Here is a 238,381-nt window from a genome sequence, read left to right as displayed (position 1 = left end):
CCGAAGGTCCTGTTTGTAGCTTCCTTCAATCTGGAAAGGATCGAGCTTAGTCGGTGATTTTTTAATGGCAACATCCCAAGCCACCAGGATAGGGGAAGAGATCCCACCCCGACCCCCAACCCCGACCCCCCTCCCCCCTCCCCCAGCCTCGCCCTGCAGCCCTTACACACGCCTGTGGGATCAGGCCGACTTGGGTGGGATTTTGCTGGGAGAGAAGATGACGTGCGTGGCGCCATGATCGGAAGTCTGGGTTTAATTCTTAGCTGCGAGGTGGAAATTTCGCGTGGGAGGGCGGTTTTAGAGGTGAAGTCTAGCCTTCCCTTGCACGGAGCAGCAGGGTTATTCTGAAAGCTGGTTTTGCTGGTCTTTCATTCTGGCTAAAGGCAATTCCAAAGATACATCCACGATACCTTCCTCTCTCGCTTGATTCTTCAAGTCCCCTTTTATCTCTATCTGAACTTGATGTAAATAAATCTCCACATTCCTTAAACTAGTTGCTGTTATCATACTAAATATCTTCTGTAATTAGGGGTTGTGTAATACCAGCCCAGGATTCTCAGACTCTTTGTAGTGGAAGTATTTTTATACGGTATACCCTTCAGGCAGAGGGAAATAGTTCTATAAAGTGAAATACCTTTTTTTAATATATATTTTATTGATTTTTTAAAAAGAGGAAGAGAGAGGGATAGAGAGCTAGAAACATCGATGAGAGAGAAACATTGACCAGCTGCCTCCTGCACCCCCCCCCCCTTCCCACTGGAGATGTGCTCACAACCAATGTACATGCCCTTGACAGGACTCGAACCTGGGACCATTCAGTCTGCAGACTGACGGACGTTCTATCCACTGACCCAAACCAGTTTCGGCTGAAATCCCTTTTTTAAAAAAGTTAGAAGGAGCATTTGTTTGGTTCATTAGTTTTATTAATACGTTTTGTTTTGCCCAAGAGGCCTAAAATAAGAAACTGGTATTGTCTTTACCATTTGACTTCTAAGAAATCAGATCTAGCACTCAAGAGAAATTTAAGTATGCTAAGGTATAGAAGGTTTATTAATGGATAGTTTACAGCTTTTGATTCTGAAATTGGGACCGAGTACATGATTATTCTGTTTTTATTTGCATAAAAATTGTTCTAAGAAACAACAAGTATCCTTGTAAATTGTAAATATGTGATAAATAATATAGAAAAGGAGAAAGGGTCCTAGAAAATTCACATAAAAAAAAGACATGCCGCTGACTTGGTTAGGAATACTTAGTAGACAACCAGATAGGCAACCTTCCGCTTCTGTTGCTCCATTGGGACATGGCTATTCACTCACTATGAGAAGGAACAGGAGAGAAGAACTAGAACTTGGCAAGCAATCTGCCCACTAAGACAAGACCCTTCACTCTAGTGAAAACTGGATTGGCAAGGCTTAGTATCTGCCCTAGTCAGGATAAGCTACGTTGTAACAAACATCTCAGCAGCTTATTGCAACAAAGGTTCACTTCTCACCCTTGTTCCATGTTTGACCATGTTTGATACAGGTCAACCGGTAGCCTATCACAGTGGGGTTCACTATGGAACAGACCCTAAAACTCTTCGATTTTCATGCAGGATGATCTCTCTGGAGCGGAGGGTCACACCATCAGGCAGAGGGAGAGATTAAAGTGCTACACAGTTGTCAATGACGCGTTAACCAATCCTGAAGAGAGCATTGAGGGATGGACTTTCAACATTGTCCTAAACTGAGGCAGGGGCCAGGTCTTTATTCCCTCACATCAACCAGTCGGAACAGGTCTGCACCTGGGGAAGGGAGACAACCTTGGGATAGAGAGCTTCCTTTAGCCAAGAACAAGCCCAGAGAGGCCCCCGCTGCCAGCCCCCAACATTCCCAGCAGTTGGGAGAGGTTGTACTTGAGTCCTAAAGGGTAAATCTGGATAGCTCAGCACAACATTTACTCCATGGACTCTGCTCCCTGTAGTTACTAAAGTCCCCCGACTGATGGAAGCTTCAAAGAGACACATGCTTTCAAGATTGCCACTGTAGGAAGCATGAGATTTAATTGCTGGTGCTGCAGTGTTTTGGCATGTCTGAGGAATGAAAAGGAGGCCAATGTATTAAAGCATAGGAGAGTAAATTAGAGAGGTGGGCAAGTGCCACATCATACAAGGCTGGTGAGGCCCTAATAAAGGTGTGGGTCATTTTTCTGTTTGCTCAGATCCATTCCCTCTTCTTTTTCTTTTTAATATTTTATTGATTTTTTACAGAGAGGAAGAGAGAGGGATAGATGGTTAGAAACATCAATGAGAGAGAAACATCGACCAGCTGCCTCCTGCACACCACCTACTGGGGATGTGCCCGCAACCAAAGTACATGCCCTTGACGGGAATCAAACCTGGGACCTTTCAGTCCAAAGGCCGATGCTCTATCCATTGAGCCAAACCGGTTTCGGCTCCTCTTCTTCTTTTTACAGGGACTGACTCTTACACACTAAATTCCCAACACCCCCTCGCTCACTGGCTTCTGGTTAGGTCCAGCCGATGGGAGGCACAAGCTTAAGTAAATCCAAGCTCCTTAAAATGGAACAGAGGTTCCCGCTCATTCAGTTTTCTTTCTCCAGCAGATATTGTTTGCTGTGCTCCAGGCCCTGTATGAGGTACTTTGGATAAAAGGAGCAAAACTATCCCAAGTCTCTGCCCGAACAGACCTCTGGGATACCAAAGAATTTCCAGCTTCTCAGACACACATGCGTTGGTGCCTTTGCACTTTCTGTTTTGTCTGCCAAGACTGCCCTTTCCCCCTCTGATTATCTCATTAATTCTTTTTGCCATGTGACACCCAGCTCAGATTGTACTGCCTCTGAGAAGATTCCCCTGACCCCAAACTCCAAACACAATGATTCCCTCTTTGCATTATTTTTATTTTCTTTTTTATAATTATAGTATTTTTATGATAAACATGCAAGAGCTTTGTAATCAGAGAAAAACATATGGTTCACTGTTTTTAAAAGAACAGATATGAATGATACCTGTATGGTGCCTGCATTTCAAATTACGGTAGATAGGTTTTTTGTTTTCTTCAATAGAGTTCTTTTATTAAATTTTAGGTAACTCCGCCTACCCCACATGAATTTCATAATCATCCTTTTGTACACTTGTACCTTTTATAAGAATTAGTTACTAACATATTTTCTAATAGTTAATCCAGAAGACATCTGTTAAGAGGGAAAGAAATATGAGGGTATTAATTGGGTTTGGGAGTTGTCCAAAGAAAAACAGATACTGAAAGGAAAGAGGGAGGAAGTATGGAGAAACCTGATCACTTCATAAATTTTGCTGGGCTAGCCATGTCTGTGGCTAAGGCAGAATAGATTATCCTCATTTTATTTAGAAAAGTGAAGCACATGCATATCAAAAAAAAAAAAAAAAAGCAAGTTTATATACCAAAAGATTGATTTAAAGTCCTCACGCCAGCCTGGGTCACTCAGCTGTTAGAGCATTGTCCCAATATGCCAAGGTTTCGGGTTCAAACCTTGGTCAGGGCGCATACAAGAATAAACCAATGAACTGGCTGCTGTCAACGTATGAACCAGGAGGTCATGGCTCAATTCCAGGTCAGGTTACATGTCTGGGTTGTGGGCGTGATCCCCAGTGTGGGGAATGTAGGAGACAGCCGATCAATGATTCCAATCATTTCTATTTCTATCTTTCTCCCTTCATCTCTGAAATCAACAAAAATAGTTTTAAAGTATAAATTATTTTATATTCAAACATATAGATTATATTATGTTACATATATAATTATTTTTAAAAATAAATAAAATTATTTCATGAAATAGTTGGAGCTAGTTGTACAATTCTGAGTCCTTAGTTATACATATAATTTTATAGGAAAGAAATCATTGGTTTTTACATTTTTCATCTTAATATTAATTTCCACTGTTCATAGTGAGAATGTAAAAACAAGATATTTTTCCACTTACATCCTAGTATGTGATGAAAATATACAATTTACCCTTTATAATCCCCCAAAAGGTCTGAATCACACCTTTACAACTTATCCAGAAATACTATGATTTATGAAAGTTGCTAATCAAAATCATTTACTGAATCCCCTCTAGGTGGTATGACTTTGTATATCAGGGGTCCTCAAACTTTTTAAAGTGGGGGCCAGATCACGGTCCCTCAGAGAGCTGGAGGGCTGGACTATATGAACTACTAATTCCTACTGTAACACCTCGGCTGCGCTCACTGCCCAAAAAACCTGGCGGGCCGGATCAGACTCCTCTGTGGGCCGCATGTGGCCCACGGGTCGTAGTTTGAAGACCCCTGGTATAAATGTTATGTCAATATTAATTAAAAGTTATGTATTTCAGACCTGGCCAACAAGACTCAGTTGTTGAACATCGACCTGTGAACCAGGAGGTCATGGTTCGATTTCTGGCCAAGGCACATGCCCAGGTTTTGTGCAAGAGGCTGCCAGCAATCAGTGATTCTCTCTTATTGATGTTTCTATATCTTTCTCCTTCTCCTTTCCTCTCTGAAATCAAATTCAGAAGAGGAAAGGAGAGGGGGAGAGAGAAAGAATTTTTATTGATTTCAGAGAGGAAGGGAAAGGGAGAGAGAGAAACATCGATGATGAGAGAGAATCATTGATCAAATGCCTCTTGTACAACCCGACTGGCGATAGAGCTCACAAACTGGGCATGTGCAGTTGACCAAAATCGAACCCAGCATCCTTCAGTCCACAGTCCAATGCTCTATCCACCAAGTCAAACCAGCTAAGGCAAAAAACAAAATTTTTAAAAAGTTATGTATTTCAGGAAATGAGCGGAGAATCCAAGATGGCAGCATAGGTAACACCTAACTGCAGCCTCACACAATAATTTCAATAAAATACAACTATCAATAAAATACAAAATGGACATTACCCAGAACTACAGGAAAGTCGACTGACTGGAAATTCTACAACGAGAAGGAAAGAGAAAACCAAAAGGAAAATCAGAGGAGCTGTAAAAGCCTAAGGTACAGAGACATGGTGTGCGCGGAGAGGACAGAGCCAGAGAGGAGAGGGAGGCTGAGTGCCTGGCTGGCGTTCCCTAGCAGAAAGGAGATAAAAGCTCCGGACTGTGCTGAACCCCAGATCCGACAGCACTGAACCCCAGTGCTAGGCCAGACCCTGGGGACCCAGGCGCATACAGAGGAAGCCTGGGCTGTGAGGCGGAATCCCAGGGAAGCGGCGAAAGGCAGAGCCCCAGGAGGCGCACACATTACTCGCAGAGGACGGACTGTTGACTCTGCTGCTAGATTGCCCTAGTGGGAAGGAGACAAAAGATCTGGACTGTGCTGAGCCCCAGTTCCGACTGCACTAAACCCCAGGTCTAGGCCAGACCCAGGGGACCCAGGCTCATACAGAGGGAGCCTGGGGTGTAAGGTGGAAACCCAGGGGAGTGGCGAAAGGAAGTCCCAGAGGCGCGCACATTGCACACAGAGAACGGGTGGTTGACTGTGCTGCTGGATTGCCCTAGCGGGAAGGAGACAAAAACTCCAGACTGCTCTGAACCCCACTTCCAACTGAACTGAACCCCAGTTCCGGGCTCATTGGGGGAGAGCCTAGACTGTTAGGTAGCAGGCGAAACTCGAGGACACCTTTCTCTCAGAGGTGCTTGCAATAAGTACTGAAGGACCCTGAGGAATACTGAGACTCAGAAGCCTCATAGGGAGTGGCTGACAGAAGCCAAAGCTGTAGGCTTCATTCTGAAACTCCGCCCCATCCAAGCTGAACACAGACACTTTTAAGGCTACCAACTCAGGGAAGCTGCAAAAATGCCGAGACAAGGAAACAGATCACAAACGAAAGAAATGGAGGACAAAAAGCAACTGGATATAGAGTTCAAAACCACGCTTATAAGGTTTTTCAAGAATTTCCTAGAAAAGGTTGATAAGATCTATGAGGATATGAAAAGGGATCAACTAGACAGGACCAGTTTGGCTCAGTGGATAGAGTGTCGGCCTGTGGACTGAAAGGTCCCAAGTTCGATTCCGGTCAAGGGCATGTACCTTGGTTGCAGGCACATCCCCAGTGGGGAATGTGCAAGAGGCAGCTGATGGATGTTTCTCTCTCATTGACGTTTCTAACTCTCTGTCCCTCTCAATTCCTCTCTGTGTAAAATCAATAGAATATATTTTAAAAAAAGAAAGAAAAAAAAAGAAAGAAAACGCATCAACTAGAAATAATAAGGGATCAACAAGAAATAAAGAATACATTGTCTGAAATAAAAAATATTATACAGAGTCCTAAAAACAGAATGGAAGTGGCCGAATGGATTGATGTTTCACTCTCACATCTATGCTTCTCTCTCTCTCCCTCTCCCTTCCTTTCTCTCTAAAAAAAGTAAAATAAAAATTGCTAATCTTCAGATTTCACTTCTCTTGTAGAAAGGAAGGGAGAGGGAGATGGGGAGAGAGAAACACCACACATACCCAGTGACCCCTCGGTGCACTGGACGACTCTCAACTAACTGAGCCACACCAGCCAGGGCTCTTACAGGACACAATACTTTTTAAGAACAGAAGCATACTTGAGAAACACAGTAGATCTTAAAGCAAACATTTCTGAGTCCTTCTATTAACCTTAGAAGCTGGGCAAAATCAAGATTATGAAATTGAATCACTTCTTTCCCATGGGCCTTTACCAGATAGCATCAGCATATTTATACACAATTTGGTTTGTTGAGAACAATGACTGAAATCTTAAGCTGCTTTAAGTTATACGGAGGGAATAGTCCTTAACTTGTAAACTTTAGGCCTTAAAGTATGTACTAGAATTTGTAATCTTTGCTTAAATTACCAGTGGTATTTCTATTTCCTTCAGAACTCTTGTACAAGCAAGTGGTGTATTAAGCAAGAGATAGAGCTGTGATAAGAGAATTTCTTATAATAACAGTGTACCTGTATTCTGGCTGAGATATCATCTATTTGGTGACAGGTTTGTTTTAAACTTTCCCAAAGACCTGCCAGCCAGTAATCCTATCATTCAATCCCAAGCAACAATTACAGCAACCAAGATACGAATCCACTATAGTGCCAAAGCTGGCCGCTGGTCTCCACATCACAGAGGATTTTGTACTAGGATTTGGGGGGGCGGGGGGGATTAATGCAGTCATAATGGGAAACAAATGACAAAAGAAGAGTAAGTGAAGTCATTAGGATTTACTTAGAAATCAACTGAAGTTGTCAAGCATTTTTGCAAATAACATCAAAGCAAGAATAGAAAGGTGCTTGCCTTCCCGAACAATCCCAGACGAATGGATTTATATAATTTACTTTAACAATTAGTAAAGTGACATTTACTTAACTTTTACAGAGCATTTTCACACCTGCTTTAAGCCTCCCTCCCGTGGGGTGGCTAGAACAGATGTTACTTTCCTTATCATCACTGTCACAAGAAATAACCTATACCGCCCTAGCCAGTTTGGCTCAATGAATGGAGCATCAGCCTGTGGAGTGAAGGGTCCCGGGTTCGATTCCGGTCAAGGGCATGCACCTTGGTTGTGGGCACATCCCCAGTAGGTGGTGTGCAGGAGGCAGCTGATCGATGTTTCTCTCTCATCAATGTTTCTAACTCTCTATCTCACTCCCTTTCTCTCTGTAAAAAAATCAATAAAATATACATATTTTTTAAAAAGAAAAAGAAAAAGAAATGACCTATACCGAGTCTTTTTGTCCCAGTCAAGAAGGGATTTTTGGCCCAACCACTTCAATTCAAAGAATGTTTTCACTGATCACATGGAAAAATTAGTTTCATGGAAATAATAGCTACAAAAGAAAGCTCACCATAGCAGTAGGTAAAATTGACAAAGCTAATGAGCATAAAAACCTGATGGCTGAAATGAATCTCATTGTAAAATGTACGTGAAAAAAGTTGATCCTGAGCATAATCATTGCAGTAAAATAAAAATGAGAATAGAAAAAAAAAAAGTTGGAAATAGTTTCACTGTTATTGCAAGGACATTTAATCAAGAAATAAATTGGTTAAAATTATTATTTAAATTGATATATTCATAAAAATAGGATTTACAATGGCAGGTTAAAATTATGCACCTGATTCAAATAAGGGAATAAAAAATAAGGAAGCGAGGAAAAAAATAAGGAGGAGTAAATGGCAGGATCAAATTGGCATTATTGACTTGATTGTTAGAATCCTTCCTGACTTCTTATCAATTTAACATCCTATATAATAACAAAAACGTAATATGTTAATTAGACCAGATGTCCTTCTGGATGACATTCCGGACGAAGCTGGAGCTCTGAGGGAAGCCCTGGTCTCGGGTGCCAGAGGGAAGCTGCTACCGGCAGCCAGCGAAAAGAAGGCCTACTCTTGCACGATTTTTGTGCATCATGCCTCTAGTAATTATATAATGTTAAAATAAATCTCATTATCAACCTGGCTAGTGTGGCTCAGTAGATAGACTGTCAGCCTGCAGACTGAAGGGTCCTGGGTTTGATTCCAGTCAAGGGCACGTGCTGAGTTGTGGGCACATGCCGCCTGTACCAGTAGGTGGTGTACAGGAGGCAGCCAATCAATGATTCTCATCATTGATGTTTCTATCTCCTCTCCCTTCCACTCTGAAATCAATAAAAAATATTTTAAAAATAAAAATAAATAGATAGATAAATTTCAAAATCTCATTATCACCTGGCTGGTGTGGCTCAGTTGGTTGAGTCTTGTCCTGTGCACCAAAGGGTTGCCAGTTCGATTCCCAGTTAGGGCACATACCCAGGTTTCAGATTCATGAGTATGGAGGCAACTGATCAATGTTTCTCTCTTGCATCGTTGTTTCTCTCTCTCTCTCTCTCTCAAATCAATAAAAAAAATATATTTTAAAAATAAATCTCATGCCGAAACCGGTTTGGCTCAGTGGATAGAACCTGAAAGGTCCCAGGTTCGATTCCGGTCAGGGGCATGTACCTTGGATGCAGGCACATCCCCAGTATGGGGTGTGCAAGAGGCAGCTGATCGATGATTCTCTCACATCGATGTTTCTAACTCTCTATCCCTCTCTCTTCCTCTCTAAAAAATCAATAAAATATATTTAAAAAAATAAAAATAAAATAAATCTCATTATCAAGCTCTCTCTTTACCTGTAAAACAAAAAATATAACTATAGGAACTACCTCATCGTGTTGTGGATTAAGTGAGATAATGCTTATAACAAGGTTAGCATAGTAGTACACAAGTAGGAGATGTTTTGACCCTACCTTTTCTAGGAATTTATTGTATTTTTTCAGTGTACCAGACCAGATTTTTAAAAATAGGTCTCCTGTGCATTAAACCACATTATTCCATCTATAAGTACTTTTTCATAATTGACGAAATACCCAGACAGCTCTGATGAAGCTTCAATGGAGCTTTACCTCTTACTATCTATATATGTTAAAATAAAAGTTTAAATAAATTAAGAAACATTCTCCCAAGCAACTACTGGAGTATAGAGTTAATTAAATATATTCCAAATTGTTTAGAAAATACGAAAAATAAAAATACCTGTGTGTGTGGGGTGGGGGGAGGTATTTGACACATGAATAGATGTCATTTTAGTTTGGCTTATCCACCCCAAAATTGCTTTATCTCTTTTCAAGAAAAAAAGATAGGCCAATGAAGTAATGGTATTCTTAGTTTCACTTACAATAACGAAATAGGGAATACTGGGAAATCATTCAGACCTTCAGGCTTCTCCTACTATGCAAATTGTCCCCTAGACTGGGAGTTTAACCAGGGTGCGGGGCCAGCCAGCCAACTGCAGGAAGGGAGGAGCCAGCCAGCAACAGCAGCAGAAAGCCAGGGCAAGGTAGGCCCTGGCCCACAGCCAACAGCCACTAGGGACCCTACCCATCCATGAAATTTGTGCACTGGGACTCTAGTATATATATAACTAATATATAGATACTTACATATATATATTGCATATATGCAAAAACACATATATGTATATGCCATCCAAAAAGTGTGTACCAAGTTAATTATACTTATATATGTAATTCTTATTTTAAAATATGGGGTTATTTTATACACACTATATTGCAGAGCTGAGATTAGAATGAGGCAAAAGAGGAGGGAGACTAGGGTTTAAAATTTAAGGAGGCATTCTCTCTCAGGGACCAAACCTGCACCCCTACCACCGTGAGTGCTTCCTTAAGTATTGTGTCCTTGGCCTTGCCTCCCTAGTCCCCATACCTCCTGCAACTTGCTTTTTATTTTTCCCATTAAGTTATCCTGAATATATTTTCATATAGAACTGTTTCTTTTCAGTGGCTACATAATCTTCCATTTATGACTTATTTATCTGAGCACCTTTTGAAGGACACGTGTTTCTAATTTCCAGTGAGCATCCTTGTTATGCATATCTGTGCCCATTTGTGCTAGAGTTTCTCTGTGCTGAACTTCAAAAAGAACAACTAGATCCAAGTCTAGTAAGCACTTTTTTTTTTAATTATTATTAACTAAAGGCATTTTGCCCTCAAAAACAGTTGTACTAATTTACACTGCCATCAAAAGTGCCGGTTTCCTGCTGAAACTGGTTTGGCTCAGTGGATAGAGCATCGGCCTGTTGACTGAAAGGTTCCAGGTTCAATTCCGGTCAAGGGCATGTGCCTTGGTTGCAGGCGCATCCCCAGTGGGGAGTCTGCAGGAGGCAGCTGATAGATGACTCTCTCTCATCGATGTTTCTAGCTCTCTATTCCTCTCTCTCTCTCTCTCCCTCTCTGTAAAAAAAAAAAAAAAAAAATCAATAAAATATATATTTTTTAAAAAGTACCTGTTTCCTAACATGCTGACCAATACTGGGTATTTATGAATTTGTAAAAGCTTTGGCAGTTGGATAGGTAAAAATAATAGCTTGCTGTGGTTTTAATTTGCAATTCTGTAAATGATGTTGTACATTTCTTCCTCTTCCCTAACCATTTTTTCCCACTTCTTTTGAAGATTGATTTCCCACAACATTGTTTTTTCCTGAAATTTTATGAGATCTTTGTATGTTAGATTTCAGAATATATATATATATATATATATATATATATATATATATACACACACACAATATATATATATGTGTGTGTGTGTGTGTGTGTGTGTGTGTGTGTGTATATATATATATATATATATATATATATATAATTTTTTTTTTTTGAGAGAGAGAGAGAGAGAAACATCAATGTGAAAGAGAAACATCAAGCAGTTGCCTCTTGCATGCCCCCTACCGGGCATCGAGCCCACAACCCAGGCATGTGCCTCTGACTGGGATCCTTCCGTCTACAGGCCAACACTATTCACTGAGCCAAACCAGCTAGGGCTTAGCTCTTATTTTTAGGTCTTTGGTCCATTTTGAGTTAATTTCTGTATACAGTGTGAGGTAGTGTGGTCCAACTTCATTCTTTTGCATGTGTTTTTCTATTTATCCCAGCACCATTAGTTGAAAAGACTATTCTCTTCCCATTGAACTGTTTTGGCATCATTGTAAAAAATCAACTGATCTTACATGTATGCGTTTATTTCTGAACTCTCCATTCCCTTCCATTGATCTTCATGTCTATGCTTGTGCCAGTACCACACAGTTTTGATTCACTGTTACTTTGCAGCAAGTTTTGGAATTAAGAAGCGTGAATCCTACCTTTGTTCTTATTTTTCAAGATTGTTTTGACTTTACTGAAACCCTTTCATTTCCATATAAAATTTAGTTATCAGCTTGCCAATTTTTGCATAAAAGCAGAAGCTAGGATTGCTATTATTAAAAAAAAAATAATTTTTTTTAAAGAATAGTTTATTGACTTTTCGAGAGAGGAAGGGAAGGACGGAAGAGGTAAACATCAGTGCAAGAGCACACATCAATCGGGCTGCCGCCTGCGTGCCCACTACTAGGGATTGTGCTCAAAACGCAGGCATGTGCCCTTGATGGGGAATTGAAAAGGCAACCTCCTGGTGCACTGGACAATGCCCAACCAACTGAGCCACACTGGCCAGAGCTCATTCAAATGTTATTATTAATATATTTACTTATGATATAGGACTTTTGCTTTGCGTATATTATTAACAAATCCTCTCAAATCAACTTTCCTGACTTCAACCCTGTGACCTAAAACCAGGCTGCAAAAAGATACAGAATTTTCTGTCTAATTAGGCATAAAAGATGTGAAACACTATAATACTTGGTTACTACCTACAGGGAATCATTAGTTTCACATATAAATGTAGCTTAGTGCTGTGCCCACATCCAGAAACCAGATTGTGAGTCAGATGTTGTAGCACAATGTATCATCACTACCTTGAAAACTTCCCTCCCATTTTATGTCATGGGCCAAATGACAGGCTTTAATTCATGCCTGTTTGTACTCTGCTCATTCCTGCTTATTCATGCCTGATAGTATGGTACAAAGTCAAACAGCAGGATATTTTAGTTAGTAAATAAATCTTATATTTTATTTTGTAAAATATCTCTTTAAAAATATTTTTTTAACAAAAAAAAATAAAAATATTTTTTTAATTGATTTCAAAGAGTAAGGGGGATGGAGAGATTGAAACATCAATAATGAGAATCATTGATCTGCTGCCTCCTGCACGCCCCCTACTGGTAATGGAGCTCACAACCTGGACATGTGCCCTTGACTGGAATAGAATCAGGGACCCTTCAGTCCTCACTTTGACATTCTATCCACTGAGCTAAACCACTAGCTAGCGCTGTAAAATATCTCTAAATGTAATACAACCATAAATTTATAACTGTTTGACTTAACACTAACTGCCTGGCCAAAATTATAATTCTGAGAATTACTCTCTATTATATCATCTAATACCAAGTGTAGACCAGGCAGCTAGGGTTCATTTTAGCATACTTGCATTAAACACTGTGTGAAACATTATGAAGGTAGTACTTTATAATGTTTTGCACAAGGAAACTCTTTTGAGGGGTTAGCTGGTGTTAGCTGACAATAACCTTTTGTGACAAGCATTTCCCTTTTTTTGCAAACTGCTCCAGCATGTATGTTTACTCGCACCAGTAGTGTAGTTTCCTATATTATCAGTAGTGGTGTACCTTTCTAACTAATCATTTAAAAATAAGAGTTAGCCGAAACAGGTTTGGCTCAGTGGATAGAGCACATGTGTCAAACACAAGGCCCGCGGGCCAAATCCAGCCCGCCAGGCCTTGCAATGTGGCCCGCACCGCGCTGTCATCACTGCACTCCGCTGTCAGTTTATGACATTGTCAGTTTATGACTGTCAGTAAACCATTCGGCCCGCGATTTAGGCTGGATTTTAGATTTTGGCCCCTTCTCTGATTGAGTTTGACACCCCTAGGATAGAGCGTCAGCCTGCAGACTGAAAGGTCCCAGGTTCGATTCCAGTCAAGGGCATGTACCTTGGTTGCAGTCACATCCCCTGTAGGAGGTGTGCAGGAGGCAGCTGATTGATGTTTCTCTCTCATTGATGTTTCTAACTATCTCTCTCCATTCCTCTCTGTAAAAAATCAATAAAATATATATTTTTAAAAATAAAATAAAAGTTAATCTTCCCAGGATGGTAACTCAGTGGTTAGAGCATTGGTCTGCACACCAAAGGGTCTCAGGTCTGATTCCTCGTCAAGGGCATGTACCTGGGTTGCAGGTTCAATCCCCAGCTGATTGATGATTCTCTCTCATCATGGGTGTTTCTATCTCTCTCTCTCTCCCTCTTCCTTCCTCTCTGAAATAAAATTTAAAAAAATATATATTTTATTGATTTTTTTTTTTTTTTTTTTTTTTTTTTTTTTTTTTTTTACAGAGAGGAAGGGAGAGAGATAGAGTTAGAAATATAAATCAGCTGCCTCCTGCACACCTCCTACTGGGGTTGTGCCCGCAACCAAGGTACATGCCCTTGACCTTAACCGAACCTGGGACCTTTCAGTCCGCAGGCTGAAGCTGTATCCACTGAGCCAAACCGGTTTCAGCGCATAGCTGCAAATATTAAGAACCATTGTCTTTCAAATAAATTGTTCAGATTTTAAAGCAATTAGAATTGTTTATAAATTCATATAATTGTAAAACTTTCTCTATTGTATCTCATTATAAATATATTATTATTTTACCTTATTTTAGTGTATTTTAATACACTACTAGTTATCTAGAGGTAGTAGTTTTATTATTATGTTTTAATTTTCTTCTTTAAATTTTCTATAACCTCCAGTCTTACTTTTATAATTGGAATTTAAAAAAAAAAATTAAGGGAAGAAAAAGGAATCTGACAAATACTGAGATTTTTTATTTAAAAGGCTATCTACCTCATAGAAAATTAATCAAATATCATCACATTTCTCCTCTTTAATACTGGGAGACAGTGAAGTAATATCCACAAAACTTGAAGGGAAATTACTGTGATCCAAGGATCCTATACCCAGCTAAGCTGTTTGTCACATGCCATTCAACAGAAAGTATTCTCACACATTCTTCATTTTTTCAAGGACCCAGAAAATATACTATCCATATACACTTTGTAGAACAATATTACTCAGAGAAGCACTCTAGCCAACCTCCTAATGATTTAACCTAAAGAACTCTTGAAAAGAAAATGCTATGGTAAATTAAAAATAAAACCAAGTGTAACTTAAATGAGTTATAATTTAAAACAATTTTTAAACAAAAATGTCCTACTTAATTACTGAAAGGTTTCTTGAGAAAAAGAAACTAAGACTCGTCACTCCCTGTTAAACATTTTTAAGAGAAGTTCTCTCTTGGCAAATAACACCTACTCACTTGAGAAATTCTCATCCCAAAGAAGAGGTGGGAAGAAATCAGCCCTGAGGTGTTTAGGCTGCACATTGTGATCAACTGACTTAGTGACTCAAGCCAAGTAATAAACAAAGCGTGAACCCATCTGTGCAGGACCCAACTTGATGGGGAATCAAGGGAATTCAAAAACAACCACCCAACCTTACATGGTGTGGGCCTTTGTTTTTCAGAACACTATAATTTTTTCATAATCTTTGCCTTGAATTTTCTGTTACTGGATATATCTCTTCCTGTGGATTCTTTGGACATGATTCTTCATGTCACGCTAAGGGTCAGGCTCATTCTAGAAGAGCAATGGAAACAATGCTAGACCTCGCTGAGAGCCTGTATTCTAGTCCAGCTCTACCCGAAAGGAAAGTGGTCCCGAGGCTAGTGATCAGAACATTCTTTCTGAGCCTTAGTGTCCTTACTGTTAGTCACTGCCTTAGTCAGGGTTGAAAAATGAATGGATTAAAAAATATTTGATTCCTAAACACGAAACAGGTTTGGCTCAGTGGATAGAGCGTCGGCCTGCGGACTAAAAGGTCCCAGGTTCGATTGCGGGCACATCCCCAGTAGGGGATATGCAGGAGGCAGCTGGTCGATGTTTCTCTCTCATTGATGTTCCTAGCTCTCTATCCCTCTCTCTTCCTCTCTGTAAAAAAATCAGTAAAATATTTTTAAAAAATGTTTTGAACATTTTCAGGTGCTCTTATAAAGGTAAAATACTATTTTTATTCTTTTACTTTGAAATCGTGCTTCGGGCCTCTAGCTAATAATAACAGGCCAGTGTTAGTTCCTTAATAGTGACAAATGTACCAGAATAATATAAAATGTTAACAGTTAAGAAGCTGGGTGAGAGGTTTATGGGCACTCTGTCTTATCTTTGTAACTTTTCTGTACTTAATTATTCAAAAATTAAAAGTTTTGTTTAAAAAAAGTTATTATAGAAAATGGGAGAAAAGGTAATTCTTTTCTCCCATTTTCTAAAAGGAAACCATATACTTTTACTTTTAAATAAATTATTCTCCCTTGAAAATGGTCTTACCAAGAGATAAAGAGGCGTGAGAGTAATCCTGAGATGCCCTGGGAAAGGATCCCTCAGTTCTGTAAATTGTGTTTTAGGGTAGAGCATATTAGCATTTAGCATTTGTGAGGAAATGTTCGAATGTCCACAGAAGCAACAGAAGGACTTGCCTGTCCTTGCCTGCGGCTTTATTCATCTGGCTCTGTTTTCTGGTCGGAGCTGCTGATTTGACATCTAAAGGAACATTTTCCCACTGATTCCCCATGCTAGCCGGGGGCCTCTGAGAACCAGCAGGGCGAGCCTCCAGCGGAGCCAGTCTGGGGAGGGCGGCCGGGGGTGATTATGCAGACAGGGTTGTCTGCATTTTCCCTTCCTCCGCTTGGCAGAGCAAGTACAAAGTTCTGAAGATGAAAGGCTCCCATTAATACCAAACCAGTGCAAGTCCAAGAGGTTTCTTGACGATGGTTGGGTCATCACCACCATTTCTTTTTCCTCCTTCCTTTTTTTTTTAAAAAAAAAAAACAAACGTGTTTAGGAATCAAAGTCAGGATATTGGCTTCCCTGGGCTATTTTCTAGTTTCTATCCTCTAGGCATGCGGCAAAGATTCAAATGCAGCTTTACTGGTTTCCAAGAATGAGGAGAAGCAAATGCCTTCACCCCTGGCAGCTCCTTTCCCAGCTTCCAAGGATGGGAGGGGAGTAGGAAGCAATAGATGCTGTCTTTTCCTCCCGGGTCACAGGTTGTCTTGTACTCCAGAGACATCAGCTCAGAGAGCGGCCCCCACTGCACTTCTGGGCCCCACACCCACTTTTACCCAGACCTCCTCATCCTCGCTGCTCCACTTCCTTCACTAATGCGCTCTGTGGCCGCCGTCTCCTTCCTCTTCGTTCATTTATTCACTCAAAGCTATTGAGCAAGTCCTTTTAGGCTGAATGGCAGGTGCAGGATGTAGGGTGAAGTGCTCCTGGGATTTGGGGTACCCGGGTTTGGGGTACCCGGATGTGAGAAATGGGAGAAAGATGGTTGAGGAAGGAGCTCCTTTGGGGGTGTGATTTGCATACTTCCCGGGCCCTGTGGGCTGAAGGTGAGAGCATGGTATTCAGACAGATAGAGGGAGCTGAAGTCCTAAGGCCCTGAGGCAGGAATGAGCTAAAGTACTCCCGTCTGGAAGGCTGAGGTCAAAGGATGGAATGAAAGGAGAAAGGCCAGAGATAAGCAGGGCCCCATCGCAGGGTTCTTGTCTGTCCTAATAAGGGGTTTTCAGTTTCTTATCTTAGGAAGCCATTCGAGTTGCAAGCACCGTAGTCATAGGATGGCTCACTTTCCTTTGGAGAGAGTAGCTTTTCCTACATGTACATTACTCCAATTCACCAGTTGTTTTTATTTTATCCGGATTGGTTTTCTCTCCCATCAACAACAAAACTCCCTCCTTTTCCCTCCCAGCTGCTCATAAGCAACCTAGGGAAGGTACTTTCCTTCAATCACACCTGAGAACAGAGCTCATTGGCCAGAATGGGTGGAGCTACGGCAAGCCTGAAGAAACGGGGGATACATAACCCCCTTAACAAAGGAGTAGAAGTTCTCTCTTGTTGCTTTTGGCTCTCGCATTCGCCTGCATGGCCCGCCCCACGTGTGAAGGACTGATGGGCTGCAGCTGGGAACACAAACGAAGCGAGCCTGATGCTGGATCAGCCTGCATCAGCATGGAACAGAAACTGAGACACTGACTTTAATTTAGCTCTTTTAAAGGCAAAATGGGACTTCCAAGGCGGGACGGAGGGAAGTGGGACTTTGGGAAACGTGGGGGTTTAATTCCATACAAATATAAACCACTCGTTCTCCCGTGCACATCTCAGAAAGTTCTTTTTCTTGGACTGTCCACTCCCAGAAGCAACAAATGGGGATGGGGACTCTCTGCTTAAAACAACAGGTTTATGGATGATTTAATTCTCTTTAGCATTCATATTTTTTTTCTCTATGACGAACATGTGTTATTTGTATACAGAGGCCCAATGCATGAAATTCATGCAGGGGCCTTGGCCCCGGCCCCCAGCTGCCACCATGGGCCCCTGCCCGCCTCTGCCTCAGCCCCTGCCCACTGCGGCTTTGTCCTGAAGGAAGGAGACATCTGGTTTAATTAGCATATTACGCTTTTATTATTATAAAGGAGGCATCTTGAAGCACACCTGTGTTGCCTGGGGCACCAATCCTAAATTGCTTCTCTTCCAACTTCCTAGTACCAGTGTGCTTCCTACCCATTCAATGTTTTTCTGGGTTCGGACCTCAGGACTACTTGTTCCCAGGGAGGGACTCTCTTTGTCCTCAGACCAGATTCTAAACAGACTTCTGGCTTTGCCACCGATTGCTTTATTCTAGTACAATGTGGGCTCTCCCTCTGGCCACAGTGCTGTTGGCCACCTCTGTAAGAGAGAAAATATGCTGGAATAGAGAAGGGTACTCTTTCCTTTGATGTAGTATTTCAATTAGTGGGATATTTTAGGACTAAAAACTATATTTTTATTTCAGAGAGGAAGGGAGAGAAAGAAAAACATCAGTGATGAGAGGGAATCAAACCCTGACCTCGTGGTTCATAGGATGACGCTCCACCACTAAGCCATGCCAGCCGAGCATTTTAGGAATTCTGAGAACTTGGAGAGAAAGATCACGAGTACGAAGTGAAGGTTTGGGATAACATAACAGACTTATGATGTGTATGAAAGGACCAGGCTTGTTTAACCATAAAATGAACTAGGTAACATACTATGCTCCATCTCCACTGAGGAAAAACGTAAAAAGGGGCTGCAGTTGCAGAAAAGGGGATTCTGGTTAGATCAGCAACTTTTACACTTTGGGCTATGGAAGCTTTCCTTTTTTTTTTTTTTTTAATTTGTTTTATTGATTTTTTTACAGAGAGAAAAGGAGAGGGACAGAGAGTTAGAAACATCGATGAGGGAGAAATATCAATCAGCTGCCTCCCGCACACCTCCTACTGGGGATGTGCCCACAACCAAGGCACGTGCCCTTGACCGGAATCGAACCTGGGACCCTTCAGTCCACAGGCCTACACTCTATCCACCGAGCCAAACCAGTTTCAGCACCCTTTCCTTTTAATAAAATAGAACCTGGGAACCCAATATGTGAAAGAGAAAAAGGAGGAATGGTGCCTATTGAAGTCTGAGTGGGGGTTGCCCATTCCACCAGCTCTTTCTTCCCTCAGAAGACTTGCCAACACAGTCTGAAAATCAGAGGTTTAGGTCAAATCAACAAACTATAGCCAGCTGACTTGTTTTGTATGGACCATGAGCTAAGAATGTTTTTTCCATTTTTAAATGGCTAGGGAAACAAGAATTATTCTATGTGCCACGTAACAACTACATGGCATTCAAATTCCAGTGTCCACAAATAAGGTGTTTTTTTGTTTTTTTTTTAAATTTTTATATATTTTTATTGATTTCAAAGAGAAAGGGAAACATCCATGTTAAGAGAATCATTGATTGGCTGCCTCCTGCACGCCCCCTACTGGAAGGGATCTAGCCCACAATCCAGGCATGTTCCCTTGGCTGGAATCTATCCACTGAGCAAAACCAGCTGGGGCCACAAATGAAGTTTTATTGGGACACATCCACACTCATTTGTCTATGGCGACAATGGCAGTTAAGTAGTTGCATTAGAGAGTTTATGTTCTATAAAATCTAGAATATTTGCTGTTCCTTTGCAAAAAAAAGTGTGCCAAACTGGTTTAGATGGAAAGCTTTATGATACTGTACTGTTTTTAATATGTGAAAAACCGTTTATATGATTTCTTCCTTTTGAAGACATTGAAGTTGGGGAGGCCGAGGTTTACGAGAGGTCCTGACTATATAGAGTAGAAGTGACTGGTCTCAAACCACCCAGGGTCCCTGCCAGTCTGTCCCTTCCAGCCTGAGGGGCTGTGGTTTCACCCTGGGCTCCAGCCAGTCGCCTGCAGATGGCTAAAGGGAAAAGAAGGCAATGACCTGGCAGTATGCCAACCTCCCCAACCCTCCCTTTCCCAGTTTGGAGCCTTGAATTCCTGGCAATTAAGAAAAGGATTTCCTTCATAAGAACACAATGAAGGAAAGCTCTGGCCAGTCACTAGATTTCACAGGGTGGGAAAACATCTGTGATTTGGAAAGAGGAAAGAAAACTCAATCTTAAGCACTGATAAGAGATGGTGCTGAGGAAGACTATGAGAAAGGAATAAAACACATTTAGAACAAGTGGAGAATGATGGCAAAATCTTAACATCTCTTAATGCTTTCTTTGAAATTACCTATCATTTTAAAAAAATACATTTTTATTGATTTACGAGAGGAAGGAAGAGGGAGAGAGAAACATCAATGAGAATCTCTGATCTACTGCCTACTGCAAGCCCCCCACTGGGGACTGAGCCTGCAACCCAGACATGTGTTCATGCCTTGAATCAAACCCGGAACCCTTCAGTCTGCAGGCTGACACTATCCACTGCACCAAACCAGCCACGGAGAAATTACCTATCATTTAGGATCAAATCATGTCATTTGCATTAATACTTAGATAACTCTTTTGGCTCCAATCTAGCATTTCACAAACATATTTATTGATATATTAAACCAGTGGAAGCTGGAATTATATTCTGTCACCAAAATGAGGATGAGACCTCAATACTACCAATCACCCTTTTAGTTCTCCCAGCTGGTCAAATAAGTCAAATGACATACAAGAGAAAATAAAATTTTAATTCATGCACACAGGGAATTCACGTAAGCATGAGCATTCCAATGAAGCAAAATGAGGTATGTATGCCATTTTGGACTAAGAAGACAGTAGGCAATGCACAGGGAGATGAGAAAGAGAAAACATTGGTAAACAATTTCTTGCAGGGCCACCCAGAAACAATGGGACACAAAGGGGGATCTAAGGAACATACTGTGCTAAAGTGAATGTTATTTCCCTTCCTGAAGCAGGTTTTTGTTTGAATCTCTCTAGGCAGATAAAGGGGAGGTAAACTCTCCTTGAATTTGTTAGGTTTTAATTGTTTTTATCTCAAAATAATGTACATGCGATGCCGAAACCTGTTTGGCTCAGTGGATAGAGCGTCAGCCTGCGGACTGAAAGGTCCCAGGTTTGATTCCGGTCAAGGGCATGTACCTTGGTTGCGGGCGCATCCCCAGTGAGGGGTGTGCAGGAGGCAGCTAATCGAAGATTCTCTCTCATCGATGTTTCTGACTCTCTGTCCCTCTCTCTTCCTCTCTGTAAAAAATCAATAAAATATATTTAAAAATTAAAAATAAAAATAATGTGCATGCGAGGGTGACACTTTCTGGGGATATTCACTCCAGACCTCCACAATACCTTCAAAACCATGGGGTAATTTCTTAGCCTGAAGTATAGTGATTAGTAACTGGGGGTTAAGGGAGGGCACGTGTAGGGAACTGATAAATCTCAAATAATTTTTCATTTACTTTTTCTCTTTAGTGGAAAAGGCGCCGTGATTAGAGAGGTGAACCATAAAGCTATAAAAAAAAGATATACCCCTCATGATCTCTGCAGGGGAAAAAACAAACAATAAAACAAATAGGCCCTAGCTGGTTTGAGTCAGTGGATAGAGCATTGGCCTGTGGACTAAAGGATCCTGGGTTTGATTCTAATCAAGGGCACATGCCTGGGTTGTGAGCTTGATCCCCAGTGGAGGCAGCAGGTCAATGATTCTCTATCACCATTGATGTTTCTCTCTCCCTCTCCCTTCCGGAAGCCAATACCAGCACGTCATAATTTCAAGTTCCATCGAAAGGTTGATGGAGCTGAAACCTGTTTGGCTCAGTGGATAGAGCGTCAGCCTGCGGACTGAAAGGTCCCAGGTTTGATTCCGGTCAAGGGCATGTACCTTGGTTGCGGGCACATCCCCAGTAGGGGTATGCAACAGGCAGCTGATCAATGATTCTCTCTCATCAATATTTCTAACTCTTTATCCCTCTCTCTTCCTCTTTGTAAAAATTCAATAAAATATATTTAAAAAAGAAAAAGAAAAGAAAGGTTGATGTAACTTGGGGACTCAACAAGGGCTGAGACACATATGTTATCACATGTTGGAAATGGCTAAAGGCATTTACCCAAACCTAAAAAGGATGCATTAAATGATTGCTTGCTGCTAGGCAGCTCAGGGCATCTTGATCTACGTTTTATTGCCTCCTCCTGGCCAAACACCTGAACAGCCGGAGGTATTTATTCCAATCTGACAATGGATTCTGTACCTAACTCTGGCCTTTGATGTGTATATCTCCACCCTGTCTTGGGACAAATTGTGTTAATAAAAAGCAAGGGGTCCTGAGACAAGAACTTAGTTCCTTTAGTTAAGACTTCTCTGACTCCCTATAATGCCTTTTAAAATTGTTAATTTATGCACAGCCCTTCTCCAGATTGCTAAACCCTTCTAGGTGCCAGATCAAGACAATCAGCGTTATCTTTACTCTCAACATGGGTGAGGATTTAAAAAAAATTTTTTTTCTCGGCCTAGCTGGTTTGGCTCAGTAGATGTTGGCCTATGAACTGAAGAGTCCTGAATTTGATTCTGGTCAAGGGCACGTACCTCGGTTGCAGGCTCCAGGATATGCAGGAGGAAACCAATCGATGTTTCTCTCACATCAATATTTCTCTCTTGTCTTTCCTTCTCTCTTACACTTTCTCTAAAAATCAATGGAAAACCACCCTCAGGTGAGGGTTAAAAAAAAAATGTTGAAAAACAGATTAATACATTTTTAAGTTTCTCTAAAATTATTTAAAGTTATATTAGCTGCTGAAATAAATAAAAATATTAGGTTGAATCATATTGCATTTTTACAGGAAAAAAATATCAGCAATTTCGTTTAAAGCTATAATATCCCAAAGGTAACAAAAATTTCTCTCTCTATAATGTCCAAAATGGATGTTCCTGATTAGTGGATAGCTGTCCTCCAAGCCAGTGGTGGTGTTTCTGAGCACCACTTTTTTTACCATATAGTTTCTGTATCTTAACACCTGGCTCCCAAGATTACTGTTAGTCTGATCAATACTGGGGGTCAGAATAGGGCACTGACAACTTCATTTTTATGGACCAGGATTGCAAGTGGTGAGTTACCACCACTCATTCCATTGACTCAAACTCAGTCACATCTAACTACAAGGAAGGTTGAGGAATATAGTCTAGTTATGTGTCCAGAGAGAAGAGAATTAAGTCTGGTAAATGGCTGGCTGGCCCTCGCAGGTTTGGCTCGTGGACAGAGCATTGGCCTGCAGACTAGAGGGTCCCAGGTTCAATTCTGGTCAAGGGCACATGCCAGGGTTGCAGGCTCAATCCCCAATAGGGGGCATGCAGGAGGGAATAAATGATTCTATCTCATCATTGATGTTTCTCTCTCTTCCTCTCTGAAAATATATTTTTAAAAATGGCTGGCTGGTGGCTACCATAGAAGGCTCCATAATGCTTCCCAGACTTCTCCCCTGCAATATTTAACTCTGGGGTCTCCCCATTTTTAAGTACAAAAGATTTTGAGTAATACTTTATACTTCTTTTATAAGAAATTCTTGCATAAATTATGAGTTCCCAAGAGCCAATGAGATAAACAATTATTTCCATCTTGCAGGTGAAGAAATTAAGATTTAGAGAAGGCACATGTTGACTTGTCCAAGCTCATAGCAGCAGCAAGGATATGAATTTATATAGTACTTTTTGGCTTATGCAAGACTTTCAGACATATTTTCTCTGACCACTAGAGTAGGGACCTCCCCATTCTGACAGTTTGTGGCCTCTCCATCATAGCTGCTGGCCCAGCAGATTATAGGATATAAATAGATGCATTTGTTGTCTGACCACCTCTTGCTGGAGTCAGACACATTTACCACTCTGCTTCTTGTCTCAGGTTAGTAAGGCAGGTCTTGAGTCCTAAGAATTCATGTGATGGCTTACTTAGACTTCTATGGTTCAGCCTGGCTTTCCAGGAGAACACCAAATTGCCAAAACTCAAAGGATGTTGGGAGATCAGTTTCAGGGTGGGGATATGGGACCCAACAGAATGTAGCCACTTACAACTCAATTACCAAGAGGCAGGTCTCTGCTGCTGCTGTTTTCTACTTTTTCAGAGTGCAGCATCTTTTCACAGGTGGTGCGAGAGTGATGATTTTTCTTCCATAAACTCTAATTGCACTTCACAACTCTCCTTTCAAAATATCTGTATTTCTGATCTGCTATTGAGATCTCTACTTCTGCTCCCCTGCATTCCCACTTCTTGAAGGACGCAGGGACTTAAATAGCAGCATGACCATCTTCCTCAGAAGGGTTTGAGGTTCACTTTGTGAACTACCTGAGGTTAGAAGCTGCTACACCTTCTTTGAGTTCTCGTGGTTACCTAGTAGGTACCTTGCCTCTAGTGGACATCCCAAATGCCTGATGACCAAGAATGTTGTACAAGTATCTTAGAATTTTCAGCGATAAAGAACTCAGAATTAAATCAAAATAAATGGCATGCTATTGCTTCAAAAAAAATAAGACTTTTAATTATGATCACTTTCAAGCAAACAGAAAATACAATGATCAACCATATACCCACTACCACGTATTTCAACAAGATTCCAATTTTCAGGCTAAGAAAATGTCCCAACACAGAATAGCTTGCACTTGTCAGAATCATAAGAGATACAGCGGAGGACAGAGGATGAGTCAAAGCTAAGTCTTAAAAGATGGGACTTATGGCCTTGAGAAGCAACAAGTGGACAGAGAACTGCAAAAAGTTCTGAGGGGGTTGGGGGCTCTGATGAAAACGGCTGAGCCAAGATCTTGGTAAGCATACTGAGGACCCAGAAGACAGTGGGAAAATACAGTAGTTAGTTTAAACCAGAAAATATAAAATTACAATTGTGAAGAGGTTATAGAATGCAATGAAGAATGAGTTAAGTTTTTAAGCAGGGATTATTTTATGTGGCTGTTACAAGAAAATTCTTCTAATTTGCTGATGAAATTAGGTATATAAAATTCACCTGAGCTTCCCATTTCAGGCTAGGCTCTTCAACAGGACCAGTGCTTCACTTTTAGCACAAAAAAAAACACACATCATTTCCCATTTGGCTAGTGCTTTAAACAGTCCAGACTTTGGCACTTATAGCTGAGAGCTCTGTTGATGGGGGAAAATTTGTAAAAAAAAAAGGGGGTATTAAAAAAAGAAAAAGCTGGTAGCTCTGATTCAACCGTTTTCCCCAGGCCTACAGAAAACTCAAGAGTGACTAGGACTTTAGTATTCTCAGTCTACTTTATGTCAGACAGAAAGCTTTGACTCTACTGCTCTTGGCAGTCCACAAGCAACTTTCATCTAAAAGTCAATAAAGTGTCTGGGGTACTACTGGATGAGGCAAAATGATGACATTCTCTGGGGAGAAAAACAAATCAGCTTTATGTTATAGAAAGTTGTCTATAGATGGCTAAATGTTCTTCATGCAGCATTTACTTCAATCAAAATACCTAAACTTGAAATGCATTTACATCCCTTAAAGTTTGTTATCATCTTAATTTCTATAAACGTTATGACAGGTAATGTTGACCATTATTTCTGATTTATATATAAGAAAATGGAGGTCAGGGTGTGTTTATTTGCCCCGTTACATTAAAAGCAGAACCGGAGCCAAGACCGGTTTGGCTCAATGGATAGAGCGTCGGCTTGGGGACTGAAGGGACCCGGGTTCGATTCCGGTCAAGGGCATATACCTTGGTTGCGGGCATATCCCCAGTAGGGGGTGTGCAAGAGGCAGCTGATCGATGACTCTCTCTCATTGATGTTTCTAACTCTCTATCTCTCTCCCTTCCTCTCTGTACAAAATCAATAAAATATTTAAAAAATAAATAAATAAATAAATAAATAAATAAAAGCAGAACCGGAGCCCAGGCCAGGTAGCTTGGTTGGCGAGCTATCCCATATAGCAAAAGGAGGCAGGTTCAATCCCTGGCCAGAATACAGTTGATAGTTCTTTCTCTCTCTCAAAATCAGTAAAATATATCCTCAAGTGAGGGGAAAAAAAGGCGAAAGTGAAACTCCAAGATATAATCATTCTAACTAGCCCAACCCCTTGAATGCTTTTACTGATTTGGGATTCAGCATGATGCCCATGGCATACACAGAAATGCAAGACGTAACAATCCTGAGAACTGTAACTGTCATGATAATATGTGGCTGTCAACCAGGTTGCTGTTCACATATTAACCACCATCTCTTATAAAGATTTCTCTTTGGTGTTCTATGTCCTATACTGCATACCTATGAACATTTTATTTTTGCTTAACTTGTTTTAAAAAATATATTTTATTGATTTTTTACAGAGAGGAAGAGAGAGGGATAGAGAGTCAGAAACATCGATGAGAGAGAATCCTCGATCAGCTGCCTCCTGCACACCACCCCACTGGGGATGTGCTCGCAACCAAGGTACATGCCCTTGACCAGAATCAAACCGGTTTCGGCCCTTTACTCATTCTTCTTCTTCTTTTTTTTTTTAATATATATTTTATTGATTTTTTACAGAGAGGAAGAGAGAGGGATAGAGTTAGAAACATCGATGAGAGAGAATCATCCATCAGCTGCCTCTTGCGCACCCCCTACTGGGGATGTGCCCGCAAACAAGGTACATACCCTTAACCGGAATCGAACCCGGGACCTTTCAGTTCGCAGGCCGACGCTCTATCCACTGAGCCAAACCGGTTTCGGCCCTTTACTCATTCTTAATAAAATGAGTATTAACCTTTATAAAAAAAAGTCCCTATAGATTACTTCAGAAACAATTCAGGGCCTACATTAAGAATTATTATGCCCTAGTTTGGTTTGGGTCAGTGGATAGAGCATAGACCTGTGGACTGTAGTATCCCACGTTCAATTCTAGTCAGTCAAGGGCATATGCCTAGGTTGTTGGGTCAATCCCAAGTGTGGGGCATGCAGAAGGCAGAAATTGGTGTTTCTATCTCACTCTTCCTCTCCCTTTCTCTCTAAAATCAATAAAAAAAAAATTTTTTTTAAAAAGAAAAAGAATTATTTTGTTGCATCTTTCAGAATTGCAAGTAAGTAAATAAAGTTAGGGGTGTGATCTCTTTCTTTCTGAAGAGATGCTCAAAAGCTGGGCTTTGTGTTCAGAATTTTGAAATTCTGAACACAAAGCCCAGCTTTATTTAAATAAATTCAGAGGCAGAAAGATAGCAGAAAAGGAAAAAAATGAAAGTCCAAAAGAGCGAGAGAAACATAGTGAGATTCTTAAATTGGTCCATCTAATGACTGCCTTACAAAAAGGCCACTTCAAGTGAATAATTCACAACTCTCTCTATTCAGATATGCTTATCAAAAACAGCAATCATCAAACACCAAATAAAATATAGAAAGGGCCAAAGGTTCTCTACCTAAAATAGAGATCACAGAACTGCCTCAAAATACCAAGAAAATATTTTTATTTGTATTACAAAGACTAAAAATAATGACATAATAAAGTTAACAGGGTTGATGTCAAGACACAAGTAGGTTTGAAAAGCTATAGATGAGTAATCACTTTGTTTTACTAAACCTCTGTTCATCTCGATCATCTTAAGGAGCATCTCTGGCATACTCTTGACTGAATCTTAAGGACATATCCAGGTGATACAATTGTTATTCCTTTCCATTAGTCCTCATTGCCTTTCTTCTTCTTCTTTTTCTTCTTTTTCTCTGGACTCTGAAAATAATCAAGAATGCTTTTGAAAGAGTTGTAAATGTATGGATAATAAATTTTTCCTCATACAAAGTAAAGAATAGATCTATTTCTCTTAAAAATAAATGTAAGGGAAAGATTAACATTTTGAAATATAAGAGCCATCTCTAAGAAAGCTATATGTAGTAATCATATTCTCTCCCTTACTCAAAGCAAATCCATTTGTAATGAGTCTAACTTTTATAGTATTGGTAATTAAAACAACAACAAAAAAAAACATACAAGAACCGCTGTGCTGGTGCATGGTTCTTCCTCAGAAAGCGGTTCTTCCTTTATGTGTTTCTTCTTATCCTTTTTCTTCTTCTTCTTTACAGATGTCTCCTGTTCTTCCACCACTAGTACTCCTTCTTCTTCTTCTTCTTGCTCTTCTACTTCAACTGAATAGGGTAAATGTAAAGATTTAACAATTAACAATATCAGACCCCAGTCTCCCAAACCTTTAAAATCTTAAGTCTCCTCCTGTCATTCTGGCCAATAATCCAGAGTTTATTAACACTTACCTAGTGCAATATCACTAACTTTACAAATGATATAAAGCACAGAGATAAGTAAATTACCCTTGATCATGCAGCTATGCATAAAAATTAAAATTAAGACAGATCACCTCAGCTGCAAATCCACTGTTTTGGGGGAAGATAGGGAATTACATCAGAAATGATTAAGAGTTTGTGCTATGGAGTTAAATCATGCATTAATTCAATCTAAGCAGGGGCCCTGAGTGAGTCATTTAACTTCTGTAAAATCAATTTCCTCATCTATAAAGTGTAGCAATGTACATCGCAATGGACTACTAGGATGTAATAAGATAATAAATGTAAAATACTAACACATTTGAAGGAAGATTCAGTAGTAGATAGCTATGATCAAGACGCAGTCTTTTTACACAGAATCAGTGCAAATGATAAAAATAAACCAGGAAGGACATGGCAGGTGTGACTTGGTTGGAGGACTAACTGTCCCATGCAACAAAAAGGTTACAAGTCTGGCCCTCACCGGTTTGGCTCAGTGGATAGAGCGTCAGCCTGCAGACTCAAGGGTTTGAGTCCAGTCAAGGACATGTACATTGGTTTGAGGCAAATACCCAGTGGGGAGTGTGCAGGAGGCAGCTGATCAATGTTTCTCTCTGATTGATGTTTCTAACTCTTTATTCCTCTCCCTTCCACTCAAAAAAAAATAAATAAATAAAACATGTATTTTTTTAAAAAAAGTTACCAGTCTGATCCCTGGTTGGGGTGTATGTGTGGGGGTCAGTGGATCAATGTCTCTCTCAAATCAATAAACATATCCTCAGGTGGGAATCAAATAAAGAAAGCAGGAAGAGGAACACGGAGGAAGGTGATGCATGTGGACATTTTACACAGAAGTTGGGCAGACACCTGAAAGAAGTAAGGAATGCATAATGCATGAATCCTGCTCTGGTTGGTGTTGCCCAGTGGTTAGAGTGTCAGCTTATGTATCCAAGAGTCTCGAGTTGATTTCTGGTCAAGGGTCCCAGATCGGATTGCAGATCGGATCCCCAGATCCAGTAGGGGTCTTCCGAGATGCAATCAATTGATATGTCTCTCTAACTTTCTCTCTCTGCCCCACCCTCTAAAAAAAAAAAAAAAAAAAAAAAAAAAAAAAAAAAGATCCTTGGGTGAGGATTAACAAAAACAAACAAGCAAACAAACAATCCCCTTCCCCCAATGAATCTTGAGGAAAATATTCCTGGTAGAACAAATGCTAAGGTTATTTTGAAGAAAGGGGTAGATAGCAGATTCAATGAATATCAAGAGTCAGTGTGGCTGCTGTGGTAGGTATGATAGACGGTTAGATTCTGGATATATTTTCAAAGTAGAATCAAGAAGATCTGCTGCAAGAATACAATGGGTTATAAGAGAACACAATTCAAGGATTAGCATCAGAGTAGAAGTGGCAAGGATCCATAAATGTTAAGTTTGAAAAGCTTATTGGTTATATAAGTGAAGATACACATCTGGAGTTTTGAGCTTTCAAAAGCTACTAATAAATTGAGAGATCTTATTATTCAATTAAAAACAAAAACAAAAAAAACACCCAGAAGCATAGGAATTAAATAATGTTTTCTTCATCGAGGGCAGGAGCCCACATTTGTTCATGGTATATACTTTTTATCATTGAACTATTTAGAAATTCTATTGCTTTAATGACTGTCTTACTAAGACTATATGGTAGGCACTAAATATAGGTCCAGCTAATAAAAAGGGATACTTGCTTCTCAACTTTGCAAGACAGTCTAGTATACTGGAGAGAATCTAATTTTTTTCTTTTTAATATTTTTATTGATTTCAGAGAAAAAGAGAAAGAGAAAGTAAAAGAAACACCAAGAGAGAATAACTGATCGGCTGCCTCCCACACGCCCCCCACTGGGGGTTGAGCCTGCAACCCAGGAATGTGCCCTGACTTAGAATTGAACCAGTAACCTCCTGGTTCATAGGCCAACACTCAACCACTGAGCCACACCAACCCGCAAACCCCCACTTTCCTTTTGATTTCAGAAAGGAGAGAGAGAAACATTAATGCGAGAATCATCGATCAGCTGCATTTTGCACACCCCTATTGAGGATCAAGCCCACAACCCAGGCATGTGCCCTGACCGGGAATCAAACCACGACTTCCTGGTTCATGGGTCTATGGCTCAACAACTGAACCACACCAGCCAGGCTGGAGAGCACCTGTTAGTATTTTTATTTATTTTTAAATAGCTTTCAATTTTTTATTAAAAATATTTATTAAAAATATTTATTTATTTTAGAGAGAAAGGAGAGGGAGGGAGAGAGAGGATAGAGGAGGGAGGCAGGGAGACACAGACACACACACATATCATTGGTTGATTCCTGTATGTGTACTGACAGGGGATTGAACCTGCAATCTTGGTGTATGTGGATGATGCTCTAATCAACTGAGTTACTTGGCCAGAAGTATTATTTTTATTTAAAAATATATTTTTAGCCCTAGCTGATTGGCTCAGTGGACAGAGCGCCGGCCACCAGACTAAAGGGTCCCAGGTTCAATTATGGCCAAGGGCACAAGCCCTTTGCGCCCCCCTGAGAAGGTGCAAGGAGGCAACCGATCAATGATTCTCTCATCATTGATGTTTCTACCCTTCTCTCCTTCTCCTTTCCTCTCTGAAATAAAAAAATACTTATTTTTATATATATTAATTTCAGGAAGAGAGAAAGAAACATCAATGAGAGAGAATCATTGACCGGCTGCCTCCTGCATGCCTTCTACTGGGGATCGAACCTGCAACTCTAGAATGTGCCCTGACCAGGAACTGAACTGTGACCTCATGGTTTATAGGTGAATGCTCAATCACTGAAACACACCAGCCTGGTTGGAGAACACCTTTTATTTTTTGTTAGTCCTCACCTGAGGGTATATTTTTCCACTGCTTTTGAGAGAGAATAAAAAGGTTGGAGGTGGAGTGGGGCAGAGAGAGAAACATTTATGTGAGAGAGACACAACAACTGGTTGCCTTCTGCACTGGTCCTGACCGGGAGCAAAACCACAACCCAATCCATTGGTGATCAGGCTAACGTTCTAACCACTGAGCAATGCCAGCCGGGGCCGGAGAGCACCTTTTAAATAGCATTACTATGATAGTAGGCTAATAGTATATTAGCACTCTAGTCGGTTCAATATAAGAGAAATAATGAAAAAACACCTCTATTAGCTCGAACCTATATTATCCATGTAACCAAAAGATCTAAATAACCCATTTAGAAACTGCATGTGTTTTTTTTTCCATTTTAAGCCGATTCTCAAAAAAGTTCATGTGGTAGAAACCACAGTTTTGGTTTGATATAATTAGTGTAATATATAATTCCACATGTTCATAGAAATTAACCTCTATAAAATCTGATAAATTTAACAATGTCCTAACTATTCTCAGAGAACATGATGTCTTATTAAAATTAAAATAACACTAATTTTCAATACTGATGATTTCACAATAAGGTTCAATGGCACAAATTTTACTAAGACTTATGAAGTCTGTACTTAAGGAATAAGAGTATAAATGACATTTAAAAAATTCAAACTAACCTTTAATTTTAACCTTAGCTTTTTTTGCCTTCTTTTCAATTATTTCATCCTCTTGATCTACCTGTTCTATCTTGCGTTTTTTAGAACAGGTTGGCAGTGTGGAGTCACCAGAAGGATCATAAGTCTTCACTTCACTGAAAAAGGTCAAGGAGTTTAAGAAAATCTCTACAAATATCTGTAACTAAAATAATCTTAGAGATGTTTAAAAGAAATGCTAGTATATAACACATAAGCATAAAATGCTGTTTGTTTAGTGGCTTTCGGGCAGTTTATGAAAACTAAGTTTCCAAAAAGGTGGAGTGTTTAAATATTTTGCAGGTAGGTTAATAACACTTCAAGAGAAGTGGTGAGCTAAATGAATTCTGAATCAAGTGACTACAGTGTAAGAAAAATATTTAGCCCTGGCTGGTGAGGCAGTTAGAGCATCATGGGTTTGACTTCCCTATTAAGGGAATTTATCTGGGTTGCAAGTTCGATCCCTGGCCCCAGTTGGGGTACATACAAGAAGCATTCTCTCTCATGTCCATGTCTCTCTCTCCCCCACTACAACCTCCCTTCCACTTTCTCTAAAAATCAATTAAACAACTAACAAACAAATTTCAATTAGCATGGGGGGGGAAATCTCTTTATAATTAAACGAAAATCAAACCAAACGATTTCAATCAATTTTAATATAGAAGGCTCATTTCAAGAACCCAAGAGGTAGAGAAACAAAAGGGGAATATCTATGCATAAGTTTTTAAAACCCAGCGACTTCTTTGGTTCTAACGTAGCAGAAAGAAAAGAAAAAAAAAGAAAAAAAATGGGAGTGCCAAAAATGTGACGTATTAGTGTTTTAAGCGCATGTGATCAAAGTTATAAGAATAGAATATTAAAAATTTATACAAAACAAACTAAAGCATTGTCTGTTTCTTAAGTTGACTTATTGCAGGCTAATGACTAATTTTTAGAGATTAAAAATTAACATAACTTAAAAACAAACATCCACATTTGTCAACTGAGAAATTTGGAAACTTTATGAACTATATAAAAGAAAACATTAATGCCCAGCCAATGTGGCTCAGTGGTTGAGTAGTGACCTATGAACCAAGAGGTCATGGGTTCTATTCCCAGTCAGGGCACATGCCTGGATTGCAGGCTTAATCCCCAGTAGGGGTTGTGCAGGATGTTTCTCTCATTGATGTTTCTCTCTAACCCTCTTCCTTCCTTTTTCTCAAAATTAAATAAAAACGTATTTTAAAAAAGAGAAAACATTAATGTCCATACTGAATACTATGTAAGGTTTCTTTCCAAAATAAAGGAAAACCATTTTTCTGAATGTATATATTTAAATATATATATATATATATATATATACACTTATAACTGTGATATACTATATACTGCTTTCCCCACACACATATTAAAATTTTTAAAGAACTAAAAGATTCCTAAAAGTAGAATTTATGGGTTAACGACTAGAAACATTTTTAAGGCTCTTGATGCATACTGTCTAACTGCTTCCCAGAAAAACTGTCCTGCATTCTACTTCCATCATCACAACCCTCCTCAGTATTAAGCATCACCTCAAATAATAACCAGAACACCTCTCCTAACACATATCTTTTATAAATCGTATGGTTCTCTCTGAATTACTTTATCATGTGTCTTAGCCATTTTTAAACTTTTGTCTTTTTAAAATATACATGTTAAATAACTCTGAATTTTCTTTTTGATAAATTGTTTACTATACAAGAACTATGAATGCCAAATATGTATTATCTATATTTAGAAATGAGTAGAATATTTTAAAAGGGCAAAACAAACATACAATAGGTACTTATTACAACAATATGAATGTGTGTATTTCATTAAAACAACAGGACTGAATATGAAAAACTATAAATGGCAAAAAAAGAAAGAAAAACGGGGGGTTGCATTGAGATGCTTAATTTTATAATAAATTTTTTTTAAAAAAACTGCTGTCAACAATTAACATTTAAATAAGTAGGAAATGTCCTTCCATCTCCCTCACATGTACTCACCTTTTATGCTCATATTTTTCTGCTTTTGCTAATGCCTTTCCTGTCCCGCTTATTTTTCGTATCTAAGAAAAGAAAAATTATTTTCTAAGATAAAATTTTATAGTATATACTCTAATGCATCAATTCTCATTAAATGTAAGGGAAATTATCAACAGTAGACACTAAAAGAATATGAGACACAAAACTAATTAAAGAGGTCAAGGGGGGAAACTGGACATATGCAATACTTTAACAAAAACAAAACTGTTGAGCAGGTGAACTAAGCTGATTAACTTTTAACAGGTAACACTTCTGCAATAGGCAGAGTATGTTTCTTACCCCTCTATCTTCAATGGCCCTCAACCTGGCCTCTAATTTGGCTCTGTTCTCAACTCCCATCGCAGAACTGGAATCTTCACCAAAAGCATCATACCGGATAGCCAAAACAGTTTTGGCTGCCAACATTCGAGAAATCTAAACAGAGAATTTGAAATTAGAAACATTCATGCTAGGATTTCCTGTAAACCAGGAATTACAAAAGCATTTGGAATCACACAAATCAAGCCACCTATCTTATATCTTTGATGCTATATAATGGTTAACTAGTTCTGTACCACCACCATCATTTTGGTGGATAAAGAGATTTTTAGTAGTTATGGCTAAAACCAGTTCAAGCTATCCTAATTCCCTCCTTTAGTTTCTACTCAATGATATTAATTCTACACAATGATGCCAACCAGAAAAAGTACAGCCCCCTTTTCAAGCTAATTAACATTTTATTAACAAATTCTTAATTTATTAACAAACTCCCAATTAAACTCTTAATTAACAAACTCTTAATTTCTCCTATCACTTTGCTTTGAATTTTATATTTGTTTCTTTAAAAAAATAAAATATGTGCCCTGTTTTTCCAAAATAAATAAAATAAATAAAATATGTGCCCTACAAAATAGACACATCATTGGGCAGAGCTATTCTTTCATTATAATTTGTAAAATTACAAAATCTATGTATGCTAAGTTGGTTTCCTGCCACAAGAACACTTAAAAAAAAAGTTTTATTGATTTTTTATAGAGAAGAGAGAGGGACAGAGAGTTAGAAACATCAATGAGAGAGAATCATCGATCAGCTGCCTCCTGCACACCCCCCATTGGGGATGTGCCCGCAACCAAGGTACATTCCCTTGACCGGAATCGAATCCGGGACCTCTCAGTCTGCAGGCTGACGCTCTATCCACTGAGCCAAACCGGTTTCGGAACAAGAACACTTTTGATGTACCCCTTACTAATGAGGGAATTCTATGAAACTACTGACACAGGAAATAAGATGGCTTTAACAGCATCAAAATTACTTTCTTTAAACTTTTTCTTTCAGTATACAGAATGATTTTTAAGCTGAAAGAATTCACCATTCTCTATTTAATGAGAATAGAAAGATTCATTGCATACTACAGAGTATGAGGAAAAATGATTGCTTGGAGAAAAAAAAGAGAAAAGTCTACCTCACGAAAACTCGAACTCACCTTTCCTTTGTGTTTGGGACTTGTCTGGCCTACGAGAGAAGCATGATAAATGAGACCATACTTAGGGGTATCCCGTCTAGACTTCAGAGCTCTGAATAGTGCCTTTTCTGCTCCAAGAATCTGAACTGTGGAAGCTGCATGTTTGGCCAAATTCAAAAGAGAACCTTCAAGAGAAAAGAAGTAGCTACAATCATTTTTTAATTATTTCAAAGTTCCATGCATTAAATACAGAACCTACAGTCTGGTTATTATAGCCAACAGAACAAAAATCTGATATAATACAAAAACTTTCTCTAAGTGTAGAATTTCCTAAAAATCCAGATGCCTCAACATTTGTGATTCATCCATTAGCATTACAAGCAAAAGTATGATGAATGTCTGTGATAAGCTGAAGATTGAGCTTGTTCAATTTAACATATTTGCCTGATAAATGGTTTTATTATTTTCCACTCTAATTAGCATACCACAAGGGCCTATATAATAAGCCTAATATGTTAAGTGTCCAGTCTATTCAACCAATGTGTAATATGCTAATGACATGCTAAGGCTCCTCTATTGCAAGCTATGATGTGCACTGACCACCAGGGGGTAGACAATCTGACCCGTAGGTGAGCTTGCTGCTAGGATCCAGCCAATCAGGACTAACGGAGACAGGCAGGACACACCCTGGACTTCTCAAGCAGCCCCTCCCTGGCTGGCCAACCTTCCAAGTCTCCCCCTAGGCCTGGCCTGCACCCTCTCGCAATCTGGGCTGAGGGACTGCCCTCCCCAGAGTGTGCAAATTTTGTGCACCGGGCCTCTAGTATAAATATCAACATATCTGCAGACAACCCTCAATCTAATCTCTATTTTTTGAGATTTTGAATATCAAATATACTTCAGATATGAAAAAAAATCAACAATCCCATAAAAGTGGAAACTTATTAGGACATCTTATAGAACCATGTGATAAACTCCAAACACTTTTGTTTACCCATAGTTAAGATATGGATGGAGATATGATTATAAGTACACAAATTGAGTAGGAAAAGTTGCTGCTTTGTTATATCTGCTACAAATTTAGATAAACCTATGAAATTTTGGATGCAGACAACAAATCATCTTAAATGATTCCATCCTTACAACTGGACACATTAAGATCTTTAGTGATGGATTATTACGTCTCCAGGAATATACAACTGGGGATATCTGATGACATATTTAACCAATGAAGTATCTATACTAGTTTAAACACTTGGTTGTAGGGGACACATTAAGATCTTTAGTGATGGATTATTACGTCTCCAATAATATAAAATAATGAACCAATACCTTACTGTATTTACAATACCACCATATATATGTAGAGTTTTATTATAAGTTCCTTATTTAAAATGTTTTTGTATGTCAAATATATTAAAATATAAAACAGCATATTCAATGGTGAAACACATTTAAAAAATATATATTGATATATATATCTTACTAATTTTTTACAAAGAGGGAGAGGAATAGAGTTAGAAACATTGATGAGAGAGAAACAGCAATCAGCTGCCTCCTGCACACCTCCTACTGAGGATATACCCATAACCAAGGTATACATGCCCGTGACAAGTATCGAACCTGGGACCTCTCAGTCCGTAGGCCAACGCTCTATCCACTGCGCCAAACTGGTCAGGGCGAAACACATTCTTGATTAAGGCTTATATAGTATGACATTTCCGTCAACAATAGACCACATGTATGACAGCAGTAGGCCAAGTAATGTAGGAAGCTACACCATCTAGGTCTGTGTACGTGCACTCTATAACATTCATACAATGTTGAAATGGCCCAACAATGACCAGTTTCTCAGACTGTATCCCTGTCATACAGTAGTGCATGATTGTATCATTACCTGCTGTGATTTCTCAAAACTCCTCAAGTTTTGAACCAATCAGTTTCAAATTTTGTTTCTTTTTTAAATCCTTACCTGAGAATATGCTTAGGAGGAGGAAGGGAAAGAACAAGAAACATCCATTGATGCCTTCTGAATGTGCTCCAACCAGGGATTGAACTTTATACCCAGGCATATAACCTGGGAGTTCATTATACAGGACTATCGATGTTCAACCCAACTGAGCCAATGGGGCCAGATAATTTTCCAATTAAAGTTGACCTTCAATGTTATTTTGTATTATTTTGGGGTATACAACAATTATATACTTTACACAAGTGGTTAGACAAAATGTTATTTACAGCCAAAACGGGTTTGGCTCAGCGGATAGAGCGTCAGCCTGGGGACTGAAAGGTCCCGGGTACGATTCTGGTCAAGGGCATGTACCTTGGTTGCGGGCACATCCCCAGTAGGGGTTGTGCAGGAGGCAGCTGATCGATGTTTCTCTCTCATCGATGTTTCTAGCTCTCTGTCCCTCTCCTTTCCTCTCTGTAAAAAAATCAATAAAATATATTAAAAAAAATGTTATTTACAAAATGTTCACTAGTATTTCAAGTACCAACCCGGCACCATACATAGCTATAACAGTATTATTGTCTATATTCTCTATGCTCTACTTTTACTTCCTTGGGACTATCTTGTAACTACCAACATGTACTTCTTAATTCCTTCATCTTTTTCACCAAGCCTCCAAACACTCCTGGTAACCATCAGTTGATTTTTTTTTTATTGTTATAAAATGTTAATTGATTGCAGCCTCTTGTATTCATCTGATTATTCTAATGAACAGCAAATTTCTAACAATGGACAAGTGTCTCAGAAGAGGTAGTGACTAAAGATGCCTTCATTATCCCAAAGGAAATCAGGCATACAAGTAAAAATCATCATCGAACACTGGTCCTTAGCCCTCACCCACATTTTACCTAACTCTATTATCTAAAATTTCTTTAATAACTGTAGTTTAAAGATTTAAAAAAGTCCTTGCTAGAAAAAAACTCAATATCCACATTACAAATTACATTAAAATCATCACCTGCATGAGCAATAAGCCGTGCTCCAACTAATTCTCCAACCATGACCGTGACATTGGGGGCAATGGCCATCATTCGATTTTGTAGGTATTCATAGAGCTGGGTTCTATATTCTGAGATTTCAATCACCTAGTATAAGGAACAAAATGAATAATTCATAAATGATTGAGAGTAGTTTAAATTTTACAAGTCTAAAACCTCAGAGTCCTATATCTATCACAGAACTAATCATTGCATACAAGTTTCCTATAGAAGGGCTGCTGTTAAGATTTTTATTGCATAATTAGGAGACCAGATGCAATTCGAAATAGTGTGGCACTGACCACTCTCAAGTCACCGGTCTGGCCCTGCCTCACTCCCTGCACCTGCAGCAGCCACAGCAACTGCTGTTCAGGCCCTTCCCCAGTGCAGTCGAGTGGAGGCCCCTGCAGTCTGCCCCCAATGCTGCATGCACAATCTCCTCCTGTCTGGTCAACCCATTAAGGCGTCTTGGTTAATCAGCATATTTGTGTTATAGATAGATAGATAGATGGATGGATGGATGTAAGCAACTTAATACCAGTAAACTAAAAATGCTAGCCAAGCTCTGGCTGGTTTGGTTCAGTAGATAGTGTGTTAGCCTGCAGACTGAAATGTCCCAGGATTTGATTATGGTCAAGGGCACAACCCTGCCTTTCGGGCTCCACCCCCCAGGAGAGGGCATGCAGGAGGCAGCCAATCAATGATTCTCTCTCATCACTGTTTCTCTTGGGGCGCAAGGAACCCATTCCAGGGCACTCTGCCCTTCACAAAGAAAAGAGAACCCTCCCCGGGGCTCCCGCCGGCTTCTCCGGGATCGGTTGCGTTATTGCACTGAACGCCTTGGGGCGCCCGTCTATGGCACAGCCCCTCATCACTGATGTTTCTATCTCTCCCCTCTCCCTTCCTCTCAGAAATTCAATAAAATATATATGTATGTAAATAAAGTATTAACCAATATTACTGTTATTTTTTAAAAACCTCCAAAGATTAGACATTTGTATCACTCTGATTCTTGTACAGCTATTTCCAAAGGAAAGAAAGGGGGAAAAATCACAACAGGCTATAGACATAGAAGTTAAAATAACTCAAGCTATCCTTCTCTGCCTTCTTAATGAATTTATAATCATTATCATAACAATGCAAACACACAAATAAATTAGTACTTTAAGTATATAAATCAAGATGGCATCAGATGAGGTAGTGACTGAACACCCTCATATTTATTTATCAGGTGAACAATAAGTTTAAAAATCATCACTGCCATCAGAAAATTATTATTGCAATGCTGGTACCACCAACACTAAGTTTCTCTATATGCAGTTTACCTGAGTGCAGAGATGCAGAATGTTGCAAATATCTTCTTCTGAAACCTCTGTTCCCATAGATATCTCTGCAGCTGCTTTCACTTCTGCTTCAACTTCCTCTGGCAGTAATTCAGAAAGTTGGGCTGAGGCATAATTCCTCCTGTCACCTATGGAATGTTTGCAGAGGATGAGGGAGAATCACTTTTGAATGAATTATAACAAAAGCCACCAAACAGTCAAAAAAGGAGGGGCAGAGATAAGCCAATGAAAAAGGTGCCTAAACAAAAAGCAAACAAATTTGGCCTAGTAATTGTCCTATGTAAAGGTTTAATTTTAGAGAGTAAAACCTCTCCCCATCCATCAGCTTCCTCAAGAAACAAATAAATAGCCGAAACTGGTTTGGCTCAGTGGGGAGCGTCAGCCTGCGGACTGAAGAGTCCCAGGATCGATTCCAGCCAAAGGCATGTACTGTGGTTGTGGGCACATCCCTGGTAGGGGGTGTGCAGGAGGCAGCTGATCGATGTTTCTCTCTCATCGATGTTTCTGGCTGTCTATCCCTCTCTCTTCCTCTCTGTAAAAAATCAATAAAATATATTTAAAAAAAACCAAAAACAAATAAATAAATAAATGGGGGGAAAAGAAAAACCCACCACTGACACAAAGCCCTTCAACAGAACTATTACTGTGACAGACAACTGGTAGTTAAGATTACATCGAAGAAGTGAGGGCCATAAATTCTTGGGACAATAACATGGCAATATAATGAGCCAAGTAACTCATTTATTAATATTCAGCATCTTCTACTAATACTACTCTATTACGGATATAAACTATAACACTAACAATACAAACAGCAATATAGTTTTTAATATTAATTATGGATATCCCATCTGTCGTTGCCCTTATTAATGAAAAATTCATTATGAGACATATTCACTAGAAGAAGCCATTTAAAGAAAAATTAGTGATCCACATTCTGTTGCACAGGCCTTCAAAATAAAAGTTGTCTGTTCTTAAAATCTAACATATTAATTGGCCACACACATAAAACATAATTTTAGTTGTAAAAAATTATGGGAAGCTTGTTAAGAAAAAAAAAAATTTTAACTCAGGTTTTTAAAGCATAAAGTTAACTCACCAACTTTCTGCAAACACTTGCAGTATGTCAAATTATCTGAAATTATTTTTCCTAATTCAGGGAAATGCCAGCCATACCATTCTCTACACCGCATAATGTAGTTGTTTAGTTCTTTATCCAAATCATCCAACAAAGCTGCAGATTAAAATAAAAAACAAAACAGGAATTTAAAAAGATTTTTTAAATTGGGGTAGATACACATAGAATTGATCACTTTAACCATTTTCAAATGTACATTTCAGTGGCATCAAGTACATTCACGATGTTGTGCAACCACTAGAGAACCCTCCCTTTCATCATCCCAAACTAACTCTCCACCCTCACCTTCCCCCAGGCCCTGGTCATCTGTTCTACTTTCTCTTTATGTGTTTGCCTATTCTAGGAACCTCACAAGTCTTTTTAGTGTGGCTTATTTCACTTAGCATTTTTTTTTAAATTCATCTGTTGTAGGTAGCATGTACTAGAACTTCATCCCTTTTAAAGGATGTGTATATACCATTATGTTTGTCCACTCATCTGTTAACAGGCATAAGATATATTCCTATCTTTTGATACTGTAAATGATGCTGTATGAACAGGGGTGTATAAGTATCTGTTTGCATACCTGCTTTAAATTCTTTTGGGTATACACCCAGAAATGCAATTGCTGTTTAAAGGACTTTTTAAAATTGAAAAATGCATAGTAGTATTTTTTAAAAAAAGTCACTTAATATGAAATGTCCGATTATAAAACCAAGTGATAAAAGCAAAACAACACAATACAGTCCTCATATAATTTTAGCACTTTTTATGGAAAACAAATGAACTGGTTTACACGACATTCACATTATTTCCAACTAGTCTAAATTATGGGTAGTTTTTCTTTTCCTATTCTGCATCTTCCAATTTCTTATAAAGAGTTTTAGTTATGCCCTGGCCAGTGGGACTCAGTTTGTTGAATATTGGTCCCAGCACCAAAAGGTCACTGGTTCAATTCCCAGTCAGAGAACATGTCCAGGTTGTGGCCTCAATCCCTGATCAGGGGTACATGTGAAAAGCAGCTGATTAACGCCCCCCCCCCCCCCCCAATCAATTAATATTTAAAAGAGAGTTCTAGTTACTTTCTTTCTCAAGAGAATTATAAAAGATACAGTTTTAACAGTAAGGGGGGAAAATTCAGAACAGAGTAGACCTCACATTATTATACTTACAAATTGCCTGAACAATCATTGTGTCCACTTTATCAGCACTAAATTTCAATCTATATCGGGACAAGCTGGGGAGAAGGAAGATAAATTACTAAGATAGCATCTATAAAAAGCATTTAATTAATACCTTAAAAACTTGTAAAACCCAAATCCCTCCCCTCAGAGCTAGTTTTAGTTTTACTTTTTCTACATGGGAAAATCAGTTGCAAGACCAGAAAATACACATTTAAAAAGAAAATAATACACCTGTCCTGCTATAACCCATAGTTCTGTAACATTCATTTATGAATGACAACTAGAATAATGCTGTATAGTACAGGTCATATTGATTCAGATTATAGCATATTAATGTCTTATATCAGCAGGTAACAAAAAAAAAATGCAGTACTGTTAACACCTGAAAACAGAAAGCTAAGGAGGAATAACCTATATAATAAAGTGTAGTATGCAAATTGTCTCCTTGACCTGGAGTTCGAATACGGGGCAGGGCCAACCAAAAGGGAGGGAAACCACTAGGGACCCTACCAGTGCATCTGTAAAATGAGGGCACTACTATTGCTGTAAGAATCATAAAATGTGCTTAGAACAGTACTATATAATTGTTTACTAAGTAAAAGCCAACTTTGTTTTCAATTAAATCTCACCTGTGGGCCAACCCAAGACACATAGCTGCCATTTCTCGTGGTTCTACCCCAGGTATTAATCCATCCATCTGTGAACGAATTCCTCTCATAAGTTCATTAACAACAGGACTATGGATGCAACTGAGATTTAGCTTTTCCTATAAAAAAAAATAATAATTATTTGTACTAAATAAAGAAATAAAGGCTATAAAAAGTTAAATACAGTTTAACCTAGTTCTGTGTTTTATTGGTGTGAGAAATCTTTTACTATCTTACTTGTCTTTTTTTAAAAATTATAAAAACTTTAAAAATTATAAAGGTAACATACACAGATTTTAATCAATAGTACTCTAGGACAAGTGAATAAAAAGCAAAATTTTGAACCTACAGAAAAGTCTACAGATAAATGTTAGCATCGGTTAGGTATTGCCAAATACACATAATACACATAATACACGTGTTAATCAACACCAGCATTTTGGGCCATTTCACCCTGAACTTGTCTGATCTCCAAATATCAATATATACATGTTAATATGTATGTGTACAAAAAAACACATTTTGTCATATTGAGTGTATTTGCTAACTCCATCATACAAATCTACAGTTCTTGTCCACCATATACAAATATACAAAATTGTATATATTGCATCATGTTTAAGAAACAAATATTTAGAATGTAATATTCTGTGTAAATTTTTTTACTGTATTTGATCTTAGCCAAAAGGCAGAGAAGTGATCAGTGTTAATTTAAATGGAGAAACTGAAAAGAAAAAATTAAAGATACCATAATCACACCATTAAGCAACTTGCATGACTGTTTATATACTTATGCTAAAAGTTAATGATAGGTTGCCTTCTGCACATCCCCTACTGAGGATTGAGCCTGCAACCCGGATATGTGTCCAGGACCCTTCTGTCCACACGCCAATGCTCTATCCACAGAAGCCAATCCAAAACCAGCAAGAGCTAGAAGTTAATGTTTTTAACAGAAATAAACTAAGAATGTAAAGACTGACACCATCACAGAAAACTTCATGACCTGGTAGTATTAGAAGTAATACTAACCTCTTAAATTTACACAAACCTCTTAAATTTATAATCCTAGCTTTAAAAATACTCAAATCTCGAAAACCCCGTCCCATCTGTAACTGGGAAATGCGACAACAAAATAGATCACAAACGAAAGAAATGGAGGACAAAAAGCGTCTGGATATAGAGTTCAAATCTACGCTTATAAGGTTTTTCAAGAATTTCCTAGAAAAGATGGATAAGGCCTATGAGGATATGAAAAGAGATCAACTAGAATTAATAAGGAGTCAACAAGAAATGATAAGGGATCAACAAGAAATAAAGAATACATTGTCTGAAATAAAAAATATTCTACAGAGTCCTAAAAACAGAAGGGAAGATCGCAAGAATCAAGTCAAAGATTTGGAACATAAAAAGCCAGAAGACACTCCTCCACAGAAGCTAGAAGGCAAGAGAATCCAGAAAATTGAAGATAATGTAAGAAACCTCTGGGACAACTTCAAGCGAACCAACATCAGAATTATGGGGGTTCCAGAAGATGAGAGAGAGCAAGATATCGAAAACATACTGAAAGAAATAGTGACAGAAAACTTCCCCCACCTGGTGAAAGAATTTGACTTACAAGTCCAGGAAGCGCACAGAACTCCAAACAAAAGGAATCCAAAGAGGACCACACCGAGACACATCATTATTAAAATTCCAAGAGCAAAAGATAAAGAGAGAATACTAAAAGAAGCAAGAGCAAAGAAGGTAGTAACTTATAAAGGAGCACCTATACGATTGTCAGCTGACTTCTCAACAGAAACCATGCAGGCCAGAAGGGAATGGCAAGAAATATTCAAGGTGATGAATAGCAAGAACCTACAGCCAAAAATAAGCTACCCAGCAAAGCTATCACTCAGAATCGAAGGCCAGATAAAGAGCTTCACTAATAAAAAAAAGCTAAAGGAGTTCATCACCACCAAACCAGAATTATATGAATTGCTGAAGGGGGTTCTTTCAGAAGAGAAAGTAAACAAAGATAAAAATTATGAACAACAAATACGTAATTATCAACAAGTGAATCTAAAAACCAAGGAAATTAAAAAAAATCTGATGAACAATATTAACTGTTGAATATAATAGAATCAGAGGTATGGAAGGGGAGTGAACTGACGATTCTTGGGGAAAAGGGGAGAGGGGGGCGTGGGAAGAGACTGAACATAAACTGTGCACCTATGGATGAGGACAATGGGGAGAGGGGAAAGGGCAGAGGGTGGGGTGGGAACCTGGTGGAGGAGAGCAATGGTGTTGGGGCGGGGGGGGGGGGGGGGGAAGGAACATTTGTAATAATATGAAAAATAAAAACTTATTAAAAAAAAAAAAAAAAAAAAACAAAAAACAAAGACTCCCAAAAAAAAAAAAAAAAAAAAAAAAAATAAAAAAAAAATAAAAATACTCAAATCTCTAACTTTCCTATCTACAAGATGTACAACATAAAATAATTCCGAAGATCAAACCATCACAACTGGCTCTCAAACAGTTCTGCCTTTCATTTTTGGGAGCCTACTTTTCTGGTCTTTCCTTCCACTCTCACTTATGTTTAACTCTACCGTGTTTCCCCGAAAATAAGACATCCTCCGAAAATAGGACCTAGCACAACTTTGGGAGAAAAAAATTAATATAAGACACTGTCTTATTTTCGGGGAAACAGGGTAGCAAGTCTATCCCCTACTAAAGTTTTCTAACAAACACATACACTAAAAAAGAAATGTCATGACTCCATTAACGTTGGGGGGGGGGGGGAGGGGGTAGAATGTGCCTATACCAAAATATGGCAGGATATACACAAATGGTTAATGGACAATCTCCAGGTGGCAAGATTAAAGCTATTTTTTAAAATATCTTTTTTTGGTGTATTTGAATTTCCTACAATTAACATACATGCTTAGCTCTGATAATCATATCGAAATCAATGATGCAGCCTAGGGAAAAAAGATAAAATCTGAGAACTTATGACGAACAACTGATTGAGAGGTATAGATTTGAGGTCACTATGCTGAATGGTGAGTTCTGAGTAGAAGCTCGAAAGAAGAGTCACTTTACCTTTATGACCCCTCCTAGTTTAGCATCAGCAACAGCCAGGGGTTCGTGGGCTTCTTTTACTATTTTCTTCAGAACTTTTTTTAGTTGCTTGTTGATTTTGCCCTCCATCAGAGCTGTGAATGCTTTTCAGGAAAAAAAACACAAAACAAGAGTTAATGCTCAATTTTTAACTGTAAGAGCTTAAGATCTTATTTAAATTTAAGAAACAAAAATATGTATTCCCTTTCAAAAGGGCTAAATTTAACATGGTTTCTACAATGAAATGATAAACATGTTTTACAAGTTACACATTTCATAACATCATCTGATCGTCACCCTCATTTCTATTCCAGAACCAGGAGTTAAACGGAAGGTTCTGCTGCTATGTAAGCACATCGAAGTGGGGCCTAACCTTTGCCAACTCCCAATCCACAGGTGTCATCGGGCTTATAAACCTCCACCGATGGAAACGTTAGTACAGAGGCAGCCTGTTCAATTTTGGGACAGCTTTCATTTCGGTTAAGCTTTAAATCTTACTACTTTCATTAACTCTCACCTTCCTTAGACCTACATTGAGATCTTCTGAACTCACATGAACTAATACCCTTTTCATATTTGTCTGGGTTTTAGTTGAATTTAAAGTATGCCTGGCAGAAGGAAGTTTGTCATAATTTCAAAGGCCAAGCATTTAGACATCCAGACACTTGCTCTTTCTTCCTGACAATATCTCCATTCATCTGAATTACACATCAGTTTCATTTGTTACCTGGAAATATGAAAGGTAAAGACGAAAACTTTTGGCTACCACACAGCTCTCTGCATTCTAAAAAGCTAAGATTCAACCTATTTTTGTTGGGATCTAACCTTTTACAATGCTGACTGCTTAGTAATTTTCCTTTTTAATAAGAGTTGTATTCTTTCCTTACATAATTAAAAACTGGTAGAGGTGGACTAGGAAGGGTCAACGGGGAAAAGAGAACATATACTTTAAAACGCTCTATTCTCTATTCTAACATTTACATTTACCCCCCCTTTATAAAAAAGTTCGTTAATTACTGTTCATATGTACTTTAAAAAGATGACACATAGAGATGGTGACAGGGAAAGGTGAAGCTGAGTCTTTCCTCTACTTATCTTCTCTACTGGCCACTGTTCAGCATCTCCTAATAGTTCTCATTTCATCCAAATGTAGGTTGGCCCAAACTTTACTGTGACTATTTCGAAGACTTAGATCTTAAAAATTTGACCAAGAGTAAAAATAAACCTTTTCGCCGAAACTTGTTTGGCTCAGTGGATAGTGTTGGCCTGCGGACTGAAAGGTCCCAGGTTTGATTCTGGTCAAGGGGATGTGCAGGAAGCAGCTGATCAATGTTTCTCTCATCAATGTTTCTAACTTTCTTTTTTTTTCTTCAAATATATATTATTGATATTTCACAGAGAGGAGGAAGGGAGAGAGATAGAGAGCTAGAAACGTCGATGGGAGAGAAACATCGACCAGCTGCCTCTTGCATACCCCCTACCGGGGATGTGCCAGCAACCAATGTACATGCCCTTGACCGGAATCGAACCTGGGACCTTTCAGTCCGCAGACCGACGCTCTACCACTGAGCCAAACCAGCTTCGGCTGTTTCTAACTTTCTATCCCTCTCCCTATCTTCCTGTAAAAAAAAGCAATAAAATACATATTAAAAAAAAAAAAAAAGTTACTGTATTTAAAAAAATAAATAAAATAAACCTTTTCATGCACAAGTCATATTTGAACCTCTGGGGTCAGTATAAATTGACAATACACCCCATCAAATGCTTTCTTACAATATGGAGCGTTAACACATAGTCTGACATCTGCAACCACTGCATTTTGGCTTTGTAACAGGCAGTGGGAAGTTTAATTCTCAGGAAGAACTCTTAGTAATAAGGCAATGTTAAAATTTCTGGTAAAAGATGGGAAAAGACAGTGTAGAGGTTTCTATGACCAGATTTTTGATAGAGCTTTTTACTTTCATTCATTTACCCCAAATTATTTATGTGCTAGAGATCTAGGGATTTGAAAGCAAACAAGTCTCTGCCTTCATGGAACTTGGATTAAGGTGTCAGAGGGTTCTCACTTAGTATAGAATTTTCACTATTTACCTTACAACATTTTAAGAAATACCAAAAACCTGGTAGGGAAATGTGCTTCCTCTGAAGCCTCAGTTTTATCATCTAAAAACAGTGATATTACCTACTTCACAGATTTGTTTCAAGATTTTGGAGCGATGAATACAAAATCTGACAAACTGTGACCAATATATTAGCTATAGTAAAAACTTGCTTCATGTTTGGGTAGAGGTTGGACCTATCCATTTAATAGTTTAATAAGGGTTGATCAGAAATGTACTAAAAAGATTAGAGGTTATATACAAAAAGTTAAAAAGAAGCCACTCAGGATCAGAGCTTGCAGCTTTTACAACTCTATGTGATAAATGCATCCTGATACATTTACCTATATTTCTACCCATATTAAATTTTAAAGCAATAATGTACAGAACCATATTTTTAAAAAGTCCCCAGATAAAAATTATCATAGTTGTGCGTTATGGCACTATAAGGCTTTCATTAACAATTTAGCAGCCCAAGATTAGGATGGCCCTGCCGAAACCGGTTTGGCTCAGTGGTAGAGCGTTGGTCTGCGGACTGAAAGGTCCCAGGCTCGATTCCAGTCAATGGCATGTACCTTGGTTGCGGGCACATCCCCAGTGGGGAGTGTGCAAGAGGCAGCTGGTCGATGTTTCTCTCTCATCAACGTTTCTAGCTCTCTCTCTCTCTCCCTTCCTCTCTGTAAAAAAAAATTATTAAAAAAAAAAGATTAGGATGGACCATTAATAATCTAGCATCTTTATTTAGTTGGATTCCTAAGTTTCACAAGAGAACTATATCCTTCTCCTGTGGCTGATGAACCAAATTTTTTGGGTCTGTCAAATTCATTAAGACACATCCTTCCTTATGGCTCTTCATTTTCAAATTATACTTCAAGTAGTTGACTGATTTGACATAGAATGTAAGCAACTGAAAAATTTATGATTAGGGTTTTATATCTGGTCTTGTGTCCCCTAATATTGAAAAAACAACAATGTATAAAATCAATTGCCTACTGATGCCAACTCAAGTTAATAAACCCTATTATCGTATGTCTGTTGTCCTATCAGAAGGATTAATTGAAGGATGCGACATCCATTCTTCTAAAGCAGTGTTTCCCAAAGTGTGCGTACCCCCAGGGGTACGGGAAGAGTTTGGTGGGGGTACACGTTGCACCGGAGTTTGGTGGGGATATGCACTGCACCGTGCTTAGCTGCACCTAATTCTACGTTCTCATGAGTACGAGGGGTACTCAGCGTTACAAAAATTATAGAAGGAGTACACATATGTCAAAAGTTTGGGAAACACTGTCTAAAGCATAAAAAATCACGCCTCCTTAGGTAACAGCTCTTATGCCTGAGTTTCATAATAAATATACACAAACCTAAAGGTATTAGTTTTCCTAAAACTTTTAATAATGTGCTTTTTCAAACTAAAAATTGTGTATCCTTGGAGAGCTGTTTTATTATTTCAACTGGGAATGTTGGCTTTTCTCAACTATACCGTTAGAGTAGAATGATCAGAGCTGTGTGCTCGACCACATTACCTTGGTCCCTTGTAGAACAGCTTTTACTGAATTGTGCTTTAGCATTATGCTGTTGGTTTCCACAGGGAGATCAATTTAACCACTTCTCAGCTCTCATCACATGGGGAGGGAAACCAGCCCTATGGTGAAAAAAGCTAACTCAATGTTGTCTCAGTGGTAGTGACGAATTTGTTAGATCACTTAAATTCAGTTCTGAAAAGAATGCATCATTGACAACATCGAATAAGGTTAACTCAGGCAACTGAAGCAAACAATTTTTTAATAAGGATAACAAATTGTCAAGATTAAAAACAAAAAAGTTAGCCTTTTACTTTACCTGCTAATGCTTCTGCTGTATCCTGAAATTTCTCAAAATGTTTTAGCTTAACTCTAGAAGAAAGAAAAAAAGTCATGCAGGCACACTGATTTCTGTAAAAGCCACATATTTAGGAAAGGTTGTTCGACTGTTTCCAAAGCATGCACCGATAACTTCCCTGCCAAAGGGTACCAGGGTGCAAGGTTAGATATTATTCACAAAATGACCAGTTCCGTCGAAACCGGTTTGGCTCAGTGGATAGAGTGTCTGGCCTGCAGACTGAAAGGTCCCAGGTTCGATTCCGGTCAAGGGCATGTACCTTGGTTGTGGGCACATCCCCAGTGGGGGGTGTGCAAGAGGCAGCTGATCGATGTTTCTAACTATCCGTCTCTCTTTCTCTGTAAAAAAAAATCAATAAAATATATATATTTTTAAAATGACCAGTTCCGCCGAAACCGGTTTGGCTCAGTGGTGGAGCGTCGGTCTGCGGACTGGGAGGTCCCAGGTTCGATTCCGGTCAGGGGCATGTACGTTGGTTGCAGGCACATCCCCAGTAGGGGGTGTGCAGGAGGCAGCTGGTCGATGTTTCTCTCTCATCGACGTTTCTAGCTCTCTATCTCTCTCCCTTCCTCTCAGTGAAAAATCAATAAAATGTATTAAAAAAAAAAAATGACCAGTTCCTCTAAATGTTAGCCTACTAATGTCTGGACTATTATAGAGGAGGTTGTAGGCTTTGAAGGAAACATAGAACAGGAAAGGGGTTGGCTACCACATCTAAACCACAGGAAAGATGCTGAAGCTTCAGCATAACCTCTGTTGCTTAAAACTAGAGACTCAGATGCCTAAGAAAAGGAGTCTGTCTTAGTCAGGAAGCTTATGACACAAATTTGTCATTCCAGTAAAAATACCATTAAACAGCTTATTGTCAAATCTGATTGCTGTCGACCTTATTTTAATTTTACTCCCTTCTTTCTCCCCCCAGTTATGTGCAGATTATCATTTCATATGGAAACAAAGACATTTAATCCATTGCTGTCTCAGTGGTAGTGACGAATAGTTGAGTGAGATCACTTAGATTCAGTTCCAACAAGAATACATCATTGACAACAATGAATTAAGTTAACCTAGCCAATTAAAGCATATATTCCTTTAAAAAGAGAAAATTAGCCCTAGCCAGTTTGGCTCAGTGGATAGAGCATTAGTCTGGAGACTGAAGGTCCTGGGTTCAATTCTAGTCAAGGGCATATATCCGGGTTGTGGGCTCAATCCCCAGTAAGGGGCGTGCAGGAAGCAGCCAATAAATGATTCTCATCATTGATGTTTCTCTCTCCTCCTTGCTCTTTCTCTCTGAAATCAACAAAAATATATTTTAGGGGGCGGGATGTTCAGTCTTCTATTGTGTCTCAAATATTATCTTAAGCAAGCTTTTCTTACCTGGTCAGAAATACCCAACAATACAATGATTTGAGGAAAAGTAGTAATTTCATCTATCCTGCCTCACTTCACCCCTATTTGCACCTTTCTGCAGTGGCATTTGCATAAATGCATATATAGATACACAAGAACATGGCAAAAATGGGATCATATTATACAAAATCTGAAGCATGGTTTTTTCAGTATATCGTAGACCACTCCCTAGATTTGTAAGAGATCTATAGATATACTAAAGTTTATTCAACAATTATAGTACCAATGAGCATTATTTAAAATTTGGGGTTTTGCCACTACAAATGCTGGAACTACACATTTGTTTCTCTAATTATTTAGTATGACATTTCTTTGGGTTCAATACTACCTTCAGCAAGCTTTAGTAGTTTTTTTCTATTCTTGTGAATTTTTATTAGCACTAGCAGATGAATTATGAAATGTCCCTTAGCATCCAACGACATAACCTAAACCCACATGTATCAAGATATTAGTCAGGCCCTTCCTAGGGCTCATTCACTAAATGGATAATTTCATAAGGTGATTCACAGATGGTGAGAGCCATCTTGACTGCCCTGAGGAAAAGCCAGCTCTCTCTTACCCCTCATTCCTTTAGCTGGCATCAACATTACACTCTCTTTTCCTTTCTCAGACTACCTTTCCAGGATTTCCTAGCTAGATATTCCTCCAGTGGAAGCTAGGAAGCAGAAGTCATAAAGAATGGATAAACTGCATAGTAGGTTAAAAAACATTTGAATGAAACTAACTTAGAGAAACTAAGTTAAATCCATGCTTTTTGACAAATATTACTTTTAACTAAAATTTATACTTAATTCACAATCAGTTCGTGCTTTGAAAGAACTTACAAAAAAGTAATTTGTGTTGCTGCCCAATCTAGCCTGAAACTATTATAATACAAATTAGTAGAGATAGCTTATGCACCAAATAAGGAAATCTATTAGGCTTATACCAATATCATTCCTGAAATACATTTTAAAACAAAAGTTATGAAAAATAACAATTCCGTGAACAGAGGGGAGGGGTATGTAAAAAGAACCCCTATAGATGTGAAATGCTACATTCTTATTTTGAAGGTGACTTACATTTTATTTGCTTTCTCTGGAGTTTCAAATTCTTTCCACAAACTATCAACCTCTTGAAGTTTCTTCTCATTCAAAACCTGTAATAAATATTTAAGTAATTTTAAAAAACAGAACAGTTTAGTCCCAAACAGTAGCTCAGTGGTTAGAGTGTCAGACCTCAGACTGAAGGGTCCTGAGTTAGATTCCAGTCATGGGCACATACCCAGATCCCCAGCCCCAGTAACAATCACTGTTTCTGTCTCCCTTCCACACACTCTAAAAATCAATGGGAAAAATATCCTTGGGTGAAGATTAATGATAAATAGATAAGGAGATAAGTAAATAAATAAATGCACAGCTTAGGCACCCATATACCCTACTTCTAGTACAACTGCACGTGTGAAATGAGGACGGTGTAAGTTATTTTCTTCCTCTGAAATAATGAACCAGTTTTCTAACCCAGCATAAAATTTTCAAATTAGTAACTCAAGTGGCACATTTATTTTTAAAAAATATATATTTTATTGATTTTCTACAGAGAAGAAGAGAGAGGGATAGAGAGTTAGAAACATCAATGAGAGAGAATCATTAATCAGCTGCCTCTTGCACACCCCTTTCTGGGGATGTGCTCGTAACCAAGGTACATGCCCTTGACCGGAATCGAACCTGGGACCCTTCAGTCCGCAGGCTGATGCTCTATCCACTGAGCCAAACCGGTTTCGGCTCAAGTGGCACATTTAATAACTGGATGGAATTCAGATCTAGTGGTGGTGGTGGTGATCGTGTGTGTGTGTGGGGGGGGGGTGTCTTTGCTGAAAACTTTCTCTTTTAAACATCGCAAGCTTCATACAACCAACCTGTAACTCTTTAGTGCCCTCCCCACTAAACACTGACCACCCTGTTCCTCTTCTCTGCCCCATCATCACGCACCCACTTACTGACACCAAAACCCCATTCATGCCACCAGCCAATCCCGTCAGTTCTAGCTTTAAAATTCTCTGATGACCATCTTCAAGTCAACCTCCATCAAAGCCTCTTTAGCTTGTCTAGTTTAATGCAAAACCAACCTTGCAGGCTGCAATCCAGTCATAGAGCACAGGGCATTTATTCCTCTCGTTAAAACTTTCCAGCCATTCTTCAAAAACACTCAGGTTAAAACCCGGACTCCTTCATTACCTTTAAAGCTCTAAGATGGCCTCTGCTCACCTCTCTCACCGGCCAAATCCTCTAACCCAGAACTCTGCACCCCGAAGAGCGAGGCCACGTGTTCGCCGAAACACGCGCCTCCCGGGTCCCAAGCCTTCCCCTTCCTTTCAGGGCAGGGGAGCCTAGGAGGCACCCCTGCTCCCCTGAGGAGTGCCATCCTCTCCGTAAGCCTTTCCTTCTCCCCGCCGGTCCCACACCCGCCATACCCCTCCAACCGCTCCATCTCCCCCTACCTTAAAGATGGCGTAGCCGACGGACGTTTCAAACAGCACCAGCATGGTGAGGCCGGGTCAGGGCGCGGCGCGGCGCGGCCCGGGTGAGCGCTGGTCCGAACGGAAAAAGGCCCGACGTGCGGCCCCCCGAGCCCGCAGGGCCGCGGCTGGCCCGGCACAGACGCGCACGGTTCCCTGCAGAGCGCAGACCACGCTGCCTAAAGGTTCCACACTGCACTGCGTGCAGGACGCGTGAACGCGCTTCTCCTTCCCCGAGGATGCTGGGAGGCGACGCGCTTCCGGCGGGCGGCGTGACGTCACTTCCGCAATGTTCCCGCCATGGGGGCGGGGCGGGAGGACCGCGGAATTGTCGCGGGATTTCGCAAGGCGACGAGTTTTTAAAGCCTGTAGGCTGCACACAGAAGTCAAAGTAAAACGTTGCTTATAGTTATTTTTAAGTCTCACATATGAAATATTCCACGTGTGTCTCGGCGTCTGCCTCAGGGGTAGTAATTGGAGAAGTGCAAGCCGCTGGGCTGTACTCCTGCCTTGAAGTCCTCAGGATGACAGTTCGGTAGTCACCGTGCCTGCGAGCTCTCCTGATGGTTCTTTCTGGCCAAAGTGATGGTTTGGCACAGACGTGTTTCAAATTTATGTGGGTCTCCCTCCCCCCCCCCTTTTTTTTTTTTTACTGCAATGACTCTGGTATGAATGCAGACGTTCTGTTTTTTTAATGAGTGTAATTGATAACCGGCTCGGTGAACCGAAGTGTTTTCCTGGTGTCGTGTCTAGAGATGAAGAATGAGCTACACGGACCAGAAGATTTAAACAAAAGTGTGGAGAGTTTATTACAAGCAGATTCAGACTCCCCCACGGTGTGGGAGCCCAAAGAATGGGATGCCAGCAAAGCAAGTCATCCTAGGAGGATATATGTGCTACTAGCCTGCTCCCTGTCCATCTGTGTCACCCCCTGATTGATGCTCTGTTTATCCCCAGCAAGGAACCTGAACTTTCTGTTTCTGTGTGTACGTACACCTTGTTTATTGCAGGCCCTCCCTTGGTTTCCATGCCTCCCGCTCTCTATCCAAAAACATTTTTTTTTTTTCAGCATGGTTGGTTTCTGTTATTAGGCTTGCTTAAGCTGCCCTGTCTGCCCCCTGTCTGTGTTCTACCTGCCTTTGTTTCCCACTGGATCCCTGCCCTATCTGTCTGCGTTTCAAGCTAACTCCCCTCATAATTTGCTTTTCTGATAACGTTCAGTCTCCTTGTCTGGTTTAAATACCCCAATTCTTACACAGGCTGGCTTCCAATAGCAGTAAAATTTCTTGCCTCGCTTCCCAGTCCCAATATCCAGATTGCCTACAAATATTAACGAACAACCTCCTGGAAGTTATGGAACACTAGGTAACTTGATTTTCACAAGCAGCTCTGCAACCGGGCATCAAGAGAAATGAAAATTCTGAACTAAGTAACAGAAAAAGGTGAGAGTGGGGGGAAATCAATGGGTAGGGGGGATCTATGGTATAGACCAGAGCATTATTGACTATAGCATAGGATCCAGTGTGGTCAGAAAAACAAGAAGCCAAAATGGCTTGATTGGGAGAGGGGGGGGGTAGGGTGGGGTGGGCAGATTAATTGGAAACACTGTGTCTCTTTATATTGTTAAATAACTTTATACTTTTTTGGGTCTAGTGTCCTCAATGGCAGTACATCTGCTAGAGAATGGAATCTGTATCTTTCACTTATTTGGATCCTGTAAGGAATAATGTGCTAGTCATGAAGTCAGACCTCATTAAGTGATTGGTAAATATTTAATGAATGAATATCTGCAAGAAGTAAAGTTCTTTTCCTTGTGCCTAACGCTTTACACAAAGAGGAAATGAGAAACTTACTTACTGTGGCATTTCCTAGAAGTTGTCTTTGCACAGTGCCCATATAATTAAATTAAGACAATAATTCAAATGGACAAAAAGGTGACCACAAGAAGGAAACTAAAGGCTGGAGGTCACAGTTTGATTCCGGTCAGGGCACATGCCTGGCTTGTGGGCTCTATTCCCAACTGTGGGGCGTGCAAGAGGCAGACAATAAATTATTCTCTCTCATCATTGATGTTCTATCTCTTTTTCCCTCTCTCTTCCACTCTGAAATCAATAAAAAAAAATTTTTTTTAAATAAACACTGGCCTGCTTCCACTAAGGGTAAACACACATATCACATCCTACAGAAAAGAAACACACAAACCATGGTGTACCCGAAGAAACAAAAACAAGATACAACAAAACTAGGGTCTAGTTCTAGGTCCCAAATTCAATGAAACCTTGAGCCTTTCTGTAAATTATTTACTCCCAAAGAGAAACAACTCTTCCGCTGACTTTTGCAGTGCGGATATCTGAAGACAGAAGAAAGCTTTGCCGATAAGATAATCATCTGAGCTCTGGCTGAGTAGCTCAGTTGGTTGGCGAGTCGTCCTGTGCAGTAAACGTTGTGGGTTCCATTCTGGGTCTGGCTGCATATGGTGGATAGGGGAGCAACTGATGGATGTTTCTGTGATGCACTTGTGTTTATCTCTCTCTCTCTCTCAAGTCAATTAAAAAAGTCCTTGGTGAGAATTTAAAAAAAGATAATGATGTGAGAAAAATGCAATTTTTTGTTAACTAATTGTTAACTTGGTAACGTATTTTTCTTTAAATGAATGTATGTTTATTTGCTCTGATTTTTTTTTTTTAATGAGCAAGCCTTTGAAAACTGGCCTCCTTCATAACTTTCTTTGCAAGTAAATTTTCTTTCCAAATGATTTACCTGTTGACCCCGAGTAAACTGCAGTGCCAGAGGAGTACTCTTCACCTAGACATAATCTTTCTGGCTCTCGAGTTGCCTCTCACGTGACAATAGAGCTTTACTGACTAAATGTCTTTCTCCGTTTCTCTTCGTTTCTGTTTCTAGTTAATGGCCAATTCTGGATGTTGTTCTGGTTTTGATTTGTACAACTATTGCTGGCAATAACATTAAATCTGGCATATTTGTTTGTTTATGATATGACTATTTGATGTGCCCTAGATGGCAGTCAAATAGGCACAGGGAATCTTGACCCCGTTGGCTAGCAGAAGTTAGAGTATGTGATTTTGTTAGTTTTTTGATTATTTGTTCACTTGTCTTTCTGTCTGTTTGTCCTACCACTCTTTGTTATTTGTCTTGTCTGTGGGACATTGTGAGTTACATAACGAAAAGTGTTTTATGTGTCTGTGAACAGAAAACAGCTCTTTGAGATCTGGAACTACTGTAAACAACTGGTGAATTCTGTACTCTGTTTCCTTTCAACCCTTGGAAGAAGTTGGAGAGCTATAGCTACTGGTTTTTGTTTGTGTGTAAATGAATACAACTTTTTTCCTCCCTGAAAATAAAAGGTAGCTAGCTTTTATAATGGTTCAGTGATTTCTGTATCTGTGGCCACACCCCCCCTCTCTGAAAACTACTGAAGATTAATTGGTCATAAAAAAATCTTTCATTTGTGCCCTAGCTGGTTTGGCTCAGTGGATATAGTGTCAGCCTACACAGACTTAAGGGTCCCAGGTTTGATTCTGGTCAAGGGCACATGCCTGGGTTGAGGGTTCAATCTCCAGTAAGGGGTGTGCTGGAGGCAGCCAATTAATGATTCTCTGTCATCATTGATGTTTCTATCTCTCTCTCCCTCTCCCTTCCTCTCTAAAATCAATAAAAAAAAATATTTTTTAAAAATCTGTCATTTGTATGTAATCAAAAAGATTACCATCAAGGGGGGGAAATATATACAATGAGGGTGGAAAATGATTTGAAAAAAAAAAATAAATTGAAGTTCTTGTTAATTATGGTAAACTAGAGGCCTGGTGCACAGGTGGGGTCTGGCCTGTGGCCAGGATGGATCTGGGATGGAGCAGGTCGGGGGAGGGGCCATGGGTGTACAATTTGCATATTAGCCTTTTATTATATAAGATACTTTGGCCTATCCCAAGTCTGGCCTTTGCCCTTGGTTTCTGAGAGGTAATCTATATCATATTTGATAGGAGTGTCTTTGTTTAGGGTGGGGATTGCTCATTCAGGAAAACCAACCATGTGATCAACCAAGCCATAAGTTCAACCAATCAATCAATCAATCAATTGGTATGCCTAGATTATTAAGCCCCAATAAAAATCTCTGAACCTGCCCTTGCTGGTTTGGCTTAATGGATATAGCGTCAGCTTCTGCAGACTGAGGGGTCCTAGGTTTGATTCCAGTCAGGGGCACATGTCCTGGTTGTGGGCGATCCTTCTCAATGGATCTCTCTCTTTTCCCTTTCTCTCTCTGAAATTCATATATATATATATATATTTTTTTTTTTTAAATTTCTGAACCTAGTTGGTGATAATCTATGAATATTGTCACACTTCAGTGCTGGGAGGGTAACAAATCCTCACTGATGGGAGAGGACAATGGAAGTTTTGTGTTTGGAACTCTGCCAGATTTTGCCCTGTGTGATTCTCCCATTAGCTGGTTTCGATCTGTATCCTTTCCCTGTGTAAAGTATGGCCCTACCAGCTTGTCTCAGTGGTGGAGTGTCAAACTATGAATGAGGAGGTTGTGGTTCGATTCCAAGTCAGGCACATGTCTAGGTTGTGGGCTCAATCCCAAGTGGAGGGCATGCAGAAGGCAGCAAAATTTTTTTCTTTATAACAGTCATTTTCATGTCTTCATGTCTTATCATAACTCATTAAAACAAATTCTTGTGGGCTTTCTTTGGGGCACACCCAGAGCTCTCTTCTCCCTTTCTCACGCATGTATCTGTGTTCTCTTTCTTCTAAACTCAAAGGGTCCCAGCAAGACTTGCAACCAGGGGAGCAGCAGGCAGTGGCATTTCATCCACTGAACCTGTCTCCAAGGCCCCCTTTTCTCTGACGTTTCAGTGAGATAATTAATAGGAGCCCAGCTTGGCTCACTTCTGTCACTATGACTTTTACTTCTCGGTCAGCCCATTCTGCCCTACGTGACTCACTTTCTTCCTATAACAATTCGGGAGGGCCAAAGCAGAGCACTGCCAGTCGCTTCTTCTATTCCTAAGCGCTTCCTTGGTTCCACTCTCCCCAACTTTCATAAATGTAATCTCAAAATAAAAGGAAGAAAACACCAACAAATCCTGAGTTCATTTTCAAACAAGCATTTGTTTTTGTTTTTGTTTTTTGTAAATCCTCACCTGAGGATATTTTCCCATTGATTTTTAGGGAAGTGGAAGGGAGAGAGAAGAAAAGACAGAGAAACATCAATGTAAGAGAAACACATTGATTGGTTGTCTCCTGCACGGGCCCCAATCAGGAGGAACCTGCAACCAAGGTATATGCCCTTGACTGGAATCGAACCCAGGATTCTTCAGTCTGCAGAACAACACTCTTTCTTTTAAGCCAAACCAGCTAGGGCAAGCATTTAAATATATATATTTCAGAGAGGAAGGGAGAGGGGGAGAGAGAAATAAAAACATCAATGATGAGAGAGAATCATTAATTAGTTGCCTCCTTCACACCCCCTACTGGGGATCAAGCCAGCAACCCGTGCAAGTGCCCTTGACCAGAATTGAACCTGGGACTCTTCAGTCCTAAGACGATGCTCTAGCCACTGAATCAAATCAGCTAGGGCAGAATGTTTTAAAAGAAAACCATCTGAAGAGTTAGAAGAATCCTATAGAATGTAAGCTCAATGAGAGTAGAGGCTCTATTTGTTTAGTTCATTTTGATGTTTCTGTCTCTCTCTCCCTCTCCCTTCCGAAGAGTGGAACTCTAAAAACAAACCTATGTGACATTTACATATAACAAGTGGGTGGTGGGCAGAATAAACCTAATATCAATGGCCAAAAAGATGGCAAGCCATGAAATGCAGTGGCAAAACATTTTGTGAAACTGTTGCTTAAGATTATTTGAGCAGCAGACCACATGTCTACTGAGCCCTGGGGGAAGGAAGTAGAAAATAGAAACTTAATAGAGGTTATTTTTAGAAGAGAGTGTCAAGATATTATAAGAAAGTGATGAGATCAGGAAAGAAACCCCTTAAGGGTTTGTAAGAAGCAACAAAAAGGAAAAGAGTCTAAAATTTGGGGCCTTTACAGCAGCAGTCGGTTTTGCTCAATGGATAGAGCATCAGTATTCAGAATGAAGTGTCCGGGTTAGATTCCAGTCAAGGGCTCTGGTTGGGGCCTGTGCAGGAGGCAACCAGTCAATGTGTTTCTCTTACATTGTTGTTTCTTTCTCTCTGTTTCTCCCCATCCCTTCCTCTCTTTCTAAAATCAATAAAAACATATTTTAAAAAAGGAAACTACCACTTGTCCAGTTGGGGTGCACCATCAAAGAAAATATCACAATTGCCGGGACCGGTTTGGCTCAATGGATATAGAGCGTCGGCTTGGGGACTGAAGGGCCCGGGGTTCGATTCCGGTCGAGGGCATGTACCTTGGTTGTGGGCACATCCCCAGTAGGGGGTGTGCAAGAGGCAGCTGATGGATGACTCTCTCTCATTGATGTTTCTAACTCTCTTATCTCTCTCCCTTCCTCTCTGTACAAAAATCAATAAAATATATTAAAAAAAAAAAAAAGAAAAGAAAAAGAAAATATCACAATTATCTGAAAAAGCTATTAAAATAGCCCTTCCTTCCTCCTCCAATTATATACCTACTTGAGGTTGTATGTTCTTTACATAAACAAATTATAACATGGCAACAATTGAATGAAGTAGATACACTACCTGGTGTCTTCTATCGAGCCAGGCATTTAAAAAATTAAAGACATTTGGTTTTTAATACAAAGTATCTACAAAACAATGGTATAAATGATACAGTACTTGCAATTTGCAATAATGTGGCTGTAATTTGCCCCTTACTCTTCAATAGGTATCAGATGTTTAAAGTTCATTTCCATTCACACACTTCTGCTGCTGAAGCCTAGTTCTTCTCAAAGACTCGAGTTGCTTTGCTCTTAGCCATCGTTCTTTTGACAGTGTTGTTTTGTAGATACTTTGTATTAAAAACCAAGGACTTTTCCTGAAACAAGCCTGGTAACACCTGAAGTTTATATAATATCCAGTGAGGGCTTTTACCTTACTGATTTTATGGAGCTTTTGGAGTTTGTTTTATAATTATATAAATTAGTGACAATGTAAAAATTGTATTTGATATTAAAAGTTTAATATTGATAAGATAATGTTGCTGCTTATACCATTTCCTTAGCTGAAGCTAAGTTATAGGCCAAACTCTGTTCATATGAAGATCGTTGCAGTTCCATTCAGGAATTGTTCACTTAAGATTTTTTTACATCTTTTCAATTAACAGCAGATCTGAATGTGTTTAGTGGTCAGATGTTTGGGAAATGATACTGCAGAATTTCACATGATTTCCCAAACATTTGGCCACAGAAACTTCCCCCCCCCCACTTAACAGTTGTTAATCTGCAAAAAAATAGTCTTTAATGTGGCAGTGGTTCCCATACTTTTAGAGTTCATGGACCAGTAGTATTTCCCAAAATTTTGGGATGGACAAAGATGCCGTTATCTGAAAGATCAAATCACTATATTATTACATTTTTTTTTTCACAAGAACAATTTTAGAACAAGATTGTCCTTTAAATGGAATAAATGTAGCTTTTTGAAAAAATAAATAAATAAAAAAAATTAAAGACATTTGCAAAAACAAAAAACACTGTTATTCTTCTCATTAGGTTTTTTATTTTTTGAATTTGAAAAATGTGGTCATTTTTTATACAAATATGGTCATTTATGCACTTCAAGGGCTTATTATTTTTTAACAAAGACATATTTAAATTTTTTTCTCAGTTTTAATTTCTAACATGTTAAATATTGATAGTAATAACATGTAAACAAAAGCTTTTTGGAATCTTCAGCAATTTTTAAAAAATATATATTTTTATTGATTTTTTACAGAGAGGAAGGGAGAGAGATAGAAAGTCAGAAACATCGATGAGAGAGAAACATCGATCAGCTGCCTCTTTCACACCCCCTACCGGGGATGTGCCCGCAACCAGAGTACATACCCTTGACTGGAATCGAACCCGGGTCCCTTGAGTCCGCAGGCCAACGCTCTATCCACTGAGCCAAACCGGCCTCGGCTTCAGCAATTTTTAAAGGTTTAAAGGAGTTCTGGGACCAAAACGTTTAAGAATTGCTGCTGTAGCTGATTTCTACTTACCTTTTGGATTTCAACTTAGATTTTATTTTTTTGGAAACATTTCATGGACATCTGGTTGGATGTAGGTGTCCTATGTGCTCCATTAATAATACCTTACTTATTAGCAGCTCCTCCCAGCTCCATTATATATATATACTCGAGGCCTGATGCACGAAATTTGGGCAAGAGTAGGCCTTCCTTCCCCTGGCTAACGGCACTGGCTTCCCTCTGGCACCCAGGACCCAGGCCTGGCACCAGTGGGTGTCATAGTGTGGTCCCGGAAGGTCATCAGGATAGTTGTTGTGCTATTTGGCCTTCTAGCCTAATTAGCATATTACACTTTTATTATTGTAAATATATATATATATATATATATATTGATATATGTATTTTACTGATTTCAGAGAGGAAGGGAGAGGGAGAGAGAGATAAAAACATCAATGATGAGAGAGAATCATTGATTGGCTGTCTCCTGCACCCTCCCCCCCACAATGGGTATTGAGCCTGCAACCTCAGTATGTCCCCTTGACTGGAATTGAACCTGGTAACTTCAATTGCAGACCAATGCTCTATCCACTGAGCCGGCTAGGCCTCCATTATATTTTATATGCAACAGTTTTATTGAGGTATAATTAATATTTCATACAGTTCAGTTATTTAAAATGTGTATTTTTTCTAGTTTTTTAGTATATTCACTGTGTTGTGCAACCATCAACACAATAGATTTTAGAGTATTTTCATCATTCCCAAAAGAAAACCTGTGCCTCTTAGTAGTCCTCTCTATTTCTTCCCTAATCCCCCAGCCCTAGTAGAAGGCTAGAGTAGTAGTTTAATAATTTATTTCCTGTCTCTGTAGATTTGCCTATTATGGACATGTCATATGAATGGAATGAAACTTTATGACTGGCTCCTTTCATGTTTGCTAGTTTTATCAACATTGTTTTGAGTACTTCATTCTTTTTAATGGCTTAACTAGAGACCCGGTGCATGAAAATTCATGCACTGGATGGAGGGGGTCCCTCAGTCCAGCCTGCCCCTTCTCACAGTCTGGGAGCTTTCAGGACGGGAGGCAACATGGCCATCAGGGGAAGGCGATGCCCCATCACACCGGCCCTGGTTACCTGAGCCTCGGGCGGCCCTGGTCAGCTGGGCAGCCACCATCCAAGGCTTGCCTGCACGTTGGGCTGGCCTGTGGAGGCTGAGGTGCTGAGCGGACTAGGGGACTTCAGAGGCAGGTGTGTGGAGTGGCTGGTGCCTACTACACTAGCGGTGCTGAGGGGACTGGGCACCACCATCTTTTGGCTGTGGGCACCTCCATCCTTGAGAGGGAGGCAGTCAATTAGCATATTCCCTCCTTATTAGATCGGATGATGTTCCATTGTAAGGATATACAACTTTTGTTTTTCCATTAGTCAGTTGATGGATGTTTGGTATTATGAACAGTGTTGCTGTGAATATTTGCATACATGTTTTTGTGTGGTCATATGTCATCAGTTCTCTTGGAGAAATATATATATATATATATGTATATATATATGTATGTATATGTATATATATACACATACATACACACACACATATATATGAGTAAAATTGCTGGATCACGCTAACTTTGTGCTTAACAGTTGGAGGAACTGCCAGAATGTTTTCCAAAGCATTTTATATTCCTTCTAAATAGTATATGATGATTTTAATTTCTCCATACCTTTTTCAACACTTCTAATGATCTTTTTCTTTTTAATTATAGATATCCTAGTAGTGTGAAGTGGTATCTGTAGTTTTAAGTTGCATTTCCTTGATTGCTAATGATATTGAGCATATAAATGTCATTTGAAGAAATGACTATTCAGATTACTTTGGTCAATTTTAATATTGGATTATCTTTTTATAATTGAATTGTAATGGTTCTTTATGTGTTGTGAATATTAGACCCTAATATATATATATATATATATATATATATATATATATATATATATTTGCAAATAATATTTTCTTCCTTTCCTTACGGTTGTTTATTCAATACAAAAGACAAAAGTTTTTAATTTTGATGAAATTCAATTTATCTTCATAAATTGAAATAAATTGTCACATCTAAAAGCCATCCCTAATCCAACAGTAAAACATATGCCTTTGTTTTCTCCTAAGAGTTTTATAGTTTTGGCTCTTATATTTAGGCCTTTGATTAATTTTTAAGTGAAATTTTTCATAAATTCCAAGTTGGTGATCCAAACTCATTATTTTGCATGTGGGTACCCAGTTGTCCAGCAACGTATGTTGAAAGATTTCTTTCACCATTGAATTGTCTTGGCACTCTTGTGAGTGCTTCTTGATTTATTTCCAAATCTCTATCCTATTTCATTTGTCTACATCTTTATCCTCTATGCTTATGCCAGTAGGGCCATTGCATTTTATTATTTATTTACTTATTTACTTTTTTAAAGAAGAAATCATAGAAGGACCATTCTTTAACTCAAAGCAACGAACTCCAGGGTGGGAATGAGCTCCTCCTCCCCACCAGTTTAGAACTTTTCGGCAGCATCGTTTTCACCAGTAACCACCCAGACTGTGTCCAATGAGATCCTTGTTTTGTTTTGCCTCCTCCCTAGCCCCCCATCAAGGTCACGTGTTCGCGGGGTGAGGGTGGGGGCTGGTTAAGCCAAAACGTTAGCGCTAGGGCAAGGAGCGCTGGTATCCAATCCCGTTTATTTCGGGAGGTTGCCCCGCGAGGCGGAGACAATGGAAGTCTCCGGGCTCAGCCTTCCGAAACGGGCCGGAGGGAGGGGGCGGGGCTGTCAGCAAACCCCAAACCCGGGGGCTGGGGCCCGGACTTTCCCCGGTGTCGGGGGGCCGGGGAGGGGGGCGTCGGGATCAGACTGTGGTTAACTCACTCGCACGGCCCCCGCCCGCAGCCCGAGCCCTCCCGCCGCGGCGCCCCCGCCCCGCCTGCGCCCGCCGCGCCTCCTCCCCGGCCCGCTCCCTCCGCGGAGCGGAAGTGACGCGCGGCCGAGCGGAAGTGCCTGCCGCCGCGGTGTTGTGCTGTGGGGAAGAGGGAAGGGTTTGTAAACCCCGGAGCGAGGTCCTGCCTACCCGAGGCCGCTGCGGTGCGGAGACCCCGGGCGAAGCGCCGTCACCATGTCTGACCAGGTACCGGGCCGGGAGCCGTCTGATGGCGGCGGCGGGGCCTCGCTGGGCCGGTCCGCTGGCCGCGGGGCAGGGGCTGGGGGACGGCGGCGCGGGGGAGGGGAGCGCGGCCGGGGGGAGGGGGCGGCCGGTGCGGGGACTCGGCGGGCCGGGGAGGGGAGTGCGCCGGGGCCCGGGGCGGCGGGGCCTCCCCGGGGCCTCGGGGGGCCGTGTGCCCGCCCCTGTGCCATCCCCCCCGTGTCCCGGCGCCTGTGTTCGCCGCCCTCTCCAGGCGTCCCCCCTCGCGGAGCCCAGCTCCCACCTCCCGGGGAGGGGGAGTCCTCGGGGATCCCGCCGGCCTCCCTCCCTCGTTAGACGGCTGATTGCTGGAGCAGGGCCCCGGGCCCCAGTTATATAACGGGAGAGTCTGCCCCGGGGGCTCGGGGGGCCCGGAAAGCGGGGGGACTCCACTTTCTGGTTCTGGTTCTGCCGACAGTCCCGGCGTGGGGGCATGGGGGCGTGGGGGCGGGGGCGGGGGCGGGGGAGGGAGCCGCGGCCGGAGGAGGGAGCCGCGGCCGGAGTCACTGGGAACCTGGAGGCTCCGCTTTCCGTCCGGCTTGTAGCGGGGGCCGGGCCGCCGCTGCTCTCTCCTCAGTCTCCTTCCATGTGGGGGTGCCGGGCTGTCGCCTCTTTTCTTGTGCCTTTCCATTTCTCACTCGGGATTGGCTCGTCAGCTCTCCGGTGGTGAGAGAGCACTCGGGGTAATCCAGAAACAAAAGTAGAACCAAACTACAGAAAGGCATTCCCTCTGGGCATGGACGGGGGAAGACTGATACTTTTTAGGGAGCGATAGGAAAGCTCCGTGCCGTCAGAGCCGTCGCAGGACCTTTGCAGAAAGCTGCCTATTATGGCAAAGGGCTCCATTTCGATGTTTAGTATCAAGGATTTTTTTTTTGTGTGTGTGTGTGTGTGGAGTTTGCACTCCCATCAGGAGAGCCCGATTGTCTGTGCTAAGTTTTTCTTAATCCTTTTCTAGTTAACCACGCTTTCGGCTAGCTTTTTTTAAGCAATAAGGTGTCTTTGTCTGGCCTTTTGTTTTGCTAAGACGACTTTGACTTTTGAAAGTCATTTTGGACCTTTCACTTGTTTAGTAATTATCTAGACAACTCTTTTTCTTTTTTTAAAAAAAATACATTTTATTGATTTTTTACAGAGAGAAAGGAAGAGAGGGATAGAGTTAGAAACATCGATGAGAGAGAAACACCAATCAGCTGCCTCCTGCACTCCTACTGGGGATGTGCCTGCAACCAAGGTACATGCCCTTGACCGGAATGGAACCTGGGACCTTTCAGTCGGCAGGCTGACCCTCTATCCACTGAGCCAAACTTGTTAGGGCTAGAAAACTGTTTTTCATTCAACTCCATAATGCACTTGAACTTTTAAATTTAGCACACTTTTTTCCATTAAGCTTTTAACTCAGTTCAGTTTTGAACGACTTGGGCACACCAAGGGAGGCTTTTGTGGGTTTGTACTGCTTTTGGAAATGTACGTTTACATTTTTAAAGCTTAGCTATAATCTAGATTAGTTTTGGGTGGATCTTATTACTAACAGTCTAGATTAATTCCCAAGTTGGTATGGGGATGGCATTATAAGTATCTCCCTAGATAGTTGTTTACTTGGTTGCTAGGGAGGAGAGAACAGGTGTAAATGTTTAGTTTCAACAGCCTTTTATTTTGATGCTCAGAAATGGCTAAGAAATATATTGGGATGTACTAGTCGGGTGAAAGAACAATGTACAGAAAGAACTATAAAGTAAATCGTAGAATTTATTGTTCTAGTTTTAATTCTGCTCTCTTAAGAAAGACTTGGAGGAGGAAATAAAGGACTTGGGACATTAACAGCTGGCTTTAGCCCAGAGGGTCTTTTCTTAAAAATATATTTTTATTGATTTCAGAGAGATGGAAACATCAATGATGAGAGAGAATCACTGAACGGCCGCCCCCTGCACGCCCTCCACTGGGGATGGAGCCCACAACCCGGGCATGTGCCCTGACTGGAATCGAACCTGGGACCCTTCAGTCCGCAGGCTGATGCTCTAACCCAGGGGTCCTCAAACTTTTTAAAGTGGGGGCCAGATCACGGTCCCTCAGAGAGCTGGAGGGCCGGACTATATGAACTACTAATTCCTACTGTAACACCTCGGCTGCGCTCACTGCCCAAAAAACCTGGCGGGCCGGATCAGACTCCTCTGCGGGCCGCATGTGGCCCGCGGGCCGTAGTTTGAAGACCCCTGCCTCTGAGTTAAACCAGCTAGGGCAGCCCAGAGGCTCTTGAGATTCTTTTCCAGGGTTCCTCAAGCCCAGAACTTTTCGTGGTAATACTAGGACATTATTTGTCCTTTTCACTCTGATTCTTTCATGAGTATTGAATGGAGTTTTCTAAAGACTGACCTAACTGATATCACAACAAAATTAAAATGTGGAAACAGATGTGAAAATCCACTCCTTTCTAGTAAGCCAGGCATTAAAGAGATTTGAAAAATGTTGAACAGTGCCTCTCTTCTCACTAGTTTTGTTTTGAAAACTATTTCTTAAAATTTATTTTAGAGAGAGAAGGGAAGGGGGAGGAGGAAGAGAGTGAGAGAAAGAGAGAGAGAGAGAGAGAGAGAGAGAGAGAGAGAGAGAGAGAGGGGGGCAGTCATTGATTTGTTGTTCCACTTAAACATTCATTGGTCTTGTATGTGCCCTGACCAGGCATGGAACTCAAAAGCTTGGTGTATTGGGATGATTCTCTAACCAACTGAGCTCCGTGGCCAGGGCCTTGAAAACTGTTTTAATAAAAAGTTTTGCTAATATATGATGGGCTTATTATTATTTTAAAATGAATTAATATTTAAAGCATCTGTAAGTTTCAATCCCAGAACTGTAAACCGTAATAGGTATAATTAAGCTGACAAAATTATGGGGCTCTAAATAATTTTTAGGAGCATAAATAATTTTTAAGAGCATAAAAATCCTGAGACCAAAAAGTTTGAGAACATTTTTCTAATCTGATAGACCAGTATCATTCTATATAATAAAGAGCTGATATGCAAATAGTCATCATGCCCATACTTTGGAACTGCTCAGACACTCAACCCTGGGGAGAGAGGATTGGGGACCAGCCAGGCTGCACCTGGGAGAGGTGGTCCCTGGCACCAGCGGCTGTGCGTGTGCCTGCGACCCAGGAGAGGGACAAACTTCCCGCCCTATGGTCCCAGGTGCCTGCTGCTTCAGCCCAGGCAAAGCTGCCTGCCCATGGTCTCCTGTAGCTGCAGCCGACTCAGGCAAGGCTGACCTGGGTCCTGGGTGCCTGCGGCCTGCCAGAGGAGGGAATCCTAGGTCCTGGATGCAGGGTGAGGCAGAGGCAGGGGCGATCAGGCAGGCAGGCAGGTGAGCGGTTAGGATCAGTGGTCCCGGATTGCTAGAGGCAGTTGGACATGCTCCAAGGGATCCTGGATTGGAGAGGGTGCAGGCCAGGCTGCGGGACCCCTCTTCCCCCTGTGCATGGATTTCGTGCACTGGGCCTCTAGTTGTTAATATAATAAGTGGGACCCAGAACAGTTCAGGTTGGGTGCTGTCCAGTTCTATGTTTAGGAAGGATGCTAAGGATTTAGGGAGGTAGGAAGCTGAACTTGCATCCTTAAGGGCTTAGGAGAGGAAGTAAGGATCCCAAGTTACTACTGGGCAATATCAGTAGCAGGAGACTGAACCGTTGTCCCTAAAAGACAATCTTTCTTTAAAGGAAGTTTTATTAGAACGATGTAGTTTTTCAGGCACCTCTCAGGAAGTTATTGTCTGGGGCTAAGATACCGAAATTGAATAATAATTTCAGGTTAAATTAGGTAGACATTAAATTCACACAGGACTTAAATTTCTGGGTTCTCCATTAATGAATGAAATATGAATGTTTTTGGAATTTGAGTGAAACAGTTGATTATAATTTTTAATAGTTCCGGCATTATCCAGTGGATAGTTGGATCATTATCAAATAATCCTCTAAAACAGGTTTTAAATCCAAGGTTCATGGACCCCAAAGGCTGAAAATCCAGGGAAATAGTATGGAATGTTTTGTGAGTATTCGTGTGTATGTGTGTATTTTAGTGAGAAAGAGCCCATACATGATCCCTCAAGAAGTTTAAGAACTAGCCTGTAACAAATAACAGATATTTGATTGGGTGCTCTCCTTTAGCCTAATCACCTTGCAGCAATACTAATAAGCACTTATATAGAATCAGAGCTTATTATCAAACCAGTAAGGGTAATCTGTACAAGTATTTTACTTCCCTGTATTCAAGTTTATAGTGTATCTTTTCTAGGCCAAAGCCATCAGTGGCAGCGTATACTACAGCTCTTCAGTTCAGGTTTGGTAATTTATAATAATTTGATGACTGATTTGCTTCAAATTCTAACCAAATCTGTTACAACAAGGCTCACTTTTCCCACCCCCACCTTAGATTGATTGGATTATTTCCTTTTTTTTTTTTTTTTTTAAATATATTTTATTGATTTTTTACAGAGAGGAAGAGAGAGGGATAGAGAGGTAGAAACATCGATGAGAGAGAATCATCGATCAGCTGCCTCTTGCACCCCCCCCACTGGGGATATGCCTGCAACCAAGGCACATGCCCCTGACCGGAATCGAACCCAGGACCTTTCAGTCTGCAGGCCGACGCTCCACCACTGAGCCAAACCGGTTTCGGCGGATTATTTCCTTTTATTGTTAGTCAGGGATTTGGAAGCATTATGTACTTCTGTTTACCTCTTGGTACCTAACAAACTACCTCAAAACTTAGTGGCTTAAAACAACAGCCTTGTATTTTACTCATAAATCTGCAATTTGGGCAGGACTCCGAGTTGGACTCATCACTGCTCTGTGGTGTGTGGTTCCTCTGGATTACAGTACTCAGGTGGTTGGGTGCTGGCATAACCGGGCTCTTCATGGATTCTCAAGGTCTGAGTGGTCTCAGCTTGTGTTTTTTTGTTTTTTTAAAAAAATATATTTTATTGATTTTTACAGAGAGGAAGGGAGAGGGATAGAAAGCCAGAAACATCAATGAGAGAGAAACATTGATCAGCCGTCTTCTGCACATCCCCCATTAGGGATGTGCCCGCCCGCAAGCAAAGTACATGCCCTTGACCGGAATTGAACCCCTGACCCTTAAGTCCTCAGGCTGACATTCTGTCTACTGAGCCAAACTGGTTTTGGAACAATTTTTTTTTCTTGTGATAACTTTTAAGATCTGCTTTCTTAGCAACTTATAAATATACATACAATTCAGTATTATTAATTGTAGTCATCAAGGGAAAGACATTTTGTTTCTCAATGGGAAGAATAACAAAAGAATTGGTAGTCATCTGTAATCCACCACATTAATTGTATTTTTAAAAATATATATTTTTATTTCTTTCAGAGAGGAAGGGAGTGGGAGAGAGAAACACCAATGATGGGAGAGAATCATTAATTGCTGCCTGCAACCCAGATATGTGCTGCAACCGGGAATTGAACTGTGACCTCCTGGTTCATAGGTCGACGTTAGACCTATGAACCACACTCTCCAGGCCCCTGCAGTGTTCTTTATATTTCCCTGTTGATGTTTATTGATTTTACTGTAAGTTTGAAATAGGAAATATGATGAACTGGGTAGGTATTAGAATTCATAATTACACTATTATTTATGAAATAGAGTAAGTGTGCTGAACTGTAGCTTTGACCTGAGAGAAATGGTAGTCTGACAGATACATGAAGTGTTGCTAGTATATATTGCAAGTATATAGGTTATAACAAAATATCACAAAGAAAATCAGACCTAAAAAATATTTCATTGTATTTTGAAAGCAGAATATGATTGTGATGGTTAGAGTACTCATAAAGGTAGGTTGAATAGTTTCAATTTCAAAGCTATAAAGCAGCCATAAGCTACCTATAGCAGTTAGCTTTTATATGTAGTGTTAACAACTATTTAGTTAAGTACCTTTCTCCATTAGATTGTTCACTTTTGAAGGCCAGGAATCAGCCTTTATTCATCATTTATTTCTAAAGTGTCCAGTACAGTGACTGCATACTTAGTAAAAATTCTTGAAGTGGTCAGATTCGTTCATTTAACAAGCCTATATTGAATGCCAGTGTGTTCAAGGCTCCATTCTAGACCCTAGAATTGGAAGGTTGCCTCAAAAACAAGAAGCAGCAGGTATGTTCCTCTTCCACTTTCAATTCCCAGGATGTTTGTTATTAAGGGTTGGTTGTCATGGAGTGGTTTTCATTTTCTAATGTTTTTGCTTTATGATCTTTAATTCTATTAACAATAGTTACCTGGTAACTTTATTTCTAAGATCAAATCATTTGCTTCTTCTAGAACATTGGGCTTATTATGGATAATTTTCTCTAAGACTGGTGTAGTACAGTATCTTATTTTGGAATTTACAGAAATTGTGATTCTTTTTTTGGGGGGGGTAATTAATTCTCTAATATTCTACTTCTTTAAAAAAGTCACGTGGGCCCTGGCCAGATAGCTCAATTGGTTGGAGTGTCATTCCCATACACCAAGGTTGTTGGTTTGATCCCTGGTTAGGGCACATACAAGAATCAACCATTGGAAGCATAAATAAGTGGAACAGAAATTGGCATTTCTCTCCCTCCCTCCTTTCTTTCCTCTCTTTATTCAAAAAAACAAAACACAAACCAGTGTCCTAACTATATACTGGTACACAGATTAGTTTTGCCTGTTTTAATACATTATAACATTATGTAAGGAGAATCATACAGTATGTACTTCTGTGTCTGGCTTCCTTTACTCAGGATTGTTTGGAGTTTTGTATGTTGTTAAATCTCGTTATATTGCATTCTATTGTGTGACTGACTGTTCTACGATTTACTTATTCTGCTTTGATGCACATTTGAGGTAGTTTTCTAGGACCTGTATATTTTTTTAAAGTTCCTCTTAATCCTCACGGGAGGACATTTTTATTGATTTTGTTGTTGTTGTTAGAGAAAGGGGAAGGGGCAGAGAAAGAGAGGGAGAGAGAAACATGGATGTGAGGAAAAATATTGATCTGTTGCCTCCCACATACACCTCCATTGGGGCTGGGGATTGAACCTGCTACCTAGGTATGTGCCTTTACTGGGAACCGAACCTTTCGGTGTACAAGACTAAGCTCCTCCCAACTGGGCCACTCCGGCCAGGGCTTCAGGACCTATTTTTAACATGAGCCAAATGACACCTACTATTTACAGCACCTCCCTTGTCAGTTCAAACTGCTTTTGAACTGAATAACAAAGTCTGATGTATTAGGTTAAACAAATATGCAGCATATTTTTCTCATGGAACGTAAAGTCTGGACATAAGTAGTTCAGGACTGGTAAGGCAGTTCCACCATGCCTTCATACTTCTTTCTTCTTTATCCTTAACAGATGTTCACTCTCATGCTTGTCTCCTTGCAGTCCCCAAAAAAGGTTATTTTATTTCTTTGTTCCAGGCAAGAGAAAGGGATAGAGACAGGGAAGGAACAAAAGGAAAAAATGTATCATCTTATATCTTACTATGGGCCCAGTGCATGAATTCATGCACCTTGAAAGGAACAGTGGGCAGTGAGGCTGTGGTGTGCACAGTGGTAGGTCAGCCCATCCTTAGCTGCTCCTTCCTTGGCTCCCTCGGCCCCTCCAGTCTGCCTCCAGCTGATCCCAAGTGCTGACAGCGCCGACCCCCTCCCCCCACACCTGCTGATGGCATTCGCCCCTCAGGAGCAGGGGGAGGTGGAGAAGCCCTTAGGGGTGATTGGAGCTGGCGCAGGCAGCAGGGGCGAATGACAGGCACGACTGTGGACCGTGGCACGTGGGAGCAAAGAGTTTTCAGTAACCACCAGAGGCTCACCCCAATGACAGCGACTGGTGCCCCCACCTTGGTCTGGCGCCCCTGCTCACCTGCTCCACTGTCCCACCACGGCCGATGTCCGCCATGTTCCATGTATGCCCCCTGGTGGTTGGCTCACATCACAGTGACCAGTTGCTCTGTCTGTTTGCATATTAGCCTTTTATTATATAGGATTGGCCAGCACTGCATCATGAGGCCGTAAGAGCAGCTGAGAAATATGTTTGTTTTTTTATTAAAATTCACCCGAGGATATTTTTCCATAGATTTTTTAGAAAGAGTGAAAGGGAGGGAGGGGGAGAGAGACAGAGAGAGAAACATCTATGTGAAGAGAAACATCTATGTGAGAGAAGCACATTGATTGGTTGCTTCCCACAGGTGACCTGACCAGAACCAGGGATTGAGCCTGTAATTGAAGTACGTTCTCTTGACTGGAATCAAACCTGCCACTTTTCAATTCGACATTGTCCACTAAACCAAACTGTCTAGGGTGAGAAGTATGTTTTTTAGCTGGCCAGAATTAGGCTTTCCTTTGTAAGGAAGGAGAAAATGGATATTGGATAGGTAGTTAACAAAGTCTGCCATATCTCTAAATCTGTTTGCTAGTACGTTTGGATACACTGAAACAAATTTGTTCCAGGTTTTGCATAGATCCATAGTCTAGGCTCCAACAGGAGGTTTTAGAAAACCAGTTCAGCTATAATTTTTAGTTCCTGAGAAGTTGGCTTTGCATATCTAGCATTTAACCACATTTTAGGATTGCATGTAAATTTCCAGAAGATCCAGTATCTTTTTAAAAATTTTTATTTTTTTATTTTTTAAAATATATTTTATTGATTTTTTTACAGAGAGGAAGGGAGAGAAATAGAGAGCTAGAAACATCGATGAGAGAGAAACATCGACCAGCTGCCTCCTGCACACCCCCAACCGGGGATGTGCCCGCAACCAATGTACATGCCCTTGACCGGAATCGAACCTGGGACCTTTCAGTCCGCAGACCGACGCTCTACCACTGAGCCAAACCGGTTTCGGCCAGAAGATCCAGTATCTTTACAGCTTTACTAAACATTGAGGCTATGGAGCTAAATCTGGTCAGTTTCATTCTAAATCTCTAGTACTGTCTCATCAAGTGTGAATATATGCAGCATAAAAATGAAAGTATACATGTATTTTGTGTTTTTTGAATTGTGGTATATCCACTGAAGTATGAGAGAAATTACTTTTTCTTTTAACATAACCAGGATACTATTATCACACCTTGAAAAATGAACATATCTGTCCTGGTTGGTGTGGCTCGGTTGGTTGAGCATCATCCCATTCAATGAAAGGTCGCTAGTTCAATTCCTGGACAGACCACGTACCCAGGTTGCAGGTTAGATCCTAGATTGTGGTTATACTGGAGGCAACTGATGGATATCTCTCTTTCTCTCTTTTTCTCTCTCTGCCTATCCTGCCCTTCCCTCCCTCCCTTCCTACCAACCTCTCCCTCCTTCTCTCCTCTCCCTCCTTCCCTTCTTCTCTAGATTCAATGAAAACATATTTTTCAAAAGACTTAAAAATAAAACCAGATCTGTTAATTCCATCAAATAAGAGTAAATGTATTCTATGTTTTTGGGTTTTCCCCAAAACCACCCGTTTCAGAAGAATGAACAATCCTTGTACAGTTGGAAGGGTCAAGTGACAGATTGAGGGTAGTTAAATTTGATGCCTTCTCTCTCCAGTTGATTGAATTGTCAACATACTGATAGCCAGAGTGCTTTTAAGCAGAGTTCTTGTTGACTTTGAAATTGCACAATAAAATCCTTCTCATGAATTTTGAACATTTGTAAATGAGGATTGCTGTTTCTTCCATCCTCTCCAGACTAGTTTTCTTTTCAGATCCTTAGTTGTCTTCTATTTCCAAGCTGTTCCATCTATGTATTTTTTGAAATTAAATATATTTTTTATTTATTTTAGAGAGGAAGGGAGAAGGAGAGATATAGAGATAGAAACATTAATGATGAGCGAGAATCAATAATTGGCTGCCTCCTGTACCACCCATATTGGGGATTGAGCCTGCAAGCTGGGTACGTACCTGGACTGGGAATCGAACCGTGACCTGATTCACAGGTTGATGTTCAACCACTGAGCCACACCAGTCAGGCTCCTCTATGTCTTGGAAAGAAGAGTTGATAGGTGTAGTGTCTGATAAATTCCTTCATCATTCCAGTTACCATGATTCATTCTGTGGATGGCACATATTTGAAAATGTGGAGGTTTCTAGTTCCTCTCTTTGATCTTGCATATACATTTACTTTTCTTTCCATTACCAGTTTCTTCTGCTCTGGGGCTGTGTATTTTTTACAGCCAAACCAATCAGAGTTCCCTGGGATTCTCTTTTCTCTGATGACCTAGTGCCCAGACACAGTGCTGAATGCTTTCACTGTTTTGTAACTAGTGTGTCATACAATTCTGTACTGGCTGCTTATTTACAGGGGAGAGAGGGAAAGGCATCATACAAAAGATACTGAGCTTACTGGAGACAGACCTAGCGTTTTTGTCCAAGATCACCTTTTTTTCCAGACTAGTCGTCAAAGGGAAAAAAACACATGAAAATTTGGAATACAGCATTAGGCAAGCATGGGGCTGTTAGGCAAGGGGCACAGGCACATTGTTACAGTGCTTACGCATTGGGAAGAGATCACCAAAGTGGAGTGATTAGGGAAATAGGCAGCATACTTTTGGAAATTTCAGATCCTAGCATTTTCATGTTCTTACAAAATTGAAGTGAATTATCTCTTACCCAGTGGTGAATATAAAAAAACTGAAGGGTTTTTGTTTGGACTGACTAGTGTGTACAGTAGAAGTATGAAACATTAGTAAGATAGGTACAGAAAATAGTGCTGCCAGCTTAATTCAACAACATTAAAGAATTGCCTAGTGTTTGCCTGACACTGTCCTATATAATAAAAGCCTAATATGCAAATTGACCAAATGGCCTGACTGGGCTGGGTTGCTAGACAGACCAGCACAGGAGGAACCAAATTCTAAGAAGTTAGAATTTAACCCTGTGTCTTAGAGGTAGTTGGAATCATGGGTCACCAGGGAGACAAAACAAACAAACAAACAAAAAAACCCACAAACAAAAAACAGACAGGGAATTGAAGACATGGAATCCATAGGAGCACCAGCATTTAAGGAAATGATCAAGAAGAGGAGAGAGATGGAAGCTAAAGGTGGAGGATTTTCAAGGAAGGAAGTCATCAAGGAAGATTGTTATGTTAGAGTGTTAAAGATGAGATTTGAAATTATCCATTGTATTTAGTAGTAAGGAGTTGAACTAGTAACATTGGTGAGAGCAATGTCAAGTGGAATGGTGAGGGATAAGCCAGATTACAGTGGTCTGAGAAAGAAAAGGGAGATAGCAAGTGCTGAATATTTAAAAAATTTAACATTTATCTTTACTGTTGAAAGTGTAACGGATGTCCCTCCTTTACCCCCATTGAGCCCCTCCATCCAGTTCCCATATTCTCTCCAGGCCTTCCCCATACTATGTCTGTCCATGAGCTCTACATATGCATATAGGTTCATTGGTTAATCTCTGCCGCCAGCCCCCAGCCCTTTCCTTTAAAATAAGTCAGTCTCTGGATCTTCATTGTCTCTGGATCTTTTTGTTCATCAGTTTATTTTATTCACTAGATTCTACATATAAGTGAGATAATGTGATACTTGTCTTTTTCTGACTGACTTATTTCACTTAGCATGATACTCTCCAGCCCCTTCATGCTATCTCAAAAGGTAAGAGAACCTTCTCTTTTACATCTGCATAGCATTCCATTGTGTAACTGTACCACAGTGTTTAATCCATTCATCTACTAATGGGCAATAGGGCTGTTTCCAGATCTTAGCTATTGCAAATACACTGCTATGAACATAGGGGTGCATATATTCTTTCAGATCGGTGTTTCTGGCTTCTTAGGATATATTCCTAGAAGTGGGCCAAATAGTTCCATTTTTAATTTTTTTTATGTTTTTATTGATTTCAGAGAGGAAGGGAGAGGGAAATAGAGAAACATCAATAATGAAAAAGAATCATTGATTAGTCCTAACTGGTTTGGCTCAGTGGATAGAGCATCAGCCTGCGGACTCAAGGGTCTCAGGTTCGATTCTGGTCAAGGGCATGTACCTTGGTTGCGGGCACATCCCCAGTAGGGAGTGTGCAGGAGGCAGTTGAATCGATGTTTCTCTCTCATCGATGTTTCTAACTCTCTCTCCCTCTCCCTTCCTCTCTGTAAAAAATCAATAAAATATACCGGTATTTAAAAAAAAAAAAAATCATTGATTAGCTGCCTCTTGCACACCTCCCACTGGGGATTGAGCCCGCAACCTGGGCATGTGCCCTTGACTGGAATCGAATCTGGGACCCCTCAGTCTGCAGGCTGACACTCTATCTACTCAGCCAAACCAGCCAGGGCTGTTTTTTTTAGGAAACCCCACACTCTTTTCCACAGTGGTTGTACGAGTCTACATTCCAGCAGCAGTGTACTAGGGTTCCTTTTTCTCCACATCCTCACCAGCACTTGTTTATTGATTTATTAATGGTAGCTATTGTTGTATTAGTTTGCATCTCTCTGATAACGAGTGATGTTGAACATTTTTTTCATCTCTGTTGGCCATCTGTATGTCCTCTTTGGAGAAGTGTCTATTCAGCTCCTCTGCCCACCTTTTAATTGGGTTGTTTGTCTTCTCTTGTTGAGTACTTTCGTATGAAGTTTGGTGAAAAATACGAGGACAACAAGTAGAGAAGCCGGTTGAGGAGGGAGTGTTTTCAGCTGAGAATAAATGGTATAAAAGATGAATAGGTTGCAAATAAGAGCATTAAAGAAAAATGTTAATCCCATTTGGAAGGTGGAGGCATGCTTTGGTTCCTCGAAGAGTTTTTTAAATACTGGACTTCCGATGATGAGGGTGCATTTCCCTGAGATGATTTCAAGAGAGGCTGGGGGAAGGTATATATATTCCTGGTGAAGGAAACAGACCTCAAAGGGCGGAAGGTGGAGAAAGGCCGAGGGGCGTTTTCGGGGAACAGTAAATAGTCCAATGTAACCGAATCCTTGGGTTTGCAAAGAAGGTGGTAAGAGAAAAGTGAGAGTCGAGCTTGGCAGGGAGGAACTCTGAGGTGCTGTGGGGTTTAATTCTGTGCCTCAAAGCACTGGTAGCTGCTGATACTTTTTGATCGGGGTAGTGACACAATGAGAGCAGCTGTGCTGTAGAAGGAGCTCTGAAGCCTGTGGCCGATGGCAGGGAAAGAACTCCTGTCCCGAGCAGCCTCTGTAGCTACCCTATCTAGGAAATACTGGAGCAAAATGCTCCCTATTGTGCTGACTTACTGCTGCTGGGCTGGGGGTGGATTCTTTGTGCTGACTTAAACAAAAGCTTCTTTGCTAACACTCCTCACAGGAGTGAAGAGAACTCGGGGCTTTGTTGCTCTTTACTGCATGGAATAATCTATCCTTGCCCTCTGTAGATACATAAAGGAAAAAGCAGCTGTTTTATATGAATACAAATTCATAAAAATGTGGTGGTGAGACTCTCTAGTTTTCAGGTGAAATACTGTCTCGCCAAAGGTTAATTTTGCCTGCTGCCATAATATGCAGTAGTCAGCAAATGTTGAAAGTTCTGCAGAATGCAAAGCAGGCAAGGAAGGATTCACACTAATAAAGTCAATTCTGTTACCTAAGCATTTCCCTAGACACTAACCTGTATCTTCATGTTAAAAGCTACTTCTAGTTTCATAGGTTCTGTTAGATTTTGAATGTTAAAGAAAACTTACTAGTTTTAAGTTATTACCAGCATGAGATACACGGGTGATGGCCTTGTGACTTTATTTGTAAAATACACTATCATTGGTCATATTCTTATCAAGTGTGGATTAGCAGTTTGAAATTGTTATGATAATGGAGTATATATTTATTTTATTTTTTAAAATATATTTTTATTGATTTTTTACAGAGAGGAAGAGAGAGGGACAGAGGGCCAGAAACATCGATGAGAGAGAGAATCATCGATCAGCTGCCTCCTGCACACCCCCCTACTAGGGTTGTGTCCGCAACCAAGGTACATGCCCTTGACCGGAATCGAACCTGGGACCCTTCAGTCCCCAGGCCGACGCTCTCTCCACTGAGCCAAACCGGTCTCAGCTGGAGTATATATTTAAATAAGCGGATAATTTGGTGGCCAAGTGAAAATTTCCATGCTACTGTGATATGATAAGAGACCGGTTTCTTGATTTCTAATAAACTGGTGTTTGGGCCAGTAATTGACTTAGGGTATTTTTACTTAATTGAATGGCCAAGAAAATACATGTTCTTTGTATTCTCAAGTGCATATTTTGTACCCTGAGCTAAAATAATAGGTACTCATAAGTGAGTAATGAAAATAGCATGTTGGAACTTTTATCTTTAAAAGTACTTTTCTTTCAGGAGGCAAAACCTTCAACTGAGGACTTGGGGGATAAGAAGGAAGGAGAATACATTAAACTCAAAGTCATTGGACAGGTGAGTTTTGTTATTTTTCTTTGATTACTTCTTGAATATGTGAATAATTTGTGAACACAGGAATAATTCTGACTGACAAGACAACAAGACTTTGGTTCATGTCATCTTTCTAAAAAACAATATATTTTATTGATTTCAGAGGGGGGTGGGAGAGAGAGGCAGGCATTAATGATGAGAGAGAATCATTGATTGGCTGCCTCTTGCATGCTCTCCCTCCTGGGGATCGAGCCTGCAACTGGGGCATATGCCCTGATAGGAATTGAACCATGATCTTAACGGTTCATAGGTTGACTCTCAATCACTGAGACATGTGGGCCAAGCTTCTTTAAAAAAAAAAAAAAAATTATTGATTTCAGAGATGAAGGGAGAGGGAACTGTGAACTCCTGTTTTGTAGATAAATGCTCAACCACTGAGCCATACAGGCCAGGAGGTAAAGATGTTTTATTTTACATTTCTCAGATTATCAGTGAGCTGTAATTTTTGGTCTACTATGTTTATATTCTGCTAGAGGCCCAGTGCAAGAAATTCGTGCATGGTGGGGGTGGGGTGGGCAGGGTCCCCTCAGCTCAGCCTGCACCCTCTCCAGTCTGGGACCCCTCGGGGGATGTCCGACTACTGGCATTCGGAAATTCCTCTCACAATCCTGGATTGCTGGCTTCAATCACCTGCCTGCCAGCCTGATTGCCCACTAACTGCTCCTGCCCCCCTGCCAGCCTGATCACCTCTAACTGCCTCTGCCTGCTGGCCTGATCATCTCTCACTCTCTTTCCCCACATACCCCCCTGCCAGCCTGATTACCCCCAACTATCCCCCCCCCCCCCCCCCCCCCCCCCCGCCGGGCTTGTCACCCCATGCAGCCTGCTGCTCAGTCATTTGGTTGCCCCTCACCCCCCTGCTGGCCTGGTCGCTTAGGCTTTTATATAGATAGATTGATTATATGTTCATATTCTTCTCATTTACTGAGATTTCTTATTTTGTAAAAGATTTTAGGATATAATTCACATAAAATCCATTTTAGAGTGTATAGTTCAGTGACTGCAGTTTTGGGGGAGGTCCTTTTTGTTTTGAGTTGCTTTGGGGAGGGGTTTGTATAATTCAGCTTTTATTTTACATATGTGGGATGGACATGCAGTTATGAAGGAATGTATTCTTTGATGCTTTTGCTTACACTGCTAACTTAAAAACACAAGACAGATTGTTTTGTTTGTTTTATTAAGTTTATTTTGAAATGGGTCTAGAGTCATGATTAGAATGTTTTAATAACACCTGTTATGAATACTAAAATAATACTTCTGTGGGAAAATACAAGTAACAAGGGTTGTTTCTATTTGTGTAATTAAATTAGTTGTTTCAAGTAAAGCAAATAATTTACACAAAGAAGCATAATTTTTCTCTTGTATCTCCTTAGGATAGCAGTGAGATTCACTTCAAAGTGAAAATGACAACACATCTCAAGAAACTCAAAGAATCATACTGTCAAAGACAGGTTTGTATGTTATTGTAGTAAATACAGTGCTTTATATGCAATTCATGTATCTTTATGGCTTACCAATGTATGTAATAAAGGCAAGTACATTTTGGTGATCACTATGAAATTTCCTTGTTTGTAACCACGAATGTTTAGCCATATGTTAAATTTACTAAAATTATCTTTTGTTTTGTCTTTGTTATCCTCACCTGAGGATATGTTTTCCATTGATTTTTAGAGAGAGTGGAAGGGAGGGAGAGGGATAGAAAGAAAAACATCGATGTGAGAGACACATCTATCAGTTGCCTCCCGCACACACGCTGGCTGGGGCTGGGGATTGAGTCTGCAGGGAAGTATGTGCCCTTGACCTAAGGCCCTTCCATCTTCGGGTTGCTCTAACCTGGCTAGGGCAATATTATATTTTTATTTAAAATATATATATATATTATTGATAAATTTTTTTTTTATAGAGAGGAAGAGAGAGGGATAGAGAGCTAGAAACATCGATGAGAGAGACATCGATCAGCTGCCTCCCACACACCTCCTGGGGAATGTGCCCACAACCAAGGTACATGCTCATGATTGGAATCGAACCTGGGACCTTTCAGTCCACAGGCTGATGCTCTATCCACTGAGCCAAACCAGTTAGGGCAATATTTTTAAGTACTAGTACTAGGACTACTGGTAACTGCTAATTGTATTCTGTGCTTTCAGTATTAAGGGATTTTTCTCTTTTAAATAATCATATAGAAGTCTATTTAATTTAGTAATACCAAATTCTCACAGATTCTGGTCTTTATGAGTTAGATCAATAACAAATTCCTTTAACCTTTTTAGATTCAAATTCGGGCTCCATCACTGTTTGACTATGAGATTAAGAACAAGTTATGTGCCTTGTTTTCCCCTTAGAAAAATGGGAATATTACAGTGCCTACCCCATGAAGATGAAATAAGATGACCTACATAAAGCTCTTACCATGATGCCTAAAAACGTTCAGTAAATATTACCCATTATCATTATTAACAAAATACATTAAAAAATAAATTTACTTGGAATTAATATATAGATGCACCTTAAAATGGGGTTGTGTCCCAATAAACTCATCATTAGCTGAAAATATCGTAAGTAAAAAATGCATTTAATACACCTAATCTATTGAAAGTCATAGCTTATTATAGCCTAACTTATACATGCTTAGAACACAATATCCAGAAATGCTGGCAACACAGTACACTTAACACACATGATCTCATTGCTAACTGGGAACTATAGCTTGTTGCTGCTGCCCACCATCGTGAGAGAGTACTATATATCACTAGCCTGGGAAAAGATCAAAATTCAAATTTTGAAGTACATTTGACCCTTGAACAACACAGGGATTATTTTGTATGTTATCTGTATTATTACTGTATTCTTTGTTTGTTTGTTTGTTTGTTTGTTTTTGTTAATCCTCACCCGAGGATATTTTTCTGTTGATTTTTAGGGAGAATGGAAGAGAGAGGGAAGGACAGAGAGAAACTTCCATGTGAGAGAAACACATCAATTGGTTGCCTCCTGCAGGAGCCCTGACCAGAGCCCAGGCCAGGGAGGAGCCTGCAACCAAGGTATATGCCCTTGACTGGAATTGAACCTGGGACTCCTTGGTCTGAAGGCTGATGCTCTATCTACTGAGCCAAACTCATAGGGAAATATATTTATAATACTGTACACATTTATTGAAAAAGATTCATGTGTAATTGGACTCGAGAAGCTCAAACCCATTTGTTCAAGGTTGAACAGCTTCTACTGCACCTATATCATCACTATTGGACCGTTGTAAAGTCAAATAATCGTAAGTTGGGACCATCTTTATAGAGGAGACACCAAGATATGGTTTAATAATTGAATTGTGTTACATGATATTATTAACTCAGGTATTGTAGGTTTTCTGGAGGGCTTCTTCTTATAGTTTAAGTTAATAACTTATGTAAAAATCACTTTTTTTTTTTTTTTTAATATATTTTATTTATTTTTTACAGAGAGGAAGTGAGAGACAGAGAGCTAGAAACGTCGATGAGAGAGAAACATCAACCAGCTGCCTCTTGCACACCCCCAGACCGACGCTCTACCACTGAGCCAAACCGGTTTCGGCTAAAAATCTCTTTTGCTAGAAGAAAAAGAGATCATTTAGGTGTTAGGATAAGTAAAACAGTAAACATTTCTATCTCTTCTATTTTTAATGTTAATTGTTAAACCCATAAAAGTCTTATTACTTGGGGCTCAACAAGTTCACCAGCCAATCAGGAGCTAGTATGCAAATTAACCCAAACAAAGATGGCAGGTTAATTTGCATATACAGGTGCTGAGTGGTTGGGGCTGGGGTGGGGGAAAGATGCAGGTGTTCTGTACCGCCCCAGCTGCTCCAGGCCTCTGGGCAATGTGGGAAGGCAGAAAGGCTCTGGGCCAGAGCGAAAAGGTGGCTCCTTCAGGAGTGAAGGCGGTGTCGGCAGCCAGGGGAAGGGTCAATGGCAGGGGGTGGGGGGTCAGTCAATCGAATTGCACCCACCTTGGCTGGCCTGGCACCAGTGCATGTCATAGTGTGGCCATCCTGAAGGTTGTCTAGACGGTCGTTCTGCTGTCTGGTGGTTTGGTCAATTACGCTTTTATTATTATAGATAATAGATAGAGGTTAGCTTACAGATTTCAGAGGAAACTGTAAAATAGTTGTCAAGAATGGAGGCTTAGAATAGATTTAGCCTTAAATTTTTGGCCAGCTGTTGTACCTTGTCTATACATTTGATTCCCTACCTGTATAATGAAGATAAGATGATGAACATGTATGATTATGTGTATAAAATACTTAGAACAGGGATGGTCTAGCAAATAAAAATAAAAAAAAATTGTAATTATGATAGGATTAACTGTATGGTTTTATGTTCTGTGTATTCTTTTGAAGCTTTTTTTTTTTTTTTTAATGTATTTTATTGATTTTTTACAGAGAGGAAGGGAGAGAGATAGAGAGCCAGAAACGTCAATGAGAGAGAAACACCGACCAGTTGCCTCCTGTACACCCTCTACTGGGGATGTGCCCGCACCAATGTACATGCCCTTGACCAGAATCGACCCTGGGACCTTTCAGTCTGCAGACCGACGCTCTATCCACTGAGCCAAACCGGTTTCGGCTCTTTTGAAGTTTTTATGTTTGCTTTTTGTGCATCAAAATTCTTATCTCCTCTGAGATTTGTATATTTTTATATATATATGGTTTCTTTTTTCCTTTTTAGGGAGTTCCAATGAATTCACTCAGGTTTCTCTTTGAAGGTCAGAGAATTGCTGATAATCACACTCCAAAAGAAGTGAGTAAGACGTCTTCTTTGAGTTAAAAAAAATTTTAAATTCTGTATTGAATGATTTGGTTCACTGGTATTAAACTCTCCACTTCTTTTTTGTTGTTGTTATTAAACTGCCCACTTCTTGAATATTCTCTGATTTAAGTGCTATATTATATCATTTGTCAGAGAGAAAAAGAATATTTTGAATTGAACTTCCCATATATTTCCTTCAAAAGTGCCAATAAAAAGAGAGATTGAAAGTAAAATAAGTAAAAGTACTGAGGCTGTCAGAATATACATATCTTTTTTAAAAATTTATTTAATTTTTTTACAGAGAGGAAGGGAGAGGGATAGAGAGTTAGAAACATCGATCAGCTGCCTCCTGCACACCTCCTACTGGGGATGTGCCCGCAACCAAGGTACATGCCCTTGACTAGAATCGAACCTGGGACCTTTCAGTCTATAGACTGACGCTCTACCCACTGAGCAAAACTGGTCTTGGCTATTATGTCTTTTTGAAGATGGACAGATGTTCCTCAAATTTGGCAGATTTCTGGTACACTTTCATGGTGATGGTGACCATTATGGTTTGATTTTGACTTTTAAAAAAAAAAGACTTTATTACTGCATTTTAGAGAGAGACAAAGTGGGAGAGAGAGAGAGAAACATCAGTGTGAGAGGAAAACATCGATTGGCGGCCTTTTGCAACAACCCCTACTAGGGATCCATTCTGCAGCCCAGGCATGTACCCTGACAGAATGGAACTAGCAACCATTTGGTGCACGTGGCTGGCCAGGGTTCAATTTTGACTTTTGACCATTTTAAGAACTTGATACAGAAGCTTAGAATATATATTAATGTATTTGGCTATGCCACCTTAATTTATGTTTTTAAGTGCTTCTGTGTCTCTGTTTTATCATATAACCTGGTTTGTTCTGTTTATATAGTCCTTTAATTTGGGTTTGTCTGACACTTCCTCATTATTAGATTCGGTTTTGTATTTTTGGTTCAGTGGCACAGAGTGAAGCTGTGTACTTGTGAGTACATCACACCAGGAAGTACATGATGACCATTTGTCTTGTGGGTAATACTAACTTTGGTAACTAAAGGTGGTAACTGCTAGATTTATTCATTATAAAGTTACCATTTTTCTTTTTAATTTGTAATTTGTAGGGGAATACTTTAAAATTTAATATTCTTCTTGGGTTATTGGCCAGTGAGGGCCCCTTCAGGTTGGTGTCTGTTTTTTTTTTAACGTCTCCATCTTTTTAAAAGTTTTAAAAAATATATATATTTTTATTGAATTCAGAGAGGAAGGGAAAGGGAGAGAGAGATAGAAATATCAATGATGAGAGAGAATTGTTGATCAGCTGCCTCCTGCACACCTCCTACAGGGGATTGAGCCCACAACACAAGTATGTGCTCTTTTTTTTTTTTTTTTTTAACAAGTATGTGCTCTTGCCCAGAATCGAACCCGGAACCTTTAAATCCACAGGCTTACGCTCTATCCACTAAGCCAAACCTGTCAGGGCTTTGTGAAAGTTGATTTGGAAGTGATTTTCAACTTGCAGAAAAGTTGCAAGAGTAGTACAAAAAAATTTTACATTCTCCCACCTAGATACACCTGTTTTAATATTGTTCCACCTTTGCTTATTACTTTTCTCCCCTCTTCATCCCTCCCCCCCCCATTCCCATGTATAAGGGTATATATCACTTGAACCACTTGGGAGTAGGTTGCATGTCTATGGCCATTTACTACTTAATATTTTATTTATTTGTTTATATTTTACTATTTAATATTTTAGTGTGTATTTCTTAAGATCAAGTACATTTTATGTAACCATAATACTGTTAATTAAATTCAGGACACTTAATATTATTAGAATACTTTAAGCTACAACCTAATTTTATCATTTGTCCCAATTATGTCTTTTATAATAAACTAGAGGCCTGGTGCATGAAAATTCATGCACTGGAGAGGGTTCCCTCAGCCCAGCCTGCCCCCTCTCACAGTCTGGGAGCCCCCATCGATCAGGGTAAGGTGACGCCCCATCACACCTCTGCTGCTGCCACTGCCGGCAGTGCAAGCCTCTGCGGACCCCGGTTACCTGAGCCTTGGGGGGCCCTGGGCGCTGGGCGGCTGCCATCTGAGGCTTGCTTGTGCCTCAGGCGGCCCTGGGCATCTGCAGGGCTGAGGGGACTGGGGGACTCTGGAGGCAGGCACATGGAGCAGTCGGGTTCGCCTGGAGGCAGGCCCAGCTTTGCCGTGTGCCTGCTGCCCCGGTGGGGCTGAGGGGACAGGGCGCCACCATCTTTGGTGTGACAGTCAATTAGCATATTCCCTCCTTGTTGGCTGTGGGCACTGCCATCTTTGCATTGGTGTGAGAGTCAATTAGCATATTCCCTCTTTATTAGATAGGATTTTCTCCTGTCACAGGATCCAGTTCCGTGTCAACATATTTTACTCAAGTGCCTTTTTAATCATCTTTAATTTGGAACATTTCCTCAGCTATTCTTTGTCTTCCATTACATATATAATTTTAAGGAATACAAATCAGTTGTTTTTCACAAAGTCCTGGATTCATGTTATGTATTTTTGGATGGGATATTACATAATTGATGATGTGTCTTTCTTTCTCAGGGTGTAGTATCTAGAGCACATAAAACCCTTGATGGGTGGTGTTAATTTTGTAAAAAAGAAAAAGTTTTTATTGATTTTAGAAAGAGGGGAAAGGAGAGTGATAGAAACATCGATGAGAGAAACTTCAGTCTGCTGCTTCCTGTACACCCCCTACTGGGGTTGAGTTACAACCTGGGCATGTGCCCTGACTAGGAATTGGACCGTGACCTCCTGGTTTGTAGGTTAATACTCAACTATTGAGCCACACTGGCCCAGCAAACTATTATTATTTTTTTAATCCTCACCAGAGGAGATGCTTAAAGAGTGGAAGGAAGGAGGGGGAGGGAGGGAGGGAGGGAGGGAGGGAGAGGAGAGAGAGAGAGAGAGAGAGAGAGAGAGAGAGAGAGAGAGAGAGAGAGAGAGAGAGAGAGAAGAGAGAGAGAGAGAGAGAGAGAGAGAGAGAGAGAGAGAGAGAGAGAGAGAGAGAGAGAGAGAGAAAGAAACAGAGAAACAGAAACATCAATGTGAGAGAGAAACATTGATTGAAACTGCATTCCTGGTATTTGTCCAGCAACTCTTTGGTGTATAGGATGATGCTCAACTAACTGAGCCACTCCTGTAGACTTACTTAAACTATTAAATACACATTCCAAATATATTTTATTGATTTTTTTACAGAGAGGAGGAAGGGAGAGGGATAGAGAGCTAGCAACATCAATGAGAGAGAAACATCAACCAGCTGCCTCCTGCTCAGCCCCCACTGGGTTTGTGCCCGCAACCAAGGTACTCGCCCTTGACTGGAATCGAACTCGGGACCTTCCAGTCCGCAGGCCGACGCTCTAACCACTTAGCAAAACCGGTTCCGGCCACATTCCACTATATTTTAAACTCCTCTAACGTCCTGTTTAGTAAATAAAAGTTTTATATGGTGAATAAGCTGGAAAGTGAAATTAAACAAAATAATAAATGACTTCACTGACACATCTCTGTGTCCTTAGATTAAAAGAACCAGGACTCATAGTCTTAGAACAGTGTAACCATGGATTGCCTTTATATCCTTTTCTTTAAAACTGTGGCCACATAATTGCAGCCAATATAAAAACAAACAAAACAGTGCTTTTATATTCTAAATATTTTCCTTTTTCTCTTACAGCTGGGAATGGAGGAAGAAGATGTGATTGAAGTTTATCAGAACAAACAGGGGGTCATTCAACAGTTTAGATATTCTTTTTAATTTCTTTTCTTTTCCCTCAATCCTTTTTTATTTTTAAAAATAGTTCTTTTGTAATGTGGTGTTAAAACGGAATTGAAAACTGATGCCCCCATCTCTTTAAAACATCTGGTAATTTGAATTCTAGTGCCCATTATTCATTATTGTTTGTTTTCATTTGTGCTGATTTTGGTGATCAAATGTCAGCCTCCTTCATATTGCCCTCTCCTTTGAAATATTACGTGTGTGCACTGGGAGGCCACCTTTTCCAGGACTGTGCATTTTCAGGCTTGTGATATAAATAGGGTCGACCAATGCAAGTGTTCATAATGACTTCTAATTGGCCCTGAAGTTCTAGCATGTGATTGCTTCACTCCTGGACTATGACTTTCAGTGGGAGGTGGAAGTTTTTCAGAGAACTCAACTGTGGAAAAATGACCTTTTCTCAGCTTGAAGCTACTTTAAAATCTGAAGGTCTGGACCAAAAGAAGAGGAATATCAGGTTGGAGTCAAGATGACCGATGAGGTGAGAGTAAAGACTAACTCCAAAGATGGCTTCACTGAAGAGAGAGCATTTTAAGAATAAAGAAAAATCTTGTCAGAAGATCCCAGAACAGTTTTAATTTTCATTAGGAGTTAATAGAGTTATTCATGCAGAAGTGTGTGCAACAGAACACTGCTCTTTTTGATTTTATTTGTACTTTTTGGCCTGGGATTTGGGTTTTTAAATGGACATTATCTGTACCAGCTTCGTTAAAATAAACAAAATGTTTGTAAAAATCTTACTAATTTTCCAATTTTATTTTTATTGTATAGAAAGAAAGAAAATGGCTGAAAACAAGATTTTCTTGCATAATACTGGAAATTATTGTTTGTATATGGAACAAATAAATTTTTTCTTCAGTACTGTACAGTGATGATTGTGACTTTGAAGCACTGAAAGTTACTGAAGTGCCTTCTGAATTAAGGATTTATTAAGACCACAATACCTTCTTAAATGCTCAGTGTTCTGTGTGTGTTTTTAAAACTTGATATTTCTGTATGGTGCTATATATGACACTTATCCAGTCATGTTGAATAAATGGGCACATCAAAAATTTCTTAATTGATTTATATTGATAATTTCAGTTTTTCCTCTAACAAATGTCCTCTGCTTAAGGTTTGCATATTTTGTTTATATTTTTCTTTCATTTCTTTATATCTTATATATTTCAAATTAAAATACCAAATTAGTTTCTATTAGGGGGCCTAACCTTTTAAGTTTTATTTTTATTGATTTTTTAGAGAGAAGGGAGACATTGATTTGCTGTCTCCTGCTCGCCCCCTACTGGGGATCAATCCTGCAACCCAGGCATGTGCCCTGACTAGGAATCAAACCATGACCTCTTTGTTCCTGGGTCGATGTTCAACCACTGAGCCACACCAGTTGGCTAACCTCTTAACTGTTTTAAGTTATCACAGAATTTAGTATATCTGTGAAAACACATAATTCAGTTTCATGTTATCTCAAGTAGAATGCCATCTGAACATTTGAGAAGAGCAAATAAAACCTATCTCTAATGCATTTTATAAATTGTTATAAATTCCCTGATCAGGTCACCTGTTGAAAAATAATTGGCTTGCCTTATAAACCTATATCTGGCCCTATCTGAAAAATTATTTGTATTATACATGTATAGTCTAGGTAAATTAGAGCTTTTAGATCGTCACCTGATATTTATTATATTACTATATGTTTATCAGTGATTAGAAATTAGGCCCATTTGTAGAAAATATTCATTGAGTTGAATGTTTGTATCAGGCCTGAGTAACAAACCAGATAGGCTATTTGAGCTATCCAGAATACATGAATATGCAGTTTGGTATCTTAATTTTGTTTTCATCTCTGAAGGATCTCAGGACTTAGGTAGTAGAGCTTAGCTACTGGGAAATAACTTTTGTTTGCAGTTAACTGGATTCTTCCAAATGCATTGCATTCTGCTATGGTTAAAATGTGCTTGTAGTGTTGATAAAAATAGGCCTTTCACAAAAATAATTTAATAGCAAATCAGATTTGGACAGGAGCTTGAAGTACATTTAGTGTAGCTACATAGTGCTTGACTGCAACATCCTAAATTTGTAAAAGAAGGGAGAGAATAAAAGTCAGTAATGGTAATTTCCATGACAGGGATGTTTTCCTTGAGTGTTCTTTCTTATGTTCTTGGTTGAATTATTTGAGATGCTCCTTTTTCATCTGATAAAGTATTTTTTTTTTAAATATATTTTTTATTGATTTTGTACAGAGAGGAAGGGAGAGAAATAGAGAGTTAGAAACATCGATGAGAGAGAGTCATCGATCAGCTGCCTCTTGCACACCCCCTACTGGGGATATGCTCACAACCAAGGTACATGCCCTTGACCGGAATCGAACCCGGGTCCCTTCAGTCCCCAAGCCTACGCTCTATCCATTGAGCCAAACCGGTCTCGGCTCATCTGATAAAGTATTAATAATGAGTGAACGAATGAATGAGTAAATGTGTAAGTAGGGTCAACAAAGTTGAGAAAAAGTGCATGACATTCGCTATGACTAATAGCCAATGTTTGGGTCATTTTATTGCTAATTAAATAAGCATCAAGTCTAATAAGTTCAATAACACAGCAATACAGAATCAAAATTATGCTTGACTTCTGGATTGTAGAAATGCAGTTCCTGTAGAAAGCAAATACCTTACAGGCAGTGGGAAATTTGAGGAAATCACCTGCAAAAACAAGTTTTTCAGCTGTGGACATGAAGTTTAGCATAGGGCAAAGGAAATTTGTGGGAAAGTTCAGGTTCAGATAATGCTTTGGTATCCTTTTGTAGATTTTTGCTGAGGCTCTCATCCCCTTTAATATAATCATTTCATAATTGATCCTAGAAACTGATAGTGTGATTTTAAAAAAATGGGACAATTACGTGTTTGATTTGTTCTAACTTGCATTTAAATAGCGACATGGCTTATTGGACAGTGCAATTCTAGAATCTATATTTTGAGGGTGTGAGATTATTCTCACAAAACAGCTCATATTGCTCAAATGAACATTTATCATTTGATCATCCTGTTTTAAATAGACATTAGCTTTTAGATTCTTAGGATGAACTGGATATGGTTTTGCTTTATAAAGACAATATAATAAAATTCTTACTATATGAATGAGCTCCTCTTAGCTAAATCATAATTTGCATTACAAAATTTCCATTTACTTGCAACTCTTTTCAGACACATTAATGAAAATGGACTAGCCTAAGATTATGTTAGTGCCTTACTAAATGAAATTTCCTGAAATTCAAACAAGTTATGAAATTTTGGCACCAAAGCTGCTGAATTGAATTGATGGTGATGCTAGAGAGGGTAAAGGATTTGGATGAGTGAAGAGTTTAACAGGTTGAGTAGTGTATTCGTGGCAGGGAGGATTGTTGGGAATGGAATGAAGTTAGGTGTGAGTTGTGGACAAGAGGAGATGGAACTAACTGGGCTCAATAAGGAACATCATTATAGAAGGAAATTTCTTTTATCACCTCCCAACTTACATTTTAGTTTTCTTCTAGCCTTAAGACCTGGGTATTTGTAGGAACTGGAAGTAAGAGTAGACCCACGGTCTGGAAATGTTGTGTGCCCACTGCAGGCCATTGGCTTCCATGTGGAGTTCTTGATAGAAACGAAGATGTTTCCGCAAAGCAGACTTCTGCCTAAGGAGACAACCCACCCAAAATCCCAATACTGATTAAACATCCTGGGGATGGTCCTTATAAGCTAGGAGGAGAATTTTGGGTTTTAGTCATCAATTAGACTTGGCACTACTGATCTTGCATTTTAGTGTGCATCCTGTATCATCCTCTGTTCGCTTAGTTACACGTGAGGTTTATAGTATGAGCTTCCTACTGTGAAAGTAAAAGGAAAGGCATAATTCTCAGTTCTTAAAGTTGTATTGCTGGAAGGAACTCCCAGGTACTTTAATTTCTCTGGCCAGAGAAATTAAAGTACCTGGGCCAGTATCACACAACGAAGAGGAAATACAGCCAATTGGCATTAAATTCTAACGCTGGAGTAAGGCTCGACTCACACATCCCTTTATTGCTTGGTTTTCTCTTTTCAGCTATTTGCACAAAACTGCTCAACTTCTCAGGTGACCTGTCAGTTTTCTTTATGTGCAAAATTGGAACTCCCAATAGCTTGCTTTTGGTCTCAATATTTATAAATCCAACCCTACCTCTATGACATGTGGAATACATAATTTTGAAATGGAATCAAGATTTCACTAAAGATCCATTTTGCGCTTCCCATAACAGATGAGGCAAGTCCAAGAGAGGAACAACTCAAGGTTAGGTGGGAAACCTTGAAATAGAATTCTGGCTGCCTTCTCTCTCTGGTTCCCTAAAGAGCATTAGCTTAGATGCAGCTTAGAGAGTAAAACCATGTTACCCAAGAGATCCTATTGTCAGAAGGATGCAGTGATGGTGACTATTGTATGGGAGGAAAGGGGGGGATGCCTCTGGCCTGATGACTGGTTCTGGGCCTTTTCTCCTCACCAGGCCCTTGTGAGATCCAGTTTGAGTCTCTCTCTACAACCTCCTCTGGAGGTAGCCTTTATGCCTTGTTCACTTCCTTCCAGCCACGCTGACTGTCTTTGATTCTTCTAACATGTCAGTCTCATTCCTTTTGTTGGCTCTTTGCCCTTTCTGTCTACCTGCTGAAATATTTCTTTCTCCTAGATGTTTATGTGGCTAAGTCCATGTCATTCAGATTTCACTTTATATATCTGAGAGGTCTTGCCCTGGCCAACCAATCTGAACTAAGCCCCCTGCAATCCCATCAGAGGTTTAATGTTTCTCTTTATAACATTTACTGCCAGCTAAATTACAAATAGATTTGCTTAGGGTATGTTGTCACCCCCCCTCCCCTAGCAGGTAAGCGGCATGGTAGAAGAGAGAGCTCTTCCTTACTCCTGAATTCCCAGTGTCCAGAATAGTGTTTCTGTTCTCAATACTTCTTGAGAAAGGCAGGTGGTTCAGACTTCGGGGGTTGGGAGTTGAAGGGGGTGGAAGGGGAGTGTCTTCGATCTGGTCCTGCCACTGCCCCTAACACCCTCTGGCCCTGATCAAGATCCTTCCTGTCCTATAAACCAGAGGACTGAGAGCTGCTCTAAACTCCCAGCTTTAATACTAGTTCTGTAAGCCATGAAGAAATTCTGCGGCATGGTAGCAAAAGACTGTATTTTATGTTTTTCAAACTGTGCTCAGGAGAGTGGGAAAACCTCACTTGCCCCAGGGCGGCACAAGCACCAGCACCCGGCAATAAACAATTCCCGGACGGTAACCATTGCCCACACGCCCAGTACCTGGCTCGTTCCTGGGCTTGTGTCATGGCTTTCTCCAGAGCCAGCCTGGCTGCTTCCTCTTCCTGTTGCCTCCTCTCCTCTGCTTCCAGCCGAGCCTTCTCTTCTGCCTCCTGTTTCTGCCGTTGGTACTCCAGCCGCTCTTCTTCAGCCATTTCCATCAGGCGTCTGTGTTCCTCGGCCAGCCTCATTTCCAGTTCCTGCTGCCTTTGCTTCTCTGCCTCTGCCGAATAGAAAAGGGGCTGGTCTCACCCGGGGCCTCTCTCGGAGAACACAGTTCTCAGGCCCGCCTCCAGCCTGGGATTCCCAGGGATTCCCGGGAGAAGTGTGGCCGCTTGCCAGATCCTCTGTGGGGCTGCCCTTGGGGTGAATGGACTGAGAGGATATTATCAAGCACCTACTATGTGCAGTACACTGTGCAAGGAACACAAAACATTGAGGGAGGATTTTCCAGAGCCGAGTGGTCTCCTGAGGTGGTATGCAGATGGGCTGAGGAAAGGGGATCAGGTCAGGGTCTGAAGAAACTTGGTGCTTACTCAGCTGGACAGTCCAGTCCAAAGAGTGCCAGATGCAGCAGTTTCTTTCTCTTCTCAAAAGTGAGGCTGTAGAGAGTGCCCACATCAGCACCAGCAGGGCGGCCCTGAAGCTATCCAGAGGTTTGAGTGTTTCCATCTGCTGGGAAGGAAGCTGGGAGCAGGGCTGTCTCTAATTCAGGCAGCCCCTGAGCAGAGGGCAATGGGAAGGGCCAGGTCTCTGTTCAGGGGATTCCTGAATTCAGAGCAGGAGCCAAGGATCGTTTCCACGAGTGAGTTTTTTTTTTTTTTTAATCTATCTCAACTCACTATAGTCACACATTTCAGATATCTTAAAAAAAAAAAAAAAAAAAAAAAGCTCATATATTTATAGTGCTTCACACACTAAGAGCCAGGATAGGAATAGCTCCTGGGAGTTCAAATGAACTCCCACAGTGGGAGGAAGATGCTTCTGCCCAGATGGACAGGAAAGGCAGAGAGCTCCAGGACCCCCTCACCAGCGCGCACGGCTTCCTCCTGCTGCTTCTTCCTCTGCAGCGCCTGCAGCCTCTGCTGCAACTCCTCCTGCAGCTGCTGCGCCCTCTCCTGGGCCGCCTGCCGCTGGAGCCACTGCTGCCTCTCCTCCTCCTCCTGCCGCTGCCGCTCTTTCTCTTGCTTCTGTTTCTTCAAGCTGAGAGAACACAAGATGGTCAGGGAAATGGCAGGGAAAACAGGCATCCTCGTGGGCTTTGCAGGCCATGGGGAACATCCCCCTCAGAGGAAGCAAAGGCAAGAACACCTGGCCCGTGCCTGGAACCAGAAGCCCAGCTGTTTGGGCACAGCTCCGAGCTCTGGGGCGAGGGCCTTACGTCCCCACAGCTTCCTTTCCCACGTCCATAACATGGATTTTAGAACTCCCAGCTCACAGGGATGCTCTGAAGCAAAAATCCCTCTACTGGAAAAACTAAAAGAAAAAAGAATAAAAAAATTTGTAGATAGTGTAAGAAGCCTCTGGGACAACTTCAAGCATATTAACCTCTGAATTATGGGGATGCCAGAAGAAGAGAGAGAACAAGATACTGAAAACCTATTTGAAGAAATAATGTCAGAAAAATTCCCCCACCTTGTGAAAGAAATAGACTTACAAGTCCAGGAAACACAGAGAACCCCAAACAAGAGGAATCCAAAGAGTACCACACCAAGACATCATAATTAAAATGCCAAGAGCAAAAGACAAAGAGAGAATATTAAAAGCAGCAAGTGAAAAACAGTTAATTACCTACAAGGGAGCACCCATACGATTGTCACCTGATTTCTCAACAGAAACTATGCAAGTCAGACGGGAGTGGCAAGAAATAGTCAAAGTGATGAATAACAAGAACCTACAACCAAGAGTACTCTACCCAGCCAAGCTGACATTCAGAATTGAAGGTCAGATAAAGAGCTTCACAGATAAGAAAAAGCTAAAGGAGTTCATCAACACCAAACCAGTACTATATGAAATGCTGAAAGGTATTCTCTAAGAAGAGGAAGAAGAAAAAGGTAAAGATAAAAATTATGAACAACAAATACATATCTATCAACAAGTGAATCTAAAAATCAAGTGAATTAAGAATCTGGCCAAAACCGGTTTGGCTCAGTGGTAGAGTGTCGGTCTGCAGACTGAAGGGTCCCAGACTGAAGGGTCCCCATTCCGGTCGTGGGCATGTACCTTGGTTGCAAGCACGTCCCTGGTGGGGAGTGTGTGGGAGGCAGCTGGTCAATGTTTCTCTCTCATCGACGTTTCTAGCTCTCTATCTCTCTCCCTTCCTCTGTAAAAAATCAATAAAATATATTATATATATAAAAAAGAATCTGATGTACAGAATAAACTGGTGAATATAATAGAACCAGGGGCATAGAAAGGGAGTGGACTGACAACTCTCAAGGGGAAAGAGGTGTGGGGGATACGGGAAGAGTCTGGACAAAAATCATACACCTATGGATGAGGACAATGTGGGGGAGGTAAGGGAAGAGGGTGGGGTGGGAACCAGGTGGAGGGGAGTTATGGGGGGGGGGGGGGGAAAGAACAACTAATAATCTGAACAATAAAGATTTATTAAATTAAAAAAAAAAAGATAGAATGAAACGAGTCAAGGCCCACGGACAGGTCTAGTGTAAAGCAGACAGTGTGGGCAGGGCTCACCAAACCTTTTCTTGACTAAATCGCAAGGCCCTGCCTGGAAGGCCCCAGGAACCCGCAGTAACCCCTAATGAGCGTATTTTCTCTGGTCCAGGTTTTTCCCAGTGTAGCTGAGGACAGAGCGAAAGGAGACGTGCTGCTTTACTTCGGGGCATGAGCTGCAGAACCAACTTCAACCCTAAACACGGCCTTTTCCTCTTTCCTAACGTGGCCATGGCCTCGGGCCGCGGCTGGACCCACCTGATCTCCTCCGTGCGGCGTTGCTGCTCCAGCTCCAGCTCCTCCTTCATCTTCTCGGCCCTCTCCAGCTGCTCCTGCCGGAGTCGCCTCTGCTCCTCCTGCTCCCTCCTCTTCCTCTCCACCTCCAGCCGTCTCATCTCGGCCTTTTCCGCTCGCTGCCTGTCCCAGAGAGCTCTCTCCTGCTCCCTCTTGGCCAGGAGATCCTAAGGAACCAGAGAGTTCTCCATATGAAGGACCACAGGGAGTTGGTTTCAGCTCGAGCCCCCGCTGCTCCAGATGAGATCGTCTCGGTTCTGAGATGGAATCAGTGTGTTGTGTCCACGCTCTGACCTCAGCCGTGTAAGCTGCTGCCGCCAGCATGGGCTCTGGGACCTAACTGACTCGGGTGCAAGTCTCTCTCTTACATGCTTCAAGATTTGGAGACCGCAGCTTCGTTTCTCCGACACCATCTTTCTCTGGGGGCTGGTACTGGGATTAACTGGATGGTGAAAGCGTCAATGTTTGACATGGAGTGTTTGTACGTCTATCGCGCTCACCCCAAGCTGCAGTACCGAATCACCCGAGGAGCTTTGAAAAACTACTTGAGACCAAGCCCCCACCCAGTTCAATGAAATGATCATAGTTAGGTGGGAGGCAGCTAGGGTTTTACAAAGCGTCTCTGATGATGCCAGGGGTAGGTACCCCAGGTTCTAAGTAAAGGCTATTTACCAGAAGCAGTCTTAGGTCAGACTCACATTTAATTCCAGACAAACCCACTTTTCCCACGAAAAGGTTCTCTTTCCTCCCTGCTGCCTCTTCGTCAGTCAGAGATATGCCCATGAGGGGAAACTTGAAAGGCAACGCTTCCATGTGTATCCAGCTTGGGGTGAAACTGCCTTGCTTGGTAGCCTTTGCAGAGGCAGCGTGGCACTACGGGTTGACAAAAAAAAATCTAAGAAATTCTGATAATCTAGCAGTCTCAGAGAAGCTCTGCACACCGTTTGAGCTTTCCATCTGCTGTGCAGAGCAGAATTCTGAAACCAAGACAGCTGGGAGGACTGAGACCTATAAAGCAAACATCTCTCTGAAATCCTTATACATAACTAGACATCCGATGCACAAAACTGTGTGCAAGAGCGGGCCCGCCTTCCCCTGGCTGCCAGCACCGCTTCCCTCGGCACCTGGGACCCGGGCTTCGATCCAGGACAGGCTTTGCTCCGGGTCTGCTTCCTACAGAGGGACATCCAGTCTAATTAGCATATTACCCTTTTATTAGTATAGATAATCTAAAATAGCGACAAGCGTTCTGATTTTGGAATCAAAAGACCGGGTTTAAGTTTTGGCTCTACCACTCAATGGTTGTATAAACCTGGCAACAGATGTTTAGCTCCTTCAAGCCTCAGTGTCCAGGTCTGTAAAGTGGAACTGATCATACCTAAAAGTGTGGCTGTAAAGATCAAATGAGATTCAGCGGGGTTGTACCATATGCATGTAATGAAGGCAAGTTTAACCGCAGTGGTTCAACTGGGTGTTTTTGTAGAGTCTAAGGATACTTTTTATTTTTTACAATATTTTTAAATGCAGTTCAGCACTTTCACCTCCGTGGAAGAAATAGCTGAGGAAAAATTGGCTGTTTTGGTTTTTGAGAATGTACCTGCAAGGTATTATTTTTGGTTAATTGCAGGGATTTTCAAGGGTAATTTTCCCTATTCTCACTTAGTTTTTCTCTTAAATACTTGACGTTGGAATCAAGGTCCCTGGAACAAAGTGGCTCTTCCTTGCAAAAGCACCCGGGGAGGCAGGTGTGTGGGAGCCGCCTGCGGGCCAGCCGGGGGCCACGGAAAAGCATGCTGGAAGGGAGGGATCGCTGCTGCCTTTGGAGGTAAGCAAGGCATGAGCTTCAGGCCAAGTCAAGGATATGTGCTTGGTTCTGATTGCCTGAACCAAGCACATATCCTTGTAACTGTGAGGCCTGTACTCTCACCAGATGGCTCCTGTGCCAACTTCCTGCTCTTTAAGCTGAGGGGGGGGGGGGCTGGGATACATGGCCTGGAAGTTGGGGAGCCTCAGTGTGCATCATTGCAGAGGTCCTTTGCTACCTTATGACTTTGACCAGGTCTGGCTTTTTCAAAAAGTCAGTAAGCGAGTAAAACCATTCTGCAGTAGAGCCGTTTCTGTAACGGAAGTAGAATGTGGGCAGTGAGAACAGAGGTCCCTGTGGCTGGAGCGAGAACATTGGGGCCTACCTTCGGAGGATCCCCGGGGCTTCTGTCCGCTTCGGATTCCGTGTTTCCCGTGACAGCCATAGTTGGGGTGGGCAGGGATCTTCTTCCATCTATTGAAACCTGGCTCTCCTGAGCGTCAGCTCCGAAAGAAAGCCACGGCTCCTCTGCATCAGGGCCCGAAGGAAGGGAACCGCCTTCTTCTGTTCCCCGAGAGCTGAAGACTTCAGACCCACTCAGCTCCGCTGCTGTTTCCGGGCTCCTTTCCTTCCGTGTCCTATTCCTCTTGACTCCTGATTGTTTTCCTTTGGGAATTAGCTCTGGTTTCTTCTTGGCCTTTGAGTCCTTTGACTTTCCTGGGTGAGAATAGTCAGGGACAGAGGTTTGGCTAAGTAAATGTGATCTCTATGCATCCTTTTCAATACTAAATACACACACACACACACACACACTAATATTTAATATGGAATACTTCATAAATTTGCATGTCATCCTTGTCCAGGGGCCATGCTAATCTCTGTTTTGTTCCAATTTTAGTATATGTGCTGCCAAAGCGAGCACAAAAGGTATATATATATATATATATATATATATATATATATATATACACACACACACACACATACCTTTTGTATATATAAAAGACCTCTGCAATGATGCACACTGAGGCTCCCCAACTTCCAGGCCATGTAACCCAGCCCCCCCCCCCCCCCCCCCCCCCCAGCTTAAAGAGCAGGAAGTTGGCACAGGAGCCATCTGGTGAGAGTACAGGCCTCACAGTTACAAGAAAAGGTGGATTCAGGCCATCAGAACCAAGCACATATATATATCCCAGCTCCTTCCTGCCACACCCCTTACTGAGGATGTGCCAGCAACCAAGGTACTTGACTGGAATTGAACCTGGGACCCTTCAGTCTGCAGGCTGATGCTCTATCCACTGAGCCAAACCGGTTAGGGCTATATATATTATTTTTTATCAAGATGTGGGTGTTGTATGATATCATATATGCAGAGCTCCTACTACAGTGGATATTCAGTAAAGAGGTGCTAACATTATTACCATTCTTTCTCTCAGCGATCACAAGTCTCTAGGCAAGGCCAGTTCCGTCTGTCCCTGTCTACCGGAATAGTGACATGACACCTGGGGTCTACTGGTAGGAGACTCAAAACAGAATTTGTTCCATAGGATCCACACAGACTCTCAGTGACAACGCCCAGCCCCCAGCACACTCGCTTACCAACAACAGCCTGCCTTCCTCTGTGGACCTTCCCTTCTCTCTCCCCGAGGGGCACCTTAGACTTGTCTGTCTTAGTTCTTTTCTTTCTCTTGACGTTGTCAGTCAACTCCATCTCCTCCTGAAGGTGAACATGGAAGGAAAGGGATTATGATTCAGGGGCCATGATACATGGAGGAAAGGGGGGTAAAAATCAAAGGAAGATTATGTTGAACAAGACGGAATGGCTTTGAATGGGAATGCGTGTGGGTTCCAGATGAAGCAGAAGAGCAGGTCTTGGAGAGTGTGGAGCCTAAGGTTCAGCCTTTGATTTTCAACTGCGAGGTATGATTTCACAGGAGAGAAGAGGAATAGAGTACATTTTATGACCTGCCCCCCCCCCCCCCCCGCCCTTTTTTTTTTGTCTATAGAGCAGGATCAAAGTGAAGCAGTTTTCACCTTTGATAGATGGCTGTTGCCAGGATCACTGGCTAAGTGGTTTAAATCAAAGCCAGCTTTACTCACGGCTGCATCATTTGCTCCCTTTCAGGAAGCCTCAAACTTCCCTGTAGGATGCAACAACATGGAGGCTCCTTCTAAGAGAGGATGGCAGAGCAGGGCTATAGCTACCCACTCAGTCCCTATGAAATTGTGACATAATAAGAAATATACATTTGGCCTTCTGTCCTCAGTCCCTGGCACAAAGCTCCTACCGGGCTCCTTTCAACAACACCTGAGATTATGTTAACGAGGAGACTTTTGGAAAGTCCCTAAGGAGAGGGAACTGGTTACCAAGGGAAGCAACCAGGTGATTAGAGGGTTGAACCTTTTAGCCCCACCCCCCCAACCGCAGAGCAGGGAGAAGGGCTGGCATTTGAGTTAATCGCCCTTGGCCAGTGATGTAATCAGCCATGCCTGTGGACTGAAGCCTCCATAAAAACCCAAACCGAAGGAGTTCAGAGAGCTGCTGGGTTGTGGACACTCCACATGCTGGGAGGGTGGCAGACCCCAAACTCCATGGGAAAGAAGCTCCCGCAGTTGGGACCCTGCTATGTATTTCTTCATCTGACTAGTCATTTGTGTCCTTTATCATAAACTTTGTAATAAATCAATAATAGCAAAAGGAAATGTTTCCCTGAGTTTTGTGAGCCATTCCAGCAAATCATCAGACCTTTGGGAGTGGGGGTGAGAAGCCCCTATTGAAAGCCTGAGGAGCATAGGCAACAACCTGAGACTTACGATTGACATCTGAAGTGGGGGCCGTCAGTGTCAGAATTGACGTCGACACCCAGTTGGTGTCCGAGGGAGTTGGAGAAATGGTTGTTGTTGGACATTTGGTGTCAGAGGTGGTGTAAGTGTAGGAAAACGGAAGTTTCTTTTTGGTACCTTTGTAGGAATTAGAAACAGGCACCCTGTCCTTCAGTGCTGAGGGACAGGACCTGGTGAGCAGGCCAAAGGCTGGATGTCAGCTCCGATTTTGCTCGCTTTGTCAGGTGCCTTTACGTAGTAAGCAATCTACACAGCTACAGGGGAGCCCTGCTGAGAGCATGAGCCAGGCGGGGCTTTGTGACCAAGCTCCTAGGTCTTTACACTCACACGACTGGTGCTAGATGGCGTTTGCTGCTTGGACAACCTTGGTCTAGTCTTCCCTTCTTTCTCTTTTGGAAGAAGAGGTGTGTCAACAGGATCCAGGCTCTCTGGGGACTCAGGCCCAGGTTCTTTGAGTCTTCTGTGTAGATGGAATGCGTCATAATCTCTGCCCCTTTGAAAAAAAGCAAACCAATGGGACCAAACTAAAGAGAAAATTCTGGCGGACAAGGAAGAGAGAATGTGAACCCTGAGCACCTGTTCTCTGTCATTTCACACACCTGGCCATTTCACACACCTGGTGGGCCCTTTTTCTGAATAAGGAAGATGAGAAAGTTTGGTCTTCCCTTTTGAGGTTGTCTCAGGCTCAGCTCTAAAACTTAGGTAGCAGGAAAAATAGTTTGCCTCTTTGGGATTGCATGCTTACACCTTCACTTGAATGACAGAGGATTATCTACCTGAAATTTCTTCCACCAAAGGCATAGCTGAAAAATAAGGTGACCTTTAAGAAAGATTGCATAAGAAGATGCAACTACTCACCCATTCCTTTCTGCCCTTGGAATTCTATTCTTGGTCAAATTCATCCACTAAAAGGTCAAGTGCTGTGTTCGTTTGAGCTCCAGTAGAATTGTTGTCACTGACAAGGTGCCTTGTGGACAACTGACTTGTTTTCTCTGGGTAAAAAGGTCATCAGAGACAGCCACATGGATTTCAGGAACAGCACAGCTACAGCTACTGTGTGCCAGGCCTGGTTCTGGGCACTTAATTTTTAGCTACATCGGTATTATATTTATTGTGCTGTGCTAGCACAGGGCCTTACTATAGAAACTTCAGAAATATTTGTCAAATGAGGTAAATGGAATTTTCCTATAAATATATGAGTCTTTAAGTCATTCAATGTCACTCTATAAAAACCCACAGAGGTATCCTTTAGAATTTAGGGCTGGGAAAACATTTATTTCCCCCGAGGAACAGGTATGCTGTAAATGAGAACCACAAACCTGACTGTGTTGCTTTTTTCCCTTCCACGTTCAGGAATCTCTGTATCAAGCCTGAAAGTCTGTTCTTTAATCACACTGTCTATAGTGACTTTTGTGGAGTGTTGGTGTTTTCTTTTTTCTTTTCCTCCTGATTAAACAATTCCTCTCTCTCTCTCTCTCTCTCTCTCTCTCTCTCTCTCTCTCTCTCTCTCTCTGGTTTGTTATTGGAAGTAGTTTAAATGCATTTTGGAAAAAGATGAGATATAAAAGTAAAAAGTAAAAATCCAGTGTTCTTCAGAGAGCTGCCTCTCCATTCAAGTGCCCTTTCCCTTTGTTGGTAGGGAACACAAAGCCTTATTTTTTTTTTTTAAAAAAATCTTTATTGTTCAGATTATTACAGTTATTCCTTGTTTTTCCCTCCATAGCTCCCCTTCACCTGGTTCCCCGCCCCCCCATACCCTTCCCCCACACTCTTGTCCTTAGGTGTAAGATTTTTGTTCAATCTTTTCCTGCACCCCCACACCCCTTCTCCCTGAGAATTGTCAGTCCACTCCATTTCTATGTCCCTGATTCTATTATATACACCAGTTTATTCTGTTCATTAGATTTTTTTCACTTGATTTTTAGATTCACTTGTTGATAGATATGTGTTTGTTGTCATTTTGTTGTTCATAATTTTTATTTTTACTTTTTTCTTCTTCCTCCTCTTCTTAAAGAATACCCTTCAGCATTTCATATAATACTGGTTTGGTGATGATGAACTCCTTTAGCTTTTTCTTATCTGTGAAGCTCTTTATCTGACCTTCAATTCTGAATGTCAGCTTGGGTGGGTAGAGTAATCTTGGTTGTAGTTTCTTGCTATTCATCACTTTGACTATTTCTTGCCACTCACGTCTGGTCTGCATAGTTTCTGTTGAGAAATCAGCTGACAGTCATATGGGTGCTCCCTTGTAGGTAATTAACTATTTTTCTCTTGCGGCTTTTAATATTTTCTCTTTGTCTTTTGCCCTTGGCAATTTTAATTATGATGTGTCTTGGTGGATTCCTCTTATTTGGGGTTCTGTGCACTTCCTGGACTTGTAAGTCTATTTCTTTTACCAGGTGGGGGAAGTTTTAGGTCATTATTTCTTTTTTTTTTTTTTAATATATATTTTATTGATTTTTTACAGAGAGGAAGGGAGCGAGATAGAGAGCTAGAAATGTCGATGAGAGAGACATATCGACCAGCTGCCTCCTGCACACTTCCCACCAGGAATGTGCCCGCAACCAATGTACATGCCCTTGACTGGAATCGAACCTGGGACCTTTCAGTCCGCAGACCGACGCTCTACCACTGAGCCAAACCAGTTTCGGCTAGGTCATTATTTCTTCAAATAGGTTTCCAGTATTTTGCGCTCTCTCTTCTTCTGGCACCTCCATAGTTCGGATGTTGGTATGCTTGAAGTTGTCCCAGAGACTCCTTACACTATCTTCATATTTTTGGATTTTTTTTTCTTTTTCGGTTGGGTGTTTTTTGCTTCTTTGTATTTAAAATCTTTGACTTGATTCTTGGGATCCTCTAGTCTGCTGTTAGATCTCTGTATATTATTCTTTATTTCAGTCAGTGTATGCTTAATTTCTGATTGGTCCTTTTTCATATCCTTGAGGGTCTTACTAATTTCTCAGAGGTTTCTAGAAGATTTTTGAATAACCTTATAACAGTGGTTTTAAACTCTATATCCAGTAGTTTGCTTTCCTCCATTTCTTTCATTTGTGACCCTGTTTCTTTTTCTCCACATTTTGGCTGCTTCCCTGTGTTGATAGAGTGGCCTTGTGTGCTAGATGTCCTATAGGGCCAGTGGCTCAGCCTCCCCAATTACCTGAGGTGGACACTCTTGGTGCACCTGTTTGTGGGCTATATGGACAGTCTTATTGTAGTTAAACCTTGATTGCTGTTGGTATCACTGGGAGGAATTGACCCCCGGCCAATTGGCTGTGAGGACCAGCTGTGTCTACAGTGAGAGAACTACTATGCTGGAGACACTCATATGAGGCAAGACTTGCTTCAGAAGGGCTTTGATGCTCACTGAGTCTTCCCCCTGAGTGTGTCTCTTATGGAGTGAAGAGTTGTAATCTGGATGGTCTCCCTCTGACCACAGGGTACACTGGCTCTTGGACCTCCGAGGAAGTGAAAGTCAGCCACTGCCTGAGGCCACCCAGCAGGAGTTACAGAGAGATCTGCAGATTCCTCCTCTTTGTTTGGGGTTTGGAAGTGCCCAGATGAGGCACAGCTGTGAAGCAATGCAGGCTGCTGCTTCTGGGCCTTAGGACTTTTGGAAGCTTTGGAGCTCTCTGACCCAGCTGTTAGGTTTTAGGTTTTGGAGCTCTCTGACCCAGTTTGTTAGGTTTTAGGTTGCAAAAAGACAGGCCATTCATACGCAAAAGCTGCTGCACACAGCTTGGGTGGGATTGTAAACTGGATGGGTTGGGGTCTTAGGGAATCACAGGGCAGAGCAAACAGCGATGGCTGCCAGTCAGCCCTGCCCCGGAGAGGTCCCAGGGTCTCTGTCCCACAGCCCTGTGCAGGAGCAATGACCGCTGTGAGCCCCTCCGAGAGAAAGTCTCCCTCATGTTCTGGCCCGATGCCAGACAGTCCAGTTTCTCCCCATATGAGTCTGGGTCCCCAGAGTCTCGCCCAGAACTGGAGTTCAGGGCAATTGGGAGCTTGTATCTTCCTCCAGATAGAAAAAAAAACAACAGCACACCCAGTTGCCAGCCCGTTTCAAGCGTGCCTCCACACCACTGCACCTTTGCGCCTCCTACCAGTCTCAATGTGCTTTTTTCTTTCCTTCTAGTTGTAGAACTTCCACTCAGCCAGCTTTCCCATGGTTCTGGATGGTATTTGTTTTGTCTTTCAGTTGTAGTTTTAATGTGGTTGTGAGAGGCAGCAAGTACAGGTGTTTACCTGTGCCGCCATCTTGGTTGTTCTCCCACAAAGCCTTTTTGACTGGGGAGGGAAGGCCTACCTCACCAGGCAGGGGAGGCAGGTTCTCAAGTCCCGGTGGCTCAGGAGAAGCCACAGTAGGTTCAAATTCCAGAAGGAGGTGGAGGCAGAGGAAGCACTTAATATATGCTAGCATTTAGTGTTAGTATTACCAGTGTTATTTACTTTACCCAGAGCTGAGTGAATGTTGAGAGGAGAAACCCGGGTGGATGGACAGACTCAGCTTTCTAGGCATATCTATAGATCTCAGTTAAAGGGACAAATGGAGAAAGCTGCTTCCACACTGTTAGAGTGAAATGTCACTCTTCACCACCCAAAGAGTATGGTTTAAATAGGAAACACATCACCGTACTGCCCTCCCAAGAATCTTTGTTTTTTTAGACAGCAGTTTAATTCTGGCTGTCAGAGTATGCTATCAGCTGGGGATCTTTAGAAGAAACAGAAATGAATTAAGAAAAAACCCAAGCCCAGCCAGTGTGGGTCAGTGGTTGAATGTCAACCTAGGAACCAGGAGGTCACAGTTCGATTCCAAGTTAGGGCACATGCTCAAGGTTGCAGGCTCCATCCCCAGTGTGGAGCATGCAGGAGGCAGCTGACCAATGATTTTCTCTCATCGTTGATGTTTCTCCCTCTCTCTCCCTCTTCCTTTCTCTTTGAAGTCAATAAAATATATTTTTAAAAACAAAATAAAAGCAGAGAGGTCCATGTCATTCCAACTTTGAACACTTACGCCTTTTGGACAGTGTCTGCCTGAGGCCTCTGGATGTTTTCAGCCCAGGAAGCACTGAGAGGGTCCAGGGTCACTTTCCTTGGCTCTGGGTCTATGAAAACAGAGAGCACCCTTCATCAGCAAAGGACAACGGTCAGTGATCCCAAACATGGAAAAATGTCTACCTTGTAAGTAGTCGACAGCATGCAAATTAGAACAGTGAGAGAAGTTATACCTAGGACATTAGCAAATACCACAGATGACATTAACATTAGTAAAACCCTTTGGGAAAATATGTATCAAGAACGAAAGAAACGGCCGAAACCAGTCTGGCTCAGTGGATGGAGGGGTCTGAAAGGTCCAGGTTCGATTCTGGTCAAGGGCTGTACCTTGGTTGCGGGTACTCCCCAGTAGGGTGCGTGCAAGAGGCAGCTGATCGATGACTCTCATCAATGTTTCTAACTCTCTGTCTCTCTCCCTCTTTGTAAAAAATCAATAAAATATATATTAAAAAAAAAGAAAAAAAGAAAAAGAACCAGAGAAATGGCTGATCTTTGATTAGGAACTTCACTCCTGGGTATTTATCATAAGGAAATAATTCAAAGGAAGAAATAGTCTTTTGTGCCAACTTATTTATTACAACTTTATTATTAATAGTAAAAAATTAAAAACAGCTTAACAATGGGAAATTAGGGAAGTAACTTATGATGCATTAATTTGACATTTAAAATTATGGTTGCAAAATAAATGAGCAGTATGGAAGTTATGATACAATGACAAAAAATATAAACTATAGTATGTTAGAATTCTGTAAAATATGTATGTAGATGAATAAAGTGTGGAGGAGAAAGTAGAAAAAAATAGATTGGAAGGTTTATGTGTACTTATATTTTTCTTAAAATCCTGTGAGGTGATAATATTGAAAAGAAAATTGATTAAAACCCCCACAAATGGTGTTGCAGGGGGGGAAGGCTCATGCAGGTCACACAACTGGTACTCTTTGCTGGGGATGCCAAAGACCATACTGTGTCTTTTATTTATTTATTATTAATTTAAAAATATATATTTTATTGATTTTTTACAGAGAGGAAGGGAGAGGGAGAGAGAGTTAGAAACATTGATGAGAGAGAAACATCAATCAGCTGCCTTCTGCACACCCCCTACTGGGGATGTGCCTGCAACCAAGGTACATGTCCTTGATCGGAATCGAACCTGGGACCCTTGAGTCCTCAGGCCGATGCTCTATCCACTGAGCCAAACTGGTTAGAGCTGTGTAACTCTTTTAAAATGAGAAGAATGCCTAAACTAAGACTTCATATTGGACTATCGGCTAGATTTTATTTTAGTTACTGTAAAAAAAATTTTAAATGACAAAAGATATATTGTATTGCAAAAACTTAGGAAAACACGAAAAAGCATAAAGAAGAACCCCCCCCTCCCAACACACATAATTATTAGAATGACTAAAATGAAAAAGACTGACTACACAGAGTTGACAAGGACATGGAGGAACTGGAATTCTCATACACTACTGGTTAGAATGTAAAATGGTACAATCACTTCAGAAAATAGTTTGACAGTTTCTTAAGAAATTAAATATATATATATATCATGTCATCTACCCATGATACTTCCAGGTATTTTATCCAACAGAAATGAAAGCCTATGTTCATACAAACACTTGTACACAAATGTACACAGTAATAGTTCATTTGTAATAACTGAAAACTTGAAACAGCCCCTATGTCCATCAACAGGGGAATGATGAACAAACTGGTGTGTACATACAATGAATGCAATATTCTTTCTTTAGCATGGCTGGCTCAGAAAAAGCTGTGTCATTGGGCATCCACTGGCCCCCACAGCTATTTGGAGCAGGGCATGACAGGACCAGCAGAGGGCGCGTTTGTATTGACCAAGAGCTAAGGTTCTACACTGGCGTCATCTCACCATTTTGATTAGAATTTGAAACCCTGTCCGTTTTGGGATGGGAACCACAGCAAGGTGATTTTTTTTCTCTCTCTAGTAAAATAACCTGATATTTAGGAAGTTCTGAAATAAACCAAGGCAGTATTTGGAATTATTTTTACAACTTTTCACTGTTTTTTAAAAAAATCTGTAAAATATTTTAAGAATGCAGAGTATAGAAAAAATATACTGCATCATGATTACCCATGAACTTAGCACCTGACTTTGTGAAATCTTAACATTTTGCCATATTTGATTCACATTTCCCCCAAATAAATAAATAAATAAATAAATAAATAGTCCAAGACTTCATGCTATCACATACGAGGTCACTTCCCTCACTCTCTCCCCCAGAGATAACCATTCTCTTAAACATGGTACTTACCAGCTGACAGGGTTCAAAACATGCTATTCCAAAATATGTCCCCTTGGTGTATTGAATATTTTAAGCTGAAGGACCCCGAGAAACAGCGGGTACAGAAGGGACTCTCATGTCCCTGTTCCCCCTGAAGCAGGTCAGGTGAGGGGCCTCCCTTTGGGAAAGGAGCGTCCTGATTCCTGGAGACAGCCCTCTCTCCCCCCACGGTTTTATGCATCCCCGACCTCCTGTCCCCCCGCCACCGCCGCCCCGATTCTCTGTACTCTTCTGTCTGTCTCTAAGCAATATCATTTAGCTTTAAAGTAAATTTTAATGTTTTTGCTGAGCAAACTCTTCCACTTTGCTTTTCTTCCACATCATATTGGCCTTTTTGACCCCTCCTTATGACTTTGGGATCAACTTACCATGTTCCACCAAAAACCCTGTTGGGGCATTTTAAAAATTGGAATTGCGTCCCGCCAATTTGAGTGGCTCGGCGGTTGAGCATTGACCTATGAACCATGAGGCTATGGTTCGGTTCCCGGTCAGGGCACATGCCCGGATTGCAGGCTCAGTCCCCAATGTAGGGTGTGCAGGAGGCAGCTGACAATGATTCTCTCTCATCATGGTTCTCCCTCTCCCTTCCTCTCCAAAATCAATAAAAAATATTTAAAAAATGGGAATTACATTGAATTTATAGATTAATTTAGGGAGAATTATCATCTTTATGATAGTGATCTTCCTATCAATATTTTATAGAAAATTGTATGTATCGCCAAAACCGGTTTGGCTCAGTGGATAGAGCGTCGGTCTGTGGACTGAAAGGTCCCAGGTTTGATTCCGGTCAAGGGCATGTACCTTGGTTGCGGGCACATCCCTAGTAGGGGGTGTGCAAGAGGCAGCTGATTGATGATTTTCTCTCATTGATGTTTCTAGTTCTCTATCCCTCTCTCTTCCTCTCTGTGAAAAAATCAATAAAATATATTCCAAACAAAAAAGAAAATTGTATGTATTTAGGTCTATTTTTATTTAATACAATTTTATAATTCATGAAACTGACATGCCCTTTTTTAGATTTAGTGCTAAATATAAATATTTAGCACTAAATCTAAAATAAAAATTTTAGATATATATAAAATTATATTTTAAAATTACATTTTCTCTGCCTTCCTACATAAACTATACCACTGGATAACTAAACAGTAGAAGAGGGAAGTTTCTTTTTGTAAGAGTTTCCCAAATAATAAGTGAAGAAAGAATGACAGAATTTCACCATCACTATTTTGCAACCTCTCATGGATGAAGAGACAAGCAAATATAAATATTCAAGTGTATATATATATTTTAAAAAAATATATTTTATTGATTTTTTTACAGAGAGGAAAGGAGAGGGATAGAAAGCTAGAAACATCAATGAGAGAGAAACATCGACCAGCCGCCTCCTGCACACCCCCCACTGGTGATTTGCCCACAATCAACATGCATGCCCTTGACCGGAATCAAACCTGGGACCTTTCAGTCTGCAGACTGATGCTCTATCCACTGAGCCAAACCGGTTTCAGCTAATTGTTTGTCTTTTAATAGCTTCTCTCTGTAGAGCCTCTCGGATTTTCCATGTAAGTGATACTATTGGGAATGATGACAGTGATACTTCCTTCTTTTCACCCCTTTCCCTGTTGTGCTGGTTCAGTGTTGAAATAGAAACAATGAGCAAGGGCTCCTTATCCTAGCCCCTTTCTAAAGAGAATACTTCTCAAGTTCTACCATTGAAGTGTGATGTTTACTGCGAGTTTTTGGTAATTAAAAATATATATATTTTAATTGATTTCAGAGAGGAAGGGAAAGAGATAAAAACATCAATGATGAGAATCATTGATCAGCTGCCTCCTGCACACCCCCTACTGGGAATCAAGCCTGCAACCTGAACATGTGCCCCGACCAGGAATCAACCTTGACCTCTTGGTTCATGCGTTGTCGTTCAACCACTGAGCTATACCAGCCAGGCGGTAGATACTCTGTCAAAATCAGGATCTTCTAGTCTTAGTAAGATAATAGGTCCGTTTATAAATTTATTTTACCTTTTGCATCTATTGAGGTGATCCTAAAGTTTTTCTCCTTTCACCTCTTTTTTTTTTAAAAAAAATATATTTTTCTTGATTTCAGATAGGAAGGAAGAGAGAGAGAGAAACATCAGTGATGAAAGAGAATCATTGATCGGAAGCCTCCTGCATGCCCCCTACTGGGGATTGAGCCTGCAATCTGGGCATGTGCCCTTGACCAGAACTGAACCTGGGGCCCTTCAGTCCGCAGGCAGACACTCTGTCCGCTGAGCCAAATCAGCTAAGGCCAGAAACATTCTTAAGGAGGCATCACTTCCTGCTCTGGAGGAGAACTTTCTAGAAGGAAAAATAAAGCAGGAACGGAGCGTGTAGGTCATCTGTGTTGCTGAGAAGTAGCAGGCTCTTTGAACCCAGTACCAGGGCTCAGATAGCAGAGCCTGGCCGTGTCCAGTCTGCGCAGGCCTCGCCGGAGCGGTCCAGGGATTGGGGAACCCCGACCAGCATCATGAGGTGACACTGGTGGTCTCACCTTCCAGGCTGCAGATTCGAGGGGCAGGGGCATGGCCTCCGAGCACACACTTCTGGTCTCCACAGCTTGGAGAGAAACCTTTGCAACACTGGCTATCTTCACTGCTTTGCACCGGTGGGGAGGTCAGTACCCTGTGTCTTCTGGAGCGGTTTACTCCTGGGGGCAGAAACTGCCCCTGAGCTAAGGCCGTGAAAACAAAACCACATTGAACTGAACACCCACAAGCACTGAGTAGAGACTTGGATTGCCTTGGTTTTAATAATTAGCTGCAATTTGCATAATTGTCTTGACCTCTAGACCTCAACTTCATTTATCTGTAATATAAAATGATTTCTAGAGATTTTAAATAATCTCCCAGATTCTTGCTGGCTTAAACAACTGCTGCCATAACTTTGTGACATTTCTGACTTTGTACCTGTTTCCTAATCAGAAACACACGGATGTAGTTACAGCTTTTTTAAAAAGCCAACGGCTTGAAGTCATAGGAACCTGGGTTCAGACCTCAGCTCCTCCGTTTAGGGGCTGTTGCCTTGGGCAGGTTGCCTAACCTCTCTGAGCCTCATTTTACTTATCTGTGAAACAGGGATAATGTTCTTTATCTCATAAGGTTACCGAGAGGCTAAAATCAGATAAACTAGTACATATCAGATAAACTAGTGCTAACCTTTTGCAGAATGCTGAGGCTGGTAAGGCTGCTTTCCCAGATTGGGCCTGCTATCCACACCTGGATTTAAGCAAAAAAGGACTTACACAGCCAAAACTGGTTTGGCTCAGTGGATAGAGCTTCAGCCTGTGGACTGAAGGGTCCCGGGTTCGATTCTGGTCAGGGGCATGACCTAGGTTGTAGGCACAACCCCGGTTGGGGTGGGGAGTGCAGGAGGCAGCTGGTTGATGTTTCTCTCTCATCAATGTTTCTGGCTTTCTATCCCTCTCCCTTCCTCTCTGTGAAAAATCAATATATATATATATATATATATATATATATATATATATATATATATATATATATATATATTTTTTTTTTTCTTTTTTTTTTCTTTTTTTTTTTTCTTTTAAAGGACTTAACACAGAGGACTCAATCAGTCCCCCAGAGCAATCCCCATCCCACTGAGACTGATTTGGAAAGCAAAGAAATCATCATGGTCCTGGCCGGTTTGGCTCAGTGGAGAGAGCATTGGCCTTCGGACTGAAGAGTCCCAGGTTTGATTCTGGTCAAGGGCACATGCCTGGGTTTTGGGCTCAGTCCCCAGTAGGGGGTGTACATGAGGCAGTTGATCAGTGAGTCTCTCTCATTGATGTAGAAACAATCTCTCTCTCCCCTCTCCTTCCTCTCTGAAATCAATAAAAATTATATATATTAAAAAAAAATAATCATGTACTAACTTAGAGCAAGTCCCTCCTGACAAAGTCCCTCCATGGCTGCTAAAATTGAAGTTTTAAAGAAATAGATTGATAGCTAATCTTCCGTGAGTCCTTACTCTGTTTCAGGCATTCTTATAAGCACGTGGCGTGTTCACTCCTTTATGTCACAACCACCCCGCGAGATAAGTACTGTCAGTGTCCCCATTTTACAGATGGTGGGGGGAAAGCCCAGATAAGTTCAGTAACTTACTCAAGCCCACAGAGTTGGTGAGTGGTGGAGCTGGGGTTTGAACCCAGGGAACCAGGCTCCATAATCCATGCTAGTGATCACCGTTAATGCTGCCTAAACAGTACCCTCTGACCCTTCCACACCCACTACTTTTAAAAGATTGGAAGTTCTTTTGAAACATTAGCATTTATCATTCCTGAGAGGCAAACGCCTTCCTTAGTGTCCTGCTGCGACACTTCAATGCCTGAGGACTGTGTGAGTGGCCTTGGCTTTATGGGGTCAGCCAGCCTGCCCCGCCGCGGTCAGGAGGCAGGCAATGCGTGTGACTGGCTTGGTTGTTGCTCAGATTTGGCCATGTTCTGCGCTGTTTGACCCCGGCTGCCCTTGGCGGGGACCTGGGAGCCTGTCAGTGTTCACATTCCGCACGTGGACTTAGGATGCGGAAGGCCTGAGGCCTGGAGCGCGTTTCCCCGTCTGCCGTCACTCAGCTGTGACAATGGAGGTGGCAGGATGCTTGTGTTAGCAGAAACCTCGCTTCAAAGCTCGACCAAACCCAGGGATGGGGCTACCATAATATCGTATCGTCTCACATCCAGAGCAGTGAAACCTTGTGAAACGAGCATGAAAATTATTTTTGTCTAGAATGGCAAGTGCCCTGACCAGTTTGGCTCAGTGGACGGAGCACCAGCCTGTGGACTGAGGGGTCCCAGGTTCGATTCCGGTTAGGGGCATGTGCCTTGGTTGCGGGCACAATCCCCGGTGGGATGTGTGTAGGAGGCAGCTGATGGATGTGTGTCTCTCATCGATATTCCTGGCTCTCTCTCCCTCTCCCTTCCTCTCTGTAAAAAAAATCAATAAAATATGTTTAAAAAAATAGAATGGCAAGTGAAAGTAATAGCAAAAGATGTAAACAGAAGGAGATCAGGTTTAGGGTGAAACCCCAGACCCATGTCGGCACATTCACCTCCAGGGGAGCTCCTCTGGTCTCTCCCCCCCACGGGGTCCACATGCCCCAGGGAGAGCCGTGGTGTCCTGTCAGATCGGCAGCCATTGTGGTCTCCCACTCCAGAGGAAGATCCACTAAAGTCACTGCATTGACTCCTCAGGCGACCTTGTGGTTCCAGCCTCAGCAGCGGGCACTGAGGCAGAGGTGGAGGTGGAGGTGGAGGTGGAGGTGGCCCTACTCTGCACTCAGCTGCCCGGAGCGCTGCTGCAGCCTAAACCGAGCAGCTGATGTGAATTAGGAAAGGCGCCCCAGGACGAGGGCATGTGGGCAAAGGAGCCCTTCTGAGAGGGCGCACCCAGGCCTGCGTGCATAGCTCAGTGGGCAGCGCAGGATTTCAGCTCGCACTTGCTCCCTCTGCTGGACGCCTTTATGCTGCAAACTACAAGCAGAACCCAGGCGGCCCGCCCAGCTTTTACTCCTTGAGTCTCTCACACGTGCTTTCGCTTCTGCAAGCAGCAGGAGAGAGAGCAGCTCTGCCCCCTGAGCCTAGGCCACGCGGCGCCCCCGCAGCACGCCCGGGTCCCCACAGGGAAGAGCGTAGTGTCTCGCTCAGGGCCTGGGGGTGTGAACTATGCCAAAAGCCCAGTTCCGGGCCCAATATTTCCTGGAATCATCATCACGATGAAATGGAGCATCGTTTTGGGAGGAGCCCACCTAAAGCAGCTCTGGGTCTCTCAAGGTGCTGTTCCCCATCTGATGATGGGATGTCATCCCTCCAGGCCGGAACCGCACCTCCCTCACCCGCATGTCCAGCCCCCGTGAAAGCAGGAAGCACAGAGGAGGAGGTGCCTGCGGAGCCTTTTTGTAATGTCCCCCTCCCCTCCCGCCCCCAAGTCTCCACTCTCTTCCATGCATCTGCAGCCACTGGCAGGAAAGAAATGGTTCAGTAAGCAAAAGCATGCTATTACCCATTGGTTGGCTTGTGATGCACTAAGAACCCTTCAGAGTCAGACTGAACACTTCGGTCTGCATTCTGACTCCAACCCATGACCTGGGACACATGTGTCAAACACAAGGCCCGCGGGCCAAATCCAGCCCGCCAGGCCTTGCAATGTGGCCCGCACGGCGCTGTCATCACTGCACTCCGCTGTCAGTTTATGACATTGTCAGTTTATGACTGTTCAGTAAACCATTCGGCCCGCGATTTAGGCTGGATTTTAGATTTTGGCCCCGTCTCTGATTGAGTTCGACACCCCTAACCTGGGAGGAGATGGAAGGGCCATTCCCCATCAGGTCTGTGAGCAGGGCCCACCTCCTCCGGCAGTCACTGTGGTAAGATCCTCTAGCCCAGCCCCGCCCTGTCTCTACCTTGGGTGTCCGGATGGTCTCCTCTGAGGGGTCCTCCTGCTTCTTCACGACAGTCCCGTTCGCCTTCACTTTCCTATTCGGTTAACACACAACAAGAGCACAGAAGACCAAGTAAGTGCCAATACTCCAGCAGTCCACGCCTTTTGGTAAAAAGAAAGCCAGTGTTCTTAGCTGTTTCTTCTCTTTGTGTGTCATCTTACTTTAACTCCAGTGCCCAGGAAGCCAGCCAGCAGTGTGAACGGCCCTGAAAAGCCACGGCGGTGAGCAAGTTAGGTTCGTTTTCCTCTTGTGGGAGGCTCATCCCCTTCACCTGGGCAGGGCTCGATGCCTGGCATTCACAGGTGTAAACGGGGTGGGGTGGGGGGAGTGTGAGGTGGGGGGGGGTGAGTGGATGGGGTGAAGGGTGGCAGGAAGAAGAATGTCATAGGCTAAGGCAGTGGTCGGCAAACTCATTTGTCCACAGAGCCAAATATCAACAGGACAACGAGTGGAATTTCTTTTGAGAGACACATTTTTTAAACTTAAACTTCTTCTAACGCCACTTCCTCAAAATAGGCTCGCCCAGACCGTGGTATTTTGTGGAAGAGCCACACTCAAAGGGCCAAAGAGCAGCATGTGGCTCGCGAGCCGCAGTTTGCCGACCACGGTCATAGGCTAAGGCCAGCTGGTGGAAGGCAGCGGAGAGCCTCCATGGACGGGAGGGAGTACCAGTGTGATGAGCACAGAGACTGAGAGACTGGGAAGGGTGGGGAGGAGTCACACCTCCCAGGCCCTGAGGGTAGGGTAAGGACTTTGCTTTTTATCTTGGGAACAAACGGAAGGCACTGAGGGCTTAAAGTCAGGGAGGGAGCAAAAGGGTGAGGTCTGCCTTTTGTGGAGTGCCCAGGATTAGCACGGGTTGGGTTCCTTATCACATCTAATTCCCTCTTCCTTCTTTCTCCGAGCCTCACACGCTGCTTGCAGTCCCACCGTCCAGACCTGCATGACCGGGGCTCTCAGGCCTGGCTGCATATTAGAACTCCTCACGGAGCTTCAAAAAAGACGATTCCCAGGACCTAACCTCAGACATTAAAACCAGGCCTCCTGCCGCTCAGGCTTTTTTAAGGCTTCTTGGCTGATTCTCATACGCAGCCAGGGTTGAGAATCACGGATCTTCTCGGAAGTGTTGGAAGGGCGGCTCTTTAGTGGCCGAAGAGATGTGGCAGGTAGAGCCAGTGACCCCAGGGCAGCTCCGAGTGTCTGAGGAACCAGCCCTTGGCCTCCATCCCCTGGATCTCTGATTAGTCCACAGCTCCACTTCAGCTGCAGGGAAGGAAGGAATCTGGTGTGGAGGGCCCTGGAAGTCTCTCCTGGAAGCCCCTTTAGGGACAATCGGTTTTTCAGTTTGTTATCAAAAGCCCACGCTGCGTTGGGAAGAGACAATTCAGTTTCTGCTAATTTGTTTGACATTCTCCCCTCACCGGAGGGCTTTTTATCCATCATGTTTCTCACTTGGTAACTTAGTGTTTGTAGCTATGAGATAGTCAAACATAGAAAAGCTGGATCAGCTGAAGCCGGTTTGGCTCAGTGGATAGAGCGTCGGTCCGTGGACTGAAAGGTCCCAGGTTCGATTCCGGTCAAGGGCATGTACATTGGTTGCGGGCACATCCCCGGTAGGGGGTGTGCAAAAGGCAGCTGGTCGATGTTTCTCTCTCATCGACGTTTCTAGCTCTTTATCTCTCTCCCTTCCTCTCTGTAAAAAATCAATAAAATATATTTTAAAAAAAAAAGAAAAAAGAAAAGCTGGATCAGTTAAGTAATTTTCTTTCTTCTGCACTTCTATTCATGGAGACAAAGCAGATTTGGCCTAATGCTGTAAAAAATTCATGCCTGGATACATGGAAAGGTTTAAAAAAAAATATATTGCAGGAACAACCTGACTCAGTCATACTACAATGCTAAGGTAGAAGACTAGAAAGAAGCTAAATTAAAAAAAATATTCTTGTTTATACTAGTAAATCCTTTTAATCTAACAGGAAATTGGGTTAAAAAGGAGAAATAAGCATCCCCCTTTGGAAGAATTTTGAAGCCAAGAGGATAAACCTTGAATCTTAACAATAGGCTACAAGCCTTCTGTGGCAAGAAATAGTCTCCTCGTTTCACAGATGGGAAGATGGAGGAGAGTCAGGGATTTGGAAATAATATGTTGGTGAGTCCCTGTTAGAAGAAGAAATTGTCTTGCCCTGGCTGGTGTGGCTCAGTTGGTGGAGTGTTGTCTCATGCACCAAAAGGTCGCCAGTTTGCTTCTTGGCCAGGAAATTCAAATCCCACCTCTGCTCTGCTGGCCAAGTCATTTGCTGCTCTTCGTCTGCTCACCCAGCTCAGGAACATCCACTCAGAGTGTGTTGTGTGCCAGGCACTGTGCTAGGCACCGGGGGTACCAAACTGAAAGACCGATCTGTAGGAAGCTCACTGCCTTAGGGATCTCAGCCGCTGCACTGCAGGGTACCACGTTGTGACAGATCATGGCAGATTTCTGCAGCACCTCAGAGGCGAGGCTAAATTGGGCCGGAGAAGGCTTGTCACCAGTGGAGCAGGCGCTCAGTCCTGCCGAGAAGGGCAGGCAGGGCAGCTCCTGCGGAGGAGCTGCGGCTGCTGTGGGGGTGGTTTGATGTGTCTGCAGGGCATGGACAGTGGGGCTCAGACACGAGCCAGATCTTAGGTGGTGCAGTTTAGAGTTTTAAAAGAAACCCTGCATTTGTTATATTTTTCTATTTATAAAAGAAATACACCTTTGATGCTGGGATTTAATGGGAAGGCAAACGGGGACGTGGTGAGGATTCTCAAGCAAAGCAGGGCTATGACTAAGCTGAATTTAAAGGGCGCACTGGCAGCAGCATGGTATTGCAGGGCTGGGGAGGGGGCAGGCTGGGTGGGATGGAAACAAAGCCTTTGTGAACACAAACTGCCGCACTGAACCCAGAAAGCCAGCTGGGGTGTGGACCTGGGAGTCCCTCTGCCTGGGCTGAAGGCCTGACTCCCACCTGCACTTCTTGCCTCACAGAACACGCACGTTATTTAACCTCTGAGCCTTAGTTTCTTCACACGACAGGGCTGGGCCAGGTGACCGTAAGCTCTCACCTGTCCTTGGAGAAACTTACACCTGCTGCCTACCCTCAGGCATACCACCCCATCTGAGCATGGTACTTCTAGGCCCATAGCAGGCTTTTGTAAGGAACTGTGGGAAGGATGCAGGAGCATGGGGTGCAGGAGTCAGACATGGGGCTCCGGTGGACTGGGAGCCAGCTTTGTGGCATGTTGTTGAACTCAGCCTTTCCATCTGTGAAATGGGAGTGGTGCTAAATATTGTACAGATTTCTTAAAAGGCTTAAGCAGGAAAATACATTAGGAAATTCTGTGTAACCCTATATAGCAATGCATTTAAAAGACTAATTTCAATACTTTAAAAAATATATATTTTATTGATTTTTCTTACAGAGAGGAAGGGAGAGAGAGAGAGCTAGAAACGTCGATGAGAGAGAAACATTGACCAGCTGCCTCTTACACACCCTCTACCGGGGATATGCCCGCAACCAAGGTACATGCCCTTGACCGGAATCGAACCTGGGACCTTTCAGTCCACAGACCGACGCTCTACCGCTGAGACAAACCGGTTTCGGCAATTTCAATACCTTCTTAATGATGGGAGAAAATCAATATCTCATTTGAAAATTTCAACTTCAAGATAGTACAACGTTTTATGGGTATTAAAAAGAACCCATGCTTTTTCTGTAAAAAAGGAAACTGGTTTATGAACAATTAGAAGGCATCTTGTGAATAAGATGAAAATGTATTGCCCAGCTGGTGCGGCTCAGTGATTGAGCATCAACCTATGAACCAGGAGGTCACGGTTCGATTCCCAGTCAGGGTGTGCTGGAGGCAGCTGATCAATGGTTCTGTCTCATCATTGATGTTTCTGTCTCTCTCCTTCTCCCTTCCTCTCTGAAATCAAAACAAATATATTTTTAAAAGATTAAAATGTGTTAAATCCCACCTCCTCTCCCAGGTTCTGACGCCAGAACAAAGGGATATAATTAAATTCCTATACAATTCACATGTTAAAGCCCATTGCATTTGGAGATAGCGTTGTTAAAGTGGTAAAATGAGATAATCAGAGTGGCCCCAACTCACCGTGAGTTAAGGACACTGACAACCCCAAAGGGAAGGTACATCGAGAAGAAGGCTGTCTATAAACCAATGAGAGGCCTCAGAATAAATCAGACCTGCTAACACCTTGATCTTGGACTTCCAGCTTCCAGAATTGTGAGAAAATAAATTTCTGTTGTTTAAGCTGCTCAGTCTATGGCACGTTGTTATAGTAGCCTTACCAAACTATAATAAATACTAAATCAAGGCAATATTTTAAATGCTTGTAGCAAATATCTTTTGTTGCCCAAAATCATCCTCTCTTATTCAGATTTTAAAGATCCAGTTTTCCTTTTTGAGACACTTCTCCCCTCCCCACCCCTCGTCCCTGTGGTTCCAGGCTGGGCCAATCAATGTATTCCATTCACCTGGCCATGTTGATTCATTTGGGCATGGACATGTGACCCAAGTCAGGTTAATGAGACTCATTTCTAGAATGATCTAGAAAAGAGAAGCTGGTGGCCACCTTGCCACTGCAGGGAAGAGCCTATCTAAAGAAACAGGGAAGCAGAGCCTAGCCATGCAGAGAAGATATTTGGGGCAAATACACGATTCTGAATCAAAGCCCCACCTTGCAGAGTTGAGATGGGAGTTGACCAGAGAAGATGCAACATGAGAACCCTGGATCAGCTGAGGTAAGACTCTGCAAAGTCTCTGACAGCCTATAGCACTGGCTAAAAGCCACAACATGTGTATTTGGTTTCTGTCTTTCCTAGTCACTTCTTATCAAAGGGCGGGGATTTTGTCCTCTCTAGAGGGTAGCATGAAGGACCTGAGACCCTTCCATCCCAAGCCTTGCTTGGTTCCTGATGACTTTCTTTTATTCCATGGTCATTTATTTCCAGTTCATCGAGCTCTGAGGTGGGCAAGAATGGGTAGGAAGAAGACCCTAAGCCAGAGGGCTGTGGGATGAAAAGGGGATCAATGTATGGGGCATGTATTGGCCACCTCCCATGTGCCAGGCATGGTGTTAAATTGGGCAGAAAGGAGTATTGCAAAGGGGGGCAGATGACATCTTTATAACAGGCAATCAGTACTTTAAACTAGGCGTGAAGCTGAGCTTGAGAGAATAGGAAACAAGATGAGACATCCGGAATAGGATTTGCAGTTGACTTCTAAATAGCTAACCCAAGAACTAGTCTTCTCTACAGTAGGGATATCGGGTCTACCAAGTTGCAGTGGTAAAATGGTAACAGTTACTTGAACTGCTATTAAGATAAAGTGAATTATATTTGCCTGTTTTATTATGAGGCGGTTCAAGTTCAAGGTTATCCTTCCTCCTCTCTGTTCCCTGTCCCCCACCATCCCAACCAGACTCCCAACTGATTTGTCCCTGGCGGCTGGCTGCGATTACTGTCCTAATTTGTTCTTTCTTCATCTGCTACAAACTGCCTATTTTCTGTCCCTTCTGATAAAGCAGGAACTCTGAGGGACTTCTGAAGCTGTTTTGTTCCATGCAGAAGTGTATTAACCGGAACGCCTGTGTGTGTGTCTACAAAACCCCTCGTCCTCTCAGTGTGAGATCACCTTCAGGAACGGTGTCATGTCGATGTGCAGCTTGCGCGTGTAAAATTCCTTTCTGTTTGAACGGATCAGCCCTTTATTTATACAACTTTGAGGCTCTCCTGCCTTCTGAGCTGCTGCCTCCGAGGTCTGCGGGGCGGCCTGTGAAGAGAAGCAGAAAGCCCACCTTTCAGAGGAATGATACGCAGGGCGACCAGAGTGAGTCTAAATCCCCAAATATTTATAGAAAGTGATTTTTCATCGTTGGAGCACTAATAGTAACACCTATTTTTACCAGGGCAGACACAGGGGACCACATGTACACAGAATAACCCGAGGCTGGTTATTAACTCATACCCGGCGCTGGTGCAACGGGAAAGTGGAGGAAGGCACCTGACTGTGTTCCAGGGTTGTCATCACTTTACTTAATCCTCACAACAGCCCTGTGAGGCAGACACTCTGATTCCCATTTCACAGATGAGGAACCAGAGGCTCCAGGAGGTTAAGTAACTTGCCCAAAGCCACACAGCTGAAATCCCCATCTTCCCAAGACTCCTTTCTTAATGAGATGGTTTTGATACTTTTTTTTTTTTAATATATTTTTATTTATCTCAGAGAGGTACAGAGAGGGAGAGAGAGAGAAACATCGATGATGAGAGAGAATCATTGATTGGTTGCCTCCTGCACGCCCCACGCTGGAGATCGAGCCCACTACCGAGGCATGTATCCTTGACCAGAATTGAACCTTGGACCCTTCAGTCCGCAGGCTGATGCTCTACCTAATGAGCCAAACCTGCTAGGGCTGGTGCTGATACTTCTATATTAAATCTGTCTTGCAGCAAATAGAGTTATAGCAAGGTTCTGGTTTATTTCCAAATGTAAAACATGTTTGCCATGTTAGGAAGAGTCATTTGAACAAATCGAGCAGAGAGGGAAGGAAGAACTGGCTAGAGGAGTCTGGGAGGTCTTGGGGCCATGCCTTCTCCTGTGACCACACGTGCAAATGGTACCCTGCTTCCATGCACACCCAGTTGGATCTGAAATTGCTTTCCAGCCCACGCCTTTCCAGCATCATGGGTGATCGTTCTGAGATGCGAACCAGTGTTCCTCCTCTGCTCAAGACCTTCAAAGGCCTTTGCCCTCAGGATGAAGGCCAACCGGCTACAAAGGTTCACAAGACCCTTCCTGCCTCATTTAGTCATTCAACTAATATTTACTGAGCGACTTTCCTCTGCCCGGCAGAGCAGATACAGCAGCGCAAGAAGCAGACAGAAGGCTCCACCCTCTGACGCTGCACATGCATTCCACGGAGAGGGAGGAGATTATGAGCAAGTAGGCCATACGTTATGTCTGAGGTGCCTCGTGATATAAAGAAAAATAAAGCGAAGAGGGGAGAGAGGAGTGTTGGAATGGAGTGGAGGCTGCAGTGTTAAGCAGGGTTGCCAGGGAAGGTCCCACAAGAAAGCCATGCCGGAGCTCCACAGAGGGTGAAGGAAGGGTCTGTGGGCCTCTCTGACGGGAGTGCTCACCTCTCTGCGGAAACAGCGAGTTCAAAGGCTCCTCTCAATGCTGACCGTTCAGTTCCTGGACCAGGCCAGCAAGCACGCCCTGCCTTCTCCTGGGAACATACTCCTCCCTCCCTTCCAGTTCCTTCTCATCCTTCTGGTCTGGCTCATCTGTGCTGCCCATGACATCTCAGGGCACTGAGCACTTCCGCCAGTGTCTGACCAGGGCTGGGAACTGAGGCTGCAACCGAGGCACGTGCTCTTGACCGGAATCAAACCCGAGACCCTTCATTTCGCAGGCAGACGCTCTAACCAGCCAGGGCCACTTGGTACATATTTGCTGAACGAAAGAATAACTTTCGCATTGGGGACAAGCTACATGCTATGGCCCAGCTCAGTTCAAATGCGAAGGGCCAGTGAAGACCCCTTTACAGGAAGGGTGTGTCCACCTCCAGAGGCCTGTCCTCCTGTGGCTCTGGCCCTTCATCCCCAGGAGGAAAGTGCTTTTCCAGGGCTGATTTCTGGGGCTGCATACATCAGTGTCATGAGATCACCCTGGGCGTGGATTTGATCATTTCCATATTTTCTAGGAGACTCGCTCTCAGAAGTCTGTTTCTCTGGGCTGTCAGTAACATCCCCTCCCATACCATGTATATTACTTTTAAGTCTTAACGATGAATTAACAGCCATCATTCCAATGAACATCCACACCCTTTTCCTTTGTTTTGAAATATGGCTAGAGTTAAAGAGTTTTCCGGACAAACACATATCCACTTTTTGTTGTTGTTGACATCTCAGCCATATATCTGATTAGCTTCTCTGGGTGAGATAGCCCTTCCCTTGTTTCTAGATCAAATGATCGCATTTTGTCCAAGTTAGAATCAGCAAAGCATTTCAAGCTCTCTAGCTTCCAAAATCACTCATGAATCACTGGGTGGAATAATAGAAACCTGACAATATTGATTTAAGGGAAATTACTCCACTATCTCCAAGAGACAACTCTGTGTTGGGCTGGAGGACAAACAGCATAGCCAAGACCAGTCCCAACGGCTGAAATTACTGTAACTCCTCATGTGGGGTTCAGATTGAAGAGTGGGGAGTTGGGAGGCTTTGAGAAAGTCCCTTCAAAGCACTTGGCCTATAAATCTTTTGATAAAACAATTCTCTTGACTCCATGGCTCATCTCTCTAACATCTAGGGGCCATCAATTCCAGCTTAATGGAATGTTTTCAGAGAAGGCTCTGTCGTCACTGGAATGTGAAGTACTGTTTGCTTATTATGTTCAGGAGTTCTAACCAGTAAATGATAGTGAAAGGGGGTTTGGGAGATGAACTATAGAGAGAGGATTCTGAGAGGTAGTGAGAAGAGGGAAAAAAAAGTCAGAAAATTGGAACCAGGAAAGAAAGCTATGCTTTGGGGCTGTTTATTTTTAAGAAATATATTTTTATTGATTTCAGAGAGAAAGGGAGAGGAGGCAGAGAGATGGAAACATCAATGATGAGAGGGAATCACTGATCTGCTGCCGCCTGCACACCCCACACTGGAGACTGAGCCCACAACATGGGCATGTGCCCTGACCGGGAAATGAACTGTGACCTCCTGGTTCATAGGTCGATGCTCAACCACCGAGGGATGGTTTTTCATTGATTCATTAAATTGATATTTACTGAGTGATAGTGTATGTGTCAGACAAACACACACATGAATAAGCAAGATTTTAGGGAGTGATAAATCTAAGGAGACAATGAAATGATGACAGGATGGAGGTTGGTGGAGTAGGGGTGGGACTTGCCTTTGGGTGACCAGGAAAGACCTCTCTGAGGAGGCGACCTTTGAGCAGAGAGCTGGGTGACAGTTAGGAGCCATTCCTGGAAGGGTCTATCCTTAGCACTCTGTGTATCTGATTATTCAGAGGCAGAACCAAGCAGGGGTTCTTTGAAAAGGAAAGTAGAATTTCTGATGTCTGCCTGTTCCATCCCAGCCTCCCGGGCCCCCTCCCTGACCATGCGAGGCACCCCTTTGTTTTCTGAGCCATCATAATGGACACTTGCAGCTCTCTGGCTATTTTGAGAGCAAAGACTGCAGAATAAGTAGTGAATAGAAGACAAGGTCTCGGAAGATGCAGAAGGGAGAAGGCAACACAAAGTTAGGCCGAAGGGTGAAGATGGGGGAAGTAGGAGACATCAGAGACGCCTGGAGCTTTTTTTGTTTCTTCTAGAATCTATGTGCTTGCTGTAGTGGGGGCGATCACAACACGGAGGGAAGGGTGAAATGTGGAGCAGAAAGTCAAAACCCCTTCCTTCACCTGCACATACTTTAGTATTTTTATGTCCTGCTAAAAACACCTGGAAGCCGTTCCCTTCAGTAAATGAAACAATAAAGATTAATGAGCTAATGGGGTAGAGCTGATTTGAATTGCACAGAAGGTGTTGCGTAAGTTCTTGGCATTTAAAACGTTATCTGACATTTAAAGGGAGAGGACTGCTAATGAATTCAAGATCTAACACTCCGAGAGACTGAGCTGTGGAAAACCCAGGATTATTATCTTGCTGTAAACATGTGACTCAGTGGAAAGCCAGAACAAAAGGGAGCCATCAGCTGTATACCCATATCCATATGCACACACACATATAGTGCAGCCAAACTTACAGAGGATGCCCTCAAATTAAATAAATATTTCCTTTCTTAATCTCGGATTATAATATCTGAGCTACGGACTCAAGGAGGAATGCTTCTCCCCAACCATTTTTCCTCCTCCTTCAACGTGTGTACTTTGTTTTATTTTTAAAATATATTTTATTGATTTTTTACAGAGAGGAAGAGAGAGGGATAGAGGGAAACATCGATGAGAGAGAACCATCAATCAGCTGCCTCTTGCACACCCCCTACTGGGGATGTGCCCGCAACCAAGGTACATACCCTTAATCAGAATCGAACCCTGGACCTTTCAGTCCGCAGGCCGACGCGCTATCCACTGAGCCAAACTGGTTTCAGCAACGTGTGTATTTTGAAGGGTCACGACTGTGGGCTGGCTCTACAGTCATTGGGATATCTTACCACACGGAGGAAAGGAGATGCTAAACTAAGGTAACTAAACTAAGGCTAAACTACGCTGAGGGACGCAGGACAAATTGTTAAAAACCCGGACGTCTGGTCACCTTATGCTAAACCCAACCAGCTAGCTGTCCACCCAGGGGCCCCACAGAGCCACCGAAGATACGGATGGTCTCTCCGGCCTTCCTCTCCCCTCGCTCCTTTCTAATTGGGGTTCCCCGTCTCTGAAGCGGCAGCTTAGTGGCTCCAAGAAGAGCTATTGTCTCTCATTAACGAGGCCGCAAACTCTCGCTGCTAACTGCCTCCCACGCAGCCAGCGCACAGCTTCGTTCTCCTGGGAGCAAGCTGCCAAGAGGCTCTGGGAACCTGTGGGCAAGCTGAGCTGGAGGAAGAAGCAGAAGGCGGAGGGCCTCGGGAGCCAAGATCTGAGATGTGCCGGGGCACACACCTCGTCATTATCTTCACGCATGGAGGGCAGGGCGGGGGGCCGCTGCCGAAAGCCTCATGTGGTCTCTCAGGTTGCCAGATGGAACCTCTGTGCACACAGGGCGCGTGGCCCCTCCTGGGAGCGAACAAAAGGAGCGGAGCCGGTCTCTCCTGAGGGCCCCTGGGCCCCCTGCTTGGCGGAGAGTCTGTCCCTCCACTTCCCCGGGTGGAGGGGGGAGGAGGGGACTGAATCCCAGTGGGGATGGATAGATCTGAGAGACTCAGTTATTGGGACTTGGTGGGGAAAGGGAGCTGGGACTCAGCTTCCCCTTGATGGGCGGTGGGGACCAAATCCTGGAAAGGGCCACTCCTGCCAGGAGCTGTGCAAGCGTCCCTGTGCTTGGCCTCCTCAGGCTGTTATTTCTTGCCCGTGGCAGCCTGTGGGCCTGTCAGTGGGCAGTAGGGTTGGGGTCACAAGTGGGGCCTGAGGGGGGCAGGGAACTCTTTGGGGGCTCAGCTGGGCTTCCTGGAAGGATCTGAGTGGACCAGTGGCTTCTTATATTCTATCCACTTGGAGGGGACCTCGCTTGTGCAAGGCCGGCCACCCTGGCCACGCCCAGGTCCTACTCGGGGACCTCATCTCTAGGTTTCCTGGGCCTCTCGGCATGGCTTCTTCATGAGGAGCAGAAGGGACTCCAAACCACAGGGTGGCCCCACTCAGCACCAGTCTGCTCGGTGGTTCCCGTGCCAGCCTCCTGGGCTCCTCATGCTCCTCTTGGCAACTTAGCAACATGCCATCCTGGCCTCCTTCTCACCCTCTCAGGCAATTTGGAGCTGGTGAAATGGGCTGAGGGACAGCGTTAGGGCAACTCCAGGAGATACAGTTTGCTTGGAAACCAGAGAAGTGCTTTCTTGTTCCTCCTTGTCATGAATGTTGGTCTCCATCCACTTTTGTACTTGAGTCTAAGCCTTAGACTCTAAGGAAGGAGATTTACATCGGAGTGTTCAGCACCTTAGCAGAAGAGCTAGCAAACATGAGGCCGGGAAGAGAAAGGCTGCAGCCTCCAGACGCAGCTTTTGTGAGGGGACTCACTGGGTAACTTTTGCCAAGTTGGTCAGCTTCCCGTGCCTCAGTTTCCCTACGTCACTGTCCTCCTTGGGGAGTTTTTGAATCATGAAACCCAGGACATTTTGATTCCAGGGCTTCCATGGTCTGGAAAGAAGTCTTATCTTCGAATTCTAATTGATATTGTTCTCAGTTTAATTAAGTGCTTTGTTGACACAACAGAATCATTGTTTATCTGGCTTAGCAGGAGCTGGAGGAGAAACAGTTTCAGCCAAAAGAGTGATCTCTCCTGCCCCAGGGGAGGTGGGAAGGAGCTTTTGCAGTGAGGGGGCGTCTGGCTGCGTTCAGGCTGGGACTTGGCCTGGTTTGGAGATGACTCATCCTCCACCCTCGTTTAGCCTGGGAGGTGGGGGGTGGGGGGTGGGGGGTGGGGGGTGGGGGGTGGGGGGTGGGGGGTGGGGGGTGGGGGTGGGGGGTGGGGGGTGGGGGTGGGGGTGGGGGGTGGGGGGTGGGGGGTGGGGGGTGGGGGTGGGGGTGGGGGGTGGGGGGTGGGGGGTGGGGGGTGGGAGGTGGGGGGTGGGAGGTAGGGGGTGGGGGTGGGGGGTGGGGGGTGGGAGGTAGGGGGTGGGGGTGGGGGGTGGGGGTGGGGGGTGGGGGGTGGGGGGTGGGAGGTGGGGGGTGGGGGTGGGGGGTGTGAGGTGGGGACGTGGGTGGGGGGTGGGGGTGGGGGGTGGTGGGTAAAGGGTGGGAAACCAGAGCAAGTCCCTAGCTCCTTCTAAGTCCCAACTTTACTTTAACCCCAATTTGTGGGCTTTCCTTGTTATGTTGGCTCTGGCGTGACTTTTTCCAATCTGACAACGGAGAGCTAGGGAATCTCAACTTGCAAACTGATCCCACTCTGAAAAGGTCATTTAGAATCAGTGGATTTTCACGAGAAAAAGGTAAGTTACCTGTGGTATTTGTATTCCCATACTGGCCCATAAAAGCTTATCTAAGCCATAATTTACTGGACAAGGAGTTGAACTAGCCCCGGTAATGCTGGGACTGAGGAGCTGGGAGGCAAGAAAGAAAGATGTCCTTTCCCTCTCTTTCCTGCCCCCTCCCTCCACTGGCGGGCTTCCCCCCTCGCCCCCCCCCCCCCCCCCAGTCCTCTGGCCTCTAACTTTTTCTCAGCAGCCCGTGCTGGGGGGCTGGGCCCTGCCAGATTCCCTGCCCCCCCCCCCCCCCCCCCCGGCCCTTAGGTGCTGAGCAGAAAATGATTAAAAGAAGGTTTACAGTGACATTTCAGAAACCCAGAGGAGTCTCAAAGAGGCAGAACTGCAAGCAGTGAAACAAAATTTCAGACTGTATGGGGGTAGGGCTTGGGGGAAACAGTTGGTGGGTTGGCTCAGAGTCCTGCCTTTCAAGCTTCTCTCTTTCCGTCTCCGAATCCTTGGATGGGACACAAGCTCCAAGCTCTGTTTTAGAATGGCTTTCAAGGCAGAGGGCGGGGGGTGGAGCAATAGTTACTGTTGTAATTTATTGGGATTTATTGGGATTGCTTAGTGACAAGCATTGTGCTAATCCTGCTCCATATGTTGTTTCATCTAATCCTTGTCATGACCCCATGAAGGAAATATTATCCTTTACAGATGAGGAAATGGAGCCTCAGTGCACTAAATAACCCGCCTGCCACCCGAGGGACAGACAGTGCAGAAGGAGCTGGGATCTCAGGGCAGCTCGATGGGGTTCCCAAACCAGTAGGCCTCTTGGTTAGCACAGGCCGCATGCTAAACTGGGCCATGCCTTCTCATCTGCAGAGATGGGGGTAATAACTATATCTGCCTCATAGGGATGCTGCAAAGTCTAAGGGAGACAATGCTAAACCCTTCGCATCGTTAACCTCAAACACGTTGGCTGTTATGACCACTTAAAAGTACCCTCTCAGGAAAACGGCGAGGCAACTGTTGAAGCTTATGACAGGTACATGGAGATTCATGACACTATTCTCTCTACTTGTGCATATGCTTCAAATTTTCCGAAATAAAAATACAAAAGAAAAGGAAATAGCTAGGCACATATTATGCGTCTGGTTGGAACCAGCAGCCAGCAAATCAATAAACAAAGACTTACTGGAATAATATAATAATATAATAGTCTAATAGCAAATCAATAAACAAAGACTTACTGGAATAATATAATATAAAAACTCAACAAATGAAAGCCTTGATTTTGTCATTAGAAACAAATTCCTCTCTGTAAATTATCCTTAAATTGTCAATGAGATTTTTGGGTTGACAAAGTAATCCTGTGGTGGAACCAAAAGATGAAGTTTGCTTAGATCTTCAAAAATCCTTTGCAAAGTTTTGCAACGAAAGCTGTTTAGGTAACCAGGGAGAGAGAGAAAGGGGGAAGGAGCATGGCACTTGGGGAAATGCTGTCCCAGGCCTTTATTTTTTTATTTTATTATTTTAAAAATATATTTTCTTGATTTTTTACAGAGAGGAAGGGACAGGGATAGAGAGTTGAAATATCGATGAGAGAGAATCATCGATCAGCTGCCTCTTGCACACCCCCTACTGGGGATGTGCCTGCAGCCAAGGTACACGCCCTTGACTGGAATCAAACCTGGGACCCTTCAGTCCGCAGGCCGACACTCTATCCACAGAGCCAAAAACGGTTTTGGCTGTCCCAAGCCTGTAGAAATGAGGAACACACGGTGGGAAATACAGCATACTTCTCTAGATGGGGAAATGCAGACCGTTAATTCTCCTACAGACCAGCCCAATCTTACCTATCAGCCTCAATCCGCACGCAACCCAAAGCTTTCCCAGAGGGTGAGATACCAAATGTGGCAACCAACAGAAGGAAGCATCTGGCGAGTGTGGGATTGTTAGGGAAATGTCATCTGAACTCCCAAATCATTATCACTGGAAATAAGACAAGCACAATCTCCAAATCCAATTTAGAAGGTTAGGGGCTTTTTCTACCCGGGACATGGACCTTCTGGTCAACAGAAGATTTATCTATCCCACCCCATGGCTACCCTGTGCCAGGAACTGTGCTAAACGCTAAACACGTGGGATACAAAGGTGAGTAGGCAATTTAGAAAGAAAGTCTGTCTTTACAGAAAGTATAGCCTGTGCTTTTAGACATCAGTCAAAAAGTTCAACAGAAGGTAGGGTATCAGAAGGACACTGAAAAGGCTATCTTTGTACCTTTGTACAAAAACTTAGTGTGTCTACAGGTGTGTGTGTGTGTGTGTGTGTGTGTGTGTGTGTGTGTGTGTGTGTGTTTTCTTTGTCTTGCAAGAGGAAGGCTGAAAGGCGATATGAACACCATCTGTGAAGCCACCGAGGAAACAGATGGGGTAAACATAGGTTTATTCAGCCTAAATCCCAGTGCACTAGAATTACAGGCCGCTCTTTGAAAGCCTAAAGAGGTAAATTTAGACCACATAAGATCAAATATGAATTTCCACTGTTGTAAACTCATGGAACCTGAGGTCAAGAGGTAATCTGGATGGAAATAGAAGTGGCTTTGTGGAATGGGGAAAAGGGGCTCGAGTCCAGTGCCACAGGATTTTTAGGACACTACCAGAGTTCTAATCCCTACAAAGCAACAAAACCGAACCCAAGAGAAAGCCTGTGAGAAAGGATGCTTGCTCTCTCTAACAGACAGAAAACGGACTCTGAAATCTGGCGAGGTTTCTTAATTTCAACAAAGAGACACAGCAGTTCCTGGGTAAGCTAACTAGGTTTGGGCTTGTTCTCTGATACTCTTCACTGACAACCTCTCTGACCTGACAGCTCTATAAGCCAGGGGGCTCTGGGCCCCTCCCGCCCCAGGGTTACATAGAGCGACCTGGACGGAAAGAGAGTTTTATACTTTGAGATGCAAACTTTTCAGAAAAAAGAGGCAAGTTCATTGTTCCCAAGGCCTAGGATCAGAGGCATAAAACGCTGAAAGGGATTGAGATCCTTAAAAGGAGAATTCTGATAGCCCTATCCAACAATCTAATAAAACCTAATGAGTGTTAATTAACTAACAGAAGTTAAAAAATAATGGCACTGTGGTGTTGACCCTTATTTAGTTTTCTGTGACCCCTCGGTCACGTTAAGCCAGACTTAAAACCTGGTGTCCTCATGATCTATTTTTCCTTCCTTACAGGGAAGATTTTGAAAAAAATGAAAAACAGGCAGACTAAAACAAAAACAAAAACAAAAAAAACTCAACCCAAACACATCCCTAATTTCAAATTAGCATGACTGCACTTTTTCGGATGAGTTATATGCAAGTCTTTTCCTTATAGATTCATTTAAAAAATACATATTTTTATTGATTTCAGAGAGAAAGCGGGAGGGAGGGAGGGAGGGAGAGAGAGAGAGAGAGAGAGAGAGAGAGAGAGAGAGAGAGAGAGAGAGAGAGAAACATCAGTGATGACAGGGCATCATTGATTGGCTGCCTCCTGCACTCCCCGTACTGAGGATCAAGCTCGCAACCCGGGCATGTGCCCTGACCAGGAATCAAACAGCGACCTCCTGGTTCATGGGTTTATGCTCAGCCACTGAGCCACACTGGCCAGGATATACATACATTTTTAAAAACATATTGCAGCAGTCATGGTTGATATCACTTTGACTTCCATTTTAAAAATCAAATTGGTAGTGCTCAGCTGGCTCCAGGGGACATTTGGCGAGGCCTGGAGACATCCTTCGACGGTCGCCACTGGGAGTGTGTTACGGGCACTTAGTGAGCAGAGGCAAGGGATGCTGCTCCATAACCTACAGCGTACAGGAAACCCAAGCAGCAAAGACCGTCTGGCCCCACATGCCCGTGGTGCTGAGGTTAAGAAACCCTGTATCATACCATTGGCATTAAATCACAATTTCTAGTTGGAACAAGCATCGTTTTAATGGCTGAGTTAAGCCCCTCACTAAGAGGGGAATCCGAGGTGGGCTTGTTTCCATTTTTCTCTGTTATAGATCAGCGTTTTTCAACCGCTGTTCCGCGGCACACTAGTGTGCCGCGAGATGTTGCCTGGTGTGCCGTAGGTGCAGACAAGACAAGAATTTTATAATTTTTCACTATTTTGTTTACTTAATATTTCATAATAAAGTAATTATAAAATACTTTCTTTGTGTTTATTTGATTCCTATTCAAGAGAATTACTTTATATATAGTCAATATAGGCACAGAGTTAAATTTTTTAACATTTTCTAATGGTGGTGTGCCTCGTGATTTTTTTCATGAAACAAGTGTGCCTTTGCCCAAAAAAGGTTGAAAAACACTGTTATAGATAATGCTGCCATAGACATCTTCGATCACTTTTTTCCTGCTGATTTACTCCTTTAGGATAAGTTCCCAGAAATCAGAAACCCTGAATCAATGGCTAAAAATATTTTTCCAGCCGAAACCGGTTTGGCTCAGTGGATAGAGCGTCGGCCTGCAGACTGAAAGGTCCCGGGTTCGATTCTGGTCAAGGGCATGTACCTTGGTTGCGGCACATCCCCAGTAGGGGACGTGCAAGAGGCAGCTCTCATCTATGTTTCTAACTCTCTATTCCTCTCTCTTCCTCTCTATAAAAAAAAATCAATAAAATATATTATAAAAAAAAAAAAAATATTTTTCCAGGTTTTCACAAGTCATATTGCCATTTTGCTTTACACATGGATGGAAACAAATCACACCCCACCAGAAGGGTGCAGGTTTTACCCAAACCTTGGCAGTACCGGGCGTCCCGGGCGTCCCGTTGCCTTTTAAGAAAGCGAGAGGACACACACACATCTCAAATAGAGCTCTGAGCTCCAGGTTGCCTCAATTTGCATTTAAAGTGCCACTCAGGAGGAATATTTTTCCATACTTGCTCTCTATCACTGTTTCATTGTTTGCCTTTTGCTTATTTTCCCAGGTTCTCAATGTTTTCCTTTTATTTATTTATTTTTTAAATATATTTTATTGATTTTTTTTTTTTTTTTTTTTTTTTTTTTACAGAGAGGAAGGGAGAGGGATAGAGAGTTAGAAACATCGATCAGCTGGCTCCGGCATACTCCCCACTGGGGTTGTGCCTGCAACCAACGTACATGCCCCTGACCAGAATCGAACCTGGGACCTTTCAGTCAGCAGACCGACGCTCTACCACTGAGCCAAACCGGTTTTGGCTCAGTGTTTTCCTTTTAAAATTGAACAAGATCTTTACCGAGTATAGATAATAATGCTGTTTTAGTGAATGCAATTATTTTTAAACTTAAAAAGTTTTACTTTCACCCCCACTCCCTCCGGCATAGATATGTTAATGTTTCCTCCTAGACTTTTCATTTACAATTTTAATACTCTTGTTAGGGGCTGGTCACCTCACCCACTGCAGCCTCTGCACAGAGAGGCCCTGGGGAAGGCGGACTGGCTGGCGATTGATGTCAGCCACCAGGTAGGAACCGCGCTGGTCTCCGACCGTATCCCAGGCACGAAATTTCTCTTAATCAAATGAAAGGCCTTAGGAGGTGCCACAGGCAGGACAGGGAGTACATGTGAAGGAGACGATCCCATTCCGCGAGGAGCTTGCAGGACCCGCATTAAAAAAGGGCACCAGACCTTCAGGACCTCAGGACTGGCATTATTAACATGCAAAAAATGCCTTATAAATACTTGATTCTGTTCGCAGTGGGGAGGCCACTCATTTGAAAGAGGAAGTGGGAGCTTGGAGTTGAAACACGTCTGCTTGTCTCCTTTTCCTTTTTTCCTTGCTCTTTTCATCTCCACATTTCCCCTTGTAGTTTTCTGCCCCCGCCACTCCCTCAGACTGACCCCCCCCCCCCCCCCGCAACTCCTAGGGAGTGGTTGATGCCAGTTGCTCCTCTCATTTCTATTTATGGATGTCCCTCCGAGGCCCTGGTCGGTCGCCAGGTGTGGAGGGGTGTCTCAGGAGCTAGGCCCACGATTTGCCATCCTGTGTATTGGAGGCAGGAGCCCCAAATCCTCCTGCCCCCTTCCCAGCACAGACCCCACTTAGGAAACGCACAGCAGAGGCACTTAAATCCAGGCAGTACTGTCTGGCCAGTGTGGCTCAGGGGCTGAGCATCGGCCTACGAATCAGGAGGTCACGGTTCCGTTCCAGGTCAGGGCACATGCCCGGGTTGTGGGCTCATCCCTAACGTGGGGCGAGCAGGAGGCAGCTGATCGACAATTCTCTCATCCTTGATGTTTCTATCTCTTTCTCCCTCTCCCTTCCTCTCTGAAATCAATAAAAATATATTAAAAAAATAAAATAAATCCAGCCAGTAGGGGGCATCTGGAGGCAGCCTCCGGAACCTTATACATCCATAAACCCAGTCACGTCTCCGAGCACCCGCTGGCTTTCTCTCTCACCCACCCCCCAGGAGTTATCTCCCAGTCTGGGCCTGTGACTTCCCCCTACAGCGTGGGGAAGCCGAATTATCCCACCTTTGGGGTTTCTTCTCCCCTTGCAGCCAGCACCGCAATAAAAATGTAAAAGCATTTCATGTGACTGAGCTCCTAATATGGGAAGACCCCAGTGAAGGAGGGGGAGGGCGAGTCAGTGGGGAATTGGAGAGAGGGAAGGAAGGAAGAGCAGAAACTGCTGAGGCTGATAAAGATCAATTTTGTGTGATAGCCCAGCCGGCCTCAGCGTGGAAGGCGACAGCGAGCGGAATCCATCAAGGTACGTAACTGAAATCTGCTGGGCAGAAATTTGTTTCTAAATCCTTTCCAGATGCTTTATAGTAACTCGAAATTAGTCGTTTACACGGAGTAGGCTGAGGAAGTAGTTAAAATCGAAGTCAGTGATTAATCTAATAAAGGGCCATGAGCCTCAAGAAGTCGGGGGTGGGGGGTGGGGGGCAGGGAGCATACCACCCCCACTCCACCTCCATCTTCTCTGTGTTTGAGGGCTGGTGGGGCTCCCTAGCCTCTTCCTGAAGTGGTGTTCCTTTGGGGGTTGCTGCCAGAGGGAAGAAGGCAACTGGCTCTGGGGGGATCGAGCCCCCTCTTTTCACGGAGGAGGCACGTGACCTTCTCAGAGCAGCTGGTTTTGCCTCAGCCTCCCCGGAGACCCCAGGGTCAGAGGGTCAGACCCTCGGCCTGGAGTTCCTCTGACAGCAGGTTAACAATGCCGTCCAGGACTTAATATGACACATCTGAGCCCCTGGCAGGTGACGTTAGTTCTCCTGAAACACAGCCACGGGGCTGGGCGAATTTGGAGTGTGTTCAGGGTATGTATTCGCAGGGCCTTTGGAGTTATGGAATTACCAAAATAGAGCATACGGCCCTAGCCAGTTTTGCTCATTGGAAAGAGCATCGGCCTGCGGACTGAAGGATCCCAGGTTTGATTCCGGTCAAGGGCACAAGCTCGGGTTGTGGGCTCGATCTCCAGGAGGGAGCATGCAGGAGGCAGCCGATCAATGATTCTTTCTCATCACTGATGTTTCTCTCTCTCTCTCTCTCTCTCTCTCTCTCTCTCTCTCTCTCTCTCTCTCTCTCCCCCTTCCGCTCTGAAATCAATAAAAATAGATTTTTAAGACAATAGATAGCATATTATCTTTTCCATTGTTACAGACGCTCTTAAAAAAAGCTTCTTGAGCCCATATAAAGTGTGTCTTCAAAGTGGGAATGTAAAAAAAAAAAGCAGACGTTGGTTGTGGTTGCTCAGTGTGGGAAGGGGTGGCTCAGCGGAGCCTGACCAGGCCTGGGTGTCTAACGGAGAGTTCAGGTCCTCCGGAGCCAGCTAGCCGCACAGATGAAAACAAACACGACTTTTATCAGACTTAAAGAAATCTATTAAAACGTATAGTTAAGATTGTTTTTTAATGAGTGTGAGGGAAGAGGTGAAAGTCGGGCTGGGGCAGGAAGTGGGAGATAAGAGAGAAGAGAGATCAAGCGTCCTGGCTGCCGGGCTGTCCCACCAGGGACGGGCCTGAGGGGAGGGAGGCGGGCTGACCCGCGTCAGGGTCTGGGAACCCTGAGCAGCAGCAGGAATTCCCCCGAGCTGTCTCTCCAGAGAGAGCTGGAAGACAGTTCCAGCCTCAAAGCTTCAAATGAAGGAACCAAACTGCAAATATTTGGGGACATATGCCTTGGAATCACTGGTAGATATTCCTACCCCATCCTGATGCAGCCTTTTTCTCCTTTCTTCGAGGCAAACATGTACTTTTTTCCTGGATAGCTCTATTCCCCCCCCCCCCCCCCTCCACATTAGGAATGAGAATTGGAGTGGAAAAATGGGCCCACTGCCACGAAGTCTTAGTGCCTCCAGCCTCCATGAATGGTACCTTTCTTTGTTCTTTGTTCCCTTTTTGGTGTTGCAGAAATGAGGGAAAAGCCCATTCAGCTTATTCGTGAACGTGAAGAGCCAGACAAAACATTCCAAGTCTATGAGCTAAGGAACCTCTGTGATTTTATAGTTCATTTGTCTCATTTTATTGATGAGGCAAACGAGGCCCAGAGAGGTGAAGACTCTCATTTAGGGACGCACAGCAAGCCAGGACAAGAACCAAAACGTTCTGACTCCCCATCTCCTGCTCATTTGAAATCCATACTGTAGTCCTAGCTGGTATCTCAATGGTTAGAGCATTGGCCTATGGACTGAAGGGTTCAGGGTTCAATTCCAGTCAAGGGTACATACCCAGGTTGTGGGCTCAATCCCCAGTACGGGGCATGCATGAGGCAGCCAATCAATAATTCTCTCTCATCACTGATGGTTCTCTCTCCCCCTCTCCCTGCCTTTCTGAAAACAATAACAATGTATCATAAATAAATAAGTATACATATAAATAAATAAAATCAATACAGTACCTGCTTCTCTGGCTTTTGGGTCAAAGGTGAGGTCTCATTAAAGACCATGTGAAGGTCGATTCCGGATTCAGTGTTTGCTGTGGTAGAAATTAGAAAAGAATCAAAGTTGTCAGATGTAGGTCTCATGAATTTTTATACATGCCATATGCATGCACACCCAGTTCATATGTGTAGGATTATAAACACACATACATACACAGATGGCATTCATATCTACTCAACCAAGAATACCCATAACCTCAATAAGCAGTCTAAACACCATGTTACATATAGTGTTAAGGCATATTCACATTTTTCTTCTTGTTTTGGTTGATCTTTGAAAGGAAAATTAAATCCTTTGTGCTACTAAGACTCAAGGCTGAAATTAAAAAGGAAATATTGATGGGAAAAATCTGCTGAAGCTGCTGAATATAAATTTTGTATGATAGCACTTCACAGAAGCAGGAAAATGCTTCTGCAACCTTCCAGATCGAGAGATCAGAGACGTCCCCTCTCCCTCACAGTGTGTAGATCTGAACAGGAGAGGAGGGGGTGTGATGCCAAAGGCCCCCCCCCCCCCCCGCACCTCCCCCCCCAAGGAGCAGGCGCCCCACAGACACAGACAAGGTATTGGCGTGTAATCCACACGCTTCTCCTCTGCGGTTGTACTATTTCTGCTCCCTACAGGTGTGGAAACTGAGGCTCGGAAGGTAAAGTCACTGACTCAAGGTTGTATAGCTAGTGAGGTGTTTTTTTAAAATATGTTTTTTATTGATTTCAGAGAGGAAGGGAGAGGGAGGGAGAGAGAAACATCAATGATGAGAGAGAATCGTTGATCGGCTGCCTCCTGCACGTCCCCTATTGCGGGTTGAGCCCACAACCCAGGCCAGCATTCCGATGGAGTATTGAACCAGGACCTCCTGGTTCAGAGGTCAACCACTTGGCTGGGCGCTAATGAGGTTTTGAGCCCAAGGTTGCCTGATTTAAACCCCAAGCTGCAGAGGGATAAGGTTTATTTTATTTTTCCTCCTTCCTCTTAGAAAGTAAATTTAATGTTTACAAAGGAATGTTTATTTGAGGAACGAATTTAGCCAGGCGCACGGCTCCTCTGTCAAAGGAGTTTAGCCTCTTGTGTGGGACGAGTGTCCAACGAGAAGTTCTTTCCATGCCTGCTGCTCCCAAGTAGCTCTTGTAGGAGCCTGTGGCCACAGGTGACTCTGCTTCTTTGTCTCCCTGACCTGAATCCCCCAGCCACGCCTTGAGGGCTGACCTCCCCTCCTCTGTTGTTTCTCAGCTGTCCTCCTCTGCCTCCTTTGAAAGTGGCTTCTGTACAGATTTCAAACGTTTACAAATTGAAAACAGCTGGGGAAACTGAGGCCCAGAGAGTGGTTTCCTGGGATTGGCTCAGGGCCATACCTTGAAATAGCCCCAGACCGGATCTCCTGATTTAGCATCTTGTACTTTCCCCTCCTCTGCCTCCTGCTAGCCTCACTGGAGCTTGCCACGTCCCAGCTGCTTGGCCCCCGGACAAGTCCACCCCAGCAGAATCGGGTTGCAATGAGGTTCATTTCACTGTGGCTTGAAAGGAACCACGGGTCTCTTCAGAAATGAAACTTATAAATCCTAACGCATAAGGAAAGCTCTCGCAACACCAGGAGAAGGAATCAGTCAGCCAGAGTTCAAGCAATGTAAACACATTTCTAGATAGGAGGCTGAAATATCGCTTAAGGCTTCTCCATCTCGTGGGTCAAGACCCTGATAATTTACGGAGGCCTCAGCTGTCGAGGAGGAGACGCGAGTCAAACTGCATTCCTGGGAGACAGAGCAGTGGGGGTGGTGAAACTTTCTCTCTGGACAATGTGGGAAGACCCGCCCCTGTTATCAGGCCCAAGAAACGCACTCATCGACCAAGGCAGACGCCTGGCTGTGAACCCAGGCCCGGCTCCTTTTCATCATCGCGGAGGCGATGTGACAGTCACAGACACGGGGGCACAGCCTCCAGGCCGGCCGCACACCGGGAACGCGGGGTCTTTCTGTGATGAAGATTTCTGCCACCCCAGAGATAAACAGAAAACACTTTCCCTCCCTGGCTGCCCAGCATCAGGCCCGAGCAGACCTTCAAATGCGCGCATTAATCTCACCACAGGCTTTTAGCGAGGAGATAGCCTTCCCTCCAGATAGCCGGGCGGCTCAGAGATGACCCTGGCGAGATGGGGTCTCATCCCCAGCCTCCCCTGCCTTCCTCATGTCATGGGATCCTTCACCAAACACTCAAGACGTGAATAGCAGGGAAGAGCATCTGATTCCAGTCTGGAAGACGATGCCTTAACGTCTCCTTCTATTTAAACCTACGCTGACTGTGTTTAATCGCCAAGCTGTGGTTCACTGTTTTCGTTAAAAATGAAAGATAGTCATATGTACTCTGGCGGGTCCCGTCTGGTTTCAGAGTGGAAACCGAACTCCAGAGGGTCGCCTTATCAGGCAAAGTGGGCCACCTGGCCCCTCCGTAGATGCGTGTCGGGGCTTGGGAGACAACATCAGATTGGTAGGCTCCAAAGAGGCCCACCGTTCTGTGGTCACGAGGGCAGTAGCTTTTGGAGGTGCCGGCAGGGGCCTCTCTAAAGCTGTGTAGGGCCTTTTCCCCTCTGAGGCACGAGTAGCCTTTGATCATGAGCCTGCTGTCATGGAACTTCCCCCACACCTGCAGTGGTTCATCATTGGGGAGGGGTCCATTCATTGCCAAACGGATCTCAGGGAGCAGCGTGGCCTTCTCAAAGCTTTGCACACGGACGTACAGCAGAAGCCAATAGGAGGAGGCATACAAATCGGCCTTCGTGCCTTCATGGTTTTTATTTTGGTCCAAAATGGACGATGCAAAGGCAAATTCCAGATTATTAAGAAGAAATTCTTTCCAGTATAAACTAAACCATAAAAGGAAGGATAATTCTGGCCCCTTTATATAGCCCAGCTGACCTTTCCTTAGGACCGCTATCTAAAAATACTTATTTCATATGATACGACCCAAGATGTCTATGACCTATAGGGCGTTTGTTGTGTTATAATAAATCTCAAGTGTGCTTGTTTAATGTAGGAGACTGAGACCCAAGATGGCCTTTTGGTATGGTCATTATCAAATTCTTGGGGTAAGATTTAATCTTCCTGGCTGATGAGGAGGGTGAGACGGGCATATCAAATACTTGCTCAAGACCTGAGAAAGTCTCCATGCTAAAGACACCCCCCCAGGGAAATCTATTAAAGAAGCCAACTAGACAGATCTAGAAGATATGAGTCATTCTGAATTTAAATATGGAAATGCAATAAATGCAAGAGGGATATTTTTCTTCCAATTTGGAATAACCGTTCTTTTACTTACTTATGTCTTCGTAGACCGAAGCTAGCTCAGTCTCAAGGGTCTGGCTTTAGCTTTGGGAACACCAACTTCTCTCAAAAGTTCATAAATTATTTTTTATGGAGAGGTCCAGTGGTACATGGCAGTTTACCAAGCCCCAAATGGAACGCAAGCTAGATGGTGGAATTTAAATTTGACTTGTGTAGCAATAACGACAACAACAACAAAAAATCAGCTACATGAGAAACCCTCCAATCAAGATATATCATAAGATTAATAAGGATACTGCTGGTGGAAGAATGTATGGAAGAAGGGAATTAAAAAAGAGGTTGAAGGTAGAGCTACATACAAAGCAGCTAATCCATTTAATTCACGTGGTGGCCTTAATGGTGCAGAAAATATTATTCTTGCTGACTTGCTCTCAAACAAGTATAGACATCTGGTCTCCCAGCCTCTAGTCTTTCCTCTTCAATCCATTCTTTATATAGCTGGGAAAATCATTTCTCTGAAATAAAAATCTGGCTAATTCAATTCCCGTGCAAACAGGATCTCAAAGCTTTTGGGATAAATTCTTCAGTTGCTGGCTATGGCCCTTTATAATTCAGTTCTTGCTTACCCCTCCAGCTGAGTTTCTCACCACTTCCTCCCCTACGTGTGCCCTGGGGCCCAGGCATTACAAGCTGCTCTCACTTCTCCCACGCTGCCATTTTTTCTAACCTTCAGATGGCCTCTTTCCCTGGAGCCTCCTTTCCTCTTCTCCACTTGGCCACTCCCTACAGATATCCTTAGAAACTCAGCCAGTGTCCTCTCTTCCCAAAAACACCTCTCAACCTCCAGGCGGAGGCAGCTTGTGCTCATTCTTAGCTCTAAGCACACTCCACTACTTGAAGGCATGGACTTCGTCTCTCAACTGTATTCTTGTACCTAGCACTGTATTTGGCCTTAGTAGATGGCCAATTAGTGTTTATTGAATGAATGAATAAAAAATCTTTATGTGCTCTGTAAAACAGACTCAGTGTGAATGTATTTGACACTACTTTAATCTTAAAAAATGATTAAGTTGGGCAAATTTTATGTTATGTCTGTATTACCACAATTTAAAAATATGTTGGGTGTTAGGAGGAGATGAGAAATTGTGCTTCAGGCGGAGGGAACAGTATTTTCAAACAACTGGAAATGAGAACAAGATTTGAGTTAGCCTAATTAGGTCTTTTAGTGACTAGGAACAGAGAAGAGAAGGAGTAAGTTTTCTTTCCTTTCCCTGGATGTAGAGTTTGTTATGGGGCTATTCTGAAATAGTTTGTCTTTGGCATTCTACCTTTCTGTACTTTTCTCTTTCTTCTGCCTCCTTCCCTGTATAGCTAATATCCTCTATTAACCCAAGCCCTCTGGGGCCTTGTACCAGTCTGGCATGTTTCAACCCTTAAACTCTACTCACTCTAAAATTACCCACCTCTGTTTCCACCCCTATCAGAAATTGTAGTCCCTTGGCAGAGCTGTTCTCATCTACGTTGCAAATAAATAAAATTTTACTAAAGTGTAAATGACTATTAGCTTCTCAGTATCAGTACTTTGAGAGAATACCTCTGAATCCAAAATAAGTCTATTACTAGTGAGATTTAAATAGTAGAACAGCAGAAGTGAAGTTATAATATTTTGGTCATATTAGGAAGAATATTCCTGGTCTGGAGAGCTACCCTGTAAACAGGCCCTATCTTGCTGGAAAATCTGTCTCAAGAGTTTGGGTCTCCCGAACAATTTCTTCTTTTTTTTTTCAGCGTCTCTCCTTCTCCCATGTCTTTCAAAGTTGCAAATCATTTTCAGTGTTATCCACAAAAGGGGAATTGGCGAGAGAAAAGGACAACAGAAGCCAGTTGTTTGCACGGGGCATTTTTAAGTCAGGAACTTCCTAGCGTCTCACATATTGTCAGATAGAAACGTGGCTATGTGGACCGACATCACCACTGACCCTGAGGAGTGGTAAAAAAAAAAAAAAAATTAAAAAAAAATGCAGGTTTCCAAGGTTCAAATCTCAGCCTCACCCCTGAGCTGTGTGATCTTGGGCAAGTCACTTAAGCCCTCGAAGCTACATGGTCCTAGATGGAAAATAAAGATAATGGGATTTATCTTACATCGTGGCTGTGAGGATGAAGTGAAATAATGAGTGTAAGGCACTCAGTGCAATGATTGGCATATCAAAGGTAGACAACAATGGTAGCTATCATCCTGATCCCCCTCCTCCTCCTCTTCCTCCTGCCCCCTCTTTACTGAAGGCTTCTAGTATTTAAGAGCTGCTTTGACCCATTTCCAACCAATGAGAGAGAATGAGCAGAACTGACATGGAAACTCCTCCCACCACGGTCAGCCTCTCCACCCCATGAGAGGACAGGAAAGGTACTATAGGGTACTACCAAGCATCCGAGCATTTCTCTGCTGATGGGTTTTGAGACTGGCAAGCATATGACTGTGCCTTTTATTCCTTCTAGTTTGAAGCCTCTGGCAAAAACAGTTCCCTCCACTCAGCTCTGGCTCCGGCCCCTCCATCTATGGCCTGGCTTCCTGTTCCTTCAGCAGGTCCCTCACTCAGGATTCACTGCTGCTCGTCCCAAAATAAGCAGTAAGGAAGACCACACACACATTGCTATTAATCAAAACCTATTTTTAGGAGAGAAAGCCTCTGCATAATCATCCTTTCCCGCTGGTCTGCAGCAGAAGCAGCAATGGCTGCGGGTGGAGGTTGAGTTACAAAGTGAACCTATACTCCTAGTTTTTGCTTAGTCCTCTATGGGGGAAACAGAATAGGAAAAGAAGCTCAGAAGAGGCAGAACTGGCCTCTGGCCTCCATTAAAAAAAAAAAATTGAGCCGAAACCGGTTTGGCTCAGTGAATAGAGTGTTGGTCTACGGACTGAAAGGTCCCAGGTTCGATTCCGGTCAAGGGCATGTATCTTGGTTGCGGGCACGTCCCCAGTGGGGGGTGTGCAGGAGGCAGCTGGTCAATGTTTCTCTCTCATCGATGTTTCTGGCTCTCTATCTCTCTCTCTTCCTCTCTGTAAAAAATCAATAAAATATATTTAAAAAAATTGATTTCAGAGAGGAAGGGAAAGGGAGAGAGAGAGAAACATCAATGACGATTGAGAATCATTGATCGGCTGCTTCTTGCACGCCCCCCCCCCCCCCCCCCCCCCGGGGATCGAGCTCGCAACCCAGGCATATGCCCCTGACTGGAATGGAAGCTGGGACCCTTCGGTCTGCAGGCCGATGCTCTATCCACTGAGCCAACCAGCCAGGGTTCAGTCCTCCATTTAAAAATGCAAGCCCGAGCAGAAACCTGTTTGGCTCCGTAGATAGAGCGTCGGCCTGCAGACTGAAGGGTCCCAGGTTCGATTCCGGTCAAGGGCACGTGTCTTGGTTGTAGGCACATCCCTAGTGGGGGGTGTGCAGAGGGCAGCTGATTGATGGCTCTCTCTCATCGATGTTTCTAACTCTCTATCCCTCTCAATTCCTCTCTGTAAAGAATCAATAAAATGTTTTTTAAAAAAATACAAGCCCGAGAGTCTTTCTCTCAGACACTTTCCCAGTTTGAGGTTGTGCAGGCTGAGCTGTGCACAATTTTAGGAGCCAATAGCATCTTGTTCTAATGTGAATTGTGCAGCATTTGACCTGCAGAGCCCTCAGGACATCCCTGAAAATTCTCCTTCCTGGGCCAGCTAAGCACAAGCCCTGGTTCAACCCGACTTCTCTTCTCCCCCAATATTTACACTCAGACCAGCATACACAGGGCTGCTCCTGAGTAACTCATAAGCGAACCCTCTTTCCCACTTACTGCTATATTGGGGAAGAAATTATGTATTTCTGGAGGTCTAGGTATGCAATAATATGCTCATGAGTCAAATGATACAGATGAGAAGTACAGGTGACTTTTCCAGGAAAATCTAAACTTATAGGAGATGTTGAATACTAGACCCCTCATTTTCATGGCTGAAATGTGAACTGACAGATTCATACCATTAGGCTGAACAGTAGTAAGAGTTTTACCTAAAGAGTGTGAAAAAGTCTTGAAAAAAGCTCTTTTCCTTACCCTAAGACAGGGGAAACACAAAGTGGATGCTTTGATGCGTAAGCCTCGTAATGAATGGGATGGCTTTGAAAATTCCTATATGCTTAAATGGAGAGAAGGTGGACTTAGGGCTTAAAAGCATTGAAGAACGCAATATTTTAACTTAAGATGTTTAAGGGAGAAACCCTGCAAGGACCATGATGCCCAGTTTCTGAGAGGGGAACTCTTGACAGAGCAAGAGCAGGAAACAGTTACCGCTATGACCCAGGCTCCGCGGAGGGGCCCAGGTTGCGCAGCAGATGTGCCCGGAGCCCCGTGCACACAGCAATGGTGGGATGACAGACGCAGGCGCAGGTGAGGGCCCAGCCTCCAGCTGAAGTGTGACTACAAGGGCTGGGCCAGGGGAGACGCGAGGGGTTCTAGCCCATCTGATTACAGCCAAAGAGACAGGCTGCTGCACAGGCCTGATGAGCTTTTGTGCGTGTGAGCTCTTAGAGTCACCATGGGGGAGAATTATTCTCCTAGCTGTCCTTGTCGATCACAGGAAAATTAATTAAAACGATGCCACATCAATGGCCCTGGAGGATTGGGATGTCAGACCAGAGAAAGACTGTTGTGTGAGTGTGTGTGAGTGTGTGTGAGTGTGTGTGTGTGTGTGTGTGTGTGTGTGTGTGTGTGTAGGTAGCAAAGGGATCAGATGAGTGGATGGGAAATAAAAGAATAGTTTTTAGTAGGAAATTGTATGTATGTGTGTGTATGAGAGAGAGAGAGAGAGAGAGAGGGAGGGAGAGAGGGAGAGGTGAGATATTAAGGAGATAGCAATAGTGAGGAAAAGGTTTAGGAAATCATAGAAAATTCAAACTGCAAAATATTTCTAGATCATCCATCTAATATCTACTAAAATGAATTTCCCAACACATGTCCGTATGTATTTATGCTTTGTTGTTCATAACTGGTGATAGCCACACTAGAGAGGTGGCCAGAAATGAATGTCTGGGTTATTGGTTTACCCCAGTGAGGTGGGGCTTGGAAGAGCTGCTCTTTGTTGCGTTCCCACCTTGGTGTGTGTGCGCGCACACGCGCACACACACACACACATAGACACACACACACAGCCACACACACACATATACAGACACACACCCAGCCACACACACACACACACTAAGGCTCAGTGCGGCGGTTTGGGATTCTGAGAACCAACACCGGAGAGAGGGAAAAGCCATAATTAGTGTTAATTGTTGACCCTCCAGTTCCAGAATAGATGCTCTGGAGAATGGGAAATGAGAACAAACATCAATTATTGAGGAAGGGACCTTGGAGACAGACACTCTGGATTAAAAGGAGAGAGATAAATTGCATAATGAATGTTAATTTTCCCTCAAAGAATTGAGTGCCCGGTGGCAGGGAGGGAAGAAGAGGCTAAAACAATCATGAAAGAGAAACCTCCGTGTATGCGGGGTGAGAGGGGACCGGCGGGTTATACAAACACTTTCCATCACTGCTTCTGCGTGCCCTTGGCCTCACTCACAGCTCCCGAGAAATGCGCTATCAGGGTTTTCCTTAGGACTCATGACTCACCACAGAGTTCTGCTAGGAAGCTCAGCCTCTTCCCCGAGAGCACACAGGCCAGAGGACAGCCACACTGCATTGCTGACAGGCGTGGAGGCACGAGACACTGGGATTTGTGTGTTATGTGCTGGGGGGAGTTTGACTTAAAATGAGAGAGGCGGCCGGAGCTGAGTACCACTCAGGAGAGGGCTGTGCCCCATGGGAATGACTCAGGCACCAGGGACTTAATTGCTGCTTTATCTCAATTAAAATACACGAGACACACACCATCTCCCCAAACTCATCCTCTCAACTGGAAGTGAAAACAGAAAAAAAGGTGATTTGAGCAGAAAATAAGAGATGAGGATTGTAGCTGATTTTGTCAAGATGCTCTACAAAAAGGCTTGTCACTGCTGCTCCGATGCAGGGTGCTGGTGGCGGTCCCACAGACCGTGGGTGGCCTGGGGACCTTCCTTCTGTATCTGTCCACAGTCCTCATCCACTAGCGTCTGGATCAGTGGTCGGCAAACTGCGGCTCGAGAGCCACGGTTTGCTGCCCTGTTGACCAATGAGTTTGCCGTCCACTGTGTAAGGCATTACCCTTACCCAGAAGTTTTGACTTCAGGTTAAAGACATTAGGACATTATTAAAACGTTTTTAAAGTGTTTTTCCCTAAGGCAGTCGTCGGCAAACTCATTAGTCAACAGAGCTGTTGGAAAGCTACAGTTTGCGGACCACTGGTCTGGATGATTCTGCAGTAGCCCAAGCTCACAACCTTTTCTCTTGCGGGTTCTGCATGCTGGCAAACACGTTAGCTTGTGGGACATCCCTCCTCAAACATCTGTGATTCCTTGTTGCCTGAGAAGCTGCATTTCAGCTCTCTCCTTGCATAGGAGGCCTTGCTTGGTCTGGCCCTGGCCTGTCTTTCAGCTCCGACCCCACCATGAAGCCCCTCCACACTCCATTCGGCACACCGTCCTCCCACATCATCCCATACGAATGAATGCCCTGCTTTCCTATCTCTTCGTCTTTGTTCATGCTGTTCCCTCCGCTGGTTATGCCTTTCTATCTTCTCTTCATCCACTTCGACTCTTTCTCAAAAATCAGTGCAAATGGAGATTCTCTGGAAAAACCGGCTCCCGCCCCCTTCCTTGAACACCCCGACTTCTGTTATTTAGGCATCTCTTACAGCATTCATCTTGCCTTGTAGTTGTCAGTTGCTTGAGAATCTGTCCTCAGACGGACTGTGGGGTCCTTGCGGGCAGCGGAGTTTCAAAGCAGCGAAATGGTTTGCCCATGATCACAGGAATCATGGTGGTAGAGTCAAGACTGAGAAATTTTTCTAGAGTTCTTTCCTCTCCCTCACGCTGCCTCATCTAAAGGATTTGTCCTTTACATGCCAAGCATCTTCACCAGAGCAGTCGCTGCTAAGAGAAAAGTTACCCGGGAAAATCATACTTTGTCAACTGTCCCACCAACACCGAAGGATCCTTGTACCCATGGTCCCCACCACCAACATTACCACACATGACAAATGGGGAGAACAAAGAGGACGTCAACCAGTGAGCATATGTTTGCCCCCCAAAATTATCAGTGTTTTGAGACCAGCTGGGATATTCTTGGATCCTTTATCTTTTTGTTTAGCAAATTGCAGGCCATCAGGAAATGACACCATGTATATTATCTATTACTGGAGACACGTTACCTAAATCTGGTGATTTAAAACAACAAACTTGTATTGTATCTCACACAGTTCCTGTGGGAATCCGGGAGAGGTTAGGTGTGTGGTTCTTGGATAGAGTCCCCCAGGAGGCCGCAGTCCCGAGGTCAGCTCGGGATGCAGTCCCTGGAGGTCTCTGATGCGGGAGCGTCCCCTCTACAGTGGCTCACGCACAAGCCTGCAGAGCTCATTCCGGCTGTTTCCGTGTGGACCTCTTCCTTTCACTGCCTCATGACAGACATGGTGGTTGGCTTTCCCCAGAATGAGTACTCCAAAAGGGAAAGCAAGGCAGAGTGCCTTTTATTTTTTATATATTTTAAAATCTTTATTATTGAAAGTATTACACATGTCTCTTTTTCCCCTCATTGACCCCTTCTAGTCCATCCCTGTCCCCCCACCTCAGGCCTTCACCACCCCATTGTCGATGTCCATGGGTTATGCATATATGCATACAAGTTCTTTGGTTGATCTCTTTCCTCCCACCCACCCTCCCTCACCTTCCCTATGAGATTTGGTCATCTGTTGCATGCTTCTATGTCTCTGGGTCTATTTTGTTTGCTTATTTTTTTTTTTATAAGATTCCACATATGAGTGAGATCATGTGATACTTGTCTTTCTCCGACTGGCTTGTTTCACTTAGCATGATACTCTCCAGGTCCCTCCATGCTGTCTCAAAGGGTAAGAGCTCCTTCTTTTTTATTGCTGCATCGTATTCCATGGTGTAAGTGTGCCACAGCTTTCTTATCCACTCATCTACTGATGGGCACTTGGGCTGTTTCCAGATGTTAGCTATTGTAAATTGTGCTGCTGTGAACATAGGAGTGTATACATTCTTTCTGATTGGTGTTTCAGGTTTCATAGGATATATTCCTGGAAGTGGGATCATTGGATCAAATGGCAGCTCCATTTTGAGGAAACTTCATACTGTTTTCCATAATGTCTGCACCAGTCTGCATTCCCACCAGCAATGTGCTAGGGCTTCCTTTTCTCCACATCCTCGCCAGCACTTGTCATTTGTTGAATTGTTAATGGTAGCCATTCTGACGGGTTTGAGGTGATACTTCATTGTCCTTTTAATATGCATCTCTCAGATGATCAGTCACTTTCAGATTTTTTTCATATGTCTCTTAGCCATCTTTATGTCCACTTTGGAGAAGTGTCTATTTAAGTCCTTTGCCCATTTTTAAACTATATTGTTTGTCTTCCACTTGCTAAGTTTTATATATATATATATATATATATATATATATATATATATATATATGTTTATTAATTTCAGAGAGGAAGTGAGAGAGAGAGAAACATCAATGAGAGAGAATCATTGGTTGGATGCCTCCTGCATGCCCCCTACTGGGGATTGAGCCTGCAACCTGGGCATGTACCCTTGACGGGAATCAAACCTTGGACCCTTCAGTCTGAAAGCTGATGCTCTATCCACTGAGCCAAACCAGCTAGGGCTTCTTATATATTTTGGATAGTAACCCTTTATCAGATGTATCATTGTGAATATGTTCTCCCACAGGGTGGGACAAGTTCTTCCCCCCAGGCAAGAAGCTGCCTCACTGGTAAAGATCTGCAGGAAAAAGAAGTCCTCCTCTGACTGCGCGAGGAAGACTTGGCACAGGAAACTGGGGTGTCTGCCTTCTGAGCTCTAACCCCAGACCCCCCAACCCTGGCTTCTGCACGCACAGCTCCAGTCCACTCTGCCCTCCCCCTGCCTGACCCAAGCTGAGTGGCTGCACACGAAATTTAATGTGTTGGCCCCTTAAGAGGGTGTGAGCTGTCTCTCCCTGGCAGATAGCAACCCCCTGCTTTTTGCAGCCAGATGTTATGTGGGCACCGGTCTCAGTTCCTGTGCTCTCTGCTGGGGAGCCCAGCTTGGGGATTAGACCCTAGATTCCCAGAGGCAACCCCCCAGAGCTGAGATATCTCTCTCTGGGGCTTCAGGTGCTGCCTGTGGGGGCCCAGCCAGGCCTTTCTCGCCTCTGCCTGTCCTACCAGTCTCTATGCGGTCTCTGCGTCTTGTCCTCAGGTATCAGGGTTCTCGGCAGCTAGACCTCCGTGAATTATTCAGGATGTTTTTTCTGTATTTCAGTTATAATTCCAGTTTGGTTCTGTGAGTGTGTCAACGTAGCTGCCACCACTCTGCCACCATTTTGGAATCGGAAGCGCCTTTTGTGACGCAGTCGGCACAGTCACTCACCTCACAGCCTGGAGGTTCTATGTTTTCCCCGAGTGACCGCTGTGTCCGGCCTACTCTCAAGAGGGGGAGAATTAAGCTCTCTCACTTTATTAAAAATGTATGTTCTGCCGAAACCGGTTTGGCTCAGCAGTAGAGCGTCGGTCTGCGGACTGAAAGGTCCCAGGTTCGATTCTAGTCAGGGGCATGTACATTGGTTGTGGGCACATCCCCAGTGGGGGGTGTGCAAGAGGCAGCTGGTCGATGATTCTCTCTCATTGACGTTTCTGGCTCTCTATCTCTCTCCCTTCCTCTCTGTAAAAAATCAATAAAAAAAGAAAATGTATGTTTTTACAAGGGTATTTCTTGGATCACATGATCTCACACATCTAGAGGAAATAATGAGCAACATAAACTGATGAACAAAAACAGACCCAGAGAAAGAGAAGCAGCGATCAGTCTCTCAAACCTCAGAGGGAAAGTAGGGAAGAGTGGGGAGGGATCAACCAAAGGACTTGTGTGAATGCATATGGGCCTAGCCAGTGGCCATGGACAACAGGGGGGTGGGGCATATGTAGGGAGGGGTTTGGGATGGGAATGGGGGGATGAGGACAATTATGTGATACCATAATCAATAAAATAAAAATAAAAAACCAGTATCTCAATAGCTCAAAGAGGAGGAAGAACTAAGCTTAATAAACTTTTATTAATAAAACAAAGAAAAAAAAAAGTATAGTTATTCATTTCAGAGAGGAAGGGAGAGGGGGAGAGAGAGAAACATCCATGAAGAGAGAGAATCACTGATGAGCTGCCTCCTGCACACCCCCACGCGGGCATGTGTCCTGTCTGGGAATTGAACTGTGACCTCTTGGCTTATAGATTGACCTTCAACCGTTGAACCACATCATCTGGGCTAGGCTCTCACTCTTAAAGGAACAAGTGTCAGAAGATTTGCAGACACCCGGGGATGGGCAAAAGTAGGTTAAGAATAATAACAAATAGCACAATAACTGATGAATACGTAATAATACAGAGAATAGACTGTTTAGTGTACTCCCAGCTACTTTTGCCCGCCCCCGGTATTTTAAAACCATCACACCAACAAGAGTTGCAAGAGACAAGGATGCTAATTACTGTAAGTTACCGAAAACAGGACATGTTCTGGAGGTGAAAATCCATTTAGGACAAGAACCAGTGTGAATTGGAAATTCTGAAAGAGATCAGGAATTTAAATTTACATGGGAACTGAAGTCCTAAGCCATTAACATAGCTATCCTTGAACTTCCTGCAGTAAAAAACTTCTGAACAAAAGAACTTTTGAAAGAAAACTTCTATTGCTGCTGCTGCAATTAGGACAATAGATTCAAATATATTTGAATCAAGATTAAGCAATTTAGAGGTCATATCCAGTATTTTAACTTGTATCCTTCCAAATTAACTTTTCTTTTCTTTTTTTAAGTCTCTGAGATTTTCTGAGTGTTGCAATGCCCCAACATGACCAAGAGGGTCAAATTCCATCTCCAGTCTTCAGATCCCCCTCCCCCCTTTTTCTGAAGGTTTATATTCATCTCTCTATTCTGTCTGAAAGCAAGATATCATGACCTAATTGCCTAAGAATTTATTTCCAAATAGATGTTGACAAAGTCTGAAAGTCTCAGAAAGACAAGTCATCATATTCATTCCTTTTACTGAAGTTTTTTTTTTTTTTAAATTAAAAAACAACCACCATGAAACAACAAACTATGATCCCCAAAGAACTTTCCTTTGTGGCACCTGCGGTATTCAGTCGATCAACAAGCATGTCTTGAACATATGATAAAAGTTAGAGGTTCTCTAGGACTCATCCATTTGGGAGCTAAACAGAAAACAGCTGAGGATAAATACAATAATCACAAAAGTGAGGCGGAGAGAGAGGAATGATGGGAGGCTACATCCGGGCAGCTCTATGTGATGAGATGGATTTATGAAGGAAAATGTCCCAGAAAAGATAAGCCTTCCCCTAGAACTTAAATTATATTCTATTTGGGGGAATTTGGGCAAAGGCTGGGAGGGAAGAGCAGAAAGACAGAATGTCTGGGGCTTGATCGCCAGGGTAGGCCTGAGTATAGTGGAAGCTGAGATTGGACCGGTAGGGAGAGGATAGTGATCAAGGTGGACCTGAACAAACTGAGCTGCAAAGAGTTTGGTGTGGTTGGAGCAAATCCTTTGCAAGATATAAATTATTTTTTCCAGTAAACTGCTTCTTAAACCAAACCAAAACAAGACAAAACAATAAACTTTTCCTATTAATAGACTCTTAGAAAGCTAGATCTGTCCTATGGACCTTGTAGGGAGATGTGGGTTTAAGGTCCTACTTCACCTTCCAGGGCAACATCCAAGCACCATTAAGACTAAAAGTCCCTCGTCCCCTAAATAAAAAATAAAAGTCCGGCCTGTGTGGCTCAGTGGTTGAGTGTTGACCTATGAACCAAGAGCTTACGGTTCAATTCCCATCAGGGCACATGCCTGGGTTGCAGGCTCGATCCCCAGGGTGGGGTGTGCAGGAGGCAGCCGATCAATCATTGATGTTTCTATCTCTCTTTCCCTCTCCCTTCCTTTCTCTGAAATCAATAAAAAATATATTAAAAAATATTAATAAAAAAGACTAAAGACTCATGGAGGAAAGGCCAGAGAGAGGCGGTGACTGATTCATTCATTCAACAAGCTCACCATGAACGCCTTTTGGTTGGAAAGGTAAGTTGGGTTAATGTTCACGGGGTGGGACAAGATGGCAGGCAAGTCTCCGTTTATTCAGCATAAGTTTCATTTCTCTCTCTCTCTCTTGTAGAAAAGTTATGAAAGGCTTTCCAGCGGCATGTACTGTGATCCTGCCATGGATGCATCAGGCCCTGTGCTAGGTAGGGGCCAGGGATGCTGAAATGACTGAAGCATCCTATGGACAATGTGACAGCAGACTTAAATAGTCCCTCTCCAGCTTCTGACTCCTGCTTTGCCAAAAGGGGAGCGATTTCTCCCGGAAAAGGAGAGCACAGAAGTGCAGCAGGTGAGCAGACTCACATTTGCTTTCCAGCTGTTGCACCAGCTGTGTCACAATGACAGTGGCCTCCACCTGCCTGACTCCCGCCCCCGCCACGTCGGAACCACGTTATTTTTAGACTCCTGTCACGGTGATGGAAGTGCTTGAGCACTGGATTTGGAACCAAATGCAGTCCGGTTTCTGGAAACCAGGTCCTAGGTGGCCAGGTCAACCACAACAAGAGACACAACGTGAAAAGTGCAGCCATGGACAGGGAACGGCTGTCCCAGCGGCTGTCCATGGAGGAGGCAGGTCTCTCCCTCCAGAGGGGATGAGGAACATGGACACAGTGAGGAACCGACCCAAAATCATCTGACGACACAGAGGACAAGCTAGGGCTGCTCAGCTCTCTTGGCCCTGAATCCGTACTAAGCCAGCCATGACACAACCCACCAGCCGAGTGCAGACTGCGCTCTCCCGCAGCCAGAGGCCCGCTGGCTGCGCGACTCCTGCACAGACGCCCTGCTGGTTCCTGGTGGTCGACACTCATCACCCTCTGACTTCATTTTCCTCCCCCCTTTGCAGAGTGGCTGCGGCCCAGAGCAGGCATCTCTTTTTTTCCAAGAAGGGGACGTGCCAGAAGGGATTCTGGAAACGGCCTTGCGCTCTGTCAGGAGCCAGATGATTCCCAGCCATGAACCAACACACACATCACAAGGTTGCCCGATCGGATTACCAGTTAGCCACCTCCACCTCTGGAAGGCGCTCGGAGAGAGGCGAGAAGGCGGTGTTTGGTTTGGGCACATACCAGCAGGCCTTTATCTTTCCCATCAGGCATCAGCACGGCCCATCAGCCCTCCTCCGAGCCGTTCCGCGGGACTTCTCTCTCCAGATGCTCAGCAAGAGGAAACTTGTTGTGCAAACATTGGGTTATTATGTCTGAGCTACAGAAGCGCCTCTGTGTCAGCGAGAGGGAGAAACCGGCTGACTCGCGTCTGTGTTTAATGATGTCTCTGCCGCCGGGAAGTTTTTGGAAGCTGCAGGTAAAGCGTTTCCCTGCGAAGAGGAGGCCGGCCTGGGATTTATCGTCTTACCTCCCCCTGCCAGGAGCGGCTCGCTTCGGGTCGGCCCCGGGAGGGACAGGCAGACGCCTCCTCCGTGGACCCGACAACAAGGGTCCCGGCGAGGGGGGCTCTGGACTCCTCCTGTAAACAAGCCCACGCAGGAGCAGTGTTAGCCCCAGGGCGGGGAGGGCGGCTGGGCCTGGCCTGTGCTGCCGGATCTGGTGGGAAAAGGCTGCTGTGCTCAGGGCCCGCCGGAGTCCAAGGTCAGCCCTGCGCCTGGGATTCGGAGAGCAGGAGCCTCGTCAGGTGCCTGTCCTCTGGAGGTGAAGGTGGGATGAGGAGAGCGGGGCTGCCACTAGCTTATAGCATGGCTTTGCGTCTGGAAGAGGCAGCCCCTTGGGGCTCAAGCAGCCCTCAGGGGCCAGGCGAGGCTGGCAAGGGGCACCTTGCGTGTGTAGCACAGCCCTGGGCACAGGTTGGTGATGCCAGCCTCTGCCCCCTCTCCTCCAGCATGGACAGCTGTGCCTCAGACCAATGCTGGGGCCGCTCAGTGGCTCCAGGGGCTCAGGCAAAGGGGAGAAGGAAGCTGGATTCCCTCAGTGGCTTAGAAAGACGGAAGGTGCTTGTTTACCCTCACCTTCCCCATCCCCAAGGCAAAGGGTCAGCAGTAGAGTTGGCCACCAGTGAAGTAGACGTTTACAAGTACACAAGCACTCACACGTATACACAGAGGCATGGCGTGCATGAATGAAGACACAAGCACATCTTTATACAGAGATGTGCACACACACATGTATATAGGCATGCCCACAAAGCAACCATGCACACCCCACACATGCAGCTGTGCATGCATGTGCATATATGTATACCACCCATGAAAAGGATATACAACCTCAATGCATACCCATTGTTTGCAGGCATACATGCATATTATCTGCCTTTTTCATACATGTGTCCTCATACACACCTCCACTTATATACACCCAACCTATACACCTGAGATTTCAAGCTGCACTCTTGTCATAGTCATGGCTCTGGCATTCATTCTAGAGATTTGCCCTTTATAAGGATGGCTGGGTTAGAGAGTGTGTGTGTGTGCTGTGCATGTGTGTATGCTTGTGCATGTGTGTGCCTGTGTGCGTGAGTGTGTGCTTGTGCATGTGTGTGTGCGCTTGTGCATGTGTGTGCCTGTGCGCACGCGTGTGCGCGCGCGCGCGCGTGTGTGTGTGTGTGTGTGTGTGTGTGTGTGTGTGTGTGGTGTGTGATTCATCCTGAGCTATACAGCCTCCCGGGGGGTGCCCTTGCCGCTGTCATGTGGTGGCCAGTGTTTGGCTTGTTTGTATCAGAACTAAGAAAGCAGCAGTGCCTGCGAGTGTAAAGGGAGGGATTGCAACAGAGGGGCTCTGTCTCTGAAACGGTTTGTGACAACCACGTCTTGGGGGAAACGGGAGAGAGCAGCAGGGAGGAAGGGGATTTAATTCTGCCCATTTCAGCCTTAAACAGAGAAGCTGTGAACACAATGGAGGCATGTGTTTAATTATGGACCTATGCGCTTAATTTATGATTGTACGATGTCAACATACCTGCTCAGAGGGGTGTGGAGACAGAGAGAGGAAGAGAGCGAGGGAGAGGATGAGGGCGAGGGAGAGAGAGAGAGGGAGAGAGAGAGAGAGGGAGAGAGAGAGAGAGAGAGAGTTAAATAGAGGCATCTGTCTCTGGGCGAGCATGAGCTGACTATGGTGAGGATGAAAGATGCGGTGACTGTTGCTTCCTTGGTGGCTCGGTCCCCATGTGCCCGGAGTGTCTCCGCAGCTCTGAGTGTGATTCCGCCCGCTAACAGATGCTTTTTTCACATTGTCTGCCGCCCAGGCACACACCGCCTCCTTCCTTCGTCTGGTGCTCCACCGGGGAAGCAGCCCAAGGCTGCGAAGAGGGAGGGAGAGCTGGCTGGGCTGCAATTTCTAGAAAATGGCCTGTCTGTCTCCAGCCTGGCACCTCCCAATGGGATTTTCAGGGGCAATTTGGACTCGAAGCAATTTTAGCTTTATGAGCTGCTTTTAGATCAAAGCCCCGTGGAAGCTGTTACTGTACTGTCTTCGCATTGTTGCTCTTGTATAAGCATCTTAGTCTCTGAGACTGTCAGCTCTTAAGAGTGAGAACGGAGCCGCAGAGGGTGTGGCCTTGGCCTACCTCACCCTTCAACGAAAACTGAAGCCTTGCAGAAACCGGTTTGGCTCAGTGGATAGAGCGTTGGCCTGCGGACTGAAGGGTCCTAGGTTCGATTCCAGTCAAGGGCACATCCCCAGTTGGTGTTGTGCAGGAGGCAGCTGGTCGATGTTTCTAACTCTCTCTCCCTCTCCCTTCCTTTATGTAAAAAAATCAATAAAATATATTTAAAAAAAATTGAAAGCCTTCTTTCTCTGTCCTGGGCTCTGCCCTGGGCGGAGGCTGTCTCCTCCTGGGGGTTCCCCTCCACCCCCAGCATCTCCAGGCTCCCTGGCCCGGGGCGTGGTGGTAGGGTGGTGGTGGTGGGGTATGGTTCGGGGCTGAGTCGTCTGGTAGACCCAGGAGCGCGTCTCCCTGAGGGGTGCAGGGAGCTGTGGCATCACAGGCCACGCCAGGCGTGAGGAGCGCGTAGGGCAGTGTGGCGGTTGCTGCTGCCGGTGCAGCAAACCCTTAAACATGAACTGACTTTAGGAAAATGCGTGGTGAACGAGAATCCCACTGACATTTTGGAAACACGGCCGATTCCCCCTTTCCATGGGGTGGTTGGTGTTCAGACGGCTTACATCACTGTTGCCTGGTGGCCCTGCAAGATGGTTAAAATGCACCTGAAGCCACAGACAAGCCAAGCCGGGGCATCCATGCACCTGGTCCTTCTGCTGGGAGTGCTCCCCTGGGGCCGGCGGGGCTGCGGTGGGCTGTGGTCCTCAGGCCGTCCGGGCCCCTCTGGCCCTCTGGACTCTTTCTTCCCTCTATCAGGGACGGCGGTGGGGTCACCTTCTGTGCTGCGGCACCTCCATCTTCAAAAGCAAAAGGAGAAAAAGCACGAGTGAGAGGACTTTGGAGTCAGCAAGAAGGAGAGGCAACCTCTTTTCTGACTTGGTTGACGGCCTCCAGTGTGCAGGTTGCTTTATGCCCCTTGTTCTTGGGTTTGTTTTTAAAAATATTTTTATTGATTTTAGAGAAGGGAAGGGAGAGGGAGAGAGAAACATCGATCGGCTGCCTTCTGCATGAAGGCGTCAGAAGGCCGGGCTCCAATCCCGGCTGGGCCACTTCGGGTCGTATGGCCCCAAACAAAGGGCTTATCTCGCAGGGCCCCAGCGTTCTGATCTGTGAAAGGAGGGGAGGGTAGCTGTAAGGAGGACACGAGACACTGGGTGTTACCGGTTAAGGACAGCGCCCCAGCGTTCTGATCTGTGAAAGGAGGGGAGGGTAGCTGTAAGGAGGACACGAGACACTGGGTGTTACCGGTTAAGGACAGCGCCTGGCACAGAGGGGTTCAGAAGTCCTTAAATATGAATGCCACCCTCTACTTCGGATGGCCACTGGCCAGAGATGACCTAACACTTGTGTGGTACTGTCACCAGGCACTTGCTCTTTGGAAAAGAGGCTCAGTTTTCTGAGAAAAGGGAGGGTGGGGGTGACGTGTTCTAAATATGGCCGTTACTTCCCTCCTCTCCAACACATGCAAATACACACCCACGTGTGTAATTCCAAATGCTCATATGATGTATTGAAAAATTGGAGTGAAGAATTTTATTACTGCTATTATGGACTTTTTAATGAGTAGCTACAGATTCCTAAAGAGATCAGAAGTGAAATCGTATTGTGAAAAGCATAGGATAAACTATAGAGTATGCAGCAGTTTTAGTCAGTTTGGTGCTGTTTTATATCTGCGACCAGAGATGATTAAGTGTCAGGAGGGGGATGAGCTAATGAGTGACGGATGAGCTAGGCACCAGGCTGGCTTTCCCGCCGCGTGTTGGGTAAGGCAGCTGCTGGCCCAGCAAAAGCCATCGTCAAGTGGCCCCCTCCCTCCCAGCCTCCTTCTGCATGGCCGAGGACCTTTCTGTGCCTCGCCCGGCTTCCCTCGGGGCTGAGATTCCTGGGGAGGCTGGAGGGCGGGAGCAGCTACCTCGAGGCGAGAGCGTGGCCCTGCCCACGTCCGCCGGGAGGCGCGCCGGTAACTCCGCCGGCCTTTCCGAGGACGCGTGCTTCAGGGGGGGCCTCCGGGGAGGACTGGGCTCCTCTGTTTCTGGTCCTGACTCAGCAGGCGCAGCACCTGGGAGACGAGGAGAAAGCCAAGTTGTGGTCAATGCCTGTGGTTTTTGCCAGCTGCCTCTTCTTGGAGGGACCATCTCTTTCCTGCTTGCGCCATGCGGTTTGGGCGGAGCTGTGTCCATTCCCTGCACCCGTGGGTGGGCACAGGCTGAAGCCTGGCTAAGGAGAGCACCTCGTCGCCTTAGCCCTACTGACTGGGTCCAGGGTGGGCACGTAGCGCACTCAGAGGCCATCCTGGTACTTTATTTTATTTTATTTATAAATATATTTTATTGGTTTTCCACAGAGAGGAAGGGAGAGGGATAGAGAGCTAGAAACATCAATGAGAGAGAAACATCGACCAGCTGCCTCCTACACACCCCCTACAGGGGATGTGCCCGCAACCAAGGTACATGCCCTTGACCGGAATCGAACCTGGGACCTTTCAGTCCGCAGACTAACGCTCTATCCACTGAGCCAAACCAGTTTCCGCCATCCTAGTACTTTTGCAAGAGCGTTTAGAGGCATAGCCTTTATTTTTTCAATTTTAAACGGCTCTGTGCAGTTTTAGTAACCATTCAAGTATAGTAGCATCTGGTAAGATCAGGACAGAATTGAGATTTAAAAGTGTTTTCACAGAGCCAATACAGTACTAGCCATGGATCCAGCACACCAAGTAAAGTAGAAAAGATACAAGAAAAATAGTTACATTAGAAAGGCCTCAACACTTTAGAAAAGGAGTAAAACCCTTTCAGTTTCTCCTCTTTATTCCCTCAAACGGCATCATACAGTCTGGATCTACCTATGGTCCTCCATCAGCTTCCTTTTGAGTGGGGGTAACAGGTCGGAGGTTGGCATGGCATTGGGGAGGCCATCTTTACCTCCCCATGGGGACAGCCTGCTCCAGGGGGAAGGCTAACAGAGATGAGAGAGTTGGACAGATAGCGCCCAGATGGCACTTTCTGAGGCCCTGATCCAGCTGAGCCTGGAGTTGGCTCATCCGGGCACCGCCCAACGCCATGAGCGAATACCTGTCTTTTTTGCTTAAGACGGTTTGAGTTAGGTTTCTGAAACTTGTTCCTGGCCGGCCTGAGCCCCCCCAGGAGCACCCACCCACAGGGGACCCACCTCCTCCGTGCACTTTCTCCTTTGCGGGGTGCCGGGTGTGGAAATGAATCTCCCCCGGGAAGACGAGGAGCTCTGCTGGGGGCGCTCTGGCTTTAGATCGGCCCTGCAGGCGGTCCCGGACTCCCGGTGGCTCTTGGGAGATAGGAGGTAATTTTGAGGTCTTTGAAGCCTGGAGAAAATGCAAAAGCAAAACAAAGATCAACATGGCAGGCAGTCAAACCCGGCTGCCTGCAGGGACAAATGGCATTGATCTCACTGGATCTCTAGCACCCAGAGCTGCTGGTCCCCCATGGCTGAGAAGTAAAGCTAACCAAGCTGGGACCCGGGTATCTGACTAGAGCGGGAACTCAGCCCTGCCCTCCTTAATCCAGCCTCTGACTCTTCTCAGAAGTGTAAACATGATTAATTCAAGAACCTTTGAGAGGAAAGATAGTCTTTCCTTGTCTTGCAACTGGGGGAACGGAGCCAGATTGAAACGATAGAGCTGAGATTTCTGTGTTTGGAGAGGGAGAAATCTCAAGGTTGGGAGAAAATCAAGGAGCAGAACATTGATTATGCAGCCATTTAGGTAAGAAAGAGCAGAAAAGAGGAATACACATTTGTGTTTGCTTGCCTTACACAACCTCTCTAAGCCTCAATTTCTTCCTCTTGTAAAATGGGAGCAATCATACTATCGACCTCAAAAAAGTGCCACGAGGATTAAATGAGCTAGCGATGTGAGGTTACAATAGTGTTTGGAACTGGGTTCATTTCTATATTTCTTTGAGAGTAGAGTTATCTCTCATTAGGGTTTAATACTCCATCTCGCCACTAGCAGAAAATCTATGTATCTATATTCTGTAATCTGAGCAGAGCTAAAAAGAATCACTGTCTGTCAGAATCAGCCACAACTTTAGCCCAGTTTTTGTGGCCAAACCTCCCCTCCTCCCTGACAAATGGTGTGTGTGTGTGTGTGTGTGTGTGTGTGTGTGTCTGTGTGTGTATGTGTACAGAGATAGAAACTCTAGGAGTGGTACTTAAAGACTCCTGTTTCCAATTATTCAGAAGTTGCCGAAAATTTCTCCTTTTAGCTGCAGCTTTTAACAGGAGAACTTGGCTCTATGAAATGTATATGCGTGCTGGGTTTCAGGGAGTTCAGTTTCACAGGAGGAAAAATAAAAGACGTTCCTCACTTTTTTAATGCTCCAAAAGAGAAAAACGATCAGAAACACACGTAGGCGTCCCACATGTTTAGAGTTGAATAAGGAAGGAAATTCAACCCAATCTATGCAGAGTTAATATTTATAATTCGGAGACAGTACGAAAATGATTGACCAAACGCACGCACGCACGCACATAGGATCTCTATGTTCCTGGAGACTTCACTGCCCTGGTGCCAGCTGCCCACCAACTGCCCTTTCTGAATACTGACCTTGTGCGTTCTGTGTGACAAGGTTTGCATTGAGAAATCTACGTGGAAACTCAAATGACTCGTGTGAGGTAGGGCTGACAAGCCAAGCCTTAATTTCTTTATTTTAATTAAAAATTTACAGTGTTAATGTAGTGGAAAATACTGCTCTCCTCTGTAAACCAGGCGCGTGGGTTGAGGGAAGGGACTCATGTCCGCTGGGCTGGTTCAGTGCTGGGCTGAGCTGGTGTGAGATTGGGGAAGTGCCTCGGGCCTGGGGGACTCTTGCAGGTCATGCCTGCTGCTTTCTCCTGGGAAGACGGAAGCCCTGCTTGGGTGGCTGGAAAGGTTAAGGTCAGGACACAGGAACTCAGAGAAAATCCTGCACAGCCTCCCTCATTGGCACCAGAACCACCCGGAGTGCCTGTGGCTCCTCCCGGGCCACTTCAGATGACACGAGTCTCCACAATTAACTGCCTTCCCAGTCGGACACAAGATACTTTCACCAAAACACATCATGTCCTCTCTTCCTTGCATTAGGCATATGAGGTTGGAGAAATTATCCATCATGCAGACGAGGTCACTTTTGCTCAGAGGGGGAGCGACCTGCTGAGCTCACACAGCTGCTTTGGGGCAGAGCATTCTGGTTCCTGTGGGTTCCCACTCAGCATGGGTGCCTCCAAACTACCCCAAACCCAGACAGACATGCAAGGAAGGACCAGGCCAGAGACAGCGAAGAACATCGCTAAGGAAGAAAGTGTCCTTGATTCCTGAAGGGATTGTTAAATCTGTAATTTTACCCTACATTTTCAAAGGTGACACCCTCCATTATGCAAAACCACTGCTGAATTTAAGATCTCTAGCATTTTCTGTTTGAAGTGGATTAATTACAAACTCAAATTCTGTTCTTTTTTTTTTTTTTTAAGTATTTTTTTAAATTGATTTCATAGAGGAAAGGATAGGGAGAGAGAGATTGAAACATCAATGATGAGAGAGAACAATTGATCGGCTGACTCCTGCATGCCCCCCACTGGGGATCGAGCCTGCAACCCTGGGTATGTGCCCTGATCGGGAATCGAACCGTTGCCTCTTGGTCGATGCTCAACCACTGAGCTACACTGGCTGGGCTCAAATTCTGTCCTTACTCGTTTACAGATAACCCACAGCCCCTTAGAAGAACAAAGGATTCTGTTGCCGCTAGAGAGTGCAGTAACATCAAATGGGTTAAGGTGGAATTAGCGGCAGCTAAAATTCCTTGGACTTCACTATTTTCAACATTTATCACTGCAGCTTTTTTTCCAGCTTCACACGGTGAGGTCAGAGTAGGTAAGACCAGTTCTCTGTTTGAGACCTCCCTTTGAGTCACCTCGTTCCTAAATGGAGATGAGTCTTTTAAGTGCATGCTTGCACGGGTACACCCCCCCTCCCCCCAACACACACACACACTCACACATGCACACACACAACCTTTTTCTTCTTCACGTCCCCAGGTGTGTGTTTTTCTGAGTCAGTGGCAGAGGCCACAGGAGGGAAAAGGCATCTTTCAGCAGGAGGCTCCTGTGACCAGTGGCTGCTGCCGCCCGTGTGGAGTTTCATGTTCCCTTGTTTGTCTGTAGAAACAGGATGGGAACGAGAATTTATTAGTTGCAGGTATGGGGAGGGACATGTTGGCTTTCAGCTGTTATCATTTTGGGGTTGATGGGAAGAGGCGAAGAGAAGGCTGGAGCACTGAGACAGCCATGGCTTTGGATGGGTGGGTTCAGGGAGCCCTCATCTCATAGTCTGGTTGGGGTCTTGCTGGCTGAGAGAGGTGATAGAGAGAATGGTAATAATAATAATCAACAATAATAGGTGATATATATTGAGTGCTAAATATGGAAAAGAATTGAGCAAAGTATTTTACATACATTAACTCAATCCCCACAGTAGACTTATAGAAGTGTTATTATTATCCCCAATCTACAGATGAGAAAACTGAGCCTCAAGATAATAGCTAGAAAAGTGGGGAGCGGGGGGAGGGGGAGGGAAGGGGAGGAGAATTTGAACCCAGGCAGTCTGATTGCAGAATGTTTGCCATTGAGTTCTAGACAAAAAGCCTGTCAGTCTCATTCCCACCTTAGCTATTATTATTATCAATAGAACTTTGGCTGTTATTATTATTATTTTATTATTATTTAAAAATATATTTCATTGATTTTTTACAGAGAGGAAGGGAGAGAGATAGAGAGCTAGAAATGTCAATGAGAGAGAAACATCAACCAGCTGCCTCTTGCACACCCCCTACCGTAGATGTGCCCGCAACCAAGGTACATGCCCCTGACAGGAATCAAACCTGGGACCTTTCAGTCCAAAGACCAATGCTCTACCACTGAGCCAAACTGGTTTTGGCTGTTATTATTATTAATTGATTTTAGAGAGAGAGGAAGAGAGAAGGAGAGAGAGATAGAAACATCAATGAGAGAATCATCAGCATTGATTGGGTGCCTCCTGCATGTCCCTCACTGGGGATTGAGCTTGCAACTCAGGCATGTATCCTGACTAGGAATTGAACTGTGATCTCCTGGTGCATAGGTCAATGCTTAACTACTGAGCCACATCGTCTGGGTTTAACTGTTATTTCTTTCTTTTTTTTTTTTAAATTTATTTTTGAAAGTATTTTATATATCCCTTTCCCCCCATTGATCCCTTTTCCCCTGCCCTTTGACTGTTATTTTCTAAGGTGAGTGGCATAAGGAAGTGACACTCAACCGGCCTCAGTGTTCTCAAATGAACTCTGCATGATTAGGTTCACTCAATTTACAAGCAAGACAGTTGGCTTCTTACCGCTGAGATCTGCGTTCCTATTGGGGAAGAAGTTGCCATAGGATGTAATGGGTTTGTCACTCATGAGCCAAGCGTGATCAATGTGGGCGTGCCCAGAGGCCCTCCTGGAGGCTTGCAGTGGTTTTTCATTGTGGTTTTCCTTTGAAACCTGCAGACGATGGTGGTTCTCTATCGACGTGTCCTAGGGAAAGACAGACACACATTTCTGTCAACAGGCTTTGTACAGAAACAGAGCAGGCTCCTTTAACAGGCAGAACTTGTGGCTAGACTTGTGGCTCCAAGGAAGAAATCTCCCCTGTAGCTGGGGAAGAAAAACATGGTTATAAAAGCAAGATCTCTAAGGCTGTTTATTACAATAAGACATTTTATTATGGACGAGAGAAAGAATGACATTTAACTAAGCTTGACATTTGACATATAAGTAGTGTTTTTCTTCTTCTTTATCTCCTTTTCTATCAAAATAATGTCTGTCTTTTTGCATCACTGAGTAGTGGTGCTCAGCAGAATTTTCTAATAACATAAAGACAAAGGCAAGTCTATATATTTGATCAGAGGTCAAAGGAATGGGAAGTGGACTATTAGGTGAATCTGCTGGCTTTTTCTGTATGCTGTTCACCAATATGACCCAGGTGGACTTCTGTGCGAGGATAGTATTTGGTGGCCAGGACCTCTTTGGAGCATTTCTTCCTGAATGGAATACACAACAGATAAGGGAGCAGGGGAGGTAATACAGAGAAGCTTCTCTTCACAGCTCAGAAGGAAGTCCATGTATGCAATCAAGAAGCCCATGTTATCCTCTAGCTGTGGGTAGCAGCTAATGTGGTCATCCAGAATAAACATGGACCACGCCAGCGTTTTCCTGTTACAACTCCAAAAACTCCAGATAGGGATTCACCAGATCCAAAGGCTCCAGATAAAATGAATGGAAACAGTTATAGAGGCAAGAGCTCCCACCCAGCGTCTTCTAAACTTCCGCTATAAGAGACGGTTGATAACTAAGATTCCATCATTGTTGCGTATCCCTGCCCATGTGTCCCATAGCTAGCTCACTCTTAGAGGGCTGGTGTGAGACCTCGAGAAAATACAAAGAAGTTCATCAGTCATGCAAAGATGGGTGACAGCATGTTGGGAAGCCACGTAAAAGCACAGCTACCTTCGGACTTCCATCTAGTATACCCACCAGGTCTTGGTAGAAGATGCACAGTCCCTTGTGTGTAAAAAAATCTGCCTGGCGACTTCCATGTGTGAGACCAGGGGAAAGCTTGGAGTGGGCAGGATGCGTGGGCAGGCCACAGCAGGGGAACGGCCAAGAGCCCCACCTGCATCCTTCTGGGCTACAAGACTCCATGTTTGGAGGAACAAGTTGGGCATACCAACAGGGCAAAAATAAGTAAATAAAAATAAAACTGAAACAGTAGTGTCATTGATTTTATCCACCATGAAATTCCTTTTTCCTCTACACTTCCATTTGTGGCATTCTCCCCATTTCCTGTTCTCATTGGCATCAGACACATTTATTTAAGACAAATACATTTATTTAATTTAGGTGCATGGTTGTCTATGCTGCTCTGAAACAGTCATTTTGTACACACACACACACACACACACACACACACACACACACCCCTTAGAGTTCAGAAAGCATTTTTACATTTTAACTCATTTAATTCTCAGTAACCTTGTGAGATATGTCTGATGACAGCTCCATTTCCCAGAATAGGTCATTCAGGCTCAAAATTAATTAAATTTCCTGGACAGGCTCACCACAACTAGGAAGATATAGGACTTGAACCAAGACTTTTCCAATTCTATGTCCAAGAGCTTTTTTTTTTTTTTTTTTTTTTTTTTTTTTTCTAGAGACTACAGCTAGATGAGGTGAAAAGTCTAGGGAAGATCTGTGATTAAACGAGTTTGAAAACCCATGAGTTAAATTTAAACTGGCTACTTTACCTACAGAACTTCTCGAAAATGGTCCATAGTTAAGTGTGTACCGTGCCTCTCCACGAGGAGAAGATGGCATGCAGCATTTCCCAGATGTATTTGGCCATGAAACCCTTTTCATTTTTCACGGAGCATCTGGCAGTGCTAGGGCTCTACAGGTGGCACTTGGGGAAACAGTGGTCAACAGGTTCAAAGTACTCTTCTCTGGAGGACCCCGAGAAATGGCGAAGGGAGGGTGCATTCCTCTGGAGTCCATCTGAATGACAGAGGGGAGTCCATCTGAAATGGTACCTCTGCCTGGGTTTCATCTTCCTACCAGAGCTGCTTCCTGAGTGGCGGCAAGAGTCCCCTGATGGCTGAGTTCTTGGCAACAGAGCCCTGGGCCCTGGGTCCACCAGCCCCAGCTTCCCATTCATCGAGCCCTCCCGACCTACAGAGGTGAACTGTAGGTCAGTTTTGTGACACCGGGGATTGGCATAGTCTTGTTAGCTGCCTGTCTTCTTGCTTTTCTGAGCAAAAGTGTTGGTCAAGGCCCTTGTTGTTTCTGCCTCATCTCTGCTAGAGCCAGCCACCAGCCAGGTTTGAGGAACAGAACTGCCCTTCCTCAAGGGTTGAGTCTTCCTTTCTTGGACTCAGTTTCCTCCTCTGTATAACGAGGATACTGGTTCTTGCCCTCGCTTCTTGCAGAGTTGTATGGAGCTCAAATCAGATCATGAATGTGGCCAAGCCCTCTGTAAACTGCGAGGGACTGGTGGATGACAGTGGTGTGACTACGGCAGAGGGACCTGCAACCTTGCTCTGCTGTCGTTGAGGCTCTGGGTCTGAAGCCCTTGGTTTCCTGGCTGTCTGCTGGTTGTTTACTTGTGGAAAAACCTCTGCCAAGAGCACTGTGGTGGGTTGGCTGTTTAGCTCTCCGAACTTACCCTGTCTGCACAGCCCTCAGGAAGAATCTGAGTCAACAGATGACTCCGGTATGGTTAACGAATCTTTCATCGATGGTTTAAAGGGTCCTGCAGCTATTTTCATCACTTACTCAAAGTAGATTTATTGCTGAAACAGTCTGGCAAACCTTTGCGTGGAGCTGCTTTCGTAACACCTCCACTCTCCGCAGGCAGCTGGGTGGAACAATGTGGGGTTGTCTTTCAGCCGGGGACCCTGGAAGCCTTCAGAATCTCTGTGTGAGTTGGAGCGCTGGGCTTCTGGAGGCTTCCAGCCAGCTTCACCTTCCCTCTCTCCTCTCCAACCTTTGTCATTCCCATCCTTGCTGTTGTTGGGTCCAGGGCCCGGGCCCACTTGTGGGGCTACTCCATTCCTCCAGCTCTCCTGCCTCTGCCCATTGGCTCCTAAGGCTACCTTGGGGCTGAGCTGATGCTGAGAGTGTTGGTGGAACAGATACAGACTCAAGCTGAGGGTCAGAGGGGGCTACTCAGGTTTTTGTGGCTCAGCGAAGCCTGAGGAGCCCTGGAGACCCCTTAATCTGAGCAAGCCTAAGGCCACATTAGTCCTGCCCTCAAGAAGACTTCAACTCCTCACAGGGTGTGGCATTAAAGACCTTTTTGTGTGTTCCACAATGATCCTTTGGGGTTAAGCCCAAAGGACTTATTTCTTTAAGTCCATTCTTCCGGGCCAGATTAACCTAGAACTACATTTCTGAGGGAAGAGGAAGTAGAACTTGGGCCAAATGGCTACACCCCTATGACAGACTCTCTAAGTTGTGGGGAGGGGACTTTGTGGATCAGGGGATATAAAGAGGCATTCTTCCCTCTGGCTGTCTCCCTGGAGATTTTGATTATATGACTCAATCCATGTGAGGGAAACCAAGATTCTTCTCAGTAAACATCAGCTCTGGCTCATTTGTTTATGCTTAGTAGAAACAGGTTTGTAAGGAAAGTATCAGAGGGTTCGGTTTTGAAAGGAGACCACAAAACTTGGTCTTTTTATATTTCAGATATGGATTCAAATTACATGAATAATGTAATTTGTGGTAGCAATTTAGAGCTCTTAGAAAGCTTTTTTTTTTTTTTTTTTTTTTTTTTTTTTTTTTTTTACCTCTATTCTCTCTCGTGATTTTTTACAACCCTGAGAGGGTGGAATCCATATACCGTTGCACTCATTTTGCAGATGAGCAAACTAAGGATGCAGGGAGCAAAAATGACAGTCAACATCACATTGTTGGGGGGGGTCTAAGACTTGTAGCCAGGACTACAAGCTACTTTCCCAAATAGAGTATCTGGCAAAGGGAGGGAGGCCAACGGGAGGATGATGTAAAAATCAATAAAACCATCAGTCAGGGTTCAAATTACAGACTGAACTGTTTTTATTTCTTAACAAATTGACTTTTGGTCCTGTGATCATGGGCAAGTTGGCATTGCAATTAATTAGTAACTATGCTTTAAAAAGACAGGCTAAGGAGGTCCATAACATGTCTTGAGCACTTACCATGTGCCAGATACTGCATTATCCTCTTTAACTCCCACATCTAATCCTGTGAGGTAAAGGCAGAAATGGTCATCTCCATTTAATAGATGAGGACAACTGAGGCCCAGAGAAGTCACATGGCTTGAAATCTGGCTCTAATAGCCAGCATATTCAATCACTTATTCTATGTTGTCTCATTGTTTTCTGCATGATTGTGTCTTCTTAATGGGCAATGTTCAAAGCCAACACTAATGTTGTTACCTCTAAGACCTCTAATTGAGTGACGGTTATTCCTACCAATAACTACTCTTCAGGATACATCAAGCATTCTATGCTGCTCCAAGACAGTCACCTTAATGTACCAAAGAATCTGAGGCCACAACAGGACCTTTTAGGTGTACCCCCCAAATACCATCTCCTGCCTGTCTTCCCTTCATTTTGGATTCTTCAAGGTACATGTTGATGATATGGTCTTAAATATTTGGAATTTTAACACCTTAAAATAGAGTTTCCCAAAATAAGGTCTAGGGATTTTGGGTTTCATTGTCCTCACCTGTAAAACGAGGGTGTTAGTTTAGACCAGCACTGCCCGTACTTTCTGCAATGATAGAATATTCTATATGTGTGGTCCAATCTAGTCACCATTGGTTGCATGTGGCTAATGAGCACTTGAAATGTAGGTAGTGCAACTGTGAAACTGAGTTTTAAAATTTTATTTGAACTAATTTATATCCAAATTGCCACAGGTAGCTAATGGCTACTGTATTGGACAGTACAGGTCTAGGCTCTAGATTTTAGATGATTTCTTAAGTCTGTTCCGTCTAACATTCCTTAATCCTGTGGTTTTTGTGGTAATATCCTAAGGAAAAGTACAGATTTTGGAGGCAGAGTCCTCTATTGCGATGACTGTTCTTCCTCTTGCTGGGCGTATATCTTGAGCAAGTCACTTAACCTCTTTGAGCTTCAGGTTGCTCATCTCGGTAATGAACATAATAAGACTTCCCTCATGACTGGACTGAAAATTATTGTGAGCTGTCCGTAAGCTGTTCAGTACTATAGGGATTTTACTTGTCAATATTGTTCTTGAGAACTTGAAGTGTTAAAAGAGCCAGAAGTTGCCTTTGCTAAGGGAGATGGGAAAAGATAACTGGGTAGCACTAATGGACAAAGAATAGGGCCTTGGCTAGTACTAGAGTTTGCAAGAAGAAAAGCCTACCACAAAGTTAATGTTTCTGAAATTAAAAAGGAAATGTCCACACACAATGGTAGTGCCTAACCAATCCCTGTCCTTGGAAAAGGATCTTCTCTGGATACGTTGAGAATTTAGTCTAGCAAATGAGTGGAGAAGAAAATGGCATGGAGCCTGTGCCATTAACTATCCCTGCTGTCCATCTCCCTTGAGTTTTGATTCCAGAACCAGGGAATTTGGTCATAACCTGATTCCCACGTAATTCATCTACACGAAATCTGCTGGTCAGGCAATTGTACTTCTCTTTGTAAACTAATACTCTAGCCCCGTGGTCAGCAAACTGTGGCTCACGAGCCACATGCAGCTCTTTGGCCCGTTGAGTGTGGTATCTTCCACAAAATACCATGGCCTGGGCGAGTCTATTTTGAAGAAGTGGCATTAAAAGAAGTTTAAGTTTAAAAAATTTGGCTCTCAAAAGAAATTTCAATCGTTGTATGTTGTACTGTTGATATTTGGCTCTGTTGACTAATGAGTTTGCCAACCACTGCTCTAGCCTATACATCAGTCTCTATGCACTGTGTTAATATGAGTCAACATCTCTGAGACCAGTTGATTCAGGGGCACAGCCGGGGGCACTGAACAGATCGAGTTTCCATGTCTTGGGAATGGTGAACTCACCCCGGTAATGCTCCTATGTTGGACCTTCTTCCCTTCCCCAGATGGCACCCCACTTTGCCACTGCCTTAAGCCCTCTTTCTTAAAAAACCCTACTATCTTCAGTTAATATTCTTAGACTTTGATGGCCTAGGATATAAAAACACTGAACAATGGATGGCAAAATTTCCATTTTGGGGGTGGATCACCACTGTACACCTAAGAGATCAACTGGCTTCCCTACCTGATGCCAAATACCTGATCCAGAAGTCGCCTTTGCTAGGGAGATGGGAAAGGATAACTGGGTAGCACTAATGGACAAGGTATGGGGCCTTGGCTAGTACCAGAGTTTGTGAGAAAAGACTATCACAATCAGGCATGAGGAATGCTGTTTTCCTCGAGTCCTGTCCATTTGTTGGTGCAGAAGAAATGGCAAACCTCCAAGTGGGCCCTGGCAAATCCCTCTTATCCCAATGGATTGGCCAAATAAAACGTGAGATGTCCCAGTTAAAACTGAATTTCTGATGAACAATGAATACTTTTTATTAGAAATATGTACCAAATTGAAAGTTTAATCCCCCCTCCTCTGCCCCCGCACTAAGTCTGACAACTCCCTCTAAACCCCAACCATTTCCCGTTTTCACTTTTAAGCCTTTATTTACAGAGTGCTTTAGGGATCTCTGTTCAGCAGAAGGGCGGCCGCCTCCCTCCTGAGTGGATTATTGTGCTGGAGAGCCGCCATCTTTCAGAGGAAGAGGCCTCGCAGTTCCCCTTCCTGGAAGATCCAGGATCACCTTGGAAGGGGAACTAAGGAATGTGGGGAAGAATGTGGAGCCAGGGGTGTGGGGAGCATCTGGCTTCTGGTCCCAGCTCTGCTTTTGGCTAAATAATCTTGGACAAATTACTTTGCCCCTGGGGCCCCTTTTTCCTTACCTTGTAAAAGGGAGGGATTGAACGGAGGGATCTGAAGTCTCTGAGTGGGGAAGGCTGGGAAGAAAGTTCTACTGGGGACGTGGAGTGTGGGACTGCTGAGAGGAGCCAGAGTGAAGGCAGGACTTCCCTTCCTCCCCACACGTATGTCGCTCTGCAAATGTGGGGAGGAATAAAGGGATAAAGAGTGACAGGTATGGAAGAGGCTTGCATGCTATTGAGCCTGTGCACCTTTGCTGTAACACAGAACGGGCCTGAAATGCTGGTGTTTGAAGCCTTGATGGAAAGTTCTCTCTCCCACCAGAGCGTGAGGCGGGGCAGCTCCCATTTACCCACTGCCCTGCACTTTGGAGCCGCACGTGGTGCCAGGGGCCACGTCTGCAAGGGACCTTGAGGCTTCGAAAGTAGAGGTAGTTGCCAAGGGTCTGGCCTACTCCCTCTCTGGGGACACCGGCCAGAAAATGGCATGGCTGCTGAGCCAAACCTCCCAGTGACACAGGCTGGTTAGCACCACCCTCCTCAGAGATCCAGGGGCTCCTGAAGGGGCGGCAACACCGGGAACAGAGGCCTCTGCCAACAGAAATAAACCGAGAGCCCGCAGAGGCAAGCTCTAAAAGGCCCCTACGGGCTTGCAGTTGGAAGGAGAAGGAAAAATGAGAAATGCCAGACCCCATCTCAGGCTTGAGCATCAGAAAAGGATCAAGAGCCTCAAAAGAAAACACATTACTTAGGTCAGCCTGTGAAAGTCGTTTTAGTGGCCCTGCGCGGCGATGGGAGAGCCAGCTTGACAAACCAGCGTTGTCATTTAATGTTTGTAACGTGAATAACGGGAGAGACCAACTCCGTCCGTGTTCGCGGGGATCCTGGCATCTAGCAAATACCTGGCTCTGCTGACTTTCATTTCAGCCAGGGAGAGCTTTCTGCCAAACCCAGGCCTCCTGTGCAAGACATCACGGGGAGCGAAGGCAAATAGGAACATGGAACACTTGGCCGGGGAATTTTATGACACGAGAACTTTTACCTCATTATAATCCTTTAAGGTGGATGAGTTAATATTCTAACCACTTAAATGATGCAGGCGCTCTCTAATGATGATCAGTTAAGCGCAGGAATAGCCAATTTGTGATGGGTACGTTGACATCTCTCCCCACCCCCGGGTCCATGGCAGACACCGCCGATTAATTACGGCATTCTTGACTGATGAACTGATTGTGATCTCAGAATCCTTCTCTTGAAACATTTTTTCCGAAAGCGGAGGCATAATTTATATATAGCAACATGCACAGAGTTTAAATGTCCCACTTAATAAAATCTGACGATTGTATACACCTTTGTCACCACCACACAAAACAGAACCTAAAACGTTTTCATCATCCCGGAAATAGAAAACATTTTCATCATCACGTGCTATGTTCTGGCCAGTGTCGCCCCACCCGCCAGATCGTCATTGCTCAGGTCAAGAAGCCACTGGCCTGAATTTCCTTGCCCTGTCCTGCCAGAATTCACCAAGGAAGGTTTATGGTTTAAAGAAAATATAAAAACCTGCTTGGTGGGGGAGAGGAGGTTTGGGACTTGGTTCTGCTGAGCAAAGCTGTGGTGTGCTCTCATTTTGAAGTGTCTAGGACATGGGAATGCCACAGAAGGTCAGCCCACATCTGTAGCTGCGGATTCAGGACCACCAGAGAGACTCTTCAGATCCAGAGGAGGCTGGGAAGCCAAGTCCATAAGATGCGGGGATACCTCTGCTGAAGAGAGAGAAACAGGTATCCAGGACATTCGTTCATTCGTTCACTGGTCCATTCATTCATTCCTCAAAGATCTACAATGCACCAAACCCTGTGCCAAGCACTGGAGGAAAAAAGGATGAATAAGACAGACTGATGATTCATAAATAAATGAAGTAACACATGAAAGAAAGCACGGCTTATTCAATTGGCTTTATACTCTAGGAATTTTTAAATTAAATGAATTTTTGGAACCCAAACACAGAGCATCAACTGGCCCTTGATGTCTGGACAGTTTTTGTGGCAGGTACTTCAAGTGCAATAAGAGCCTGAAAAATTCAGCCCCACATAAATTTTGAGGCGTTTTCCAGAGGATAAGAAAGAAGGGATTGTAGGGAGAGCAGCGCAAGCAAAACAACTCAAGTTCTTTCACTCACTCCGTTCTTTCCTTTGGTCAGGCACCTCCTATGTGGCCGGCACAGTGCTGAGCCCTGGAATCATGGCACCATTAGACCCAAGGCCATTTCTGGGTGAACGGGAACTTCCTTTCCTCCTTCTAAATCTTTGCTTCAAATGACTTTGCTGTGAATGCAGCAAGAGCAAGTCTCCTCTATGATGCTCTGGCCTCTATGCGGAGGGCATGACACACTGTTCCATCTGGACAAGAATCCCTTGTTTTCCTCATTAATGGGTGTTTCTGAAGCCCCCGCTTGGTTCTGGAACTTTCCTGGGTAGTGTGCTCAGAGGTGCTGGGAGCTGCCCCAAAGAGTTAGAGAATCTGGGGTGTCGTTTTTTGCTTAGACATTGAAAGCGAATCTTGGCTTCTGTATTAGTTTCCTATTGCTGCTAAAACAAATCAGCACACAATGCGACACACATTTGTTATCGTACGGTTCTGGAGGTCAGGGTGTGGAATGGGTCTCACTGAGCTAAAACCAGGGAGGGAGGAATTTGTCCCTTTGCTTTGTCCGGTTTCCACAGGCTGCCTGCCTTCCTTGGCTGCGACCCCTTCCTCCACCTCCAGTCAGCAGCTTTGGGCAGAGTCCTCCGGGTGCTGCCATCTCTCTGGCTCTCCCTTCCGAGTCCTTCTTCTGTTCCTAAGGAGCCTTGTGATTGTGCTGGGCCTTCCCAGATAATCCAGGAAAATCTCCCTGTTTTAAGCATCTGATTAGCAACCTTATTTCCCCTTTGCCATTTAACCTAACAGCCACGGGTTCCAGGGATTAGGCCATAGGCATCTTTGAGGGGCATTATTCTGCTTACCCCAGCTTCTTTACATTTTTTTCTTCTATTTTCTGGTTCTTAGTAGTTTTTAAAATGATGCCTGTGAGGTTTGGTTGATAAATTTCAAATCTCATTGGATCCCTAAAGCACTGAGAAAAACCCGAGGCTTGCTTAGGGCTAACAGAAGACCAGTCAGGGTTAAATCGATTCACTCATTTCCAACGTGTAGAATAATATGTCAAGTAGAAAAAGCAAGATAGAAGAGAGAATGTATAGTACAATTACAATCTCACAAAGGTTTATTTTATAGATGAGTAATTGTGGTGGAAAGATTGGAAGAGAAAAAAAAGATTGGAAGAGAATCATTAAAATTCTAAGAACAGCCGAAACCAATTTGGCTCAGTGGATAGAACGTCGGCCTGCGGACTGAAAGGTCCCGGGTTCGATTCCCGTCAAGGGCATGTACCTTGGTTGCAGGCACATCCCCAGTAAGGGGTGTGCAAGAGGCAATTGATCGATGATTTTCTCTCATTGATGTTTCTAACTCTCTATCCCTCTCTCTTCCTCTCTGTAAAAAAATCAATAAAATATATTAAAAAAAAATTCTAAGAACAGTGGTATCAGGATGATTTTAAAAAAAATTCTAAGAACAGTGGTATCAGGATGTTGGACATAAGATTACTGTTCATTTTCTTCTTCTTCTTCTTCTTTTTTTTTAAATATTAATAATATAAAACATTTTGGTAATATGGTTAGATTATATTTATACATGGACAATATGTTAAAAATTATCCCATTACACCCACCCTCTTCTCATACATATTTTTCTATTCCTTCCCCAACATCAGCTTGGACCATGAACCACCCATCCAAAAGTTACTCTCAAACATAAAAGGAGACAGAAGGGAGCCGGGAAGGGAGGTCCTGGGATGCAGACATAAACAACAGCAGGAGGCTGGCTCTGCCGGCTTCAGACCGCTCAGGCCCGCCTTGGCTTTGCCAACCAACCCCAGCTTCTGGTTTCTTCTAAAGTGAATAATTAGTGGGCATGGCCTGGCCTCTTATCCCTACTCTGTGGGGAGAGCTTTCTTTAATGAGGGACTTGCTCCTGCTGCTCACCTTCCTGGCGCCCCCCAGGCCTCCGAGGGCAGAGGGGCAGAGAGGACCCCCTGCGCCTGTCCCCATCCCTGAGCTGGTTGTATGTCACCCGCCCTGGTGCTGGCAGGCAAGGGTTTTCAGAGGATGGCAGCACCTGGTGCAGGCGGTGCTGCCACCCAGCAGCTATGGGGTGGCAGGTGCCAGAGTCCCCAGGAAGCCAAGAAAGGCCCAGACAGCCAGCTGCCATCTTACCCCAGAGGGTGGCCAGCCTTTGTGTGCACGAGTTGACAGAGAGGTGAAGAGAGAACCCCCAGAAGCCCCAGGGCTGGCGGGCAAAGCCCTCCACAATTTGACCCCGCCCACTTCTGGTACAATTTCAGCTAAGACTACACCTCTCTAATCACCTTTCTCTCCTCTGCCTGCTTTCCCCTCTAAACTTTCACTCACCTATGCCTGCAAGGTCCCTGTCCACCTATTTTTACCACAAGATTTAGCTCAAGTTCTCCCTCCTCCAAGACAACACTCTAGATTTTCCTAAGAAGCAATCACAATCCCTACCTTCTTTATACTTTGCCAGCATATTAATAAATGTAGTCTAGCCCGGCGGATGTGGCTCAGTGGTTGTGTGTTGACCTATGCACCAGGAGGTCACAGTTCAATTCCCGTCAGGGCACAGCCCAGATTGCAGGCTGGATCCCCAGTAGGGGGCGTGCAGGAGGCAGCTGATCAATGATTTTCTCTCATCATTGATATTTCTATCTCTCTTTCCCTCTCCCTTCCTTTCTGAAACCAATAAAAGCTATATTAAAAAAGAAAAAGAAAAAGAAGAGTGGTTTTAACTTTGGGAATGTTTGAACAATGTCTTTCTGTTAAAAAGAAAAACAAAACAACAAAAAAACAAGTAACAGATCTGTGTGTACCTGGTATTTAGAAGTGTGAGAACTCTGACATCTAATCTCTTGACTTAGCATTTATCTTTGCTCATTAGGAAGTTAGGTCATCAAGAGAGCTGAAGAGTAGGTGTATGTTGAGCTATAAAACCCAGACATATTGCCACATGCATCTCATTAGATTCGTATATAGAAATGGAGGTGATGTAAGATGCCTTAAAAATTTAATTGCACCTCCCAGTGACAGCCTCGGTTCTCACAGGTCTGAATGAAGCCTACTTTTTGTAGGTTTCCTGATTCACGGTTCAGCCAGTATGGATTCTTCTGTAAGCAGCACTACTTTATCCATTAGCCCCTTCCTCCACCCCTCTCCCTCCCCATTTTGACTTTCTTACTCGGAACATGGTGTTTTTAACTCTTGAGCTATGCTATTTGGGCAAAGAAATACTGATCCCACAGAGCAGATGGTGTGGTCATTGGTGGGCTCAGTTTACAGTGGTTTCTAGTCCATTTTCCTTCCTGCTTCCACCTGGCTCTGCAGCATCAGCCTTGCTCTCTCGTTCACTGCTTGCCTCCTTCAAAGTCACAGATGTGTGTTTTATTTTAAAAGTTCCCTGACTTACCTACTCTTGAGTTCTGGTGTGATTACCTACCCACTTGCATAATCTCGAGTGAATTACTCAAACTTGCTGTGCTTCAATTTCCTCATCTCTAAAATGGGATAATAATAGTATGTACCCCCAGTATTCATAGAAAGCATACATAAATTATACAAGGAAAGCACTTAGAACAGTGGTAGGAGCATAGCAAATACTCAAATATGTTAGTGGACTTTGGTATTTTTATTTGTGAATATTATTTTGTAACTTCCTTTTAAAAAACACTCTGTGAGCCGAAACCGGTTTGGCTCAGTGGTAGAGCATCCGTCTGCGGACTGAAGGGTCCCAGGTTCGATTCCGGTCAGGGGCATGTACCTTGGTTGCAGGCACATCCCCGGTAGGGGGTGTGCAAGAGGCAGCTGGTCGATGTTTCTCTCTCATCGACATTTCTAGCTCTCTATCTCTCTCCCTTCCTCTCTGTAAAAAAATCAATAAAATATATTTTAAAAAATATATTAAAAACAACAACAACAACAACAACAAAAAAAAACCACGCTGTGAATATTTTCTCATGCTATTTGTGACTAATACATGATTTTATTGCCATTCTATGACTGTGTCATAATTTATTTAATCAAGGTTCCATTGTCAGACATTTATCATTTTCAATATTTTGTACAATAATAAGTAACCCTGTAGTAAACATTCTTGTGCATAAATTTCTGGGCACATCTCTGATTATTTCCTAAGGCACATTACTAAAAGTAGAATGATAAATCAAAGAATATCAACCCTTTTTCAGGCTTTTGCCTAAATGCCTTCCAGATATGTCATGTGAATTTGTGCTCCCAAAGCATTAGACGGTTCATTTCCTCACAACCTTTCCAGCACCGGATATTATGGTTTCAAAACTTGCTTGCCAGGCTGTAGTTTTTATGGTCATATGGTGCCCCATAGTTTCCAAAGCTCTTTTCTTCTGAGATTTTCATGAAAAAAAAAAAAAAAATCTCAAGCCCCTTTTGAGTTACTTCTGTAATTTTAATCTACGAAGTTTATCATAAACTCCTGCTCTGTTACTATTCCTAACCTTCCCTTTCTTATTTCTTCACACCATTTCTCTTCTACCCGTTGGGAGTTAGACTGCAGTGTTCTGTTTGGGTCAGGTACGTGTTATAAACCTAGTAGATAAATACTAGAGGAAGACAGGAGCTTTCTTTCTTTCATTGAGCCCAACCTAACCAAAAATGAATCAGTCCCCAAAAGACTCATCTCCTTGATAGTAATAGGATACTTGTTGCCCAAAATATTTAAGCCAAATAGACAAGTGTCTGAAAGCTGTGGAAGAGGTTCTTCTTTGGCAGTAAGTTGACCCACATATTAGTGTCCAACTAGGAAAACAGAAACCCCTGTAAATCTTTAAATGTAGAAGAAATTTAATTCTGGGGATTGATTACCCAGATGATTAAAAGCCAAAACGATGATGAGGTAACCCTGAGATTAGTAACATTAGGAAGCCAGCACCACCTTTAGCCTGAAGGACAGAGGGGAGCGGGTGGGGTCACCTGGAGGAACTGGGGCCACAGGGGGCCTATCTGTTGGGAGCTGGACCACAGAGATGATGCAGTGCTTCTCCCCGCCGCAGGTAGAACGGGAGGGGAGAAGCACCCTGGCTTTTCTCTGCTCCTTCTCCAATCTCCTTCCAACGTCTTCCATTGGCAAATTCAGTTAGAAGCCAGTGGACCCAGCTGTGTGTAGAATTATATGTAGTCTGTGGTCAACCCGACCGTGCTGCAGAGCAGAGAACTGGAAGGGTGAAGAGCGGGTGTGAGCGCCAAGAGGCCGAGGCCTGCCACGGTGAGTGCTGGAGGCCCTTCCAAGTCCACGGATAATAGGGCCAAGTGCAAAGCATGCTTGCCCTGGAGAGGTAGGCAGTCCTGAGTATGAATAGTGGCTTTGTCATGTACTAGCTCTAAAACGTTGGCCTACTTCATTAAGTTGAAGTTAAGTTAAGGGAGATGTGAGAGCCTCATTTACAAAAGCAGGGGACGAAGTAGGGGGAGGGGGGAGACAAGAAAAACTATCTCACGAGGCCTTTGTAAAGATTAAATAAAATAATTGCTAAAAAATAATATTAAGCATTCAACAACAATTCACTTCCTGTCATTCAAGAACTTATGATTGTAGTGACATGGTGTCAGATGGGTACTATTGGGGTGATCATTTAGGTAGTTATATAAATGCCTTGTCCACCTGAAACTAATATAATATTGTACATCAACTGCATTTAAAAATTAAAAAAAAAATTTTAGAAAAGAAAAAAGGAAGAATTTTAAGACAAAGGACAATTGGGCATTTGGTCAAGGTCATTAAGGTTCTCTCTATATTGAAAGAAAGAAAAGGGGCAGAGGACCCTTCCCTTCCGGAAATTCTGCTGAAGGACAGGTAGGTGATATATTGCCCAACAGTGACACTGAGAGATGATCTAAGAGCATTGAAAGTATCACCCATGATCAATTCCTTCATTCCACAAACATTTATGGGTCCTCGCTATTTTCTGGAAGTGATTTAGACATGGTCCTCACATTCAAGGAGATGGCAACAAATGGGCAACCAGATAAATCGAAGTGCATGGCGGTGTGGGGATGTGTACCGAGGAGGGAGCGACGGGAAAGCTTTGCCTAAGGCAATAGGAAAAGGCTTCAGTGAGGAGATGACGTTTGAGTTGTGTTTAGAAGGAGGAGTAGTTGTCCAGCTGTAAAAGCAAGGTACAAGGGGACAGTCACGAACGAGAGTGACTTGTTTGGGGAACGGGCAGCTGGTCACTTGGGTGGAGCCTTGAGAGGTCCACAGACAAGGTGGAGGTACGAACCAGTGGCAGATGCGGTTAAAATGGAGGAAAAAGTCAGCGTGGGAAGGGCTTGGTGTAAGAAGCTCATTAAAGACTTAATTCTGTGGGGAACAGAGGCCAGCAGAGACTTTGAAACTGCGGAGGAACGCATCATCTGTAACTTAGAATTTCTTAGTGTGACACATGTTCCCAGCCTCTCTCACACATGCAGCTACATAGAGCAGGGGCCATGTGTCCACCTCGAAAGACATGAGAAAGCATGCATCAGGAGAAGGAGCACAGGGGCTTTTCCTTAATATTAAACCCAGAGTGGAAAAGCGTCCTTAACTTATCCTGCAGACGCTGAAGGGCTCAAGGTAAATATTCCCAATGTTCTGGCTCCCGTTTCTACGAAGCTGAGCACATCAGAGGGGCGAAGCTGCTGCTTGTGGTTCTGAGGCCGGATCTCATGGATTTGGGGGGAGCGTTGGCTGGCCTGGACCTGCCTGAACGCTGAAAAGGACTTGTGTTCCTCTGACGGAGAGGAAGACACAAAAGGATGAACATATCATCCTCTATGCTTCTCAGAGTCCTTTCATTTACATCCCCTCGTGTAGGCCTGGTGACCGCTGTGTGTGGCAGAGATGGAGGTCCGGCCCCAGCACAGAGGTGAAGAAATGGAGGCGGAGGGTTGCCTGCCTTCCCTGGGATCTGAGGAGGCTTACACCCAAAGCTGCCAGTGGATTTCTAGCCACGCAGGCCAGTGCCTTCCCGGACCCCCCCCCCCCCCCCGCCCCCCCGACAGTGCTCTGCCTACCTGTCTCCTTTCCTGAGCCAGGAAGGCTTCTCTGAGGTCCCGAAGGGGGTGCCACGTAGGACCCAGCCTTTTCCTGTGGCCTTTTCTCCTCTCTCCGGGCGTCCATGCTGACAGGGCTAAACCTTCTGAGTAGAGGATCAGGACACCCTTTCTGGTGCTGAAAGTTTTAGGGAGTAAGAGGCTCCATGTGTGCTGGGTGGGGTCGCCCTTCTCCTGCGGTTCGCAGACCAGGACATAATCTTCTGGAGACTTCCAGTTCAAGTAATCCTGCAACAGAAAGAAACCACCTTGATCGATTCACTGTGGACAGCACATTAAAAAATTTTTCTTTTAATTATATTTTTATTGCTTCCAGAGAGGAAGGGAGAGGGAGAGGGAGGTAGAAACAGCAATAATGACAGAGAATCATTGATCAGCTGCCTCCTGCACGCCCCCTGCTCGGGATGGAGCCTGCAACCTGGGCAGGTGCCCCGACCGAGACTTGAACCGTGACCTCCTGGTTCATAGGTTGACGTTCAACCACTGAGCCACTTGGGCCGGGCTGGACAGCACTTTGATAGCAAATTCTGCGTGTGCAAGGCGTGGGGCATGTTTTTAGGTGGCTGGTTTTCTCTGAGTTGATCACATGGTGCATGAAACACAGTAAACTCTTCTGAGCAGCTGGTTTCACATCTCAGGATCAGCAGGGCCCAGGGCACGGTCCTGTTTTACTCCACATAACCAACGTTCGGGAGGGCCACTCGTGCCTCGAGGCTTAACCAGGGCCGAGTGTAGGTTACAGGCCAGTTAGTTCCCTGGTATGCAAGTACGTTGTCAGCATTACCAAGGGCAGCAGATAACTTTGACATTAGACCTGGGCTCTCTGGCAGTTTAAAGAGGAGAACGCCATTCCACGCCATCACTCCCGCCGGACGCAGGGGGAATATCTATGCATTCCAGATGCGGTGTAACTTTATATGATTTGGCTATTCCGGAGCCTGTAAAGTAGTTACATGTCTTGTAAGAAAGTAAATGCCATTGTCCATAGACGTGCTTTGAAACTCTATTTGTCTTTCAATACAGCGAAGGTCAGACATCGTGACAAACTACTGTGACAATGGAAATCTCTGTGCGAGCCAAACGTTTTCAAAATACCTCCAGTGGATTTTTTTTTTTTTTTCTTGGCAGAACTCAACGAAGTAAAATTGCAGCACAACAAGGGAATTCTGCCACCACTTTAAAATGAAAAAAAAAAAATTTTTTTTTGGCCGGTATTAAATATGAGTCCTGTGGGTTTGAATTCCAGAAAGTTCAAGGAAGCCATTGAAATGACAAGAACACACACAGCCTTCCGACCACAGAGCACAACTCTGAAGACCAGCGTGCCTAGAACCCAGGTGGAGATTCTGGTCTTGAACCAAACCATCCGAATTCTAGACAATCTGGAATCTCCATCAGCCTAAAGCAAGCGAGGCTGGAGGTCGGTGTGCGGGAGGAAGCGAGGGGGTCCCCGGGGCAACCTCGGGGTGTCAGCAAAACCACCTTATTTTCTCGAGTTTCACCAAGCAGGGGAGATCTGCCACTGACCCCCACCACCTCACCAACCCAACAAACGCAAATATGCATGGCTCAGCTCCAGATGGAAAAAGAGAGCATTCCTTCAGCCCTCCCCCCCGGCCCCCCTCCCCCTCCAGTCCCCCCACTATGCCCTGATTCCGCTGTAAAACTCACCTCTGGTTCAAAATAGACTTCTACCTTCTGTTTGTTCTGGACCCACTTGCCATGTCCCCGGCTCAGGGGAGAGAGCGGGAGCATGTTTTCCCTCTGACCACCCTTCTCAAGGGCAGTTCATCTTGGGTTTTGAAGGCTGAAAGCTGGTCACACCTCAAGGTTTCCCGAGTGCAGCGGGGAGCCCGCGAAGACCACAAACACTGGGCCTTTTATGAAGGGCATTTCCCCCTCATACAGCGGCTTCTTAGGAACAACCGGCCACACAGCTCAGACAGTGTGCGTCTTTGTCGGGAGAAAAAAATAAATTGCAAACCCAAACTCCTCAAGCCCAGGATTGTCTGCTCCCTGGGCAATCTCTCCCTCCCCTCTGCCTGTGCCCTTGTTGGGCTTGGTCCGGTTGCTCTGTTACCGGCACACCTACAACACCATCCTTCTCTCTGCAGTGGAGGTTGTTTCCCGGTTGCTATGGCAGCGCAGGGAAATGCAAGTCCCTTAAACCAGCCCAGGCAAGGCGGAGACTGCCCAGGGCAGCGTCCACACCGGGAGAGGGAGGGTCAAACGGGCACTGAAGGGGCCAGGCTCAGATTTCAAGTCCTGCCTGGGGGAGGGATGAGGGCACGCTGAGATCTTTTTCCTGTCACCACAGCGCTCACCTTGTTTCCAGAGTGTCTTCTTCCTTCTCCAGACGCGAGAGCCTTTCACTGTCAACCCACGTGCACACATTCAGAGGAGCCGCCAAGGTCACCGAAAGCGGCCTGTGAAGCTTTCCCTGGCTGAGCTCCAGCACCTCTCCCACGGCACACGAGGCCCTTTATGGGAGCTGCGGCTTTGCACGAGTGAGTGTGAGGCCCTGGGACTCTCCAGATAGCGTCGCATCCCTGCTTACCACCTAGGTGCAGGCCATCTCCAGAGAGGGGCTGCTTGGGAGGTACGGTTGAGGGCATTGGGTTGCCACAATGGCTGGAGGCCAATACTGGCATTGAGCAGGCAGGGGCCTGGGATGCTGAGGTTCTGTGGTGTGTGAGACTGTCCCACGTAATGAAGAATCGTCCTACTGTGAATGCTGGTAGCATCCCTTGTGAGAGACACTGCTACGGCCTAGGCCTCTTGGCTCTCCTTGATGCTGACACTGTGAGGACAGGAGGTGGGGTGGGGGGCGGGAGAGTCAGGGAACAAAAAGATGCCTTTGCTGTGATCTATGGCCCCGCTCTGGCCTGTCATCTGTCAGTGAACCTCCGTGGCAGCCTGTGGGAGTGTCCCCCGCTGGCCTGCACCAAGCAGTATAAGAGGCCACAGGCCCAGTTACCTTTCAGATCTTTCTCTGAGGCTCAGCCTTTCCCAGGAAGCAGGCTCCAGCCTCCTGAGGAAGAAAGGGAGGTCATGCTAGATAATTAGGTTGGCTTACCATAGGGAGTCAAGACAGTGAATGTAGAGGCTCAAAACTTTATTGTGGAATTTAGTCAAAACCACAATAAATACAATTTCAACATCCATTAGGATGGCTATTACGGGAACCAACCTCCCCAACAAAACAAAACAAAACAAAACAAAACAAAAAAAAAGAAAGAAAGAAAGAAAGAAAAGGAAAGAAAAAGAAAAGAAAAGAAAAGAAAAGAAAAAACACCCAAAAAACCAACACCAGAAAAGAACAAGTGTTGGTGAGGACAGGGAGAAATCGGGACCCTTGTGCACTGTTGGTGGGAATGTAAAATGGTGTAACTGCCATGAAAAACAAATAGTATGGAAGTCCTCAAAAAGCTAAACAGCCCTGGCTGGGGTGGCTCAGTTGGTTGAGCATCATCCTGTGCACTCAAAGGTTGCTGGTTCCATTCCCAGTCGGGTTGGGGATTTGGTCTCCGGATAGGAGGCATCTGATCAATTGCTTCTCACATCAATGTTTCTCTGCCTCTCTCCCTGAAAATTCAATAAAATCACATTAAAAAAAATTAAACATAGAATTATTTATGAATCAGCAATTTCACTTCACAATTCTACTTCTAAGTATATAATCCAAAAGCAGTGAAATCAGGGATATTAAGAGATTTCTGAACACCCATGTTTAGAGCAGCATTCTTCACAATAGCCCAAATGTGAAAACAATCCAGGTGTCCACAACAGATGAATGCATGAGTGAAATGCAATGTACACACACAATGAAATATTATTATTATTTTATATTTTTTTCTTAATTTCAGAGGGAGCGAGAGAGATAGGAACATCAATGATGAGAAAGAATTATTGATCGAGTGCCTCCTGCATGCCCCACACTGAGGATCAAGCCTGCAACCTGGGCATATATATGCCTTTGACCAGTATGGCACCTGGGACCCTTCAGTGCACAGGCCAATGCTCTATCCACTGAGCCAAACCGGCCAGGGCTAATGCGATATTATTTAGTCTGGAAAATAATTTCTCCCAGTCTCTCCAGGGGAAATTCATTCTCTGAGACCACCTGATTTGGAAATGTGAATTCCCCCGTACATGGTGAACCCAGTCCCAGGAGGTGACCTTTCTGAGTCTAAGTTGAGTGAACATCTCACCTGAGACAATACTCAGGTGCTCATCTCTCCCCCTCCCCCCACCCCCAAACACTGTGGCAAGGCTACCAGGCCTCTAGGGTAATACATGAGCAGCCAGACCATAGCCCTTCGCGGGCCTCCCCTAAACGGTCGTGTTTACATCCACACTGGTTAATGTGGACAATGAACAGATGTACAGATCAATTAATAGACATTTAAAAGCATTTACTCAGTCCCCACAGCGGTTTATGGAAAGTGCATTTAGAAAGCAATCGAGATTATTGCTATTCTAAAGTGCTTGGGGATCCCAGATGAAAGGCTCTGTAGCTGGAAAGTATTTATAATGCCAGAAGAACCCCTCCACACCCATGTTATATAACACCACCTCCTCTCCTGGCATGCCCGACCTGTCAGCCGGCGCGGCCTGTCTGTTTAAATGGCGCTGTAAATCCCACAGGGTGGAGACTTTGTTGTTATCCCTTGTAAAGCATCATGATAACCATGGCGCTCCAAAAAAATAGGAACCACATGAAACAAAGGAAAGAGATGTTGCTCTGGCCATGTCCCCACTTCATGTTCAATGGCCACGTCATGGCACTGCAGCCGGGAATCCGTCCCTCGCTCCAAAGTGCTCGAGGTCAATGGATGCTCCTCTGGGGAAGTAGCTTATGGGATAGTGTCAGGATTCTCAGACCCTTTCATTATTTGTTTATTTATTTATTTTGTTAATCCTCACCTGAGGATATTTTTCATGGGTTTTTAGGAGAGTAGAAGAGAAGAGAGCGGGAAAGATAGAAACATCAGCTTGAGAGAAGCACATCGATTGGTTGCCACCTGCAAGAGCCCCGACCAGGGCCCAGGCCAGGGAGGAGCCTGCAACCACGGTACATGCCCTTGACCAGAATCAGACCGAAGACTCTGGTCCCCAGTCCAATGCTCTATCCACAGAGCCAAACTGGCTAGGGCTCTCGGCCTCTTTTAAAGGGCAGTGTGAACGTGTTTTCTAGGAATTGCATCCACCTGCAGGGAAGTCTATAAGAAGAGTCCTTGGTACCGTCCCTGTTACCCAAGAGGAACGATCAGTGCACGGAGAGGCATAAGGATGTGCACAAGCCCCTGAGCAAACCAGAGGTGGAACGGGAACTTGTCCAAATTTGGTCCGAATCCCAGCCTGCTGTTCATCCCACTTCTGCCACAGAGTAGTAGCATCCATTCGTAAGACGCTGCATCCTGGTTAATACCCAGCAGTGAACAAGCTGCTGAGACTGAAGCCACCACAGCACCTTCTTCAGCCACGAAGCTGGTGACTGGACACTGGGTCTGTGTCTGGCTACTGGGCCGCTCCAAACAATCTCCCCACCCTTGCTTCTCCTCACCTTGCCTTGCAAATCTAGCTGCAAGGTGACCTAGGAAGGCGCATTTTCAGCTTTCTAACCTCCTGCACGGGAGGGAAGGTGGAATGAAGGCAGATAGAGCCGTCCATGGTTATCTACCATAAGCACCAAAGACAGACACTGGTGCTTGAGAAAGTCAAAACGAAGAATTTTTAAAAATATGGGCGTGTATATGACAGTCGGCATCCCCTTCCATTATTTAGACGCTTTTCATTGGCTTGTGTTTTATACTCCCAACTAGACTGCAAGTCTCCGGAAGGTAAGGACTAGATCCTGTAAGTCTCAGCACGCTCCATAGCATGCCTTGCGTAACATTACAGCTGCATACAGACGTGTTGCTGTCTTTCTAACACGCCCAGGGAAATGTGTACTGATCTTGCAGCCAGTAAGTAAGATACATGAAAGAAGAGAGTTATGTCAAAGCCTGTTCTAGCAGCTGGTAGTTTGCTGATAGTACAAAGCGTAGAGCCACAGGTTAAAGACTCTGATTAATGAAAACTCGATTTTCAAAGACCGGAAGGGCACCGAGAGAATTAGCGTGGAAGAGGCAGCCTTCTGAACTCGTTGGATGCTTCCAGACTCTCGGGGGACGAGTTACCCGGCTTGTTCAGAGACGAGGGCTCATTTCTCACGAGGCCAGGTCAGGTTTGAAAGAAAAGGCGAGCGGCGATAAAGAATACGCTGCAATCATAGCAAGTGTCCTGACGGCTCTCTGCTTCCTTCCTCTCCTCTGAGAATAAATGGTGACCTAACGGCCTGCCTCCATCAGGAGGGAGGGGACTGGAGGTCTATTTACTCTAGATCTTTCTGAAGCGTTTGCTTTGGGAGTCTAAACTATTTATTATGCTTTTGTGCTGGGCTTCATTTTACTAGTGGAAGTGCTCGCAATAACTGCGAGCTTTTAAATAAATCCATGGTGGGGAGACAGGACGAGTGGAGAAGAAACAAAAACCACACATTCTTGCTTCTTCTGTAAAATGAATCGCTAGAGTTCACCTTGTGAACCCAGGAGCCCTAACTCACAGGTAACCTCCCTGCCTGTTATCTAACCCCGCTGTGCAGGAATGGGGCCCAGGAAGCCTGGACTTGGGATTGATGGGGGAGAAATGAGGGTGAGAGGGGAGTAAGGCAAGAGGGCCATATCCTTTGGGAGGCACATCCCTGTTTCAGAGGCCAGAAGACCAGCTAGAACTCTCCGCACGTTGAGAGGCATCCATAGTGTTACTACAGGTGTGAGCAGATGTGAGCAGTGCCCTCTGAGGAGCCTTGTGCTCCTGGCCAGCCTCCGCTCGCTCGTGCCCACCCCTGATGCCAGCCCCCTCTACAGCAGGAGGTCCAGGGGAGTGGTCCGTCCAACGGTACATTGCAAAGGGAGATGCTGATAGCAGGGCAGCTTTTCAGACTTCACGATAATCCTTCTCTTGACTCACTGTCTAGACGTAGTTAGGTGCACAAAGGGTTAACGGGCCTCGCAGGACTCGGCTGCCAAGTACACTTAATGCTCAGCCCAGCACTCCCAGCTTGTATTCTGACGCTGCTGGAGTAGCCTGTTCATGGCATCTGGTTCCCTGGCAACAGCTTTCATTGGCTCAATCAAAGCCTTTTCTTCTCCAGAAAGCTCCTACTGAGACACCCACCACCACCACTAATCACCATCTTAACTGGGGTTTAGGATGCAGCTGGTAGGGAAAGCAGCATCTGTGGCTGAGAGAAGGTACGGCAATGGGCTGGCCGGACACACCTGCTTGCCGCCGCCCTCGCCCTGGAGTTCTACGGGCCCACGTGGAAATTACCTGCTTTTCCACCCGGGTGGACACACAGGCTGGGCCGAGAAGTTTCCCCGGAGGAGCCTGAGGTCTTTGTTCGGCAGAAACCCACGAGCCCCTGTGATTCATGACCAGCTATTTCCTGGGCCGATCTGAGCTGGAAGTGCGGGCTCTGTGCTCTGACAAGGGGCGTCGCTGAGCCGAGGGAGTTCCGACAAGGAAATCCATATGGTGGGAGGCTTGTCCCTGGTCAGCCGCAAGCTGGGGAGACGGCCTGCCTCCACCAGGACCGGGGAGGCCCACAGCTGCTCCTCCTGCCCCGCGGGGTCTGGGCAGCTCCAGATTGGCCCAGAAGAGCGGCGAAAAGGAGTTCTTCCCGCAGCTTTTGGGGGAAATGAGATTCTCTAACAAAAGTGAGCATTTTTAGGAGAATGCTTTAGTTTTACTGAGAATCCCTTTGAGTTTTCTTGTTTGTCTAGGCCAGTGGTCGGCAAACTCTTTAGTCAACAGGGCCAAATACCAACAGCGCAACTATTGAAATTTCGTTTGAGAGCCAAATTTTTTAAACTTAGACTTCTTCTAACGCCACTTGTTCAAAATAGACTCACCCAGGTCGTGGTATTTTGTGGAAGAGCCACACTCAAGGGGCCAAAGAGCCACATGTGGCTCTCGAGTTGCAGTTTGCCAACCACTGGTCTAGGGAATCAATCTGTTCTGTTGTGAAAGCAGTTCTCCCTTCTGCTTTCACTCTATCGACCTATTTCCTCCATTTTATCTTTTTCTCAAGTCAAATTTTGTCCTATGCATGTGTACTCACCGAAATCTAAACAGATAGCATCATTCAGGAACTAAAAAGTATTCATAATTCACAGTAATATGTAGAAAAGATGTTGACTTGTGTCCAGGCCATCCACCCTAATATTTGTGCTGCCCTAACCTTCTGGTTCCTCAAATAAAAAAAAAAACACACACACAAGAAAAAACAAACAAAAAGAACCCCACGACCATCCTGGTCAGAGTGTTGAAATGCAGCGGGACAGTTGACAATTCAGCAGAGTGGGGGTTTGTGGCTGCTCTGCTGGGGAAGCGAAGGGCCTCTCCTGTGTGGGGCGCGTGTGTGAACAGCTCTCTGTGTGATCTACCAGCCTGTCCGCAGTTCAGCACCAGGAGGGTTCTTGGTGGTACTACCTCACAGCATGTGAAAATATGTTAAAATATGGAGAGCACTTAACAAAAACAACATACATTTGAGAACTATCTGGGGACCGGGCTGGTTCTATTTCTTAAGAGATGTGTAATGAGAAAATTCTTATCCTCCAAGCCTCAGTTTCCTCCTCTGAAAAATGTTGACAGTGCCTCTTGCCCTCACCAGTTTGGCTCAGTGGATAGAACATCAGCCTGTTGACTGAAGGGTCCCGGGTTCGATTCTAGTCAAAGGCGTATGCCTGGGTTGTGGGCTTGATCCCAGGACGGGGCATGCAGGAGGCAGCTGATCAATGATTCTCTCTCATCATTGATGTTTCTCTCTCTCTCTCCCTCTCCCTTCCTCTCTGAAATCAATAATGCATATATATATGCTTCATATGGGATTATCTCAAGGGCCAGGAGAAATGTGCCAGGGCCCTACACCCACAGATTCTGATGAATATATTCGAAGAAAGGCCCTGGCATTGGAGAACCACAGATGCAGCAGACGGAGGCTCTCTCTGGTTATTTTTTAGGCTGAGGAATTCCTTGAAAGTCAGAGGTTCTTAGGAATGGTGACGAGGAGGAGGTAACACTTATGAAAACAAAATTCTCTTATTTCTTCCTCAAATCTGGGAGTTACAATAGATTGTAGCCCAGTGTGGTGGAAGCATTCTCTCTCCCTTGAGCCCTTGCAAGATGGACCTCAATCAAATAGTTTTCTGTGTCTGTTTTTTCATTCATTCATTCAGTAAAAAAAAAAAAAAAGACAGACAGAAAAACTTTTTCTGAGCACCTTCTATATGGATGTTTTGGTAAGAGATAGTGTAATAGGGAGAAATAGGTAAATGGTATAATGCTCAGGAAGCTCACAGCCTGGCAAGGGAAAATAAGGAAGCCGCATGATGCTGGGCGTGGCACGATTAAATAGTAATCCCCTGAGTGGTGTTTCCCTGGGGGAGCCTTAATGATGTAACACAGGAAGTTGCAAGATACTCTGATGCGGGGGACACATCAGATTCTAAGCAGGAAACAATTTCTTATCCTTCCCAACAAAGGGTAGCACCCTCTGATTTAAGACCAAGAGAATTTAAGACCACAAAGCCCTTGGTATTAAAATTTATAAAATACCATGCCACCTTAAAAAATATATCTTTATTGATTTCTGAGAGGAAGGGAGAAGGAGAGAGAGATAAAAACATCAACGATGAGAGAGAATCCTTGATCGGCTGCCTCCTTCAGGCCCCACACGGGATTGAGCCCACAACCGGCATGTGCCCTGATTAGGAATAGAATCGTGACCTCCTGGTTCATAGGTCAATACTCAACCACTGAGCCACAGCGCCTGGGGCTACCACATTGCCATTTCTGTTAGTTAGCAGAACAGACAGCAAGCATTTGTAGGGCATATTTTCAGGAAGAAAATCTTTGAATACATCAATTGAAAGATACTTGGTACTTAACGGCTGTGTCTAGAGTAAATAAACATGTAAACAAAAACAGAACTTTTTGTGGTTGGTAACCAGGTGGGTGACCCAAAGCAATTTGGAGCACCAGGTCTGGAGAACCTGGAGGACGACTCCAAATAGATTCTCAAATGGCTCCTTTGGTGTCACTGTTAGGAGTTTTCATTAATTCTTTGGGGTGTAGAAAGAGGAGACTGGTATTAGAACCTCTTGTATATGCCTTGGAAATAATTCTGTATAAAATATAACATAGTGATTGCAAATAGGTTTCCTATTATGTGTTAAATCCAGTCCAGTTGGTAGGGGCTGCTTAGAAAACACAATTGAGAATAATTCTGAAAAGTCCTGGCCCAGCAAAAAAAAAGAGTTTCGTGGCTGATTAATTATGCCATCCATAGGTGAGGGAGAGTGAATTGTGAGCTTTGCCAACGCTATGTTATAAATGGTACAGAATTCTCATTAATTAAATGTAGGCTGAGGCATCTAATTGTTAGTCATTTGTGTTTCCTGTTTGGTTAAAATCACATTTTTATCCTACCCTTAATTAAATGATCCCTCTCTGGAAGGCAAACAGTTTCTCTTAAAAGTCCCCCAGAAGGTTCTGCAAGATATTTGGCACCAGAGGGTGACTTTGCAATGAACGAGCTGATCACACCAACCTCCCTTAACTTTAGAAACGCTGCCATTTCTCCTGGGATAGCTGTCAATTTTCATTGTATGTAATTACGGTGCCCAATGTGTAGTCTGGCAGCCCTCCTGTGTTCTCTGAAGTGCTTGACTGTTGTTTGGCTAGAAAACATGAAAGTGTAGTCCTGCCTTCAGCAATAAATATTTGCTTCACTTCTTGTAAATGTGCCTCGCTGAATTCTCCCATGGGCAGCCGATAACAGCTCTGTCTCAACTTACTCTCCGGCCAGGAGGGGCACCCCAATTTTAGAAGTGTTGAGACATGAACAAATAAGAGCCTGGGAAGAAAAGGAGTACAGCAGATATCTAAAGGAGATAAACGCTGAGTATCCAAGTCAAGATTCCAGGGCCCAGACTGAGCAAGTAAAACCAACAGCCTCTCCCTCCTCCCTGCCTCCCCCGCTGCCCAGGCCCCTTGCAGAATAGTGTCTCACCTGGCTCAGCAGTATCTGGGGGTGCGGCATGTAACACACACTATACAAAGTAGAAGGTATCACAAGAAAGTACTACAAGATAGAAAGTATGAAGTAGTGTTAACAGAGGGATGGAAAACGCTGTGGGAATCCAGAGGGACAGAGTAGTTCCGCTTGTGCAAATCAGGGCAGAGGAGCAGGTGGCAGTCAAGCAGTCGTTGAAGAATCAGCTACTGTGGTGGTCATGAAAAAACACCTCTCAGATCTCTAGCTGCGAGGAGCATAGTTGACTGAGGGTCCCATTTGCACATTTTGAAGTCCATCCCCGCGTTTGCCCTGATGTTGCCCTTCCCACAGGCTTGGTCTTTTTTTTTTTTTTTTTTAAATATATTTTTATTGATTTCAGGAAGGGAGAGGGAGAGAGAGAGAGAGAAACATCAATGATGAAAGAGAATCATTAATAGGCTGCCTCCTGCACACCCCCTGCTGGGGATCGAGACCGAAACCTGGGCATGTGCCCTTGACCAGAATCAAAGCTGGAACCCTTCAGTCCCCAGGCCAATGCTCTATCCACTGAGCCAAACCAGCGAGGGCGGGGCAGGTTTGTTCTTGAGAGACAGGGCAGATATAGGACTCCTCTGGTGGGTGACTTTTGCTCAAGGACTCCCTAGCATTCTTGCCAAACATTTTTAGAACTGCACAAGAGTCTAAGATAATTCCATCTCAACTTCCTTCCTTCCCTTTCTCCTTCACATGGTCAGACCTGTCCCTGGTCAGAGAGTTCTGGTTCTCTCCTCGTTGCCCCCACAGGAAAATGTGATTTTCCTAATAAATCTCTCCTGTCTTGATGTCTACTTTTTGGAGGACCTATATGGACACCCAATGCTTGTGGAGGTGACAGGTAGGTGTCCTCAACATATTCCCAATGTACTGTTTCATTTGCTTTGTTATTTCCCATCCTTTCCCCGACTACCACTATGCTTTAGAAGTTGGCACTATTGGTTTTTCTCCGGAGAAGAGATATTTCAGGCAATAGGAAGTGCCCATAGGAAAGTCCAGAGGGGAAAAGAAAGCAGACCTAGAGGAAGATTAGAAAGATGTCCTAGTTTTTCCTTATTATGCTAATTATTTCTTTAAACAGAGTTTTTTTGTGTGTGTTTTTAAATGGTTAATTACTATTATGATGATATTGAGCTGCATCTTAGAACAAGCATGATCAGAGACCTAAAGGCATTAGGATGCTTTTGCTGCCTCTCATTTCTGAGGCCCATCAGCTAGCTACAAAGACTCCTGGACTTATATCATGCAGCCCAGGCACCCAAATTCCAGTTCCAATTCCTGCTGGAAAGCTCAACTTGGCCCAGCTTGGGTCAGATACCCACCCTCACAACAATTAGTTGTGTTCAGGGGGACTAGGTCGGGGAAGGATCGTGGCTAGTCCATGTTGGACCAACCTGGTAGAGTCCATGGCTACTGTGTGCATGCTGGATGTTCCCAGAAGGAGGGTTGCTGCAATGATTATGTGTAAAGACTTGGCCATCTGTTAGGCCTTCAGGATCAAACCATGCTTTGAAGTCCTCACTTCCTCTTTCAGGACCCCCAGGCTCTATCTTCCTTCTTACCTAAACTCCCTATAAAGAAAATGAGATATTTTTAATTTAGAGCTTAGAGTAGTGAGGACCTGCAAAACGTGTCTCTGCTTTTAAGTGGGTTATGGATGATTATTTTCATTTTGCCCCTTATTAAATTCCCATGGAATGCACTAATTTTTAGCAAGCAATTGCTTTTGGACACTTGGAAGCACTGGGAAGAGAAAGCTCCAGCACTCCCCACTTCCCCTTCATTGCAGATCTTTTTTGGGGTGACTTCATGTCAGAATGTCAATGCTATTTCAAAGTCCTCCCTGTTGGCTTCTGAAGCCAAGGCCTTTGGTGAACTCAATGTTTTAGGACACGGTGCAGGTAAGATTTTGGAAGTGTCCTCCATTATCTTGATGGCCCAGCTCAAAGCTGGGCTCCTCATCCGGCCCCTGGTGCAGCTGTGGTGTCTGCTGCCAGTTGAGGCTGCCTTTGAAAGCTGGCATTTTGCTGGAACAGACTCAAGCCCCAATGGCAGACTTGGGTTGCAATGGAAAGTAGATTCCAGCACTGTCCCTGGAATGTGAACTTTCCCTGGAAACTTTCCAGGCTGCCTCTTAGAGAACAGCAGGCATCAACGTATTCACACCAGGAGTCAATTAAAGAAACCCAAATTATTGCCATTCCAATAAACAACAATCTCTCTTCCTTTTCAACTAAGCTTGTTAAGATGGCCTAAAAGCCAGGTCTAATTACACAATCGGATAGCATAATTCTGATTAGAAGCTTTTTGTCTAATTAATTTTCTCCTGCAATCCAACTTATTTTTAGTAAACGTTAAATATGTATTTAAATAATGTTAATGCATATTCCCCTCCCCCAAAAACCCTACTGGGATTCTCTTTCATTTATCCTTCCTGCTTTTTAATGAGGCATGAATGTTCCTTAGACACATTCAGACAGGGAAAGAGGTAGGAGAATGCCACACTTTCAAAATGTAGCCTGTGATATGAATACGTGTAGCTCAGGTACAAACACACAGGTCAGACATCATAGGTTGGGGTGGGGTCACCTAAGGTGGTTCTGAGTAATTGTTAAATGTTTGATCCACTGGAGGAACGGGGAGGAAGTAAAGTGGTGAGGATGATAGTAGTTGATTATAACTACAACTTCCAAACTTGTCTGAAATAGACCCTCCAAGGCACTCATTCTTATCAATTATCTTTCTCCTGCTTCTTCACTCCCCCCGTCCTCTCTCTCTTACAGTAAATACAATTTTATCTTCTCAAGGTACATCTCTGTCCATCACGAAGTTGTGAAATCTGCAATCCCAGTGGTTTAAATACTGACCATATCACATGTGTCAAACACAAGGCCCGCAGGCCAAATCCTCTGCGGCCATCAGAAACATTCTATCTAGATCACATGTGTCAAACACAAGGCCCGAGGGTCAAATCCAGCCCGCCAGGCCTTGCAATGTGGCCCGCACCGCGCTGTCATCACTGCACTCCGCTGTCAGTTTATGACATTGTCAGTTTATGACTGTTCAGTAAACCATTCGGCCCGCGATTTAGGCTGGATTTTAGATTTTGGACCCTTCTCTGATTGAGTTCGACACCCCTAGTATAGATAATAGAATGTGTCATTCACATTTACTTAGTAGTCTCTGGTAAATAATAGGAAGGGGGAAAGGATGGAAGGAGAGAAGATTTTTATACTCTACACAGTTAGGATTTAACAATCTCTTAAAAAAAAAAAAATACCCTGCTAGTTGAAAAGTACAACTGATGAAATTTGTTGAAACTTAATTTGACCAAATGTTGTGAGCACTGGCTAATATATGTCTGGTACCTTTAGTATGTGTGCATGAGGACTGGGTAATTGTGGGTGAACTCTTTTTCCTTTGTAGTAAAATTTCTTAGTGCTCTGAGTTAAAATTCTATGTTATCCTCATGTTGATGAGAATTACTGCTGTCATTTTAGGTGTCTCTCAGTTTCCTGCCCTTGTCAATTCTGATGATGAAAAAAGCTCACTTGAAATAATAATAATAAAAAAACCCCACACAAATTCCCATAGAACTCAAGAAACTCCTTCCTTCATGCTTTTTTGGCCTTTCTTTTTTCTTTTCTTTTTTTTCTTCTTCTTTTTTTTTCTTCTGGTGGTGGTGGGGAGAACAGAGAATGCTAGTTTGAAGCATTTAAGTTTGATTACAATTTAGTAATTGTAGAAATGACTCTTTTCTTTTTGCTACTTTCAGTAAGTTCTGAAACCAATGTATTTTTTCCTTTTTTTTTTTTTTTTCAAATTGGCCAAGAACAGCAGAAGTAAAGGGGAAAATTCTATGTAATCATTCCTAAGGGATAATAAAAAAAATCACAACCACCAAACATGAAGTAAGATTTCTTTTTCTATCAACAAATCTGAGTAACTCACATTGACGTTACGCACATGGGAAAGGAGGAATTCCCTAAAGATGATTGCTTTAACGTGTATGCACAAGGAGATTCGGGGTCACTGCTAGTAAAGAAGGGAGCCTTTAATCAAATGTGGCCAAATGATCTGTTTGCACTGCTCAAAGGAGATGAGAGGGCCCACTTATCAGGGAGTCCCCAACACCAGTCACCAGGAGACCTCCCACACTCTTGCCTTCGAGAAAAGGCCCAATTTGGCCAAACAGTAGATAAGGAAGAGAACTCACCGCGGGCTGGGCCGCTGCTGGCCGGGCTGAAGTTGGATAATGTCTAATAATATCTCGTGTTTACATAGGAACCTTTTCCTGGGGGCAAAGTGCTTTACCAGCATTATCTCATTAACCTGTCCTCTGACCCTAAAAGTGACCACATTTTTTACTGGGGCTGAGGTTGAATAGAAGAGAAAAAGAACAAAAGAATCCAATGGCCAAGCTGGATATGGGAATCCAGGTCTCTACATTTCTGGGCCAGGTTGCTCATCGTCATTCTGAGATGAGCAATGAAAGCCCATTCCAAATGATGGCTTGACGTGGCCTCATTTAAAGAGGAGAAACAATTGTTACCCTTTTCTGTATTTAGTTGTGTCCAAAGAATTGGTGAAAAATCCTAAATATTCTACCTGTGCCTTCTAATTGAGGAGCTCTTAATCTTGGGTCCATGGTTTTGGGGAGATAGGAGAAAGTTGTCTGCAATCTTGAGTGTATATGGCCAGACTTGCGTAATTTCTGGGAACTGAATCCACAGTTCTATCAGATTTCCAAAAGGATTTATGATTTCTTGAAAAGAACCTCTGGGTTCTTTGTTTTGTTCTCCAACTGTAGTGAGGTATTATCGCCAGGCTATAGCAAAGCTAATATTTAGAGTTCCAACTCTATGTTCAGCTCTAATCTAGTTATGGGGTCATGGAGCAGGATAAGTGGATTTTGGCTGATAACCTATAAATCATATTTCTAAGGTTTCTAACTAATATGTTAGTTGGCTCTAAATAATTTTCCTCATGTGTTCCATTCATTCATTATTTATTTATTTATTTATTTAATCCAAGAGACAATCACTGAGGCTACTACTTTCCTATGGCTGCTTTACCTGATTACCATGCAATAGGTGGCTTAAAACAACAGAAATTTATTCTTACAGTTCTGGAGGCTCTAAGTTGGAAATAAAATGTCAATAAGACACCCTCTCTCTGAAAGCTCCAGGGAGGAAACTTTCTTGCCTAGTCTAATTTCTGGTGGTTGCCAGCAATCCTTGGTGTTTTTTGCCTTTTAGACATGTAACTCCAATCTCTGCCTCTGTCACCATATGGCATCCTCCCTGTGTGTCTTTCTTCCTTTTAAAAAATATTAGGACAACAGTCAAGTTGGATCAAAGGTCTACCTTACTCCAGTATGACCTCATCTTAACTATATTAACTACATCTGACCCTATTTCCAAATAAGGTCACGTTCTGATGTTCTGGGAAGGACATGAATTTCGGGGAACACTAACCAACTCAGTACACTGAGCATCACTTTGTACTGGATGTTCTGCTGAGCACTAGAAATTAAATATAAAACAAATACTGCTTAGGCACTAATAATACTTAATGATCTTGTATAATTTTTTTTTTTTTTTTTTTTAGCCAGTAACATCCCTTCTTCTTGGGATTCCTTTTTTTGTTCCAAGATGATGTAGGAGTGTCCCAGGGTGATGATGCGATATCTATGTCTTCATTCTGATTTTCTTCTGGATCCACATTCCTGTCCATTTTGGCAGAGAGCAAGAGAGCTGGAGCATATCCAATATGGGCTCGATTAGCTTTCAGCAGTTGAAATAGCTATAGATTCTTCCTTTCATCAAAAAATGAATTCCTGTGATACATGAGTATGTAGGCAACTGTAAACGAATCAGTGCAGAAATGGTGGGAGATGAGGCTGGAGAGCTTGGTAGAGATTACGGAAGGCCTCGTGTGCCGTGCTTAGGATTTTAAACAAGGAAGAGACAACATCACAGCTGCATTTACCATGATTCCTCTGGCACAGGGCGGAAACAAAGGAGAGGAGGGACCAAAACGGAGGCAGCGAGACCAGTTAGGGAGCCTTTACAGTGATATAAGCAAGAGATGGTGACCATGTGGAGGAACTAGAATTCAAGTCGGTTGGCCGAGTATGGGGGCTAAGAAAGAGGACAGAGCCACGGATAAAGTTGAAATTGCTGACAGAGTGAAATATATGACACCAGCTTTTGGATCTCAAGCCATTGCCCTTGTCCCGACAGTTCCGGATGCCTCTTAAACACCAAGCGCCTACAGGGCTGCATGCAGGGAGGCAGGAAAGCAAGGCAGTCCCCAGCAATGGCAGAGGGAGCACCAAGTGCCTTGTAACTACTTCCTCTCCCCTGAGGCAAGTCCTAGGGAGGAGCTACAATAACTGGCTTTCTGATAAAAAGTGCCTGCTTTGCTTCATTCTTCCAGCAATGTTAATGGATGGGCTTTTAGACATCCAGTTGGGCTTATCCAGGATGCTCAGGTATGGAAAAGGGGTAGCTCAGGCTGAGGGTGACAGAGCCCATGTTGGCTGGTAGATATTCTTGTGTCTCTTGACCATCTTAGCACCATCCACTCAACAAGTGAGCTGAAGTTATTTCCCCGAACTGGAAAACCAGTGGTGACTTTTTTCATGCTTGGAGGGAGTCATTAACTCATCTTTTCCAAACAACACCCAAACTCCTTCGGGAATCTGTTCTCATCTGTCAGATCCCCCATCTTCAGGAAATCTTGGGGAACAGATATGGTGAACCCTTGCAAGCACATTCACTGTGTCATCTGGACTTGGATGTTGATATTCTGGAGTCACTTTGCCATGGGAGGGGGGTGTCTTATCAAGCTCCTCTGCACCCCTTTTATGTAAAAACACAATGAAACAAACTAAATCCAAATCCACTCTGGCTCCACACACCTATGAGCTTACCACTGGTGGCCGTGGTCTTCCTGTGATCTTCTGTTAAGTGGGATGAACCGAGATCATGGAAAAGTGGGTCTGATTCCCTGCTGACAAGGTATACATGTCTTAGAATAAATGTATTTCACAACGCGCCCCCCCCCCCCCCCCAAACTAATCACAGTTTTAGTAATGTTCCAAAGAAACAGAATGGATTCTATAGACACCAACAATTTAGTAGCATTCATGGTTGGAAAAGAAAGTAGGAAAAGGGTTGCACTACAGTGTGGGGGTCAAGGGCTCTTGGACAAGTTTCTAATCTCTTGGTGTCCCAGCTTTCTCTGTCTTTAACATGGGGTTAATAGTTTCGATCTCAAAGAGCTGTTGAGGGAATCAAATAAGACAAGGTGTGTAGAGTGAGTCCTACACTCCATGTATGTGTCTGGTACATCAAAACCCTCAATTAATGTTCCTGCTTATTATAACTCTGGGATAAAGGGAATGCGAGTAATGATGGAAATTCACCTAAAAGTTGTCAAGGGAATGACGAATCAAGGTGTCAGTGGCTCAGAAGCAGGGCTGTGTTCAGAATTTTTTCTTGCTATCTCCCCTTCCTGGCTTTTCCCTTTGATCTTTTTTTTTTTTTTTTTTTTTTTTTTTTTTTTTTTTTTTTTTTTTTTTAATGCATTTCATCTTTGTGTTTCCCTTTTCTTGGTGCAGAGTGACAGGTAAGAAAGATCTCTAGGTTAAAAGAAGTGTCCCTGAGGAAAATGAAGCTGGCTCCATTCTGATTTTTCTTGAAGGCTGTTCCTATGCAAAAGGCTAACACTGGGTTGAATTCTTTTATTTTCTTAATCAAATAGCCAGGATTAAGAGACATAGTAATGTCTACTCCTGCATACGCAGTAACCTGTTGAGTATTTCTATTCACCAACAGAGTCCAAACCTGGTGTTCTGACTAGTGGAACACTGTGCTTTGTCATTTAACAACCAGAAAAGGCAAGTTAGGTAGCATTCTGATTGGACAGCAGAGATTGCGTTTAGATTTTTTTCCAGTAGCCACTTCAACTGCTCAGTTATAAATATAAGAGTGGTGGTGAGCTCTGAATGGGGACTTAGATATCTGAAGCAGACATTTTGTACAACTTGTGGACCCCATTCACTAGGTGAATGGAGGAATTGTATATTGCCTTCCTCTCATCCAGGATCAGTGGTCGGCAAACTCATTCGTCAACAGAGCCAAATATCAACAGTACAATGAGTGAAATTTCTTTTGAGAGCCAAATTTTTTAAACTTAAACTTCTTTCAATGCCACTTCTTCAAAATAGACTCGTCTAGGCCATGGTATTTTGTGCAAGAGCCACACTCACGGGGCCAAAGAGCCGCGTGTGGCTTGCGAGCCGCAGTTTGCCGACCCTGGCCCAAGATGAACTAACTGAATTTCCTTGCTGTTTCATTTAACTCTTGCAGTGAAATATGAGCCCGCTTTTGTAGGGGGAGCTCACCTAAAGTATGAAGAACTTGAAAGTTTAATTTTCAGCTTTCTTTTTGTCAGCCTCTTGTGCTAACAGTAAAATAAGACTTCTCTGTGACTGGAGAGGTTCGTCTTGTTTGAAACATTTGTTCTTGTTTTCCGGGGCTCTTTTGACTTTATCAAGCCATTTGGCTTCTGAAGAATGGCGCAGAAGCACTGACAAATGCCTGCGGGGCTGGAAGCTGGGGGTACTGATGGCAAATTTATACTGCCGAGAGCTTTCTATTCTCACTGAAACATGAAAATACTTCCTGGCGCTGAGGATGCCTCCTCAATTGCATTCTGTTCTGATGTAAATTCTTTTCCTGACTTGTTCTCACGTCAATCGTGGGCTAAATTAATAATAACAGAATGGAAGACATTAAGACCTTCGTAAATACTTGGCACGTGGTGATTAGGGGCATAGGCCACCGCCAATTTTGCTGCTCTGAGCTCACCTCTCAGAGCTTAAAAGAGGGAACAACGGTACCTACCTCATCAGGTGGTTGTGAATAATAAATGAGGTAATTATATATTAATACTGAATGCTGGTATTTATCACTTATTAGATGCCAAGTGCCAGTGATTAGGGCTTTGTGTCTTAACTATTAGGCCATATTGTGCCCAGGGCTTAGCGTATAGTCAATGTTAAAAAAAAAAAAATGTGAGGAATTATAAAGATCATGATCATTATCACCAAAGTGTGAACAGCCAATCTCACTGCCCTTGGCTACATGTCTGTTCAATCACGCTCCCTTTCACAAAGCTCCTCTCAGCGCCTGTCTTTCCCCTAGCCCTCTCGAGTTCCTCTGTAGGAAGCGGGTATAGGGATAAACCTTGGACTGACCTGCTGGCATACCTGCAAACAAGTCCCAGCTTAGAGGGCACAGCCCTCTTAAGCTTAATCTTGTGACTGTTCCCTAGATCTTTCCTGGGTAGCTAATGGGCTGTGGGAGGTGTAGCAAATGCTGCCAAAACAAGTGAAACTTACAAGAACATTGTAAATTATCTTATTTACCTCTGACTATAAAATAAAGGCTCAGCTTGCAGTCTGGATCTGTTCTGTGGTCTCAGCCAGGCACAGAAGATCCACCTAGACCCAGCTTATTCTCTTTGTCTGTCTTTTTTTCATCCTTCACCGGCCCTCCCTCAGGCTCACCGAACCTTTGGCTCTGCTGGCATGGCACATTACTCTCCTTCTAGCTACTCTGAACCTCCAAAGCACACTGTTTTGAAGGAACACCTACAGATTCAGAGTCCTTGGGAGACCAGTGTGATCCTTTATTGTGGCCTGGCCTGGCCTGGGATTACTCATACCTTGAACAAACTGCTTCTAGCCTCATGGATTCCTGTCTTCAGAATATGACCAAGGTCTAGCTGCTTATTTGTCACTAGTTCTGTAGGATCATGGGGAGAAGGAGACAGGTTACCTCAGAGATATTGTAATAAAGCAAGTATCCCAGTAATGGGAGTCACATGAACTTTTTGGTTTCCCATTACATGTAAGTGTTACAGTCACACTGTAATGTAGTCAATTTTGTGTGCAATACCGTTATGTCTAAAAATACGATATTGCTAACCATCACCTGAGCTTCAGCAAGTCATAATCTTTTTGCTGGTGTTACCTTCAATTTGTGAAAAATGCAATATCTGCCAGGCTCACTAAGCACAGTGGAACATGGTATGCCTGTGTGGTTTGCAAACACAAAGGAAGATGTCTTTAGTCCACTCGGCACTGGAGAGACTAAGTAAGGTGAGAAGCCTATGCTTAGCTCTGGCTAAGGCTTGGGAAACACGTTCCAGAAGCCAGGGTGCTGTACCCAGGGCTTAGCACAGCACCCTGGCATGTCCGAGCTTCTCAGGAAACACTTTGTTGGCGCTGAAGATAATGTGTGATTTTAGCTCAAGGACTTGTTCTCTATGTCTGCTGCAAGCCAGGGACCAGCTGCCGCCCAGTCTCTCAGCTACCCCAGACCTGGGAACTGGAGCTAAATGCTACGAGCCATTTACAATACTTTCCTTTGGAAACGAAAAAGTAAATCTGGTGTTAAGCTATGTCACATGAGTGTTCATTGCTGCTGCTGCTATATTTCTTATTCTCTGTCCTGCCGCACCTCTCCCCTAGATACTTTCCCCTTTGAATTGTCCTCTAGAATCTGCAAGGCCCAGCTGAAGTCTGGGGGTACTATTCTAAGGGTGAAAAGCTAATCATCTGAGCAGCTCATTTTCCTTCACGATGGTATGGGACTTGTTGCCCCACTGCCAACTCCCCAAACATTTGTCTCTGCCTCCCAAGGGGCCCCCTTTTGCTCCTAATATGCCTATCTCTCAGGGACCACTTCTTAAACTCTAAACGGAATCTAAGGCCAGGGCCAGTGTGTGCGGCATTAAGGTGGGCCTGAGCTCCCCAGGTGCTCCTGCCAAGTGATGTAGGCCCCCCAGAGAATGCACTTTGGGGTCTGTCATGGTAGCTTCAATTTTGTTTTGTTAGTGTCAAGTCTTCTGAAAGAGCTTTAGGGACAACCACCTTCATCTTCAAGATGGGAATGACTCCACATTATAGGGCTGTTATAATAACTGTGAGGATAAAGTCAAGTAATGAATGTGAAAGCAGCTTTTGAAAACAGTAAATGCCACCACATGTCAAGTAGCATTATTCTAACTAACATTTGGGCTCCATATATTGCCAAACTCGGTCTAGAAATAAAATTAGTTGCTTATTTCTCCTTGGGGATGCCCTCCTTACCCTGAGCTATGTGGCAAGTTTTCCAGGTGGACCGTGCCTCTTGCTTTTATCTGTAAGTCCCCTGGTCCCTGTCATAACACCTTTTATGTAGTGGCCACTTGGTCAGTGCTTCTTGAACTGGGTCACTTACAAGTTATTACTATCTTGGCCAAACTTCCTTCCCACACCTGTGGCACTAATTGAGAAATTTCCAAGTGACTGAACCTTCCTCCCCCCCACCCCCCCAATCTAAGAGAATAAGAGACACGTGTGTTTCCCAAAGCTCTGGCATTTTTAACGGTACCCTTTTAACTGGTTCACTTTTGTGTGAAATGTGAGGAACACAGATTCAGATGTAAGAAGTGTCACAAATTGAAGAGTTGAAGAATCAAGTTTTATGAAACCAGTTTCACGCCACTAAGGGTGAAACAAGAGAAAAATAGGCCAGATCTACAAATTGTTTAAGTCCAGTTTGGAGTGCGTTTGGTCTCTTCTAGGATTTCCTGGAGCCCTGGAGACTGGTATTCACCATCCACATATGCATATATAAAAATATACCGTCTATAAATAGCCACCTGCCTTTTCAGTGAAATTAAAGATGGGAGAGTTGGAAGAGAATTTCCTGGTATAATTACAGGGTTCAAATCTACAGCTGTTACACTCTTATAGTTCTACTCAGAGAATCTCTAATATCACTATTTTCTACAAGCACATTAAATTTTTTTTTTTTACTTTTCCTCTAACAGTAAAATGCTATCAACAGGACATTTATTCTTGCCAAGATTGCTGACATACCTACTTTAAAAGATTAGGTGTTGCATGCGGTTCTTGTGTAGACTAATTTTATTTTATAAACTGCAGAAAATTTTCACAAGAGTTTCTGCTCCTTATCTAGGGATTAACACCAAACTCCTGCCAATATTTTTCTTAACCTTTACACGTGCCCTTTCACAAACACTCTCCCTCACATATTTTCTGCTTAGATGCACCTCCTTTAAAAAATCCCTGAGCTTCTAAAGTCTTAGGTAAGAATCAACCACAGGCTGCATGCGCAATTCCACTCTGCTTCTCTGCCCCATGTGTCCAGTCCCCCCCGGCCCAGCTGTGAAGATTTGAATAATTGGTGCAACAGGCCTGGATGATCCAGAAATCTTAGAAGGAAGAACTAAGGAATGTGTGCTTTGGTGAGCCTTCTGATGCCTTAATTTTGGGGAAGATAGAGAATGCTGATTACGTTCTCTTTGCAAGGTATGGGAGGCAGCGTACCACCATGCCTTCAGAAGCCATCTGGGCTCTGAAGGAGGAGGCTGGATTTGTGTCGCAGTGCCCACAGCTTGCAGTTCCTTGAGGGAAGAGCCGTCAGCCCGGCGATGTTATTGACCAGTTTATCCCAGGACCACCATGAGGGCCTCCGACTCCTGTGATGGGAGTTGCTCCTGTGCCAGAGGAGTGTGCCCTCCCGCAGAGGCTGAGCCGCTCTGCCCCCTGCGAGAGGTCCTCCCTCTCAGAGATGGCTAAGAAGCTAGGACTCAGGTGCCACTCAAGAGGGACAATGCTCACGACTGAAGCTCTCGTTATAGTTCACGGACAGAAAGCTCCATGTGTCCCACCTGGGGGGGTGGGGGGGGGTGGATGTCATCAACATGACCGCAGTTCCAGAGTTGTTTCCTGCTCAAAAGGCTGGACTTTGCGGAGCAAGTATCGCCATGGCAACATTGCTGGAAGGATCAGAAGTGGTTTCAGGGGACCAGGATTTAAGGCCCTGAAAAAAAAAAAGATGCCAATAAAATTTACTCCTCGCTGCCCTACCTCAGAGAGGGTCCACGGAATGGTCAGAAACCATGCCTGACCCGAAGGATAAGGCCCATTTCTCTGTGCTATTACATTAAAATGGCATGGCTGCCCAGGAGATAAGGAGACCTTCTCAGTCTAGTCATTTGGGAAATCCCTGCTCGATTAGGAATGCGGAGAAGCTCTCGTGCCCGTGCCCGCTGAGGAAGAGCCGGTGGTCAGACCATACCAGGCCGGCGTGGATGATGTCCTCTGAAAGGCAGGAACTGCTTCAAAGACAGAGGGAAAGCCAACATCCAGGCAACCTCTGGAAAAATCCCACCACCTTAGAAAAAAAGACAACACACCATCCCTCTTCCCTCATTAAATTCATGACAACACAGGGTGGGGGTGACATCCAATGTCCTATGTCACCAAGGAATATGAAGACAGAACGGAACTCCAGCTATTGGTGTCACTGTAAATCGGTACAATCTCTCTGGAGAGCAGTTTGGTGAAATGTATTAAAAGGCTAAAAAGTGCTTACACTTTGCTGTGAAGGTGACTGTATTCCTCTGATCTTTAAAAAATTAAAAATGCACACACAGAACTATTGTATATATAAAGCAGGATGTTTAATATAGTGTTAGTTTTAATAGCGAATATTCAAAACAAACGGAATATCCAAAAATTGGAGATAAATGATGGTTTCGCTCTAATTAGATTGTGAAGCAGCCAACTGAAGATCATGTTTTTATTTACTATTTCATTCATGTCCTAAAGAATTGGTTGCTCTACACTATAAAATGAAAAGAAAAAAAAAAAAAAAACGATATGTAAGCATCTTAGAGTACTAATTTTGTTTCAAAATTCTAATTAGCAGGCTCACACACATGGCTGATGTGTTTATAAATGCACACACACACACACACACACACAAAGGCTAGAAAAAAATAATCATTTGTTATTGTATTTTGCGGGTATCCTGGATAATTTTAATTTTCTTTATATTTTTTTCTTCATTTTTTCCCCACATGAATAGACTCAAATAGTAAAGTTATTTCAAAAATAAAAATTACTTAGAAGGAAAAAAAGAACTATTGATACATAAGGACAACCACAACGTGAGAGGAATTAAACCGAGCACTTTCATCTCTGCTTACAAAAAAGCAGGTAGTAATTTATTCATACACAGCCTTTGTTCCCCCACTAAAGACTGAGGCTGTTCCCTCTCTTCCCTCTCCGAGAGCCGAAGGCCCAGGCGGTGCAGGGGAGAGGAGGGGACACATTCCAGGAGTGGCCAGGCCGCTCTCCCCAGCAAGGGCCCAAGCGCCTGTAGCAGTTCATTTGTGAGCAAAGACCCTGTTGGGAGCCTTCCACCCACCCTGAAAGCAAACATCCTTCACAGGCCCTATTAGTGTGGTGCTGAAAAAGGGCATGCTTTAACCCAGAAGGCGTCATTTTATGAACAAAAACTGGATAAGCCTTAAGAGCCTGGAAGTGGCTATTTTTTGCCTTCCCGGATGCCCAGATCTGCCCAGGTGAGGGTGACCTCACCCCCACTGCGAGGCTCACGCCCGGGAGGATCAGAGCCGCCGGCTGCGGAGTGCGGCCGGCTGGTGACTTCCTCCTCCTGGGGCGGGCCGTCTGACGCTGGCTGGCAACCTGTGTATTTGTGAAGCACACCAGCCATGTGTGCGAGCCTGTTAATTAAAACAAAAACAGAACTGTTTCTGTGGGGCTTCAGAAGTGCAGAACCTTCGGGCCGAAGAAGGGAAGGAAAACAGCAGCAATCAGGCTACTGCTGGGTCTCCAGGCCGCCTGAGAATGAGGCAGCTGTACTGTGAAAGGCCAGGAAACAGCACCCGAATTAAAGGAGAGAGGCAGGTGGGGAAAAAACCCAAACCAACAACAACAAAAAAAGCTAGCAGGCTCGGAATTGGAAGTATTTAGAATGCCTTTATCATTTCCCCGAGGGATTGCTTGATATCAAAGTGCCTGGATAGTGCCAGCTTCTCAGTCTAAGCTGATTCCCAAGTCGGCTTCTGGGACGAGAGGGAAGAACAGCTTCGGTGTCTTCGGAGGCTCTCCCTGGGGTGAGGCCTGCAGTCTGCTCCCGCCAGAGCTGCTGAGTCACAGCCACCTCGGGGAGTCACCTCCCCTCTGGCTCAGGGGACCTAGAAGGGAGCAGGAAGCTCACAGCCGAGGAATGCTCCGTAGGCAAGGCCCTTGCTATTATCTGGACTTTTCCAGCCACCGGGACCCAAGGGACTTAGATATTAACAATTCAGATAAGGTTCATCAGGATGATACAGAACACTAATCAGTTTAAACACACGCACACACACCTCACCGAATTCTTCCCAAGAAAAGCAGACCTTCTAGTTCTCTTTGGAATCCGGACTTCACCTCTGAAGGGAAGTAAAAGCATGGATCAGATAGCAGCTCTTTAGAAGGGATGCTCATTCTGTACCTTCAGTCAGTTATCCAGAGCAGGATGTGAACAGGCTGAAGGCAGTGTGTGGTGGTTGGTGTGGAGAGAGGCAGGAAGCAGTAACAACAGGGGAAAAAAAGAAAAATTTAAGGGACAGTTAAGGCATTCATGACACCTTTTAAAAAAAAATACTATGAAAAAGAGGCCTCCATAAAAAGATGTATGCAGACTTTAATAGCTGATGATAGCTCAATGGATGTTTCTTTCTTTTCAGATTTAACCCATCTTGGAATTAATAATTATTCAAAGTGTGTATACGTTTTTGTGGATTCCCTGTAGACCATCTCTTTCTCTTGGAGAGACCCATCCAATGTGTCCCTCTACACCTTGTTTCCACACCACTAAAGCTTAATTTTTTTTTTTTTTTTGGCTTACCGATATATATAGGCACTGTAAACTAAATAAACATTCACTTGGTATTAAAAAAAATTTATTTTGTGATCTGTACATGTGATAAAGTGGGGCTTCCTTGTAGACTTTTAAAGGCAAAACAAAACAAAAAATCCAAAGTAAAAATGTATAAATACAATATATATTTTTCTTACAAAAATGGGAGATTTACAAAATATACATACCGCACTTGTCTCTATCTTACAAATTTCACATGCAAGAGATACAGCACAGAACATGCCAAAGAACTGCATGGTGGGAATTTTAAAAATCTGACAAATGAGACAGTTTTGGAGGTTTAAGAAACCCACGGTCAATAACTTTAATATAAAAAGCAGCTCCAACTCGGCTGAACATTATAGAAAGTAACTTGTATTCCTGACGGTACCCCCTATGATTTAAAAACTGTTTAAAACAGCATTTTAAAACTGTTTTTGAGAAATGGGACAGTGTTGCAAGACCGGAGGGTGGTGTCAAAGGTGGAGTAAAGGTTAGCTCCCATGATCCTCTGCTCAGCTTTAGACCATTAGGCAAAAGGAACAGAGTTCCATTATAGAAAAGGAAAAAAAAAGTCCATGATTTAAGATTAATACATTTAAGTCAGCCAGCACATTTCAAAGGACTCCAGAATGACTTTGAAGTTTACCTTCTTTTAATGACTTTCTTTAAGAAGGGGGCCCAGGATTCGAACTGTCCTCTTCATTTACCATCATCTCTGTAGGTCACCTCCCCACCCAGCCAGACAAAGACAGGATCAGCATACACAAGATGTGTTCTAAATGGATTTATGGGCCTATGAAAACAGGACAAACATTTTTCTTTACTTTTCAAGTCCAACTTGCCTGCACTATGGAGGCTGAAGACATTATGCTCTTCCTTTTACCCAGGAGGGTTCCAGTTGGGGGGAAAAGACTAGAAAGAAGACCCAAAGGCAGGTTTATAGGAAGAAAAAAAATGAAGGAGGGATTTCCCTTCCCATTTTCACAGAGCCCGTGTCATTGGATCGTGTGTTCTGAATAAAATGGATGTAAAACAATCAACAAACCCCTTGCATTTCCTTTAGCCAAGTCAGGATCTCTGACCCAGTGGGGGTATGGAACCACACTGCCTTTCACCTTTCCTTAAAAAGGAATGTTTATCTCCACCAAGTTAACCTCCGGAGAGAGCCTCAGGTTTGCACGACCTCGCCTGTGAGATTGGCTGTCTTCACAGTTATGCCTTTCCAGAGAGACACTTTTGTCCCCTCCTTTGTCTCTTACAACAAAGGAGGGAAATGCACTCCTGTTCTGAAAAGCAACAAGTCAACACTTCTCTGCATGGCATTAAACAAAATAAAACACCCTTCTCTCTTCCTCCTGCATTCCATAGGAAAAAAAAAAAAAAAGCAAAAAGACCTCCTACTCCTTTGCACCATCTCCAAAGGCTATCTTCATTTCTTTTGCATCCTCACATTAGGATTCGAGGAATCACATTAGGACTTCCAAATGCTTATTTCATAAAACTTTAAAGGAGTGAGAGGGGGAAAAAAGCAACAGGCGGGAGGGGGCAGAGAGGAGAGGCTGCCGACTGTAAGGCCTGACCCTGTTAATTAACCCATCTGGGCTCCAGTTCGGCCCGGTGAAAAGAGATTATGGTTTGACCACCGCTTGACAAGGGCACCGCAGGGAGTCCACCCTTTTCCAACAAAGCGGCCGCGGCAGACCGAGCTGTACCTTCCACCAGGGCCTCCGGGAGGGAGGAGGAGGCCAGGCCGCTGGTCTTGCAGCCGGGGGATCGCTCCCAGCCCCAGGACAGCCGGAGCTGGGAGGAACTGAGCATTTGTCTGCTGGTCTCCTCTTCTGCATAGGCCCAGGGCGTCCGTACCGCACACGTGAGAAACCCCATCGTTATCAGAATCATCATCACCATCATCATCCTGCAAGTCTTTGCCAGAAGTCCTTCCATCCAAACCGTCTTCCCACTCGGGCCTCCTTCCCACACCTCGTCCCACATCCACATCCACCTTTTCCCCTTCCAGGTCACTTCTCCTTGGAGGGGGAGGGGGAGGGGGAGGGGGCTAGAGGAACAAGCCCCCCCCCCCCCCCAGTTCCTTCCCTCTATTAAGGAGTGTGGGGGGAGGGAGGGAAGGGAGGAGAGGGGCTCATACCGCAGTCTCCCCCTTGCTGCTGTGGCTGAGTCTGTGGTAGAAGCGGCGCCACGACTGCAGGGTTTTGCCCGACCAGATCCAGAAGCCGGTGGTGATGCCCACGATCATGGTCATCAGGTACTTGATCATGAAGACGGTGAAGTCGGGGCTCATGGGCGGGAAGTGGCCCGGCGGGCAGGGCACGGCGTAGCTCTTGCAGGTCTGCAGGAGCCAGGTGCGCTCCCAGTGCTCGCGGAAGGCCTGCTCGTAGAAGTAGCAGGCCAGCACGATGGTGGCGGGCACGGTGTAGAGCACGGAGAACACGCCGATGCGCACCATGAGCTTCTCCAGCTTCTCCGTCTTGGTGCCGTCGTGCTTCATGATGGTGCGGATGCGGAAGAGCGACACGAAGCCCGCCAGCAGGAAGGACGTGCCGATGAAGAGGTAGACGAAGAGCGGCGCCAGCACGAAGCCGCGCAGCGCGTCCACGCTGGACAGGCCCACGTAGCACACGCCGCTGAGCAGGTCGCCGTCCACCTGGCCCATGGCCAGGATGGTGATGGTCTTCACGGCCGGCACGGCCCAGGCCGCCAGGTGGAAGTACTGCGAGTTGGCCTCGATGGCCTCGTGGCCCCACTTCATGCCGGCCGCCAGGAACCAGGTGAGCGACAGGATGACCCACCAGATGGAGCTGGCCATGCCGAAGAAGTAGAGCACCATGAAGAGGATGGTGCAGCCCTCCTTCTTGGTGCCCTGCGCCACCGTGCGGTAGCCGTCCTCGGAGAAGCGCTCCACGCACACGGCGCGGTCCTCCAGCAGGAAGCCGGCCACGTGCGCCACGGCCACCATGAAGTAGCAGCCGGACAGGAAGATGATGGGCCGCTCCGGGTAGCTGAAGCGTCGCATGTCCACCAGGTAGGTGAGCACCGTGAAGAGCGTGGAGGCGCAGCACAGCACGGACCACACGCCCACCCAGAGGCGCGCGAAGCGCCGCTCCTCCTCCTTGAAGTACATGAGGCCGTTGGCGCGGCCCGGCTCGCACGGGGCGCCGCAGTCGCGCTCGCCCAGGAAGCGGTAGCCCAGGTACGGGGGCACCTTGAGCTGCCGCGGGCACGAGAAGGGGAAGGAGGCCCTGCCCCGGCTGTCGCCAGCCCCGGGGGCCGGCGCGGTGAAGGGCAGGTCGGGCAGGTAGGCGGGCGCGGTGGGGTAGGCGGTGGCGCCGCCGCCGCCCGGGCCCCCCGAGCCGTCGGACGTGTTCTGGCCCACGCAGATCTCGCCCGCGCCGTGCACCGGGAAGTTCTCGCAGCGCAGCCGCTCCGGCCACTGGAAGCCGAACTTGTTCATGAGCGCCTCGCAGCCCTGGCGCGCGCGCTCGCACAGGGAGCGGCAGGGCGGGATGGCCTTGTCCAGCACGGTGCACACGGGCGCGTACATGGAGCACAGGAAGAAGCGCAGCTCCGGCGAGCACTGCACCTTCACCAGCGGGTAGAACTGGTGCACCTCGAGGCCCGCGTCCTCCTGGTTGGTGTGGCCCAGCAGGTTGGGCAGGATGGTCTGGTTGTACGCGATGTCCGTGCACAGCGGGATGGAGATGAGCTGGCAGAAGCCGTGGTCCGGCACCGAGATGCCCTTCTCGCCGTGGTACGGCTGCGCCCCGGCGCCCGCGGACAGCGCGCCCAGCAGCGCGAGCACCAGGGCGCCGAAGCCCACGGGGGAGCGCGGGGTGGCCGCGCCGGCGCCCCGCATCGCCGGCCGTGGGGGCAGCGGCGCTCTCAGCCGGAGGATCGCGACGAGGCCGCCGCCGAGGGAGGCTCGGATCCGGGGAGGCGCCGCCGCGCCCGGCGCATGAGAGTCCTCCCGGCGCCGGGGCCCGGCCGTGGGCGGCGCGGAGCCGGGGGCGCCGCGGCCACCTCCGCCTGGCAGTCCCGCCGCCGCCGCCGCCGCCGCCGGGGGACCAAACTCTTCGGCTTCTCCTCCTGCCGCGACGTAACGGTGCGGCTCCCTCTGCGGCGAGGAGCAACAAGCGTCTCCGGTTACTCTCCTGGAAAGTTTGCCCAAGTCTCTGGAATCCCGGCGCACCGCGGCGCGCGCCCCCCGCCCCAAGCCCGGCCCCCGGCGGCGAGGACCCGGCGCCGCCGCCCGCGAGCCAAGGCCGCCGCGGCGGCGGGGCTGCTCCGCCTCCTCGCCTCCGGGCTCCGCTCGCCGCCTCCTCCTCCTCCTCCTCCTTCGCCTTCTTTTCAACTCCCCGCTCTTTCTTCAGCCCCAAGTTTCAGCCAGATCGGCCGATTCTCGCTCTGACTCCAATCGGCGCCTTGGAACCCAGGGCTCAGGGAGTTCTCTTCCGAAATCCAGCTACACGGAGTCCGAAGCTGCGAGGTCCCGGTGCCCGCGCGGCCTGGGCCCGGCCTCTCCCCAGCCCTGAGCAGCCCCGGCCCGTGATCCCGGCGCCCCGCGCCCGCCGCCGCCGCCCGCAGGGAGCGCAGAGTAACGCCGGAGCCGCGCCGCTCGCCAGAAGAAGCGCCGGGCTCGCCGGGTCCCGGGTCGCCCCGCCCCCTCCCCTCCCCCCATTCACAAACCACTTCGGGGGCGGGCCCTCGAGGCCCGGGGCTGCCCAATGGGAGCCTTTGTTTCCTGCGCGGCCGCCCTCGGATTGGGCGGAAGTCGGAAGGGGGCTGGCGAGGGAACCCGAGAGGCGGCGCCGGCACAGCTCTGGGCGGATTCCTGCGGGGAGGGGTGGGGGGTGGGGGAGCTGGGAGAGAAAAGTTAAAAACTTTTACCCCCGAATTCGCTCGGGTGTTGGGGGGTTACACGCACCAGAAAGGGCGTTTGCTGGAAAGATGTGTTCCTCTTCTCTGGGTGCACGAACACATCCCTGAATGGCGCATCGGGAGAGACTTTTGCGGGGAGGAACGGAGAAGAACGCAGCGCCTGAGCAGAAAGAGAGTCCGGGTAGCCGTTCTGGGTCTGAAAATGCTGGGTTTCTCCGGACTTTTAGGCAGTCGGGTCCTGCAAGTAGGGTTTGGTTAAGGGGTACAAGGGGGTGCACCTCGCAGATCGCTTTTCTCTTCCCAAACCCCAACACACCACGTGAGGCCACATCCCCTCTCCCCCCCTAACTCCGGGTTGTAAAAAAAGGAGGAGGAGCCGCATCGGGGAGAAAAGGGAGCCGAGAGGAGGAAGGGCAGACCCCTCCTCTGAGAGCGGCGGACCCGGCCCCAGACCACCCCGCCCGCGCGGCCCGGAGCGCAGGGACCTGGCGTCGCTTTGGTGAGGTTGTAAGAAAGCTAAGCATCGGGGGTGCATGGTTATGCAAGTACCCCGAGACCGAGTGCTTAGGAACACGCTGACCGTTTCAATGGCCCTGTTTTCCCTAGGACTTCGGGAGTGTGGCCATTTGGGACCCCATCTCCGTGGCCAGAAGCAATCCTCGGATCCTCTGTTTGGAATCTGGGAAGAAAAGTTTTAATGAGTGTTAGAAAAACGGGGCTTTTGCTAAGGAAAGCGTTTTCAAAAGCACAAAGAGAGGTCCTGTTAGTTCTCGGGTAGCATTTTTTCTTTTCTTTTCTTTTTTCTTTTTTTTCTTCCTGATGGGCAAACGTCCTTTTGTTCTGTCAAATCTTCTCCCCGCTGCAGGCTCTGGGCGCCAGCGCGCGCTCTCGGTCACTCCCGGCAAGGCCAGAAGTTACCGCGGGCGGGGGTCCCGGCGCCTCCCCAGGAAGATCAGGGATCCCCACGCAGGAGAGTGACATGTTGGGAAAGGAAAGACCTGCCTCTCTGGGTCACACACACACGCATGCACACGCACACGCAGTCACAGAGCAATCCTGTACTTAAAAAACGTGACTCCTGTCGAGCCCTTCCTCCTGGCGCTGGCCCCGAGGGCTTTCTGATCCGGCTTTGTGATTGCAGAAGTTGTTGCCTCTGCTGCCCCCGGGGAGCCTCTTCTCCAGCAAGGAGAAAACGGATCCTGAAACCTAAGACAATTCATTGGGTTCGTTCCCTTTCACGGGAGACTTTGGCTTCCTCGGTGTTTCTTTGATTTTCTTTATTTTCACACAGGTCTTTGTGACTTCTCACTCCGGTTCATGGGTCTGGAGGGCTGAGTCACCTGGGCCCACGTAAGGCATCGGACGCTCCCATTTTCCCCATTGGACTCTCAAAAGGAATCCTCATCATTTTCTTCCAAAGCATCCGTCTCCCCCTCACATCCACGACGGTATTTTTAATTTACTTGGGGGTTTCTGCTTCACGAATTAATGACATTTGCTTCTAAAATGTTTCATTCCTTCCTTGTATTTTTTTAAGGGCTCCTCTTTTTTTCTTCCTAAATTGTTATTCTTATTACCTAACCTTGGGGAGCATTGATGCTGTGTTGAAAGATGTTGCTTAAAGACAGTGCTGCCGCTTTGCTTTGTCATTTAAAGTGTGTGGTGGTGAGGGTGGTGATGGGAGGAGTGGGGGTTTGAAAATCCTTTTTTCTCTTCCAGAGCTTCAGGATACCCTCCTTTTCTAAATCAAATTTTCTTGCTTATTCATCAGGCCCCTGATCTAAGTCATTTTTGCTTATTGAGGGAGAAATTGCAAGCACTGTCATCACATAAAATGAAAACCGACAGGATAAAACACTGCGTCTCAAATACAACTGAAACCAGTTTAGTTGATGAGCTTCTATTCAGTAGACCCAGACAGTTCCCTGGTGTTAGGTAATAGGGCTAATTATTTAGAAAGAAAAATACAAAAGATGAATCAAATATTTTAAAACGAATCCACTCATAAGATGCGGAAAGCCCATCCCAGGTGGGAAAGATCACAGAGGGGCGTCTGCTTGCTGTGTCCCAGGCAGACAAGTACAAAAAACAGAAGCAAAACCCAATCCAGTAGAGAGTGCTTTGTTTTTAAGATGATTTTAAAAAACCCACTCCAAAATTATTCTGGAAATATCAGAATTTGCTCTTTGTGAGAGGGTGGGCTCAGCTTCCAAGCCTCCTCTGATACAGAATGCTAGGACTGCCAGGAGGTAAGTTAGATCAGGAAAATGAACTCTCAATTTAAGGGGCTAAAGCGTCTGTGATAGCCTCTCGGAGAAACGTAGAAACATTGGTTCACATTCCATTTGAATGTTCTTTTCCAAACAACACCTTCCACACCCAATTCCCTGAAGCCTCTAGCCGGTATATTCTTTGGTGAGCTGAGGGTGGAAAGTTTTGTAACTGTCTGCTGCAAAACTTCCAATGGCCCCTGCCCTTTAAAACAACAAAGGCTTTTATTTCTTCACGTCACAGCCATATGGTCCCAGGGAAAAGTGATGCTACTACACATTGGCCCCAGTTATTTAAGTGCTACTTATTTTGGCCGAGTCCCAGGTTCATCTAGTAGTTGAATTGCATTCTGATGTCAGGCCAGATTTGAAAATGGCCACCTTGGTGGTGCCACAATCCTGTGGTTGTAGCGAGACTCCAGCTGCAAGAATTACTCATGCAAGACCAGAAAGGGCAGCTTGTAGCATGGTGTCTACTGCCCTTCCTGGCCTCTCTTTTACCGGATAATTTGTGACTTCACAGCATAGAGGACTTTTGAGTTTCCCGTTGCCAGGTTGCCATCGACTTAGTTCCTTTCAATATAGCTTGAGGTGGGGGACCAATCTAATAGAAGATCATGGAACGGTCTTATCATTAAAGTAGACCTTCAAGTGTTATGAACATTAGAGATGGAGTAAGAGGAGGCCATGCTAACGTCCTGTTGGGAGTGCGAGGCCCCACCCAGTGGAGGTGATTTAGATCATGAAAATGTTTAACTATTGTCTTCGTTGCTTGCAGGTTGCATTAGTTATCTGTTGCCATATAACAAATCACCTCAAAACGTAACAACTTAAAACAACAAACGATATTGCACAGTTTCTGTGGGTCAGAAATCTGGGTGTACTTAGTGGGTCTTGGGGTCTCCCACAAGACTACAACCAGAGAGTGGGTTGGGACTATAGTTACGTCAAGGTTTGATTTGAGGAGGATCTGCTTCCAAGCTCACTCATGTAGCTACTGGCAGGCCTCAGAGTATCCATTTCCAACTCATCACATGGCCTTTGGCAGGCCTCAGGTTCTTGCTAGCTGTTGGCCAAAGACATCAGTTTCTTGTGATGTGGACATCTCTTAAGGCCACTTAAAACATGGTACCTTGTGCCCTGGCCAGTGTGGCTCACTTGGTCAAGCATTGTTCCTGGCACTGAAAGGTCGCCAGTTCAATTCCTGGTTGGTGGTTGGGGCACATGCCCAGGTTTTGGGCTCAATCCCCAGGTCAGAGTGTGTTTGGGAGGCAGCCAATTTCTCTCTCTCTCTCTCCCTCTCTCTTTCTCTTCCTGTATCTCTCTCTTTCACTCTAAAATCAATAAAAACATATTTTAAAAACATGGCTATTCTGGATTAGTTTCCTCAAGAAAATAAATTACATAAACAAAAAATTTAAAAAATGGCACCTTGTTCCCCCAGAGCAAGTGCTGAGAGAGAAACAGAGAGTGAGAGCGAGAGCGAGAGCGAGAGCGAGAGGGAGAGCGAGAGTGAGAGAGAGAGAATAAGAGGCAGAGCTCTCTCTCTCTCAAAAAAAAAAAAAATATAGCAATGGAAGACGTAGTCATTCTGTAAGCTAATTTTGGAAGTGACATCCTATCACTTTTGCCATGTTTTATTCATTAGAAGCAAGTAACTAGGTTTATCCACCCTCAAGGGTCAGCAGGGGCTACACGTAGGCATAAATCCATGGAAGAGTAAGGATCACTGGGAGCCAATTTAGAGACTGTTTTACCACAAGTATTATTCATTCACTCCCAAAGTGTTATGGAAATGAAGCCAGAGAGAGAAACAGCTCTTGGGTCTCTGCCCCCTGGGAGTCCAGAGAAAGGTTCACAAATGAAACCATATGTTGATTGGTTATGACACCACTTGCCTCTGTTAGAATCAGAACAGAACTCTAACTCTGGCCAGCTGTTTTTTCCAATGCATGCCACTGGACGAGAGGGAGAAAGAACGCAGAGGAAGTTGATTAATTGAAGACCACACACAACCCTGGGGGAAAGCCTCCAAGTGCAGAGGGTGGGATGATCTGGGTTGTGAAATCTATACTCAAAGGACCGAACATTAGAATATCACATGTAGGAAGAGAGCTTGGGTATTTGGGTTGTGAGGTAAAAGTGCTGTTGGTAATTGCTACCCATGCCTAGACCGCAGGGTATGGATGTGTAGGAAGGGAGTCAGAGGTAGTACACCAGTTTAGTTCTGCTTTTCAGCATTGATTTTCTGTCCAGAGGTAGTAGAGACCAGTTTAGTTCTGCTTTTCAGCATTGATTTTCTGTCCTGTCTCAGACAAGTCACTAAACCTCCCAGAGTGTTGTGAGAAAAAAATGAAATCATATTTACAAGATTTTTGGGTGGTCTATGGGCAAAAACATCAAGAGGGCAGCATCCTGGCTTATTTTATCTTTATGGGTGCAAATCATAGCAATAAAAGTTAGGTGCATATTTTGTTTTTTTGCTGAAGTTGTTATTTTTTACAGTGGCATGTTGGTAAATGTTTAATGACCAACTTTATCGGAAGAAAGCCCTGATTTGTATGCACTTGCCAATTTCCATGGTGTAAATACTGCTACTAGCACTGATAACCAAACAACTGAACTTGGAGTTTGGGACATCAGCAGCTCTCACAAGTCTCTAAGAGCAGGCTCTAGCAGACCACTGGATTTACTGAATTTACTCTCCTCAAATTATTTCGAGCATCAAAAATGTTAATGCTCAGATTACTTTGAATTCTATTAAATATTTTAATAGAATAACTATAATATATAAGGTACCAGGTATTTTAGATGTCTCTAATTCTATAACAATCCTTCGAGGTTCCAGGTGTAAGCTCTATTTTATAGTAGTAAAGATTGGAATAAAACCCAGATCCAGATAACATTTTTCTCTTTACATTGCACTGCTATTTGATGTCCTCATGGTTAACATCACTCATTTTTGTCCTTTTCTGTCTGTGTCTTATCAAAAGCCATTCCAAAAGTCAGAGAAGCCTCAGAATTTCTAGGTTTGGGATATTAAGCCCAGATTGGTTATAGTCCCCCTGAATATTATACCTATCCAGGATTCAAACTCACTTGGTAATGTCCATTTATTTTTTCTAGTTTTCCAGGAAACAATTTAATTCTCATTGCTGACACTGTACCAGTGGAGATCTAGATTAGGATATAGGGGTACTCCGTTCTTGTCCAGCAGGAAAGCTGGGAAACTTGGCAGTGTATCAGACCTTCCCATCAGAGAATGTTGGCAGGCCAAGTCAGTCAGCAGAGAGCTGGCAGCAGAAGCCATTGGAGCAAGACAATAGTAATGAAAACCCCCGAGGAAACTTCTGGAAGAGTGAAGTGGGAGCTGGAGCAGTTGATTCCAAATCTGGATGGTCATCAGAATCACCTGTGGAATTAAAAGAACATTCTTTAAGAAGCTAGGTTCCATCTCAGACATGTTGGGTCAGAATCTCTGGCGCTGGAGTTGGGGATTTAATGGTTAAAACTCACTGGGTGATTCTTTTGAATCAGTCAGGATTGAGAACTGATGACCCAGACTCCTGTTCCAAAGCACTGCATGGTCTCACTGATGCCTTGTAGAATATCTTTAGTCTTGCATAAAGCCCTTATTCTACTTGGTTACATTTTGAACTGAGGATGCAATAAGAACTCAGATGGAGAATGAGGTGTGTGTGTGTGTGTGTGTGTGTGTGTGTGTGTGTGAGAGAGAGAGAGAGAGAGAGAGAGAGAGAGAGAGAGAGAGGGAGAAAGGGAGAGAGAGAGAGAATAACAGGCAGCAGTTGGATAAATGTCTGGTTGCATGGTGTGAGGTTTAGTCTGAGACCTTATTTATGAATCTCAACAAGTTCACAGTGGCTATTCTTTACTGTAACATCGGTCACTTGCAGTTTATTCACAGCAGTTCCTCAGCCTGACATTGCCATCCTTGTACCTTATAGCTCATGACCCCTCACCTCAGATGACTGAGCCAGGAGTAGGCAAGTATCTATCTATCTAGGCTTGAGTTTGTCTGGCATGAAACCTCTGTCCAGCAGGTGTGCCCTCTGGATACTGAGTGGCTCCCCAATCGTATCCTTTCATTTGGAGAGGGGAGGGTCTGAGTGTAAAATACACTGGCAGATGCTGAGAGATGTTTGGTGAGAAGGGCCCAGCAGAAACCAGGAAGTAGTAGAAGCTCTGAGGAAGCAAGAGGCACGAGGCAGCGAGGTGAATAGAGAGAACAGTGAAATGGTGGTAGTAGGAGCAGTAGATGGACAGACAGGATAGCAGAGTCCTCTCATAATTGAACTCATCTGAAGAAAGAAGGGAGGGGTGGGGAGAGGAAGGAAGAGGGGAGGAACACCTGTCTCAAAAGGAGAAGACAAGAAAGACCAGGTCTGTAGAGCTATTTCTTAGCTCCTTCCATGGCCCTACTGTGGCCATAAATGAAGCCACTGACTGCCTGCCAGTTCCTGGCAGCTGGAGAGAACCTCACTCACCACAGTATCAGAGCCTGGAAAAGGGTGAAAACGCACATCTCCTCCGATGTTCTCCTGGTGGATGGGCCCACAGTTTGGACAGCAGACCTCCAAGAATCAGTGCCAGCCCAGGAGAGGCATCCATTCAGGGTTGACTAACAAGGCTCAGCCTTGCAACCACCTTCCTCTTGCTCATGTTTTAGGAAGAACTGGAAAAGATACCTCCTAGGATTGCAGTTGATACTGAGTGATTGCAAACGTGTCGCAGGGTAGGAATTATCGATAAAGACCCAGGAGATCTCTTTCTCCGGAGTCGTTAGAAGAAATAAATGCTCTAAAGCAGGGGTCCTCAAACTTTTTAAAGTGGGGGCCAGATCATGGTCCCTCAGAAAGCTGGAGGGCCGGACTATATGAACTACTAATTCCTACTGTAACACCTTGGCTGCGCTCACTGCCCAAAAAACCTGGCGGGCCGGATCAGACTCCTCTGCGGGCCGCATGTGGCCCGCGGGGCCGTAGTTTGAAGACCCCTGCTCTAAAGCATATCAGGTCCCTAACATGGTGTGAGGCTGCCAGTTGGACCCCAATATCTGTTCTTCTCTTCTTCAATAGTAACAGAATCCCTAGTCTTTAGCGAGACATACGGCCACTTGAAATAAAGGCTCCATATAAAAGCCCCCCTGTGTCCATCTACTAAGTTCTGGCCAGTGGAATGTCGGCAGCAGTGTTCTGAGCAACACAAAGGCAGTAGGCGTTCTGCCCTTCCCTCCTCCTGATGGCTGGAACTCCTGAGGCTCTTGTAGACCATGAGATAATCGTGGGAAAGAAGAGAAAGATAGAAGGATCCCTAACACTGTAGTGTACCCGACCAGCTTGGGATTTCTTAACCAGGAGATCAAAATAAACATTATTTTAAAATAAGCCAACATTATTTTAGTTTTTTTTTGTGTGTGCCTCTCAGCCACATCTAGTCCTAACTTATCTCATAGTGCCTGGTGCATAGTAAACACTCATCAAATGTCAGTTTTCTTCACCATCTTCCTTTGAAGGTTCCACAGCTTTTGTGACATTACTTGTATTTTTAAAAATATATTTTATTGATTTCTTACAGAGAGGAAGGGAGAGGGATAAAGAGCTAGAAACATTGATCAGCTGCCTGTTGCACACCTCCCACTGGGGATGTGCCCACAACCAAGCTACATGCCCTTGACCGGAATTGAACCTGGAACCTTTCAGTCTGCAGGCTGACGCTCTATCCACTGAGCCAAACCAGATAGGGCTTCTCCCTTGTATTTTAGTGCTTACCTTACCCCCAATCTGACTAAAGGTATTTGAGAGTAGAATCTGTGCATGTTGTTCTTCTTTGCCTTTCACAAAGTAGACATTCGATTTGTTCAATCACATTGTGCAATTCATCAGTCAGATGAAGTCCAGCGAAAAGAAGAAACCATAAATTAAATTGCAGAAATGCAGGATGGTGCAAGACTGAGCATGGAACACAAGACCTGGGAATCAGAGCTAAACGGCCAACCAGGCCCTGTCACTGTTCCTTTAAGTTGCATGTAAATTTGGGGTGCACAGAATGAATGAAGTGGCACGAAGGAACCAGCAGGAAGAGTAACCCAAAATAGCCGAAACCGGTTTGGCTCAATGGATAGAGCGTCGGCTTGGGGACTGAAGGGTCCCGGGTTCGATTCCGGTCAAGGGCATGTACCTTGGTTGCGGGCATATCCCCAGTGGGGGGTGTGCAAGAGGCAGCTGATCGAAGACTTTCTCTCATCGATGTTTCTGGCTCTCTATCTCTCTCCCTTCCTATCTGTACAAAATCAATAAAATATATTAAAAAAAAAAGAAAAAAAAAAAAGAGTAACCCAAATAAGTAAAACAGGTGATGCTCAAAGAGAGTATGGGTGTGGGTGGTGGTAGAAGGATTTCATTTTTTTGAAAAATTAACTTTTAAAAACTACTTCCTAGCCCCCAACCCCTGGAGATCTGCCCACCATCTCCCCACATGCATTCATGTGCAGCCAGGATCCAAAATGGGAAGACACAAGTGAAAATATTTGGTTGCTTCACTTGGAAAATTGTATGAAGTCATTTAACTGTCCTCCTGGGTACATGAACGTTTATTTAGAGATGGATGTGGGGCATCACTCTCTCCCCAGGATCAAACAGAGGGAAGGCTCCAGTTTCAGCAGGAGAAATGAGGAGAATCCTGGCCCCCCCCCCCACCCCCGCCCCGCCCCGTCACTAACCCCTGGGCCTCGCATAAGTCAGTTCACCTCCCGTTTCTTCGCCTGTGAAGCCAGGAAGCGGGGCCCTGGGAGCCCATGGCTGTGTTTGGGGGGTTCCTCATCTGGGCCAGGACCATCCACACTCCATTCCCGTGTGCCAGGAAGTTACCCACGAAGCCACATAAGGCTCTTCCCAGTTCCTGACAGCCAGTCAGGCAAGGCTCACCACCTGTGCCCAGAAGGCTGGGCACGCAGAACCCCGAGTGTGCCCTTATGGGGGCCACTTGCCCATCGCCTTTCTTCCCTTCCACATTTCCACTCGGCCCCCTTTCCCTCTCCCGGCCTCCTCCTTGTGACTGTAAAATAGCACTTTAAACCCTAGAGCCAGGCTCTTCAATTAAGGTGCAGACAAAGTGGTTTGACTCCACTTGATTAAAAACCCTGAATGGGAGAGAACACAAACCTCAAAACATTTGCCTTTCAAAGCCGGTGGTGGTGTGGGGGGAGGGGGGAAGGGGGAGTAGGGGGAAGGTGGGGGAAAAGAGAAACTGTTCTGGGCTCTCAAATCTGCCAGATGTCAGTTTAAAGGGGCCTCCAGAATTCCTGAGCCTTTGTTTACCAAATCCTCCCGTCCTGTGGTCACAGCCTCCCAGGAACGGGGGCCTGTGGCTACCTGGCTGAAAAGGCCACGGAGAGGCCATCCCTGGGTGGGAAGGGGCGCTGGGGGGTGGGGGTGGGGGTGGGGTGGGCGAGCAGTACTTGAATTTTATTTTTTCCTCTTAATTATCTAGGGCTGCCCTAGGAGAAATCTGTCCTCCTTGCATTGGGGAATTAACTCTTAATCCCCGCAAATGAGGGCAATCAACCCATTTGCTAAATAAACACAGATCATTGCCGACCGGTCGCCCTCCTTTGTGATTTAATTTGGGACCGGCCTCACCTGAGGGAGGAGCGGAGGCGGGGCTGGGCCGGCTACCTGGCGGAGTCCCCGGGGGAGGCGGCGGATGGAAGTGGCCGTTAGGAGAGGTTGGAGGGAGCTGGGCTGAGACTAGAGAGGGCTTAGAGATTTCCTTTTCATCGGTAAACCGGAATTCTCCCCCCACCCCACACCCCCACCCACTCCTGGCTCAGGTCTAACCTTCTGAATGTATTTGGGGCCTTCCGCTGTTTGGTGTTAATTTTGGCTTTGAAAGTGTGAGCCGGTTAAAGCAACTTCTATGAGAATGCTGGCTATCAGAAGTCTCTGGGATGGGGACAGAGAAGCCCTTTATTTCTTAGCGAACTCATTAATATGTTGAGGAATCTCTCCTGCTTTCTCCCTCCTCAGGCACCAATCACTTAGTTTTTAAGCAGTCACAGGAGTTTATTCAAGTCCTGGGTGGTTACAGGGCAGTGGCACGGTGTGCTAAGCGCAAAGAGGTGCTCAATAAATGGAGGGCTGAATGAATAAGGCACGTCTTAAGTTGAAAAGGATGAACTGAAACCATGTGGACTTATTTATTTTTTAAAAAAGTATTTACAGATTACCCTGTGCCAGGCACTGCACGAGGAGCTGGGGATATAGGCGTGCCTGCCATCAAGGAACTTGCACTCGATGAAGAAATGAATTGGCTTTTCTGTGGTGATCTTGGGTTTGTCTCCAAATTATCATGGGGGTTCAGCACTGTGCTGGGAGCCAGCCCATCCTGTGACGTAAAGAAGAGGGCTGAGTTGGAGAATGATTTGGGGACTTATTTTTTTAGACGTCAGAGGTCAGCAATTCTTTTTACCTTGACTTTACAGGAGAGAGCTGAAATCCGGGATGATGGATTGAATGATCCAACGGTTCACAGAAAGAACTGGAACCGGAATCCACAGTTTTGGGTTCCTGGTCCTGTGCTTTGTCTAAGCATGGCACATAAATGGCCCGACTTTCTCTCCCTCCCTTTCCTTCCTTCCTTCCTTCCTTCCTTCCTTCCTTCCTTCCTTCCTTCCTTCCTTCCTTCCTTCCTTCCTTCCTATCTATCATCTATCTATCTATCTTTCTCTGCTTCCTGCTCACCTCAGGCTAGAAGTGGTTTGAGCCCACAGTGTGACTGGCTAAGCAGGGCTCCAGGTTGGCCTGTGCTTGGGGGCTGTTCTCCTAGGCCACAGCCTGAACTGGCCCTCACAGCTGTGCTTTGTCTGGAAGGACAGGGAAGGGGGTTGGGAGGCCAGCTGGACCCCAGAGGCAGGGGGAGGGACTTGGGCTGCTCCGCTGGCCATTTGAGCTGGGACAGGGCTGCTGGCCTCCAGCAGACTTGTGAAGAGCTGCTACCAAAATGGAGGAGTCTTGAAAACAGCCAGAAGGCGGTGGGAGGTGGGGGGGGGGGGGGGTTGGAGGAAGCATTTAAAGAAGAGATAAACAAAAGAGGCGACAGACTTCTCACTCTACCAAAAGGGGCTTTGGTTTTTCTGTGAAACTTCACTCCTCCTCTTCCCCTGGCCTGACGTTTATAAAGCTGGCTCCCGGCCCGCAGAGAGGACCTGTTATTTCCAGGCCATAGTTCTGACACCCAGATTAGTCTTGCTGTGGACTTAGCACTCAGGGTTGCTATATCCTGACCCCAATTCTAGTTGAACAGTTAAGAGAAAGCCAAAGATGGACTACAATGTCTGGGATTCGTCATGTCATTGCTATTTGTATTAGCAGCTAACATTTATTGAGTGCTTACTACCTTAACCCACACCCTTTGAGTCTTTAGCTTCATAACAGCCATTTGAAGTGGCTACTGTCTGTTTAACCCATTTTATAGATGGAAAAACCAAGCTAGTATAGAGAGATGCAAAATCACACAGATAGTGAGTAAAGAACAGAACTTTGAAACTATTGAATAGTTCTCCTTTTGAAGAAGAAAAAACAAAAGCCATGGTCCGGGCCGAATGGCTCAGTTGGTTGGAGGATGTCCCATACACCATGTACACCCGTCAGGGCACGTACCTAGGTTGTGGGTTCGATCCCCGCTCAGGACACATACTAGAGGCAACTGATGGATGTTTCTCTCTCACATTGATGTTTCTCTCTCTTTCTTCCTGTCTCTCTAAAATAAATAAAAACATATCCTCGGTGGAGGGTTAAAAAAAGAAGAAAAGGGAAGACGTTGAGTCTGCTCCTTTGACTATGAGGCACTAGTAAGTCTGACCTGGAGAAAACCCCAGCGAGCAGGCAGGGTGAGCCCATGTTGCCTGTGGAAGCCTCCATGTGGACACCTTCCCATCCACCTTCTCTGTCGCCAGCTGTCCCAGAGCACATCACAGACCAGCCTGCATGGGATGCTGGGTTACTGTGAACAGGAGGCTGGGCCTCTCCCACTAGCCATCTCCCATTTCTCACTCTGCTGGAAGAATGAACTATTTTGCATTGGTTTGTAGTATAAATGAAATGGGCAGGGCAAGAATAGTGGAATAGTTCGGGGCTTTCCATGAACTATTTTGAAAGCTCTTATTTTTGGCACAGCAGGAACTGCCCTTACTTTGGGGATGCAGCTTGAGAGTAATGGTTGAGAATATAGGCTCTGTGGATTTGAATCCTTGCTCAATCACTTGTTAGTTTTGTGGCTTTGGATAAGCTATTTTCCTTCTCTGGGCCTCAGTTTCCTCATCTGTAAAATGGTGATCCTAGGAGTACCTGCCTCATAGGACTGTGAAGATCAAATGAGGAAATGCAGTAACTTAGTCCCTGGGATATTGTAAATGCCCAATAAAGTATAATTATTATTGTTCTTTAATGGTTCACAGTGTTTCCCAAACTTTTGACATATGTGTACCCCTTCTATAATTTTTGTAACGCTGAGTACCCCTCGTACTCATGAGAACGTAGAATTAGGCGCAGCTAAGCACGGTGCAGTGCATATCCCCACCAAACTCCGGTGCAACGTGTACCCCCACCAAACTCTTCCCGTACCCCTGGGGTACGCGTACCACACTTTGGGAAACACTGGTTTAGAGAGACAAGTTAGTCTAGACAGAGGGGGGCTAAACTTTCTGGATTACCAGAAAGCTGCCAATGCCCTCTATGCTCAGTTAAGAATCAGAACACTCACAGAAATGGAGGGCCAGGGAATGCCATGTTCCCACCTATACATTTCCAGTGAATTAACAAGCCGGAGAGATGGCTCTCTGAAAGCTGCTACAGACCAGAGGAGCTACTGAAGAGAGAGCTTTCTTTTCTGAATCCAGATGCCCTACAACCCATAGGAAAGATATTTTGGGCATCCCATGTTTATTTCTCCCCATATCCTTTTTAGGTATAGGGCTTTCAGAACAGGAATGGTGCTAATAACAAATGAAATTTTAAAAAATGTTATTTTTCATTCTTGGGCCATACGCACATAGAGTTTATCAACGTGGAGAAGGTGTACTCCCAATGGAAAACAGGGAGACAAGGAAGGGGTACGTATCCCACTGTTGTTGTCCTGCCCATTTCCTTTGCAATAGAAACCAATTCCGGATGCCCTCCTGAGCACCATCATTCAGAGAGCCATGGGCACTGCCCCTTTTCACAGTGGAAGGGTCAGAAGTCGATATTTGCTACATGGCAAGTTCCCAAGGCAGCATCTGCACTTTGGCCATGCTGGAATTTCCCAAGAGACTTTGCAGCAGGTGAGGGCTCAATAAATGTTTGTTTATAAGTGAGTGGTTGTTTTCTACCTTTCTTAGCCCTGTGCAGTTCAGTTTGTTGGCTTAAAAGAATTTTTCTCATCACAATTTCTGAAAGCCTAAGCACTAACGTTCGTGTTTATGTATGTATGTATGTATGTATGTAAAATAACAATTAATTACAAAATGCTGTTCTTTGTTGTAGCTGGTGGCCTCTCTTTTATGACCAGTAAGAACTTAACACATCCACAAAAAGGTTTACAACACGATATCACTGTTAAAAACTAACAGTTATTTTGACAAACATTACACACAAGCAAAAAAAACCCCAAAAACAAAACAACAACAAACAGACACCCAAACTTCACAATTTCCAAGAAAATCTAATGTGTTTTCATCTGGATTTCTAAGAGGCGAAATCACGTGCCTAAGATCATGGAGCCAGTAAGTGTTAGGGCTGGGATTTGAACCTCAAGAGTCGGACTCAGGAACTAGAGGCGTTGCTGATCACACTGACAAGCCTCAGGTGTGTGTCCCGGGTCACTGGGCAGCTCTGGCTGGAGAGAGAGCGCACCTCCACCCGAAGTCCTGGGAGAGAGGGGTCTCTTTAAAGGTTCCCGGGCCACTTTCCAGGCAGATTTAATTGTTAGAAAGTCCTTCATGCTATCGAACTGAGATCTGCCTCTCCAAGGCTTCCATTGATCTTCATAGTCCAAGTTTAATCTCTCTTTCACACAAAGGCCCCTGGAGAAGTGTGTGCCACCCTCCCCCCACGCCTCTTCCTCCTGCAGACTGTCTGTGGGAACAAGGCAAAGAGACCCTCTCAAGATACCTGGCCCCCAACGCAGCCAAGGCTGAGGGGAGGTTGGGCGAGGCTTATGCAGGAGGCGGGAGGCTAAGTCAGGTTCTGTAAGTAGCTCTGAGGAGATATTTAGACTGGTGGGCCAGGAAGGCCATAGGGATGGCTCACTATCCCCGAATTACACCCTTCTCTGCAACACAGACATTGCCATGAGCTGTGACTGGTCCTGCACGTGCTGAGTGCGGTGGGATAGCAAGGACTCGACTCCTCCGATTTGTAGCTGAGTCTTGATTCCACCCTAGCTGAGGTTCAGTGGGAAAGGGAACCGGAAGCACAAACTCAGTGAGGATGAGACCAAAACGACTTCATCATAGGGAGGGGCCTGAGTGGGGATGCAAAGTAGATTCTGCAGCAGGAGTGGCTGTTCATGCCTCATGGGTCTGAAGGGACAGCAAACCCTTGCTAAGTGCCAGGAGATACCTGAACACCTCGGCAAGAGAGCCAGAGATCTCTGCTGATTAAAAAACACACACAAATGTATTCTTAGGGGTGGGGGGACAATGGGAGAATAAGGACACATATGTAATACTTTAATCAATAAAATAAATGTCCTCTCGCCCTGGCTGGTTTGGCTTAGTGGATAGAGCGTTGGTCTGTGGACTGAAAAGGTCCCAGATTCGACTCTGGTCAAGCGCACATGCCCGGTTTTCGGGTTTGATCCTCAGTGGTGGTGGTGGTGGTGGGGGGGGGGTGCAGGAGGCAGTGGATCAGTGATTCTCATTGTTGATGTTTCTATCTCCCTCTCGCTTCATCTCTGAAATCAATAAAAAATATATAAATTTTAAAAATGTCCTCTCCACTCATTACATTGCAGAAATAAACATTCATGAGTTTGTTTTGGGGGGAAAGGGGAGGGATACAGCGGGGAAGCAGCAGGGAAAGCCCAGACAAGAGGAGAGAGTGAGAAGCACATTCAGCACTCCATTTGAGGGGCCCTCCCACCCCCACCTGTGGCTAGACTATGACACCCGATGAACGGATGGCTTATCCTGGTGCAGCCACGTGGCCGAATATCTCAAAATGGTCAGCAGAGATGAGATAGCCACAGAGCTCGGTGGGATCCAAATCCTGACCAGACCAGCGGTCCTTTGTAGAGGCCGCCAAGAGGGCCAACAAGAATGCATGTGTTCACTCACCCACCAAGCTAGGGGTGCCAGGCCCCAGGCAGGGCCCTACCCGAGCCTGTCAAACTCACTTTGACATGCTTGCCTTACACATACAGACCAGCACAGTCCCAGCACCATGCCTTGTACCCTTTCTGGGTACCCACCAGGTGCCAGGCTCTGTGCTAGCCTGAACTGGTATGCAGGCTCTGATTGCCCCACCCTATTTTTAGAGTTTTTAGGGAGGAGTTGTGGAGAGGGAATACCTTCTGTGCTTTGGAAACAGTGATGGCTCTGGGCTCAGGAAGGCCGGACGTTGGCCCGCCACCTTGGCTGTCTTCTGAGAGATGTGAGGTCTGCAGGCACGGAGGGCGCCTCAAAGGAGGACCACAGGTCCCTAGGTTCCCCACCGCCCGCCAGCTTTTCCACTTGCCTCGCTCTCAGAGACAAATCCCCCTTTGTCTCCATTTGGATATTGTTCTCCCCGAAGAAGCAGTGGAAGTCTAGCAACGCCAGCTTCCCTTGGCCTCCGCGGTCAAGCCTTTGAGCAGACAGGCCCTCCTGTCCTCAGTCTCTCAGCATCTCCCCGGGATTAACATAACAGGACACCAGGCCCATCCAGATAGGGATCCTCCAGCCACAATGGCTTCCCTTTCTTCACCCAGCCCTGCCTGCTGGCCCTGGCCAGGCGCCCACTCCAGCGGGGAGACTTCCCAGGCGCGGGGCTGAGGGGTGCCCTCCGCAGGCAGTTCCCTCCCCGAGGGGCTGTGCAAGGCTCCAGGGACCAAGACGCCTTTCCCTTTAACAAGCTTCTCACACCACATTAAAGATAAAAGCAGAAGGGAAATATTTATATTCTGACAAAGCAGCTCTTCCCTTCAGGCTCTTGTTTTATTTATGAACTTGCTCTGTCCCTCTCTCTGTCTCTCTCTTTCAGGGGCCTAGGTCTTCCCTGGCCTTCACCCCTTCAGTTGTTAAGGTTGCGGGTGAGTGACAGCGACAGGGGGACTGGAGAATCCTTGTCAGGAGAGGAGAGTTATATGTGGGCGCCATGCCCAGGTGACACCAGCAGCTGCTCCTCTGCCCCGGGGGGTGGGGGTGGGGTGGGGTGGGGAGCTGCTCCCCATTACCACCCTTTTTACCTTTTCCCTAGCACTTGGGCGGCAGAAGGCGTCATGCCGACACCCTCACCGGTTACCTTATGTCATTTCCAATGCAGCCGGGTCAGTCCAGCAAATTGTTCAGGGCGCAGTGACCTGGAGGCGTGACACTGCCTATGCCTGGGACACCCTCCACCTTTGTTTACTACACATTTCCTTCTCTCACAGAGTTGATCCCTTAAGAATGCTGATTTCCTCCAGCTAATCTGCACAAAGCCAATAAAACACAGGTATGCTGTTTTGAATTTCCACCCACCCCTTTGCGATGATTATCATTACAGTTTCAGACCTCGTATTGTTCCAAAGTCCGTGCTAGTTTGTCAGGAGTTGGTCCTCTGAACATTACTCCCCCTAGGTCACACACACACACACACACACACACACACCCGCTCCAAGGAGTCTCCTAGATTAGTGGTTGGGAGAGGGGAATGGGAGAGAGGGGTGTGGGGGGCAGGAGGGGTTTTAGGTTCCGCTCAGTAGGCCTATGAAATATCTGGGAGTATTCATTCTGTTTTGCAAGTTGAATCTCTTTTATAGTTTGGTGCCGACTTTTTTTTTTTTTTTTAATGAACTTAATCATTAATTAAAAATTCAAAGTGCAAGCAGAGCAACAAGTGATCGACCTGCCCACTTGCAGAGAAGCACTAGAGGTGATGGTTAAGAGCACGGAGTCTGCAGCCTTGGGTTTGACTCTCAGCTCTCCCAGTTCCTGTCTGTCACCATAGGAATGTCCCCGTCCCTTCTCCTCACATGTAAAATGGGGGTGACCATAGTGTCTACTCCTTAGGAATCTTATGAGGAGTAAATATGTAGATGCATGGAAAGCACTTAATATAGTGCTTGACACATGGTAGTTCACAACAAAAAGTAGATTGTGAGGTCCTTAAGGGAAGGGATTGTATGTTATTCCTCATTGTACATCTACCGCATAGTGGACGAGCAAAACATGTGTGATGATGTATCAGTTAAATTGTATATATTTTTTTTAATTTAGATGCCTTTTTATTTTTTTTTTAGATGACATGTTTTTTCTTAAAAACAATGTCTCCTCTCCAAATCAATCAAGGCCAAATAAACGAGAGCTCAAGATAACATCAGCCCATTTGTCCCAGTCTTGGTGTGTGGATGGCGAGCAGCAGCCAGTTATGCTGACAGGCGATAGACCCAAACTGCCCGATGTGCTAACATTTTTCCATTTCCAAACCACCCTTAGAGAAAATCAATACGGGCCCACACCATCCTCCCATGGTCCAGCAGAGCAACCGTGCCGTCTGGATTCATGTTCTTACCACCAGAGAACTGGTAGTTTTTATTGAAATTAGCAAGGATGTGCTTGATTGGTTCTGCAGCCCCTCTCACAAATGGCTTCAACTCTATCTGATCTCTGTTCTTCACGTTTCCCTTTGATGGAGTTCGTGTCATCTTTGATGCACGTCTTCTAGGTTTCTTTTGTGAAGCTGGTTTCCTGCAGACGATGGTTCATGACAATAGCAACACCAGTGATGACTGTGCTTTCGGTACGTTCACCCTCCAAGCTTTCAGTGGAGGCATTCCCACCAAGTGATTCATCAGTGTTACCCTCTGTCTTGCTGACCATCTTCCCCTCTACCTCTAGGCTCAGCTGGTCTACTATCTCCCGGATCTTGTAGATATTTGGAGAACATCTCATCATGGCTGATGAGGTTCAGGTAGATGATCATGATAGCGGCTAACAGGAGACGGCAGTGCTGCCTTAGCAGGCGCATGGACTCAGTTAGGTTGTATTTTCATTGAAAATAGAAGAAACTGGGCTAAAACCAGGGGTCAACAGACTACAGCCTGTAGGTCAAATTCAGCCTGCTGAATGTTTTTGTACAGTCCATGAATAAGAGTGGTTTTTACATTATAAAAGTTTGAGAAAAAAAAAGAGTATTTGAGGAACTTAAAAATAATATATAATTCAAATTTCAATGTCTATAAATAAAGTTTTATTGGAACACAGCCACATTCATTCATTTATGAATTGTGTATGGCAGGTATAGGCAAACTTCTTCTTTCGAGGGCCAGACAGTAAATAATGTAGGCTTCAACTCTGCTGCTGAGCATGAAAGCAGCCACAGGCAATAACCGTGGGAGAGGAGACCTGTGGACAGGAAACAGAGTGAAAAAGTGCAAAGGCTCCTGGACAGGGAGCCAGGTGTCCTGGAGTCTAAGCTGGACTCTCACAACCAACGTTATGATTCTGATCAAGTCACTTTGTTTCTCTGGGTCAGACTGTCTGCAAAGCAAAAGAGTTGGTCTAGATTTTGAAGACTTCTTTTAGTTGGGAAGTTCTCTTTCTCTATTTTGTTACCCCAGTTAAATTACCTGGACTTTTCCTAAGGGGTGTGGCTGGCATTAGGACACTTCCATTGCAAGCAACAGAAACCAACTCTAGTTAATTTAAGCACATAAGATATTTACTGTACCGATATAAAGGCGGGTCATGGAACTAAAGGGAAAGCAGAATATACAGGCTCAGAGAGAACAGGAGCCAGGGCAGGCCCTGGGATTCAGGCAGCAGGAACTAAGAAATAATCTCCTCAGGATACCGCAGTTTCAGTAGAACTTGGATTGTTCTCAAGAACATTCAGTGTTGAACTTCTGATGTTCTGTTTCTAGCCTACCTTATTTGTGGAACCACCATGACTGTATCTAACAGGGAGGGGTCGTTCCCAATGCCAAATGAGGGGCTGTTACTAGAAACAGGTGGAATGGATACCAGGTAGATGACCATGATAGAGTGAAGGATGTAGTTGTCTCAGCACTAGACATTGCAGTATGAGGAGCCGATGAATGATCCAGAGAATTCAAAATGCTTCTTGAGTAAGTTGCTCATTCCGCCTCTCAGCAAGTACTTACTGAATTTGTGAATGGCATTTTGGAGAACACCAAAGAAATCTGTATTATAAAAAGCCAGTGGCCATAACGCCGTAACGCCATAACGTGGGAACAACCAAACGACTGGTCACCAGGATGTGCATTGATGAGTCTCGTGGCATGGTGGCTCTCAGTCTCACAGACTGGTGGGAAAGGTGGTTGGGTTTGTCTCAAGATCACCTGGGAACAGAATTATATTCCCCTTTAATTTGAGTCATTAAAATATATCTGGGCCTATGTAACTGCAGCTCATTACAGCAGATGTTAAGTAATTCCCTAATTATATGTATTACACTGTAGGCAGAGGATCCTGAGACAAGCGGCTTATCTCACATGTCAAGGGGCAGAGCTAAAAGCAGGACTTGACTTCCTGACTTGAATAACTGTTCTGGACCTGCTGCCTAGCAACCATGGCCCCCATTCAGGAGCAGCTACCAGGAGAGGAGCCTGGGGCCTGGCTCCCCACCTACACCATGAACTTCTCAAGGGCAAGAACTGGGTGTTGTTCCTCTGTGTTTCCCCCGGGGCTTCACGTGGCACTGGACACACAAGGCAGATAATATCCAGTTAGGAGTCTGCTCTCCAGCTCCTGTGCTCAAAGTTGAGCCTGTTTATCTTCGCTTTAGAAGCTAGCTATAGCTGAAGAGAATGGAAAACATCCTTGGCTTCTCTCAGGAAAGCCTGGTCTGAGGGCACAGGAAGAAGGACTTACTTCAGAGTGGAGGAACCTCAGAGACTTCTAACTGGAGGTCGAGCTGTAAGCCTGGTGGTATTTGCATTAGATGGCTTATCGGTCTCCGTGTGCGTGTGCATGATTACTTCCGGCAACTGATGAAAAAGCATGACCTCACAAAGAAAACCAGGGAGTGTAATCACCTCCATTCATCGCTCTCCTTTTTATGGGAACAAGCTGGCCTGCGCCTCCAACTTTGCTCAGAAGGAAATGTTTATAGAAATTTGTTCTCTGTCAAGTACTTGTGCATGTGTGTGTGTTCTTTGTTTAGGGAAACTTACCAACTCGCTTGACTTACCTTTGAAGGCTCTCCGCCAGGCCTTTACCCAGCTGTCTGTGATTCCGCGGTGGCTCCGGCTCACGCAAGGTCACCTCTCCCAGGCCAGAGCACAGCGGTGTGAGCCTCAACTGGATCCTGGAAGGGTAGATCTCATAAAATCATTTGTTAAATAAAACTGCTTCCTCTCTTTTACTGTTATTTGCCCTTACCTGAAAAAGGGGGTTCTCGCCTACTTATTATTATTATTTTTAATATATTTTTATTGATTTCAGAGAGGAAGGGAAAGGGAGAGAGAGATAGAAACATCAATGATACCCATTGATTGGCTGCCTCCTGCATACACCTCCCTGGGAATCAAGCCCAAAACCTGGGCATTTGCCCTGAACGGTGACCTCCTGGTTCATAGGTTGATGCTTAACCACGGAGACATGCCAACCGGGCTATCCTACTTGATGTTTGTTTCCTGGGGTGATCATCTGTTCCTCTAGGCCTCCATTTGTTCAGCTTCGGTTTCACAACAACCTGCAGCTGAAGTCTGTTGAGAAATCCTCAAAATTAAATTAACTTTGATTCCCTTAGGCTTAATACATCAATGCCACCCCTGTAAGGAGCGGAAGGGGACTGTTGGGAAATCAGAGACTTTATGGATAGATTGCCATAGCTCCAAAAACGCTTGGAGATTACTTTGGGCTGGTTCATCACCACTTTTCATCTCCACGGCAGGACTATAGTGATGATTTGTTAAAAGAAACTTTCCCCCTCCCCCATTCGACACCCTCACGCTCAGACTCCAACATCAACCAGCCCCCTACACTTTACTCCACAGTCCTTATCGTCTCATTGTATCCGTGTAGCTCTGGTCATGTCCCAGAGGCCCCCTAACTTCCGTGTGACAGGGAATCTGAGGTATTTATTATGGAGGCCTAATTTGGGCGGATGCATGTCACATTCCCTGGCAACCCCAGTGGGCAGTCTAGCTCTTGATTTCCTTTAGTGGGCTTCCTGGAGGGCCACCCTTAGCTACACTTCCCTTGTAACCCCAGAGACTCTCCAGAGAGCCCAGCTCACCTCCTCAACTCCCTTGTTTCCCAATACTCACCAAAAAAGAAACACTACAAGAAAATGATTTTACTTCTACTTCAGCTGGTCTTCCTGTTTCTCCATGGAGCCACAGAGATTTGGAATCGGACAAATTTAAGGCAACATTGAAAATGTAACAAGGATAGTCCAGACAGAATGGTGGCAGCAATAGTGGCAGTCACCAAGGAAGAAGAAAGATAAAAACTAAAAAAAAAGCCCAAAACAAAACCAGTCACCTTGGTCTTTGACGGGATCCTGCAAACACAGCTCATGCCACAGGGAACCGATTCCTGTGTGGGTCTGCTGAGACAGCACAGGATCACCTACTCTTTGGACTGGTAGTTCCCATCTTTCCCCCTTTCTTCCTTTTAATGTCAAACCCATTAAGAGAGTGATTCGAATACCCCGGAGCGTCTAAAGCAGGGTTGGGGAATGTCCGGCCTGTGGGCCAGATAAGCCCTGATAAATCATTTGCTCTGGCCCTGCCAACGCATTAGGAGTGACCAGGCTGGTAGAGGAGGGAAGTTGGGGGCAACCAGGCCTGCAGGGAAGGGCAGTTGAGGGGGACCCAGGCCTGCAGTAGAGAGCAGTTGGGGGGAAACAGGCCCATAGGGGAGGACAGTTAGGGGTGACCAGGCCTGCAGGGAAGGGCAGTTAGGGGAAAACAGGCTGGCAGGGGAATGATTAGGGGGTGATCGGCTAGCAGGCAGAAGCAGGGGCAATCAAGAAGGCAGAGAGGTGAGCAGTTGGGAGCCAGCAGTTTTAGATTGTGAGATGGATGTTTAAACATCCATCAAGGGGTCCCGGATTGGAGAGGGTGCAGACTGGGCTGAGGGGACCCCCCTTCACCCTCCCCACACATGAATTTTGTGCACTGGGCCTCTAGTGATGTTATAAATGTCCAAATGGCCGAAACCGGTTTGGCTCAATGGATAGAGCGTTGGCCTGCGGACTGAAAGGTCCCGGGTTCGATTCCGGTCAAGGGCATGTATTATACATTGGCTGCGGGCACATCCCAGTGGGGAGTGTGCAAGAGGCAGCTGGTCGATGTTTCTCTCTCATCGACGTTTCTAACTCTCTATCCCTCTCAATTCCTCTGTGTGTAAAATCAATAAAAATATATTTAAAAAAAAAAAATGTCCAAATGGCCCTTGGCAGGAAAAGGGTTCCCCACGCCTGAAAACAGTATTTCCAGTTTTCATTCATCAGTGGCTTGGAGTAGAGAGTGGCCATTCAGGCAGGATGCCCCCCGGACTGTGGGCAGAACCTGCAGCCGGAGCAGGACCAGGCTTCATCCACAATCCGGCTGAGCCCTTGAGGAATGGGGGCTGGGGGTTGTTGGGATATAGGCTGAAGCTTCTCCAGGGTGAGCGACGGACGAAGGAGAAATGAAGAGCAACGGAAAGGGCCTGTGTGCCGCCGACTCCAGCGCAAGCCAGCCTCCCTTCCCTCTGGCAAAACCTTCCTTGCTCACGAGCTGACCCCCTGTCACCTGATAATGCACCTCCTGGGCAAGGGGAGCTTTTGTTCCGAGGTTTTTCCTCTAGGAACGTTGGGGGAAGAGTTGGAGAAAAGGGGAAATGTAGGGCAGAGAGGAACCTCCAGAAGAGAGCCGTGGAAAGCAGGGAAACGTGCAACTATCCCTTGGGCAGTGTTTGTTGATCAAATACACCCTTTGCCAGAGCCCGTTCAATTTATCTCTGTTGCATCAGCTTCTATGTTATGAGAAAGGAGAAGAAAAAAAAAATCCCATCCCAAATCTTGTTCCCAAGCTTGTCAATGGCTCTGCTCCTTTAATTCAACCTGAGTTGCTGGCCACCCAATATCCCGGAGTCAACGCCCAACTGTAACGCCTGGGGCCTAGCTTGGAGACAGCCCAGTGAGATGATTCAAACCCTCCCAAAGCTGCAGACAGCTAAGATAATGGTACGCAGCCTCACAAACTGCAGGAGGAACTTGGGATATCAGGAGGAAGGGAGGGTTTTGGCCTCTCCAGTAAATCAGCTTTAGTGAGCATATCTGTTGCTTCTCTTGCCATCCTTCCCAGTTCTAAAAGAAAGCTGCTGAGATCTGTCGATGTAACCGCTGTGAGATGCTATCCCTGGGCAGGAGGACCCTCTGTGTAAAGTCACATTCCCTTTCTATTGCCCTCGTTTCTCTTGAGCTGGAAAAGTCGGCTTGAGGAAGGTGATGTGCGAAACCGTTGCAATCTCCATTCGATCCTATGAGAGGAGGATTGGGTTTGAGTTATGAGAGAATTCAGTGCTTTGCTTCACAGCTCTCTTCTCCTGGGGTGTTTTCCAGCTTCTTGGGGAGTCCAATTGATTCAACAAGGCTCATTCTGAACTTGAATCAAACGTGAGCTGAGGCCCCCAGGTATTTGAAGGACAACCTGTTTACACCGAAATCTTAAAAAGATAGAAAAAGATTTATTTTTATTTTTATTTTTTTAAAAATAGAGCTAGCTCAGGCAAGGTAACATCTTAAGGGAATAAGCTATAACTGAATTAGAAAGAGGCAGATTAGATTTTCTTGAAAATGTCCTTTATTAAACAATTACAAGAAGTGCTTGTCATGATGCATTTCAGATTTGATGCAACTGAGTCTGAGGACAGGGAAGCAATTTACTTAACTCAGCATGTATGTGGCAGGTAATGTTTGATGCTAGGGCACATGAGTACATACATACATACTATATATGTTACCCATAAAAGCCTTCCACCGGCTGATGTATCTAAAGTGATCAGCAAATAAATAAACTTTCTATGTTTAAACTTCTATTTTTAAGTCTCTAGCTTGTTCTGAAAAACCACCGCCACTACCACCATCGAAGTCTCCCTCTCTATCAAAAATTAGTTCTAAAAACAGAAATTTAAAAACAAATATCTGTCCTACTATCTCACCTTTTTAATTTACATCGTCTGGCATGCTCACAGTTCTTACTAAGGGAAGTAAAGATTAACTAAGCTATTAGATTAGAAGAAGGACAGGTCCAGATTGGCCCACACTACAAAACTGTGACTCATTCTCAAGCTACATGTGTATGTGTATGTATGTGTGTATGAATAATCTTATTCTCAGACCTCGAAAGTGCCCACTACGTGATCTAGGAATGCTCCCCTTCAATTTTCCCTGTAATTTCAGCACAGAACCTTGTATACAGCAGGCGCACCTTACTTGACTGCATTGCATTGTGCTTTTGCCATAAAGGGTCAGGCAAATAAAGCTTGGAGTCAAGGTTATCCTTGAAGAAAACTCCCCAGTGGCTTAGGAAATACAATAACAGAGGACGGCCCTCCCTGGGTCCGACAGAGCCAGGGCGTGCTCCAATCATGGGCCACATCGTCATTTTGTTTTGTTTGTTTGCTTTGGGGTGGGAATCAGATGGATCAGCTGGTTCTTATTTGGAGGCCCTGATGTAGCCCAAACACGTATATGTCAGACTCTAAAGCCTTCTATTCAGCTTCACCACCGAGAGAAGTAAAAGGAAATAAAGCCAGCCAAGTCGACGTAGGTCTATCCTCTCTGCTCTCTGATGCTGGGGCCGGTCATGAAGTGACTGGGCGGTTGGCGCGTCCACACTATTGAAAATGTTGTCTTTCTCTGTCTTTCTTTTTGGTGGGAGAGATGGAACAAGGGCACGTAGCTGGATTTTGTATCCTACGATATGTATGACTCTATAGTAAATGCAGGGTGTCCCTCCAAAATGTATACACACACTTCACATAACGATAAAGGCAGTGTTTTTAAAAATACATTTTATTTTCAAAATTGAGCTATCAGCTGTTAAGGTGTGTATACGATTTTGGGGACACCTTGTATTTATTGAGCTCATTAAATACTTGAGATGATATTTGGTTCAGCTGCTCTGCTGACTCTTGTATGAAACTATTTTTCCGCACTGTAAAAAACCCAGTGGTTAAATGGCTTTTGGTAATAGCAAAGCATGTGAAACAGACTAAAAGAAGAAATTACCGATCACTTTAAGAAGTAAAAAAAAGGAAAAGAGTCAGACTATTTAGATGAAGGTCTTGCCATAAATATTCTAAATTTCGTAGGGGTATGATATATGGCAACCCTGGCCATTTTAATACCGTCACCAATCACTTGGAGTACTCTGACAGCCTTTCACTGGCGTATTTGTGTGTTTAGTGGAAACTTTTGAAAAGTCATTTCACTAGCCAACAGAAGTTATTTCATACTTATGATGTAATTGTATGGTAGTATTTCAGGGCTGTCAAGATCAAAGACTTGAAATATGACTTACAAAAAGGAAGTTCAGGAGTGACCCCTCCAGACAACCTTTTAAAGGAACTAGCCAATAGCATTTCATCTTCTGTTTCCCTCCTATTTTTGGAATTAGAATCACATAAAAGATATAGTCTCCAGAGGCACATGAATCAAAATTAAAGAGTAAAAAGAAATAATTTTAGATGAAACTTTTTACTCAACTTAAACAGTGAGAAAGATTTATATATATATATATATATATATATATATATATATATATATATATATTCAAGGTATTGGCCATAAAAATATGAAAATTGTGCATTGGGCTTAATACCACACTTTGAAAAGAAATATCATGAAAAAAAACTTTATGTTTATTGTGTTGATTGAATGAAAAATTTTTAATGCATGGGGTATCTGCCTAGTTTATCTTCTTAGGCCTTATGAGCCAAAACTAGAGATTATCTTTTACAATGAAGATCCTTTCTGTACAATAAAACACAAATTGACATCTCAGTTTTCTATAATTTTGCTTGCTGACCACTGTAAACTCAGATCTTGACCTGGTCTAAACGGACTGATTTCTGGGTGATTTCAGAAAGTTAGTTATTTTTTTCTACTTGTCTAAGGTGATGAAACAGAGTTAGAGTTCTCCCTTGTAGCACTTGCTGACTTCCCTAAATTAAAAAAGGGAAAACAAAAGGCCAAGCAATACTCATTCACTTTTTAAGCATTTTCAGATGATGATGACCTTTAATTAGGATCTGCCAACCCTTTAAGAGGAAAATAAGGAAAAAGTGTTGTGATGCTTCCCTCCCTGCTTCTCGTAACTCAGAGTAGTACTCCAACCCAGCGTCTTTTACTTGAAAGATTAGGTGGAGAACAACTTAAATTTAAAAAATATATATTTTATTGATTTTTTTTTTTTTTTTTTTTTTTTTACAGGGAGGAGAGGGATAGTGAGTTAGAAGCATCCATGAGAGAGAAACATCGATCAGCTGCCTCCTGCATACCCCTTACTGGGGATGTGCCCGCAACCAATGTAAATGCCCCAGACCAGAATTGAACATGGGACCCTTCAGTACACAGACTGACGCTCTATCCACTGAGCCAAAACAGTTAGGGTTAAAATTTTTTTTTTTTCTTAAGAAGACTGATCTCCAGGAGTGGACTAACCAACTGAAGATCATATTTAAGTAAAAAAGAAAAGAAAAGGAAAAAAAAAACCTCACCAAAGACTCAATTAGATTTTTCCTTCAGAAAGAGAGAACATTGGCTTTTGTTACTGAAGAATGTTACTCCATAAAAAAACCCAATTGTTACAATGTAATATGCCACCAGGTGAAACTTAGATGTGCTCCTGCCTGGAAGGGATGTTCTCCCAAAGTTCCCTCATACTACGTGTCTCTAAAAGGCCAGTCTCCCTCACAAAGCACAAATCTCTCTCTATAAAAAGCCATCGACCTGAACTTCATAGCGACCAGAACAACCAGTCACTAATACACCCACTGTGGCCAGCAAACCGGCCCAATCTGGGGTGGGGCCAGCTGGCCAGCCTCCCATGGCCTTTCCCCCAGGCTGGCCCCACCCAGATCAGCCACACACACACCAATCAGAGGCGGGGGCAGCTGGCCAACCACCCATGGTCTCTCACCCTGGTTGCCGGTACTTAATCGCCCCACCCCAATTGCCTGCCATCTCCTCCTCCC

General features: G+C 44.3%; 4 protein-coding genes, 1 long non-coding RNA gene and 1 pseudogene across 8 annotated transcripts; 2 read left to right on the top strand and 4 right to left on the bottom strand.

The window, feature by feature from the left end:
- Nucleotides 1-24,309: 24,309 nt before the first annotated feature.
- LOC311626578 lies at nt 24,310-26,828 on the top strand. Its single transcript, XR_014795721.1, has 2 exons — nt 24,310-25,463; nt 25,716-26,828. It is a non-coding gene; the product is annotated as an uncharacterized lncRNA (long non-coding RNA).
- A 411-nt stretch (nt 26,829-27,239) lies between these two features.
- NOP58 (NOP58 ribonucleoprotein) lies at nt 27,240-53,633 on the bottom strand. Of its 2 annotated transcripts, XM_084892167.1 has the most exons (15): nt 53,360-53,633; nt 51,942-52,018; nt 49,435-49,487; nt 45,479-45,600; nt 42,383-42,519; nt 41,742-41,806; nt 40,552-40,686; nt 39,435-39,580; nt 38,091-38,217; nt 35,143-35,306; nt 33,960-34,094; nt 33,642-33,703; nt 31,618-31,751; nt 27,775-27,929; nt 27,240-27,516 (listed from the first exon to the last, which is right to left on the bottom strand). In XM_084892167.1, exons 1-15 carry the CDS (start codon nt 53,402-53,404, stop codon nt 27,466-27,468), a joined length of 1,608 nt encoding a protein of 535 aa, XP_084748293.1. In that variant the 5' UTR covers nt 53,405-53,633; the 3' UTR covers nt 27,240-27,465. The 2 variants fall into 2 exon arrangements, with proteins under 2 accessions (XP_084748293.1, XP_084748294.1); XM_084892168.1 differs by lacking the exons at nt 49,435-49,487; nt 51,942-52,018; nt 53,360-53,633 and adding an exon at nt 49,119-49,310.
- Nucleotides 53,634-64,501: 10,868 nt separating this feature from the next.
- SUMO1 (small ubiquitin like modifier 1) lies at nt 64,502-88,600 on the top strand. The gene is given in 6 exon segments (XM_084893296.1): nt 64,502-64,659; nt 79,004-79,078; nt 80,488-80,565; nt 83,812-83,883; nt 87,633-87,666; nt 87,669-88,600. Coding segments are annotated over 6 exon segments (303 nt in total). The 5' UTR covers nt 64,502-64,647; the 3' UTR covers nt 87,701-88,600.
- Nucleotides 87,704-183,722, bottom strand: KIAA2012. 2 transcript variants are annotated; one of them, XM_084893179.1, is made up of 19 exons: nt 180,536-183,722; nt 178,826-179,092; nt 162,515-162,695; nt 161,159-161,301; nt 158,305-158,473; nt 157,052-157,198; nt 155,784-155,936; nt 135,998-136,074; nt 120,185-120,322; nt 114,473-114,545; nt 105,674-105,764; nt 100,990-101,155; nt 99,418-99,535; nt 98,204-98,535; nt 95,979-96,181; nt 94,075-94,247; nt 93,048-93,267; nt 91,240-91,398; nt 87,704-90,427 (listed from the first exon to the last, which is right to left on the bottom strand). In XM_084893179.1, the coding sequence occupies exons 1-18, from the start codon at nt 180,617-180,619 to the stop codon at nt 91,260-91,262; spliced, it is 2,874 nt and encodes a 957-aa protein (XP_084749305.1). In that variant the 5' UTR covers nt 180,620-183,722; the 3' UTR covers nt 87,704-90,427; nt 91,240-91,259. The 2 variants fall into 2 exon arrangements, with proteins under 2 accessions (XP_084749305.1, XP_084749306.1); XM_084893180.1 differs by lacking the exons at nt 87,704-90,427; nt 178,826-179,092; nt 180,536-183,722 and adding an exon at nt 164,465-165,295 and having other exon boundaries at nt 91,257-93,267.
- A 22,130-nt stretch (nt 183,723-205,852) lies between these two features.
- FZD7 (frizzled class receptor 7) lies at nt 205,853-209,838 on the bottom strand. The gene has a single exon (XM_084892641.1). The coding sequence runs from the start codon at nt 209,694-209,696 to the stop codon at nt 207,966-207,968; it is 1,731 nt and encodes a 576-aa protein (XP_084748767.1). The 5' UTR covers nt 209,697-209,838; the 3' UTR covers nt 205,853-207,965.
- An 18,638-nt stretch (nt 209,839-228,476) lies between these two features.
- On the bottom strand, nt 228,477-229,148 carry LOC311626799 (translationally-controlled tumor protein-like; annotated as a pseudogene). The gene has a single exon. The product of its transcript is annotated as a translationally-controlled tumor protein-like (transcript).
- Between the last annotated feature and the right edge of the window lie 9,233 nt (nt 229,149-238,381).

The sequence above is a fragment of the Pipistrellus hanaki genome (genome assembly GCF_964339955.1).
Source record: "Pipistrellus hanaki genome assembly, chromosome: 8".
NCBI classification, from domain to species: domain Eukaryota; kingdom Metazoa; phylum Chordata; class Mammalia; order Chiroptera; family Vespertilionidae; genus Pipistrellus; species Pipistrellus hanaki.
The sequence above is the reverse complement of the archived record's forward strand: the minus strand, read 5'-3'. Positions and strand labels throughout refer to the sequence as shown.

Coding starts and splice junctions, on each gene's coding strand:
- NOP58 (XM_084892167.1), bottom strand. CDS start 53,404: ATGCTGGTGCTGTTTGAAACGTCCGTCGGCTACGCCATCTTTAAG. Junction 35,307..38,090: donor ACGGCTTATTGCTCATGCAG/GTGATGATTTTA, acceptor TTTCTCTTGAAG/GTTCTCTTTTGAATTTGGCC. Junction 27,930..31,617: donor AGCTAAGGTTAAAATTAAAG/GTTAGTTTGAAT, acceptor TACCCTATTCAG/TTGAAGTAGAAGAGCAAGAA.
- KIAA2012 (XM_084893179.1), bottom strand. CDS start 180,619: ATGCTCCCGCTCTCTCCCCTGAGCCGGGGACATGGCAAGTGGGTCCAG. Junction 162,696..178,825: donor TGGCTCAGGAAAGGAGACAG/GTAGGCAGAGCA, acceptor GTCTTTCCCTAG/GACACGTCGATAGAGAACCA. Junction 161,302..162,514: donor TAGGAACGCAGATCTCAGCG/GTAAGAAGCCAA, acceptor CTGTTTCTACAG/ACAAACAAGGGAACATGAAA.
- FZD7 (XM_084892641.1), bottom strand. CDS start 209,696: ATGCGGGGCGCCGGCGCGGCCACCCCGCGCTCCCCCGTGGGCTTCGGC.